A 243,793-nucleotide genomic window follows, 5' to 3' on the forward strand; every position below is an offset into this window, starting at 1 on the left:
AGGATTCCAGGAAGGAAGGATTCCAGGAAGGAAGGATTCCAGGAAGGAAGGAAGGAAGGATTCCAGGAAGGAAGGAAGGAAGGATTCCAGGATGGAAGGATTCCAGGAAGGACTCCAGGAAGGAAGGAAGGAAGGATTCCAGGAAGGAAGGATTCCAGGAAGGCAGGATTCCAGGAAGGAAGGATTCCAGGAAGGATTCCAGGAAGGATTCCAGGAAGGATTCCAGGAAGGATTCCAGGAAGGATTCCAGGAAGGAAGGATTCCAGGAAGGAACGAAAGATTCCAGGAAGGAAGGAAGGATTCCAGGAAGGCTTCCAGGAAGGCAGGAATCCAGGAAGGCAGGATTCCAGGAAGGAAGGATTCCAGGAAGGCAGGATTCCAGGAAGGAAGGAAGGAAGGATTCCAGGAAGGAAGGATTCCAGGAAGGAAGGATTCCATGAAGGAAGGAAGGAAGGATTCCATGAAGGAAGGAAGGAAGGATTCCAGGAAGGAAGGAAGGAAGGATTCTAGGAAGGAAGGAAGGAAGGATTCCAGGAAGGAAGGATTCCAGGAAGGATTCCAGGAAGGAAGGATTCCAGGAAGGAAGGATTCCAGGAAGGAAGTATTCCATGAAGGAAGGAAGGAAGGATTCCAGGAAGGAAGGAAGGAAGGATTCTAGGAAGGAAGGAAGGAAGGATTCCAGGAAGGAAGGATTCCAGGAAGGATTCCAGGAAGGATTCCAGGAAGGAAGGATTCCAGGAAGGAAGGATTCCAGGAAAGAAGGATTCCAGGAAGGAAGGATTCCAGGAAGGAAGGAAGGAAGGATTCCAGGAAGGAAGGAAGGAAGGATTCCAGGAAGGAAGGATTCCAGGAAGGAAGGGTTCCAGGAAGGAAGCATTCCAGGAAGGAAGGATTCCAGGAAGGAAGGATTCCAGGAAGGAAGGAAGGAAGGATTCCAGGAAGGAAGGGTTCCAGGAAGGAAGGATTCCAGGAAGGAAGGATTCCAGGAAGGATTCCAGGAAGGAAGGATTCCAGGAAGGAAGGATTCCAGGAAGGAAGGATTCCAGGAAGGAAGGAAGGAAGGATTCCAGGAAAGAAGGAAGGAAGGATTCCAGGAAGGAAGGAAGGAAGGATTCCAGGATGGAAGGATTCCAGGAAGGATTCCAGGAAGGATTCCAGGAAGGAAGGATTCCAGGAAGGAAGGATTCCAGGAAGGAAGGATTCCAGGAAGGAAGGATTCCAGGAAGGATTCCAGGAAGGAAGGATTCCAGGAAGGATTCCAGGAAGGATTCCAGGAAGGAAGGATTCCAGGAAGGAACGAATGATTCCAGGAAGGAAGGAAGGATTCCAGGAAGGCTTCCAGGAAGGAAGGATTCCAGGAAGGCAGGATTCCAGGAAGGAAGGATTCCAGTAAGGCAGGATTCCAGGAAGGAAGGAAGGAAGGATTCCAGGAAGGAAGGATTCCAGGAAGGAAGGATTCCATGAAGGAAGGAAGGAAGGATTCCATGTTGGAAGGAAGGAAGGATTCCAGGAAGGAAGGAAGGAAGGATTCTAGGAAGGAAGGAAGGAAGGTTTCCAGGAAGGAAGGATTCCAGGAAGGATTCCAGGAAGGAAGGATTCCAGGAAGGAAGGATTCCAGGAAGGAAGGATTCCATGAAGGAAGGAAGGAAGGATTCCAGGAAGGAAGGAAGGAAGGATTCTAGGAAGGAAGGAAGGAAGGATTCCAGGAAGGAAGGATTCCAGGAAGGATTCCAGGAAGGATTCCAGGAAGGAAGGATTCCAGGAAGGAAGGATTCCAGGAAGGAAGGATTCCAGGAAGGAAGGATTCCAGGAAGGAAGGAAGGAAGGATTCCAGGAAGGAAGGAAGGATTCCTGGAAGGCAGGATTCCAGGAAGGCAGGATTCCAGGAAGGAAGGAAGGAAGGATTCCAGGAAGGAAGGAAGGAAGGATTCCAGGAAGGAAGGATTCCAGGAAGGAAGGATTCCAGGAAGGAAGGAAGGAAAGATTCCAGGAAGGAAGGAAGGAAGGATTCCAGGAAGGAAGGATTCCAGGAAGGATTCCAGGAAGGATTCCAGGAAGGATTCCAGGAAGGAAGGAAGGAAGGATTCCAGGAAGGAAGGATTCTAGGAAGGAAGGAAGGAAGGATTCCAGGAAGGAAGGATTCCAGGAAGGATTCCAGGAAGGATTCCAGGAAGGAAGGATTCCAGGAAGGAAGGATTCCAGGAAGGCAGGATTCCAGGAAGGACGGATTCCAGGAAGGCAGGATTCCAGGAAGGAAGGAAGGAAGGATTCCAGGAAGGAAGGATTCCAGGAAGGCAGGATACCAGGAAGGAAGGATTCCAGGAAGGCAGGATTCCAGGAAGGAAGGAAGGAAGGATTCCAGGAAGGAAGGATTCCAGGAAGGAAGGATTCCATGAAGGAAGGAAGGAAGGATTCCAGGAAGGAAGGAAGGAAAGATTCCAGGAAGGAAGAAAGGAAGGATTCTAGGAAGGAAGGAAGGAAGGATTCCAGGAAGGCAGGATTCCAGGAAGGAAGGAAGGAAGGATTCCAGGAAGGAAGGAAGGAAGGATTCCAGGAAGGAAGGATTCCAGGAAGGAAGGAAGGAAAGATTCCAGGAAGGAAGGAAGGAAGGATTCCAGGAAGGAAGGATTCCAGGAAGGAAGGATTCCAGGAAGGAAAGATTCCAGGAAGGAAGGAAGGAAGGATTCCAGGAAGGAAGGATTCCAGGAAGGAAGGATTCCAGGAAGGAAAGATTCCAGGAAGGAAGGAAGGAAGGATTCCAGGAAGGAAGGATTCCAGGAAGGAAGGAAGGAAGGATTCCAGGAAGGAAGGATTCCAGGGAGGAAAGATTCCAGGAAGGAAGGAATCAAGGATTCCAGGAAGGAAGGATTCCAGGAAGGAAGGAAGGAAGGATTCCAGGAAGGAAAGATTCCAGGAAGGAAGGAAGGAAGGATTCCAGGAAGGAAGGATTCCAGGAAGGAAGGAAGGAAGGATTCCAGGAAGGAAGGATTCCAGGAAGGAAGGATTCCAGGAAGGAAGGAAGGAAGGATTCCAGGAAGGATTCCAGGAAGGAAGGATTCCAGGAAGGAAGGATTCCAGGAAGGAAGGATTCCAGGAAGGCAGGATTCCAGGAAGGAAGGATTCCAGGAAGGAAGGAAGGAAGGATTCCAGGAAGGAAGGATTCCAGGAAGGAAGGACGGACAGATTCCAGGAAGGAAGGAAGGAAGTAATCCAGGAAGGAAGTATTCCAGAAAGGAAGGATTCCAGGAAGGAAGGAAGGAAGGATTCCAGGAAGGAAGGATTCCAGGAAGGAAGGAAGGAAGGATTCCAGGAAGGAAGTATTCCAGGAAGGAAGGATTCCAGGAAGGAAGGATTCCAGGAAGGAAGGATTCCAGGAAGGAAGGAAGGAAGGATTCCAGGAAGGAAGGATTCCAGGAAGGAAGGAAGGAAAGATTCCAGGAAGGAAGGAAGGAAGGATTCCAGGAAGGAAGGATTCCAGGAAGGAAGGAAGGAAAGATTCCAGGAAGGAAGGAAGGAAGGATTCCAGGAAGGAAGGAAGGAAGGATTCCAGGAAGGCAGGATTCCAGGAAGGAAGGAAGGAAGGATTCCAGGAAGGAAGGAAGGAAGGATTCCAGGAAGGAAGGATTCCAGGAAGGAAGGAAGGAAAGATTCCAGGAAGGAAGGAAGGAAGGATTCCAGGAAGGAAGGATTCCAGGAAGGAAGGATTCCAGGAAGGAAAGATTCCAGGACGGAAGGAAGGAAGGATTCCAGGAAGGAAGGATTCCAGGAAGGAAGGAAGGAAGGATTCCAGGAAGGAAGGATTCCAGGAAGGAAAGATTCCAGGAAGGAAGGAATCAAGGATTCCAGGAAGGAAGGATTCCAGGAAGGAAGGAAGGAAGGATTCCAGGAAGGAAGGATTCCAGGAAGGAAAGATTCCAGGAAGGAAGGAAGGAAGGATTCCAGGAAGGAAGGATTCCAGGAAGGAAGGAAGGAAGGATTCCAGGAAGGAAGGATTCCAGGAAGGAAGGATTCCAGGAAGGAAGGATTCCAGGAAGGAAGGAAGGAAGGATTCCAGGAAGGAAGGATTCCAGGAAGGAAGGGTTCCAGGAAGGAAGGATTCCAGGAAGGAAGGATTCCAGGAAGGAAGGATTCCAGGAAGAAAGGAAGGAAGGATTCCAGGAAGGAAGGATTCCAGGAAGGAAGGATTCCAGGATGGAAGGATTCCAGGAAGGATTCCAGGAAGGAAGGATTCCAGGAAGGAAGGATTCCAGGAAGGAAGGAAGGAAGGATTCCAGGAAGGAAGGATTCCAGGAAGGAAGGAAGGAAGGATTCCAGGAAGGAAGGATTCCAGGAAGGAAGGATTCCAGGAAGGATTCCAGGAGGGATTCCAGGAAGGAAGGATTCCAGGAAGGATTCCAGGAAGGAAGGATTCCAGGAAGGAACGAAAGATTCCAGGAAGGAAGGAAGGATTCCAGGAAGGCTTCCAGGAAGGCAGGATTTCCAGGAAGGCAGGATTCCAGGAAGGAAGGATTCCAGGAATGCAGGATTCCAGGAAGGAAGGAAGGAAGGATTCCAGGAAGGAAGGATTCCAGGAAGGAAGGATTCCATGAAGGAAGGAAGGAAGGATGCCATGAAGGAAGGAAGGAAGGATTCCAGGAAGGAAGGAAGGAAGGATTCTAGGAAGGAAGGAAGGAAGGATTCCAGGAAGGAAGGACTACAGGAAGGATTCCAGGAAGGAAGGATTCCAGGAAGGAAGGATTCCAGGAAGGAAGGATTCCATGAAGGAAGGAAGGAAGGATTCCAGGAAGGAAGGAAGGAAGGATTCTAGGAAGGAAGGAAGGAAGGATTCCAGGAAGGAAGGATTCCATGAAGGAAGGAAGGAAGGATTCCAGGAAGGAAGGAAGGAAGCATTCTAGGAAGGAAGGAAGGAAGGATTCCAGGAAGGAAGTATTCCAGGAAGGATTCCAGGAAGGAAGGATTCCAGGAAGGAAGGATTCCAGGAAGGAAGGATTCCAGGAAGGAAGGAAGGAAGGATTCCAGGAAGGAAGGATTCCAGGAAGGAAGGATTCCAGGAAGGCAGGAAGGAAGGATTCCAGGAAGGAAGGAAGGATTCCAGGAAGGCAGGATTCCAGGAAGGCAGGATTCCAGGAAGGAAGGAAGGAAGGATTCCAGGAAGGAAGGATTCCAGGAAGGAAGGATTCCAGGAAGGAAGGAAGGAAAGATTCCAGGACGGAAGGAAGGAAGGATTCCAGGAAGGAAGGATTCCAGGAAGGATTCCAGGAAGGAAGGAAGGAAGGATTCCAGGAAGGAAGGATTCCAGGAAGGAAGGATTCCAGGAAGGCAGGATTCTAGGAAGGAAGGATTCCAGGAAGGCAGGATTCCAGGAAGGAAGGAAGGAAGGATTCCAGGAAGGAAGGATTCCACGAAGGAAGGATTCCATGAAGGAAGGAAGGAAGGATTCCAGGAAGGAAGGAAGGAAGGATTCCAGGAAGGAAGGAAGGAAGGATTCTAGGAAGGAAGGAAGGAAGGATTCCAGGAAGGAAGGATTCCAGGAAGGATTCCAGGAAGGAAGGATTCCATGAAGGAAGGAAGGAAAGATTCCAGGAAGGAAGGAAGGAAGGATTCTAGGAAGGAAGGAAGGAAGGATTCCAGGAAGGAAGGATTCCAGGAAGGATTCCAGGAAGGAAGGATTCCCGGAAGGAAGGATTCCAGGAAGGAAGGATTCCAGGAAGGAAGGAAGGAAGGATTCCAGGAAGGAAGGAAGGATTCCAGGAAGGAAGGATTCCAGGAAGGAAGGATTCCAGGAAGGATTCCAGGAAGGAAGGATTCCAGGAAGGAAGGACTCCAGGAAGGAAGGAAGGATTCCAGGAAGGAAGGATTCCAGGAAGGAAGGATTCCAGGAAGGATTCCAGGAAGGAAGTATTCCAGGAAGGAAGGATTCCAGGAAGGAAGGATTCCAGGAAGGAAGGATTCCAGGAAGGAAGGATTCCCGGAAGGAAGGATTCCAGGAAGGAAGGAAGGAAAGATTCCAGGAAGGAAGGAAGGAAGGATTCCAGGAAGGAAGGATTCCAGGAAGGAAGGATTCCAGGAAGGAAGGAAGGAAGGATTCCAGGAAGGAAGGATTCCAGGAAGGAAGGATTCCAGGAAGGAAGGAAGGAAGGATTCCAGGAAGGAAGGATTCCAGGAAGGAAGGATTCCAGGAAGGAAGGATTCCAGGAAGGAAGGAAGGAAGGATTCCAGGAAGGAAGGATTCCAGGAAGGAAGGAAGGAAGGATTCCAGGAAGGAAGGATTCCAGGAAGGAAGGATTCCAGGAAGGATTCCAGGAAGGAAGGAAGGAAGGATTCCAGGAAGGAAGGATTCCAGGAAGGAAGGATTCCAGTAAGGAAGGATTCCAGGAAGGAAGGAAGGAAGTATTCCAGGAAGGAAGTATTCCAGGAAGGAAGGATTCCAGGAAGGAAGGAAGGAAGGATTCCAGGAAGGATTCCAGGAAGGAAGGATTCCAGGAACAAGGAAGGAAGGATTCCAGGAAGGAAGGAAGGAAGGATTCCAGGAAGGAAGGATTCCAGGAAGGAAGGGTTCCAGGAAGGAAGGATTCCAGGCAGGAAGGATTCCAGGAAGGAAGGATTCCAGGAAGGAAGGAAGGATGGATTCCAGGAAGGAAGGATTCCAGGAAGGAAGGATTCCAGGAAGGAAGGATTCCAGGAAGGAAGGAAGGAAGGATTCCAGGAAGGATTCCAGGAAGGAAGGATTCCAGGAAGGGTTCCAGGAAGGAAGGATTCCAGGAAGGAAGGAAGGAAGGATTCCAGGAAGGAAGGAAGGAAGGATTCCAGGAAGGAAGGATTCCAGGAAGGAAGGGTTCCAGGAAGGAAGCATTCCAGGAAGGAAGGATTCCAGGAAGGAAGGATTCCAGGAAGGAAGGATTCCAGGAAGGAAGGAAGGAAGGATTCCAGGAAGGAAGGATTCCAGGAAGGAAGGATTCCAGGAAGGAAGGATTCCAGGAAGGATTCCAGGAAGGAAGGATTCCAGGAAGGAAGGATTCCAGGAAGGAAGGATTCCAGGAAGGAAGGAAGGAAGGATTCCAGGAAGGAAGGAAGGAAGGATTCCAGGATGGAAGGATTCCAGGAAGGACTCCAGGAAGGAAGGAAGGAAGGATTCCAGGAAGGAAGGATTCCAGGAAGGAAGGATTCCAGGAAGGAAGGATTCCAGGAAGGATTCCAGGAAGGATTCCAGGAAGGATTCCAGGAAGGATTCCAGGAAGGATTCCAGGAAGGAAGGAAGGAAGGATTCCAGGAAGGAAGGATTCCAGGAAGGAAGGATTCCAGGAAGGCAGGATTCTAGGAAGGAAGGATTCCAGGAAGGCAGGATTCCAGGAAGGAAGGAAGGAAGGATTCCAGGAAGGAAGGATTCCACGAAGGAAGGATTCCATGAAGGAAGGAAGGAAGGATTCCAGGAAGGAAGGAAGGAAGGATTCCAGGAAGGAAGGAAGGAAGGATTCTAGGAAGGAAGTAAGGAAGGATTCCAGGAAGGAAGGATTCCAGGAAGGATTCCAGGAAGGAAGGATTCCATGAAGGAAGGAAGGAAAGATTCCAGGAAGGAAGGAAGGAAGGATTCTAGGAAGGAAGGAAGGAAGGATTCCAGGAAGGAAGGATTCCAGGAAGGATTCCAGGAAGGAAGGATTCCAGGAAGGAAGGATTCCAGGAAGGAAGGATTCCAGGAAGGAAGGAAGGAAGGATTCCAGGAAGGAAGGAAGGAAGGATTCCAGGAAGGAAGGAAGGATTCCAGGAAGGAAGGAAGTATTCCAGGAAGGAAGGATTCCAGGAAGGATTCCAGGAAGGAAGGATTCCAGGAAGGAAGGACTCCAGGAAGGAAGGAAGGATTCCAGGAAGGAAGGATTCCAGGAAGGAAGGATTCCAGGAAGGATTCCAGGAAGGAAGGATTCCAGGAAGGAAGGATTCCAGGAAGGATTCCAGGAAGGAAGGATTCCAGGAAGGAAGGATTCCCGGAAGGAAGGATTCCAGGAAGGAAGGAAGGAAAGATTCCAGGAAGGAAGGAAGGAAGGATTCCAGGAAGGAAGGATTCCAGGAAGGAAGGATTCCAGGAAGGAAGGAAGGAAGGATTCCAGGAAGGAAGGATTCCAGGAAGGAAGGATTCCAGGAAGGAAGGAAGGAAGGATTCCAGGAAGGAAGGATTCCAGGAAGGAAGGATTCCAGGAAGGAAGGATTCCAGGAAGGAAGGAAGGAAGGATTCCAGGAAGGAAGGATTCCAGGAAGGAAGGAAGGAAGGATTCCAGGAAGGAAGGATTCCAGGAAGGAAGGATTCCAGGAAGGCAGGATTCTAGGAAGGAAGGATTCCAGGAAGGCAGGATTCCAGGAAGGAAGGATTCCACGAAGGAAGGATTCCATGAAGGAAGGAAGGAAGGATTCCAGGAAGGAAGGAAGGAAGGATTCCAGGAAGGAAGGAAGGAAGGATTCTAGGAAGGAAGGAAGGAAGGATTCCAGGAAGGAAGGATTCCAGGAAGGATTCCAGGAAGGAAGGATTCCATGAAGGAAGGAAGGAAAGATTCCAGGAAGGAAGGAAGGAAGGATTCTAGGAAGGAAGGAAGGAAGGATTCCAGGAAGGAAGGATTCCAGGAAGGATTCCAGGAAGGAAGGATTCCCGGAAGGAAGGATTCCAGGAAGGAAGGATTCCAGGAAGGAAGGAAGGAAGGATTCCAGGAAGGAAGGAAGGATTCCAGGAAGGAAGGATTCCAGGAAGGAAGGATTCCAGGAAGGATTCCAGGAAGGAAGGATTCCAGGAAGGAAGGACTCCAGGAAGGAAGGAAGGATTCCAGGAAGGAAGGATTCCAGGAAGGAAGGATTCCAGGAAGGATTCCAGGAAGGAAGTATTCCAGGAAGGAAGGATTCCAGGAAGGAAGGATTCCAGGAAGGAAGGATTCCAGGAAGGAAGGATTCCCGGAAGGAAGGATTCCAGGAAGGAAGGAAGGAAAGATTCCAGGAAGGAAGGAAGGAAGGATTCCAGGAAGGAAGGATTCCAGGAAGGAAGGATTCCAGGAAGGAAGGAAGGAAGGATTCCAGGAAGGAAGGATTCCAGGAAGGAAGGATTCCAGGAAGGAAGGAAGGAAGGATTCCAGGAAGGAAGGATTCCAGGAAGGAAGGATTCCAGGAAGGAAGGATTCCAGGAAGGAAGGAAGGAAGGATTCCAGGAAGGAAGGATTCCAGGAAGGAAGGAAGGAAGGATTCCAGGAAGGAAGGATTCCAGGAAGGAAGGATTCCAGGAAGGATTCCAGGAAGGAAGGAAGGAAGGATTCCAGGAAGGAAGGATTCCAGGAAGGAAGGATTCCAGTAAGGAAGGATTCCAGGAAGGAAGGAAGGAAGTATTCCAGGAAGGAAGTATTCCAGGAAGGAAGGATTCCAGGAAGGAAGGAAGGAAGGATTCCAGGAAGGATTCCAGGAAGGAAGGATTCCAGGAACAAGGAAGGAAGGATTCCAGGAAGGAAGGAAGGAAGGATTCCAGGAAGGAAGGATTCCAGGAAGGAAGGGTTCCAGGAAGGAAGGATTCCAGGCAGGAAGGATTCCAGGAAGGAAGGATTCCAGGAAGGAAGGAAGGATGGATTCCAGGAAGGAAGGATTCCAGGAAGGAAGGATTCCAGGAAGGAAGGATTCCAGGAAGGAAGGAAGGAAGGATTCCAGGAAGGATTCCAGGAAGGAAGGATTCCAGGAAGGGTTCCAGGAAGGAAGGATTCCAGGAAGGAAGGAAGGAAGGATTCCAGGAAGGAAGGAAGGAAGGATTCCAGGAAGGAAGGATTCCAGGAAGGAAGGGTTCCAGGAAGGAAGCATTCCAGGAAGGAAGGATTCCAGGAAGGAAGGATTCCAGGAAGGAAGGATTCCAGGAAGGAAGGAAGGAAGGATTCCAGGAAGGAAGGATTCCAGGAAGGAAGGATTCCAGGAAGGAAGGATTCCAGGAAGGATTCCAGGAAGGAAGGATTCCAGGAAGGAAGGATTCCAGGAAGGAAGGATTCCAGGAAGGAAGGAAGGAAGGATTCCAGGAAGGAAGGAAGGAAGGATTCCAGGATGGAAGGATTCCAGGAAGGACTCCAGGAAGGAAGGAAGGAAGGATTCCAGGAAGGAAGGATTCCAGGAAGGAAGGATTCCAGGAAGGAAGGATTCCAGGAAGGATTCCAGGAAGGATTCCAGGAAGGATTCCAGGAAGGATTCCAGGAAGGATTCCAGGAAGGAAGGATTCCAGGAAGGAACGAAAGATTCCAGGAAGGAAGGAAGGATTCCAGGAAGGCTTCCAGGAAGGCAGGAATCCAGGAAGGCAGGATTCCAGGAAGGAAGGATTCCAGGAAGGCAGGATTCCAGGAAGGAAGGTAGGAAGGATTCCAGGAAGGAAGGATTCCAGGAAGGAAGGATTCCATGAAGGAAGGAAGGAAGGATTCCATGAAGGAAGGAAGGAAGGATTCCAGGAAGGAAGGAAGGAAGGATTCCAGGAAGGAAGGAAGGAAGGATTCCAGGAAGGAAGGATTCCAGGAAGGATTCCAGGAAGGAAGGATTCCATGAAGGAAGGAAGGAAGGATTCCAGGAAGGAAGGAAGGAAGGATTCTAGGAAGGAAGGAAGGAAGGATTCCAGGAAGGAAGGATTCCAGGAAGGATTCCAGGAAGGATTCCAGGAAGGAAGGATTCCAGGAAGGAAGTATTCCAGGAAGGAAGGATTCCAGGAAGGAAGGATTCCAGGAATGAAGGATTCCAGGAAGGAAGGAAGGAAGGATTCCAGGAAGGAAGGATTCCAGGAAGGAAGGAAGGATTCCTGGAAGGCAGGATTCCAGGAAGGCAGGATTCCAGGAAGGAAGGAAGGAAGGATTCCAGGAAGGAAGGAAGGAAGGATTCCAGGAAGGAAGGATTCCAGGAAGGAAGGATTCCAGGAAGGAAGGAAGGAAAGATTCCAGGAAGGAAGGAAGGAAGGATTCCAGGAAGGAAGGATTCCAGGAAGGATTCCAGGAAGGATTCCAGGAAGGATTCCAGGAAGGAAGGAAGGAAGGATTCCAGGAAGGAAGGATTCCAGAAATGAAGGAAGGAAGGATTCCAGGAAGGAAGGATTCCAGGAAGGAAGGAAGGAAAGATTCCAGGAAGGAAGGATTCCAGGAAGGAAGGATTCCAGGAAGGAAGGATTCCAGGAAGGCAGGATTCCAGGAAGGAAGGATTCCAGGAAGGCAGGATTCCAGGAAGGAAGGAAGGAAGGATTCCAGGAAGGAAGGATTCCAGGAAGGCAGGATACCAGGAAGGAAGGATTCCAGGAAGGCAGGATTCCAGGAAGGAAGGAAGGAAGGATTCCAGGAAGGAAGGATTCCAGGAAGGAAGGATTCCATGAAGGAAGGAAGGAAGGATTCCAGGAAGGAAGGATTCCAGGAAGGAAGGATTCCAGGAAGGAAGGAAGGAAGGTTTCCAGGAAGGAAGGAAGGATTCCAGGAAGGAAGGATTCCAGGAAGGAAGGATTCCAGGAAGGAAGGAAGGAAGGTTTCCAGGAAGGAAGGAAGGATTCCAGGAAGGCAGGATTCCAGGAAGGCAGGATTCCAGGAAGGAAGGAAGGAAGGATTCCAGGAAGGAAGGATTCCAGGAAGGCAGGATTCCAGGAAGGAAGGAAGGAAATATTCCAGGACGGAAGGAAGGAAGGATTCCAGGAAGGAAGGATTCCAGGAAGGATTCCAGGAAGGAAGGAAGGAAGGATTCCAGGAAGGAAGGATTCCAGGAAGGAAGGATTCCAGGAAGGCAGGATTCTAGGAAGGAAGGATTCCAGGAAGGCAGGATTCCAGGAAGGAAGGAAGGAAGGATTCCAGGAAGGAAGGATTCCACGAAGGAAGGATTCCATGAAGGAAGGAAGGAAGGATTCCAGGAAGGAAGGAAGGAAGGATTCCAGGAAGGAAGGAAGGAAGGATTCTAGGAAGGAAGTAAGGAAGGATTCCAGGAAGGAAGGATTCCAGGAAGGATTCCAGGAAGGAAGGATTCCATGAAGGAAGGAAGGAAAGATTCCAGGAAGGAAGGAAGGAAGGATTCTAGGAAGGAAGGAAGGAAGGATTCCAGGAAGGAAGGATTCCAGGAAGGATTCCAGGAAGGAAGGATTCCAGGAAGGAAGGATTCCAGGAAGGAAGGATTCCAGGAAGGAAGTATTCCAGGAAGGATTCCAGGAAGGAAGGATTCCAGGAAGGAAGGATTCCAGGAAGGAAGGAAGGAAGGATTCCAGGAAGGAAGGAAGGAAGGATTCTAGGAAGGAAGGAAGGAAGGATTCCAGGAAGGAAGTATTCCAGGAAGGATTCCAGGAAGGAAGGATTCCAGGAAGGAAGGATTCCAGGAAGGAAGGAAGGAAGGATTCCAGGAAGGAAGGATTCCAGGAAGGAAGGATTCCAGGAAGGAAGGAAGGAAGGTTTCCAGGAAGGAAGGAAGGATTCCAGGAAGGCAGGATTCCAGGAAGGCAGGATTCCAGGAAGGAAGGAAGGAAGGATTCCAGGAAGGAAGGATTCCAGGAAGGCAGGATTCCAGGAAGGAAGGAAGGAAATATTCCAGGACGGAAGGAAGGAAGGATTCCAGGAAGGAAGGATTCCAGGAAGGATTCCAGGAAGGAAGGAAGGAAGGATTCCAGGAAGGAAGGATTCCAGGAAGGAAGGATTCCAGGAAGGCAGGATTCTAGGAAGGAAGGATTCCAGGAAGGCAGGATTCCAGGAAGGAAGGAAGGAAGGATTCCAGGAAGGAAGGATTCCACGAAGGAAGGATTCCATGAAGGAAGGAAGGAAGGATTCCAGGAAGGAAGGAAGGAAGGATTCCAGGAAGGAAGGAAGGAAGGATTCTAGGAAGGAAGTAAGGAAGGATTCCAGGAAGGAAGGATTCCAGGAAGGATTCCAGGAAGGAAGGATTCCATGAAGGAAGGAAGGAAAGATTCCAGGAAGGAAGGAAGGAAGGATTCTAGGAAGGAAGGAAGGAAGGATTCCAGGAAGGAAGGATTCCAGGAAGGATTCCAGGAAGGAAGGATTCCAGGAAGGAAGGATTCCAGGAAGGAAGGATTCCAGGAAGGAAGGAAGGAAGGATTCCAGGAAGGAAGGAAGGAAGGATTCCAGGAAGGAAGGAAGGATTCCAGGAAGGAAGGAAGTATTCCAGGAAGGAAGGATTCCAGGAAGGATTCCAGGAAGGAAGGATTCCAGGAAGGAAGGACTCCAGGAAGGAAGGAAGGATTCCAGGAAGGAAGGATTCCAGGAAGGAAGGATTCCAGGAAGGATTCCAGGAAGGAAGGATTCCAGGAAGGAAGGATTCCAGGAAGGATTCCAGGAAGGAAGGATTCCAGGAAGGAAGGATTCCCGGAAGGAAGGATTCCAGGAAGGAAGGAAGGAAAGATTCCAGGAAGGAAGGAAGGAAGGATTCCAGGAAGGAAGGATTCCAGGAAGGAAGGATTCCAGGAAGGAAGGAAGGAAGGATTCCAGGAAGGAAGGATTCCAGGAAGGAAGGATTCCAGGAAGGAAGGAAGGAAGGATTCCAGGAAGGAAGGATTCCAGGAAGGAAGGATTCCAGGAAGGAAGGATTCCAGGAAGGAAGGAAGGAAGGATTCCAGGAAGGAAGGATTCCAGGAAGGAAGGAAGGAAGGATTCCAGGAAGGAAGGATTCCAGGAAGGAAGGATTCCAGGAAGGCAGGATTCTAGGAAGGAAGGATTCCAGGAAGGCAGGATTCCAGGAAGGAAGGATTCCACGAAGGAAGGATTCCATGAAGGAAGGAAGGAAGGATTCCAGGAAGGAAGGAAGGAAGGATTCCAGGAAGGAAGGAAGGAAGGATTCTAGGAAGGAAGGAAGGAAGGATTCCAGGAAGGAAGGATTCCAGGAAGGATTCCAGGAAGGAAGGATTCCATGAAGGAAGGAAGGAAAGATTCCAGGAAGGAAGGAAGGAAGGATTCTAGGAAGGAAGGAAGGAAGGATTCCAGGAAGGAAGGATTCCAGGAAGGATTCCAGGAAGGAAGGATTCCCGGAAGGAAGGATTCCAGGAAGGAAGGATTCCAGGAAGGAAGGAAGGAAGGATTCCAGGAAGGAAGGAAGGATTCCAGGAAGGAAGGATTCCAGGAAGGAAGGATTCCAGGAAGGATTCCAGGAAGGAAGGATTCCAGGAAGGAAGGACTCCAGGAAGGAAGGAAGGATTCCAGGAAGGAAGGATTCCAGGAAGGAAGGATTCCAGGAAGGATTCCAGGAAGGAAGTATTCCAGGAAGGAAGGATTCCAGGAAGGAAGGATTCCAGGAAGGAAGGATTCCAGGAAGGAAGGATTCCCGGAAGGAAGGATTCCAGGAAGGAAGGAAGGAAAGATTCCAGGAAGGAAGGAAGGAAGGATTCCAGGAAGGAAGGATTCCAGGAAGGAAGGATTCCAGGAAGGAAGGAAGGAAGGATTCCAGGAAGGAAGGATTCCAGGAAGGAAGGATTCCAGGAAGGAAGGAAGGAAGGATTCCAGGAAGGAAGGATTCCAGGAAGGAAGGATTCCAGGAAGGAAGGATTCCAGGAAGGAAGGAAGGAAGGATTCCAGGAAGGAAGGATTCCAGGAAGGAAGGAAGGAAGGATTCCAGGAAGGAAGGATTCCAGGAAGGAAGGATTCCAGGAAGGATTCCAGGAAGGAAGGAAGGAAGGATTCCAGGAAGGAAGGATTCCAGGAAGGAAGGATTCCAGTAAGGAAGGATTCCAGGAAGGAAGGAAGGAAGTATTCCAGGAAGGAAGTATTCCAGGAAGGAAGGATTCCAGGAAGGAAGGAAGGAAGGATTCCAGGAAGGATTCCAGGAAGGAAGGATTCCAGGAACAAGGAAGGAAGGATTCCAGGAAGGAAGGAAGGAAGGATTCCAGGAAGGAAGGATTCCAGGAAGGAAGGGTTCCAGGAAGGAAGGATTCCAGGCAGGAAGGATTCCAGGAAGGAAGGATTCCAGGAAGGAAGGAAGGATGGATTCCAGGAAGGAAGGATTCCAGGAAGGAAGGATTCCAGGAAGGAAGGATTCCAGGAAGGAAGGAAGGAAGGATTCCAGGAAGGATTCCAGGAAGGAAGGATTCCAGGAAGGGTTCCAGGAAGGAAGGATTCCAGGAAGGAAGGAAGGAAGGATTCCAGGAAGGAAGGAAGGAAGGATTCCAGGAAGGAAGGATTCCAGGAAGGAAGGGTTCCAGGAAGGAAGCATTCCAGGAAGGAAGGATTCCAGGAAGGAAGGATTCCAGGAAGGAAGGATTCCAGGAAGGAAGGAAGGAAGGATTCCAGGAAGGAAGGATTCCAGGAAGGAAGGATTCCAGGAAGGAAGGATTCCAGGAAGGATTCCAGGAAGGAAGGATTCCAGGAAGGAAGGATTCCAGGAAGGAAGGATTCCAGGAAGGAAGGAAGGAAGGATTCCAGGAAGGAAGGAAGGAAGGATTCCAGGATGGAAGGATTCCAGGAAGGACTCCAGGAAGGAAGGAAGGAAGGATTCCAGGAAGGAAGGATTCCAGGAAGGAAGGATTCCAGGAAGGAAGGATTCCAGGAAGGATTCCAGGAAGGATTCCAGGAAGGATTCCAGGAAGGATTCCAGGAAGGATTCCAGGAAGGAAGGATTCCAGGAAGGAACGAAAGATTCCAGGAAGGAAGGAAGGATTCCAGGAAGGCTTCCAGGAAGGCAGGAATCCAGGAAGGCAGGATTCCAGGAAGGAAGGATTCCAGGAATGCAGGATTCCAGGAAGGAAGGTAGGAAGGATTCCAGGAAGGAAGGATTCCAGGAAGGAAGGATTCCATGAAGGAAGGAAGGAAGGATTCCATGAAGGAAGGAAGGAAGGATTCCAGGAAGGAAGGAAGGAAGGATTCCAGGAAGGAAGGAAGGAAGGATTCCAGGAAGGAAGGATTCCAGGAAGGATTCCAGGAAGGAAGGATTCCATGAAGGAAGGAAGGAAGGATTCCAGGAAGGAAGGAAGGAAGGATTCTAGGAAGGAAGGAAGGAAGGATTCCAGGAAGGAAGGATTCCAGGAAGGATTCCAGGAAGGATTCCAGGAAGGAAGGATTCCAGGAAGGAAGTATTCCAGGAAGGAAGGATTCCAGGAAGGAAGGATTCCAGGAATGAAGGATTCCAGGAAGGAAGGAAGGAAGGATTCCAGGAAGGAAGGATTCCAGGAAGGAAGGAAGGATTCCTGGAAGGCAGGATTCCAGGAAGGCAGGATTCCAGGAAGGAAGGAAGGAAGGATTCCAGGAAGGAAGGAAGGAAGGATTCCAGGAAGGAAGGATTCCAGGAAGGAAGGATTCCAGGAAGGAAGGAAGGAAAGATTCCAGGAAGGAAGGAAGGAAGGATTCCAGGAAGGAAGGATTCCAGGAAGGATTCCAGGAAGGATTCCAGGAAGGATTCCAGGAAGGAAGGAAGGAAGGATTCCAGGAAGGAAGGATTCCAGAAATGAAGGAAGGAAGGATTCCAGGAAGGAAGGATTCCAGGAAGGAAGGAAGGAAAGATTCCAGGAAGGAAGGATTCCAGGAAGGAAGGATTCCAGGAAGGAAGGATTCCAGGAAGGCAGGATTCCAGGAAGGAAGGATTCCAGGAAGGCAGGATTCCAGGAAGGAAGGAAGGAAGGATTCCAGGAAGGAAGGATTCCAGGAAGGCAGGATACCAGGAAGGAAGGATTCCAGGAAGGCAGGATTCCAGGAAGGAAGGAAGGAAGGATTCCAGGAAGGAAGGATTCCAGGAAGGAAGGATTCCATGAAGGAAGGAAGGAAGGATTCCAGGAAGGAAGGAAGGAACGATTCCAGGAAGGAAGGAAGGAAGGATTCTAGGAAGGAAGGAAGGAAGGATTCCAGGAAGGAAGGATTCCAGGAAGGAAGGAAGGAAGGATTCCAGGAAGGAAGGATTCCAGGAAGGAAGGAAGGAAGGATTCCAGGAAGGAAGGATTCCAGGAAGGAAGGATTCCAGGAAGGAAGGATTCCAGGAAGGAAGGAAGGAAGGATTCCAGGAAGGAAGGAAGGAAGGATTCCAGGAAGGAAGGAAGGATTCCAGGAAGGAAGGATTCCAGGATGGATTCCAGGAAGGAAGGATTCCAGGAAGGAAGGATTCCAGGAAGGCAGGATTCCAGGAAGGATTCCAGGAAGGAAGGATTCCAGGAAGGAAGGATTCCAGGAAGGAAGGATTCCAGGAAGGAAGGAAGGAAAGATTCCAGGAAGGAAGGAAGGAAGGATTCCAGGAAGGAAGGATTCCAGGAAGGAAGGATTCCAGGAAGGAAGGATTCCAGGAAGGAAGGATTCCAGGAAGGATTCCAGGAAGGAAGGATTCCAGGAAGGAAGGATCCAGGAAGGAAGGATTCCAGGAAGGAAGGATTCCAGGAAGGATTCCAGGAAGGAAGGATTCCAGGAAGGAAGGATTCCAGGAAGGAAGGATTCCAGGAAGGAAGGAAGGAAAGATTCCAGGAAGGAAGGAAGGAAGGATTCCAGGAAGGAAGGATTCCAGGAAGGAAGGATTCCAGGAAGGCAGGATTCCAGGAAGGAAGGATTCCAGGAAGGAAGGATTTCATGAAGGAAGGATTCCAGGAAGGAAGTATTCCTGGAAGGAAGGAAGGAAGGATTCCAGGAAGGAAGGAAGGAAGGATTCCAGGAAGGAAGGATTCCAGGAAGGAAGGAAGGAAAGATTCCAGGAAGGAAGGAAGGAAGTAATCCAGGAAGGAACTATTCCAGGAAGGAAGGATTCCAGGAAGGAAGGAAGGAAGGATTCCAGGTAGGAAGGATTCCAGGAAGGAAGGAAGGAAGGATTCCAGGAAGGAAGTATTCCAGGAAGGAAGGATTCCAGGAAGGAAGGATTCCAGGAAGGAAGGATTCCAGGAAGGAAGGAAGGAAGGATTCCAGGAAGGAAGGATTCCAGGAAGGAAGGAAGGAAAGATTCCAGGAAGGAAGGATTCCAGGAAGGAAGGATTCCAGGAAGGAAGGATTCCAGGAAGGCAGGATTCCAGGAAGGAAGGATTCCAGGAAGGCAGGATTCCAGGAAGGAAGGAAGGAAGGATTCCAGGAAGGAAGGATTCCAGGAAGGCAGGATACCAGGAAGGAAGGATTCCAGGAAGGCAGGATTCCAGGAAGGAAGGAAGGAAGGATTCCAGGAAGGAAGGATTCCAGGAAGGAAGGATTCCATGAAGGAAGGAAGGAAGGATTCCAGGAAGGAAGGAAGGAACGATTCCAGGAAGGAAGGAAGGAAGGATTCTAGGAAGGAAGGAAGGAAGGATTCCAGGAAGGAAGGATTCCAGGAAGGAAGGAAGGAAGGATTCCAGGAAGGAAGGATTCCAGGAAGGAAGGAAGGAAGGATTCCAGGAAGGAAGGATTCCAGGAAGGAAGGATTCCAGGAAGGAAGGATTCCAGGAAGGAAGGAAGGAAGGATTCCAGGAAGGAAGGAAGGAAGGATTCCAGGAAGGAAGGAAGGATTCCAGGAAGGAAGGATTCCAGGATGGATTCCAGGAAGGAAGGATTCCAGGAAGGAAGGATTCCAGGAAGGCAGGATTCCAGGAAGGATTCCAGGAAGGAAGGATTCCAGGAAGGAAGGATTCCAGGAAGGAAGGATTCCAGGAAGGAAGGATTCCAGGAAGGAAGGAAGGAAAGATTCCAGGAAGGAAGGAAGGAAGGATTCCAGGAAGGAAGGATTCCAGGAAGGAAGGATTCCAGGAAGGAAGGATTCCAGGAAGGAAGGATTCCAGGAAGGATTCCAGGAAGGAAGGATTCCAGGAAGGAAGGATCCAGGAAGGAAGGATTCCAGGAAGGAAGGATTCCAGGAAGGATTCCAGGAAGGAAGGATTCCAGGAAGGAAGGATTCCAGGAAGGAAGGATTCCAGGAAGGAAGGAAGGAAAGATTCCAGGAAGGAAGGAAGGAAGGATTCCAGGAAGGAAGGATTCCAGGAAGGAAGGATTCCAGGAAGGCAGGATTCCAGGAAGGAAGGATTCCAGGAAGGAAGGATTTCATGAAGGAAGGATTCCAGGAAGGAAGTATTCCAGGAAGGAAGGAAGGAAGGATTCCAGGAAGGAAGGAAGGAAGGATTCCAGGAAGGAAGGATTCCAGGAAGGAAGGAAGGAAAGATTCCAGGAAGGAAGGAAGGAAGTAATCCAGGAAGGAACTATTCCAGGAAGGAAGGATTCCAGGAAGGAAGGAAGGAAGGATTCCAGGTAGGAAGGATTCCAGGAAGGAAGGAAGGAAGGATTCCAGGAAGGAAGTATTCCAGGAAGGAAGGATTCCAGGAAGGAAGGATTCCAGGAAGGAAGGATTCCAGGAAGGAAGGAAGGAAGGATTCCAGGAAGGAAGGATTCCCGGAAGGAAGGAAGGAAAGATTCCAGGAAGGAAGGAAGGAAGGATTCCAGGAAGGAAGGATTCCAGGAAGGAAGGAAGGAAAGATTCCAGGAAGGAAGGAAGGAAGGATTCCAGGAAGGAAGGAAGGAAGGATTCCAGGAAGGCAGGATTCCAGGAAGGAAGGAAGGAAGGATTCCATGAAGGAAGGAAGGAAGGATTCCAGGAAGGAAGGATTCCAGGAAGGAAGGAAGGAAAGATTCCAGGAAGGAAGGAAGGAAGGATTCCAGGAAGGAAGGATTCCAGGAAGGAAGGATTCCAGGAAGGAAAGATTCCAGGACGGAAGGAAGGAAGGATTCCAGGAAGGAAGGATTCCAGGAAGGAAGGAAGGAAGGATTCCAGGAAGGAAGGATTCCAGGAAGGAAAGATTCCAGGAAGGAAGGAATCAAGGGTTCCAGGAAGGAAGGATTCCAGGAAGGACGGAAGGAAGGATTCCAGGAAGGAAGGATTCCAGGAAGGAAAGATTCCAGGAAGGAAGGAAGGAAGGATTCCAGGAAGGAAGGATTCCAGGAAGGAAGGAAGGAAGGATTCCAGGAAGGAAGGATTCCAGGAAGGAAGGATTCCAGGAAGGAAGGATTCCAGGAAGGAAGGAAGGAAGGATTCCAGGAAGGATTCCAGGAAGGAAGGATTCCAGGAAGGATTCCAGGAAGGAAGGATTCCAGGAAGGAAGGAAGGAAGGATTCCAGGAAGGAAGGATTCCAGGAAGGAAGGGTTCCAGGAAGGAAGGATTCCAGGAAGGAAGGATTCCAGGAAGGAAGGATTCCAGGAAGGAAGTATTCCAGGAAGGAATGAAGGAAGGATTCCAGGAAGGAAGGATTCCAGGAAGGAAGGATTCCAGGAAGGATTCCAGGAAGGAAGGATTCCAGGAAGGAAGGATTCCAGGAAGGAAGGAAGGAAGGATTCCAGGAAGGAAGGATTCCAGGAAGGAAGGAAGGAAGGATTCCAGGATGGAAGGATTCCAGGAAGGAAGGATTCCAGGAAGGATTCCAGGAGGGATTCCAGGAAGGAAGGATTCCAGGAAGGATTCCAGGAAGGAAGGATTCCAGGAAGGAACGAAAGATTCCAGGAAGGAAGGAAGGATTCCAGGAAGGCTTCCAGGAAGGCAGGTTTCCAGGAAGGCAGGATTCCAGGAAGGAAGGATTCCAGGAATGCAGGATTCCAGGAAGGAAGGAAGGAAGGATTCCAGGAAGGAAGGATTCCAGGAAGGAAGGATTCCATGAAGGAAGGAAGGAAGGATTCCATGAAGGAAGGAAGGAAGGATTCCAGGAAGGAAGGAAGGAAGGATTCCAGGAAGGATTCCAGGAAGGAAGGATTCCAGGAAGGATTCCAGGAAGGAAGGATTCCAGGAAGGAAGGAAGGAAGGATTCCAGGAAGGAAGGATTCCAGGAAGGAAGGGTTCCAGGAAGGAAGGATTCCAGGAAGGAAGGATTCCAGGAAGGAAGGATTCCAGGAAGGAAGGATTCCAGGAAGGAAGGATTCCAGGAAGGAATGAAGGAAGGATTCCAGGAAGGAAGGATTCCAGGAAGGAAGGATTCCAGGAAGGATTCCAGGAAGGAAGGATTCCAGGAAGGAAGGATTCCAGGAAGGAAGGAAGGAAGGATTCCAGGAAGGAAGGATTCCAGGAAGGAAGGAAGGAAGGAATCCAGGATGGAAGGATTCCAGGAAGGAAGGATTCCAGGAAGGATTCCAGGAGGGATTCCAGGAAGGAAGGATTCCAGGAAGGATTCCAGGAAGGAAGGATTCCAGGAAGGAACGAAAGATTCCAGGAAGGAAGGAAGGATTCCAGGAAGGCTTCCAGGAAGGCAGGATTCCAGGAAGGCAGGATTCCAGGAAGGAAGGATTCCAGGAATGCAGGATTCCAGGAAGGAAGGAAGGAAGGATTCCAGGAAGGAAGGATTCCAGGAAGGAAGGATTCCATGAAGGAAGGAAGGAAGGATTCCATGAAGGAAGGAAGGAAGGATTCCAGGAAGGAAGCAAGGAAGGATTATAGGAAGGAAGGAATGAAGGATTCCAGGAAGGAAGGATTACAGGAAGGATTCCAGGAAGGAAGGATTCCAGGAAGGAAGGATTCCAGGAAGGAAGGATTCCATGAAGGAAGGAAGGAAGGATTCCAGGAAGGAAGGAAGGAAGGATTCTAGGAAGGAAGGAAGGAAGGATTCCAGGAAGGAAGGATTCCATGAAGGAAGGAAGGAAGGATTCCAGGAAGGAAGGAAGGAAGGATTCTAGGAAGGAAGGAAGGAAGGATTCCAGGAAGGAAGTATTCCAGGAAGGATTCCAGGAAGGAAGGATTCCAGGAAGGAAGGATTCCAGGAAGGAAGGATTCCAGGAAGGAAGGAAGGAAGGATTCCAGGAAGGAAGGATTCCAGGAAGGAAGGATTCCAGGAAGGCAGGAAGGAAGGATTCCAGGAAGGAAGGAAGGATTCCAGGAAGGCAGGATTCCAGGAAGGCAGGATTCCAGGAAGGAAGGAAGGAAGGATTCCAGGAAGGAAGGATTCCAGGAAGGAAGGATTCCAGGAAGGAAGGAAGGAAAGATTCCAGGACGGAAGGAAGGAAGGATTCCAGGAAGGAAGGATTCCAGGAAGGATTCCAGGAAGGAAGGAAGGAAGGATTCCAGGAAGGAAGGATTCCAGGAAGGAAGGATTCCAGGAAGGCAGGATTCTAGGAAGGAAGGATTCCAGGAAGGCAGGATTCCAGGAAGGAAGGAAGGAAGGATTCCAGGAAGGAAGGATTCCACGAAGGAAGGATTCCATGAAGGAAGGAAGGAAGGATTCCAGGAAGGAAGGAAGGAAGGATTCTAGGAAGGAAGGAAGGAAGGATTCCAGGAAGGAAGGATTCCAGGAAGGATTCCAGGAAGGAAGGATTCCATGAAGGAAGGAAGGAAAGATTCCAGGAAGGAAGGAAGGAAGGATTCTAGGAAGGAAGGAAGGAAGGATTCTAGGAAGGAAGGAAGGAAGGATTCCAGGAAGGAAGGATTCCAGGAAGGATTCCAGGAAGGAAGGATTCCAGGAAGGAAGGATTCCAGGAAGGAAGGATTCCAGGAAGGAAGGATTCCAGGAAGGAAGGAAGGAAGGATTCCAGGAAGGAAGGAAGGAAGGATTCCAGGAAGGAAGGAAGGATTCCAGGAAGGAAGGATTCCAGGAAGGAAGGATTCCAGGAAGGATTCCAGGAAGGAAGGATTCCAGGAAGGAAGGAAGGAAGGATTCCAGGAAGGAAGGATTCTAGGAAGGAAGGATTCCAGGAAGGAAGGAAGGAAGTATTCCAGGAAGGATTCCAGGAAGGAAGGATTCCATGAAGGAAGGAAGGAAGGATTCCAGGAAGGAAGGAAGGAAGGATTCTAGGAAGGAAGGAAGGAAGGATTCCAGGAAGGAAGTATTCCAGGAAGGATTCCAGGAAGGAAGGATTCCAGGAAGGAAGGATTCCAGGAAGGAAGGATTCCAGGAAGGAAGGAAGGAAGGATTCCAGGAAGGAAGGATTCCAGGAAGGAAGGATTCCAGGAAGGCAGGAAGGAAGGATTCCAGGAAGGAAGGAAGGATTCCAGGAAGGCAGGATTCCAGGAAGGGTTCCAGGAAGGAAGGATTCCAGGAAGGAAGGAAGGAAGGATTCCAGGAAGGAAGGAAGGAAGGATTCCAGGAAGGAAGGATTCCAGGAAGGGTTCCAGGAAGGAAGGATTCCAGGAAGGAAGGAAGGAAGGATTCCAGGAAGGAAGGAAGGAAGGATTCCAGGAAGGAAGGATTCCAGGAAGGAAGGGTTCCAGGAAGGAAGCATTCCAGGAAGGAAGGATTCCAGGAAGGAAGGATTCCAGGAAGGAAGGATTCCAGGAAGGAAGGAAGGAAGGATTCCAGGAAGGAAGGATTCCAGGAAGGAAGGATTCCAGGAAGGAAGGATTCCAGGAAGGATTCCAGGAAGGAAGGATTCCAGGAAGGAAGGATTCCAGGAAGGAAGGATTCCAGGAAGGAAGGAAGGAAGGATTCCAGGAAGGAAGGAAGGAAGGATTCCAGGAAGGAAGGAAGGAAGGATTCCAGGATGGAAGGATTCCAGGAAGGACTCCAGGAAGGAAGGAAGGAAGGATTCCAGGAAGGAAGGATTCCAGGAAGGAAGGATTCCAGGAAGGAAGGATTCCAGGAAGGATTCCAGGAAGGATTCCAGGAAGGATTCCAGGAAGGATTCCAGGAAGGATTCCAGGAAGGAAGGATTCCAGGAAGGAACGAAAGATTCCAGGAAGGAAGGAAGGATTCCAGGAAGGCTTCCAGGAAGGCAGGAATCCAGGAAGGCAGGATTCCAGGAAGGAAGGATTCCAGGAAGGCAGGATTCCAGGAAGGAAGGAAGGAAGGATTCCAGGAAGGAAGGATTCCAGGAAGGAAGGATTCCATGAAGGAAGGAAGGAAGGATTCCGTGAAGGAAGGAAGGAAGGATTCCAGGAAGGAAGGAAGGAAGGATTCTAGGAAGGAAGGAAGGAAGGATTCCAGGAAGGAAGGATTCCAGGAAGGATTCCAGGAAGGATTCCAGGAAGGAAGGATTCCAGGAAGGAAGTATTCCAGGAAGGAAGGATTCCAGGAAGGAAGGATTCCAGGAAGGAAGGATTCCAGGAAGGAAGGAAGGAAGGATTCCAGGAAGGAAGGATTCCAGGAAGGAAGGAAGGATTCCTGGAAGGCAGGATTCCAGGAAGGCAGGATTCCAGGAAGGAAGGAAGGAAGGATTCCAGGAAGGAAGGAAGGAAGGATTCCAGGAAGGAAGGATTCCAGGAAGGAAGGATTCCAGGAAGGAAGGAAGGAAAGATTCCAGGAAGGAAGGAAGGAAGGATTCCAGGAAGGAAGGATTCCAGGAAGGATTCCAGGAAGGATTCCAGGAAGGATTCCAGGAAGGAAGGAAGGAAGGATTCCAGGAAGGAAGGATTCCAGAAATGAAGGAAGGAAGGATTCCAGGAAGGAAGGATTCCAGGAAGGAAGGAAGGAAAGATTCCAGGAAGGAAGGATTCCAGGAAGGAAGGATTCCAGGAAGGAAGGATTCCAGGAAGGCAGGATTCCAGGACGGAAGGATTCCAGGAAGGCAGGATTCCAGGAAGGAAGGATTCCAGGAAGGCAGGATTCCAGGAAGGAAGGAAGGAAGGATTCCAGGAAGGAAGGATTCCAGGAAGGAAGGATTCCATGAAGGAAGGAAGGAAGGATTCCAGGAAGGAAGGAAGGAAGGATTCCAGGAAGGAAGGAAGGAAGGATTCTAGGAAGGAAGGAAGGAAGGATTCCAGGAAGGAAGGATTCCAGGAAGGAAGGAAGGAAGGATTCCAGGAAGGAAGGATTCCAGGAAGGATTCCAGGAAGGATTCCAGGAAGGAAGGATTCCAGGAAGGAAGGATTCCAGAAATGAAGGAAGGAAGGATTCCAGGAAGGAAGGATTCCAGGAAGGAAGGATTCCAGGAATGAAGGAAGGAAGGATTCCAGGAAGGAAGGATTCCAGGAAGGAAGGAAGGAAAGATTCCAGGAAGGAAGGATTCCAGGAAGGAAGGATTCCAGGAAGGAAGGATTCCAGGAAGGCAGGATTCCAGGAAGGAAGGATTCCAGGAAGGCAGGATTCCAGGAAGGAAGGAAGGAAGGATTCCAGGAAGGAAGGATTCCAGGAAGGAAGGATTCCATGAAGGAAGGAAGGAAGGATTCCAGGAAGGAAGGAAGGAAGGATTCCAGGAAGGAAGGAAGGAAGGATTCTAGGAAGGAAGGAAGGAAGGATTCCAGGAAGGAAGGATTCCAGGAAGGAAGGATTCCAGGAAGGAAGGATTCCAGGAAGGATTCCAGGAAGGATTCCAGGAAGGAAGGATTCCAGGAAGGAAGGATTCCAGGAAGGAAGGATTCCAGGAAGGAAGGAAGGAAGGATTCCAGGAAGGAAGGAAGGATTCCAGGAAGGAAGGATTCCAGGATGGATTCCAGGAAGGAAGGATTCCAGGAAGGAAGGATTCCAGGAAGGCAGGATTCCAGGAAGCATTCCAGGAAGGATGGATTCCAGGAAGGAAGGATTCCAGGAAGGAAGGATTCCAGGAAGGAAGGATTCCAGGAAGGAAGGAAGGAAAGATTCCAGGAAGGAAGGAAGGAAGGATTCCAGGAAGGAAGGATTCCAGGAAGGAAGGATTCCAGGAAGGAAGGATTCCAGGAAGGATTCCAGGAAGGAAGGATTCCAGGAAGGAAGGATCCAGGAAGGAAGGATTCCAGGAAGGAAGGATTCCAGGAAGGATTCCAGGAAGGAAGGATTCCAGGAAGGAAGGATTCCAGGAAGGAAGGATTCCAGGAAGGAAGGAAGGAAAGATTCCAGGAAGGAAGGAAGGAAGGATTCCAGGAAGGAAGGATTCCAGGAAGGAAGGATTCCAGGAAGGCAGGATTCCAGGAAGGAAGGATTCCAGGAAGGAAGGATTTCATGAAGGAAGGATTCCAGGAAGGAAGTATTCCAGGAAGGAAGGAAGGAAGGATTCCAGGAAGGAAGGAAGGAAGGATTCCAGGAAGGAAGGATTCCAGGAAGGAAGGAAGGAAAGATTCCAGGAAGGAAGGAAGGAAGTAATCCAGGAAGGAATTATTCCAGGAAGGAAGGATTCCAGGAAGGAAGGAAGGAAGGATTCCAGGTAGGAAGGATTCCAGGAAGGAAGGAAGGAAGGATTCCAGGAAGGAAGTATTCCAGGAAGGAAGGATTCCAGGAAGGAAGGATTCCAGGAAGGAAGGATTCCAGGAAGGAAGGAAGGAAGGATTCCAGGAAGGAAGGATTCCAGGAAGGAAGGAAGGAAAGATTCCAGGAAGGAAGGAAGGAAGGATTCCAGGAAGGAAGGATTCCAGGAAGGAAGGAAGGAAAGATTCCAGGAAGGAAGGAAGGAAGGATTCCAGGAAGGAAGGATTCTAGGAAGGAAGGAAGGAAGGATTCCAGGAAGGAAGGAAGGAAGGATTCCATGAAGGAAGGAAGGAAGGATTCCAGGAAGGAAGAATTCCAGGAAGGAAGGAAGGAAAGATTCCAGGAAGGAAGGAAGGAAGGATTCCAGGAAGGAAGGATTCCAGGAAGGAAGGATTCCAGGAAGGAAAGATTCCAGGACGGAAGGAAGGAAGGATTCCAGGAAGGAAGGATTCCAGGAAGGAAGGAAGGAAGGATTCCAGGAAGGAAGGATTCCAGGAAGGAAAGATTCCAGGAAGGAAGGAATCAAGGATTCCAGGAAGGAAGGATTCCAGGAAGGACGGAAGGAAGGATTCCAGGAAGGAAGGATTCCAGGAAGGAAAGATTCCAGGAAGGAAGGAAGGAAGGATTCCAGGAAGGAAGGATTCCAGGAAGGAAGGAAGGAAGGATTCCAGGAAGGAAGGATTCCAGGAAGGAAGGATTCCAGGAAGGAAGGAAGGAAGGATTCCAGGAAGGATTCCAGGAAGGAAGGATTCCAGGAAGGATTCCAGGAAGGAAGGATTCCAGGAAGGAAGGAAGGAAGGATTCCAGGAAGGAAGGATTCCAGGAAGGAAGGGTTCCAGGAAGGAAGGATTCCAGGAAGGAAGGATTCCAGGAAGGAAGGATTCCAGGAAGGGAGGATTCCAGGAAGGAAGGATTCCAGGAAGGAATGAAGGAAGGATTCCAGGAAGGAAGGATTCCAGGAAGGAAGGATTCCAAGAAGGAAGGATTCCAGGAAGGATTCCAGGAAGGAAGGATTCCAGGAAGGAAGGATTCCAGGAAGGAAGGAAGGAAGGATTCCAGGAAGGAAGGATTCCAGGAAGGAAGGAAGGAAGGATTCCAGGATGGAAGGATTCCAGGAAGGAAGGATTCCAGGAAGGATTCCAGGAGGGATTCCAGGAAGGAAGGATTCCAGGAAGGATTCCAGGAAGGAAGGATTCCAGGAAGGAACGAAAGATTCCAGGAAGGAAGGAAGGATTCCAGGAAGGCTTCCAGGAAGGCAGGATTCCAGGAAGGCAGGATTCCAGGAAGGAAGGATTCCAGGAATGCAGGATTCCAGGAAGGAAGGAAGGAAGGATTCCAGGAAGGAAGGATTACAGGAAGGATTCCAGGAAGGAAGGATTCCAGGAAGGAAGGATTCCAGGAAGGAAGGATTCCATGAAGGAAGGAAGGAAGGATTCCAGGAAGGAAGGAAGGAAGGATTCTAGGAAGGAAGGAAGGAAGGATTCCAGGAAGGAAGGATTCCATGAAGGAAGGAAGGAAGGATTCCAGGAAGGAAGGAAGGAAGGATTCTAGGAAGGAAGGAAGGAAGGATTCCAGGAAGGAAGTATTCCAGGAAGGATTCCAGGAAGGAAGGATTCCAGTAAGGAAGGATTCCAGGAAGGAAGGATTCCAGGAAGGAAGGAAGGAAGGATTCCAGGAAGGAAGGATTCCAGGAAGGAAGGATTCCAGGAAGGCAGGAAGGAAGGATTCCAGGAAGGAAGGAAGGATTCCAGGAAGGCAGGATTCCAGGAAGGCAGGATTCCAGGAAGGAAGGAAGGAAGGATTCCAGGAAGGAAGGATTCCAGGAAGGAAGGATTCCAGGAAGGAAGGATTCCAGGAAGGAAGGAAGGAAAGATTCCAGGACGGAAGGAAGGAAGGATTCCAGGAAGGAAGGATTCCAGGAAGGATTCCAGGAAGGAAGGAAGGAAGGATTCCAGGAAGGAAGGATTCCAGGAAGGAAGGATTCCAGGAAGGCAGGATTCTAGGAAGGAAGGATTCCAGGAAGGCAGGATTCCAGGAAGGAAGGAAGGAAGGATTCCAGGAAGGAAGGATTCCACGAAGGAAGGATTCCATGAAGGAAGGAAGGAAGGATTCCAGGAAGGAAGGAAGGAAGGATTCTAGGAAGGAAGGAAGGAAGGATTCCAGGAAGGAAGGATTCCAGGAAGGATTCCAGGAAGGAAGGATTCCATGAAGGAAGGAAGGAAAGATTCCAGGAAGGAAGGAAGGAAGGATTCTAGGAAGGAAGGAAGGAAGGATTGCAGGAAGGAAGGATTCCAGGAAGGATTCCAGGAAGGAAGGATTCCAGGAAGGAAGGATTCCAGGAAGGAAGGAAGGAAGGATTCCAGGAAGGAAGGAAGGAAGGATTCCAGGAAGGAAGGAAGGATTCCAGGAAGGAAGGATTCCAGGAAGGAAGGATTCCAGGAAGGATTCCAGGAAGGAAGGATTCCAGGAAGGAAGGAAGGAAGGATTCCAGGAAGGAAGGATTCCAGGAAGGAAGGAAGGAAGTATTCCAGGAAGGATTCCAGGAAGGAAGGATTCCATGAAGGAAGGAAGGAAGGATTCCAGGAAGGAAGGAAGGAAGGATTCTAGGAAGGAAGGAAGGAAGGATTCCAGGAAGGAAGTATTCCAGGAAGGATTCCAGGAAGGAAGGATTCCAGGAAGGAAGGATTCCAGGAAGGAAGGATTCCAGGAAGGAAGGAAGGAAGGATTCCAGGAAGGAAGGATTCCAGGAAGGAAGGATTCCAGGAAGGATTCCAGGAAGGAAGGATTCCAGGAAGGAACGAAAGATTCCAGGAAGGAAGGAAGGATTCCAGGAAGGCTTCCAGGAAGGCAGGATTCCAGGAAGGCAGGATTCCAGGAAGGAAGGATTCCAGGAATGCAGGATTCCAGGAAGGAAGGAAGGAAGGATTCCAGGAAGGAAGGATTCCAGGAAGGAAGGATTCCATGAAGGAAGGAAGGAAGGATTCCATGAAGGAAGGAAGGAAGGATTCCAGGAAGGAAGGAAGGAAGGATTATAGGAAGGAAGGAATGAAGGATTCCAGGAAGGAAGGATTACAGGAAGGATTCCAGGAAGGAAGGATTCCAGGAAGGAAGGATTCCAGGAAGGAAGGATTCCATGAAGGAAGGAAGGAAGGATTCCAGGAAGGAAGGAAGGAAGGATTCTAGGAAGGAAGGAAGGAAGGATTCCAGGAAGGAAGGATTCCATGAAGGAAGGAAGGAAGGATTCCAGGAAGGAAGGAAGGAAGGATTCTAGGAAGGAAGGAAGGAAGGATTCCATGAAGGAAGTATTCCAGGAAGGATTCCAGGAAGGAAGGATTCCAGTAAGGAAGGATTCCAGGAAGGAAGGATTCCAGGAAGGAAGGAAGGAAGGATTCCAGGAAGGAAGGATTCCAGGAAGGAAGGATTCCAGGAAGGCAGGAAGGAAGGATTCCAGGAAGGAAGGAAGGATTCCAGGAAGGCAGGATTCCAGGAAGGCAGGATTCCAGGAAGGAAGGAAGGAAGGATTCCAGGAAGGAAGGATTCCAGGAAGGAAGGATTCCAGGAAGGAAGGATTCCAGGAAGGAAGGAAGGAAAGATTCCAGGACGGAAGGAAGGAAGGATTCCAGGAAGGAAGGATTCCAGGAAGGATTCCAGGAAGGAAGGAAGGAAGGATTCCAGGAAGGAAGGATTCCAGGAAGGAAGGATTCCAGGAAGGCAGGATTCTAGGAAAGAAGGATTCCAGGAAGGCAGGATTCCAGGAAGGAAGGAAGGAAGGATTCCAGGAAGGAAGGATTCCACGAAGGAAGGATTCCATGAAGGAAGGAAGGAAGGATTCCAGGAAGGAAGGAAGGAAGGATTCTAGGAAGGAAGGAAGGAAGGATTCCAGGAAGGAAGGATTCCAGGAAGGATTCCAGGAAGGAAGGATTCCATGAAGGAAGGAAGGAAAGATTCCAGGAAGGAAGGAAGGAAGGATTCTAGGAAGGAAGGAAGGAAGGATTCCAGGAAGGAAGGATTCCAGGAAGGATTCCAGGAAGGAAGGATTCCAGGAAGGAAGGATTCCAGGAAGGAAGGATTCCAGGAAGGAAGGATTCCAGGAAGGAAGGAAGGAAGGATTCCAGGAAGGAAGGAAGGAAGGATTCCAGGAAGGAAGGAAGGATTCCAGGAAGGAAGGATTCCAGGAAGGAAGGATTCCAGGAAGGATTCCAGGAAGGAAGGATTCCAGGAAGGAAGGAAGGAAGGATTCCAGGAAGGAAGGATTCCAGGAAGGAAGGATTCCAGGAAGGAAGGAAGGAAGTATTCCAGGAAGGATTCCAGGAAGGAAGGATTCCATGAAGGAAGGAAGGAAGGATTCCAGGAAGGAAGGAAGGAAGGATTCTAGGAAGGAAGGAAGGAAGGATTCCAGGAAGGAAGTATTCCAGGAAGGATTCCAGGAAGGAAGGATTCCAGGAAGGAAGGATTCCAGGAAGGAAGGATTCCAGGAAGGAAGGAAGGAAGGATTCCAGGAAGGAAGGATTCCAGGAAGGAAGGATTCCAGGAAGGCAGGAAGGAAGGATTCCAGGAAGGAAGGAAGGATTCCAGGAAGGCAGGATTCCAGGAAGGCAGGATTCCAGGAAGGAAGGTAGGAAGGATTCCAGGAAGGAAGGATTCCAGGAAGGAAGGATTCCAGGAAGGAAGGATTCCAGGAAGGAAGGAAGGAAAGATTCCAGGACGGAAGGAAGAAAGGATTCCAGGAAGGAAGGATTCCAGGAAGGATTCCAGGAAGGAAGGAAGGAAGGATTCCAGGAAGGAAGGATTCCAGGAAGGAAGGATTCCAGGAAGGCAGGATTCTAGGAAGGAAGGATTCCAGGAAGGCAGGATTCCAGGAAGGAAGGAAGGAAGGATTCCAGGAAGGAAGGATTCCACGAAGGAAGGATTCCATGAAGGAAGGAAGGAAGGATTCCAGGAAGGAAGGAAGGAAGGATTCTAGGAAGGAAGGAAGGAAGGATTCCAGGAAGGAAGGATTCCAGGAAGGATTCCAGGAAGGAAGGATTCCATGAAGGAAGGAAGGAAAGATTCCAGGAAGGAAGGAAGGAAGGATTCTAGGAAGGAAGGAAGGAAGGATTCCAGGAAGGAAGGATTCCAGGTAGGATTCCAGGAAGGAAGGATTCCAGGAAGGAAGGATTCCAGGAAGGAAGGATTCCAGGAAGGAAGGAAGGAAGGATTCCAGGAAGGAAGGAAGGATTGCAGGAAGGAAGGATTCCAGGAAGGAAGGATTCCAGGAAGTATTCCAGGAAGGAAGGATTCCAGGAAGGAAGGAAGGAAGGATTCCAGGAAGGAAGGATTCCAGGAAGGAAGGAAGGAAGTATTCCAGGAAGGATTCCAGGAAGGAAGGATTCCAGGAAGGAAGGAAGGAAGTATTCCAGGAAGGAAGAAGGAAGGATTCTAGGAAGGAAGGAAGGAAGGATTCCAGGAAGGAAGGATTCCAGGAAGGAAGGGTTCCAGGAAGGAAGGATTCCAGGAAGGAAGGATTCCAGGAAGGAAGGAAGGAAGGATTCCAGGAAGGAAGGATTCCAGGAAGGAAGGATTCCAGGAAGGATTCCAGGAAGGAAGCATTCCAGGAAGGAAGGATTCCAGGAAGGAAGGACGGAAGGATTCCAGGAAGGAAGGAAGGAAGGATTCCAGGAAGGAAGGAAGGAAGGATTCCAGGAAGGAAGGAAGGAAGGATTCCAGGAAGGAAGGATTCCAGGAAGGAAGGAAGGATTCCTGGAAGGCAGGATTCCAGGAAGGCAGGATTCCAGGAAGGAAGGAAGGAAGGATTCCAGGAAGGAAGGAAGGAAGGATTCCAGGAAGGAAGGATTCCAGGAAGGAAGGATTCCAGGAAGGAAGGATTCCAGGAAGGAAGGAAGGAAAGATTCCAGGAAGGAAGGAAGGAAGGATTCCAGGAAGGAAGGATTCCAGGAAGGATTCCAGGAAGGATTCCAGGAAGGATTCCAGGAAGGAAGGAAGGAAGGATTCCAGGAAGGAAGGATTCCAGAAATGAAGGAAGGAAGGATTCCAGGAAGGAAGGATTCCAGGAAGGAAGGATTCCAGGAAGGAAGGATTCCAGGAAGGCAGAATTCCAGGAAGGAAGGATTCCAGGAAGGCAGGATTCCAGGAAGGAAGGAAGGAAGGATTCCAGGAAGGAAGGGTTCCAGGAAGGCAGGATAGCAGGAAGGAAGGATTCCAGGAAGGCAGGATTCCAGGAAGGAAGGAAGGAAGGATTCCAGGAAGGAAGGATTCCAGGAAGGAAGGATTCCATGAAGGAAGGAAGGAAGGATTCCAGGAAGGAAGGAAGGAAGGATTCTAGGAAGGAAGGAAGGAAGGATTCCAGGAAGGAAGGATTCCAGGAAGGAAGGATTCCAAGAAGGAAGGATTCCATGAAGGAAGGAAGGAAGGATTCCAGGAAGGAAGGAAGGAAGGATTCTAGGAAGGAAGGAAGGAAGGATTCCAGGAAGGAAGGATTCCAGGAAGGATTCCAGGAAGGATTCCAGGAAGGAAGGATTCCAGGAAGGAAGGATTCCAGGAAGGAAGGATTCCAGGAAGGAAGGAAGGAAGGATTCCAGGAAGGAAGGAAGGAAGGATTCCAGGAAGGAAGGAAGGATTCCAGGAAGGAAGGATTCCAGGATGGATTCCAGGAAGGAAGGATTCCAGGAAGGAAGGATTCCAGGAAGGAAGGATTCCAGGAAGGATTCCAGGAAGGAAGGATTCCAGGAAGGAAGGATTCCAGGAAGGAAGGATTCCAGGAAGGAAGGATTCCAGGAAGGAAGGAAGGAAAGATTCCAGGAAGGAAGGAAAGAAGGATTCCAGGAAGGAAGGATTCCAGGAAGGCAGGATTCCAGGAAGGAAGGATTCCAGGAAGGAAGGATTCCAGGAAGGAAGGATTCCAGGAAGGAAGGAAGGAAGGATTCCAGGAAGGAAGGAAGGAAGGATTCCAGGAAGGAAGGATTCCAGGAAGGAAGGAAGGAAAGATTCCAGGAAGGAAGGAAGGAAGTAATCCAGGAAGGAAGTATTCCAGGAAGGAAGGATTCCAGGAAGGAAGGAAGGAAGGATTCCAGGAAGGAAGGATTCCAGGAAGGAAGGAAGGAAGGATTCCAGGAAGGAAGTATTCCAGGAAGGAAGGATTCCAGGAAGGAAGGATTCCAGGAAGGAAGGATTCCAGGAAGGAAGGAAGGAAGGATTCCAGGAAGGAAGGATTCCAGGAAGGAAGGAAGGAAAGATTCCAGGAAGGAAGGAAGGAAGGATTCCAGGAAGGAAGGATTCCAGGAAGGAAGGAAGGAAAGATTCCAGGAAGGAAGGAAGGAAGGATTCCAGGAAGGAAGGAAGGAAGGATTCCCGGAAGGCAGGATTCCAGGAAGGAAGGAAGGAAGGATTCCAGGAAGGAAGGAAGGAAGGATTCCAGGAAGGAAGGATTCCAGGAAGGAAGGAAGGAAAGATTCCAGGAAGGAAGGAAGGAAGGATTCCAGGAAGGAAGGATTCCAGGAAGGAAGGATTCCAGGAAGGAAAGATTCCAGGAAGGAAGGAAGGAAGCATTCCAGGAAGGAAGGATTCCAGGAAGGAAGGAAGGAAGGATTCCAGGAAGGAAGGATTCCAGGAAGGAAAGATTCCAGGAAGGAAGGAATCAAGGATTCCAGGAAGGAAGGATTCCAGGAAGGAAGGAAGGAAGGATTCCAGGAAGGAAGGATTCCAGGAAGGAAAGATTCCAGGAAGGAAGGAAGGAAGGATTCCAGGAAGGAAGGATTCCAGGAAGGAAGGAAGGAAGGATTCCAGGAAGGAAGGATTCCAGGAAGGAAGGATTCCAGGAAGGAAGGATTCCAGGAAGGAAGGAAGGAAGGATTCCAGGAAGGATTCCAGGAAGGAAGGATTCCAGGAAGGATTCCAGGAAGGAAGGATTCCAGGAAGGAAGGAAGGAAGGATTCCAGGAAGGAAGGAAGGAAGGATTCCAGGAAGGAAGGATTCCAGGAAGGAAGGGTTCCAGGAAGGAAGGATTCCAGGAAGGAAGGATTCCAGGAAGGAAGGATTCCAGGAAGGAAGGAAGGAAGGATTCCAGGAAGGAAGGATTCCAGGAAGGAAGGATTCCAGGAAGGAAGGATTCCAGGAAGGATTCCAGGAAGGAAGGATTCCAGGAAGGAAGGATTCCAGGAAGGAAGGAAGGAAGGATTCCAGGAAGGAAGGATTCCAGGAAGGAAGGAAGGAAGGATTCCAGGAAGGAAGGATTCCAGGAAGGAAGGATTCCAGGAAGGATTCCAGGAAGGATTCCAGGAAGGCAGGATTCCAGGAAGGCAGGATTCCAGGAAGGAAGGAAGGAAGGATTCCAGGAAGGAAGGATTCCAGGAAGGAAGGATTCCAGGAAGGAAGAAAGGAAGGATTCCAGGAAGGAAGGATTCCAGGAAGGAAGGATTCCAGGAAGGCAGGATTCTAGGAAGGAAGGATTCCAGGAAGGCAGGATTCCAGGAAGGAAGGAAGGAAGGAAGGAAGGATTCCAGGAAGGAAGGATTCCACGAAGGAAGGATTCCATGAAGGAAGGAAGGAAGGATTCCAGGAAGGAAGGAAGGAAGGATTCCAGGAAGGAAGGAAGGAAGGATTCTAGGAAGGAAGGAAGGAAGGATTCCAGGAAGGAAGGATTCCAGGAAGGAAGGGTTCCAGGAAGGAAGGATTCCAGGAAGGAAGGATTCCAGGAAGGAAGGATTCCAGGAAGGAAGGAAGGAAGGATTCCAGGAAGGAAGGATTCCAGGAAGGAAGGAAGGAAGGATTCCAGGAAGGAAGGATTCCAGGAAGGAAGGATTCCAGGAACGAAGGAAGGAAGGATTCCAGGAAGGAAGGAAGGAAGGATTCCAGGAAGGAAGGAAGGAAGGATTCCAGGAAGGAAGGATTCCAGGAAGGAAGGATTCCAGGAAGGATTCCAGGAAGGATTCCAGGAAGGAAGGATTCCAGGAAGGAAGGATTCCAGGAAGGAGGGATTCCAGGAAGGATTCCAGGAAGGAAGGAAGGAAGGATTCCAGGAAGGAAGGATTCCAGGAAGGATTCCAGGAAGGATTCCAGGAAGGAAGGATTCCAGGAAGGAAGGATTCCAGGAAGGATTCCAGGAAGGAAGGAAGGAAGGATTCCAGGAAGGAAGGATTCCAGGAAGGATTCCAGGAAGGAAGGATTCCAGGAAGGAACGAAAGATTCCAGGAAGGAAGGAAGGATTCCAGGAAGGCTTCCAGGAAGGCAGGATTCCAGGAAGGCAGGATTCCAGGAAGGAAGGAAGGAAGGATTCCAGGAAGGAAGGATTCCAGGAAGGAAGGATTCCATGAAGGAAGGAAGGAAGGATTCCATGAAGGAAGGAAGGAAGGATTCCAGGAAGGAAGGAAGGAAGGAGTCTAGGAAGGAAGGAAGGAAGGATTCCAGGAAGGAAGGATTCCAGGAAGGATTCCAGGAAGGAAGGATTCCAGGAAGGAAGGATTCCAGGATGGAAGGATTCCAGGAAGGAAGGATTCCATGAAGGAAGGAAGGAAGGATTCCAGGAAGGAAGGATTCCATGAAGGAAGGAAGGAAGGATTCCATGAAGGAAGGAAGGAAGGATTCCAGGAAGGAAGGAAGGAAGGATTCCAGGAAGGAAGGAAGGAAGGATTCCAGGAAGGAAGGATTCCAGGAAGGAAGGATTCCAGGAAGGAAGGAAGGAAGGATTCCAGGAAGGAAGGAAGGATTCCAGGAAGGCAGGATTCCAGGAAGGCAGGATTCCAGGAATGAAGGAAGGAAGGATTCCAGGAAGGAAGGATTCCAGGAAGGAAGGATTCCAGGAAGGAAGGAAGGAAAGATTCCAGGACGGAAGGAAGGAAGGATTCCAGGAAGGAAGGTTTCCAGGAAGGATTCCAGGAAGGAGGGAAGGAAGGATTCCAGGAAGGAAGGATTCCAGGAAGGAAGGATTCCAGGAAGGCAGGATTCTAGGAAGGAAGGATTCCAGGAAGGCAGGATTCCAGGAAGGAAGGAAGGAAGGATTCCAGGAAGGAAGGATTCCACGAAGGAAGGATTCCATGAAGGAAGGAAGGAAGGATTCCAGGAAGGAAGGAAGGAAGGATTCCAGGAAGGAAGGAAGGAAGGATTATAGGAAGGAAGGAAGGAAGGATTCCAGGAAGGAAGGATTCCAGGAAGGATTCCAGGAAGGAAGGATTCCATGAAGGAAGGAAGGAAAGATTCCAGGAAGGAAGGAAGGAAGGATTCTAGGAAGGAAGGAAGGAAGGATTCCAGGAAGGAAGGATTCCAGGAAGGATTCCAGGAAGGAAGGATTCCAGGAAGGAAGGATTCCAGGAAGGAAGGATTCCAGGAAGGAACGATTCCAGGAAGGAAGGAAGGAAGGATTCCAGGAAGGAAGGAAGGAAGGATTCCAGGAAGGAAGGAAGGATTCCAGGAAGGAAGGATTCCAGGAAGGAAGGAAGGATTCCAGGAAGGAAGGATTCCAGGAAGGAAGGATTCCAGGAAGGAAGGAAGGAAGGATTCCAGGAAGGGAGGATTCCAGGAAGGAAGGATTCCAGGAAGGAAGGAAGGAAGTATTCCAGGAAGGATTCCAGGAAGGAAGTATTCCAGGAAGGAAGGAAGGAAGGATTCCAGGAAGGAAGGAAGGAAGGATTCCAGGAAGGAAGGATTCCAGGAAGGAAGGGTTCCAGGAAGGAAGGATTCCAGGAAGGAAGGATTCCAGGAAGGAAGGATTCCAGGAAGGAAGGATTCCAGGAAGGAAGGAAGGAAGGATTCCAGGAAGGAAGGATTCCAGGAAGGAAGGATTCCAGGAAGGAAGGAAGGAAGGATTCCAGGAAGGAAGGAAGGAAGGATTCCAGGAAGGAAGGAAGGAAGGATTCCAGGAAGGAAGGAAGGAAGGATTCCAGGAAGGAAGGATTCCAGGAAGGATTCCAGGAAGGATTCCAGGAAGGAAGGATTCCAGGAAGGAAGGATTCCAGGAAGGAAGGATTCCAGGAAGGATTCCAGGAAGGAAGGAAGGAAGGATTCCAGGAAGGAAGGATTCCAGGAAGGAAGGAAGGAAGGATTCCAGGAAGGAAGGATTCCAGGAAGGAAAGATTCCAGGAAGGAAGGAAGGAAGGATTCCAGGAAGGAAGGATTCCAGGAAGGAAGGAAGGAAAGATTCCAGGAAGGAAGGAAGGAAGGATTCCAGGAAGGAAGGATTCCAGGAAGGAAGGATTCCAGGAAGGAAGGAAGGAAGTATTCCAGGAAGGATTCCAGGAAGGAAGGATTCCAGGAAGGAAGGAAGGAAGGATTCCAGGAAGGAAGGAAGGAAGGATTCCAGGAAGGAAGGATTCCAGGAAGGAAGGGTTCCAGGAAGGAAGGATTCCAGGAAGGAAGGATTCCAGGAAGGAAGGAAGGAAGGATTCCAGGAAGGAAGGATTCCAGGAAGGAAGGATTCCAGGAAGGATTCCAGGAAGGAAGGATTCCAGGAAGGAAGGATTCCAGGAAGGAAGGAAGGAAGGATTCCAGGAAGGAAGGAAGGAAGGATTCCAGGAAGGAAGGAAGGAAGGATTCCAGGAAGGAAGGAAGGAAGGATTCCAGGAAGGAAGGATTCCAGGAAGGATTTCAGGAAGGATTCCAGGAAGGAAGGATTCCAGGAAGGAAGGATTCCAGGAAGGAAGGATTCCAGGAAGGATTCCAGGAAGGAAGGAAGGAAGGATTCCAGGAAGGAAGGATTCCAGGAAGGAAGGATTCCAGGAAGGAAGGATTCCAGGAAGGAATGAAAGATTCCAGGAAGGAAGGAAGGATTCCAGGAAGGCTTCCAGGAAGGCAGGATTCCAGGAAGGCAGGATTCCAGGAAGGAAGGAAGGAAGGATTCCAGGAAGGAAGGATTCCAGGAAGGAAGGATTCCATGAAGGAAGGAAGGAAGGATTCCATGAAGGAAGGAAGGAAGGATTCCAGGAAGGAAGGAAGGAAGGAGTCTAGGAAGGAAGGAAGGAAGGATTCCAGGAAGGAAGGATTCCAGGAAGGATTCCAGGAAGGAAGGATTCCAGGAAGGAAGGATTCCAGGAAGGAAGGATTCCATGAAGGAAGGAAGGAAGGATTCCAGGAAGGAAGGAAGGAAGGATTCTAGGAAGGAAGGAAGGAAGGATTCCAGGAAGGAAGTATTCCAGGAAGGATTCCAGGAAGGAAGGATTCCAGGAAGGAAGGATTCCAGGAAGGAAGGAAGGAAGGATTCCAGGAAGGAAGGATTCCAGGAAGGAAGGATTCCAGGAAGGAAGGAAGGAAGGATTCCAGGAAGGAAGTATTCCAGGAAGGAAGGATTCCAGGAAGGAAGGATTCCAGGATGGAAGGAAGGAAGGATTCCAGGAAGGAAGGATTCCAGGAAGGAAGGAAGGAAGGATTCCAGGAAGGAAGGATTCCAGGAAGGAAGGATTCCAGGAAGGATTCCAGGAAGGAAGGAAGGAAGGATTCCAGGAAGGAAGGATTCCAGGAAGGAAGGATTCCAGTAAGGAAGGATTCCAGGAAGGAAGGAAGGAAGTATTCCAGGAAGGAAGTATTCCAGGAAGGAAGGATTCCAGGAAGGAAGGATTCCAGGAAGGAAGGAAGGAAGGATTCCAGGAAGGATTCCAGGAAGGAAGGATTCCAGGAACAAGGAAGGAAGGATTCCAGGAAGGAAGGAAGGAAGGATTCCAGGAAGGAAGGATTCCAGGAAGGAAGGGTTCCAGGAAGGAAGGATTCCAGGCAGGAAGGATTCCAGGAAGGAAGGATTCCAGGAAGGAAGGAAGGATGGATTCCAGGAAGGAAGGATTCCAGGAAGGAAGGATTCCAGGAAGGAAGGATTCCAGGAAGGAAGGATTCCAGGAAGGAAGGAAGGAAGGATTCCAGGAAGGATTCCAGGAAGGAAGGATTCCAGGAAGGGTTCCAGGAAGGAAGGATTCCAGGAAGGAAGGAAGGAAGGATTCCAGGAAGGAAGGAAGGAAGGATTCCAGGAAGGAAGGATTCCAGGAAGGAAGGATTCCAGGAAGGAAGGGTTCCAGGAAGGAAGGATTCCAGGAAGGAAGGATTCCAGGAAGGAAGGATTCCAGGAAGGAAGGAAGGAAGGATTCCAGGAAGGAAGGATTCCAGGAAGGAAGGATTCCAGGAAGGAAGGATTCCAGGAAGGATTCCAGGAAGGAAGGATTCCAGGAAGGAAGGATTCCAGGAAGGAAGGAAGGAAGGATTCCAGGAAGGAAGGAAGGAAGGATTCCAGGAAGGAAGGAAGGAAGGATTCCAGGATGGAAGGATTCCAGGAAGGACTCCAGGAAGGAAGGAAGGAAGGATTCCAGGAAGGAAGGATTCCAGGAAGGAAGGATTCCAGGAAGGAAGGATTCCAGGAAGGATTCCAGGAAGGATTCCAGGAAGGAAGGATTCCAGGAAGGAACGAAAGATTCCAGGAAGGAAGGAAGTATTCCAGGAAGGCTTCCAGGAAGGCAGGATTCCAGGAAGGCAGGATTCCAGGAAGGAAGGATTCCAGGAAGGCAGGATTCCAGGAAGGAAGGAAGGAAGGATTCCAGGAAGGAAGGATTCCAGGAAGGAAGGATTCCATGAAGGAAGGAAGGAAGGATTCCATGAAGGAAGGAAGGAAGGATTCCAGGAAGGAAGGAAGGAAGGATTCTAGGAAGGAAGGAAGGATTCCAGGAAGGAAGGATTCCAGGAAGGATTCCAGGAAGGAAGGATTCCAGGAAGGAAGGATTCCAGGAAGGATTCCAGGAAGGAAGGATTCCAGGAAGGAAGGACTCCAGGAAGGAAGGATTCCATGAAGGAAGGAAGGAAGGATTCCAGGAAGGATGGAAGGAAGGATTCTAGGAAGGAAGGAAGGAAGGATTCCAGGAAGGAAGGATTCCAGGAAGGATTCCAGGAAGGATTCCAGGAAGGAAGGATTCCAGGAAGGAAGGAGTCCAGGAAGGAAGGATTCCAGGAAGGAAGGATTCCAGGAAGGAAGGATTCCAGGAAGGAAGGAAGGAAGGATTCCAGGAAGGAAGGATTCCAGGAAGGAAGGAAGGATTCCTGGAAGGCAGGATTCCAGGAAGGCAGGATTCCAGGAAGGAAGGAAGGAAGGATTCCAGGAAGGAAGGAAGGAAGGATTCCAGGAAGGAAGGATTCCAGGAAGGAAGGACTCCAGGAAGGAAGGAAGGAAAGATTCCAGGAAGGAAGGAAGGATTCCAGGAAGGATTCCAGGAAGGATTCCAGGAAGGATTCCAGGAAGGAAGGGAGGAAGGATTCCAGGAAGGAAGGATTCCAGAAATGAAGGAAGGAAGGATTCCAGGAAGGAAGGATTCCAGGAAGGATTCCAGGAAGGATTCCAGGAAGGAAGGATTCCAGGAAGGAAAGATTCCAGGAAGGAAGGATTCCAGGAAGGAAGGATTCCAGGAAGGCAGGATTCCAGGAAGCAAGGATTCCAGGAAGGCAGGATTCCAGGAAGGAAGGAAGGAAGGATTCCAGGAAGGAAGGATTCCAGGAAGGCAGGATACCAGGAAGGAAGGATTCCAGGAAGGCAGGATTCCAGGAAGGAAGGAAGGAAGGATTCCAGGAAGGAAGGATTCCAGGAAGGAAGGATTACATGAAGGAAGGAAGGAAGGATTCCAGGAAGGAAGGAAGGAAGGATTCCAGGAAGGAAGGAAGGAAGGATTCTAGGAAGGAAGGAAGGAAGGATTCCAGGAAGGAAGGATTCCAGGAAGGAAGGAAGGAAGGATTCCAGGAAGGAAGGATTCCAGGAAGGATTCCAGGAAGGATTCCAGGAAGGAAGGATTCCAGGAAGGAAGGATTCAAGGATTGCAGGAAGGAAGGATTCCAGGAAGGAAGGAAGGAAGGATTCCAGGAAGGAAGGAAGGATTCCAGGAAGGAAGGATTCCAGGATGGATTCCAGGAAGGAAGGACTCCAGGAAGGAAGGATTCCAGGAAGGAAGGATTCCAGGAAGGCAGGATTCCAGGAAGGATTCCAGGAAGGAAGGATTCCAGGAAGGAAGGATTCCAGGAAGGAAGGATTCCAGGAAGGAAGGAAGGAAAGATTCCAGGAAGGAAGGAAGGAAGGATTCCAGGAAGGAAGGGTTCCAGGAAGGAAGGATTCCAGGAAGGAAGGATTCCAGGAAGGAAGGAAGGAAGGATTCCAGGAAGGAAGGAAGGAAGGATTCCAGGAAGGAAGGATTCCAGGAAGGAAGGAAGGAAAGATTCCAGGAAGGAAGGAAGGATGTAATCCAGGAACTAAGTATTCCAGGAAGGAAGGATTCCAGGAAGGAAGGAAGGAAGGATTCCAGGAAGGAAGGATTCCAGGAAGGAAGGAAGGAAGGATTCCAGGAAGGAAGTATTCCAGGAAGGAAGGATTCCAGGAAGGAAGGATTCCAGGAAGGAAGGATTCCAGGAAGGAAGGATTCCAGGAAGGAAGGAAGGAAGGATTCCAGGAAGGAAGGATTCCAGGAAGGAAGGAAGGAAAGATTCCAGGAAGGAAGGAAGGAAGGATTCCAGGAAGGAAGGATTCCAGGAAGGAAGGAAGGAAAGATTCCAGGAAGGAAGGAAGGAAGGATTCCAGGAAGGAAGGAAGGAAGGATTCCAGGAAGGCAGGATTCCAGGAAGGAAGGAAGGAAGGATTCCAGGAAGGAAGGAAGGAAGGATTCCAGGAAGGAAGGATTCCAGGAAGGAAGGAAGGAAAGATTCCAGGAAGGAAGGAAGGAAGGATTCCAGGAAGGAAGGATTCCAGGAAGGAAGGATTCCAGGAAGGAAAGATTCCAGGAAGGAAGGAAGGAAGCATTCCAGGAAGGAAGGATTCCAGGAAGGAAGGAAGGAAGGATTCCAGGAAGGAAGGATTCCAGGAAGGAAAGATTCCAGGAAGGAAGGAATCAAGGATTCCAGGAAGGAAGGATTCCAGGAAGGAAGGAAGGAAGGATTCCAGGAAGGAAGGATTCCAGGAAGGAAAGATTCCAGGAAGGAAGGAAGGAAGGATTCCAGGAAGGAAGGATTCCAGGAAGGAAGGAAGGAAGGATTCCAGGAAGGAAGGATTCCAGGACGGAAGGATTCCAGGAAGGAAGGATTCCAGGAAGGATTCCAGGAAGGAAGGATTCCAGGAAGGAAGGAAGGAAGGATTCCAGGAAGGAAGGAAGGAAGTATTCCAGGAAGGAAGTATTCCAGGAAGGAAGGGTTCCAGGAAGGAAGGATTCCATGAAGGAAGGATTCCAGGAAGGAAGGATTCCAGGAAGGAAGGAAGGAAGGATTCCAGGAAGGAAGGATTCCAGGAAGGAAGGATTCCAGGAAGGAAGGATTCCAGGAAGGAAGGATTCCAGGAAGGATTCCAGGAAGGAAGGATTCCAGGAAGGAAGGATTCCAGGAAGGAAGGAAGGAAGGATTCCAGGAAGGAAGGATTCCAGGAAGGAAGTAAGGAAGGATTCCAGGAAGGAAGGATTCCAGGAAGGAAGGATTCCAGGAAGGATTCCAGGAGGGATTCCAGGAAGGCAGGATTCCAGGAAGGCAGGATTCCAGGAAGGAAGGATTCCAGGAATGCAGGATTCCAGGAAGGAAGGAAGGAAGGATTCCAGGAAGGAAGGATTCCAGGAAGGAAGGATTCCATGAAGGAAGGAAGGAAGGATTCCATGAAGGAAGGAAGGAAGGAAGGAAGGAAGGAAGGAAGGAAGGATCCTAGGAAGGAAGGAAGGAAGGATTCCAGGAAGGAAGGATTACAGGAAGGATTCCAGGAAGGAAGGATTCCAGGAAGGAAGGATTCCATGAAGGAAGGAAGGAAGGATTCCAGGAAGGAAGGAAGGAAGGATTCTAGGAAGGAAGGAAGGAAGGATTCCAGGAAGGAAGGATTCCAGGAAGGAAGGAAGGAAGGATTCCAGGAAGGAAGGAAGGAAGGATTCTAGGAAGGAAGGAAGGAAGGATTCCAGGAAGGAAGTATTCCAGGAAGGATTCCAGGAAGGAAGGATTCCAGGAAGGAAGGAAGGAAGTATTCCAGGAAGGAAGTATTCCAGGAAGGAAGGATTCCAGGAAGGATTCCAGGAGGGATTCCAGGAAGGAAGGATTCCAGGAAGGAACGAAAGATTCCAGGAAGGAAGGAAGGATTCCAGGAAGGCTTCCAGGAAGGCAGGATTCCAGGAAGGCAGGATTCCAGGAAGGAAGGATTCCAGGAACGCAGGATTCCAGGAAGGAAGGAAGGAAGGATTCCAGGAAGGAAGGATTCCAGGAAGGAAGGATTCCATGAAGGAAGGAAGGAAGGATTCCATGAAGGAAGGAAGGAAGGATTCCAGGAAGGAAGGAAGGAAGGATTCTAGGAAGGAAGGAAGGAAGGATTCCAGGAAGGAAGGATTACAGGAAGGATTCCAGGAAGGAAGGATTCCAGGAAGGAAGGATTCCAGGAAGGAAGGATTCCATGAAGGAAGGAAGGAAGGATTCCAGGAAGGAAGGAAGGAAGGATTCTAGGAAGGAAGGAAGGAAGGATTCCAGGAAGGAAGGATTCCAGGAAGGAAGGAAGGAAGGATTCCAGGAAGGAAGGAAGGAAGGATTCTAGGAAGGAAGGAAGGAAGGATTCCAGGAAGGAAGTATTCCAGGAAGGATTCCAGGAAGGAAGGATTCCAGGAAGGAAGGAAGGAAGTATTCCAGGAAGGAAGTATTCCAGGAAGGAAGGATTCCAGGAAGGAAGGATTCCAGGAAGGAAGGAAGGAAGGATTCCAGGAAGGATTCCAGGAAGGAAGGATTCCAGGAACAAGGAAGGAAGGATTCCAGGAAGGAAGGAAGGAAGGATTCCAGGAAGGAAGGATTCCAGGAAGGAAGGGTTCCAGGAAGGAAGGATTCCAGGAAGGAAGGATTCCAGGAAGGAAGGATTCCAGGAAGGAAGGATTCCAGGAAGGAAGGAAGGATGGATTCCAGGAAGGAAGGATTCCAGGAAGGACGGATTCCAGGAAGGAAGGATTCCAGGAAGGAAGGTAGGAAGCATTCCAGGAAGGATTCCAGGAAGGAAGGATTCCAGGAAGGATTCCAGGAAGGAAGGATTCCAGGAAGGAAGGAAGGAAGGATTCCAGGAAGGAAGGATTCCAGGAAGGAAGGGTTCCAGGAAGGAAGCATTCCAGGAAGGAAGGATTCCAGGAAGGATTCCAGGAAGGAAGGATTCCAGGAAGGAAGGATTCCAGGAAGGAAGGAAGGAAGGATTCCAGGAAGGAAGGAAGGAAGGATTCCAGGAAGGAAGGAAGGAAGGATTCCAGGATGGAAGGATTCCAGGAAGGAAGGATTCCAGGAAGGATTCCAGGAAGGAAGGATTCCAGGAAGGAAGGATTCCAGGAAGGAAGGATTCCAGGAAGGAAGGATTCCAGGAAGGATTCCAGGAAGGATTCCAGGAAGGATTCCAGGAAGGATTCCAGGAAGGAAGGATTCCAGGAAGGAACGAAAGATTCCAGGAAGGAAGGAAGGATTCCAGGAAGGCTTCCAGGAAGGCAGGATTCCAGGAAGGCAGGATTCCAGGAAGGAAGGATTCCAGGAAGGCAGGATTCCAGGAAGGAAGGAAGGAAGGATTCCAGGAAGGAAGGATTCCAGGAAGGAAGGATTCCATGAAGGAAGGAAGGAAGGATTCCATGAAGGAAGGAAGGAAGGATTCCAGGAAGGAAGGAAGGAAGGATTCTAGGAAGGAAGGAAGGAAGGATTCCAGGAAGGAAGGATTCCAGGAAGGATTCCAGGAAGGAAGGATTCCAGGAAGGAAGGATTCCAGGAAGGAAGGATTCCATGAAGGAAGGAAGGAAGGATTCCAGGAAGGAAGGAAGGAAGGATTCTAGGAAGGAAGGAAGGAAGGATTCCAGGAAGGAAGGATTCCAGGAAGGATTCCAGGAAGGATTCCAGGAAGGAAGGATTCCAGGAAGTAAGGATTCCAGGAAGGACGGATTCCAGGAAGGAAGGATTCCAGGAAGGAAGGAAGGAAGGATTCCAGGAAGGAAGGATTCCAGGAAGGAAGGAAGGATTCCTGGAAGGCAGGATTCCAGGAAGGAAGGATTCCAGGAAGGATTCCAGGAAGGAAGGATTCCAGGAAGGAAGGATTCTAGGAAGGAAGGAAGGAAGGATTCCAGGAAGGAAGGATTCCAGGAAGGAAGGAAGGAAGGATTCCAGGAAGGAAGTATTCCAGGAAGGAAGGATTCCAGGAAGGATTCCAGGAGGGATTCCAGGAAGGAAGGATTCCAGGAAGGAAGGAAGGAAGGATTCCAGGAAGGAACGAAAGATTCCAGGAAGGAAGGAAGGATTCCAGGAAGGCTTCCAGGAAGGCAGGATTCCAGGAAGGAAGGATTCCAGGAATGCAGGATTCCAGGAATTCAGGATTCCAGGAAGGAAGGAAGGAAGGATTCCAGGAAGGAAGGATTCCAGGAAGGAAGGATTCCATGAAGGAAGGAAGGAAGGATTCCATGAAGGAAGGAAGGAAGGATTCCAGGAAGGAAGGAAGGAAGGATTCTAGGAAGGAAGGAAGGAAGGATTCCAGGAAGGAAGGATTCCAGGAAGGATTCCAGGAAGGAAGGATTCCAGGAAGGAAGGATTCCATGAAGGAAGGAAGGAAGGATTCCAGGAAGGAAGGAAGGAAGGATTCTAGGAAGGAAGGAAGGAAGGATTCCAGGAAGGAAGGATTCCATGAAGGAAGGAAGGAAGGATTCCAGGAAGGAAGGAAGGAAGGATTCTAGGAAGGAAGGAAGGAAGGATTCCAGGAAGGAAGTATTCCAGGAAGGATTCCAGGAAGGAAGGATTCCAGGAAGGAAGGAAGGAAGTATTCCAGGAAGGAAGTATTCCAGGAAGGAAGGATTCCAGGAAGGAAGGATTCCAGGAAGGAAGGAAGGAAGGATTCCAGGAAGGATTCCAGGAAGGAAGGATTCCAGGAACAAGGAAGGAAGGATTCCAGGAAGGAAGGAAGGATGGATTCCAGGAAGGAAGGATTCCAGGAAGGAAGGGTTCCAGGAAGGAAGGATTCCAGGAAGGAAGGATTCCAGGAAGGAAGGAAGGATGGATTCCAGGAAGGAAGGATTCCAGGAAGGAAGGATTCCAGGAAGGAAGGATTCCAGGAAGGAAGGAAGGAAGGATTCCAGGAAGGATTCCAGGAAGGAAGGATTCCAGGAAGGATTCCAGGAAGGAAGGATTCCAGGAAGGAAGGAAGGAAGGATTCCAGGAAGGAAGGAAGGAAGGATTCCAGGAAGGAAGGATTCCAGGAAGGAAGGGTTCCAGGAAGTAAGCATTCCAGGAAGGAAGGATTCCAGGAAGGAAGGATTCCAGGAAGGAAGGATTCCAGGAAGGAAGGAAGGAAGGATTCCAGGAAGGAAGGATTCCAGGAAGGAAGGATTCCAGGAAGGAAGGATTCCAGGAAGGATTCCAGGAAGGAAGGATTCCAGGAAGGAAGGATTCCAGGAAGGAAGGATTCCAGGAAGGAAGGAAGGAAGGATTCCAGGAAGGAAGGAAGGAAGGATTCCAGGAAGGAAGGAAGGAAGGATTCCAGGATGGAAGGATTCCAGGAAGGATTCCAGGAAGGATTCCAGGAAGGAAGGATTCCAGGAAGGAAGGATTCCAGGAAGGAAGGATTCCAGGAAGGATTCCAGGAAGGATTCCAGGAAGGATTCCAGGAAGGATTCCAGGAAGGATTCCAGGAAGGAAGGATTCCAGGAAGGAACGAAAGATTCCAGGAAGGAAGGAAGGATTCCAGGAAGGCTTCCAGGAAGGCAGGATTCCAGGAAGGCAGGATTCCAGGAAGGAAGGATTCCAGGAAGGCAGGATTCCAGGAAGGAAGGAAGGAAGGATTCCAGGAAGGAAGGATTCCAGGAAGGAAGGATTCCATGAAGGAAGGAAGGAAGGATTCCATGAAGGAAGGAAGGAAGGATTCCAGGAAGGAAGGAAGGAAGGATTCTAGGAAGGAAGGAAGGAAGGATTCCAGGAAGGAAGGATTCCAGGAAGGATTCCAGGAAGGAAGGATTCCAGGAAGGAAGGATTCCAGGAAGGAAGGATTCCATGAAGGAAGGAAGGAAGGATTCCAGGAAGGAAGGAAGGAAGGATTCTAGGAAGGAAGGAAGGAAGGATTCCAGGAAGGAAGGATTCCAGGAAGGATTCCAGGAAGGATTCCAGGAAGGAAGGATTCCAGGAAGGAAGGATTCCAGGAAAGAAGGATTCCAGGAAGGAAGGATTCCAGGAAGGAAGGAAGGAAGGATTCCAGGAAGGAAGGATTCCAGGAAGGAAGGAAGGATTCCTGGAAGGCAGGATTCCAGGAAGGCAGGATTCCAGGAAGGAAGGAATGAAGGATTCCAGGAAGGAAGGAAGGAAGGATTCCAGGAAGGAAGGATTCCAGGAAGGAAGGATTCCAGGAAGGAAGGATTCCAGGAAGGAAGGAAGGAAAGATTCCAGGAAGGAAGGAAGGAAGGATTCCAGGAAGGAAGGATTCCAGGAAGGATTCCAGGAAGGATTCCAGGAAGGATTCCAGGAAGGAAGGAAGGAAGGATTCCAGGAAGGAAGGATTCCAGAAATGAAGGAAGGAAGGATTCCAGGAAGGAAGGATTCCAGGAAGGATTCCAGGAAGGATTCCAGGAAGGAAGGATTCCAGGAAGGAAGGATTCCAGGAAGGAAGGATTCCAGGAAGGCAGGATTCCAGGAAGGAAGGAAGGAAGGATTCCAGGAAGGAAGGATTCCAGGAAGGCAGGATACCAGGAAGGAAGGATTCCAGGAAGGCAGGATTCCAGGAAGGAAGGAAGGAAGGATTCCAGGAAGGAAGGATTCCAGGAAGGAAGGATTCCATGAAGGACCGAAGGAAGGATTCCAGGAAGGAAGGAAGGAAGGATTCCAGGAAGGAAGGAAGGAAGGATTCTAGGAAGGAAGGAAGGAAGGATTCCAGGAAGGAAGGATTCCAGGAAGGAAGGATTCCAAGAAGGAAGGATTCCATGAAGGAAGGAAGGAAGGATTCCAGGAAGGAAGGAAGGAAGGATTCTAGGAAGGAAGGAAGGAAGGATTCCAGGAAGGAAGGATTCCAGGAAGGAAGGAAGGAAGGATTCCAGGAAGGAAGGATTCCAGGAAGGAAGGATTCCAGGAAGGAAGGATTCCAGGAAGGAAGGAAGGAAGGATTCCAGGAAGGAAGGAAGGAAGGATTCCAGGAAGGAAGGAAGGAAGGATTCCAGGAAGGAAGGAAGGATTCCAGGAAGGAAGGATTCCAGGATGGATTCCAGGTTGGAAGGATTCCAGGAAGGAAGGATTCCAGGAAGGAAGGATTCCAGGAAGGATTCCAGGAAGGAAGGATTCCAGGAAGGAAGGATTCCAGGAAGGAAGGATTCCAGGAAGGAAGGAAGGAAAGATTCCAGGAAGGAAGGAAGGAAGGATTCCAGGAAGGAAGGATTCCAGGAAGGAAGGATTCCAGGAAGGCAGGATTCCAGGAAGGAAGGATTCCAGGAAGGAAGGATTCCAGGAAGGAAGGATTCCAGGAAGGAAGGATTCCAGGAAGGAAGGAAGGAAGGATTCCAGGAAGGAAGGAAGGAAGGATTCCAGGAAGGAAGGATTCCAGGAAGGAAGGAAGGAAAGATTCCAGGAAGGAAGGAAGGAAGTAATCCAGGAAGGAAGTATTCCAGGAAGGAAGGATTCCAGGAAGGAAGGATTCCAGGAAGGAAGGAAGGAAGGATTCCAGGAAGGAAGTATTCCAGGAAGGAAGGATTCCAGGAAGGAAGGATTCCAGGAAGGAAGGATTCCAGGAAGGAAGGAAGGAAGGATTCCAGGAAGGAAGGATTCCAGGAAGGAAGGAAGGAAAGATTCCAGGAAGGAAGGAAGGAAGGATTCCAGGAAGGAAGGATTCCAGGAAGGAAGGAAGGAAAGATTCCAGGAAGGAAGGAAGGAAGGATTCCAGGAGGGAAGGAAGGAAGGATTCCAGGAAGGCAGGATTCCAGGAAGGAAGGAAGGAAGGATTCCAGGAAGGAAGGAAGGAAGGATTCCAGGAAGGAAGGATTCCAGGAAGGAAGGAAGGAAAGATTCCAGGAAGGAAGGAAGGAAGGATTCCAGGAAGGAAGGATTCCAGGAAGGAAGGATTCCAGGAAGGAAAGATTCCAGGAAGGAAGGAAGGAAGGATTCCAGGAATGCAGGATTCCAGGAAGGAAGGAAGGAAGGATTCCAGGAAGGAAGGATTCCAGGAAGGAAAGATTCCAGGAAGGAAGGAATCAATGATTCCAGGAAGGAAGGATTCCAGGAAGGAAGGAAGGAAGGATTCCAGGAAGGAAGGATTCCAGGAAGGAAAGATTCCAGGAAGGAAGGAAGGAAGGATTCCATGAAGGAAGGATTCCAGGAAGGAAGGAAGGAAGGATTCCAGGAAGGAAGGATTCCAGGAAGGAAGGATTCCAGGAAGGAAGGAAGGAAGGATTCCAGGAAGGATTCCAGGAAGGAAGGATTCCAGGAAGGAAGGAAGGAAGGATTCCAGGAAGGAAGGATTCCAGGAAGGAAGGGTTCCAGGAAGGAAGGATTCCAGGAAGGAAGGATTCCAGGAAGGAAGGAAGGAAGGATTCCAGGAAGGAAGGATTCCAGGAAGGAAGGATTCCAGGAAGGATTCCAGGAAGGAAGGATTCCAGGATGGAAGGATTCCAGGAAGGAAGGAAGGAAGGATTCCAGGAAGGAAGGATTCCAGGAAGGAAGGATTCCAGGAAGGAAGGATTCCAGGAAGGATTCCAGGAAGGAAGGATTCCAGGAAGGAACGAAAGATTCCAGGAAGGAAGGAAGGATTCCAGGAAGGCTTCCAGGAAGGCAGGATTCCAGGAAGGCAGGATTCCAGGAAGGAAGGATTCCAGGAATGCAGGATTCCAGGAAGGAAGGAAGGAAGGATTCCAGGAAGGAAGGATTCCAGGAAGGAAGGATTCCATGAAGGAAGGAAGGAAGGATTCCAGGAAGGAAGGAAGGAAGGATTCTAGGAAGGAAGGAAGGAAGGATTCCAGGAAGGAAGGATTACAGGAAGGATTCCAGGAAGGAAGGATTCCAGGAAGGAAGGATTCCAGGAAGGAAGGATTCCAGGAAGGAAGGATTCCAGGAAGGAAGGATTCCATGAAGGAAGGAAGGAAGGATTCCAGGAAGGAAGGAAGGAAGGATTCTAGGAAGGAAGGAAGGAAGGATTCCAGGAAGGAAGGATTCCATGAAGGAAGGAAGGAAGGATTCCAGGAAGGAAGGAAGGAAGGATTCTAGGAAGGAAGGAAGGAAGGATTCCAGGAAGGAAGGATTCCAGGAAGGAAGGATTCCAGGAAGGAAGGATTCCAGGAAGGAAGGATTCCAGGAAGGAAGGATTCCAGGAAGGAAGGAAGGAAGGATTCCAGGAAGGAAGGATTCCAGGAAGGAAGGATTCCAGGAAGGAAGGAAGGAAGGATTCCAGGAAGGAAGGAAGGATTCCAGGAAGGCAGGATTCCAGGAAGGCAGGATTCCAGGAAGGAAGGAAGGAAGGATTCCAGGAAGGAAGGATTCCAGGAAGGAAGGATTCCAGGAAGGAAGGAAGGAAAGATTCCAGGACGGAAGGAAGGAAGGATTCCAGGAAGGAAGGATTCCAGGAAGGAAGGATTCCAGGAAGGATTCCAGGAGGGATTCCAGGAAGGAAGGATTCCAGGAAGGATTCCAGGAAGGAAGGATTCCAGGAAGGAACGAAGGATTCCAGGAAGGAAGGAAGGATTCCAGGAAGGCTTCCAGGAAGGCAGGATTCCAGGAAGGCAGGATTCCAGGAAGGAAGGATTCCAGGAATGCAGGATTCCAGGAAGGAAGGAAGGAAGGATTCCAGGAAGGAAGGATTCCAGGAAGGAAGGATTCCATGAAGGAAGGAAGGAAGGATTCCATGAAGGAAGGAAGGAAGGATTCCAGGAAGGAAGGAAGGAAGGATTCTAGGAAGGAAGGAAGGAAGGATTCCAGGAAGGAAGGATTACAGGAAGGATTCCAGGAAGGAAGGATTCCAGGAAGGAAGGATTCCAGGAAGGAAGGATTCCATGAAGGAAGGAAGGAAGGATTCCAGGAAGGAAGGAAGGAAGGATTCTAGGAAGGAAGGAAGGAAGGATTCCAGGAAGGAAGGATTCCATGAAGGAAGGAAGGAAGGATTCCAGGAAGGAAGGAAGGAAGGATTCTAGGAAGGAAGGAAGGAAGGATTCCAGGAAGGAAGTATTCCAGGAAGGATTCCAGGAAGGAAGGATTCCAGGAAGGAAGGATTCCAGGAAGGAAGGAAGGAAGGATTCCAGGAAGGAAGGATTCCAGGAAGGAAGGATTCCAGGAAGGAAGGAAGGAAGGATTCCAGGAAGGAAGGAAGGATTCCAGGAAGGCAGGATTCCAGGAAGGCAGGATTCCAGGAAGGAAGGAAGGAAGGATTCCAGGAAGGAAGGATTCCAGGAAGGAAGGATTCCAGGAAGGAAGGATTCCAGGAAGGAAGGAAGGAAAGATTCCAGGACGGAAGGAAGGAAGGAAGGATTCCAGGAAGGAAGGATTCCAGGAAGGATTCCAGGAAGGAAGGAAGGAAGGATTCCAGGAAGGAAGGATTCCAGGAAGGAAGGATTCCAGGAAGGCAGGATTCTAGGAAGGAAGGATTCCAGGTAGGCAGGATTCCAGGAAGGAAGGAAGGAAGGATTCCAGGAAGGAAGGATTCCAGGAAGGAAGGAAGGAAGGATTCCAGGAAGGAAGTATTCCAGGAAGGAAGGATTCCAGGAAGGAAGGATTCCAGGAAGGAAGGATTCCAGGAAGGAAGGAAGGAAGGATTCCAGGAAGGAAGGATTCCAGGAAGGAAGGAAGGAAGGATTCCAGGAAGGAAGGATTCCAGGAAGGAAGGATTCCAGGAAGGAAGGAAGGAAGGATTCCAGGAAGGATTCCAGGAAGGAAGGATTCCAGGAAGGAAGGAAGGAAGGATTCCAGGAAGGAAGGAAGGAAGGATTCCAGGAAGGAAGGATTCCGGGAAGGAAGGGTTCCAGGAAGGAAGGATTCCAGGAAGGAAGGATTCCAGGAAGGAAGAATTCCAGGAAGGAAGGAAGGAAGGATTCCAGGAAGGAAGGATTCCAGGAAGGAAGTATTCCAGGAAGGAAGGATTCCAGGAAGGATTCCAGGAAGGAAGGATTCCAGGAAGGAAGGATTCCAGGAAGGAAGGAAGGAAGGATTCCAGGAAGGAAGGATTCCAGGAAGGAAGGAAGGAAGGATTCCAGGAAGGAAGTATTCCAGGAAGGAAGTATTCCAGGAAGGATTCCAGGAGGGATTCCAGGAAGGAAGGATTCCAGGAAGGATTCCAGGAAGGAAGGATTCCAGGAAGGAACGAAAGATTCCAGGAAGGAAGGAAGGATTCCAGGAAGGCTTCCAGGAAGGCAGGATTCCAGGAAGGCAGGATTCCAGGAAGGAAGGATTCCAGGAATGCAGGATTCCAGGAAGGAAGGAAGGAAGGATTCCAGGAAGGAAGGATTCCAGGAAGGAAGGATTCCATGAAGGAAGGAAGGAAGGATTCCATGAAGGAAGGAAGGAAGGATTCCAGGAAGGAAGGAAGGAAGGATTCTAGGAAGGAAGGAAGGAAGGATTCCAGGAAGGAAGGATTACAGGAAGGATTCCAGGAAGGAAGGATTCCAGGAAGGAAGGATTCCAGGAAGGAAGGATTCCATGAAGGAAGGAAGGAAGGATTCCATGAAGGAAGGAAGGAAGGATTCTAGGAAGGAAGGAAGGAAGGATTCCAGGAAGGAAGGATTCCATGAAGGAAGGAAGGAAGGATTCCAGGATGGAAGGAAGGAAGGATTCTAGGAAGGAAGGAAGGAAGGATTCCAGGAAGGAAGTATTCCAGGAAGGATTCCAGGAAGGAAGGATTCCAGGAAGGAAGGAAGGAAGTATTCCAGGAAGGAAGTATTCCAGGAAGGAAGGATTCCAGGAAGGAAGGATTCCAGGAAGGAAGGAAGGAAGGATTCCAGGATGGAAGGATTCCAGGAAGGATTCCAGGAAGGATTCCAGGAAGGAAGGATTCCAGGAAGGAAGGATTCCAGGAAGGAAGGATTCCAGGAAGGATTCCAGGAAGGATTCCAGGAAGGATTCCAGGAAGGAAGGATTCCAGGAAGGAACGAAAGATTCAAGGAAGGAAGGAAGGATTCCAGGAAGGCTTCCAGGAAGGCAGGATTCCAGGAAGGCAGGATTCCAGGAAGGAAGGATTCCAGGAAGGCAGGATTCCAGGAAGGAAGGAAGGAAGGATTCCAGGAAGGAAGGATTCCAGGAAGGAAGGATTCCATGAAGGAAGGAAGGAAGGATTCCATGAAGGAAGGAAGGAAGGATTCCAGGAAGGAAGGAAGGAAGGATTCTAGGAAGGAAGGAAGGAAGGATTCCAGGAAGGAAGGATTCCAGGAAGGAAGGATTCCAGGAAGGAAGGATTCCATGAAGGAAGGAAGGAAGGATTCCAGGAAGGAAGGAAGGAAGGATTCTAGGAAGGAAGGAAGGAAGGATTCCAGGAAGGAAGGATTCCAGGAAGGATTCCAGGAAGGATTCCAGGAAGGAAGGATTCCAGGAAGGAAGGATTCCAGGAAGGAAGGATTCCAGGAAGGAAGGATTCCAGGAAGGAAGGAAGGAAGGATTCCAGGAAGGAAGGATTCCAGGAAGGAAGGAAGGATTCCTGGAAGGCAGGATTCCAGGAAGGCAGGATTCCAGGAAGGAAGGAAGGAAGGATTCCAGGAAGGAAGGAAGGAAGGATTCCAGGAAGGAAGGATTCCAGGAAGGAAGGATTCCAGGAAGGAAGGATTCCAGGAAGGAAGGATTCCAGGAAGGAAGGAAGGAAAGATTCCAGGAAGGAAGGAAGGAAGGATTCCAGGAAGGAAGGATTCCAGGAAGGATTCCAGGAAGGATTCCAGGAAGGATTCCAGGAAGGAAGGAAGGAAGGATTCCAGGAAGGAAGGATTCCAGAAATGAAGGAAGGAAGGATTCCAGGAAGGAAGGATTCCAGGAAGGATTCCAGGAAGGAAGGATTCCAGGAAGGATTCCAGGAAGGAAGGATTCCAGGAAGGCAGGATTCCAGGAAGGAAGGATTCCAGGAAGGCAGGAAGGAAGGATTCCAGGAAGGAAGGAAGGAAGGATTCCAGGAAGGAAGGATTCCAGTAAGGAAGGATTCCAGGAAGGAAGGATTCCAGGAAGGAAGGAAGGAAGTATTCCAGGAAGGAAGTATTCCAGGAAGTAAGGATTCCAGGAAGGAAGGATTCCAGGAAGGAAGGAAGGAAGGATTCCAGGAAGGATTCCAGGAAGGAAGGATTCCAGGAACAAGGAAGGAAGGATTCCAGGAAGGAAGGAAGGAAGGATTCCAGGAAGGAAGGATTCCAGGAAGGAAGGGTTCCAGGAAGGAAGGATTCCAGGCAGGAAGGATTCCAGGAAGGAAGGATTCCAGGAAGGAAGGAAGGATGGATTCCAGGAAGGAAGGATTCCAGGAAGGAAGGATTCCAGGAAGGAAGGATTCCAGGAAGGAAGGAAGGAAGGAAGGATTCCAGGAAGAATTCCAGGAAGGAAGGATTCCAGGAAGGATTCCAGGAAGGAAGGATTCCAGGAAGGAAGGAAGGAAGGATTCCAGGAAGGAAGGAAGGAAGGATTCCAGGAAGGAAGGATTCCAGGAAGGAAGGGTTCCAGGAAGGAAGCATTCCAGGAAGGAAGGATTCCAGGAAGGAAGGATTCCAGGAAGGAAGGAAGGAAGGATTCCAGGAAGGAAGGATTCCAGGAAGGAAGGATTCCAGGAAGGAAGGATTCCAGGAAGGATTCCAGGAAGGAAGGATTCCAGGAAGGAAGGATTCCAGGAAGGAAGGATTCCAGGAAGGAAGGAAGGAAGGATTCCAGGAAGGAAGGAAGGAAGGATTCCAGGAAGGAAGGAAGGAAGGATTCCAGGATGGAAGGATTCCAGGAAGGATTCCAGGAAGGATTCCAGGAAGGAAGGATTCCAGGAAGGAAGGATTCCAGGAAGGAAGGATTCCAGGAAGGATTCCAGGAAGGATTCCAGGAAGGATTCCAGGAAGGAAGGATTCCAGGAAGGAACGAAAGATTCCAGGAAGGAAGGAAGGATTCCAGGAAGGCTTCCAGGAAGGCAGGATTCCAGGAAGGCAGGATTCCAGGAAGGAAGGATTCCAGGAAGGCAGGATTCCAGGAAGGAAGGAAGGAAGGATTCCAGGAAGGAAGGATTCCATGAAGGAAGGAAGGAAGGATTCCATGAAGGAAGGAAGGAAGTATTCCAGGAAGGAAGGAAGGAAGGATTCTAGGAAGGAAGGAAGGAAGGATTCCAGGAAGGAAGGATTCCAGGAAGGATTCCAGGAAGGAAGGATTCCAGGAAGGAAGGATTCCAGGAAGGAAGGATTCCATGAAGGAAGGAAGGAAGGATTCCAGGAAGGAAGGAAGGAAGGATTCCAGGAAGGAAGGATTCCAGGAAGGAAGGAAGGAAGGATTCCAGGAAGGAAGGAAGGAAGGATTCCAGGAAGGAAGGATTCCAGGAAGGAAGGATTCCAGGAAGGAAGGATTCCAGGAAGGAAGGGTTCCAGGAAGGAAGGATTCCAGGAAGGAAGGATTCCAGGAAGGAAGAATTCCAGGAAGGAAGGAAGGAAGGATTCCAGGAAGGAAGGATTCCAGGAAGGAAGTATTCCAGGAAGGAAGGATTCCAGGAAGGATTCCAGGAAGGAAGGATTCCAGGAAGGAAGGATTCCAGGAAGGAAGGAAGGAAGGATTCCAGGAAGGAAGGATTCCAGGAAGGAAGGAAGGAAGGATTCCAGGAAGGAAGTATTCCAGGAAGGAAGGATTCCAGGAAGGATTCCAGGAGGGATTCCAGGAAGGAAGGATTCCAGGAAGGATTCCAGGAAGGAAGGATTCCAGGAAGGAACGAAAGATTCCAGGAAGGAAGGAAGGATTCCAGGAAGGCTTCCAGGAAGGCAGGATTCCAGGAAGGCAGGATTCCAGGAAGGAAGGATTCCAGGAATGCAGGATTCCAGGAAGGAAGGAAGGAAGGATTCCAGGAAGGAAGGATTCCAGGAAGGAAGGATTCCAGGAAGGAAGGATTCCAGGATGGAAGGAAGGAAGGATTCCAGGAAGGAAGGATTCCAGGAAGGAAGGAAGGAAGGATTCCAGGAAGGAAGGATTCCAGGAAGGAAGGATTCCAGGAAGGAAGGATTCCAGGAAGGAAGGATTCCAGGAAGGAAGGAAGGAAAGATTCCAGGAAGGAAGGAAGGAAGGATTCCAGGAAGGAAGGATTCCAGGAAGGATTCCAGGAAGGATTCCAGGAAGGATTCCAGGAAGGAAGGAAGGAAGGATTCCAGGAAGGAAGGATTCCAGAAATGAAGGAAGGAAGGATTCCAGGAAGGAAGGATTCCAGGAAGGATTCCAGGAAGGAAGGATTCCAGGAAGGATTCCAGGAAGGAAGGATTCCAGGAAGGCAGGATTCCAGGAAGGAAGGATTCCAGGAAGGCAGGAAGGAAGTATTCCAGGAAGGAAGGAAGGAAGGATTCCAGGAAGGAAGGATTCCAGTAAGGAAGGATTCCAGGAAGGAAGGATTCCAGGAAGGAAGGAAGGAAGTATTCCAGGAAGGAAGTATTCCAGGAAGGAAGGATTCCAGGAAGGAAGGATTCCAGGAAGGAAGGAAGGAAGGATTCCAGGAAGGATTCCAGGAAGGAAGGATTCCAGGAACAAGGAAGGAAGGATTCCAGGAAGGAAGGAAGGAAGGATTCCAGGAAGGAAGGATTCCAGGAAGGAAGGGTTCCAGGAAGGAAGGATTCCAGGCAGGAAGGATTCCAGGAAGGAAGGATTCCAGGAAGGAAGGAAGGATGGATTCCAGGAAGGAAGGATTCCAGGAAGGAAGGATTCCAGGAAGGAAGGATTCCAGGAAGGAAGGAAGGAAGGATTCCAGGAAGAATTCCAGGAAGGAAGGATTCCAGGAAGGATTCCAGGAAGGAAGGATTCCAGGAAGGAAGGAAGGAAGGATTCCAGGAAGGAAGGAAGGAAGGATTCCAGGAAGGAAGGATTCCAGGAAGGAAGGGTTCCAGGAAGGAAGCATTCCAGGAAGGAAGGATTCCAGGAAGAAAGGATTCCAGGAAGGAAGGAAGGAAGGATTCCAGGAAGGAAGGATTCCAGGAAGGAAGGATTCCAGGAAGGAAGGATTCCAGGAAGGATTCCAGGAAGGAAGGATTCCAGGAAGGAAGGATTCCAGGAAGGAAGGATTCCAGGAAGGAAGGAAGGAAGGATTCCAGGAAGGAAGGAAGGAAGGATTCCAGGAAGGAAGGAAGGAAGGATTCCAGGATGGAAGGATTCCAGGAAGGATTCCAGGAAGGATTCCAGGAAGGAAGGATTCCAGGAAGGAAGGATTCCAGGAAGGAAGGATTCCAGGAAGGATTCCAGGAAGGATTCCAGGAAGGATTCCAGGAAGGATTCCAGGAAGGATTCCAGGAAGGAAGGATTCCAGGAAGGAACGAATGATTCCAGGAAGGAAGGAAGGATTCCAGGAAGGCGTCCAGGAAGGCAGGATTCCAGGAAGGCAGGATTCCAGGAAGGCAGGATTCCAGGAAGGCAGGATTCCAGGAAGGAAGGAAGGAAGGATTCCAGGAAGGAAGGATTCCAGGAAGGCAGGATTCCAGGAAGGAAGGAAGGAAGGATTCCATGAAGGAAGGAAGGAAGTATTCCAGGAAGGAAGGAAGGAAGGATTCTAGGAAGGAAGGAAGGAAGGATTCCAGGAAGGAAGGATTCCAGGAAGGATTCCAGGAAGGAAGGATTCCAGGAAGGAAGGATTCCAGGAAGGAAGGATTCCATGAAGGAAGGAAGGAAGGATTCCAGGAAGGAAGGAAGGAAGGATTCCAGGAAGGAAGGATTCCAGGAAGGAAGGAAGGAAGGATTCCAGGAAGGAAGGATTCCAGGAAGGAAGGATTCCAGGAAGGAAGGATTCCAGGAAGGAAGGGTTCCAGGAAGGAAGGATTCCAGGAAGGAAGGATTCCAGGAAGGAAGAATTCCAGGAAGGAAGGAAGGAAGGATTCCAGGAAGGAAGGATTCCAGGAAGGAAGTATTCCAGGAAGGAAGGATTCCAGGAAGGATTCCAGGAAGGAAGGATTCCAGGAAGGAAGGATTCCAGGAAGGAAGGAAGGAAGGATTCCAGGAAGGAAGGATTCCAGGAAGGAAGGAAGGAAGGATTCCAGGAAGGAAGTATTCCAGGAAGGAAGGATTCCAGGAAGGATTCCAGGAGGGATTCCAGGAAGGAAGGATTCCAGGAAGGATTCCAGGAAGGAAGGATTCCAGGAAGGAACGAAAGATTCCAGGAAGGAAGGAAGGATTCCAGGAAGGCTTCCAGGAAGGCAGGATTCCAGGAAGGCAGGATTCCAGGAAGGAAGGATTCCAGGAATGCAGGATTCCAGGAAGGAAGGAAGGAAGGATTCCAGGAAGGAAGGATTCCAGGAAGGAAGGATTCCATGAAGGAAGGAAGGAAGGATTCCATGAAGGAAGGAAGGAAGGATTCCAGGAAGGAAGGAAGGAAGGATTCTAGGAAGGAAGGAAGGAAGGATTCCAGGAAGGAAGGATTACAGGAAGGATTCCAGGAAGGAAGGATTCCAGGAAGGAAGGATTCCAGGAAGGAAGGATTCCATGAAGGAAGGAAGGAAGGATTCCAGGAAGGAAGGAAGGAAGGATTCTAGGAAGGAAGGAAGGAAGGATTCCAGGAAGGAAGGATTCCATGAAGGAAGGAAGGAAGGATTCCAGGATGGAAGGAAGGAAGGATTCTAGGAAGGAAGGAAGGAAGGATTCCAGGAAGGAAGTATTCCAGGAAGGATTCCAGGAAGGAAGGATTCCAGGAAGGAAGGAAGGAAGTATTCCAGGAAGGAAGTATTCCAGGAAGGAAGGATTCCAGGAAGGAAGGATTCCAGGAAGGAAGGAAGGAAGGATTCCAGGATGGAAGGATTCCAGGAAGGATTCCAGGAAGGATTCCAGGAAGGAAGGATTCCAGGAAGGAAGGATTCCAGGAAGGAAGGATTCCAGGAAGGATTCCAGGAAGGATTCCAGGAAGGATTCCAGGAAGGATTCCAGGAAGGATTCCAGGAAGGAAGGATTCCAGGAAGGAACGAAAGATTCAAGGAAGGAAGGAAGGATTCCAGGAAGGCTTCCAGGAAGGCAGGATTCCAGGAAGGCAGGATTCCAGGAAGGAAGGATTCCAGGAAGGCAGGATTCCAGGAAGGAAGGAAGGAAGGATTCCAGGAAGGAAGGATTCCAGGAAGGAAGGATTCCATGAAGGAAGGAAGGAAGGATTCCATGAAGGAAGGAAGGAAGGATTCCAGGAAGGATGGAAGGAAGGATTCTAGGAAGGAAGGAAGGAAGGATTCCAGGAAGGAAGGATTCCAGGAAGGAAGGATTCCAGGAAGGAAGGATTCCATGAAGGAAGGAAGGAAGGATTCCAGGAAGGAAGGAAGGAAGGATTCTAGGAAGGAAGGAAGGAAGGATTCCAGGAAGGAAGGATTCCAGGAAGGATTCCAGGAAGGATTCCAGGAAGGAAGGATTCCAGGAAGGAAGGATTCCAGGAAGGAAGGATTCCAGGAAGGAAGGATTCCAGGAAGGAAGGAAGGAAGGATTCCAGGAAGGAAGGATGCCAGGAAGGAAGGAAGGATTCCTGGAAGGCAGGATTCCAGGAAGGCAGGATTCCAGGAAGGAAGGAAGGAAGGATTCCAGGAAGGAAGGAAGGAAGGATTCCAGGAAGGAAGGATTCCAGGAAGGAAGGATTCCAGGAAGGAAGGATTCCAGGAAGGAAGGAAGGAAAGATTCCAGGAAGGAAGGAAGGAAGGATTCCAGGAAGGAAGGATTCCAGGAAGGATTCCAGGAAGGATTCCAGGAAGGATTCCAGGAAGGAAGGAAGAAAGGATTCCAGGAAGGAAGGATTCCAGAAATGAAGGAAGGAAGGATTCCAGGAAGGAAGGATTCCAGGAAGGATTCCAGGAAGGAAGGATTCCAGGAAGGATTCCAGGAAGGAAGGATTCCAGGAAGGCAGGATTCCAGGAAGGAAGGATTCCAGGAAGGCAGGAAGGAAGGATTCCAGGAAGGAAGGAAGGAAGGATTCCAGGAAGGAAGGATTCCAGTAAGGAAGGATTCCAGGAAGGAAGGATTCCAGGAAGGAAGGAAGGAAGTATTCCAGGAAGGAAGTATTCCAGGAAGGAAGGATTCCAGGAAGGAAGGATTCCAGGAAGGAAGGAAGGAAGGATTCCAGGAAGGATTCCAGGAAGGAAGGATTCCAGGAACAAGGAAGGAAGGATTCCAGGAAGGAAGGAAGGAAGGATTCCAGGAAGGAAGGATTCCAGGAAGGAAGGGTTCCAGGAAGGAAGGATTCCAGGCAGGAAGGATTCCAGGAAGGAAGGATTCCAGGAAGGAAGGAAGGATGGATTCCAGGAAGGAAGGATTCCAGGAAGGAAGGATTCCAGGAAGGAAGGATTCCAGGAAGGAAGGAAGGAAGGAAGGATTCCAGGAAGGAAGGATTCCAGGAAGGAAGGATTCCATGAAGGAAGGAAGGAAGGATTCCATGAAGGAAGGAAGGAAGGATTCCAGGAAGGAAGGAAGGAAGGATTCTAGGAAGGAAGGAAGGAAGGATTCCAGGAAGGAAGGATTCCAGGAAGGAAGGATTCCAGGAAGGAAGGATTCCATGAAGGAAGGAAGGAAGGATTCCAGGAAGGAAGGAAGGAAGGATTCTAGGAAGGAAGGAAGGAAGGATTCCAGGAAGGAAGGATTCCAGGAAGGATTCCAGGAAGGATTCCAGGAAGGAAGGATTCCAGGAAGGAAGGATTCCAGGAAGGAAGGATTCCAGGAAGGAAGGATTCCAGGAAGGAAGGATTCCAGGAAGGAAGGAAGGAAGGATTCCAGGAAGGAAGGATTCCAGGAAGGAAGGAAGGATTCCTGGAAGGCAGGATTCCAGGAAGGCAGGATTCCAGGAAGGAAGGAAGGAAGGATTCCAGGAAGGAAGGAAGGAAGGATTCCAGGAAGGAAGGATTCCAGGAAGGAAGGATTCCAGGAAGGAAGGAAGGAAAGATTCCAGGAAGGAAGGAAGGAAGGATTCCAGGAAGGAAGGATTCCAGGAAGGATTCCAGGAAGGATTCCTAGAAGGATTCCAGGAAGGAAGGAAGGAAGGATTCCAGGAAGGAAGGATTCCAGAAATGAAGGAAGGAAGGATTCCAGGAAGGAAGGATTCCAGGAAGGATTCCAGGAAGGAAGGATTCCAGGAAGGATTCCAGGAAGGAAGGATTCCAGGAAGGCAGGATTCCAGGAAGGAAGGATTCCAGGAAGGCAGGAAGGAAGGATTCCAGGAAGGAAGGAAGGAAGGATTCCAGGAAGGAAGGATTCCAGTAAGGAAGGATTCCAGGAAGGAAGGATTCCAGGAAGGAAGGAAGGAAGTATTCCAGGAAGGAAGTATTCCAGGAAGGAAGGATTCCAGGAAGGAAGGATTCCAGGAAGGAAGGAAGGAAGGATTCCAGGAAGGATTCCAGGAAGGAAGGATTCCAGGAACAAGGAAGGAAGGATTCCAGGAAGGAAGGAAGGAAGGATTCCAGGAAGGAAGGATTCCAGGAAGGAAGGGTTCCAGGAAGGAAGGATTCCAGGCAGGAAGGATTCCAGGAAGGAAGGATTCCAGGAAGGAAGGAAGGATGGATTCCAGGAAGGAAGGATTCCAGGAAGGAAGGATTCCAGGAAGGAAGGATTCCAGGAAGGAAGGAAGGAAGGATTCCAGGAAGAATTCCAGGAAGGAAGGATTCCAGGAAGGATTCCAGGAAGGAAGGATTCCAGGAAGGAAGAAAGGAAGGATTCCAGGAAGGAAGGAAGGAAGGATTCCAGGAAGGAAGGATTCCAGGAAGGAAGGGTTCCAGGAAGGAAGCATTCCAGGAAGGAAGGATTCCAGGAAGGAAGGATTCCAGGAAGGAAGGAAGGAAGGATTCCAGGAAGGAAGGATTCCAGGAAGGAAGGATTCCAGGAAGGAAGGATTCCAGGAAGGATTCCAGGAAGGAAGGATTCCAGGAAGGAAGGATTCCAGGAAGGAAGGAAGGAAGGATTCCAGGAAGGAAGGAAGGAAGGATTCCAGGAAGGAAGGAAGGAAGGATTCCAGGATGGAAGGATTCCAGGAAGGATTCCAGGAAGGATTCCAGGAAGGAAGGATTCCAGGAAGGAAGGATTCCAGGAAGGAAGGATTCCAGGAAGGATTCCAGGAAGGATTCCAGGAAGGATTCCAGGAAGGAAGGATTCCAGGAAGGAACGAAAGATTCCAGGAAGGAAGGAAGGATTCCAGGAAGGCTTCCAGGAAGGCAGGATTCCAGGAAGGCAGGATTCCAGGAAGGAAGGATTCCAGGAAGGCAGGATTCCAGGAAGGAAGGAAGGAAGGATTCCAGGAAGGAAGGATTCCATGAAGGAAGGAAGGAAGGATTCCATGAAGGAAGGAAGGAAGTATTCCAGGAAGGAAGGAAGGAAGGATTCTAGGAAGGAAGGAAGGAAGGATTCCAGGAAGGAAGGATTCCAGGAAGGATTCCAGGAAGGAAGGATTCCAGGAAGGAAGGATTCCAGGAAGGAAGGATTCCATGAAGGAAGGAAGGAAGGATTCCAGGAAGGAAGGAAGGAAGGATTCCAGGAAGGAAGGATTCCAGGAAGGAAGGAAGGAAGGATTCCAGGAAGGAAGGAAGGAAGGATTCCAGGAAGGAAGGATTCCAGGAAGGAAGGATTCCAGGAAGGAAGGGTTCCAGGAAGGAAGGATTCCAGGAAGGAAGGATTCCAGGAAGGAAGAATTCCAGGAAGGAAGGAAGGAAGGATTCCAGGAAGGAAGGATTCCAGGAAGGAAGTATTCCAGGAAGGAAGGATTCCAGGAAGGATTCCAGGAAGGAAGGATTCCAGGAAGGAAGGATTCCAGGAAGGAAGGAAGGAAGGATTCCAGGAAGGAAGGATTCCAGGAAGGAAGGAAGGAAGGATTCCAGGAAGGAAGTATTCCAGGAAGGAAGGATTCCAGGAAGGATTCCAGGAGGGATTCCAGGAAGGAAGGATTCCAGGAAGGATTCCAGGAAGGAAGGATTCCAGGAAGGAACGAAAGATTCCAGGAAGGAAGGAAGGATTCCAGGAAGGCTTCCAGGAAGGCAGGATTCCAGGAAGGCAGGATTCCAGGAAGGAAGGATTCCAGGAATGCAGGATTCCAGGAAGGAAGGAAGGAAGGATTCCAGGAAGGAAGGATTCCAGGAAGGAAGGATTCCATGAAGGAAGGAAGGAAGGATTCCATGAAGGAAGGAAGGAAGGATTCCAGGAAGGAAGGAAGGAAGGATTCTAGGAAGGAAGGAAGGAAGGATTCCAGGAAGGAAGGATTACAGGAAGGATTCCAGGAAGGAAGGATTCCAGGAAGGAAGGATTCCAGGAAGGAAGGATTCCATGAAGGAAGGAAGGAAGGATTCCAGGAAGGAAGGAAGGAAGGATTCTAGGAAGGAAGGAAGGAAGGATTCCAGGAAGGAAGGATTCCATGAAGGAAGGAAGGAAGGATTCCAGGATGGAAGGAAGGAAGGATTCTAGGAAGGAAGGAAGGAAGGATTCCAGGAAGGAAGTATTCCAGGAAGGATTCCAGGAAGGAAGGATTCCAGGAAGGAAGGAAGGAAGTATTCCAGGAAGGAAGTATTCCAGGAAGGAAGGATTCCAGGAAGGAAGGATTCCAGGAAGGAAGGAAGGAAGGATTCCAGGATGGAAGGATTCCAGGAAGGATTCCAGGAAGGATTCCAGGAAGGAAGGATTCCAGGAAGGAAGGATTCCAGGAAGGAAGGATTCCAGGAAGGATTCCAGGAAGGATTCCAGGAAGGATTCCAGGAAGGATTCCAGGAAGGATTCCAGGAAGGAAGGATTCCAGGAAGGAACGAAAGATTCAAGGAAGGAAGGAAGGATTCCAGGAAGGCTTCCAGGAAGGCAGGATTCCAGGAAGGCAGGATTCCAGGAAGGAAGGATTCAAGGAAGGCAGGATTCCAGGAAGGAAGGAAGGAAGGATTCCAGGAAGGAAGGATTCCAGGAAGGAAGGATTCCATGAAGGAAGGAAGGAAGGATTCCATGAAGGAAGGAAGGAAGGATTCCAGGAAGGAAGGAAGGAAGGATTCTAGGAAGGAAGGAAGGAAGGATTCCAGGAAGGAAGGATTCCAGGAAGGAAGGATTCCAGGAAGGAAGGATTCCATGAAGGAAGGAAGGAAGGATTCCAGGAAGGAAGGAAGGAAGGATTCTAGGAAGGAAGGAAGGAAGGATTCCAGGAAGGAAGGATTCCAGGAAGGATTCCAGGAAGGATTCCAGGAAGGAAGGATTCCAGGAAGGAAGGATTCCAGGAAGGAAGGATTCCAGGAAGGAAGGATTCCAGGAAGGAAGGATTCCAGGAAGGAAGGAAGGAAGGATTCCAGGAAGGAAGGATTCCAGGAAGGAAGGAAGGATTCCTGGAAGGCAGGATTCCAGGAAGGCAGGATTCCAGGAAGGAAGGAAGGAAGGATTCCAGGAAGGAAGGAAGGAAGGATTCCAGGAAGGAAGGATTCCAGGAAGGAAGGATTCCAGGAAGGAAGGATTCCAGGAAGGAAGGATTCCAGGAAGGAAGGATTCCAGGAAGGAAGGAAGGAAAGATTCCAGGAAGGAAGGAAGGAAGGATTCCAGGAAGGAAGGATTCCAGGAAGGAAGGATTCCAGGAAGGAAGGAAGGAAGGATTCCAGGAAGGAAGGAAGGAAGGATTCCAGGAAGGAAGGATTCCAGAAATGAAGGAAGGAAGGATTCCAGGAAGGAAGGATTCCAGGAAGGATTCCAGGAAGGAAGGATTCCAGGAAGGATTCCAGGAAGGAAGGATTCCAGGAAGGCAGGATTACAGGAAGGAAGGATTCCAGGAAGGCAGGAAGGAAGGATTCCAGGAAGGAAGGAAGGAAGGATTCCAGGAAGGAAGGATTCCAGTAAGGAAGGATTCCAGGAAGGAAGGATTCCAGGAAGGAAGGAAGGAAGTATTCCAGGAAGGAAGTATTCCAGGAAGGAAGTATTCCAGGAAGGAAGGATTCCAGGAAGGAAGGAAGGAAGGATTCCAGGAAGGATTCCAGGAAGGAAGGATTCCAGGAACAAGGAAGGAAGGATTCCAGGAAGGAAGGAAGGAAGGATTCCAGGAAGGAAGGATTCCAGGAAGGAAGGGTTCCAGGAAGGAAGGATTCCAGGCAGGAAGGATTCCAGGAAGGAAGGATTCCAGGAAGGAAGGAAGGATGGATTCCAGGAAGGAAGGATTCCAGGAAGGAAGGATTCCAGGAAGGAAGGAAGGAAGGATTCCAGGAAGAATTCCAGGAAGGAAGGATTCCAGGAAGGATTCCAGGAAGGAAGGATTCCAGGAAGGAAGGAAGGAAGGATTCCAGGAAGGAAGGAAGGAAGGATTCCAGGAAGGAAGGATTCCAGGAAGGAAGGAAGGAAGGAAGGAAGGAAGGAAGGAAGGAAGGATTCCAGGAAGGAAGGAAGGAAGGAAGGAAGGAAGGAAGGATTCCAGGAAGGAAGGACTCCAGGAAGGAAGGAAGGATGGAAGGAAGGAAGGATTCCAGGAAGGAAGGAAGGATTCCAGGAAGGAAGGATTCCAGGAAGGAAGGAAGGATTCCAGGAAGGAAGGAAGGATTCCAGGAAGGAAGGAAGGAAGGAAGGAAGGAAGGAAGGAAGGAAGGAAGGAAGGAAGGAAGGAAGGAAGGAAGGAAGGAAGGAAGGAAGGAAGGAAGGAAGGAAGGAAGGAAGGAAGGAAGGAAGGAAGGAAGGAAGGAAGGAAGGAAGGAAGGAAGGAAGGAAGGAAGGAAGGAAGGAAGGAAGGAAGGATTCCAGGAATGATGGAAGGAAGGATTCCAGGAAGGAAGGATTCCAGGAAGGAAGGATTCCAGGAAGGAAGGATTCCAGGAAGGAAGGATTCCAGGAAGGATTCCAGGAAGGATTCCAGGAAGGATTCCAGGAAGGATTCCAGGAAGGATTCCAGGAAGGATTCCAGGAAGGATTCCAGGAAGGAAGGAAGGAAGGAAGGAAGGAAGGAAGGAAGGAAGGAAGGAAGGAAGGAAGGAAGGAAGGAAGGAAGGAAGGAAGGAAGGAAGGAAGGAAGGAAGGAAGGAAGGAAGGAAGGAAGGAAGGAAGGAAGGAAGGAAGGAAGGAAGGAAGGAAGGAAGGAAGGAAGGATTCCAGGAAGGAAGGAAGGAAGGAAGGAAGGAAGGAAGGAAGGAAGGAAGGAAGGAAGGAAGGAAGGAAGGAAGGATTCCAGGAAGGAAGGAAGGAAGGAAGGAAGGAAGGAAGGAAGGATGGAAGGAAGGATTCCAGGAAGGAAGGATTCCAGGAAGGAAGGATTCCAGGAAGGAAGGATTCCAGGAAGGATTCCAGGAAGGATTCCAGGAAGGAAGGAAGGAAGGAAGGAAGGAAGGAAGGAAGGAAGGAAGGAAGGAAGGAAGGAACGATTCCAGGAAGGATTCCAGGAAGGATTCCAGGAAGGATTCCAGGAAGGATTCCAGGAAGGAAGGAAGGATTCCAGGAAGGAAGGATTCCAGGAAGGAAGGAAGGAAGGAAGGAAGGAAGGATTCCAGGATTCCAGGAAGGAAGGATTCCAGGAAGGATTCCAGGAAGGATTCCAGGAAGGATTCCAGGAAGGATTCCAGGAAGGATTCCAGGAAGGATTCCAGGAAGGATTCCAGGAAGGATTCCAGGAAGGATTCCAGGAAGGAAGGAAGGAAGGAAGGAAGGAAGGAAGGAAGGAAGGAAGGAAGGAAGGAAGGAAGGAAGGAAGGAAGGAAGGAAGGAAGGAAGGAAGGAAGGAAGGAAGGAAGGAAGGAAGGAAGGAAGGAAGGAAGGAAGGATGGATTCCAGGAAGGAAGGAAGGAAGGAAGGAAGGAAGGAAGGAAGGAAGGAAGGATTCCAGGATGGATTCCAGGAAGGAAGGATTCCAGGAAGGAAGGATTCCAGGAAGGAAGGAAGGAAGGAAGGAAGGAAGGAAGGAAGGAAGGAAGGAAGGAAGGAAGGAAGGAAGGAAGGAAGGAAGGAAGGAAGGAAGGAAGGAAGGATTCCAGGAAGGAAGGAAGGAAGGAAGGATTCCAGGATGGATTCCAGGAAGGAAGGATTCCAGGAAGGAAGGATTCCAGGAAGGAAGGAAGGAAGGAAGGAAGGAAGGAAGGAAGGAAGGAAGGAAGGAAGGAAGGAAGGAAGGAAGGAAGGAAGGAAGGAAGGAAGGAAGGAAGGATTCCAGGAAGGAAGGAAGGAAGGAAGGAAGGAAGGAAGGAAGGAAGGAAGGAAGGAAGGAAGGAAGGAAGGAAGGAAGGATTCCAGGAAGGAAGGATTCCAGGAAGGAAGGAAGGAAGGAAGGAAGGAAGGATTCCAGGAAGGAAGGAAGGATTCCAGGAAGGAAGGATTCCAGGAAGGAAGGAAGGATTCCAGGAAGGAAGGAAGGATTCCAGGAAGGAAGGAACGAAGGAAGGAAGGAAGGAAGGAAGGAAGGAAGGAAGGAAGGAAGGATTCCAGGAATGATGGAAGGAAGGATTCCAGGAAGGAAGCATTCCAGGAAGGAAGGATTCCAGGAAGGATTCCAGGAAGGATTCCAGGAAGGATTCCAGGAAGGAAGGAAGGAAGGAAGGAAGGATTCCAGGAAGGAAGGAAGGATTCCAGGAAGGAAGGAAGGAAGGAAGGAAGGAAGGAAGGAAGGAAGGATTCCAGGAAGGAAAGAAGGATTCTAGGAAGGAAGGAAGGATTCCAGGAAGGAAGGAAGGATTCCAGGAAGGAAGGAAGGAAGGATTCCAGGAAGGAAGGAAGGAAGGAAGGAAGGAAGGAAGGATTCCAGGAAGGAAGGAAGGAAGGAAGGAAGGAAGGATTCCAGGAAGGAAGGAAGGAAGGAAGGAAGGAAGGAAGGAAGGAAGGAAGGAAGGAAGGAAGGAAGGAAGGAAGGAAGGAAGGAAGGAAGGAAGGAAGGAAGGAAGGAAGGAAGGAAGGAAGGAAGGAAGGAAGGAAGGAAGGAAGGAAGGAAGGAAGGAAGGAAGGAAGGAAGGAAGGATTCCAGGAAGGAAGGAAGGAAGGAAGGATTCCAGGAAGGATTCCAGGAAGGATTCCAGGAAGGATTCCAGGAAGGATTCCAGGAAGGATTCCAGGAAGGATTCCAGGAAGGAAGGAAGGAAGGAAGGAAGGAAGGAAGGAAGGAAGGAAGGAAGGAAGGAAGGAAGGAAGGAAGGAAGGAAGGAAGGAAGGAAGGAAGGAAGGAAGGAAGGAAGGAAGGAAGGAAGGAAGGAAGGAAGGAAGGAAGGAAGGAAGGAAGGAAGGAAGGAAGGAAGGAAGGAAGGATTCCAGGAAGGAAGGAAGGAAGGATTCCAGGAAGGATTCCAGGAAGGATTCCAGGAAGGATTCCAGGAAGGATTCCAGGAAGGATTCCAGGAAGGAAGGAAGGAAGGAAGGAAGGAAGGAAGGAAGGAAGGAAGGAAGGAAGGAAGGAAGGAAGGAAGGAAGGAAGGAAGGAAGGAAGGAAGGAAGGATGGATTCCAGGAAGGAAGGAAGGAAGGAAGGAAGGAAGGAAGGAAGGATTCCAGGAAGGAAGGATTCCAGGAAGGAAGGATTCCAGGAAGGAAGGATTCCAGGAAGGAAGGATTCCAGGAAGGAAGGAAGGAAGGAAGGAAGGAAGGAAGGAAGGAAGGAAGGAAGGAAGGAAGGAAGGAAGGAAGGAAGGAAGGAAGGAAGGAAGGAAGGAAGGAAGGAAGGAAGGAAGGATGGATTCCAGGAAGGAAGGAAGGAAGGAAGGAAGGAAGGAAGGAAGGATTCCAGGAAGGAAGGATTCCAGGAAGGAAGGATTCCAGGAAGGAAGGATTCCAGGAAGGAAGGAAGGAAGGAAGGAAGGAAGGAAGGAAGGAAGGAAGGAAGGAAGGAAGGAAGGAAGGAAGGAAGGAAGGAAGGAAGGAAGGAAGGAAGGAAGGAAGGAAGGAAGGAAGGAAGGAAGGAAGGAAGGAAGGAAGGAAGGAAGGAAGGATTCCAGGAAGGAAGGAAGGAAGGAAGGAAGGAAGGAAGGAAGGAAGGAAGGAAGGAAGGAAGGAAGGAAGGAAGGAAGGAAGGAAGGAAGGAAGGAAGGAAGGATTCCAGGAAGGAAGGAAGGAAGGAAGGAAGGAAGGAAGGAAGGATTCCAGGAAGGAAGGATTCCAGGAAGGAAGGAAGGAAGGAAGGAAGGAAGGATTCCAGGAAGGAAGGAAGGATTCCAGGAAGGAAGGATTCCAGGAAGGAAGGAAGGATTCCAGGAAGGAAGGAAGGATTCCAAGAAGGAAGGAACGAAGGAAGGAAGGAAGGAAGGAAGGAAGGAAGGAAGGAAGGAAGGAAGGAAGGAAGGAAGGAAGGAAGGAAGGAAGGAAGGAAGGAAGGAAGGAAGGAAGGAAGGAAGGAAGGAAGGAAGGAAGGAAGGATTCCAGGAATGATGGAAGGAAGGATTCCAGGAAGGAAGGATTCCAGGAAGGAAGGATTCCAGGAAGGAAGGATTCCAGGAAGGATTCCAGGAAGGATTCCAGGAAGGATTCCAGGAAGGATTCCAGGAAGGATTCCAGGAAGGATTCCAGGAAGGATTCCAGGAAGGATTCCAGGAAGGATTCCAGGAAGGATTCCAGGAAGGATTCCAGGAAGGAAGGAAGGAAGGAAGGAAGGAAGGAAGGAAGGAAGGAAGGAAGGAAGGAAGGAAGGAAGGAAGGAAGGAAGGAAGGAAGGAAGGAAGGAAGGAAGGAAGGAAGGAAGGAAGGAAGGAAGGAAGGAAGGAAGGATTCCAGGCAGGAAGGATTCCAGGCAGGAAGGAAGGAAGGAAGGAAGGAAGGAAGGAAGGAAGGAAGGAAGGAAGGAAGGAAGGAAGGAAGGAAGGAAGGAAGGAAGGAAGGAAGGAAGGAAGGAAGGAAGGAAGGAAGGAAGGAAGGAAGGAAGGAAGGAAGGAAGGAAGGAAGGAAGGAAGGAAGGAAGGAAGGAAGGAAGGAAGGAAGGAAGGAACGATTCCAGGAAGGATTCCAGGAAGGATTCCAGGAAGGATTCCAGGAAGGATTCCAGGAAGGAAGGAAGGATTCCAGGAAGGAAGGATTCCAGGAAGGAAGGAAGGAAGGAAGGAAGGAAGGATTCCAGGAAGGAAGGAAGGAAGGAAGGAAGGAAGGAAGGAAGGAAGGAAGGAAGGAAGGAAGGAAGGAAGGAAGGAAGGAAGGAAGGAAGGAAGGAAGGAAGGAAGGAAGGAAGGAAGGAAGGAAGGAAGGAAGGAAGGAAGGAAGGAAGGAAGGAAGGAAGGAAGGAAGGAAGGAAGGAAGGAAGGAAGGAAGGAAGGATTCCAGGAAGGAAGGATTCCAGGAAGGAAGGATTCCAGGAAGGAAGGAAGGAAGGAAGGAAGGAAGGAAGGAAGGAAGGAAGGAAGGAAGGAAGGAAGGAAGGAAGGAAGGAAGGAAGGATTCCAGGAAGGAAGGAAGGAAGGATTCCAGGAAGGATTCCAGGAAGGATTCCAGGAAGGATTCCAGGAAGGATTCCAGGAAGGATTCCAGGAAGGAAGGAAGGAAGGAAGGAAGGAAGGAAGGAAGGAAGGAAGGAAGGAAGGAAGGAAGGAAGGAAGGAAGGAAGGAAGGAAGGAAGGAAGGATGGATTCCAGGAAGGAAGGAAGGAAGGAAGGAAGGATTCCAGGAAGGATTCCAGGAAGGAAGGATTCCAGGAAGGATTCCAGGAAGGATTCCAGGAAGGATTCCAGGAAGGAAGGAAGGAAGGAAGGAAGGAAGGAAGGAAGGAAGGAAGGAAGGAAGGAAGGAAGGAAGGAAGGAAGGAAGGAAGGAAGGAAGGAAGGATGGATTCCAGGAAGGAAGGAAGGAAGGAAGGAAGGAAGGAAGGAAGGATTCCAGGAAGGAAGGATTCCAGGAAGGAAGGATTCCAGGAAGGAAGGATTCCAGGAAGGAAGGATTCCAGGAAGGAAGGAAGGAAGGAAGGAAGGAAGGAAGGAAGGAAGGAAGGAAGGAAGGAAGGAAGGAAGGAAGGAAGGAAGGAAGGAAGGAAGGAAGGAAGGAAGGATGGATTCCAGGAAGGAAGGAAGGAAGGAAGGAAGGAAGGAAGGAAGGATTCCAGGAAGGAAGGATTCCAGGAAGGAAGGATTCCAGGAAGGAAGGATTCCAGGAAGGAAGGATTCCAGGAAGGAAGGAAGGAAGGAAGGAAGGAAGGAAGGAAGGAAGGAAGGAAGGAAGGAAGGAAGGAAGGAAGGAAGGAAGGAAGGAAGGAAGGAAGGAAGGAAGGAAGGAAGGAAGGAAGGAAGGAAGGAAGGAAGGAAGGAAGGAAGGAAGGAAGGAAGGAAGGAAGGATTCCAGGAAGGAAGGAAGGAAGGAAGGAAGGAAGGAAGGAAGGAAGGAAGGAAGGAAGGAAGGAAGGAAGGAAGGAAGGAAGGAAGGAAGGATTCCAGGAAGGAAGGAAGGAAGGAAGGAAGGAAGGAAGGAAGGATTCCAGGAAGGAAGGATTCCAGGAAGGAAGGAAGGAAGGAAGGAAGGAAGGATTCCAGGAAGGAAGGAAGGATTCCAGGAAGGAAGGATTCCAGGAAGGAAGGAAGGATTCCAGGAAGGAAGGAAGGATTCCAAGAAGGAAGGAACGAAGGAAGGAAGGAAGGAAGGAAGGAAGGAAGGAAGGAAGGAAGGAAGGAAGGAAGGAAGGAAGGAAGGAAGGAAGGAAGGAAGGAAGGAAGGAAGGAAGGAAGGAAGGAAGGATTCCAGGAATGATGGAAGGAAGGATTCCAGGAAGGAAGGATTCCAGGAAGGAAGGATTCAGGAAGGAAGGATTCCAGGAAGGATTCCAGGAAGGATTCCAGGAAGGATTCCAGGAAGGATTCCAGGAAGGATTCCAGGAAGGATTCCAGGAAGGATTCCAGGAAGGATTCCAGGAAGGATTCCAGGAAGGATTCCAGGAAGGATTCCAGGAAGGATTCCAGGAAGGAAGGAAGGAAGGAAGGAAGGAAGGAAGGAAGGAAGGAAGGAAGGAAGGAAGGAAGGAAGGAAGGAAGGAAGGAAGGAAGGAAGGAAGGAAGGAAGGAAGGAAGGAAGGAAGGAAGGAAGGAAGGAAGGAAGGAAGGAAGGAAGGAAGGAAGGAAGGAAGGAAGGATTCCAGGCAGGAAGGATTCCAGGCAGGAAGGAAGGAAGGAAGGAAGGAAGGAAGGAAGGAAGGAAGGAAGGAAGGAAGGAAGGAAGGAAGGAAGGAAGGAAGGAAGGAAGGAAGGAAGGAAGGAAGGAAGGAAGGAAGGAAGGAAGGAAGGAAGGAAGGAAGGAAGGAAGGAACGATTCCAGGAAGGATTCCAGGAAGGATTCCAGGAAGGATTCCAGGAAGGATTCCAGGAAGGAAGGAAGGATTCCAGGAAGGAAGGATTCCAGGAAGGAAGGAAGGAAGGAAGGAAGGAAGGATTCCAGGAAGGAAGGAAGGAAGGAAGGAAGGAAGGAAGGAAGGAAGGAAGGAAGGAAGGAAGGAAGGAAGGAAGGAAGGAAGGAAGGAAGGAAGGAAGGAAGGAAGGAAGGAAGGAAGGAAGGAAGGAAGGAAGGAAGGAAGGAAGGAAGGAAGGAAGGAAGGAAGGAAGGAAGGAAGGAAGGAAGGAAGGAAGGAAGGAAGGAAGGAAGGAAGGATTCCAGGAAGGAAGGATTCCAGGAAGGAAGGATTCCAGGAAGGAAGGAAGGAAGGAAGGAAGGAAGGAAGGAAGGAAGGAAGGAAGGAAGGAAGGAAGGAAGGAAGGAAGGAAGGAAGGAAGGAAGGAAGGAAGGAAGGAAGGAAGGAAGGAAGGAAGGAAGGAAGGAAGGAAGGAAGGAAGGAAGGAAGGAAGGAAGGAAGGAAGGATTCCAGGAAGGATTCCAGGAAGGAAGGAAGGATTCCAGTAAGGAAGGAAGGAAGGAAGGATTCCAGGAAGGAAGGATTCCAGGAAGGAAGGAAAGAAGGAAGGATTCCAGGAAGGAAGGATTCCAGGAAGGAAGGATTCCAGGAAGGAAGGATTCCAGGAAGGAAGGAAGGATTCCAGGAAGGAAGGAAGGATTCCAGGAAGGAAGGAAGGATTCCAGGAAGGAAGGAAGGAAGGAAGGAAGGAAGGAAGGAAGGAAGGAAGGAAGGAAGGAAGGAAGGAAGGAAGGAAGGAAGGAAGGAAGGAAGGAAGGAAGGAAGGAAGGAAGGAAGGAAGGAAGGAAGGAAGGAAGGAAGGAAGGAAGGAAGGAAGGAAAGAAGGATTCCAGGAAGGAAGGATTCCAGGAAGGAAGGATTCCAGGAAGGAAGGATTCCAGGAAGGAAGGATTCCAGGAAGGAAGGATTCCACGAAGGAAGGAAGGAAGGAAGGAAGGAAGGAAGGAAGGAAGGAAGGAAGGAAGGAAGGAAGGAAGGAAGGAAGGAAGGAAGGAAGGAAGGAAGGAAGGAAGGAAGGAAGGAAGGAAGGAAGGAAGGAAGGAAGGAAGGAAGGAAGGAAGGAAGGAAGGAAGGAAGGAAGGAAGGAAGGAAGGAAGGAAGGAAGGAAGGAAGGAAGGAAGGAAGGAAGGAAGGAAGGAAGGAAGGAAGGAAGGAAGGAAGGAAGGAAGGAAGGAAGGAAGGAAGGAAGGAAGGAAGGAAGGATTCCAGGAAGGAAGGATTCCAGGAAGGAAGGAAGGATTCCAGGAAGGAAGGATTCCAGGAAGGAAGGAAGGATTCCAGGAAGGAAGGAAGGATTCCAGGAAGGAAGGATTCCAGGAAGGAAGGATTCCAGGAAGGAAGGATTCCAGGAAGGAAGGAAGGAAGGATTCCAGGAAGGAAGGATTCCAGGAAGGAAGGATTCCAGGAAGGAAGGATTCCAGGAAGGAAGGATTCCAGGAAGGAAGGATTCCAGGAAGGAAGGATTCCAGGAAGGAAGGAAGGAAGGAAGGAAGGAAGGAAGGAAGGAAGGAAGGAAGGAAGGATTCCAGGAAGGAAGGATTCCAGGAAGGAAGGAAGGAAGGATTCCAGGAAGGAAGGATTCCAGGAAGGAAGGAAGGATTCCAGGAAGGAAGGATTCCAGGAAGGAAGGAAGGAAGGATTCCAGGAAGGAAGGAAGGAAGGATTCCAGGAAGGAAGGATTCCAGGAAGGAAGGATTCCAGGAAGGATTCCAGGAAGGAAGGATTCCAGGAAGGAAGGATTCCAGGAAGGAAGGAAGGATTCCAGGAAGGAAGGAAGGATTCCAGGAAGGAAGGAAGGAAGGAAGGAAGGATTCCAGGAAGGAAGGATTCCAGGAAGGAAGGATTCCAGGAAGGAAGGAAGGATTCCAGGAAGGAAGGATTCCAGGAAGGAAGGAAGGAAGGATTCCAGGAAGGAAGGATTCCAGGAAGGAAGGATTCCAGGAAGGAAGGATTCCAGGAAGGAAGGATTCCAGGAAGGAAGGAAGGATTCCAGGAAGGAAGGAAGGAAGGAAGGATTCCAGGAAGGAAGGATTCCAGGAAGGAAGGAAGGAAGGAAGGAAGGAAGGAAGGAAGGAAGGAAGGAAGGAAGGAAGGATTCCAGGAAGGAAGGAAGGAAGGATTCCAGGAAGGAAGGATTCCAGGAAGGAAGGATTCCAGGAAGGATTCCAGGAAGGAAGGATTCCAGGAAGGAAGGATTCCAGGAAGGAAGGAAGGATTCCAGGAAGGAAGGAAGGATTCCAGGAAGGAAGGAAGGAAGGAAGGAAGGATTCCAGGAAGGAAGGAAGGATTCCAGGAAGGAAGGATTCCAGGAAGGAAGGATTCAGGAAGGAAGGAAGGAAGGATTCCAGGAAGGAAGGATTCCAGGAAGGAAGGATTCCAGGAAGGAAGGATTCCAGGAAGGAAGGATTCCAGGAAGGAAGGATTCCAGGAAGGAAGGATTCCAGGAAGGAAGGAAGGAAGGAAGGAAGGAAGGAAGGAAGGAAGGAAGGAAGGAAGGAAGGAAGGAAGGAAGGAAGGAAGGAAGGAAGGAAGGAAGGAAGGAAGGAAGGAAGGAAGGAAGGAAGGAAGGAAGGAAGGAAGGAAGGAAGGAAGGAAGGAAGGAAGGAAGGAAGGAAGGAAGGAAGGAAGGAAGGAAGGAAGGAAGGAAGGAAGGAAGGAAGGAAGGAAGGAAGGAAGGATTCTAGGAAGGAAGGAAGGATTCCAGGAAGGAAGGAAGGATTCCAGGAAGGAAGGAAGGAAGGATTCCAGGAAGGAAGGAAGGAAGGATTCCAGGAAGGATTCCAGGAAGGAAGGAAGGAAGGAAGGAAGGAAGGAAGGAAGGAAGGAAGGAAGGAAGGAAGGATTCCAGGAAGGAAGGATTCCAGGAAGGAAGGATTCCAGGAAGGAAGGAAGGATTCCAGGAAGGAAGGAAGGAAGGAAGGAAGGAAGGAAGGAAGGAAGGAAGGATTCCAGGAAGGAAGGAAGGAAGGATTCCAGGAAGGATTCCAGGAAGGAAGGAAGGAAGGAAGGAAGGAAGGAAGGAAGGAAGGAAGGAAGGAAGGAAGGATTCCAGGAAGGATTCCAGGAAGGATTCCAGGAAGGATTCCAGGAAGGATTCCAGGAAGGATTCCAGGAAGGATTCCAGGAAGGATTCCAGGAAGGATTCCAGGAAGGATTCCAGGAAGGAAGGAAGGATTCCAGGAAGGAAGGAAGGAAGGAAGGAAGGAAGGATTCCAGGAAGGAAGGAAGGAAGGAAGGAAGGAAGGAAGGAAGGAAGGAAGGAAGGAAGGAAGGAAGGAAGGAAGGAAGGAAGGAAGGAAGGAAGGAAGGAAGGAAGGAAGGAAGGAAGGAAGGAAGGAAGGAAGGAAGGAAGGAAGGAAGGAAGGAAGGAAGGAAGGAAGGAAGGAAGGAAGGAAGGAAGGAAGGAAGGAAGGAAGGAAGGAAGGAAGGAAGGAAGGAAGGAAGGAAGGAAGGAAGGAAGGAAGGATACCAGGAAGGAAGGAAGGATTCCAGGACGGAAGGATTCCAGGAAGGAAGGAAGGATTCCAGGAAGTATTCCAGGAAGGAAGGAAGGGTTCCAGGAATGAAGGAAGGATTCCAGGAAGGATTCCAGGAAGGAAGGATTCCAGGAAGGATTCCAGGAAGGATTCCAGGAAGGAAGGAAGTATTCCCGGAAGGAAGGAAGGATTCCAGGAAGGAAGCATTCCAGGAAGGATTCCAGGAAGGAAGGATTCCAGGAAGGAAGGAAGGAAGTAAGGATTCCAGGAAGGAAGGAATGATTCCAGGAAGGAATGAAGGAAGGATTCCAGGAAGGAAGGAAGGATTCCAGGAAGGAAGGAAGGAAGGATTCCAGGAAGTATTCCAGGAAGGAAGGAAGGATTCCAGGAAGGAAGGAAGAATTCCCGGAAGGATTCCCGGAAGGATTCCCGGAAGTATTCCCGGAAGGATTCCCGGAAGGATTCCAGGAAGGGAGGATTCCAGGAAGGAAGGATTCCAGGAAGGAAGGATTCCAGGAAGGAAGGAAGGAAGGAAAATTCAATGACATCTCAGAATGGCATTGCTGAGGAAGCGAGGCTTTTGCATTATTCTTACATATATATGAAGACAGAGAAGTGTAGTTGCCTTTGTAAAGTAACTAAAATCACAAGGAAAATGTTGGGACTTTGCTTAAATTCGAGTCTTTTAATTCTATCACATAACAAAGCTGATTTGTCTTTTTTGCATACATTAAATCAGTAGCCAGCAATTTAAACCAAATCACTCAATACTTGTGAGATTGAATCTTTTCCTAACATGCAGGACAGAACAAGATTAAAATTAATAAAAACAAATGGGAAGTTGTACAAAGCTGCACTTAGAGACTGTATTTAGTGTTTAAAGGCCTGATACAGACTCTAATGAAATGTTCTTAAATACTTCATTAGATGTTGCATCATACTCTTGGACTACGACAAGACTGTGCAAAAATGGACACAAAAGAGCAGCTCATCTCTCTCTGATGACTGCTCAGAACAGACTGCTTGACATATTATGGGAAAGTGTACATTTTAGGGGAATTGATAAATCTTTTCAATTTATGGCTTAGTTCCTAAAAAGAAAAATTTATCACATTCAATTGAAAATTAAAATCTTTGTACCTTTTCACCCAAAGAAATGAGAAAATGCATTTGCTCTTTATTCTGTAAATCTCCTTATTTCAGCAGACAGTACTTTTTAAGTGCTGCTCTATATTTGTCATGGTAAAGGTATTTCTTTTTCAGCTTCCCTACTATATGCTCTTCTGGAGAAAAGCCTCTCCTATTGTCCTGGGGATATTTTGTACTGGGTATAAGGGGAAATGCATTGCCACTGCTCACTGAGGAACTGAAGATATTTTATTTCAATAGTTAAACCTTTCCCTTCCCTTCCTGAAGCACACTTTGTCCCTGTGCAGACTCTCACTATAATATGCAGAATTTAGAGAGCAGAATCTGTATATCACTATGGTGAGAAAATTTCAAGCCAAGAGTTACCCTATGTATAGCAACACTTAGAGGCTTAATTGTAAAACACAGCCAAGTATTCAGACTAACTAATAATTTATTTGCTTAGAAACGTTCAAGAGAAGATGTTGAATTTATTTTTTACGTTCCCCCCATAGATAATAGCTCATGTAAACATGGTGTGAATGGTCAACGTGCAAGCCTTAATATTTGGACAGCCGTTAGTTACATACATAATAGAATATTACTGCTTTTCCTTCATGACATATGTATAAGCAACAAATCACAAATTCAAATATTAAGTTTATTACATTCTGCCCTTTTCACAGGGATAAGTGATACAGAGATCTCAGTTCAGCTGGAAGTGGTGGGTAATGCAGTCCTGAAGGCAGAGAATCAGAGAAAATTGTCAACTCAAAATCCAAATTATACTGCCCGTTCTGGATTAGAATTTACATAATGAGCATTATTGTCCTGGCAAGGTTCAATTTCTGAGTCATTAAAAAAAATATATATTCGAAATACCAAGAATAGGGTCCAGCCTGAATTTTGATGGCCAACACTCATTGCTGGTTGTAAATTAGCAGAACATCTAAGGAATTTGTAATAATTCTGTAGATACTTGTGATCAAAATGGGATGTGGTAACACAAAGAGCTGGAAAAGCAGGGTGAAACGATGAGGTCTCTTCATAATTTAAAACAAAAATTGAAGACTTCTAAGAGAAAAAAATGGCAGAATAACCTTAGAGTAAGAGGTTTTAAGATACTAAAGGGAGTAACCTTTAAAGCCTGCCTACAAAATAGATCCCTGAATCCTGAATCATAATAGTAGAGGGAAGGAAGCACTGAAATACATGCACATTACCCCAGAACTTTCCCAGAGATCCAGGGGAGAGCAGAAGTTTCTTGCTAAACTATTAATTTCTGAACTTCTAAGTAGCATGGAGTGCAAAAAGAAAGGAGAAAAGAAGGATAATAGGAGGAAAAATAAATCTCTTCCTTTAAATACATTTAGTGGTATAGTGATAAGGGTAGGATTACACGCAACTTAATCTGAATGGATAACAGGCTGGGATATTGTCTGTGGTTTTCTTAAAATCTCCTCTGAAATACGGCTTTAACATTTCTTTCTACAACAGCAGTTTGCTCCCTATCTGTGCCATTTCCCACACTACTCAGTTAACCCTCAGGAAAAGGGGCCTCATGGTAGAGCACAGAAAAAAAAAAAGTACGTTTAATTCCAGAGAGAAATTGAACTAGTGAATAGGGTGGCAGAAGTCCTCAGCTGGTTAATTTGGGGAAAATTATATGAACCACTTGTGTAAAACTGCAGGGATCCAGTAGTAACACACATAAGCGGCAGCTGTTGTTAACGACTGATGAGACAGAGGGGATTGCAGGAAGACCTAAATAAAAGATCAGCTATTTACTTTCGCCTCCTTTGTGCAGTCCTCATGAAGCTGAGAAACCATTCACTGATTTGCAACACCAGGTTGTAAGTGTAATCTTGCAAATCAGCACACCTCAAGTTATCTAGCCCAGACAGGTTACAACTCCTGGCTGCTCCAGTTTGCTGTCCTGGTCTAAAATCCACGAGACTTCCCATCATAGGAGTGCAGAAATGGGTGACCCAGTGAAATTCTGGAGCTGTTTGCTTTGAATTTGCCACGCATTCATTTTCAATGAATGCCCCATAGCAGAGTTACACTTTCTGAATCTCTTATCTTGCTTCATGTTCACATCTCCTTCTGAAGTTGCTGCCTGAGTCTGTTCTATACTATATAGGAACATATTGCCAAACATGGGATAGAGAAATAGATAAATATCAGTTCTATTTTTCTTGCAAACGTCCTACTGGTGCTTAATTAACAATATTATAACAATTATTTCGTGGCTCCTACCTCCACTTACTTTCCCAGTGACACAAGGGCATGCAACGGGTGAGTGGCTGGCCATGTCTGCTTGCAATAATCTGTCACTTCATGAAGGGCTGTAGTGCCTTTAACTGGGTTAATTGGATTCAGAACTGTTGCCAGTCTAGACATCTGTGCTCAGCTGCTGACACTTAAGAAGAAAAAAGAAGCTGAACACACTTTCCTTGAAATCCTTATGGTGAGAAACTTGTCCCCAGACAGCTTTTACATTCCAAAGGATTCCTGGAGAGACAGAGTGTGTACAAGGGAGAGCCCTGCTTTCTCAGAAGATGTCGCTAGTCTCAGAGGTTATCTCCAGAAGCACAGTTTCCAGAAAATGAACCCTTAATTTCTTGCAACAGATGTGGGAAAAATTCTAGTTAAATAAGACTGGAAATGTAAACATGATTTGGCAAAGGGAAAATTCCAAGGGAATTATTTTAGCCAGTAAAACACTTATTTTCAAGTAATCTTCAATACTAGAGACATCTCAATTCCTCTGAAATGCCTGTCTCAGAAAAAAAAAAATGCTAGGAAGAGGAATTTATTGTTTTTTTTTCTTGGAGAAGAAGAAATGCTATAACCTTCTTCCCAAAGGAGGCAGGCATAGGCTGAGGAAGATTTAATGGCTGTGGGTAACAGAAGAGTTACAGGTAAATTGTAATTTTTAACATCATAATTACATTGAATTAGACAGATTTTTCTGAAAACTCACAACTAAAAAGATCTTATGAGTGAAATTGAGAGGTTTGGGCTTTTTCTTTCCCCACAGCTAAAATTTAATGTATTGTGGGAATCCTTAAAATCAGAGGGTTTTGGGAAAGTTGCAAAAGAGCAGGCCTCAGAGATAGGAAACTGCAACTGGAGCTAAGCAGAAGGCATAAGGCATGTCAGCAGAAAATTATATGAAATGTAGAAAAGAAGGACAAATAGAACAATGGCCTGTGTATTAACACTTGGCTAGAATAACTCTTTTAACTACAGAAAAGTATATCTAGCAAGATATTAGGAAGGTCTAAGCTTAATAATGGAACTCTGTGTATTGTGTTTTAAGGCTTACAAGTAGGTATCGTATTTGAAATAAGCAAGCATTGTTTTAACCAAAGGTACGTGTATTTATAGTGGTTGGATAGAACTACTGTCAATATGTTTTTTCTTTTGTGATTGGTCAAAAAACTTTCAAAATGCATTGTAACATCACTTTCTCCGGCTGTTGCTGAGGACATGAGCTGCTGGCGTCTTCCCACTGTCCCAACCTTGTAATGAGACTGATGCTTGGGAGGAAAAAGTAATAATAAAGCAGCTCAAGATGCGTTCCACAGCATCGCGTCCCATTCGTGCTTCTGTGCATAAAACCCTTGGCTGGCATTATGTATAACTATTTTCTGTGATTGACATTACACTTTAGATGAGGGTTTTGTTTGGGGTTTTGTATGTACTCTAGAGAATGTCACTGAGTTATTTCATGGGATTAGTGATTTAAGTGATGTAAGCAGGTTGGTTGTCAAGATCAGCAGAAGCTAAAGCAAAGCAGCATTTGCTAACTGCAGAAATTTCAGATTATGTAGTCAGCCAGAGCATCTTAATAAATGTTTAATAGGTTCAGGAAACTTACAAAAATAATAAAAATTCTGTCATGCAGGAAGGCAAAGCTCCCAAGTACTAGGACATTCCTGTAAGACTCTGAGGTGACATGAGATTATTATAAAATATTTAGTGAACAAATTTCTAACTGAACACATGAGTAGAGAAAAAAGAATTTAGGGCAGTGTGGTTTTCTGAGAAGTATTTCAAAGGCAAGAGACTTCTCATTTCCACTAGGTTACCGACATCCCCTCGCTTCTCCAATCCAGCTTTACTTCTATTATTGAGTCCTGCTGCATTCTTTATGGTAATCATACTTTATCATTATAAAGTGAGTGTTGCTCCTGCCTCCCAAATTCCTCGTGCCTATGTGTGAGCACAGGGCAAGATTCTACAGAGGATGGCAATGACATCTGGGTTATGCCGTCCTCTGGGTGGGTGAATCACAGAATCACTAAGGTTGGAAAGGATCTCCAAGATCATCAATTTCAACCTTTGTCGAAATACCACTATATTGCACCATATTAAAAATTGCCATCTCTACTCACTGTTTGGACATTTCTAGGAATGATGGCTCCTCCATTTTCCTGGGGAACTTGCTCCAATGCTTAATTAGTCTTTGAGTATAGAAATTTTCCCTAATATCCAGCCTGAACCACCACTCTCAAATGATTGTGCTGAGTCTTCTGCCAGCACAGGGGTCAGAGGGTACACAGTCAACACAATTGTCTTAGGTTGCAATGCAAGATGTAACCAAAATATGTATTCTATTATAATCTGTTAAAACCAGGTGGAGCAGTGTTCTTTATCTCTTCCTCAAGATAACAATTAAACAATTCTCACCCAAAATAGCACGCACCCAGCTGGTCTATGCATTATAAGACTAAGGAGGAAGGAGGGTTCCTGTCTCACCTGCAGCTCCCAGCCCTTTCTTTTGCTCTGCCCTTATGGTCAGAGCCCTCCTTTCCAAAGATACCTGCAGACCTACAGACCTTTAGCCAGCTATTTGAGGAAGAACAGCACTGATTTTAGGTTGTTGGACATGTTGAGTGGTGACACTTGGACTAACCTGCTCCATCACTGAACAGAGTTTCATCACAGGATCGATCTTCAAATGACAGATCCCTGCATTGACCTGCATTGACAGTGACCTGCAGCACAAGCTGAAATAGTTTTTTTCTTTGTTCAAGATGTCTGAATAGTGTTGTTACAGCGTAACTATCTAAACCAACAATAAAATCTGTCCTTTAAATAGCTTGACTGATATAAATGGAGTCAAATGGAATATAATTTCATTCTGGGCTTTTTGAAGTTGCTAACCCCAGAAAAGTCCCCAAAACCTCCTAGGATTGCCTAAGGGTATTATAAATTATAATGTGAATTTAAAAGTAAATTTCTTCCCAATTTTGCCAGAACTGGGAAGTCAGATCCTGGGACAGCCAAGCCCCAGGGAGCCATGGGGCATGGCCAGGACAAAGCCGTACAGCCGAGAACATGTAGAGCTTCACTCTGCTATAGGAAATAGCAGATAAAGCACGTTTTATGTTCTCCAAACATTTCTGCTAACAGCTCTATAAATTAATTTTCTCTGTTTGTTCAGATGTATCAGTCTGATGGCAAGTGGGAAATGTGCCTAAGCATGAAAAAAATGTATTTTGACATTACCTTGTCACTGGCAGAAAAACTGCACAATATTTAACGCATTGGAGGCTTTGATATGTTTGGGCAGTGTGCTAATTGTGCTGTGGCTGCTCTAACTCACTCCTGAAAAATTACCTTCAGACTGCTTTAATCAGACAGACACAAATGCAGTGTTGGTTCTCTGTGTTGGTGCAGAGGATGTAGAGAGCACAGTACACTTAACTATTAATGGATTGCTGTATTAAACCTCGTTTAATCAGCATTACAGTTGATGCCCCACTTGAACCAAAGCCATTAGGTGCTGTGTCTGTGCTGTACTGAAGTTTGTCAAGGGCCTGGAGTGACAGGGCAAGGGGTAATGGCTTCACAGGACAGAGGGCAGTGTTAGATTAGAGATTAGGAAGATATTCTTCCCTATGAGGGTGGTGAGATCAGTGAGGCCCTAGCACAGGCTGCCTAGAGAAGCTGTGGCTGCCCCATCCCTAGAAGTGTTCAAAGCCAGGTGGGATGGGGCTTGGAGCAGCCTGGTCTAGTGGAAGGCGTCCCTGCCCATGGCAGGGCATTGGAATTAGATTAAAGATCCTTTCCAACTCAAACCATTCTCTGATTCTATATTTGCTTGCCCCAGACTTAGACAAACACTGATTTAGATTCAGAAGCATGAGCTTTTAAATCTCCCTCCAGAAAGTTTTTCTGTTAACCCTAGTAACACTGGTTATTTCTCTTTGTCATATCACATAGGTAATCCCCTAACAGGTTCAAGTCCTCAGTCTGAATTCTGCGCATGGCATTTCCCCTTAGCATTTAGACTAAAGACTCAGCACTGATAGAGGGATTAGACATTTTACATTGCCATGGTTCATATTCTAATATATTTGAGTTTAGAAAGTGGTTTCCTTTGCACACTTTGCGTTGCTGCCTTTCAGTTTCCGTGTAAGTTGCTCAGTACTTGCACAAAAAGACAGGGAAAATGGCATTTCCCACCCCACTCGAGCAAGAAATGGAGAAGAAAAGACACACTTATTTGCATTATTAATTCAGCTTTAGTAGCCACTGCAAGCACATGCAGGTGTGGGAAGGAGCTTCTACTACTTGTTTATCTGTTTGTCTTGCAATTGGTCCAGCATGGCTCACCAATGAATGCCACTTTGGAAGTGACAACTGGTAATTTCTGAGTTTCAATTCAAATCTGCTTTGTTCGAAAGGAAGGTGGTAACTTTAAAAGAGGTCCATAATCTAATCATTTTTACAGAAAGAGACTTAATTAATGCAAGAGTATGAACAAGCCCTAAAGGTGAGAATATAAAATTATAGCGGTGTGCATATGGAGAGAGTTGCATGCTGATGATCTGCAACATTTTATACAGAGAGTTAGTTTGGTTATCAATTATAATATCCTCCCTTTATGAATTAAAATTTTTGCACAATTGTTACCAAGAAATGAGAAAAATATTAATCACAGCACATTTCAAACACTTGTCTTCATTTTCCTCTCTGCAGTTGCCAGCTTCTCTCTCTGCTTCCCTAACATTCACTCCTACATTTTCCACTTCTTTAGGGTGATTGTGGAGTAGCTGACTACAATATGTTTGTCACAGTCTGAAGTAAGGGCTCACCCCATTAGACTGTCATTTTCTTAAAACTTAAAAACAGCCTAAAAATAAGAAGTAGCAGCATTTGGGGAAGTTTTCAACATATGGCTACATGACCAACTTTTAAATATATGGGCCATCAAATGCATTCAAGATGTGTTGAAGCCCATCTAGTGATCCCCAGTCAGATATTATGTAAGATTTCATAAGATGAAGGACATAGATGCCTTTTTCAGTGTCGTGACTAGTCTATGGGCACTTCATCTGCAGAAGAAAGATTAGAATTCATTCTCATTTAAGGGGTATTCATTCAGTTATTGCCTGGGAATTTGTACAATAAGAAATTCACCTTTGGAGTTTCTCACCTTTGGTTCTTGTACTAAATAATATCCTTTTGCTGTTAAAGAATCAAAATATGTATTTAAAATATGTATTTAATTTAACTTCATACAGGACATGTAGGTGAGTTGGTTCATCAATCCTCTTAAAAATGAAATAACAGTATTTAATGTTGATTATATTATCCCAATGGGAGACAGAAATAAAGCTGAATACTGAAACTTAAATCACAACTTGCAATTTACTAAAACAAAACAGAACCAGAAAGAAATATCTCATTTTCTATTTCTTTAGAAATGCCCAATATAAAAATTGCAATTGTGGCAATTCATAACTATAAAGAAATAACTTGTAGTATATCTTCTGTGATGCCAAAAATATATTACATAAAGCTGGAACATTTTTTTCCTCTGAGAACTAAAGGGCTTCTTGTTGTCTTAAGTATTAGAGTGAATCAAGACTTTTTTTGTTTGAACAGTTGAACTAGTGGGTAGCTTGTAAGAGCATAACCCTGCCTTTTTCCTGTAACTTAAATAAAGATGTCTATCTTAACTTATGCAGCAGATACTCACCAAGAGAGCTGTAAGCAGCCATTTTAGCAGTGTCAATTCATTGTCATTTGTAGGTTATTAATAACTAACTCAGAGAGGCTGCTGAGCCTCAACATTTCTGTTATTGACTTCAAAATACAGAGATTTTCCCTTTTACTGTCACTCCATTCTTCTATCTTTCATTTTGTCCTAGGACTTGCCATCTGCACCTGGCATCATCCTCTGCAGTGGATATTATCCTTGCTCTTCAGCTCAACTCTAAGTGCTTTCGATGATCACTTCAAAAATGTCATCTATGGTGTTTATGTCAGCTCTAGTCAATCAAGGGAGGGATCAAAATTCTGAATTTGTCCAGAAGTGCACTGAGGTGCACTACTGGAAACCTAATTCTGGCCAGTAAAGACTCACAAACTGGTTCCAAAATCTGACTATGGGAAGAGCAGTTGTGGACACTCCCTCACTGGAGATACTGCAGAGCCCCATCTGGCTGCAATCGTGTGCAGTGCGCCCCAGGGAGGCCTTGTCTGACCAGGGAGGTTGAATCAGATGACCAACTGTCCCTTCCAACCTGACCCATTCTGCATTTCTGTGAGTATGCCTCTCTGGGGTGGATAAAACTGGGTTCCCCTCCTGGACATCAGAAAGAATACTGGAGGGGGATTAAGGGCAGTGACTAGGAATAGGAGTTTAAAAGAAAAATAAGAGAGAGAAAAGAAGAAATTTTAAAAGGGAAACATCATCATGTTAGAAGGAACCTAGTACTCCAAGGGTAGCAGTCCCTTTGCAAGCACCTCCTATATATCCACACCAGCCTTAGAAATGGAAGAATCTTTCAGCAAATAGCAATGCTATTTCTTCCAGTTTATCTTCCCTAGGGAGAACAGCTGGGGCTTGATACACTTCACCGAGCTTTTGCTTCACAAGGTTCATTAACATTCACAGAGAGAGTTGTATAAAAGTTTGTGTTTCACCTCTGAAAACCTGCTCATGGGCATTGCTAGTCCCTGCCAACCTGGGAAGAGGAAAGAGCCGGGCTGGAAGCTGAAGACTCTTCAGTGCTCCCATGAAACAGGATTAAAAGCACAGACAGACTGGGTGCACACATGGGCTCTGCAACACCACTTGCAAAGGACAAAGTGAATCCAGACTGTCTTGAGACGAAAAGCAAAAGTGAAAGGTCAGTTGCATAGTGAGATAAACATTAGGCAACATTCAAAATAAATAATTTGCTTTCTGCCTGTGGACAAAGCTGAAGCTCCTTGTCAGCATCATCCCCAGAGGGCAGGTTTCACATGTGCCAGGTCCCTGTAGCTACAGTCCAGTTCTGGGTCTTGTTCTGGGTCTTGCTCTGTGTCACTAAAGGGCCCTGCTGGCCCAGCCCTTTCCTCACACATAGAGGGGCTTCTGACTGATCTCCATGTCCAGTGTGCTACACTTGAGAAAGAGATGAGACCTGTTCTATCCCTTGCCTTTTAATGCAATGAAATGCATTATGCTCTCAAATTGAAATCTGAGCCCTGGCTGAATTTAAACTTGTTATTTTTGTCTGCTTATTTAGCCTATCATTCTCTTACCCACTTACAGTCTTTTATTCCTACCCACTGTGTGTGTGAGACGGAAGCTTTGCTGAAGGCATTTACACAGGCATATTTGAGTCCAGCCCCTCAGTATGTCCCTGGCCAGCAGTTTTCAGGAGTCTCTGCAGCATCCTCATCACAGCCCTGTGGAAAGCCAGGCACAGGGGAACTCCACTCTCCATCCCTGGCTTGTATCAACATGCTACAGGAAGAATATACAGAGGAGACATTTATAAGAGTAACATGACAACTATCCAAGTCAGTGGTACAGTTCTTTCCCAGCAGAAGTCTCCACCGTGGAAAGGCTGGGAAAGAAAAGCAAAGGATGTGATCATTAGTAGAGGAAATTCTTTAGAAAGCCAGATTTAATTGAAGCCCTTAGAAGCCCATAATTTTTGAGAAGTGGGCCACATTTTCCTAACACTGAAAACAAAGAGCTGTGTAGCGGAAGCATGAAATATGAAACTTTTAAAAAGTAATATACAGGAAGTGCAAATAGCTGTTGAGTTCATTGGAAAAGCAGAACCAGAAGGATGTTTTTCTCTAGGAGCACCTTTTCCAGATGTCCTGGTTTTGGCCAAATTTGGGGGAAAACCTCCAGAAGGAGCCCCCAGACAGCAAACCCCACGACTCCTCCCCCCCACCACCGGGTTCGGGAAGAATTTCCTCGGAGAAGAGTGGGAGAAAAAACCTGTTTATTTAACAAGCAAGACACTCCCCAGCACAGGGAAAAAAGACAACACCAGCTGACAAAAAAAAACTCTTTCACCGTTCTGAAGGGATGACAAGTTCAGTCTCTCCGGCGAGTGGTCGCCCAGTTATCAGTCTCTGGCGCTGGGGATGACTGCTGCAGGTGACAAAGTGTAGACTCCCGGTGTTTCTTGGGGTTTCCCAGGTCCCCGTCCGTTCAGATGGTATCCAGGAGAGGGAGGGGACGGGGTGGAAGAGAAAACAGTCCAGGGAAAAAGTTGGACTGCCTAGCTGAACTAACTAATAAGCAAAAAGCAAGGGCAAAGCGAAGGAAAGAAAAAGAGGCAGAAGCGAGCAAGCAGGAAAGCAAGCAGGCAAGCAGGCAAGCAAGCAAGCAAGCAAGCAAGCAAGCAAGCCAAGCTAAAACCTCTCCTAAACATAGACCATGGGGGAGGTGAGCCGGCTGATAACAAGACAAAACAAAGCTTCACTCTCAGAGTCAGTCCTGGAAGCACAGGACATAATACCAAACATAATCAGAACACACGATTGGAGATACTAACACCATAACATCACCCTAGGACACCAGACTACCTGATTGATTTGATAATTATAATTTAAACAGCTACAGCTTCTGGACATCACTACAACTCACACCAAGTGATTTGAACACCACATGGTTCACAAATAAATCTAAAATACTCAGCTGGACTAAGGCAATTTTGTTTGTGAAACCAGGCAAACAAAGAAAACACCTAAGTCAGGAAAGCCACAGGGTGTTAGAGGGTAAGAAAGACCTATCTGGCCTCAGAGTTTCCATGTTACAAAGTAATTGTTGGGCAAATTAGAGATGGAACCTCGTTGGTTAAAGCATTTGATAGAGCTTTCGCTTGTGCAGGCAGCAGTCGTGGGGAGACACACTGGCTTGCACAGTATTAGTTTCACACCATCCCTGGTACAGTCAAAGTTGGGCTCTAATATCATTAGTTAGATTATTTAGATTTATCACACCTGAGTGATGAAGAAAAGCAATGATGGCTATTGCATCCACTCCCAAAACATTTGTCTGTCCATGTTGGAACTAGCTTCTGGATGTGGCACAGCTGGATTTCACCCAGCACACACTGCCCACAGCTGCTCTGTTTCTGTTGTCACCTACATTCAGAGCAATTTATCCCTCATTGCCATATTACTGCCACTTTTTGGACTTTTGGCACCTTGATGCAATGAATTTTTCCACGTGCCAACCAAGACCGCTTGGCTGTCCTCCAGGGCAAATCTGGGAAAAAACTTCCAAAGGCCCCCCCCTCCCCCCCCGCCCCGCCCCCGGAAGCAAACCTAAGTGGCCCCTCCCCCAGCGGTTCGGGAAAGAAATTTCTTCTGAGAGAAGTGGAAAAAACCTGTTTATTCAACAGGCACAGCACTTCCCAGCACAAAAAAAAACCCCACAAACAATATCGAACAACAAAACCTCTCACTGCTTTGAAGAGATGACAAATTCAAAAAGTCTCTCTCCTGTGGTGGTAGCTCAGCTCAGTCTGTTCTCAGTCCGTCTGGCGCTGGAAAATGCCGCTGCCCAGGCCAGGCCCCTGTGGGCCGCAGGTGCAAGCTCCTGGTGCTCCCCTGGGTCCCCAGTCCAGAACAGGTTCAAATAATTTCAGGAAAAAGGGAAAAAAAAAACCTTTCCGGGGAACTTCTCTGCTTCATTTAGTCAAAAACTAACTAAAAGCAAAGGAGAGCTCTCTCCGCTGTCCACCACAGTGGCACAGTCCAGGAGGATGAGACGATGGAACTCTGTGTTTTGAATACAACTGCCTCAGACATTCCACCACTTCTCCTTCCCCCGCTTCACTCTCAAATCCAGCCTTAAAGGTACAAAACTTATTTCTGGACTAAACAGACAAATGGGGATACAATTCAACATGACAAAGTCACTCCAGGACAATAACACAAAGGAGTTTAATAATAAACAACAGCTTTCAGCAAAACACCACCTCCCACAAACTCCTCAGTGATTCGCTCTGCAGCAAGCAGGCACTTAGAACACAAACACAAACCAAAACCTTTATGGCAGGACAAACTATGTTCCTTATGCTTTGAATGTGCTTCTTATAATAAGTCACCCATAAAGATGATAAATGTGCGCTTAAAACAAACTACATATACTGTTCAACAGGACTGTTCAGCATAACAAAGCTGCCGGAGGGCAGCTGAGCTAAAATAAGTGTATTGCTCTTACTGGCATTTTTGTGGTCTAGATAAGTGTGCAGCAGGCAGATTTCCCAACCCACCATGTGATTTCTGCTTTACCCTGCAAAGTCTTCCTGCTACGCTGACCTGAAGAAGTGCAAAGGGCAAAGGGCTGGGCAGGTGCCAAATAGGTACATCCCAACAGCAACAGTGGTGGCTGTGTTTGGCACACAGACTGGTTTCGGGCAGTTAAGTGACACCTGACATTCTGTCACACCAGCTCCCTTCCTAACACCTTCATCTCATCATCTGGAAAGTTAGGTTTTACAGGCAAGATCATTATCTGATTTGGTCAGCTGCTGTTTGATTTCTGTGTTCTGTTCCAGCAAGATTTTCCTTATAACAATGACTTTGCTAATGGACATCCCCCCATGCTGTCCTTTCCTATTTTACCTCCTAGATGAGATCTGACACTCACAACAAACATCTTTAATTAAACCTCAGCTGTAAAGTAAGCAAACCTTATTATACCAAATTTTACAGTTGGGTAAACTTACATACTGGAAACATTTAAATGACTATCCAGCATTATATAAAGAGTCAGTGAAAGCAGAAAGCCTTGAAAAGTCCAGCTCTAAGTCACTCACTGCAGGCCCCACTTCGAGAAAACAAATTTATTAAGCATGTGTTTAATGTTAAGCTTATGAACAAGGGGGCATTAACCCATTACAAAGCTTGCTTCATTCAACATGCCAAAAACCTGCTGCCAGCAAGCAACAACAGGATATTAATCATGCCTTCCACCGTCTTCATGGTCAGAAGGCAGCAGTGATTTATCACTTTGCAACAGAAGGATGTGACATTCACAGCTTGTGACTCAAAGTGGAGGAAAAGCACACTTGATCAGGGGACATCTGGGGCCCATTTGACCCCAAAACTTATAGGAAAGCTACAGTAAAGCAAGCAAAGTTATAAAAAGTGATGCTGCGAAGAAAGGTGGATATTTTGCAAAATTCACAAGTTCCTTATAGAAATGTCAGTCATTGCAGAAGCTTCTTCCAGAAGCATCAGTCTCCAATGATAAGGTAACTGCTGTAGACATCAACAGAGTAAACCACTCAGAGGTGACATGTCCGTGGTGGCCTTTGACATGCTACCAGTCAGGGACATGCCAGGAACCCTGGTGGAGCCCAGCTTGAACCTGGAGCAGAGGATAGAGGCTCACCTCCATACTGCTCACAATACCAGATTATTAAATCCCCAATTTTTTCATTTTTATCCTTTCTTGGTTACTTGACTGTCTGTGAACAGGTACAGTTTCTCTTCTCAGTGCCCAATTCATCCTCTTAGTTTCATTCCACAAGTCATGGTGATTTACTATGGGTGTTGATCTAATATCGATACCCCACTGTAATGGACAAAAGACTCTCTAACAGTTTAGAGTTAGAAAGCGTATGTTTAATTCAGCATTGGGCAGCTGCATGGGGTGGTCCCCTAATACGCACTGCAAAGCTACAAGCAATTCCAGAGTCTATTTATTTACAAAAGTTTTAAATATTTACATATTCATAACACAAACACCTCCCATTCCCCGCTTCCTATGGTAATTAGCTGGAATGGCTATTAAGCATGTGTGGTTTGTTCCCTGAATTGGGTCAGTGGTCTTCTTTATGGGGAGGGGTCGTAAAAAGAAGAAGAAAGGTGAGTCTTCCTCCCTCTGAACTTTCAACCTCTCCCATAGATGACAATACAAATGAGCTCTGGGAGAACTCTAATTTCCTCCCCCTGTGACTTTTGAATGGGTTTCCAGATGTCAAAGATTTACAATTGTTTGTGTTTCTTTAGATGTATTTATCAGTTTCTCCGTTTCTTATTACAAACATAGCTAAGCAAACATAAAAATGGCAAGCAATTAGTTATTTAAATCCAGGAAAACCATCTCAAGTCCAGCTTCTTTTAACTACTAATTCTTAATTATTTCCAGCAAAGCCTATCTATCTATCTGCTTCAATTAATTCCAGCAAATCTATCTTTAGCTAAAATCTTAAGTTTTCTAAAATTAGTGTCTCAATGGTGGTAACTTTGGTCCTCTACAGACAGGCTGTGGTGAACCCCTCATTATTTAAACTAAATCCAAGTGTAGATGGATAAAGGGTTCTGATGTAAACACCAGCTCAGGGCTTGAGCTCTCCATTCTCTTTCCATAACAGTAACTGAGCTGGATCTAACATCTCCAGAATTTTGTCACAGAACAGGACCATATGGGATAAGCAAGGACACTACAATGCTTTAAAGAGACGTGCATTTTTTATTTGAAGCACTCACCATTCCCATAAACTTCTGCCAGATCTACAACACTAGGACTTCAGAAATAATGATGCCGAAGTTATTGAGCCAAGGACAGCTGCCCATCAGGCGGGACTGGCTCTTTTTCTCTGTGCTTCAGCAGCAGATAAGGAAGGGCAAGCACCAGCACACTCTTTGCTCACCAGAACACCCAGGGAGAACTCTCCTTCCTCACTCCAGATGGTATTGCATCCCATAAAGAAGTTGCGATATTAAAACTTTCTCAATGCATATCACACAGAGGTAGAGAAATTAGCTGTGTTTTATCACGTTAACTTAACAGCCAGAAAAATCCAGCATGTGTTGGTACCTCTGCAATTTCATGCCCTCCCTGGTTTCCACAGCATATGGCGAGATGGTGCTATTCCATTTGCTTTCCCTGAGAGAGAAATTTAAAATGGAGAGAAATAGCATGGTACATTTGAGTTTATGTGATATCAAAAGGGCTATAGTGGATGGTAGCCAAGGCACCAAAGTGAATTATTTTTAGTGCAATTGCACTTTCTCCTAAGCTACCCTTCAGACAGGTCTGGCCTCAGACACTCACATTAAGGTGTTGCTAAATCCAAATAAGATAAGGTTATATACAACAATGCAGATACACCAGTTTTATATTAAATCTTGTTCAAGTAAAATTCCTTCAAAGTAGCACTCTGAGAATGACATTACTTGGTTCTTGGGTTAGAGGCACAGACATATTTTACATAAACCTCCCTTCATCTACTTTTTTTGCCTTTTCTGAGTGTTTTTTCCCTAGTCTATCATGACCTCTATATTGACAAAGCAGACTTCCTTTCTTTGCACAGTAAGACTGAATAGAAGAGTTTGCCTGGGGGTATTGTTGAGCTAGGTCCATACAAACCTTACTTGCACAGAAAAATGGCACCAGTTCTGCACTGCAGAGCACTGCAGTGATTTGCTGCATCACTTTTATGTCATTGTGATGTAGTCTTTGTAGTCTGCAGGAAAAGGCAGTAGCCTTCCCAGCCTAGCAGCGAAGTTTTTAGCTACTGGAATTCTCCCCAAAGTGATATAAAACCTAAACACTGCACAGTATCCTACAGAGCCCTCTTTTTTTCTTGGTAGAGTTTGCCCTAGCATGATGAAAATAAAACCAAAACCTAATAAACTAAAAAATAATCAGGGCTCTCTGTGACAAAGGTACTACAAAGAAGGGAACAGAAAAAAATCCTAAGCACAGTCAGGATACGACTCTCCAGGAAATTCAAATATTAAAAACTTACTTCTTAATCCTCATTTTCTATCCAGTTATGTCTCCTAACAGCTTGTCTTGCAGCCTCCAGGCAGGTGTTCCAGGTCCTTTCTTTGGAGTGCAGTTTCATGGATAGAAGAGGAGAGATTGCATGGTCAGATTTTGGAGCAGGACTGGAAATCACAGAATCACAGACTGATTTGGGTTGGAAGGCACATTAAAGCTCCTCCATTTCCAGACCCCTGCCATGGGCAAGGACACCTTTCACTGAACCAGGTTGCTCCAAGCCCCCTCCAGCACTCCAGCATGGCTTTGAACCTTTCCAGGGATGGGGCAAACACAGCTTCTCTGGGCAACCTATGCCAGGGTCTCACCACTCTTACAGGGAAGAATTTCTTCCTAATAGCCAATCTAAACATAAACCTCTTAGTTTGCAGCCATTCCCCCTTGTCCTGTCACTCAATGCCTTTATTAAACATACCTCTCCAGACTCCCTGGCACCTAGCAAAAGCCCCCTCACCAGCTGTGCATTCTCAGCTCAGAGGATGTGAGCAGGACTTTGGTCACCTGGGCTCTGGCACTGTGGGAATGTGGTACCCAGTGCTCCCAGTGCTGTGCACTCCTCTCTGCCTTGGCCAAAAGCAAGCAGAGCAGAAGTACGGTCTCAGCAGAAAACTAATGGGTACATATTTTTATGAGACTCAATAGCCATTAAATTTATTTTATTGCAATTTATGGCATTTTCATAATGATGTGAGTCAATATTAAGAGAGTGAAGCAGGAGGTTATAAAAAGCATTTCAGAGTCTCGTTCTCAGGGAGCTGAGTCCAATCCCCGCAATTTAACATTTCCGTTTTCTTAATTTTGGTAACAGCTGTTTTGCATAACCTTCTGAAGGAAGTAGCAGCATTCTGACAATGTGCTGACTACCAACAGCATCTGATTGTGATACCTAGGAAACACTTGATATCAAGTAATTGAATTAAATCTTTTAGTACAGGATTTTTAAACCCCCAATTTTCAAAGAAATCAATTCTACATGGTTAAATCCCACTATCAAAGATTTCTCAATCAAGCCAACAATCTTACTTAGTTAATAGTTACAGAAGAGATACTCCTTGTTTAGGCCAGCTCATTGCTTTGCTCTTTTCCTCTGTTTTCCACCTTGAGGTGGTCTCAGTGTCTTACTCCAGACAATCCATGTGCCTTCACTGCAACTCAAGCTGTCCAAAGTGCAAAGATGTTTCACAGGACAATATTATGACTTCAATACAATCCAAGGTCTTGTTAGCTGTAATTCTGTAGATATAAGACTTTGTATGTTGAATCAGCACAATGGGGGTCCATTCAAATGGAAGACTTGTAGGTAATAAATATAAGATTATCATCATTATTAGAGGGTTTTGTCCAGCACTGATGCACAGCAGTTGAGATCTATAACTGCATTAAAAGCAGTGCTCAGTAAACAAAGTTTGGCTGATTCATGCAAAATGCCTGTACGTATGGGAGCAGTGCCCACAGACAGAAGGTGTCAGAGGTGACAGAGGGGTTGGAGGTGCATGATCTTGAAGGCATCTTCCAATACAAAATCATTCCATGATTTTAGGATAGCTGGAATGACGTACAAGAAAGCAATCAGTAACCCATGGTTTGCTCTAATAGTGTCCTGATTTAGGGCAAATTTGGGGGAAAACCTCTGGAAGAACTCCGCAAGAACCCCTTTCCTGAGATGCAGAGTGCAACCCCCTCCCTTCTAATTGTTATGGTTTCGAATCAGAGGCTTTCAGGCAGAAGATATGGGGATAGGAATAACAGTTCTTTACTGATATCTAACAAGGCAAAATAGCAGAAACAACAACAGCTATAAAAATTGACAACAAAACAGAACAGTATAGCTCAGTTCCAGTCCCTTTTGGCCATAGGCCCTCTCTCCCTGTGCTCAGTTACCGGTGCTGGGGGCAGGGCAGGTCCCGTGCAGCTGAAGAGGGCTGGAGTGATGGCGGCAGCGGCCCAGGTGTGAGAGGGATGGAGGAGGGACTCCCCCCTCATAGTATTGGTCGTGGTGCTCGGCAGAGTGTCCGGAGGTCGTAGGATGAAGTGGGAGAGCAGCAGAGCGGTGTTCGGTGGCAGGGAATGTGTCTCTCGGCGCTGGGATGGCAGGGGAGATGCTAGATCGGAGCACGGGCCGTCCTCCTCTCACTCCACAAGCCAAGCGAGAGAGCGAGAGCCAAGCGCCCAGACCCCTGTCCCACCTTTCCTTTTCCAGTGTCCCTCTATCCCCCACCCCCCTGCGAGAGAAAACTATTGCTACTAAGGTGTAGCCACAAATACTTAGCAGAACAATGGGAAAAATTCCACAGAAAGAAAAGGGAACAATCCAACCCCCAACAGCATCCTAATCAGGGGCTTGCACACAGTGCCTGTGTGCAGAGAAACCTGAGCATGGAAAGTAGGGAAAGCTAAGTGTGATTAACGTTCCCTTTCCCTACCCTGCAGTCTCCACAGAGGCAGATTTGTACATTCTTGATTTTAATTAATAAAATCAATGTGCATGCACTTGCACATGCACCATTGCAAATTAGCTTTCAAGGAAAAAAAAGGAAGAAGAAAAATCTGTGACACTCTTCCCTACAAAAGGACTCTTGGAAAGTATTTTCTCTGGCTGGTGGTTCTCTGAACTTATGAGACACCCCCCAAGATGTTTGGCTGAAATATTCAAGTTCAACATGGACAGTTCAATTCCAGATTTTTTTTTTTTTAGTATATGTTCTAATGTTTTAAAAGCTAAAACCAAGAGATTTCAGGATTATGTTACAGAGCAGCATTTAAGTGAAAACACGGTTTTTCTTAGCTTTTTTTTTTTTTTTTTTGCCATTGCTGTGAGCATTCTGCAGGAAGGGTTTTTGTCCTTGGCTTAATAATATTTAATAAACCATAATATCACTAATTTGTCTAGACTTTTAATGAGCTTTGCCTGAAAAGCTCTATTCGTTTATTCCTGCATTTTCTTGATGAAATGAACTTTGTTTTCATCCCTTTGGAGATTTGTCTTCGTTGGGGTCTGCTGTTGTGCTATTCTTGAGCTTTTCAGCCTATTTGATAAGTTGCAATATAGATACTGCCAGATGAAATGTATGCCACATTATCACCTCCAGTTAAGCAGCTGGGTTAAGTGACCTCACCAGGGAACAGGAGTCTCTTCAGATACTCAATCCAGTGTTGCTACTCCCTTCTGCTTTGAATTTTCATTTCTTGGGCTGTATCAGGCAGTTGCAGGGACTTTATATGAGACAGAAATATTGCCATTGATTATCCCAGCCACACTGAGGAAACCCATGCTACGTCACAGCTGCTTCTCCAGGGAATCCAGGCAACCAGAATATCCCAGTGTCCCCCAGATACTCAGAGAACTCTCCTCCAGACAGACAACATGCCGTGATGCTTTTCCTGGGAAGAAGGGCAGCCAAAGTGTAGCATCAAAGACAAGTAACATACCATGTTCAAGTGTCTAAATCGTAAGCTGACCCTAAATAATTCATCCAGCTGAATAACCATAGGTGAGGTGCTGTGTGGTGAGCTCTGGGGCAGACTCCTGCCTTTTGCTGAGAGGAAGGAACATTGTATAGTGATCTGAGGATCAGGAACCTTCACCTGCAGCAAGACCTACAGCCTGTCTTAGCTAATATCTGAATTGCTTTAAGCTAAGGACTCTCAGGACTGTGCTGGGTGTGCTCCCACCTGGGGGAGTCGCTGAATGCACCCTGAGCTTTGCTCTCCTGTCCTCGGGGATGGCAGCACTGCCATGTGATCCCACGTCTGATCCCTCTCCCACATCCTGCAGCTTCCCTTCTTTAATATTAACAGAGAGTTTAAATATTCCAGGGATTTTTTTTTTTTTTTGCAAAATTTATAAAATGAGGGTTGAAATATCATTCATAATAAAAAGCTGCCTTTCTTAATCAAGGCTTCTTGGGCTTAACACAACAATATAACAAACATTGGCCATTAATAATTGAGAAAGAGTCCTCCTCTGTGTTATTTTCATCAGGATGATGTATTATTCGTTTATAGAAATATATTTTTTAGCTGCAGACCTTTTTTGGCAGCAATTTGGCCTTCACAATAATGGACTTTGCTGTATGTAAAGCCTCAGAAAAATAGTGGTTTTGAGAGAGGTTTGATAGTGAATGAATCTGATTTAGAGAGGAATTTCCTTTGCAGTGAAATAGAAAAATAGTGCCATCTTTTGGTCTGAGCAGCTCTGCCAGTGTCATGGCTGAATGTCAAGACCCCAAAACCACTGGCCACATCAACAGCTGGATATAGCTCTGGTTATTGCTGCCTCTTATTTTTTCTTAAAATCACAATAGATTCTGGATTTAGTACATATGCAAAGGAAAGAACGTTTATCCTGGAGGTCAGGGCTCTGCTATTTGTTGTCCCTGACATGCCCAGCTGCATCCATACATACACTTTATACTTACAGTTTTGCCCTGGGTTCTCACTTAACTGAGATTCCAGCTGTAAACCAAAAGGGCAGATGCCATCAACACTCATGCCCTTCCATCCTCCATGCAAAGAAACAGCTTTAGGGGATTTAAAACAGCTGATTTCCAGCCCCGGTTTGACAAATTGCCAGGATTAATTCTAGTGCAGGACTCTCAAAATCAGGGGAGAGAATTTGAGCCTCAGCTAGTTTTACATTAGATTGTAGACTGATTGAGGATAGTATTAGCTCAATAATCAACTACATAAAAGAGTTACCCTCTCCCACACAACATGCTACACCAGGATGTTTTGCATTCCTTCCATAAGGACAAATGTAGCTTTTAATCAGTATTTTTGTCTACACATCACCTTTTCCTTTCTGATCTCACAAATGAGAATTCTTCAGTGCTTTTTCTTTTTATTCTATAAAACTGCCTTACTGGAACAATTTCCTAAAAGTTTCACTGTGCTGAGAAAAGGACCCACTTGCGGCTCTTTCTCCAGAAAAGAATTAACATTATACCACTGCATCTCAAAATGTTATTGTTTCCTAGGGCCATAGAGAAAACAATATTCTATTTTTGTTGTCCCAAATAGCTGAAGTTATTTGACACGGAAAATATCATCTGTGAGCCAGGACCCAGATATGTCCTGCAATTAAGATCTTGAGTTACTGACTTTCCATTGACATCAGAATGTCTATTAAATGCTGCTGTGGGCAATATGTATTTGACATCGTACAGGTGCACAACACACTGGCAAAGCATCCAAATAAATGACAAAACCCCACAGAGCTGCACAAATCCCCTCCAGCTACGAGAGCAGGGCAAGGCTACATCTTGATTAGTCAGCAAAGGCAGCTAATGATGGGGATGGGGAAAAACTTTTGTTCACAGGGAAATGACACCTATTAAAAAGGCTGCAAGATGTCAAACAAATACATACGTGTTGAATTATAGAGATATACATTATCTAGAGCTTGAAGACAAAACGACAAGGACACAAGTCAACATCTCAATAGAGTAATATCTACTGCTGAGCTCCATAGAGACACTCATATTCCATGCGGATAACAAACATGGTCCATCACAATTTCACTACCCAAACTTGCCTTTTTATGCAGGCTTTTATTGTGCTGTTTCTTCAGGCATCAGGGTTAGTTTGGCATTTTGGTTGAGTGTTTTCTTACTCCTTTTACACAGATAAACCCATAACAGGGAGTTTCCTCTGACCTTATGAGTAGCTTAGCAATAATCTTGGATTTTATTCAGGCTTTAAAAGTGAGCAAGAGTGTTTGCACAGACTTCACTGGGATTCAGAGCCAGCTTCTGAAATGTTTTTTCTATAAAGACTCTAATGACATTGTGCTGGTTTTACTACTGGTACACTAAACCTTTTCACAAGTGACACCAGGCTTTTCTATCTGTAATGACTATCATCTGCCAATTCTACTCAATGACTGATTATCTTGCTTAACATTCACTTCCCAGCAATTAGAAAAAGCAATATTAAAATTCCTCCCTAGGCATTTGCTTCCCAAAGACCAAAATTTGATGCTTTAAAACCACCAGTAGCTTTTAAAAGAACAGCAGTCAGAGTAACTAAAATGCAAAAGGAAGGAGAGGAACTCTAAGCTGCAACAATAATTTAACCATTCCAGGTACAACAGTTTTATTTGTTCTTTGGAGAGAATATGTTCAGAATTTACATTTCTTTAAATAACTTTCAGAAGAGGCAGCATTTAAGAACCAGTTATACTGGATTAAATGCAAGACCTAGAATAAAATCATGAAGAACACCCCTGTAAACTCTACATCAGCTTTGTGCCACGGAATCTTTGCACTTGACTCACCATGCATATGGATTTCAGGAACATGAGTAAAAAAAGTTGTTTCTTCTGGGGGATGAAAAAAATCCCAGTTAGAGATTAAACAGTATTCTGTTGCATAGCAAATATTATCAGCCTAAGTAGAAAAGGAGTTTTCTGTAGACATAAGGCAAGCAAATTCCCCACTGCTCACAGCAGATACTGCAATATACAAGGATTGCATCCTCTATCCAGGACTTCTTCCTCTGGGAGTTTAGAAACCTCAATTCCTATGGGACTGGAAGTGTCCCTGCGCATGGCAGGTGGTTGGAACTTGGTGATCTGTAAGTTCCCTTGTTGGAGTCTTTAATCAAAGGTCTCTCTGAATTCTTCAGAGAGAAGTCAGAATGCAGGGATTGAGTTAAAACCTTTGGATGGATTGAAGTCTGTTAAACCACTCACAAATAAAGTAGACATGTAAGTTTAAGTTTTAGAATAAGCAAGTAAGTAAGTAGAATAAGTTTTAAGTTCTTTTAGTGAGTAAAAAGTCTCAGATGCCAAAGTAGAAGTGCGAGTTCTAGTGAAGGTTGAAAAACAGAGTCCTAGGGCTACTAGGGCTTCTTTGGAGGCTCCAAGAACATAGTTTCAGGCATAATAAAGCTATAGTAAGAATATTGCTTGCATTTTTCAGATAGAACAAGATAGACCATATGTGTAGTTTATACGTAACCTGGTGTGCTAAGAAACTAGAATTCTAATAGGTTAAGAAGTCGTAGTTTGAGTTTGTGACCTAGCTTGTGGAGAAGTTTCTATATAACAACATGCATTTGGGAGAGCTGGTGCTTTTTGCCATTTGCTTTTACTTTTTTGCTTTGCTTTTGTTTCTGCTTTCTTGCCACCATCAACACCCAAGTAGATAGAGGCTGCCGCAGCAACATCGGCCCTGCTGGGACGTTTCGGAGCAGCTTCTGCTTCTATTTGGGACTCTATACCAAAACTTATCGTGGACTTCAGCATCTGTGACTTTTGCCTTTGAGACTGATGTGCTTCTGCAATAAACAACTTTATAGCAACTATTAGCTACTTGGCTCGTTAAAGAAGACAACCCAACAAGTTGGTGCCTAGAGCACCAGAGAATTAACCCAACAGTCCCTTCCAACCCAAACCATTCTATATTCCTGTTTTTCCTCCGGCTGTTGGATGGGCAAAGTGACCAGATATGGCACTTTGGTGGAAAATGGTCTCAGCTCCCGTGTCCATTCCCCAGGACTGGGCAAGTCCAAGTGTTCAGCATTTCCTTTTCACCTTTCAAAGAGGCCACACATTCTTCCACAGTACTTTATAGTCATGCTTATAGCCCTGACAAGTGATGGAGCTCAGCAATTCAGGCCTTGGTGTTCTTCGATCCCTTGCAATACGCAAAACAGTGGTGTTGGGATTAATGCTATTTCCAAGCCCTTGAGCTGTGTCCTGGGGTACAACGCAAAAATGTGTATTCTATCACCATCTGTTAAAATGTGGGAGGGGTGGTGATCTCCTTATCTCTGTGGGAGATATCCTCTGCTGATGTGCCATCTGATAAGATCGGGGGATGATCATAGTTATCTATTCACAACCCATCCTTCCTCCAGAAGATATATTCCGTTAATGGGCCATTAAGTCCTATTGTGTGACTGATAAGATTACATCATCCCATTGGGAAATGCCCCAGCCAGGGGCAGGAGCCAAGCCTTTCCTACCTAGATAAAAAACTGGGGTTTGGGACCCGAGGGCAGACCTTTCTACTGGATCCCAGAGGAAAGTCGGACCTTTTCCACATCATCGCTGGATCTTCAGAGGAAATCTGCACCTTCTACAGGAGCACTGCTTCAACTGAATCACATCCGTCATCCAGGAGGACTGCAGCCACCATTTATACGGACTGCTAGCAACACCCTGACTGACAGGGTGTCAGGTTGTATTTCTGACTGTGTTGGTGGTTGTTTTCTTTTATATTATTGCATGTATTTTATTTTTTCTCTTTTCTCCTATTAAATTGTATTACTGACTTGGAGTCTCGCACTGGTTTTACTTTCAAACCAACACAAGCTGTCACTGAGTTATTGATCTGAAGAATTCAAGCTGGCCACACATCATTTGCCCAGTGAAAAGCCTGACTGGCTATTGACACTTACACGCAGTCCTGGCAGCCAGCATGACAGAGCAGGAACCCCTGCCCGGCACTCTGCTGCTCACAGGACAGAACCAACCCAAAAGCAAAGTCAGAAGCAGCACCACAGGCAGATCTGGGTTAACAGGCACTGTGGGGTGTCCTCTGCAGTGACTGTGCTTATTTGACAGGACTAGATGAAATGCATAATGACACCTCCAAGTCATTTGTGTTTGCATTACTTGTGTAAACACCTGGTGCCAAACCACTGGCATACAAACCACAACACTGAACTTCTTGATCTGCCAGTTCAGCCACCTGTGAAATAATAATTCAGATTTTAAAAAATTAGCCCAGCACGTTTTCTAGTCCTTCCCACTTTTGCTGGTGGGTTCTCCAGCAGTGTCACTGGCCCTTGTGGATAGGCATGGTGCCATACAGCATTCCCTTTGCATGGAATAATAAATCCTACAAATAAAACACACCCCACAGCTCTGGGGCTGTGCTGCATGTTTAATGCCCCATGAGGGTCCAGATCACACCTTCCAGGGTGACATTCATGCATTCAAACAACCCAAGGCACCCAAGAGCAGGTACCAATGCTACTATCTCTTTTCCCAGGGCTCTCATCAGCAAAGGACAACTCCCTCTGGCCACAGGTGACATTTCCACTTGGCAGGAAAAGGCACAGGTAACAGAAGCATCAGATACTGAATCTCTTGGTTCATATTTTCCCTAGGCTGGAGGAGAAGAGCCATGACCAAATTGAGTCTTTTTAATTGGTAATTTCCAACTGACCATGTTTCTGCACCTCTGAAAACCCCACCAAAGTCCTGGTTTTTAAACTGTATCATTTCCTGACAATTAAGTTACATTTAATAACTGCTTTACTCAGGAAGGTCTCTACAGCATAGCAAAGGTTTTACAGCAAAGTCAGATGAAGCACCATCCTCCTCATCCCACTGTGAGAAGATCTGTAATGGAGCAGCCTCCTCCAAGAGATAAGGCGGCAGGAATCCAATAGCTTCCCCAGCTTCTGCTGCTGCTTTCATTTTTAAAACCTTCCTTTGCTGATGAAACGAGGTACTTGGACACCAGCAGATTTCTCCCACCCATTAGTGACAGGTTGTTCAACTAAGCTAGGGCAGAGGCATGTCCCTGGTAATGAACACCACCAAGGAAGGCCAGGTAAGATGACAGGTTCACATCACACACCACTTTTGCATGGCCTTGGTTATTTATTTGTTTTTCTTGATGTGAAGCATCTCATTGAAAAAAAAATATGGCCTTGTTTAGATGTCACACCTCTAATTACATTTAATTACTACTGCTGTAAAATGGATGGTGACTTCTACTAAAGTTAATTACTTGCCTCTGCAGACAGTGAAGGCAAATGGCCAAGGTGTCTCCCAGGCTAGTTGATAAGAGGCACAGTCAGGGCAGCCACATGATGATGCAAGTGAGGGAAAGGACCCCATGGGGAGATGGCAACCTGTGCAGGGAGCACAAATCCTGCCCAGGCACCATAGCCCGGCACAAAGCTGCAGAGCCAAGAAGAGTTCTCAGCATCCCGCCATGAGGTAGCTGGGAAACCAACAACAAATCCACCTGACCACCACCCAAACACCACCCATGAGGAGCTGGGGGTGCTGCAGCTCCCCAAAAGCTCTGAAACCTTTTTTGCCTGCAGGAGCAGCCTGGGAGAAACCCACACTGGATGGCACCTGCACAGCACCTCCCATATAAAGCTCATAAAATTTATCTTACTCTACCTCTTGCCATGGACAGGGACACCTTCCAAAATCCCAGGTTGTTCCAAGCGCTGTCCAACCTGGCTTTGGATACTTCCAAGGATGGGGAAGCCACAGCTTCTCTGGGTGACCTCTGCCAGGGCCTCACCACCCTCACAAACAAGAATTCCTTCCTAATACCAGGTCCTTCATCATCACTCCTTTTGTCCTCGAGGCAGGAGCCTACCACGAGACCTTCCCCTCCACCAGCTTTACTACTGACACTGAAAATCAAATGAGAGAAAGGAGAGGAGCCATCATACTGCAGCCAAGCATTAGTGCTGTATTTACCAAAAAATGCAACACACTGAGTTGAAGACAAGATGTGCTCACAATCCTGGGCAAGCAGGTCATGAAAGCTTCCATCAACCCCTGATATCCCGACAGAGCTTTTCCTAAGTAAAACACTGTCACCTTCCTGCAAGGGCCATCTCCCAACTGGAGTTCTTCTGCTCCAAACACACTGTTCCCAGGATCATCTCTCTGTGAAGTTTTCTCAACCCAAGTTGTGTTTACATAAATAAGTTTGAATTTATAATAAACTTCATGGTGCCTAACTGCTATATATAAAATAAGCCAGTTATGTGACACTGTGCTCTGATCCTAAAATAGATGTTTGAACATTAAAAATTATGTTGTAAGCTTTGAAATTGCACATACAATTACTACCTTCGTCTTTATTGATACTCCTAAGTGTTAAATGCCACTATATCTACATTGGAACTTCAATTATTACCATATTTCTCCCTCTTTTCCAAACCATGACTGACTTGCAGCACTGTGACACTGGTAATTATTCTCCTCTTCTCACAAGTTCAGGGGAACGAACAGAAATCTTTGTGGAGCCCTTTTAACATTCATCTTGTGCAAACAACTTGGTTTTTCCTTCATTTCCAGGAGTGTTGACTCTCTCAGACAAATAAAAGCCTTCAGGGCAATACCTTGGAGAAAGACGTACTTTTCTGTTGATAGGCTGTGGGAATTCAGGGAATTCAGCATCAGGAGCCAGTAGCTCAGTGTCTTGAGAGCCAGGGGCAGGTTAAATCAATATGGGTCTTCATTTCCTTCACACTTTTTTTTTTTAAAGAATTGTTTTTATGGTTTTTGTTTTCAAGGTTTTCATAGCAGCAAGAGCTGTTTTACATACCCCTCCCCCAAATGTCATCAGTTCATGTGTTCACGTGCCTCCAGGACCTGGATCTTCAGGAAAGCTAAAAATACTGCAAAATCTGGGTCAAACCACAAGAGCTGATGCCATAGCCTGAAAGCACATAGCATAAACACCACAGACTTGAAGTGCTCCTCCTGAGCTAAGGTTGGATGAAGAGAAATGTATTTACTCCATCCTCAAAAGTGCAGGAATTCAACCCAGAGGGAAGAATGGTGCAGGGACAGGTTTTAGTCCTCTTGGTGCTCAAAGATGGTCTCTTCAGTATACTGTACCCTCTTAATAAATGATGAGTGGCTGAAAGCACTGACTGACTCTGCCCAGAGAGCCTTTCTGGCAAGTCCCCAGGTGGTGGGGACACCTTAGGCTGTGACCCTGCTGCTGCCAGTGCAGTTCTTGCCTTCTTCCTTAGGGCAAAAAGAAAGCATGTTTCCAGCAGGCAGCATCTGCTGGGCAAGCAATCTTCTGTGCAGGGAGAGAGAATTCATCTCTTTTCATATTTATTTTCGAGGACAATTCTTAACTTCTCCATGAGCAAATAACACTACTGCAGTCTAACAAGCAATTGTTAACTCTTGGCAATAAAATCCGATTGATACCAACTCTCCAGCAGAAAATCAGAAAAAGCCTTGGCTGAGTGCCTCCGGGGAATACATTCAAGTTTAGGTCAGCACCTATATGATGCACTGAGGGCAGCTTCAGAAGCCCTCGAGCACAGGGAATATGAAGGTCCATCAAAGCAAGAAGCTTCCACTACGACTACAACAGCACCAAGTCTAACTCAAATGCTTGGACATGGAATATGGGAAGTGATGCTGCATGTAGTATGCTGGGTTTCCACCACTTCAAAAGAGAAGGTGAAAGAGAAGCCCAAAATCCAAGTAACTCACTAATAACACTGCTTCTCCTCCATTTGATTTTACACAAGGAATTGCTGGCAGTCAGGCCATCCTGGCACTATACCTCCCAACACAATCTGAGAGCTACTTGCTTCCTTCCCACACTATCCTACCAGCTGCTGATACTTCTGTCATAGGAAGAAATACTCCAGTCTCTCTCTGGCACAGTGGGTGGAGAGCAGTGGAGAAGAGGACACAGCTTCCCCAAGGCAGGATAACTATCATGGATGAAAAGGGATCATCCAGGCACACGAAGGAGAAACTGGGACCAGGTACCACCAGACAGCCTTGGAAAGTCCTAAATGCAAAATGACCTGCTAAGGACCACGTCCTCCTGCACTGCATGGCTCCACATTGACCCTGAAGACATTGACAAGGGGCCCAGTGCAACCCATGGCTGGAGAGCAATAGGTCAATGTCCTCAGTGCCACCCGCTAGGGTGCTGGGTACTGACTTGAGCATCACAGAGACAGCGTGCACAGACCCTGCAAAGCCTGCATAGCCATTCACAAAACCAGAGGCAATGCTGGCCTCTTGTGGCAGCTCTGGTCCTTTTCCTTCTTTAAAATGAAGGGAAGTTTTCAGAAGTTAAAAAAAAAATTAAAAACCTTACCATCTCCCAGAAAGTGCTGGAATTCAAAGATTCCCAGGAAGAAAACCAGGCTGGTTTTGAACAAGGTTCTGAGAGCAAGGTGGGGCTGGACAGGGCTCTGATCAACCTGACCGGTGGAAGGCCCATGGCTGAAGTTTGGAACTGGGTGAGGTCCCTTTCCGCCCAAACGATTCTGTGATTTTGTGATCCTGTGATTCTAAAACTGAAAAGTCCCACTGGGGCGAGTAAGATGGTGAAAATACAACTCAACTCTAATCTGACCTACAGCAGGAGTGCAGCCACATCCCCATGTAGAGCTCAGGGAAAGGGGCTGCACAGGGAGGAAAGGAGGAAAACGCCATTTGCACTGGAGGAGCAAAGGACAACAAGTTATAGACTTTGCTTGAAAGCAAAGAACCCATTACACAAGTGTCCAGTCCCTGAAAAAAAATCCTTTTCCATAAAGTTCCCACATAGCTTAGCTTTTGTATTATCAGTACATGAATGGAGGGAAAGTGCGGTCAGAAGTGGCTATTCTAGCCAGGGCAGGGAGGCTCAGCACAGCTCCTGCTCCCCTTGCCCATTGCACCTTCAGTGCCACACTGGGGTGGCCACAGACCCTCTGCAAAAATAAGGGGGGGTGGGAAAAGAACTATTTTCGACTTTGTGGTTCCATCCTGAGGGCCAGCACACACCTCCATCTGTGTGTGTTGCATAGGGTCTGGGAGGCACCACATGCTGCCCAAAGGCCTCAGGCTCTCTCTGGTCTCTCTGAGTTGAGGCAGCAGCCACAGGATCCAGGGAAAGATCATAGAATTACAGAATGGTTTGTGTGGGGAATAAATTCCCAAATGCAAGGTTTTTTACGAGGTGTCTACTCGGTTAATCACAGCTATTAATATTTGTTGTTAACGTTTTGATCACCCTGTTGTCAATGTCCTTATGAATTGTTAATGCTCCTAGCTGTTTGTCCCTTACCTTGTACCAGTACCCACTCTCATGTCAGCGCACATCTCCACTGCTCTCCAAAATGGCACATGACATGATATGAAAATGAGGAAACATCAGCTATTCATGGGGCACCACTTAGAGATAAAAACCCCTAAAAACGAGCCAGTACAACATCTAAGACTAAAAATGGTACTCCCAGGTGGGGAAAACAGTAAAGATAAAACCACCGGCCAGAGCCTTTCTGCCCCATCATCATAACCTAAACAGTACTACACTTGCAAGACACCCCCAGACAATGAGTTAAACGTGTTTTCCTAGGGACTCTCAAGAGGATGGAATCCTGAGCTCTGTCATGTGGCGAAGCTGAATTGTGGCAAAGCTGAAACTTCTCCTCATTCGTGTTGTCCAGTGGGAGCAGTGGCGGTATGCCCGATTCCTTGGGTTCCCCACTCAGAGCTGACCTTAATAAAGGTCTTAAAAGGACCTGGCCTCCTGGCCTGTTTTTAACCATTTGAATGGGAAGGGACCATTCAAGATAATCTAGTCCAACTCCCCCCCAGTCCTGCCATGGGCAGGGGCACCTTCCAGTATCCCAGGCTGCTCCAAGCCCCATCCAATCTAGCCTTGAACATTTCCAAGGATGGGGCAGCCATAGCTGCTCTGAGCACCCTGTACCACCACCCTCACAGGCAAGAATTTCTTCCTAAAATCAGAACCAATCCTGCCCTCCTTCAGATTAAAGCCATTTCCCTTTGTCCAAAGTCCCTCTCCTGTTGTGTTACACTATGTAGTTGTTTGCAGTAAAGAGCCTGCCTTGTATCAGTGGCCTTTTATCTTGGGATCATGATTGTTCTATTGCACTAAATGGTTCATTCTGTACTCCCCCAAGCTATGGTGATGGTTCAGACCTCCCCTCACCCCTCCTCTTTGGGTACACCCCATTGGTCGGGGTCCTGTTCCTCCCCTCCCCTTTCCGGAGTTTAAAACTGCGTGCCATTTGCTGCCCTCTCTCTCTTCCTCACTTGTAAGTGTTCTACATTAAAGTGGGACCTTGGTCCTGGGAAGAAGGAGCTTCCTTGCTCTTTTGCCTTTGACCTTATTGGTATTCTTATCCCATGCAGTCCAGAGCTAGCCTAGAGGACCCGGGGAAAAGAAGAAATCCGACAGCTGGCGCTCCAACATGAAGCTTCCCACAAGGTCAGAAGCCCACAAAACAGCTGGATTTCACTTGTGAATTATAAGCCTTTTGGATTGTTCAACTGCTCTGATGGCGGGGGCTGCTTTTTGCACAGCAATTGCCAACAAAGAGCAACCGGTAGCCTCTCTAGCCCAAAGACAGGTTGAGATGGAGGACTCTCTCTGTAGCAGCTCCAGCCAGTCAAGGTCCCCAGGAGGGGGTCAGTACCTCTCATGAGTGTTAGTGGGGACCCCGTAGATTCCGGGTGGCGCTGTGGGTTTGGTGCAGAGTTTGGCATGGCACTGTGTGGCCAGAGCAGCATGGGGGTGGCCTGGTGGTGGCAAGGGCTGTGGGCAGCACGGCGTGGCCAGCGTTGAGCAGCGCATGTGCAGCGGTGAGGTGCTGGGAGCTGCGAGCAGGGGTGGGTGCAAGCAGTGACAGCATTGTGATCTGCAGCAGAAGCACAGCATCACCAGGGCAGTTTAAAAGCTGCAGGGCATGTCTGTGCAGTCTCTCCTCCTCCAGTGTCACGCGGGCAAGAGAAAATTGTGGACCCGTCCCTACCCTGGTTGTCAACAGTTTTACTGCAGAGAAAGGTAGATTTAATTGCACAGATTGCTTTAACATCAAGATGGGCATTCAGCTTTCTACACAACAAAGGAGTATATATTCCCAAGTTTGAGATATCTTAAGTAGTGAAAACGTTGCAATTTTCAGGAAACAGTTAAAGTGGTTTGTGTACTGGTTATCTCTTCATTTCCCTCACTTTACGGTGCAAAATATAGATTTTGTCTCTTCCTGGGACAAAATCAGAAACCTATTAACTCTCAAAATGGAGCAAGGAGACAAAACAGTATCCAGATATTTTCCTTTCTTTCATTTTAATTTAAAAAGAATTGATAAAAAGGGAAATAAAGGGGAATTCACAACAAACAACCACAGTTTCCCCTAACCCTCCTCCCACGCCCTCAGCCACTGAGCTGGATGAGACACACAGGGCACCCCAAGAAATAAAGGGAACGCAGAATAGCCATTGTATCTCTGGCCCCCCGCCTCCTGCTCAGCACCCTGACTCTGGCAGTTGTGTGCAGACTGACAAGAGTGCCATTCCTATACCCCTCTACCCCAGTTCGGCATTCTGTTAGTTTTAAAAATCACCCCCCCATCCTCATGGCAGCAACCGCGTGGCAGGCATCCAAGATGGCGCCGGCCATGTGGCCGATCCTCCATCTTCCCTTTCTTCTTCTCACAATCCCTTTCACCCACACATCCCAGCCTTCAACCCTTTCCAATCCCACAATCACTTCCTTCTCTCAGATACCCCTTCCTCCATGTTCCCACCCTGCATGACATCATCCTGTAACCCCCCCTACAGATGTTACAATTGTAGTTCCTACAGTTGCTCCTCCTTCCCCAGCAACTCCACCCCCTCTCCTGTTACTGTTTCCCATGCTCCCCCTCCCAGTCTCGGTGAGGGGGTGGGAGGCCCATCTCCCGTGCAGGGGGGGATGGGCCCCCTCCGATACCCAGTGGATGGGCGGGTGGAACACCTCCCCTTTCCCATGGGGTGGGGGGTGGGCTGCCTCCTCTTTCCTGTGGGTGGGGAGGGGTGAGCCCCTTCCCAGTTCCCATGGTGATGGGAGCAGGGTGGGGGACCCCAGGTGGGGTCCCCCGGGGGAGGGGCCCTGGAGATCAGGACCAGATAGAGGGAGCCATACCTTCGGTCACCCTTGTTATATATTCTGGTAGCAGAAATGCAAGTAGAACCTATCAGCCTTTCTCCTACCAGAACAAAAAAGAAATTTGCAAAACCCAAAGGGAGTTTGGCTGAGGTAGTGGGATCTTTAAGGGAATGCTGAAAGATACTCTAACATCCCATGAATTAGTCCCAGCTGATCTCCAAGATCGCTTCTGGTGTCTCCTTATGCCCTCAGAGTTCGACCTGTGGGAAAGCACTTGGAAGAGATCTCTGAAGCAACTCCTTGGGGAACTTAAGCAAAGCACCCAGGGCGCAACAGATGCAAATGGGAATGACATCACCTATGAACATCTATGTGGCAAGGGGGAGTAGGCTAACCCCGAGGACCAAGCTCAGGTGTTATCCAAATTTATTTTAGACAAAATCTGTGGAGCTGTAGAAAAGGCTTTTAACCAGTTTTAACCAGTTAACAGTTGAAGTTAAGGGAAATTATGTTAGTAGTAAACAATATCCCTCAGAGAGCTTTTTACAGTTTGTTGACCATCTTCATGCACAAGTGGAGAGGCAAGTGAAAGACCGAGTGGCACAGGCAGATGTGGAGATGGCTCAGAGAAATGCCAACAAGACCTGCCACAGGATGATCTTGGGACTGCCTATCAATCCTCCACCTACAATAGCACAGATGATAGAAGCATGTGCCAAGAAAGTGGAGCTCTTCAGTGCACCGAAGAAAAGGCTAGGACTGGCAAACCCAAAAAGTGCAGCAGCCATAACACCAGAAGAGGCAACAGACGTTACCAGAGCAGCTTCCACATGTCATCTGCTTCCAGTGTAGGAAGCCAGGACACTTCACCAGAGACTGTCCTCAAAGCCAGCAACACAATAAGAAAAATCAAAAGGAACAACCAACAAACAAAAAAACCTAAGACCAGAGTGCAGACCTGCCTCTGACATAAACACGCACCATGATATAAATGCAGTGGGCTCCACAGTAGGGAAAGTCTCTCCCTTTACAAAAAAGGGGAGGGAAGGGAAGAGGGATATGCGTCAGCAGGAAAATAAAAATGAAAACAGTAGTAACAAAGTTTGTCAGCCTCACGGGCTTTTCAGGCTCATGACTACTACAGCCTTTCTTTTCAGGTCTACCGGTTGGACGGTCATTGCAGCGGACCTGCCAGACAACTTAGAGGACAGGACGATAAACCATATGGGACTGGACAGGGAGTATTTTGTTACTGGGGACACCACACTAACACCCCTGGAGATTGAGGTGGCTCCCATGACCATCAAGGGAGACATAACTCACCTCATTCTCCTGGTGCCCTGCCCTCAGCTACCCTTCTATTTGGCCAAGGGGCAAATCCTTACCCAGGCCATTTCCCGTTCTAGTGGAGGTCCCAGTAGTTGACAAAACACCTGACATCTACTGGGCAGAAGTGGTTGGCAAGGACAAACCCTCTATGGCATGCAACCTAACCCATGGAACAGATCATCTTCATGTGGAAGGGTTGCTTGACATGGGGGCAGATATGACGATCATACCTGAGAGGGTGTGGCTGTCACAATGGGAATTGCAACCCATGGCTGGCAAAATCCAAGGTGTAGGAGGGGTCAGATTGGCAAAGATCTCAAAAAGCATTGTCCAAATTGAGGGGCTGGATGGAAAATTGGCCAGTGTTTGTCCTTTTGTTACTAAATACAAATGCTTCCTGTGGGGGAGAGACTCATTGTCCCAGTGGGGGGGTCAAATTACTTATCCCTAAGACTCCACAGGATTTTTAGAAGTGGCCACTGTGGAGCGCCCTACCCACAAGTTAACATGGCTGGATGACACTCCAGTTTGGGTAGATCTTTGGCCACTAAGTAAGGAAAAGCTTAAGGCACTTGAGGAGCTTGTGGAGGAGCAATTAGCTAGAGGCCACGTAGAAGAGACAACCAGACCTTGGAATTTCCCCATCTTCGTGATTAAGAAGCCAGAGAAGGATAAGTGACGGCTCCTCCCTGACCTCTGGGAAATAAACAAAATAATTGAGGACATGGGGTTGCTCCAACTCAGGATGCCTTCCCCAATGATGCTTCCTCAAAATTGGTAATTTGCTATCCTGGACATCAAGGACTGTTTCTTCCAAATTCCCCTACACCCAGAAGATGCCTTTGAGAAGTTCTTGGAGCCAATTAACTGATTCAGCCTATGTGGCCGGGGTAGTGTCCAGGGCAGAGCAGGCAGTTCTCAAAGACATTGAGAATGAGCATCTCTTCAGGTTGCTCTCAAAACTAATTTATTTAATTTCACATAGAGAGCATCCGTTCTATGCGATGCATGTAAGGTCACATACTGATTTGCCAGGTGAAATCAGAAAAGGGAATCGTAAAGCAGACTCCCTTGCTGCCCCAGCTGAAAAGGCACGCCTCCCAGACATCTTCCAACAGGCAAAGCTGAGTCACCAGCAATACCATCACAATGTGCCAGGCCTGATCCGTCAGTTCCAACTAGCACAGAGTCAGCCCCAAGCCATTGTGGCTACCTGTCCCTGTTGCAGTGTGTTTCTTGTTAATGGTATGTTCTGTTATTGCCTAAACTATTGGTTTAGTCCAAAATTATACCCTCCCACCCACCTTGTCAATCTATTCTAAACTACCTGTCAATCCTGCTTTGTGCCAGCCTCTGGTTTGGAATTCCTCTTCGGAAATCCCCTAAAACTCAACATCTCCTTAGTCCATGTAACCCAGATGGTCCGCCCATCCACTGCAGCAGCAAGAGAACCTATGTCTAGGGATTATGAGAAGATTACCAAGCAGGCCACACTCCAAAATCGTGCAGCCATAGACTTTCTCGTGCTGCTGCATGGAGACGAGTGACAGGAATTTGAAGGACTTTGCTGCCTGAATTTGACCTCAAAGCCTCCCAACATCCATGCAGCCCTCCGAGAAATGAAAAGCATGATCGGACAAGTAAAGCAAGAATCCACAGATTGGTTCAGTGGACTGTTCAAAGGCTGGGGACTCACAGGGTGGTGGACTTCCATAGTTAAACAATTCTGTCGTTTATTGTTGTTCTTTTTCTAATAGTGTTGGTGTTCGGAATTTTATGTTGCTTAGTTTTCAAACCCATTAACTGTTTAATTCCTACTACCTCAGACGTCAACCACATCGAGTTGGCAAACCAAAAGCAGTTTAACGTGCCCACAAATCCTAAGTGGTGGGCAAATCCGTATTCTGAATCAGAATAAACCCAATGCCTTTCTTTTAACTTTATTTAACAAAAAAGTGGAAGACGTTGTGTTACACTATGTAGTTGTTTGCACTAAAGAGTTTGCCTTATATCACAGGGCTCGTGATTGTTCTATTGCACTAAATGGTTCATTCTGTACTTACCCAATCTATGGTGACGGTTCAGCCCTCACCTCGTCCCTCCTCTTTGGGTACACCCCATTGGTTGGGGTCCTGTTCCTCCCCTCCCCTTCCCCAGGGTTTAAAACTGCCAGCTATTTGCTGCCCTCTCTTCTTCCCTTAGAAGCATTCTACATTAAAGTGGGACCTTGGTCCTGCGAAGAAGGAGTCTCCTTGGTATTTTGCCTTTATCCTTGATGGAGTATTCTCCATCTCCCGTGGTCCAGAGCTAGCTGAGAGGGTCCGGGGAGAAGAGGAATCCTGTCACTCTCCACCTCTCTTGGAGCCTTTTTAGGCACAGAAAGGGGCTCTAAGGTCTCCACAGATCCTTCTGTCTGAACAACTCGTCTTAGCCTGTTTTCACAGAAAAGGTGCTCCAGCCCTCTGAACATCACGTCTGTATTCCCCTCACTGTGAAGACCCAGGAAAATCACTCAGTGATGGCTCATCTTTGATCCCACCAGGCTCTCCCCAGCTCTGTACCACCTCAGCTCCATCTTCCACTGGCTGCCAGAAAACAGCTCTGAAAACAATTAATACATGTTGATTGTTTATTGTTTCCAACATATTAATAGATTGGATAATAAACAGTACTTTTAAACATTCTCTTAACCAAAAATATAACAAATATTTACAATCACTCAGTAAAAATACAAAAAGCATACAGAGGCACTGTCTTTCTAAAAGACATAAGTGTAAGAGGTATAAAAAAATAGGAGACAAACATTGCTTGTTACAGAATACTTTACAATCACTGACTTGTGCAGTACAATTGCTATTGGAATATCATTACATCTGTGCAGTTTTGCCAATATGCTCACATATTTAGAATTTAATTAATACCAAGCTAAACTGCATTCCAGGTATATCAGAAATAAAGATAAAACAATAAAAAGCACAACAGAAGCAAAAGCTGGGTTAGGAATTCAAGATAGATTCCCCTCTATACAAGCATTCTAAAATATGTGTAAAGCTTTTCTAAAGAGAGAGTATCCCTTTTTTCTTTTCTTTTTACAAAGACAGTGATAAGTTTGTCCTTCAAAAATTCTAATGTTTTATTAAAACTTAAATTACAGGCTTGTATTTCTACTGTTGCCTGCAGTAAAATTACTCGAGACATGATGGAAGAGGTTTTGGAACACCCTTGATGCCCCATAGGCCCCTCTGCAAATGGCATCACTGGTATGTTCAGCCCCTGGGACATCCTCTGTCTCCGGCATGTGCAGACAGCCCCCAGAGCATCCCATCCCAAACAAGGGGCTCTGACCACCTTCCAGAGAAGCATCACTCACCTGGCATCACAGAATCTGCTGAGCTGGAAGGGACTCGTCAGGATTACTGAGTCCAGTTCCTGGCCCTGTACAGCATCATCCCCAACAATCCCACTCTGTGCCTGAGAGCATTGTCCAAACACTTCTTGAGCTCCCCCAGACTGGTGCTGTGACCATTCCCCTGGAGAGTTGTTCCAGTGCCCAACTACCCTCTAGGTGAAATATCTTATATATATATATATATATATATATATATATATATATATATATATATATATATATACACTCAACTTAAACCTCTTCTGACACAGCTTCAGGCCATTCCCTTGTGACCTGTCACTGGTCATGAGAGTGAAGAGATGGGTGCTGCCCCTCAGGAGGATGTTGTAGATTGCAAAGAGGTCTCTCTCCCCTTAGTCTCCTTTTCTCCAGGCTGAAGAGACCAAGTGCCCTCAGCCACTTCTCATTAGGCTTCCCCCTTCAGACCCTTCCCCATCCTCATGGCCTCCTTTGGATGCTAATAGTTTCATGTCTTTTTCATATCATGGTGCCCAAAAATCACACACGGACTCAAGGTGAGGCCACACCTACAAACTTATCTGAGTAAAGGCAAAAGGAAAGAGCCAGGAAAGCCCCACACTGCCCACTGTTGGCAAACACTCAAAATCTGTCCACGTTGCAAAAACACGAACTGCAAACATCCACAGCCATTGTCTTTCCATTCTTTTGTGTACTTGGGAGAAGAACCTGATGCTCAGAGGCCTGGTGATCTCATTTTCCCATTTCTGCAACTGGAGAGGCCAATTCAATTTTACCAAACTACACTGCTTTCTCAGGAATTATTTGGAAGTTTAGGATTTATAACAGAACACTGTGTGCTTAAATCATAGAAATCTGAAATGCATCTTTCACCAACAAGTCAAGAGCAAACGACAAGCAGGAAGCGTGCAAACCCAGGTATGGCAGTGGAAGAACATGACATGAGGCACCTGAACTGTTTATCAGCATCAGAGCTCAAGTTAGAAGAACCCAGCAGAGGTACAGAGTCAGGCATCTGTGGTCCAGAAGACATCACTTCAACAAAGCAATGTAGAACAGGTACTAACCACCATATTGCTTCTGTCTGCATTACAAACAAAAAGGATAATGTCTCTTCAAACCCACGCCAGACAATCTACATTTGGCTATTGGCCCTAATCAGTGTGATCTGTTGAGTTAAAAACAAACAAACAAAACCCCCAGCAAGGAGCAGCAGAGAAGCCACACTGTGCAAGGCGGAGTAGCAGGAGTAGCTCATCTGTCCATCGTTTATGTATGATTTATGTACATCAGCTGTGTTGGCTATTGGGAAAATATTATTAGTGAGACTTTCACTCATTCCAGAACTTTTCAGTGTCTGCCTGTGGAACAGATGGATCCTGTTGATGTGCAAACACTATCAAACACCATGTTTGGATAGGTAATTTATTAGCTGCCAAAAGACCCTGACCCTGCTCCCCACAGGGGTTGCCTGCATCCTCAAAGGCAGCACTATTGGGTTTTGGGGCAAAAGGAAGCCATTTTAGTAATCCCCATCCCCTATACTTCTGTTCAACAGGCTGGAATAAGCTGCAGCTCTGCCCCAAGGCCAAAGAACTGTACGGTTTCATTCATCTGGCACAATGCAGATGATTTCTGATGGAACTCAAAGCCTGTTGTTCCCATGTAGAAGTTAACAAGCAACTACAGGTAACAATGAGATGGCAGGACCTGGATTTACATCCCACAGGAATATCAGTTCAAGAATTCTTTATCAATATTGCATGTGCTGAAAACACTTACTCTGCCCTGCATTGCATTGAGACATGAATCTTTAGTCATTAAGACCTGTGCAAGTTCATTATACACATTAAGGCCTTGAGAAAGCAAAATGCATTTATTATGCTATACCTCAAGTGGATTTTAATATATTTTTTCAACCATTTGCTCCTCTGATACTTGTGCCAAAAATTCATACAGCCAACCAGTGAGTTATAAATTAGGAATCCTCTTCTTCAGCATCACTGTTCATTCACACCTTCTCAGTTCCTGTCATGACAGGTACATTCCAGACAATGTTGAACCTGGTACTGCTCTGAAAGCAGACACAGGCTGGGTCATTCACATTCACCTGGCTGCATCAGCCCCTAGCTACTATGAAGAAAGCACATCAAAGGCTTTGGGTTGTTTATGGTACTTGTGGCATTTTCCAAAAATGTTGTATTCACCTCACACCCCTGCACACATATAGGTAAAAAAAAAAAAAACCTTTAAGCTCTTCACAACTATGAATATAGAAATCAGTTTTGAGGCACTGTAAAAATGACAAACATCATCTTTCTAGCTTAGGCTGTAAACATCACAACAAAGATTTACAATTAAATGTTTAAGTACACATTCACATATTGATGTTTGATTTTAACACTAGAATGGGGTGTCAGGTATGGAAGGAAAGAAAGGAAAGAAAGGAGAAACAAAAGCACCTGCAGGCATTTCCAGTTCTACCCATCTGCACTCTGGCTGGCTAAAAGTAAAATCAAAGAAGCAATTATTTTGACCATAGTCAAACTAGAGGATGATGGGTTAATACTGGCTGGCTGTAAGTCAAAACTCTCACTGACATCAACACCACCAGGACTTTTAACTGAGATTTTAAAAATTGTTTGAGATCACTTTATTTTCCAGATAAACACTACAGGTTTTTTTAACCCATCATAAAATGCATTCTGCTCTTCTATAAGCACTGTGTCATTTATTATTCGGTTTCACAAATATTACTGTGAAATGTAGGTGATTTCTAATTCTTTATTTTTTTTTTAACAGATAATCTTTGCACCTAAACCTGTGCAACTCTGGGAAAAGGCCAGGACATGTGAGATGATCTTAAAAATCCCCAACACACAGCTGAGTTTTGAGTTTTAGAATATGCTATGTATGTTGTACTCTGCAGGGCAAAACCTGGTTGAAACTCTTTTGGGAAAGCTTCAGATCTCTCCAAATGCTCCCCATAAGCTACAGCTTCCACATTTCAAATATTCCTTAATAGGGGAGGAGAGCACCAACTGCTGCCTTAGTTGGCTGGCAGCTAAAAAAAAATCTAAAAATATTTGGACAGGAGGTTTCTGCTGTGTCCATGTGGGAGGGGAGCAGCAGGAGTGCTGGCTTGACAGATACTACTCTGCAGGGCATTGGGCTCTATTCATATTAAATCTAAACCCACTCTAAAATCTGTAAATTGCTGCATCCATTTCTACTTTTCTGTGTTTATTTCGACAGCACAACAGTTGATGTGTAGCTAATTTACTGTCACATTGACTAAACATTTATATTAGCCAACCAGAGCACTCCCAATGCACATAAAGGAAACTCCCATTTAAAAATATTAAATTAATAAATTATTTTCAGATACTTTAGCAACATCTTTTGCTTTTGCTGACATCTTGATATAATTTTTTAAGTTCATTAAAATACACTCTCAGACTTCTAATAGTCATGTAGAAAATAACGACAATGGAAACTACCAAAGGATTACATGGTATCATACAGAAAAATGCTCCCAAGTTTCAAGTGATGGTGACAACTGATCCTCCCTAATGCATGAAACTCGGTCCATCTCTGGATACCCATGTTGGTATCCAGGCAGTCAGCACATTCGTTGAACAGGATTTTCTATTTCACAGGCAGAAATAGCTTCTTAGGTGGTGGTGGCAGAGTGAAAGAAGCTGTAAAGAGGTGATCCAACCCATTCCATCTCGTCTGTGACAGAGGCAAGGTCTGAGGTCAGTAGCAGCAAGTAGTCAGTAGTTGCTAACAGAACCATAAGACCTTCTCCCACATGCTTGTGTTGTAAGTGGTTCATATAAATAGCCCAAGGGTTAAACTGCTGATACTTGTTCATCTTCTGCAAAACAAGATAAAGAAATAGGCATTATTCCACCATTCCCCATCTCAGGCACATAGGGCACAGACCAGCACCCAGTGAGGTGGTAACAGTGAGTCTATGACTTCACCCCTTCAGCAGCATGTTTTCACTGTCTTTATCATTGATCACTACACATTCCATAAGGTCACCACTTATCAGATCCTCAGGAAATCACAGAATGGTTTGGGTTAGAAGGGACCTTATAAAGCATCTCATTCCAACTCCATGCCATAGGCAAGGACATCATCCAGGTTTCTAACAGCCCCATCCAGCCTGGACTTGTGCACTTCCAGAGACGGGGCATCCATAGCTTCTGCAGTCTGAGGTATAATGGTCATATGATAAAGACATATTGCAAAACAGAAAATCCCATATCCCCTAAAAATTATCACCATGCAACTCCCAGTATGCCAAAAGCTATGGATTTGAGGGAAAAGCCAGCAAATTTCCACACAGTGAGCATTTTATCACAAATAAAATTAACCAAGCACTCCAAAAATAATAAAATAGGTGCCTCTAAAAGTGTACAGTTAAATTTAGCTTAGAAAACATTTGATTAAAAATATTTGAAGCAATGACTTCCTTGTTTTTACATCAAAAGCACAACAAAATTAATGCCAGACAATTTTATGTTTACTGTAAGTTTGAACTGCAGTACTAATATATATGTTAACTACTGCTTACACATTTTAAAGAGCCAAGATACAATCCTTTTGCATCAGAAATCTAAATACAGGCTCATTTTGAATCAGACTGAAATGGAAGTAAATGATCACAACATTCTAATAAAAAAAGAGTTCACCAGCAAAAGATACAGAAGATCACATCACTGCACAGAAATTAAAAGCAAATCAGCAGATAAACAATTGAGTAGAAATTCCCCTGACCTGAAGTTAGCTTTGACACAATATAAGAGCAGTCTTCATTGGAAAATCCTCTCACATTTTGGTCACCCCACAAATGCCATGCTTAAGATAATGGAAAAATAACTGGAAGAGACACTGTCAGGCCAAGTTAGGCAGAGAATACAGGTTTCATCAAATGCACTCTTGAGAAGAACAGAAGTTTGTTATTATTTTGTTCAATATTATGAAACTCAATCTCCAAAAATATCTCCTGAGGCATAAGGCAGCTCAATAATAAAAAATTAATAAAATAAGTTCACTCCACCAAATCCAAATCACTCATTTTAGACCATCACCCTGATGCCAGCCAAACCACTGGGACACCAGTTAATCAACCCAGGGAGGCTAGAGTTTTTCCACATGTAGCCTGTCAGTGTCCCATCACTGTTTAAGAGGGGACCGATTTAAAGAAAAAAAATCTACATGCTCTTACGTGTCTCAGCTATACTTTAGGAGATCTTATATGTATATTTTTGTATATTTATTTATTTACATATACTTTCAGTTTGTTTGGTATCAACATGCTTTTTCTAAGGGGAAGGCATTCTTCTTTGCTTTGAACATGTATGTACATGCACAGTTATGCATGACATATACAGCCATGCATGTGCATACAGCCATACAAACACAACTGTGTATTCAGAGATTAATCTGCTTTCTGTCTCCAAGAATGACCCAAGAGAAAGCCCAGAACATCGCTGTGAAGTGCACCCTGCACAGCCCCACTCCCGAGCCAGGTGTTCACCTACCATCCTCTTCACTATCTGCGTCAGGCAACTCTCCTACTCTGAGGCTGGACGGCTGCCCGCCGTGCCACTGAGGCATCCTCGAGGAGACACAGGCCAGTGGGTCACTACCGAGAGCAGCTGGTGGAAGTCTAGAGAGGTCACTGTGCAGCATCTTTGACCTCTGCACTGCCACACTATAGTCTGGAGGTTTGAGGTGTGGGTGGTGGGGCGATCCTTCTTTTATGTCCGCTAAAGAAATCCCCATATATCCTGGAGGGGTGGGCGGTGGCTCCCTATACCTATCGTCCTTCTTAGGTGAGGTGACACAGTACACTGGGCACAAGAAATAAGCAATGGAAATGTTAAAGAAGAAAAAGAAAGGAAACAAAACGTTAAAAAATAATGAAATGTTACAATGGCAAAACAGAAACTGGTACCAAAATGCAAATATAGAAACACTGGTTATAACGACAGCAGCAAGTGTTTATGCCTTCACTTCTGTTTTCTATTTATTTTAAGAAGTCAGAGTAGCAAGAGAATCCATGAACTCTTAGGTGAGATGTCAACTGAGTGGAAAGAGGACTCTAAGCTTGTCTGCATTCAGACTGGAATGAACACCTTTTATTTCAGTCCCTGCTCCTGTGGCCCTGCTGCACCAGGGCATACTCTGGAGCTCTCCAGCAGGATGGAGAGCCAGCACAGTCAAGTCTGCTGCCACTGTTACAGGCTGGGAAACTGAAGCAGAAGGAATTAAGACAACCAGCCCAGAGTTACTTCGCACAGCATGCTGGTGTTTGACAGCAAGAACTGCTGGTTGACTTCCAACATCCATTTCATTGCCCAAAAGATGTCAGTCACATAACACAAATTCATTAAAATAAAATATCACCATATCAACTGATATGTATAAAGACATGGTTATCTGGCTATGCCATAGGAAGAAATAAAATAGCATCACTTAAAATTGATCCTATGAGGCAGACTGTATTGAGCCTGCATTAATTATTTCACATTTTCACAGCATGAATAATGGCTTATCACACTTATACTTTTGATTTCTTGCTTTTTTCCCTTGGTTTTTGTTTTGTTTTCTTTTATATCCTTAAACTATGTTCTGTTTACAATGAGAAAAAAACAGGAACGGTTATTGGAACAGCCTTTGGAAGTGCTGCATTACACCTTGTGCTGTCATGAAAAGGCTACAATCAATATTATTTATTTGCGATGTCCATGCCTTATAATTCATCTTCTCTCCTCCCGTCCTGTTCAGCAGCAGTTCAAGTCACAGAGGCTCTCAACCCAAAATTTAACTCTTCTTAGGATGCCTCCCCTTCCTCCCATCCCAGGTCTGGGGCTTACGTGCATGTTAAATTGGGCTTTTTTCCATGGACATGTTGCAACAGGAGAGTTTCAAAACCAGGGTAATTTTAAAAATCTCTTAGTTAAGTGAATTTGCATTCTTCCTGTGGATCGATTTTAAACAGTTCATGTTCATTAGTTTCATTTATTTCACCAAATGTAATAGTTTCGTATTTTAGAAGAATGTGAAGGGATGGAAAATAAAGCAGTATTTCTTCTTGTGTTGTAGACTTGTGAGACTCCAGGTTTTGGTATCAGGAACACAAGCTAGTTCATACTTGATGGCCTCAGCTCATACTTGGGCTGACAGTAAAACAACTAAAACCAAATTCAGTCAGGAGTTTAGCAGATAAACATGGGTACAGGCAGAGATTTATACTATTGAATTACAGGATTTATTTTCATTTAACTAGCACTGAATGAGGTGTCTGAAAAAGCAGAGAAGTGAATAGGATCTGCTCTTCCTTGGAGGGATGGGGTAGGGCTGGGTCTTCATCTTGACTTCGGTCTTGGTTGGATTTGCAGGAGGAATGACGAGGGTGGGTATGTTTTCCTTCAAAGGAGAAACCTTCAAGCTCCCTAGAGCTAACCTTTAGTCTACTGTAGTAATGCAAGAATAATATGTGCCTTTGTCAAGTTCCAATTAATAGTATTTTACAAACAGTGAAATATAGTGAAGATATCTTTGGCATATTGTGTGATGGCAAACAGCTAACAGATTTGCATTTGCAAACCTGTAATTATATCCACCCGTATCAGATCTTTCCTTGAGCAGACATACTCATGCCCTACTCCAGCACCCTCTATGTGCTCCTCACAGCTACATGGTGCAGAATGGAAAAAGAATTAAAAGGAAGGTCAAGTGCTGTCAGCAAAGACAGCATGTACTGAACAGTGAACCTGCCATCTCCTAATACCGCTCATGAACAGCTCTGAAAGACTACAAGGTCAGAGCACAGGCACAGCAATGAGCTGGGAGCAAATTTTCTGTAAGGCTCCACCACATTTCTTTTCCAAAGCCAAGAAGGAGCAACACAATCCAAGACCTCCACCCTACGTGCAATGTTTATTCTTTCCTAACAAACCCCTCCAGCAATCCACTCAGTAATTAAATTGCATTTCAGTTGCACGCCTGCCTCACAGTTTTAGAAAGCTTTGCATTCCATGTTTTATCTTGCTGCTAACCTGGTTCCTTTAATTTTGGCTACTGAACTCACTAGGATGGGGAAAGAATATATTGCTTGATAGAACTATGCATATTTCAGAGAACACTTTTCATTTTTTTCTCCTTTCATAAGTAGCCAAACTGCAGCTGTATAATCAAATAAATGGCATCTTAAAATAGCAAAGACAGGAAAGGAATCTGCTTTGCCCTTGAACTTTCAGAGCCCAAAGCCTTGTGGATGAAAGGTGCCACAGCTCCAAAGAGGCAGGTGAGCTCCACACACTCTGTAGTCATGCTCTTCCCTCCGGATTCCTGGGAAGTCTGTATTATAAGGAGTATGGAATCACTGACCCTTGTCAGAAGAACATCTACAGTGATGAGTATATCTCCAAAATCATTCAAAAAAGTGAAATAGCTTACTACAGAAAAGAACTGGCTGACATTTTCCTGAAGAGAGTTTTCCTGCAGACCCATGAAGTGATGGGGAAGCGCACTTGTTTATTATCTTGATATTCCTGATGCAAAAGAAGGTGGCTTGAAGACACACTTTGTAGTGCTCTGATTACAACTACGTGTGAAGCTGAATTCAACATGCCAGCCAGCCCCAGACCTGTTGATGTCATTTCTTAACAATTTAGTATCAAAATGAAAAACAGATGTAGCAGCTTCCATGAGCTGTTGGCTTGTCTTACCTATCAGGCCTTTTTCTGTACTCGAAGTAACAGTTTTGTAAGTTGTATCAGTGCCTGGTTTAGAGTCCAAAACCTCCATCTGCTCCACTGTGGAGTTCTCCAGCCCTCTCCGCTTAATTGTCCCATAGTTTGTCTCGTAAGTGTCTGACAGGGAGCTGGAGGATGCCCAGCTCTGCCGAGACTGATCGAGCTCCACGCTGGCTTTCAACTGCTTGTTGGCTTTGGAAAAGGCTTCAGAATACAAATAACCCTCCTCAGAGTAACAGTTTGTGGGATCCACTTCAGCTATAGGTCCATCTAGCTGGGTGTGACGGTAAGAACTGAGGAGATCCCAGCTCTTCTGGTTTGGGATATTCTGGAAATTGTCATGAGAACTACTTGAGCATGAAGTCCAGCTTCCCCGGCCGCTGTCTGCTGCCTCTACTGTGATGTGCTCATGGGAGATCTCTTCGCTGCTCATGGAAGAGGTGAATGCCATCCCTCTGATCAAAGCAGGCCTAGTGATGGACCAGCTACATTGGAAAACAACAGAAATTGGGAAAAAAAATTTGTAAGCTTTTACAATAAGAAAATGTACTCAGAGCCAACTCTGGGTTTGTATCAGGTGAGCAGCAAGCTGAAGGCACAAGGGAGCACTGACAAGAGACAGTATTACTCACAAATCATTATTGCACCCAGCAGCAAGGAAGTTATTCCCAAGGGAATAACAAGTTTGCAACATGCATTTCCAGGCTGCACCCCAGATCCCTAAGTCTGGCCCACAGAAGCTCTTTTCTACCAATCACAGCAACAGTGCCTGACAAAAAGCAGAGGAGTAAATTACCTCTTACATTTAGTCTGCTAACACAATTTTCCTTACATTCATAAAGTAAAAGAAAAATAAATATTTAAAATAAAATCCAACCCCTTCACTGGCAGCAACATCAAGTTGTTTAGACAGAGTGGAAGCAGCTGAATTTCAAGAATGTTTGGAAATATTTAGCGTAAGTAACATTTGTGGGAACAATATGGAGGGACAGATTCTGAAAAGTAAAGTCCAAAATTTCTTTTTAAAGAAATGTCTGCTGAAAGCTCTAATTGCTCAATTAAGGGGAGAAAAATAAAGCCAGGTTTGTATGAATTTAAAATACATGAAGATAGGATTGTCAGACATTATTCAAGTCTCCCAACTATTTCTGGGTGTGTTAATAAATGCATGGGCAGCACAACATTAAAATTCAACACCGTCCCTCAGTAGTTTACTGACAAGCTGTGAAATCAAGGAATGTTTCTTAGGTATGTGCAAGCAAAGGGTTTTATTTCCTTCCTTTTCTATTTTGTAAGTCCTACGATAAAATCCACTTTCTTCCCTCATAAGGAATAAAGGACCAATCACAAAACATTAACTCAGTATGTATTATGCCTTCTAGAAAGGGAATTATTTTCTTTGATGAAGCACATCTTTAAATTCTCATTTCCTATGAAATAAACTGAATTACTCTTTTCTTTTCATATCTGGAACTGTTCAAGGCCAGGTTGGATGGGGTTGGAAGCACCCTGATCCCTGCCCAAAGAAGAGGGGTTGGATCAAGATGATCTTTAAGGTCCACTGCAACCCAAAGCATTCTATGATTCCATGTGCTGGAAAAACGAGAAATGTAAGGAGTATCTCTCATTTAGTTGAATCCATGACAACTGAGGACAGACAATGCTATTCCTAGATATATTAGGAGATGTTAGATCCTACGGATCAAGATGCTACATCTAGCAAGAAAATCCAAAAGCCTCCAGTTCGAATCATCATTTCTGCACAAATTCTCATTGCACTGAAGTAACAAGTCCTCTTGCATGGAAACTGTCAGAAAGATAGTGGCAGAAAGCTGCCAGTCTAAGCAACAAATGATAATTAGAAAAATCCTTATAAATCACATTAGAGCATGTTAAGTGACTGGCACTGCTGACTCAGAGAGAATTGATCATATCCTGTTCTTTTGATGTCTCTCACCGTGGCACTAATTTGCTAAGCATCATCCTGGCTTTTAACAAGCTCCCAGTCTCCTGCAAGAAATATCCAGCTAAACCCCATCAATGGGAACAAGCAGTTGTCTCCCCCAGGTAATATTGTAAGCTTCTTATGGAAACAGGCTCACACACAGCAGCCAGTGCTCCAGCTTCCAGCAAAAACTTAATAACCAGATTGGAGTGCACAGCTGTGTCCTGGCCAAAGTGTCCTTACCCCTTCTGACACCAGAACACCAAGCCCCACCAGAACCAGCTGCACCTTACCCCAAGCAGGGCTGGCTGCAATCTGTCAGTGCCTGAGGATGCTCCTTTCTCTCTGCCCCACCTGAATCCACCACAATGAGAGACTGGGATAAACTCCTCTCATCCTGCAGTGCTGCTGACATGGAGTCCACAGAGCAGTTGCTCACGATGCTGGACCGGGATGAAATCTCACTGTGGCTGGAGTCCGAGAAGTTGTCAGATTTAGTGGAAGGTATTAGGGCGTAGCCTAAGTACAAGACAGGAGATGAGAGGAGAATGTCTTGATCAACATATGACAACAAAGTATTGACACACACATTATAGCGAGGATATTTAGAAGAAAACCAAGCAAACCCTGTTTACATACAATCTGTCCACTGAGGATTTTAGTGTACTAAAGCTTTTAGCATCTATCAGCATTTAGCACTGATTTACTAATGCAAGTCCAGGAACACCAATAACTCACCTGCAACTCCACTACTCTCCAGAGCACCAGCTTTAAACCATACAACCTGAATCAGCAGCCTATTGCATCAGTACTGGGTGGGCAGATCAGGTCTTTCCAATTCTGCAAGCGCTGACTCCTTCAGTTTAAACTAGCACACTTCCCACTATCTCTCTGCTATATTGCCATGCAAGACTTAAAACAAGATTCTGGCAATGGAGGAGGAGATACTAACTAAGGTAAAATATAGTTATTAGCACTCAGGGATTAGCCATATGGTCCATTTCAGTTTTATTATCTGCTCCAAAACGAACAGAGAAGGAAGCAAAGGCAGGAAGTACAACCCTGGCAGGAGCTGGACTAGATTCCAGTGCTGTTCCCACGGAAGGGCAACAACTTAACGCCCCACCAGACACAGAGCAAAATGGATAATGTTTTTTTGTTGTTTTTTTTTCTGCTTGGCTTACCCTCAAATAACTTCTTTCAGACACAAATAAAGTATACACCCCTATATAACACCTCAACCAAGCTTTTTTTTTCTAAATTTCTGCATATGTGCCTTTTAGTGAGACTGCCACATATTTACATTGATTAGGTGAAGAAGTAAAATGACAAGGCAGTGTAAAAGCCAACATAACCTCATACAGAAGACTGATGCCCTTAAGTGCATAAACAATATAGAGATGATACAGTATGGCATATGGATGGAGACACTGGATACAGCCACTGAGCATAAAGCTCATCATTTGAGATTTCAAAGCTTAACGTTGATTGTTGCTGTAAGATTTTAAGAGCAAATATGAAAATATCAATACTATAAAACTATAGAACTGAATCTTGAGATGCACTTAAGAGCAGCCTTTTTAAGATTAAATTTCAGTTTCCCTTCATTTGGCAATAACTAATATTTTATATCCTTTACATTTTTTAAGAGACTCTTTAAATTTTTAAGAGACTCTTTACAGACAACTGTACTGCAGTAAGAAATGTCCTCGCAGTGTTCCAACTATATGGAGGACAAAGGGCTTCCCTTCATTAAAGAAATTAACACTATCTGAAAGCTGAGCCAAAAAAATCGGCATGTGTATGAACAGACTAAATATACACATTTACTGGCCTGAAAAGGACAGCAGAAGATATGACCAATGGAATACACACCAATGCTGGAACTGAGCATTCCACTGACACTGTATCAGGGACTGTTTAATTAACAGATGTTGCAGAACTGTTTCATTGGATTTGTGACACACTAAGTAGTAACTGAACTGACACTGTACCTGTTCCTTGATTTTCTAAACTTCACATTATTTTCTTCACTGCACTGTAAGGGTGATTAGCTATAAAGAACTGACAAACATCTGGAAGGGAAGCACATTAAACATCTTAAACATGTAAATGGATAATGCTGAAATGACTTAGATAAACTCAGGATATTGGACACAACACGGACATCAGTCTTCCTTTTAAAAATACATTATATTGTCTTCCTCCTTCTAGGTCTTGTGCATAGGCAGTAGGATGTGTATACACTGCTGTTGCTACACATACTTGCTGTACTCAGAGTATCAATGTCCTTGTCCTTTTGGTTTCCACTGCTTTCTAAGGCTTCAGTGGGCTCTGCTTCCCTTTTTGCAGCAAAAACTGTTCTTTCCCTGGAGAAGCTTCTTTCCCTAAGTCTTCTAAACCGGAATCCCTTTATTTTTGTAGGTTCATGCTCAGCTTCTGCCTTGCTACTCTCTTTCTCTCTGTCCACCTTTGCACTTTTCTCAGAACTCTCTCCAGCTTGGCAAATCATCCAAATTTGCTTTTGTAAATAAGCCCCACCTATTCCATAGCTGCGCTGTCCACTGTTCTTGTTGCTGGTTTCACTGGCCAGTGATGAGGAGGAGCCAGAGAGATTCATCTGACTGCAGTTATCCGGCCTTTGGATGTTGCCAACTACAATGAAGTAGACACAGACAGATGTTGATAGATGATGAGATAAATAACAACAAAAATAACATCCAAATTGAAAATCCTTTTACTTCAATCTTATTTGTGTATCACTTGAGTATAGCTCAAAAGAAAATGAAATCTAAGATTAAGTGGAATGTGTTTGTGCCTGAAATTATGTCTTTCAGCTGTCTGGGAAACACCTAATTTAGATCAATGAGCTGTTAGCACAACACATACAACAAAGTACAGATCACCTCAATCAAATGAGATCAGTGCTGAAAGCAAGTTGAATTAATGAAACAATTCCTAAGAAACAAAACATTATTTTCCAAGAACCAAGTAAATGTTAACAAAAATAACATATTTATAAGCTATGCTCAGTGGAGCAAGATTTGGCAACCCAAGTATTTAAGCTTTTTATACATGTGCTGTGTTTAAGTAAAGTAAGTGGCATTCTCCTAAAGGAAACAGGATCTTGTGAAGGCACAAGTGGATGGACCAGCCTGATCTTCCACTGAGAAGAGTGAGAAGATGCAGCAGGTCACCATGCCATGCCATGTCATGCCAACGCAGTGGCTTTGGGCTATCAGTGAGTCAAAGCAGCACAGAAGGGAGGGAGAGAGGCCTTACGCCATTCAACACCAACCACGTGGGCTGGCTACTGAGTGGTCTTAAGAGATTTCAAATGAATTTCCATCCAAGGTTGACTAATGATGAAGTGGTGCACGTCTTTTAAGATGAAGACATCAAAAATAAAGGGATTCTCATGGCATCATGAGAGACAGGGATGTATACAAAGCCCTGTGCACAAGAACAAAAAATATGAACAGTGAGCAACTCAAGGATTTAGATGGATCCACTACCTCTGCAGCAACCTAAACCACCTGTCCTGAAGAACTATGACACCATTCCATCTCCAGCTCTATCTATTTACCTTGTATTCCAGCTACATTGGACAAGATCAAAAGTTGTCTCAATAGCTGTAATTTCTGTCCAACACTGCTGTCTTCAAGAAATCCTCAGGTTTGCGAATCCAATTTATTTAAGTGGCCACCTAAATCCAAACTAGCATGACAGCAGGTGCCAGCACTTCAGATCTATTGGGAATTCTGCCAAAAGCACTTAGGCAGTATTTTAAGACAACAACTGTTCTCTTTTTTCAAATACTAAGTGACTTAAAGGTCCAAAATATACGTTGGAAAACCATGTCTTTTCACAGAAAGACATTATTCTATTATTGACATGAATATTCTAAACTACTAATTCTCTTACGTGCCATTATCAACAAATATTCCTGCCACTGCCCACCCTGGTTTAGGCTACAGTTCCTGGGACTGATGCTGTCCCACACGTACCTTTGCATGGGGAGCCCTGAGGAGAAGCAGGTGGGCTGGAGTGTAAAGAAGATACCATGGACATACTGTCATCTGTTTGTTTCTTACTACTTACTTCCTCAGACAAACTTAATGACTTCTGTGGAGAGCCTGTACCTACGAAAACAATGGGATCAGTTACTGCATATTATTCTTCCTTTGAATTACTGATTTCTGTTTGAACTACATATAAGCACCATGTTGAACAATCAGAATATTCAGCAAAGAGAGGAGCAGATGCTCAGAGAATTATGCATGTGGAGGCAGTCTCCACTTAAATTTAGATCAGCTGTGGGCACTGCTACTGCTGATTACTCATCTGCACTGTGTTGAAACATCCATATCCCAACATGAACCACTGCAATGGATAAATTCGTTGTGGTTTTGCCAAAGGACTATGTTAAAAAGAACCCCAACTATGTGCAGTATAAACCTCAGAGGAAATCCTTTCCCATGGCATTGTTGGGACTATGTTAAAAACTACATGTGTTAGAGCCACCAGGTCAGTTCAAGATCTTCACAAGTAGGTGTTCTCAAATCAACACTCATAGGCACTATCCACAGCTTGGCCAGTTTAGCAAAACCAGTGTCACACACATGGTTTGGTGTTCCTTACTCACTATTTGACCATCCTGCAGAGGACTCGGTGCTGAGGAGTTATTTCAAGTTCTCAATAACTTGTTAGATTAGCATGGACCACCACACATGAATGAAGAAATATCTCTGAGAAACGTTTCTGGAACTTGTCAAACTGCACAGGCTTTTCAGAGGAGAATTGAAATAAATACCGACTGGAATCAGTATTTTATATGCTGGAATATACTGTTTTCTGAAGCTATTTTAAATTATGTTGATTCCCAATATACTATAAAATAATTTCATATCAGTTATTGACTGCAGCTAACTTCATTTAATAACCCACAATTGCATCTTTCAAATGATACAATCATTATGTAAATAGAAAAAAAGCTTTTTAATAAAGAATACACAGCTTTGCAACTAGCAAATTCAGGGACAAAAAAAATTATGTTCATTAGGAGAAACCAATAATATATATTGCTCCATTTGACCATAATGTTGTTAAAATGGTGTCCCAGAGGTTAAAATAATAAATGTCTGTGATTTCACCCAAATATATTAGACTTTGTGAAGCAAGAGCATATTTGGAGACAGCACTTCAACGTTAACGGTTTTAAGGAACGTTATAAAAGACTGTGCAAATGACTAAGCACACTGTCTTAAACTCCAGCAATTTGCACCAGCTATTTTCAAATTAATTTATTTCATGAATCTCAGTATTTCACATAAACCACCCAACTACAAGAGAACTCCTCCCTCCTCTTTACTTACATCTTTAAACCTCCCCAGCCAGGTGAACTGAAGATACTCACTGAATGTGACATGATCCTTTGTCAGTCCCTTTTTCCTGCTGGGGTACAAATTCACAGTTGGGACCTGAAGAACTTGACTCATTCGGTTTTGTTGATGCTGATGGGCTTTTGTGGTTTGGCCAATTGATCTCATGGGCACTGGAGACATTTCGGAGGATTTCCCTCCTCTTCTCTCACCTAAATTCTTTGTCACTGTAAGGAAAAACTGCATATAAATATCTAGCACTTTCAGTTGCAGGATTATTGCAGTATAACCATCCAGACAAAGGAATGACTGTATAAAGAAGATAAACTGTATTGTAAACCATTTCTAGTCCAAACACTACAAAATCATCACACTGAAGACGATGTGTGAAAGAGCTTTAAGAAAAATCCCTAAATTATTTAAAGTGCCATAGAGGTACTTAATTAAAAGATTTTTAAAAATTGTTTATTTCTACCAAAAGCCTGTATTTTAAATGTTTGCATGCAAGGTGCAATTGCATAACAGCACCTCCTTCAAAATCACGTGGTTTTGCAACTGGCATAGTATGTTTCACTAGGTGGCACAAGTGATTCACAGCACAGGGCACTGCTTCAGCTTCTGCTTTAATCACACAGCAATTCACAGACTGAAGTTAAGGCAATCTGATTTCTCCTTATATTCTGTTGGAAAACTCTGGATTGCAGTGCCACTACTGCTCATTCCTACCACAAGCAAGGCCAGAAGCTTATTACTGAGGTAAGAAATGGGGGAGCTGAACCCCTGAATGTGGGTAATCCAAACAAGTGTGAAGAGACATCCCTGGGACATGTCAGTGCTCTCACTCCACCAGATTTAAAAACACGAGGGGCTGGCAGCTCCCTCATGCTACACATCACTCCTCAAATATCTTTCTCCCAGCTGTGTAACAAGTATAATCTCAACTGAATCTACTACCTGTGGGTTTTGGGGTTTTGGGCTTTTCCCCTAGTTTTTAAAAATTGTATGTTTAATAATATGCCACTCTACTTAATATTCATTTATATATCCACTTAAACTTCTTTGTTTTTTCTGATGTTTTAGAAAATACGGACTTGATTTGCTTAACTACATAAAACAGTCAATATATATTCCCCATTTTTACTTCAAAATATCTATGGCTAGCACTTTGCAAATAAGATTTTAATTTATTTTTTTAAACAAATAAAAAATCAGATAACATTTATGTTTTTCTCTTGGGCCTAGTACCTGTCATGACTGCACACAGATCATCAATAGTTCAAACATGAAGGATTTAGTATTTTTTAAAAGGGAGTTAAATATGGCCACTTCCAGGTTTCCTGCTTCAGTGCTATTTAAAATTAACTGCTAAAATAAAATTTGCATAAGATGGCATCTTAGGGAATAACAAGGATTTGCATTCTTAATACTGGCTAACAGCAAGGACTTAAATTTTATCTTCAAGATGCCATCTCCTAGTCATGTTTGGACTTACCTCATCAGAGACAAAACAGTATTTGAAGACAAAAAAACCCTTAAAATGCCATATCTGGACAAAAGACAAGCAGGAAATATTATTTTGTTTAGCATAGTTGTTACTCATCCGTTTTGAAACAAATCTGCCTTTCAAGAAAGTGAAAACTGCTAGAGTATTTAAATAAAACACAATTATAATTTCTCATTTCTAAATAAGAATTTACTGAACTGTGTAAGACAGCAGGTCAGACAACAGTTTTTTTGATGAGAGCTCAAATTATGAGAGCTGTCCTGCTGTAGTCCTCAATTTGTGACTATCAAGCCATTTCAAACTCATCAGTCAATATTGACCTAACTTCTCAACAACCTTCATTTATTCTATGGTGCAATTCATTGCAGTTTCTATATTGATTTTGTCTCTTCTTATTTCTTGCCGTTCATATGGTAAACACTACTTTTATCTTTCCTAATTCTGTGCAAGGACAGCGGGGCACCAACAGAGCTGATGTGCTATTGAATTTCCTGCCAGACTGATGGAAAGAGACACAGCTTTAGGAACTAAAGGTCAAAATAAAAAACATCAGAGACGTTTTTTGAGCTCAACAAGAACATGAACACACATGTTGAGGAATGGCTTGCTGATCAGGGTCATGGGTCTTTGGAAGCATTGTTCGAACAATCCCCTTGTTCAGAATAAGACAGGCTGAACATCATTTTGCAAGTATTGCAATGCGTGCTGATATGACAAGGACACTGTAATCTTGTCATCCTGCTCTATGTAACTTCAGAGAAGTTTCTCATGAGAACAAGGAAGAACCCTGGCAAGAAGGCAGAAATCTGTATGCAACCAATCAAAATGTGACAGCTGTACCTGTTGCTTGCTAAGTGTATAAAAAGCCATTGTAACAAATAAACGGAGCTTGCTTTATCAATCATATTGATTGTCTGCATGCCTTCCCTCGCCATCACTCACGTCTCCCCGCACACACATGCTTTCTTGCTGAAGTTCTCAGTACACAAAATGAAAAAAAACAACACTTACTACAGTATTTTCTCCTTGGAGGTAAAGTTTAAAAGAGTATTTCTAGAGAAGGAACAACAACATTTTTTATATATGCCATAGATCATGCTGCTGCTCTAGCTCACTGTACTTACAAGTGCTGTATGCAGGCTCACACTGAAGTGACAATATTTGGATCTTTTCTTCGTCTGTCTCTACACTGAGGTTGGACAGGTACTGCTTTACCTTCCTCGCCATCTGGGCATCCTCATAGAGCTTCTTGGCATTCAGTAGTGAGCTGCGGCGGGCACGTTTCTTGTGAGCACCTCCCTGCACGTCCAGCATGTTTGAGTTCATGCTGCCCTGGCTCAGAGACCTACAAGAGAAAAGATAAAAGCAGTAAAGGTTCAATTCACAACAGCCACAAAGAGCTATAGTAGCATAGGCCAAAGTAGATTAATACCAATAATCTTCAGTTAGGGCTAGTGCATGCTGATGCAAATGAGTTAAAAAAGATGAACAGCATTAAAATGACACTTGTCTTAACAGATCTGGGGAAATTGAGAGCAACAATTTGAGTCTAGAACAGGACTGCATATGAAAATGTGGAGCTGGGAAGAACAAGGGATAATGCTGCGTGTGGAACTCATTTAGCTCAGCTAATGAATCACAGGTTTGTGCTGCAAGATCTGCAGCTGATGAGAAGAAATAGCCTCAAGTTGTGCCAAGAGAGGTCTAAATTGGATATTAGAAAAAACTTCTTCATGGAAAGGGTTGTCAGGACCTGGAAGAGCCAGCCCAGGGCAGTGGTGGGGTCAACATCCCTGGAAGTATTAAGAAAACACATGTTTTGAGCACTTGAGGACATGGTTTAGTGGTCAACATGGTGGAGGTGTTGGGTTGATGGTTGGATTTCATGATCTGAGGTCTTTTCCAACCTTAACAGCTCTACGAATTCAACTGTAGATTCAAAAACTGGACAAACTTGCTACCTTTGTTGGTTTAAGGAACTGGGTACCCACTATGTGCATCAGGCTTACACAGAGACTTCTTGCACTTAGCTGAGCACAGAAGTAAGTGACCACTGCAACCTTCTTAGAAAACTGACCTTCTCATAATGGTTAAACAAGGGCCAAATTATGTTAAATGTACACAGTGCATTTGATTACACACTTAACTTCTTTCTTCAATTAACTAAAAACATTCACAGAAGAGCAGCTCATTAAAAAGACATATCCCCAAAAAGGTGAGGAAAGCAGTGATGATATACATATACCCAGATTTGTACAGACTTGCATCTATGAAAAAGGATGCTCCTCAATACTCCTAATTTTGAGCTCTCAAATCTATCAGTAACTGAAGCAAAAATAAATAATACTGTAATTGTTAAAGAATGTGAGTTACTCTCCCTGACAGTCACTCCTATTCACACTGAAAGAGTGGCCAAACAACTGATCTGGGTATAGTTTAAACAGTCACCTTTGCTTCAACTGCCAAAATCCTACAGCCACACCAGATCTGATGCATTTTTAAATAAATAAATATCACAGTATAAGTCACATGTAAAATCGAATGGAAAATGTCAAAGTTATTCAAAACTGGGTTTGTCTTCAGATTTTTAAATATTCAGATGAATATTTTTAAAGCTACATTGAATAATGGTTTTAAAAAGTTAAGATTTTTGCTAAGAGTAGAAGTAGTTTCCATGACCAAGATGTAAGTTAGGTAGGTAAATGGTAGGTTAATAATTACTAGATACTGAGGCTAGAGCTAATTGGTATAATTATCTGCTATTATAAATTTACGTACAGAAGAACGTAAAATAAGTAAACTGCTAACCATGAAGCACGGAGCCTTGGATCGTGCCAGAGGGTCACTGAGACCTGATGAAGACTCTCCTGACTTCATCCTTCGAGACCATTGACCCACTTCGAGACCACCGACCCAATTCAAGAGAAGAGCTGCGCACACGTGAAGGACTAATGGGCTCATTTTAATATGGGATGGGGATGGGAGGTGCTGGGGTTATGCATATGTATTGTATGTAAGATCTTGGGGAATAAATAGAGGGCAAAGAACCTTGTTTGGGGTGGTCACGCCTTTCGGAGGTGACTCCTGTGCCGCCCGCCGGTGAATAAACATACCACTTTCTAACTTTAATTAGTTAGAGGGTCTTTGTCCGTGATTATACCGGGTTTTTTTAATGATTCAACATGAAGACATTTATCAAGATCTTGTGTGTTTACAGAATCACAAGTGGCAGAATAAACATCAGGCACAGAAGAGCAATAATGGCCAAAGCAGTCAGAATGAAACATGTTGTTAGAGAAAATCCAAGGAATCAAGTACGCTGAGCTTAGAAAATAAATGTTGAGAAACAGCTGACTGCAATATTTTCAAATATGTTCAATAAATAATTCTGACAGAAAATATAAGCTTAAAAACTGTCAGAAATTTATAGCTTAATTAAATAAAAAAGTAATGTAATTGGAGATAAGGAGCAGCAAAAGGAATGATGAAGTGTTCACAGCTATTCAAACCAAGGAGACACTCCTGTCTCTTGATGGCTAAGCTATTCTATAATGATCAGGAAGAGTTATGTTTATGTTTAATGACAGAAATATTTTATGGTTTATGTACACACTGTTTTCTTTTTCTTTCAAGTCCGGATTTGACTTTTTAAGGCAATTTAATTCTACTTCCTTTAACAATTACTTTTCCTTATTCCCTTATGTTCACAGTAATTCCAAAAAAACATTAAACATTACAGTGGCTCCATGGGTCCTGGCTATTTCTCCCCATGAGCTGCCTTGTTAGCAGTTGATTATTGAGCACCAAATGCTCAACAAAATGCTGCCAGCCAAGGGCATTCACACCAGTATCAGGGATCAGTATCCAAACCTGCTAACCCCAGTATGACCAGCCCAAGTCCTGACCCTGTCCCAATCACTGCTATGCAAAGGCGCACAGGTAACACTTTATGGGCAAAAATACACACAACACATAAAATATGGCTACAATGGCAGTTTTAAAAACACTGCCCTGGACCAGGCAGGAACATCCCTGGCCAACATCAGAACTCTCATCTTTAGTTATTCCATAATCCACACCTCACACAACCAACACACTTAGTGGTATCAACAAGGATTTTGATGCAGGAAATGTGAGATACATTTTAAACATATACTAAAAATAAATACTTTGAAGTTTGCCTGAACACAAATTTCAGGGAGGAAATTACTACATCATTACTACAATACAAAGTGTCCTTATAGCTGAAAATGCAGAATGGCTTCAACTTTTCTGTAATATGCTAAAAGGCAAGTTACTTATTTATTTACCAAAATAGTTTGCCTTCTAATATAACTGCACAGCAGGTTTTTTTTTTTTGATGCACAAAGCCAAAACTCAAACAACTTAATCTACTACACAAAAGCAACTCAGAATTCCTATAGCTGCAGTAAAACATTGGCTGTAACCCCTTACTTCTGTTTTTAAAAAAACATTTATTGCAAGGTTAATAAAATGCATGCTATATTTCAGATGCATGCACTAACAAGGAGGATGCAGTATGTTAAGAATTGCATAATCTTTGTTTATCTTAGTTGCATTCAGCTCTACACTTACCCCAAACTTCTCCACCTCTTCTTCCTGTAAGCAAGAGCCATATACATTGAAGCATGTATTTGAACAGAAAAGCACAGGAAAAATAAAACAGTTGAGAGTCAGGAAGAAAGATGCAGACAGGAAAGAACAGAAAAGAAAAATCTCTATACAGCCAAATTCTTCTCAAACAATAACACAATGTTTTCATGAAATGCAAGGGCAAGACTTGACAAATACTTTAATATCTATCAGATTTCGTTTAACCTATGAATTGAAAAAATCAAACTTGCATTAATTTCTTTTATTTTCTGTAAGTCAAATTCAAATTTGATGGAGTGCAACTCATTCATATTGCAAATGGGATTAAATTAATTTATTCTTTGCATTAGGCCTGTTGAAACTGTATGAGAAATCATCACTATCAATATTCAAGTTCATGATACAGTTTTCTCTTGATTGTTGGCTGAAAAACAAGTCATTTGCCAAACAATCCTTGAAAGCCTAGACGCTCTCTGTAATTGGTAATGAACTTATGAGCAAGTCTCATGTTACCATTAATACACATCTTTTTTTGTTGACCTTTCATCCTCAAAAGCATTTATTTGGTGCTTCGTAACAGAAACTGATAGATCAAACACAAGAGGCAATGAAAATTAATATAAATGACATGAAAACATGGAATTATTTTCTTTTAATGTTTGGCACTATCTCTAATATTAGATGCCTAAGTAGTGTGCAGTGTGCATAATTTAAATTAAAGTCATCCAGATGTGTTCTGTAATTCTGAAAAACATACTAAAGGTAACTATTGACTATTAAATTTATTTAATGATTACACTTCATAAGGTCTTCGGAAGTGCATGGGCTATAAGGGAAATTTATTTATTAACTAATTTCAGCTGTGAATGCCAAAATTTCTGAAAAGCCATCACAACTTCTCAGTAATTCACTTTATAGTTTTATACTAAAAATGAAATCTTGCTAATTCCAATGCAACTGTATAAAGGTGAATCTCCACTGTGAAACAAATCCATCTTTAAATAACATTAACAGGATCCGTTATTTTTGGCTCAGACTGGGCCATTTTTAGAGTCACAGAACAGTTTGTATTGGGAGGGACCTTAAAGTTCATCACCTTCCATCACCTTCCACTAGACCAGGCTGCTCAGAGCCCAATCCAGGCTGGCTTTAAATGCCTTTATTTAAAAAAAAAAATTAAGAAAAAAAATCTTTCCTGATAGCCAGCCTTGCAAACAAAAACCAGACAGAATTGATGATCCTCTATGAATCCTGACCACTGGAATACCACAGGGCAAATATCTATGCTCTTATAAATGTTCCCTATCCTTGCATGCCCTATTTCCTTCCACTGCAAAGATGTTACTGAATTCACACATCAGAGAGAATCACAACTACACAGGTGACTGGAATTTTGGGTGGATGAAGCACACTTCAGCCAAAAACTGTTCATTGTGTCTCCTACTTGCACTATCCCTCCAGGGTGTTCAGAGAGCTCTCCTCTGCTGGGGTGCACGCAGGTGTGGGAAGCTCAAGAGAGTATTTTGTCATTTTCTGAATCAGAGCGATGTGGCTATTCAGCACCAGACATGACCCAACTCCCCACGGAAACTGCACCCTGAGGGGTCTGGTCTGGCCCATTAATTTGAGGCAGAAGTGAGGCCACCACCCATCCCACAGACACCTACAGGATCAGAACCCTGTATGGACATAACAGAGCCTCTGATGCTTTTAGTTAAGCCAGTGGGAAGAAAACAGATGCAGGAAATAATTAATTTCCATTAAATAAAATCTGGAGCTAATCAGCACCAGATTAGAAGTTATGTTGCTTTTATTCTGCACTTTGCTAACACCAAGCCTGGAGATATTCTGCATCAAGATAAAAATTAAAAAGTAAGAAAAATAAGCCAAGAAAACACCCTCCACCTGCTGAAGCCTGAACATATTAAATGTTATGTAAGTGGAACAAGCTGTGCTTAGAACAAATAAAAATATTTCGTTTGAATTTAATATGTTATCAGTGGGGTTTTATTTTGAAACAACGTTTCAGATATATACTTCAGTGATTTAGGTGCTTTTTATCTCTCTCATACCTAAATATAGTACCCTGTAATATTATACCTCTCTCAAAACTCTACTGACACTAACATTTTATTTGGCAGAATATGTATCATTAAAATTAGAACCTATTGTTCTGTGTTTTTTAAAGCCAATAAATTGGTTTATTAGTCATTCAAAGCAGGTCTGGGAAGCATCATGTTTTTCCATAATTTGATAAAAGTTGTGGTTTGATGGTAGGTGTCAATGATGAGGTACACAATGAAATATCAGCGTGCTGATGCAAACAGAGACCCAGATCCCCTCCACACTGAGACCCCTTCAGTGCTACTGCCCTTCCCATTGCACACCTTTGTCTGAACATCACAGCTGGATCCATATTTGCCGAGGTCATGCGGATAACTTGGCGGATTTCTTTGGCAATCATCCGGAGTTTCTCAAAATTTACCAGGCCATCCACTTTCGAATCATTGCCTACATAATTGAAACACATACATAAGAAAATAAAAAAAGTAATAAATATTTCTGAACAGTCACTGTGCTTCTAGTTCTTCCCTTGTTACCCTTCTCCCCTCCCTATCCCCCAATCAACACAATTATCTTAATCAAAGTAGCAAGAAAACACGATGCTCTGACAAAACACTAATGGAATCAAACCCACGTGGACTACTCTGTATTTTTTTGTTAATCTATTTTTAAAGCAACAGGTGTTAGTAGGAGGAAAAAGGAATACATGAACTATGTCCCGATTCACTTGCATAATGTTAAAATAATATAAATACAGAATTGACATTAACAACATTCATATTAGGAGAGAAGTTGAAATAGTTCTGAACCATCACAACCAAGAATTAAGCGTATTTGGAAATTCACCTCAACCAGCTGTGAACAGGACTCTGTATAATGGGAACAAAATGGAAACATTTAAACAAAGTCCCTTGAAAATGTTGAAAGCAAGAGCAGGAGGTGTATCACTGGAGCTGTATGCATGTCATAACATGGAATGAAAACCTGTAAACTTTACAACAACAAGTTTTTTATAAGAGATTATATTTGAAGTAGTATAGCTACCAGACAGCACACTCACCTGTGCTTCCATCCTAAGCCTTAGGACAGCTGAGGAGGATTACAGCATTGCTTTCAAAATATTAAAAACACGCATTTTATTTTTAATTTTTGTCTAGGACCAGCCTCTTCCATTAGGCATTCCCAGTTCTATTTTATTTTACTCCTACAAAGGATCCTTCAAAAGAATCCTACTGGTAGCAGCTTTGTTAGACGCATACTGACACACTGAGCACTGAAGAATGGGCTGAAGTACATTCAGTGCTTCGTTTATTTTCTCTCTGTTTGACATTACCTTCATGCAGAAATGTGATATCTTTCTTGACAACAGGGAAAAGTGGGATAATTGGAGGCTGCATGCTCTGGCTGCTGAGGATGTTGCGGTACTTTGCCATGTTTCGAGATGGATCAAAAAGATCTTGAAGGTCTCTGAGGTGCTTTTCATACTTGCTGGGTAACTTTTCCCAAGTGCCTCTGAGACGAGCTACCGGTGCAAGATTTAACCCACTGCAAGGCAGAAACGTTTCACTATTAGCTCTGAGCAGAATTGTCACCTTTCAGAAGGAATTGAAGAGTTGGGGGGTTGTTTTAAGGATTAAAAATAGCTTTCTGAAGGTTAACTGTGAAGCTGGGTAAATAGCAAGCTACAAGTTCATCACAATAATCCTTCGCTCTTTAAAAAGGACTGTAAAAACCATGACTGCTCAAATTTCAAATTACTGCCAAAATAATATCTCTGTAACACAGGACTGACATCTATTTAAGAACCACTTCTGTCCTGTAAAAGTGTATGCTATGGTAAGAACAAAAATGGTAAAAACATGCATGAGGTGAACTAATGATTGCACAGGAAATGAGAACAGTGAAGAGCTCACCCCAAGCAGAAGTAGCGAGACTTTAGAAATAAATTCTTCCTTGTGAGGGTGGTGAGGTCCCAGCACAAATTGCCCAGAGAGGCTGTCAATGCTCCGTCTCTACAGTTTTCAAGGACAGGCTGGATGGGGCTTGGAGCAACCTGGTGTAGTGGAAGGTGTCCCAGCCCATAGCAGGGGGTTGGAATAAGGTTATTTTTAAGGTACCTTCCAACCCAAATCATTTTGTGATTCTCTGACTTCAGAGCTTCAGACAAGAGCATTTACAAAAGAGCAACAGACTGAGAACTGGAAGCAGTAGATAAGCTAAAACTTACAACAGTGCCCTCATTCCCACTAATAAAATAAAAGTAAAAATATACAGAATTATTTTGATGCAAAAAAAACCCCATTAAATAGAAACATTAAATAAATTCAATCCATCCTCCCAATCATAACTTTTCACCAATTATGCTCAAGAAATTCTGCAATAACTGCAAAGTCCTCATCTTTGCAGAACTGGAAAGGGATGTGCTTAGGAAATCCAGAGCTACACTATCACTGAATTTGCTATTCTCAGGTTTGGGTTTTTTTAATCAAAAACTTATTTTGTATTTGGTTTATTTTTTAGACAAATTTCTCTCCATGCTATGCCAAACAAAGCCTTCTCTGACATGAAAAAAATCAAACATATGCCAATATGCCAGCCCTCAGCTCCTCTTTTCCATACTACCCCAGGATGGTTATCTTCCTATTTCATGAGACATATGGCACTAAACTGCTGTGCAGGGCAAGGCAAGAAAGAGAACCCCTCTGCCATATGTTAACCAAAACATATTCTTTTGGAAATAAAACAAAAACTAACTTATTTGCCTTTTTTTTTTTTTGGACAAAAGACCACATTAGTCATGGTCTGATTGGACTTAACTGAGAAGTAGAAAGAATAATTTCCTTGCCTACAATAAACCAAGAAAAATTAGGGAGTAGAATATAATAAATAAATAAATCAGTATCCGTATTTGTATTCCCACATAATGAGCAGCCGCAGACTCAAGGACTGTCCAGTACCCTTCACAGAAATTAATGAATTCTTTAATGACTAACCACAAGTCAATACACTTGATAAACTGGTTAGACATGTGAGAAAATATTTTTAAATCGTGTTTCCAACAATGCTGCTGGGATACAGCACAAATCCAGATCTTTGTCTGATGAATCACAGTGCCTTTTTTTTCCTACAGTAAAGGCTGGGTGTAACATAATTGCAAATACATGAAATGCTGAACTCATGCTGTTAAAGCAGCAGCATTCAGTATAAATCAGAAGAGAAAGTTTAAATGTGCAACCGAAGACGGAGAAAACAATATAGAGTAGCAAGCAGATGAAAGAATGAGAGCAGGAGAGAATGAGAAGGAAAATGAAGCCAAAACAAGACTGATTTGAGGAAGTCCTTACAATGGAAGGAATAAAGTCATCTCATCATCACATATATGACTCGGTGCATCCTGGAAAAGTAATAATGACTGACAAAAAGAAGGGAAATTGAGTGCCAAAGTCACAGAATATGACACAATGCTCCGGTAGGTTTCTGCAGTTCATCCATCAAACAATGCTTTTTTTGTACCCATCTTCTCTTTTCCTGAGAAGTACCAATGAAATCACTGTCACACCTAGCACCGCAACAGGACTGAAGTGCTGAGGTGACAGGGCAGAGGCTGCAGTGACAATCCACCTCTGACCAGCCTGGCTTTGGAAAAACACCCAGCCCCAACGGTAGTCTGCTCAGGATATTCCCATTTCTTTCCCTTCTGTTTGGATTAACAGAATTGCCTGTGGCAGCATCAATCAGATGTGAGAAATGGGAAGTAGTTTACCTTATCACTGCAAACATGGAATTGAAGTTCTTGCATTCTCGACAGTGGAGAGCAATTTTAATGAAATGCTTAATAATCTTCATTCTTTTGAGCTGGTTGGGTTCTGCTAAAATTTCCATGGCAACCCAGAAGGTCTCTTGATTAATGACATCCTCAAACTGTTTCAGGTGAGCATTCCCTGTTTTGGAGTCCAGCTTGTAAAGGTCATCAATGTATTCTGTTGGCTCAATGTTGCGGAATAATTCAAAGTCCCGCATGGAAAGCTGAGTGGCCACCTCAATGGTGCTCAGCTGGAGGAGGGAAATTTGGCTCTCTCGAAGTAGCTCTTGAGCATCCTCATCTGAGCATAAGGTCTCTGTTTCCATATTGTTTTTCAGATAATACCTGAAGAATAATTGGGTAACAACAGCATATTACAGATGCTTTTCAGAGGTTTTGTGAACACAGAGACATTGACCTATACTGATCACTGTGAGCATTACAGAGACAAGAAGAGAAAACATAACCTTGTACTTCAGTTAATGTAAAATAACACCATTACTTAAGTAAACAAACATTTCAAAAGCTATTTGTTAATATTTTTACACTGACTCGCTGTACTGTTCACCTTCAGAAAAAGGTCCGTTACTTTTCCATTTCTAAATTTAGCAGTGAAAATAGCTTTTTAAAAACACTTGTTCCAAGACATCTCTTATTAAAGTATTTCTACATTTCTTACACAGATTTATTGTGTTTTTTTCCATAAACTTAGTGTGGCATACTAATATTTGCTAATACTAATATGAGGAACAGAATATTCAGGAAATGAAAATATATCTGGAAAATTCATTCTATGGTCCCAGGTAAATCAGTTTCAGATACACAAAAGTTCATTATTCATAAATTCCCTCTGTTGACTAGCAAAGACGAGTACAGAATATTTTACTTTAATAAACTTTCTTCTAGAATGGATCAGGTCATCAGATAAAACCAAAGCACTTAACATTTCAGAAAGATTCAGAACAGTTTACTTTAAAAAGGAAGAATTTATCTCAGGTTAGTATCAGCTCATTGCAGCATGACACTAAGAAAGAAATTAATTGTATACTTTAATTCTCAAGTACAAATGTCAAAACAAATACAACCATTTTCTTTTAGTGTAAACCACTATATACATTATCTTGATCTGCTAAATTTAGCTGTCATTAAGCAAGCTTGCTGTAGATTTAGGGAGGGATTTTTGGGCGCAGAAGAGAGGGAAGTGTACTGTGTGCTGGTACCATGGTAGTCCTATTGCTTGTGCTTCCAACAGAGACCTGTCTATTTTAATTAAAACATCCCTCCCTGATGCTGGGCTTTATTATCGAGGAGGTCTTTTCCAACATACAATGCTTCAATCCTGAAAGCCAAATAAGAGCCAAAGGTGAATTTACCGTCCATTAAGCTGAATCCTGTCAGCCAGCTTGGAGAACTGATCTGGAAGCCTCCGCTGTTTGATGACCCCCTCGGGGCTGACGGACACCTCACACAGGGAATAGGTCTCTGGGGCTCCTGTCAGGTTGAATTCATGGACAGCATGACTCACCACCTCCTTTGCTGTAGTGTCTTTGCTGATGATGATGTAACAGCTCTGCTGATCTGCTTTGAAAACTCGTATCACTTGATCTGGAATATCTAAAAGTAGAGCATAACACCTTTAATGTGAGAAGTTACTTTTCCCTTGAAAAGACACAAGGTCACTTGGAGAGATATTTCACAAGGGCATGTGACAGAACAAGGGGGAATTGGCTTAAGCTGAAGGAGGAAAAGTTTAATTGGATATTAGGGACAAATTCTTCCCTGTGAGCAAGGTGAGGCCCTGGCACAGGTTGCCCAGAGAGGCTGTAGACTCTCCACCCCTGGAGGTGTCCAACACCAGACCAGATGGGGCTTGGAGCACCTGGTCTAGTGGAAGGCAAGAGGTAGAACTAGATAATTTTTAAGGTCCATTGCAAGCCAAACCATTCTGTAATTCTATGATTTACTGTCCCCATTTGATCATCTGGAAACAAAAACAATCAGCTTCTGGGGAAAGAAAAACATGCTGACTTCAAAAATATTTAAAATACTCAGGGCTTTTCTTCATCTTTGTAAGGAAAAAAGAAGACTCTTCTCTCTGCTCTTCTTCAATTCAATTACTCTACCATCCCACAACCCCAATCAAAATAGAAGACATTCAGGTATGTAACTAGACTGTGCACCATTCCTTCACAGCGTGTCTTAAAAACTTTGGCAGCATCATTTCTTCTTTGGCTCTCTTGTGTCTGTGAAAGCCAGATCCACACCCATGCCAGGACATGCTTACCAGGGATGGGAAGCCACCAAGTACAGATGGATGGGCTTGAGGTAGGAAGAAATTAAGAGGAAAGGAGATTTGTTTGCTCCCAGAACTAGCCGCAAGCTTTAATGCTCACTCTCTCCCCTGAAGGAATTAAGCTGCTGCCAGCAGTTGGCTGATGTACTTATTTACAGCACATTTTATGTATTACAAATGCATTAGAGAACAGCTTTATCTGAAGCAGCCTAGAGCAGGAAATAAATATCTACAGAAACACGTGCTTAATTCACACCTTGATGATTGCAAATAATTTGCCCTATTAGCTATTACAGAAAGTTTGATTTTCAAAATAAAACTTAATTTAAAAAAAAAAAATCAAGAGTCAAAATGCACAGTAATTTTAAGCACAGGGAAGCCCTGTTCTTCCCTTCCCTGAAGTCTGAAGACTAAAACTTCACAACTTTTCTGCAGACCTAAGAAGGTGGATAGCTGTTGCTGAGCTCTCAGCCACAGTTTCAGAGTCTGAAGTTCTGCATAACCACACCAGAGGCACTTGTGCCATAACTGCTGCATCACCTTCCCAGTGAGGGAAGCTAGGAAGGGAAGCTGTCATTTAAAGCTACAGCCTCCCAAACAGCCCTTCCCTTCTCTCACTGCTATTTGTCCAGCCCTTAAAAATGCAGTGATAAGTGCCAAATCCTGGATTGAGACACGTGACCTGCCCTGGAGCACCAGTGATGATCAGGTGTCCCTCTGCCCAAGGGGAACAGGCCCAGTGAATCATCCTGCTGGGCAGAGCATGCAGGTCCTTCAGGCACTCCCAGCAGCAGCTCTCTGAGCACAGTTTTAGATGCTGCTCACCCCATTGCCTATACACTGATTTTCCTCCATCAAAATCCACTGCTTAAGGAGCCAACAAAGATATTTAGGGACAGTGACCTTGGGATTTCTTTCTCTTGCGTCAGGACTTCAAGGTGTTATGGGCACAAGTAGAAGGAATTTCAAGGTCAAAAGTAAGCAGGTAATCTATGATCCAGCACAAAGGTCCCACCCACTGGAAAAAATAAAGGCTCAACATCAGTTGTAAATAAATTTTAAGACGGAAGAAAAGATGGTTTAAAAAATTCTGATTGAAAGCTAATTCCTCTAACAGTTTCATGATTACGATTAATACATTATCAGAACATTCTCATCAAAAGCTGGGTTCTAGCTGAATATGAGAAGTTCAGTATATATGTAAATAGGGGCAATATAAGGGAGAAGTAAGTATTTTGCACTTTATTTCAGAATGAAAGTGGTGAAAATGACATTGTATAATTAGAGAAGTGCCTACACTCATAAAAGTGATATTAAAAAAACAGAAGAGGGAAACATCTATACCTCGGTACCAACATACCTAAAAAACAGAACATACTCAAGGTGGAAAACTTAAAACTGAAATTTAATTGGGGAGAAAAAAGTAAAAAAGAAAAAAAGAAAAAGAACCATGTGACCAAAACAATGTAACTTGTAACAGATAAGGGAAACATAAATTATAGGTACATTTCTGTCTTCATGGTCGTCGCTTTTAAGCAGACAGATTATTAAATTAAAAAATTTTAATGCATTATTCAGCTCATTTTGACAATACAAAGCACATATCAAGTTGGCATGCACAGAATTTTAGTTATGAAGTACAACAGAAGAACAAATTAAATCTCAACTGTTATCCTCTGAAACTTCAGTTCTATGAAAGAGATACAAACAATTTCATCCCTTCAAAGCAAGGCCACAGAGAAGCAGAGGAACCTGCCAAAGGTCATTCAGTGTGCTGGGGGCAGAAATGGGAATAAAATGCAGGTCTCAGCCTCAGCACAGCACTGCACCTGTACAGGAACCTTTGAATTTGTTTTAAGGAAAATTACAGAGGACAGGGCTATCCAATGCCCTACAGTAATAACTATGTCAATGCAATGTCTGATAGTGTTAAATTTACAGGCAAGCCATGCAATATTAAGGTCTACATGAGGATACTTACAGTAAAACCCAACAGCTGCAGACAGGAGAAAAAGAAAAAAAACCGTATCAACACCAAATCAAGATTGAGACGCTTACAAAACTTATCAAGTGTACACTGTCAGAAATAATTTGGTTTTCTTTGGCATTCAAACATGGCAGCACATTTGTTATAGCAAGCTTAAAGTAAAGCTTTAAAAAGTGATCCAGTTGAAGATGTCCCTGCCCATGGCAGAGGAACTGGAATAGATGACTATTAAAGATCCATTCCAACCCAAATCATTCTGTGATTCTATCCAAGATTAATCAGTTAACACTATTTCATATTAAGCAATAAGTTTTATAGTATTACATTAAGGTTTTTAGAAGAATGTGTAGCTCTCATGCAGACAGCAAGGATCTGGAACTGAAGCAAAAAGGGAACTTTTTGGGCACCTGACAGGATATATCTGTGCACATCCCTTTTAAAGGGGAAATCTGCAAGTTTATGTAAACATAAGTCACAGTCACAAAACACTTTACAGAATTATGTCATTATACAGAACTTGCACTTAAAATAGGGATAGAAGATTCTGACTAGACGTATTTACAGGCAGCTGCATATTGCAACAAATGTCTCCTGCAGCCCCTCCTTAAACTGGATTCCTACAGCAACAGCAATGAAAGCCCAGACCACGTACCTCAAACATTTTTTTAGGATTTTAGACATACCGTTGAATATACATAATGTTTGTAAAACATGAAACATGAACATCACTGTGCTGGTACCATGGTAGTCCTTTTCTACCCACAATACCGTATGAAATATACTGACCGATGGAAGGATGAAAAAGTCAAAGCACCAAGGAGAGACAGCAAAGGAGAAAGGAGCAAAAAAGAGCTTCTCCTTCCACCAGAGCCAATTTACTCCACTAAATTAAAGGCTCTCAGAACTGGCAAAATACATTTCTTTGTAAAAAATAAGTAAGTCCCACATTATCTGAAAAAAGTAGGCAAGAGAGGTTCAGGCAGTGTGTATTTTCAGTACATCTCCAGTTTGGCCCTGTTAGGCCCACAGGATGCACAGGTAATTGCACTCAGCAGGAGTGATGCTAGTAACAGTTGCAATTTTCCCCAGGACTCAGCTGCCTTGCTAACCATCCTGTAAATCAACCTCAAGCTGCCATTTTACCTGAAGGGTTAGAGAAATCCAGAATACTGGGTGTGGGCTGCAGCAGGTCAGGGCTACTAGATGAGAGGGTGCCCGGAATGGGCATGATGGCCAGGCTGTGCCGGCACTGCCGTGTCCCCACGATGCTGTCATCCTGTGACTGGCTCACGCTGCCATCACTGCAAAATAGTTCTGGTTCAATTATCTGCATTAAACTCCTCCTATTCATCTTGGGATGAATGAATCTAAGAAAAATAATGGTGTTCAGTTGTCTTAATTACATGCTGTAGAGACAGGCTTTCAAAATAAGGATAGGGGAAAAAGATTTGAAAGTGTTCATCAGTAGAGAAAAGATATTTTGGTCTTGTTCTGTATTCATGGGCAGATGCCATGATTTTTTAAAAAACATAAGCAGTGTGAACATAACGACTAGAAATACTAAGCAATTGGTATCTCTTAATGGCCTGAGGATGAAGGAGGGTAGGTTTTAGGTAGATGGTTGGGAGAAATTCCTCCCTGTGAAGGTGGTGAGGCCCTGGCATAGGTTATCCAGAGAAGCTGTGGCTGCCCCATCCCTGGCAGTGTCCAAGGCCAGGCTGGATGGGGCTTGGAGCAACCTGGTGTAGAGAAGGTGCCCCTGCCCAATCCTGGAGGGATTGGAATGGGATAGTCCTTAAGATCTTTAAGTTTCCTCTCAACCCACTCCCCTTCTTACCATTCTATGATTCTATGATTAAAATATCACAACCTAATAAGAAACCATCACTTTTTGACAAAAGAGTATGACAAACCTGAACAGTTTTGGAGGCAAGATGCTGAAACGGGTCTTGTCTAAAATTTTCCTGATTCTGTTTCTTCCACCAGATACAGTGTTTGCTTTCATTTTCTTGTTTCCTTTTTCACGGGGTAATATCTGTTCCACATCTCCAGGCATATCTGGGATAGAATAACGGTTGGTTCTCTTTTCTGCAATTTTTGGAATATGTGGAATTCCATTCTTCTCCTGTCCTATCCTGCAGAGCAGTTCCTTAAACACTGAAGAGAAGATACAGTTGTTGTGAGTAACCTTTGCACACTCAGAACTTCACAATGAATTCTTCTTTTCCCCTCAAACCTTTTGCTTCCCACGTCCCAGAGAGAGAATAAGGAAATGCTGCATTCAGAGCACTAAGCACTATGCGTTTATTGGCTTTTTTGTTTGCATCTTTCAGGTAATGGAGTGCACATGCTTCTTCAAGAGTAAGTGCAAAACAGACCGATATTTTCCCAGACTGTCTTTGTTTGCTTCTACTAACACTACTGAACAGAAGCTGCATCAAATTTCCTATTGCATTTATGTAACTACGCTAGTCTATAACCCACACCGACATTTTCAAACCTAGAATTCCGTGGAAATTATAGGGGTTTTGTTCTGTTTCTTTCCACTTATATTTAGTGAAAAATGCTAAAATTGTCTTGTCAACATCAATTATTTCTTTAAAGATCCTTTAAAAATCTTTTGAAAATCTTTCAAGTCAGAAATTCAGTATTTTCAGTTCAAAATATGATGATACTGGAAGAATGCAGAACTGAAAACAAAGCAAATTACTCAGATTGTCCCTATGAGCAAAGCAATCAAGGTTTTCTGTACAGAAAATCCAATTAAATGGTACATTTCTGTTGGATAATAAAATGTAAAGCTACAAGCTTTCCCAGTATAGATTTGAATAGAATAACAGGAATTGCTCATAGTACCAGGCACTTAACACACAATTAAAAAGTCAGGATAATAAATATCATAGTTGAAAAAAGCTTCAAGATATTAATTCATTAAAATTTATCAGAGAAATCACCTTGAAATTCTATCAGCTAACAGGATGAGATTAGAATCCACTTGCAAATGTATGTTGCTCCCATTTATAATATAAATGAACAACCTATCACTGTCTCAGTTACAGTGATGCTTCATTTCACATCATTTCACATTAGTCTCTGGATGTTTCAAGTTTTTTTGTATTATGCTAAAAACGACTGCTGAAGGCTTTAACCTTTTCAGCTGCACAGTGATAAACATAGTATAATAATTGAAAAGAAAATCAATAGTGAACAATGGCAGGTAACTGGAGGAAGGAAATAGGAAAAGAAAACCATCAGAAGATACAGACACAACTATAGAGGAAGGAGTTATCCTGTGGACAATCTCCTTCTTTCTATAGCTTTTGTTATTCTGTTCCCCGAACAAGATGATGGAAAAGTAACAGATTATTTGACTGAGATTTTGAAGAGGTATTTAGGTGCTTATATTCATGATGGCAATTAAAAGCTAACATTTATATGCCATCCCACTTTTTATATCCCTTTTTCAATTATAAAGGTAATTTATCCTCTCTTTCTTACAGTCATTAAAGAAAGTTTTACAAAATCCCAGTCTTACACTTTTGCTGTTTCTTGGCAAAAATATTTTGATCCAGATCCCTTGGCTTTGTTTCAGCCCTATTGCGTGGAAGGACACAAAATCATCTTAAACAGTCATCTGACAATTTCTCAAGGAGTTGAAGAGCTGCCTGTGCTGGCTCTGTGCCACTCAACATGCAGCCCTTGGCACTTGATAACTTATCCAAGCAAACAGAGGCACAACAAGGGAAATTTTGCATAACTTCTCACATTAAGAGCAAGTTGGAAAAAAAAGGTGGAACCCTATTGCACTTATAAAGCCAGAAGAAGTGGAGTTTTTCCTTCACACATAAGGATATATCATATATAAAGTCTACTCACCAAAAATGTTTGTTTTTACAGTGATGGAGAGGTGTGTATTATTCTTTAAGATTTCCAGAGCTTTTACAAAGGTAATGTTCTCAAAATTCTGTCCATTTACTTCCATTATCTTTAAGAAATAAAAATTGGACTATTAGGAGAACATCTGTCTGACAGACTTACAAATACAAAGGTGATAATACGGGCACAATAAGAACTTCCCAGAAATTACCATATCATCTTTACAGCAGCTACAGAATGAAAACATTCCATGTAAAATAACTATTTTCATCACATCAGAAAAGCTATGCCCTGTAAATAAGTCAGGACTTCCATTTTTACTTGAAAAATGCTTTAAATAAGTTGATTTCCTATGGTATTAGGAACATTTTTGCAATTAATCAAAAATGGTGGATCATGAACCCACAGAGCTAATATTGCTTCAAAAGCTGAATTTGCACTGAGTATTCCACCTGCCTCAGTGAGCTGGGATCAAACACATTAGGTGATAATCAATCCCACAAAACAATTTGATGGTTTCAATGTAACCATATCTCCAATCAGAAAGTTTCAAAAAATAACCATAACTTGCTTTCTTTTCTCATTCTGTTTTTCAAATATTTAAATATTTTACATATTTTTAAAATTATTTAACAGAAACCCATTTAACAGATATAAATGGAAGCTGAGCTGTGCCATTCCCACACTTGCCAGTGGTTTGGTTTTAGTACTCAGCATAACATTTCTGTTGAGAACAATCAAGAGGTGGATGAAGCAGAACATTTTAAATTAATGCAATTGTTTCTACCTGATCACCACGCTTAAGTCCAGCTTCTGCTGCTTTACTGCCTATCTCCACAGTCTCTACAAAAATACCAAACCCCTTGTCACTGCCTCCAAGAAGGCTGAAAAACAGGGGAGAATCTCTGGAAGGTTTTTGCAGGGTGATTTGTCTCCACTTTGCTTTGGCAGCACAGGCAATATTCAGCAATCTGAGATGGCCTTTCATTTTCTGTTAACGCAGAAGACACAAAATGCAGTGCAATGTTTCTTTTATCAGAAATAGAAAAACAGTTAAGAAAAATACCCCAAGTGCCAGAAAATCGATTTCTTATGCCAGATTTTCAGATCTTACTAAATTAACCTTGTTCTCTTTTGCAGAAATGCAGAAACTCCTAAGTGAGTGCCATAGGTATTACTTTATATGGCCTTTATATCTCATTTATACTTAAGAACAAATATGTCCAATATTAAAAGCCACCTGTTAACTGTTACACTTAGAGACTACAGCCGTTAGGCACTGGTAACACTCGAAAATTGAGATATGTGGTACTAGAAAATGTGACACTCATTCTTTTTTGCTCCTACCGTATCTTCCAAGTTCTTTTCAAATTCTTCCAGGAATCGAGTCATGGCAGGATCTCCTTCAAAGTCATTAAAATGATTGTTCACCCATAGTAACACTACTCTGGTAACCTGTAAAAACAAAATATATTATGTATATATATACATATATAAAGGTACCTATGGTTCTTCTCCTATAAGCTTTAATCTATAAACACAGAGGAATACTTGGATACGGCAGAACAACACAAAGCACATTACTGTATCTGATAGGAAAAATAAATTTACACTTGAAATCATTTTCTCTTTCCCTTTATTTGTGAAAGCAAATGAAAAATTTAAAACTCAAGTATTTTTACACCTAAAAATACTGGCTACGTCACCCAGTACCTACTGGTGCACAAATCCATCTTCAGCTAAGTCTTCCTGACACTGTTCATAAAAATCACCTTTTAAAGCATCCTAATGATTTCTTTAAAGGAAGTTCTAGTTGTGATAATAAAAAGATTTCTTTTAAGAAATTTTAGTTAAATCCTCAGATTGCTTCTGTGAGTGCTACAGAGTCACTACCATTCATGATAAAGTCAGTCTGACAACAATATTATCTACCCATATTATAAAAAAATCTAAGTCTATAGCAGTTTCTCTTTTAAAATTATACAATTTCTGCTTTTGTTTGACGACACACTTCTCTGTATCTTTCCTTTTATTAATACCCAACAGTTGCCAAAATGAAAAGCATGGAAAGAGGTAAGAAGAAACGCAGTAACCACAGCAGACCCTGCACAACCTCATATTCAAAACATCTAGTGTTTTGACAGTACATTGGACTTCCTCAGCTCAGGGCTAGAACACATAAAAACATTGGCTAAGAAACATGATTTAAGTTCCAGTCTATCAAGGTTTTTCATGAATGTGCATGCAGTTAGATAGAGTGGAACCTGGTTTTATTTATCCTAGTTTATCAGCAATATGAAAAGGGATCAATTTAAATATATTTTCACCAGAAATATTAATCTCTTAAACTCCAACCAACCTTATCCCTGAGGCTATCCACTGTAAACCATTCCAAGAGTTTACTTCCAACTTCCAAGGGACTTGATAGAAATGTTCTGTATGTTAAAAGAAAATCTTCGATGTATGTTGGATCCACAATAGAATGTTCCTCTATTAAATGCATGATGAGTCTCTCGGGTGTTGCCTTAAAAAAGCAAATGAAAAAATAACTTATACCTCTCATCACCACCTCTCCCTAAAGAGTAATTCAACATAAACCCACATGAACAGTATAATCCCTTTAGAAAGTTCAGTTATGGCCAACTCAGGAGAACACACACCAACATATTTACATCAAATGCTCCTGCTTCTCAGTCCTGACCTTTTGCATAGGTTACACCTGGCTAAAACAATAGGTAACTTCCCTTAATTTTATTTTTTAGTAAGCAGTTTAAGTTCCTCTTTCAGATTACAAAAAAAAGGTCATAAAGACCACAAAGGCTTCTCCCAATACAAAACTCAATGCAAGTGTTGAACAGGTTACAATGTATGCAACTTTATTAGAGGGGAAATGGAAGTAAATTTGGAATATAATACACATTCCTTCCAGTCAAGTTTTTTGAGCTGACACAGACAAAACTGAGTATGTATACTAGATTCAAACTGAAATTGTATTTCTTTACTAATAAATAAAAGTTTAATAGATTAATGGAAAGCACAGAAAGAAACCTTGATAACTATGTGTCCTTTTCTGGTTCCACTGCGATCCAGCTCCCTGTGTTCCTTTACCATCACAATTTCTCCTTCTTCCTCCACTTTATGAGTGTTTTTTTCCACGTGGTTCAGAATCCTCCAGTAGTCTTGCTGGGCTATACACACGAACTGTCCCCAAGGACAACAACAGTGATTAAAGTATCTAACATATGAATGTATCCCCATCTTATCCCCATCTCCAGGCTAAACAACCCCAACTCTTCCAGTCTGCCCACAGCAGAGGGGCTCCAGCTCTTAGAGCACCTTTGTACCCTTCTCTGGACCTGTTCCAATCTGTTTTCTTTTATTAGATGCTTAAAAATAAGAAGTAGTTTTATATAGAACTGCAACCTTACCTGACAATCATCTACTTTGGTTCTGACCACTCCATTCATGTACTGCTTGTCCAGAGAGGGAGTAATCCCAAAACTATTTCCCATACAGAGACTCTCACTCTTCCCATCAGGATAGCTGATTTCTACTGTGCCATTTAAGATAACATACCAAGAATCAAGCTAAAGAAAGGAAAAAAAATTAAAAAGTGAAGCTTCAACAATTTTTGTAAGCTCTTATCTCAGAAAGGCTCATTCTTGTAGCCTCCAGTTTGTTGTCACCACCTCTCTGCAACATTTAATTCACCAAAACTGCACTAAAAGGCAAGAGATGGAGACTGAAAAAGGAATGCTTTTCAGCTTTCTTCACTCACTTCAGAACTGATTCTGGAGGGAGAAATGCTGATTAATAGATTGCTTTCTTAATAAGTAGGCTAATTGCTATGATATATTTGTACCATTTAGTGAAAATGAACATTCTTTCCCTGGGTACCCATTTAGTCACTACCAGAGGTGAGTCTACCTCATCCTTTCTTGGAGGGATGAACACAAAATGCCATTCCAGATGTCTTGATGCAAGCAGGAAGAGAGATTTCAAGATAGTGGTTCAGGACACCTATGTTGGGAGCCTGACTATTGAATGATTTAACACCTCTTCTGGAAGCAGTGACTTACTTCCTGGCCGTCTTCAAGTATGATGGCTCCTGCTTGCTCTACAACTTCAAATATCATCACTGAGCACAGTTCTCTCCTCACAGACATGGTCATGTTTGCAAAGGCAGGGAGTTGATGCATGAATTCCAATAATTGTTCTGTTGGACAAAGGAAACGTTGGTATGATGACTGCAAGGACTAGGGTTTCCTTGGATTCCTTACTCTCCACAAGTATATTAAACTCCAGTTAAATTCATTTGGAAATTGTTCAGTGATGTTATACTTCCCAGTAGTGCCTGTGGCTAAAAGAGCCCAGTGTGCAGTCTGTCATCAACAACCAGAACTCAGCTCCACAGCCTTGCTTGTGCTCTGATTGACTCTCAGGGCAGCAGTCTAGTTAAGAGTAAAAGCACTTCAGCTTTAAACATTTAGAAAAATTAAACATACCCCTAGGTACAGTAATTATAAGCTAGACAGGAGCATGAAATGATTTTCCAGTGTTCAGAGCCACAATCTGAAGTACAGCAGAAAGTAGATTTTGCTATTGAAATTCATGCCAATTTCTTGTTAAAACTGCAGTAAATTATCTTCATTTTAACTGTTTTGCAGTTTACAGTTAAGTATTCTTATACTCAGTAATAGTATGCTCTATTTAATAAAAAAAATAAATATTTAATATTAAATAAATAATTTAAAAAAAATAAATATTTAATAATAAAAAAATTGCTATTTAATAACTACTTCAAGAGTTTCAGGCAGTCAAAAATTACCTTGCTACCTGTCCCATTACATCAATGCATACAATAACTGTAAAACCTACATCTTGAGCATCAGAAAGACTGCTGTTCAAAGTACTTGGATTCTCAGAACAAATACTCTCTCAGATAGCAAGAGAAGACATAATTCAATTAAGAGTATCAACAGATCAAAGGGAGACATCATTCAGTTATTAAGATATACACTGAACATTAACGCATTAAACAGTTTTCGGTTATGTTTCTCTTACAGATATTATATGAAGTAGCCTTATGTAAATTTTACTACTGTATTTTTTTCTCCTCACCAATGTCATCATCAGTTTTATCTGCAGGCTCTTTCTCAAGGCACTCTCGGACAACATCTCGCCCTAGAAGTGGATCAGAAGTTCTGTCAATATCTTCATCCTCCTCTTCTTCTTCATCTTCAGAGTCTACAGGTGCTTCTGGAAGACCCGTTAAATCAACATCTCCCATCTCACTTTCTGTAGCCTACAAAGAAAACATCAATCAGACAGAGTTCAGTGTCCTCAGTTCAATGATTTATGGCCTGAGGTAGCCAATTTAAAAATATTAAATTCTGTGACCAACAAGTCTAACTAGAATCTCTCACAGCTCTCTTTCTGAACACTGAGGAAAACATGTTATGCTGAAATCAAGCATTTATTCTTCCTTGTGAATTCATGCAACATTGTTTTTTCCAATTTGAGTCTGGAGTATTAAGAAAATAATAATATAGTTTAGCAATACCATTGGTTACCCAATGTCTGTGGACACATTTCTACTGTCAGTAATGGATGGCAACAGAGACATCACACAGAGCAGACATACAAGACAATGGTGAACGAGAACAAAATACCAGCAGCAAAAACCAGAATCACATAGGAATCACTTGCACTAATTCCTTCAGTACAGTTTAAATGATGTAATGGCATGAAAATACATTTCCAAACAGATGGAATGGGAAGAAAAATAGTTTCAAATTCTCAATTTCTACAGAGTAGTTGCTCAGTCACTTTTTTTAAAGCTTAAGCCAGAATGCAAACCATTTTTCTGTTTAAATTCAGAAATTTGAATAAGATGTGTCTCTGAAAAGTATAAGGCAATTATACAGAAACTTGCAGAAAATTGAGTTTGTTTTTAAATGACCACATTTACAACATTCACTTTCACTTTGAAGCAATCCTTGAGATTTTAGAAAAACATTGAACTAAGGCATCATGTACCCTGCATGTTCACAAAACATCCGAAATAAAGGATGAATTTGAACACTGTAATGGGGCAGAGCACAGCTTCTTTGGACAACCTGTACCAGTGTCTCAAAACCCTCACCATAGGCAAGATTTTCTTCCCTATATTCAAGTTTAATCTACCTTTTTCAGTTTCCTTGTCACTAGAGGACATGGTAAAAAAGTCTTTCTAATAAATCTGCTTTAAGTATTGACAGAGTGCAATAAGGTATCCCTGAGGCCTTATTCTCTTTTCTCCAGTCTCTGGGAGTTTCACATGACTGCCACAACTACCAGATGGAGACTGCCTCCACAGTTCCATCGGACAAGTCCTTCAGGACCCTGTGATGCATTGCCTTGGGTCCCATGGACACATATACGTGGTCTCAAACACGACCTTCTCTTCACACGGGAAGGAGTCCGTTCCCCCAGTCCCTGCCTTGATGTTCAGGGAGTGGAGAAATGTGGGAAGAGAACCTGTGAAAACTGAGACAAAAATTGCCAAGTGCCTCAGCCTTCTCCATGTCATCAGCTCTCCTGCCTTATTTAGTGGGGGAGTGAAGCAAAATATCTCTCTGGTTTTTTGATTTTTTTTTTAGTAACGTACCTCTAGAAGCCTTTCTGGTTTTTGCCACATCCCTTGCCAAATCCAGCTACAAATCGAACCTTATCATTCCTGATCCCAACCCTACACATTAAGGCAGTGCTCCTTATATTCCTCCCAGGACACATGTCCCTGATTCCACTCTATGCATCTCCTTCTTGTGCTTCATTTTGACCAGAAGGTCCTTACTTGGTCACTGCTCTCCTGCTCTTACGGCCTCATATAAAACAATATTGACTTTATGTTATTTAAACACACCAGACTGCACTGTCTCCATGCTGATGTGAGCTCCAATACCTGCACAGAGGAACAGCTTTGTCTTCCTATACCAGAAAAAAAATACTGGGGTTTATATATAACTTTGGGCCTTGGAGCTTGTCCTCATTTTGGTCATTAGCCAGCAAATCTAATAAATAAAGCTTAAATGATTTCAAAATGTATATGTCTTTCAGAGGAGGGTAACAATATAGAGAGGGTTAAATCTGTTTTACATTACATCACTTTACTGGCTTCTGTAGCTCACATTAACAATTTTGGAATTAAGCCCAAGTGCAAATTGTACTTGGAGAGTCTCAGCAGCACATGATCAGTACAGCCTTTTATTCAAGGACTTTTCTAGCATTTCTTCATCTAAATAGCCACAATTTATATCAACTGCTCCATGCTAAGACAAACAGCAGCACCAATTCTCACTTTGGTAAGCCACTGTAAACCAGAAAAACTGAGGCTACAGGCTCTACCAAATTTTTCATAACCTATATAGGAAAACAGACAAATCAACTCCTTTCTTGATAAGTAAGTTATGTTTTGATCAAACTATGAAATAGGAGCGGGTCCTCCAACTATGTTTCAAAGATTCTGTGCACATGGTTGACAGAATGCTGGCAGGCCAGACAGTGCTGGAAGGAACAGGAAGGATTTTGCTCATAAAGCCATCTGCAGAAGTAGCTGCTCTTCCCAACCACGATTCTCTAGCTGTTGCCATTATCAAATATAAAAATCACTCCTAAAACAAATATTTATGAACTACTGATGTACAAAAGGAAACTAGAAGCTGCAATCCTCAAATCTCAGACAAATATGGATTTCTGTGATCAGGTCCTTGATACAAGGGTATCTACTGAAATCCACATTCTTGATAATTATTTTATAGATAATCCATTTTAATATCAAAGCCTTCACCACAACTGGAATTACTGCTGGACAATGATGTTGCTGCCGCCAAAGAAGACATATTCCCAAAGTGATAAATGAGGAATTTTGAATGAAATTAAAGGAGAGAGAACCTTTCAGCACAGAAATAAACAGGTAGGAAAAGATTAATGCAAACTAGGTGGTTACTGAGAGAAGATGATTGGCAGGTATTGATACAAGAAACTCATTTCTGAGAGTAGAGGTGAGACCCTGTCCAACCACAACTAGAGATACAACCTCAATTCCTTGTGTGACTCTGGCTGCACACCTTAAACCCTGGCCCATTGTCTTGGGTTGCAATGCAGGATGTGACCGGACCTGTGTATTCTATCACCATCTGTTGAAACTAGGTAGGGCAGTGATCCTTATCTCTGTGGAAGATATTCTCTGCTAATGACCCATCTGTTAAAACCAGGTGGAGCAGTCATCTTTACCTTTTCCACAACCCATTCTTCCTCCAGGAAGATATCATCTGTTAATGGGTCATTGAATCCCACTGCATGACTGATAAAATTACATCATCCCATTGGGAGATGCTCCAGCCAGGGGGAAGAGCCAAGCCTTTCCTACCTAGATAAAATCTAAGATTCGGAACACAAAAGCAGCCTTTTTCCACTGGATTCCAGAGGAAAACCAGACCCTGCTACATCATCACTGGACCTTCAGAGGAAAACTGCACCCTCCTACAGGACCACTGCTTCAACTGAACCACATCTGTCATCTAGGAGGACTGCAGCCACCATTTAATTGGACTGTTACTAACACCCTGACTGATGGGGTGTCAGGTTGTATTCTAACTCTGTCAGTGGTTTTGGGTTTGTTCTCTATAATACTGTATTTCTATTTTAATTTTCCTAGTAAAGAACTGTTATTCCTATTCCCATATCTTTGCCTGAGAGCCCCTTAATTTTAAAATTATAATAATTTGGAGAGAGGGGGCTTACATTCTCCATTTTAGAAAGAGGCTCCTGCCTTTCTTGGCAGACACCTGTCTTTCAAACCAAGACACCCATAAAAGGGCAAAAAAAAGATGTTTTCCCTATGTAATACCTGTTGAATTTTTTTCCCCATGGACTCCTGTAACAGGTCACAGCAGCTATACAAGCTTGCATTTCAACTGCTGTATGCACAACCAAACAGCCTCCCCTACTTCCAGCTGAAGACCATGGTACTGAAACTAAACATACTTTCAGATAGGGATTGAAAGAAAAAAAAAATTTAAAATCCCCTTCAAGCAAGAAGTTACTTCAAAAATTGTAGGGAATAACTTACTTTTTCTTTCTATAATTAAAAAAGGTCTGCAGCGCAACAGAAAGACAACTGCTCTGCAGTATTCTAAGCAAGCTGGAATTTGCAACACACACATTTGAACATTTTGGTGTCCATGTTTCAGACACCAAATACTAAAATCTCCAACAGGGAATAGCAATAGTACAGGAAAAGAGAGAAAAACATACATTTTCACTCTTTTTCACAACTAAATCAGTATTTAGCACAATGCCTCCACAGCAGAGGTTACAGGCATGAATTTTCTTCTGCTGATATCACCTTCATCATTTCCTGTTTAATGGGAAATGGGCTTTATGCTGGACTGAAAGGCAGCTGGAACAAGTGAAACCTCATTTCAACATTATTGATGAATGAAGTGTACCCAAATGAAGAGAAAATTTTTACATATCCTAACAAAACATTGTTTCATTATTTTCTAATCATGTTTTCAGATTCTGAAATGATGTTTGTACAACTTACTAAAAAAATTCCTGTTAAGACCATTAATTCAAAAGGTCATTTCAAGGCTACATTAATCAAAATTATTCAGAATATTAGTGACACTAATGATATTCCTAAAGAGTTTGGCATGTGAAGCTTGGAATGATACATATTAAGCTGACTGCAAAAGCAAAGCACCGTTTTCCAAATACTTAATAAAAAGCTATATTTTGTTGTACCAAAAATGCTTTCAATTATTGCATCAACACATCACCTACTCAAAACCTACTCAAAATGTAGGTTTATTACATATCAAGGATATTCTCCACCTTCATAATACGATGAATATTGGGGAAAATCACTTTTCTTTTTTGTGATTTCAAAATCTGTCTATATTAATGTGTTGCTGCAATATAACACTGTGTTAAATATTGTGCGATGGCATTATTACGCAATATCTATTACTAAGCAATATCTAGTGATCACTTACAGATTTGTGACAAACAGTAAGAGAATTCTCCAACACTAACTGTTACAGCTACTTCAATAAAACCCATAAAATACATAAATGCAGATAAAAGACATCTTTTAACCAGTTACTACTTGCATATTAGGCATATATGAACGAGATACTAAAAATTCTCTTGAAAAAAGAGAGAAAATCACTATGCGTTGTTGAGGATTTTTCCCCCTCATGACATGTCTGTAGCATGTAGCCTTCTCTTCACCCAGAGCTTAACAAATGTTTGATTCTCTTAATGCTATCTTACACAGTTAATGTCACTGTAGCTCTGATCATACATTGTTGTAAAATTATCTTTCAAGATCTCACTCGAGTTTGACAGTGGTGAACTGCCTCACCATTAACCTAGCCAGCCAGGAATTCTCTAACAGATGTCCTCATTTCCTTCAGGATGCAAAATCAGATACGTGAATGTCACTGAAAAAGAAATTCTTACCTGAAAAGTCCTAACTCCTAAAAATAAATATAAAATCTGCAGTCATTTTCACATTAATCATTCCTTAGCGTACAAAATATCTAGCACCACGGTTTATTTGCTACAGTGCATATAAATATGTTACTCCATCTTTTCTTTTATTTACATAATTTTTATGTATTTAGTAATTATACTCTTTTGTCATTTATGGATGAGCAGATATAAGGCAACTACCCGCATATGACAGAGAGTACTCACTTATTACAAGATACCCTTGCTAGGGTGATATCTTTGTTATCAATAATATCTATTAAGTGCTTTTTACTTGGAGCAACCTCTCCAAACTACTCAGGCAGGCAACTCGAGCAACCTGCAGCGATGGCCTCGAAATGCCTTTTCAAGTGCTAGTGTCTGTGCAGCTGTAGGATCTGTGACACTCTCAACCCTAACCTAGGCCTAATGGCAGCTTGTCAGTGGGGCTGAGATCCCCATCACCATGGCTGGTCCAGATAGGAAAGGTGTAGGAAATATTGTGACACTGCTGCATTCACCTTGGCAGGCCTTTTCCAGCCCCAGTGTTCCTGGAGCTGTAGGCTCTTTAACTGTCAATCCTAACCCAAACCTAACATCAATTCTGATGTAGTTTTGATTCAGAAAATATAAAAGAGTAAGATAATCAAGATACAAAACACATCTTGCAGTACAGCCTCTCAGAAATAATAGAAGTCATGAAGCATCTTGGAGAGACTCTCTCAAGGATGCCAGCTACTCCTGATCTAGCTAGCAGCACGCAAATCTAAAGAGTAGTAAGGTTGTAGATTAAATAGGACAAAAATGCAGAGATACTAAAGTGTTCTAAAGTAATTTTTGCTTTAATGTCTTATTTTTCAAGTTTTCAAGTACAGCAATATATTGCTGTAAACAGATATCATTAATCTCTTTCCAGTATAGAAATAATATTTCTAAGCAGCAGCTAAAGAAAAGGGACAGGTATCTAAAACCAAGTTAAACCTACACCATGCTCAACAACTGCTCTACACTCTTGTCCTAGGGTGATGTTATGGTGTTTGTATCTCTAATCGTGTGTTCTGATTATGTTTGGTATTATGTCCTGTGCTTCCAGGACTGACTCTGAAAGTGAAGCTTTGTTTTGTCTTGTTATCAGCCGGCTCACCTCCCCCATGGTCTATGTTTAGGAGAGGTTTTAGCTCGGCTTGCTTGCTTGCTTGCTTGCTTGCCTGCTTGCTCGCTTCTGCCTCTTTTTCTTTCCTTTGCTTTGCCCTTGCTTTTTGCTTATTAGTTAGTTCAGCTAGGCAGTCCAACTTTTTCCCTGGACTGTTTTCTTTTCCACCCCGTCCCCTCCCTCTCCTGGATACCATCTGAACCTGTTCTGGACGGGGACCTGGGAAACCCCAAGAAACACCGGGAGTCTACACTTTGTCACCTGCAGCAGTCATTCCCCAGCTCCAGAGACTGATAACTGGGCGACCACTCGCCGGAGAGACTGAGTTTGTAGTCCCTTCAGAACGGTGAAAGAGGTTTTTTGTCAGCTGGTGTTGTTTTTTTTTTTCGCTGTGCTGGGGAGTGTTTTGCTTGTTAAATAAACAGGTTTTTTCTCCCACTCTTCTCTGAGGAAATTCTTCCCGAACCCGGGGGGGGGGGGGGGGGGGGGCGGGGGGAAGGAGTCGTGGGGTTTGCTGTTTGGGTGTTCCTTCTGGAGGTTTTCCCCCAAATTTGCCCAAAACCAGGACAACTCTGTATTGTAACTTAGAAGTGGACTGCAACTTAGAAGTGGAAAACCTGTGAAATTACTGATCAACACAAACCCAAGATAAGCCCCCTCATCAACCAGAACATAAACACCCATGAAACAAACTCTGTGATATGACACAAGACAAGTAACTTATTAAACGTATTATCAGTAAACAAATGAAGCTACCTCTGGCTTTCAGTCAACTTCTACTCTCAGGAAGCCACACTAGAATTGCCACAGTCAATTAGTGCAAAGTGAGTTTATTACCACACTTCTGTTTGCAGAACAGAACATCTGCTAATAGCAATAAATACAAATAATCAAGGATAGTATTGGATACACCAGGCTGATTTCAAGAGATTTGTTCCATTTCAGACAGGAAAATAATCCCATGAATCAACAAATAATACTTTTAAAAACCACAGCATACTTGGTGGTACAGAAAGATGTGAAAAGCAACAAAAAGAACCTTACAAGAAGCTTGTTGCATTTCTCTGTCTGTGGGAGTGGTGAGTCCCACGGGCAGCACACGGATAGGTGGAAACATCAAGAGGGTTTTACCCAGTCTTGGATAAAGGGTCATTCTTCCTGTTTATGGAATAGTTTTAAAGTCAAGAAAGGAAAACTATGAAACCAAAGCAGTCTTACCTGATAAATATCAGACAGGCTGCTGCTCCCAGAGTCACTGGCAATGCTACAACCTGACTGGCTTGAAGGGACGTGTGTCACCTGAGGATGAGGATTGTCGGTGAGATGCATCTTGGTAAGGTCAGCTGGAAGCTGTAAATAAAATTAATTTGGGGAAAGGCAGTAAAAAGAAAGGAAAACAAGATGTGCAAGTCTGATTTGAAGACAAAGTTTTTTATAAAATTTTGGTTACACATTTAAATTTGTGTTTGAATTGTTGAATTATTGAACCAAAACCAAACAGAATTTGAACCTGTAACTTGACATACATCTTGAGAAAAAGCTAGTTTAGACTAAGCTGACCCAATCACACTTCACATTTCATAAAATTGATGGAAAACAATGCACCTTTCTATAAAACAAAGGTCTGGGATATTTACAGCTAAGTGACATACCCAGCTAAGATGACAAATATATGATGCTGGGCAAACAGTCCACAGTATTTAACCTTAGCTGACGTTGCAATCTGTTATGAAGAAGCAGGATTCCTATTTATAAGTTCAATTTATGCACCTTAATTCAGGAATAAGCTTTAGAAAATATCAGTGTAGAACAAAAGGTACTGTAAACTAAACAAAATGTTTGGTCTATAAAGGGCTTTGAATTTTCTTTGAAGAAATGAGAACACAGAAATAGTATTAGGCATTTTGGCTACAGCTATGTACATAGCATCCCTATTTTATAAATCTATCTGTAAATATATGTGAAGATATTTAAATTTTAGTGCATTACTCAAGTTCACAAACATATTCTTTCTACTGAAAAAAAACCAGCAGTAGCTTTTAAAGACTCAGAGCTGGATGGGATACTGTCAAATAAACAGTCCTTTAATTCACCCACTTGTTTATTTTTTGTCACATATATTTATTTTTAAAGCATTAAAATTTAAAGTTTAATATTTAATTTTTTCAATTATACTCAACTATATGAAAAGCACATTGTATCAAAAAATCATAGATTCTCACTCACTAAGTGCTTTTATCATTTTTAAATTATACAACTTATGTACTATTTCTTTAACAAAAAAGTTCTGATGCAGAAAAAGTCCAAAACTACTCCCACAGCATCAACTGTAGTCATCAAAATGAAAAGATTTCTTCTGTAAAACAAACCAAATTCCATGCAATCGTGTCAGCTACTAGATATTCAGTCCTACAAATTAAAGGACAATACTGGAAAATACTCTCGAGTTGGTATCAACTTTATAAATACTGGCTAAACTTAAGAGAAGTGATAAATAAGTTCTGATTTAGCATCACAATTCCATGTCCATTATTTGAAAAGCACACAAGAGAAGTACTTCACCAAATACCAGTTCATATATTTTCTGAAAATATAGGTGACACCACCTATGTTTTCAGAAACCAAACCTTCCCCACACCTATGAAAAAAAAAAAGACCCTCTGACATATGCAACATAATTTTCCTATCAATATTGTGATAGGGAGCATAGGGGCAGCTTGCATCCCTTGCAACTTCCAATGACATTCTCATTGCAATCACTACTCAAACACAACAATCCATATGGGCTATGAAAGAAAACACTGCTCTTCCTCACAATCCTAATTTTTACCTTATTCTAGCTTTGTTTTTTCCTAACAAAAGAAAGTATAAAATATCCAACCTGTAAATTCATACCTATGGTCACATGAAAATGACAAAGTCTGAAAAGCAAAAGTTTGCTAAACTTCCAGAAAATCACAAAAAAACCCCATCCAAGCAGTAGTGGGAAGAAAGGGGGTCAGCAGAATAACGGTTAGGGAACTTAAGTTGTAGTGAACTTGATCTAAATACAAAGGAAATGCAACACTTTAAAATCTATGTTTAGCCACCAGAAAAAGTTTTACAGGCTGAAAATAATTATTTTCAGGATTTGAGAACAGGAAAAATGTCAAAGCACTCAGGTGACAAAATTCAATCCAGTGGCCAACAGGCAACCTCTCTGTCAGCACATGGGGAAGAGCTGACATACACCAAGATGTGACCTCTCATCTACAACAAAATGTGCAATAGTTAAGCTGAAATTTGATTCCGATTTAATTCTGGTCTGGAACACTGGCTGGTTATTTTTGGAATCCAAACGGCACACTGCCGACAGAAGCCATTTCTGTGCAGCACACAGAAGAGCACTCTCCAGGCTCCGCTTCCAATGGGCATGAGGCAGGAAGCATCACATTCTCCTCCCTAAAGCCTTGGACAACTGGACATTGGTCAAGGCACCAACGTTTCGCCGATGACACCTGCAGTGTGGATGGAGGATATTCCTGTGCTGTGGCAGCACTCACAGCGAGCAGCCTGTGCTGCAGGGTGACCCTGCTCCTGGAGCACCCCGCAGTGTCCCAGCCACACTCCCAGCCACAATCCAACAGAGGTAAAGCACCACTTCCCAGGGAGGTCACATCCACCAGCACTGTGGCACTCATTGGCAAATGGACAGGGCAAGGCAGCTGGCAGTTGCTGGGATGCTGAAGGTCAGTGGAACTGAAACATCCAAGAGTTTTAGGAAATTACAGAACAAATCAGCCCACATAGATTCATTGCCTCTAGCTAAAGACCACAGGTTTGCTGCAAACTCTTCAGCCTGTCCCCACCTTTATAACCTCCCTATTCCAACAAACTGTTCCAACTTCAGCTCCAATCTTTTTGTCCATGATCAAATCTCATGCTGACTGTGGTAACACAGACACAAGGAAATCTAAGCTCTCTTCTCTCCAGATTCCCAAACCTTCAGAACCGTTCCAGTAAAACAGTGAGCAGGACCAAGAGTAGAACTAATTCTGCAGGATTTCCCAGGAGAACAACGGCAGGTGCTTCCCTTTACCAACAACTGATGCTGTTAAAGCCTGTTCTGGCTCAAAGACATCCCAGCACCCACACATACACACTGCCACCTACAGTTTGTCTTTTCTAATTCATTTGAGATTTTAAGATTCTTGTGATGAACACTGTTTTCTCTACCTAGACTGAGAAGTGGGGCTCCACCTAGTCTAGTGGAAGGTGTCCCTGTCCATGGCAGGGGCTTGGGACAAGATGAGCTTTTAGGTCCCTCCCAACACAAACCATTCTGTGATTCTGTAATTCTAAGTACCGATGGAACAAGACATGGTTCCCAAAATAAACAAGTTGTGCATATTGGTTATATCAGGCTGTGTGTAATTTTCACAGAAACCCACTGATGACCACTCAAAGCACTGCCAGCCTTCCCAAAGGAGTATTTCTAAACAACTAATTAATCAAAACTGCTCTTCAGTGCCCCTGCCAGCAGTCCCCTTCACTTCCATCACCTATAAAGCAATGGTTATATATGACATTCCTGCTGGACTCTGCAATATATTCTTGCAAAAGACATTTAATGCAAGTTAGATGCAAGGAAACATCACAAGACCTCTTTAAATTTGAGAGAGAGAAAAGGTTTATTTGAGAAAAGCGACCTTTAAAGTACTCTACTCCTACTCGACTCTATCTCCAAAAATAAATCACAGCTTCTGTCTTTTGTATACCATTTTTATTACCCACAGTGATTGTTCTTTCTGGCAGAGCTCACTAGACAGCAAGATACAGAGAGGATGTTTCTGTACCAACATGACAGCAGACACAGGAAGTTCTTGCTGGTTGTGGCCTGGAAGTTGCTGGAAGTGATATAAAATTGTCTCAAGTATTGGTGACTAAGACTTTTTTTTCTGAAACTTAGAAACTCTTGTTACAAGAGCACCAGTATCTGGAAAAATCCTGCATTGGGAAACAAGGTCCACATAGCAATGTTCAACTATGCCCATATTAGATGCTTTTGGATGCAGATGTTTCTATCTGCAATATCTTCCGGCTAATTGTGTGCCCCAGCACCCTCAGACATAAAAACCCCAAACATCCACAACATTCTGATAAACACTCCAACAGACTACTTAGTTGCACTTTAAACCACAACAATTTCATTTTTTCACAAGAAGGGATAATCTAGAATTGCAATATAAGTGCATCTGACATGTTGGCACAGCCTGTCCCTGCATGAGTGCCAGCACAGCCTTGAGACTGACCTTTCCCAACAAAGGGATATTTAGGAATAAACCCCCCCACTGAAATATCACACTGCAATTCAGAACTGCACCAGAGAGAAAGTTAAGAAAATAGAAATTATTGTTGGCATAGCCACCTACAGCTCTGCAACTCCGCTGAGTCAGGAAAACACGGTGATTACACCAAAAACTCCTGGATCAACAAGGATTTTTTAAGCAATATTGCAAACTGCAAGAGGAAAAAGGAGAGAAAAAAAGACTAAATCCTTCAGAAGCTCATCCTAATGGTAGCATCAGCCTGCCATGCCACATAAACCCAGAAGTGCCAGCAGCCTGGACTTGTTTTTGTTAAAGGAATTTGAATTTTTCAAGAGGGTTCGCAGGTTGATCCTATCTCATTTGCCAGGACACAGCCATGGCCAGTCACCTCAGCCAGGAAAGAGAGGAGGTGGGGGGGACAAGACATGGGAGTGATAAAAGCCAGCACTAAGAAACATTTAATAAAAAATGACATGCACAAAATATTAAACTCTCCCCACAGCAGCCTTGAAAACCTGAGGTGAAGACTCCAAAGGTCCACCAGGAGCTTGGCTTTTTCCATCAATTTCATGGGTGCAGCAACCTAGCACCCCTGCAAGAGGCAGCAGCACTCCTGCTGCCAAACCAGAGAAACTCCAAAAATCTCAGCAAGCCGTAAACCTGTCCTTTCTCCTATAACATAATACAAAGTTTACTTAAAAGGAGTATTCTATTTGATTATTTTTGTTCGTTTGTTTCACAGACATCAGGACATCTTGGTTTTATACAGAATTACTGACTTTCTAAAAGTCGTTTGGTAACAAGAGCAGAATAATGATATGATGGTTTCTCCCCGAGACAGCTGAGGTTTCCCACTGTTCTCCAGCAAGAACAGTATAAAGTTTAACAAAGGTGAATAAAAGGCTGTGTATCTACACCAAGTCTCATGTCTGTAATTTTGAAATTAATTGGAGTATAAGCTCTGATCCATGGTACAACTCACAGGTCAGCAGACCTAGGACAGTGCATCTGCAGTGACATTTACTTCCCACGTAAATACCATTTACTCTCAGCAATGAAGTCACACAGAATACTTGGAAATTAAATTAAAACCTAATTTTGCTATAACAGACTTTCAAGATTGCACATGCTCTGTTCAACAGAGCAAATAACGTGGCCTTTGACAAGATGGCAGCCCATCAACTTATCTGAAAAGCACACCAGCAGTGATGGTGAGTCTGAGGACAACCTCCCTTCATGTGCTCCCTATGAAGGGTTTGCTAAAAATAAAGGCTATAGAAAGCCATTGCAGATTTTAAACAGAGAGGCAACCACAGAAGTCAGAAGTTAAGTTTTGTCACAGACTGGCCAAACTGAGACATTTTTCTTTTCTATTTCCCATTTTCTGTCACAGAAAGGAATCAGTAGAACCTCTTCTGGCAGAGACCATGCTCTTCATCCTTTATTTCCATAGTGATTTACTTTAGGATTTGCTGGTATCTTTGCCCTAAGGAAAAGCCACATCTGTGTCTTTGTGCTACAAGTTTTGAAAATAAGTATCAGTGTTTACAATTACACTTTGGATAACCAAAAAACATATGCTGAAATGGCATAGGCAACATGAATTTTCAAAATAGTCTTGACAGAGGGACACAAGACCTATGAATTACCTTTTCCTATATGTAGAAGAAGCTCCACCACTGTGTTTTAATCTTCAGTAAATTGTATGTTTATTTAACATATTCAGAAAGATCCCACAATAAGGACAGTGGCCAAAGGACTCATCAGGAGGAAAAAACCTAATAAAGGAAGCACAACTCACTGAACTCTTCACTGAACACTGAATTCCAAATTCAAATTAATGGAAAGAAAATGTGCAATAAACAATCAAAAGGTTTGCCCCTTTAACATTTTAATACTTGATAGCAAAGTTTTTTATCAGTTTTTCTAGGAGCCCATATGAATGTTTACCACCAATCGATGCAGTCTGGACATAGCAGAAGCATCAGCCTCTGAGAGAACGGTCTGTCTTTTTCCAGGCTGTATAAGCAAATTTTCTGTCTTTGGTGTTACGGATTGTCAGTAACCTTATACCTTACTTGCTTTTCCGAAGTTCCCTGAAATGTTGCCAGCAAGACTAATATTCCGAAAAAACAAAGAATTTGTGTTCTGTAAAACAGCCGAGGACAAGCACAGCACAGTCCTGCAGTGTCAGGGCACACATATAGCTGCTGGGTCACTGTAAAACCCCCAACTCAGCCACTTCACTGTGAAAACCAGCTCTATGAGACGAACAGTCTCAATTTTAAGACGCATTTATTGAGCATTTTGTTTATTGTTTATTGAGGTTTTCACTGTTGTAAGCTGGATCCTATTAACACTCACTCCGAGCATTAACTGGGATGACACTGGATAACCTCTGAGTCTCCATCATACCCAAGTGGTTTAAGGACAGCAATTTTCCTTTCTCAGATGAAACAGAAAGCCTTGACTGTCACAAGAAGCCTGTTAAAAAAAACCCAAATATGTTTGCCTTAAGTCTTAAAAATTAAACCATATTGCCAAACTAAAAAGATCACACAATTAAAGAGCTGACTAGGACTCCAGTTCTCTGAAATAAGACTTCTCCAGCCTCCACCTCTCCCCTTTCAGTGACCATATCCTTCCAGTCCCTTCAAATGCCATTTTCTCCTTGATACCCTTGATTCAAACCTTTCATACCTTTAATATTGAACTAGTTCTTCAGCAAATTCTACATTCCACCGTCTTATTTGCAAGTTGCTTTGATGGTCTCACTACGTGCTTGTGTTTCCATGATCAGCTTGTTCATTTACACAAGGTAAGTAATTTATTTAATTAGTTCTATTTTTCCTTTCTACAACCTACAGAAACGGGAGTAGCACTGCTCACTCCCACTGACAGCAGTCTCTCACCTTCAATCCTTTCTACGCCCCACTTTTTCTTCTCCTCCATTCCATTCATTCCATCTAAGAAATTAAAACAGAACAAACCTCTTGGATGTTTTTTCTTGGCACCAGTAAATTATTATAATCATCTCATATATCCTGCCAGTAAATCAACAAGAAACCACTAAAACCCACTGAAGTTATTCTGTAGAATTTTCAGCAGTCTTTTTCACAAGCATTTGTACAAATTAACTCTGCTTTATATTAACCTTTTGCATACAAGCTACAATTCTCCTCCAGTTCAAAATACACTTATAGCTGTGTTATTGGGGAGGAGGAAGTAGCTTCTCTGACATACAAAGAGAGGCCATTGAGGTGTCCACAGAGAGGATGAGCCCAGCTGAATTCCCATGCTGACATCAGTCCTCAGACTTAATGCAAACAAAAACATTTCCTCTTTAAAGATCACAGATGGTTCACCAGTGGCACAAAACCAGATTTCTGCAGCTTTTTAAAAAGCACCAGTGATGTCTGGGGGATGAGTTTTGTGCTGTTTTTAAAGCCAAGTGATGGGTCAAGCTTTTTCCCCAACAGGTGCAGATAAAATCCTGTGCCCTTCAATAGCATGATGCAAAAAACCTCAATGCCTATCCAACTACACAAACTTAATGACAATATTTATTTCAAAACATGTTTCAATTCACTATCTACAATATCTACTCCTGGTTTTATCAGTACCACACATATGAATCCCAAATAAGGATCAAGCTGACATCATTCATGACGGCCTTGCAGTGCCTCAAAAACTATTCCTGAAGCCTTCCTAAAATATCTCCAGGCTTACAAAAAGGTAAAAAAGGCATATATAACACACAAAAAAACATCAAGAAGAATTAATAATCCCTAGAGACTGTTCTATGCCTCTGGTACCCAAGAGCTTTTTGGTCTTCGTGGCTCCAATAGCCCATAGAAATTAAAATTCTCTATAGTATTACATTTTCTTAGTTACAGTAAGGTGACATGAGGACAGAATTTCAAATTAAGTTCTGGTGTTGCCCTAAACCACATATGTAATGCAATTTTAATTTGGTTTTCATATGTCTAAATTATAGATTACTACTATGCCTTAACTCACGATAATGCTAAGTATCTGACACACAAACATCTCAGGAGAAGTGGGTCTGAAAATTCACCCACAAAAAACTGTACCAGTACTGATGGGAGCTCCATTATAAAGGGAATATCCAGCAAGTAAACATAATTGATAGTTGAAAAAAATTTAACTTTATTAACTCTTCTCTGGTCCATTCACAAAGTAACATTTTTTAAAATGTCAAGACTTGTGGTTTTATTTTGATTATGGAACAAGAATGTTCAAAAATACTTGTTTTCAGTGATCGAGTTCCGTATTAAATTTTACTCTTTGTTCTCACCACTGAAAATTAATAAAATAGTAAAAAGCGTCTTGTCTAAATAATTACAGTAGAAAACAAAGTGTGACAGGACTAGTGATGCTCTGAGTTCTACAAGGAGCTCAGCAACTCCACCAGCCACCAGCAGCCTGACGTTTGGGAACTCTCATCCTAAGCCAGTACTGCAAGGCACATAAAATTCCACATCTACATCGAGCTTCATCGACTAAATAATTTATCAACTCTTGGATGCACAGATTGGTAAAATACAGCAGGATGACAATACCTCTTTACACATCCTCAGGCTGCTACAACCCCACATCACAGTAATGACATGCAGGTGACAATCAGCCCTGGGGATGCACAGAGCAGGGCTCCAAAGACATGGGAGCACAGTGAGCATGCCAATGCCGTCAGCATTACCTCTGAGCCAGGACCTCTGTAAGGAGGCCCTTGGATACCGTACATGCAAAAAAAAACAAATAAGGACAATCTTCCATTGGTGCTTCCACGTTGTCTTTCTGTCTTCATCAAGAAATAAATTCACAGAGGCGAGAGGGACAAAATAGGGTGGTCCCGACCTAGGCTCTAGCTGTAAGGAGAACTCTAACAAAGCATGTTTAAGCCAAAGTCTAGGAGGAAATAAATGAACAGATAGGTGTTTATTTGCGTATTAAAAGCCAATTTCCCATAAAAACAATAACCTTTAGGAAAAGGCTTTTTCTGTTGAAAAGTAGCACAACGTGCACTGAACTTCAACATATTATACACCAGAGTATAAGAAAATCCAAGTTTTCTAGAGTAAATGGCCACATAGCTCATACTAAACTATTTCAATCTTAAACTATCATGCAAAAAAATGCATTTAAGAAGTTTTACAAAAAGTATCCTGCAAGCAGTTACAGAAAACAGAGTTAAAACTTGTACCTAAGTGTAAGGAAAAACTGTCATTTGTCAGTCCAAGTCCTTGCTCTCCAAGTGCTCAGGGATCACAGTACTGAAGAACCAAGAGCTATGCTCCTACAAATAACATGAAGAATCAAAGCAATCCTTCTGAGCAGTGGACGAAGGCGAAAAGGATCAGAAAATATAGGGTAGGAGAGACTCTGAATACTCTGAGGAGCTGGCTGAAACTCCAAAAATTCCAAAGAGGGCTAAACCATGCAATGCAAAGCTCACAGGAGGGAAGAGAACCATGAGGAACCAGGAGAGGAGCTCAGAGAGCAATCACACTGAGGGATGACAGGGCCCAGCTCTGCAATGCTGAAAGCTGGGCTGGAAGCTATAGGCACAGACAGAGAGACTAGTCGGAGAGGCAGGACCGAGGGCAAGAGAAAGACCTTATCAAAACTGACCGAAAAAATAAAGCAAAGGATAAGTTACTCTATTTGCTCTGAAAACATTTAAAATTCACACTACTGGGGCTACTTTCCATGTAAGCACATTAGCAAAGATAAGGATAACATCAAATCAAGGACACACGATCAAAGCTCTGTTTTTCTTCTAAGGAACCGAAATTAAATCTTTAATTGCATGAAGGTTTCAACTCAAGATCCTGGAGATCAAACTGATGCCCTTTGGAATCAGAAGATGAGGTTACAATGGTTTTAGTTACGAATAATCAAAAATTATATCACATCTGAGATGATACCAGAAATAGGAATGGGACTGAAAAATGACTCCAAGTCTTCTGCTCTAACCCAAACACAAACTTTTACAGAGCAAATGTATCATTATTATGCTTCACATTATTAGATTTTTATCTAAATGGCAGAAAGAGAAGGGCACAGAAGCCTAGAGAAAAAAAATTACTGTCTCATGCCATAAGGTAAGTTTGACATGCACCTGAGATCTTGAATTAAACTATTTTGCTTCAGGAAAAAAAAATTAAACCCTTAAATGCTAATTAAAAAACTCTTTTTTTCTTTAAAAAGTACATTATCTCAAAAAGCATCCTTTTTAAATATCCTCTATAGAAACATTATTCAATCACTCCATACTCCCCCCCATCAGACTTTCATGCTTCACAAACACGGTAACTGTGGGTACATTTCAGGCTTGGAAAATTCCTACAATGTGCATAAAATTTTATTATAGAAGAACCCTCTACATCTAAATCGTTAAGTTTACAGCTCTCCTTCATAATGACTTCATAGCACAGTTACAGTTAAGAGTCTGTCCTGGGGTACAATGCAAAAATGTGTATTCTATCACCATCTGTTGAAATGTGGGAGGGGTAGTGATCCTTATCTCTGTGGGAGATATCCTCTGCTAATGTGCCATCTGATAAAAGCAGGGGGATGATCATCGTTATCTTTTCACAACCCATCCTTCCTCTAGAAGATATATTCTGTTAATGGGCCATTAAGTCCTACTGTATGACTAATAAGATTACATCATTCCATTGGGAAATGCTCCAGCCAGGGGGAGGAGCCAAGCCTTTCCTACCCAGATAAAAAACCTGAGGTTTGGAACGGGAAGGCAGTCCTTTCCACTGGATCCCAGAGGAAAGTCGGACCTTTTCCACATCATCGCTGGACCTTCGGAGGAAAACTGCACCCTTCTACAGGACCACTGCTTCAACTGAACCACATCTGTCATCCAGGAAGACTGCAGCCACCATTTAATTGGACTGCTACCAACCCCCTGACTAACAGGGTGTCAGGTTGTATTCTGACTCTGTCAGTGGTTTTCTTTTGTATTATTGCATGTTCTTTTTTTCTTTTTTTCCTATTAAATTGTATTACTGACTTGGAGTCTCTCACTGGTTTTGCTTTCAAACCAATAGAGTCCAATACCACAAACTGCATCACAGACAACTGAACAGAGAAAGTTATCGTCAGAATTACAAAGACAACCAAAATCTTCCTGAGATATTTGTGAATTATTTTTTTGCTTTATAGTACTGCAATGGCATCGCAGGAGTTTTGTTTAATGTAAGTTGAATGTCTCTTGTCCTTGCCAGCACAACCAGCCTGTGGAAACAGACCTCCACAAACGCAATGCAAAGTCATCCATCTTCCCTCATCCTCTTCCAGAGCCACAGTGGCTTAAGAGCTGGCACGGCTTTGATCACTGTTCACCACACTCCTCGCTCCTTATCATCCTCACCATGTTTCTTTACAAATGCCTGCAACTATTTATCTCATCTTCCACAGTCTATCACTCCAGAAAGGGCACCAGTCCCCAGGCGCCCAAGGTAGAGGCTCCCTTACAATGGGCAGTTCTGCCCCTCTACTGGCTCCTCCAGATGCAACCGACAGAGAATGGCCATCATCTCTCCCTGTCAAAGAGAGACACGCTTCCAATTATCAGCAATCCTGAGAAATATGTTGATCTCCACAAGAAACTAACTAAAAGGACACTGCAGAAACACGTTCACTGTTTTTTCATGCTGTTCATCCTCCTTTTACAGTTCTGGATGCAGGGCAATAGAATGCATTGATTGCTTAACACAAGTCTACTCTGCACCCTTACTTTCAGAAACCAAAAGCCATGGAGTCTCTGGAGGATGAGGATGAGTGCAGCACTAACCAGTGTATGCTGTGGAAACTGGTGTGGACTAGTGGACCAGTACTCGGAGACACCTTGTACTTGAAGAATGTCTTCCAGGTGCCCACAGAGCTCCTAAAGCTGTCTTCTTCCTCCACAGCCACACCAGTCACCTTCCCTAGGCTAAGGTTAACTTTCAGAAGTGTTCTACCTTCACAAAAGCCTACCTTTATGATTAGTCATAAGAAATACGACTTCATCTTGCTCTGATTCAATCCATGGATCATCACACTGTCACATCCAGAACAGCTGCAATTACAACCAAGCTAACAGCCCATTTTCAGACTACTGTCCTATACCAGTTTAAATTTCAAAACAGTATCACAAAAAATACTTGACATTTTCAAGTTAAAAACTTGCATGTTTAAAATTCTGACATGACTTACTTTTCTGTATTATATATTATTATAAAAAACTTATCACAGAAACAGGTTTTTAGTACAAAGTTCAGCTAAAACCAAAATGGAACAAACTCAGATCTGATTCAGCTCATCAATTTCCTTAATCCTATCCACACTTCTCAGAGTTATTGAACAACATGAAGAGTTGTTCAACCTTCAAAAACCTTCAAAAGTTTGGGGGAGCTGTAGGACTTTTGGGGGGCTTGTGGGCTTTTTCAAAAAGGAATAGAAGTGTTTTTTCTTTTGTGGCTTTAAAGGTAAAGAACTGTTAGCTATGGACTGGAATGCAAAACCAGTTAATGGGTTCGCATAATCCATTAAAAAAAAAAGAAAAAAAGAAACTTTCCCCTTCCTAACATTTTATATAATTTCCTTTAAGAATAGCAACTGAGTGAATAAATGGCTTGGCTGGCAGAGCAGCAATCCACTGGATATTGTCCACAAAGTTGACACAGGGGTCAAAAAACTTTTTCTTATATTATTATTTTACCCTTATGAAGCCCTTATTTGAGTACAGGCTTTTTTGTGTTTCTCACTTCAGCCCAAACTCTGTGGAGAGTGCAATCCCAGCTGAAGTACCGAGGTGACTAACACATTCCCAGTTTTTAAGCAGCATTACAACATTCAAACCTTCTTAATAAAGGCAGTGCAGGTAAGTCAAGCTTAAGTAAACTCAGCCTTTCATAATTAATGTCTGCAGATGTAGGAAGGAAGAAAGAGTCTACATGTATGCTGCAGCACAGATGATAATATAAACAGGCTAGGATCTGCCAGCAGGAACTCCAAGGTGAGGAGCTGCAATTGCCTGTCTGAGCACACAGTGCTCAGCCATCCTCCAAGACCACAAGTACCTATAGCTCCACTTCACCTGATGATGGGGTAGACCCAGCATGCCTGAAACAGCCAAAGTCACACATCCACCCACACATTTCCACACTGGTTTTGGCATCCACACAAGGAAACCTCACAGCCCAGAGCTTTTGCCCCCATACACCGCAAGCTTTCCTTTACATTGCACCAGACATAAAAACCAAACAGGGAAAATCAGCCCAGACAGGGAGTCCACATACTCAGCTGGCTTCTCCTTGTGCCTTTACACACCATCATGTCACTGACACTCTAAACTTTTTGGAACCAAAGTCAAGAGCGATCTCTTACTCCAAAGTTAATGTTGTATCTCACACTGCCATGAGCACTTTTGCCCACTGCCTCCAAATGCCAGAAAGTTGCACAGTCTTTTTTCTACCCAGTAAATACAAAATTATAATAAAGAAATAGTAATTAGTATATGCCTGGCCCCAGATTTATAAGGCACTTCCTGTGTTTTAGGTGACTGCTGCTTGGTAGTAGCCTTAATAAAATACCAGAAACTCAGCTAATTTTCTGACTGAGCATACCAAACACTAATAAATACTCATAAATACCATCACCAAACACTCATAAATACTAGATTTTTAATTTCTTTAAAGGCTTTTATCGCTAAGGTGAGTTTGTTCGAACGTTCTAGCTTTCATTATGCCATTTAAAAGAAACACCCTTCCCTCCCCAGTTTCACAAAAATACTGCATTCTCAGACACAAAAAATAATTTGTGTCCTTTAAAGCTAATTGTAATTACACCGTTCACCTAATTAATTAACCAATTCCATGCTGGCGCACAAAAGAAACAAGCAGTACAGCTTGAAAATTAAAACATCAGTGGGTTTGGATACCAGTATTTTCAAGTTAGCAAAATATGCCAGCAGTTATAAAAATGTTACACTTGAATAATATTTATAGGCTTCATATATACTTCATATTTATAGGCCAAAAAACAAGCTTAACATATTTCATAAGGAAATGGCATTTTTTTAATACTTCCTGGTAATTTTTAAGCTATTGGTATATAAAACAATTCCATGATTTCTAGGTCCCCCCTTCCTGTTTAGAAATGATTCTACAAGAATAATTAATGCACAGCCAGGATTCCAGTACCTTCAACCCAGCATGCTGCTGGGATGAGAAGGGAATATACAGCTAGAACCAGGGCTGCCAATGTATGTCACAGAAATGCAGCACAGACAAAATCTTACTTACTTTGGAGGCCCAGGGCTGTAGGCAGTTGGCGTAACATCGAACAAGAAAAGCCATTTCTTAGGCTGGGAAAAAAGTTTCCTTTTTCAGATAAAAGCCACAGGGGGAAAATTGAGAAAAATCCCTTCTGCTTTCTCTTTAAAAATCATAAAGTAGCAATGTACATATATGTAACTTCTCAGGCTTGGATTTCACACTGAATTCGATTACAGCTTCCACTAGATCTGAGGAGTTTTCAGTATTGCAGGGAGTTAGCAGCAGCAGCAGCAATTCCTATAAAAATGTTCCAGTTTTAACAAGCACATAAACTCAAATCAAAATGTTTCCTAGCTTCTCAAATACAAATATCCATATGTTCCTCCAGGCAAGAGGCATGCACCCAAAAAGGGCTGCTTAAATTGAATTAATTCAGAAATGGATTAGAACTGCAGGTTAAAGCAACAATACATTAAAAAGCAAGGTATGCATTCTTCAAATTTTTTTTCTTCTAAAATGCATTTACAAGTGGCTTATCTTCAGGTCCACTTTTCAAAAACTTCATACTAATATTGTAGATGAAATTTTGCAAAGGTTTTTCAGCATCTTAGGCGATCCAGTAATCCCACACCCTGGGATATTAAAGTTTCTTCTTTATACTCACGTCCATCATAACTGAAGAAATTGAATTCGCATCCGGACTGTAGCTCCACAATATATGCTCTAACAGGTTTGCACTGTGGAATCTATTAAAAGCCTCTGCAATACAAACCCTTTTCTCTTTTGCCCCCCCTCCTTCTTTTTTTTAATGCCGTTTACAACTCTGCAGCGTTGCTTAGTATTCTAATGCATCAGTCAGATAGCACGACTAATCCACGCCTAGCTTTTCCAATTAAAATATTTCTGTAATGCCAAACAAAACAGGACGTCCATCGCTACAGAAAGGCTGACTGCTGGAGTCCTAATTCCTACTATCTTTGCTTGCTTCTCAGCAGCTCCCTCAGGAGAAGCTCCCATCGATTGGATGCTCCGCAGCAAGATGAAATATCTAATAAGGAGGAAAGAGAGTGGGAGGGGAATGGAGCTAAAAGGATGACATCACCTGTACAGAAAGCCTTTAGAAACTGCATTAGATCAATTGGCTACTGGATCTGCAGATGTAGCCAACAGAGCATCTTTATTGACCTAATATAAACACACATATCAGTATGACTGCTCAGCAAACACCCAGCTCCACACCAGCTTTTATATAATTTTATATCTATTCAAGGATGTGCTGAAACTCTGATTATTTTCCTTTTTCTAATTTTTTTTAAATCAATCATATGTATCTACTAACACTTTCAGTAGCATTTAGGTGGATTATCTTCTATCTCTGCATTCAAATTTAGAAATAAGTAAAATGAATATCTGTAGCCACTCACATGCACACAGATACACACATCACTGGCTCACAATAAAAAAAATTTTGCTTTTATATATGTGTCACACTAGATACTCAACACTCCTATCTCATCCAACACAATACAGAGATCTTATCCAGAATGAGAGGTAAATTGCTTATTAAAAAGTGAGGTTTATAATACTAATAATTTTAATGGTTTTGAAACATTTTTTAAAAGTTTTGGGAGTTAGGTTTTTTTCCCCACTTAATCAAGACCAATTCTGTTTCCAACCCAATTTGCCTTAATTCTGCAGTAGTCAATTTAGTTCTATAATCTTTTTTTGCAACTAAAAACTGATATATTTGAAAGGATCTTAAAGTCTTGGATGGCAGCCCAGTATGCTCGAGAGATGCTCCAAGGAAGGATCTCTGCGATCCCACACCTTTGAGCCAGGTCTGCCATGATGCTTTTGGCTCCTAGAAGGCAAATTACTTCTGCTATTGCGCAAGGGAGAAAAGGAGGGAGGAGTCAGACAAAGGGACAGAGGGTACTGGTTCTGTTAAAGCCATTATTTTGATCTCTGGATAATTTACTTCATCTGCAAGGGGCACTCACTGTTACCATCTTCTTCTTTTTGAATTTTTGTCACCATATGAGACTTGAGGGTAGTTCTCCAAATCAAAACTCACCCATGATGACTGTACCTCCATTGCACAAATAGAGCTGCCAACAGGGACCTGCTAGTAGTGAGGGCAAAAAATGCCTTTTTTTGTCTTTTTCGCTTGCTTATTTTTGAATATCGAATCAGGCAGTTTGAGCAATCCACAGAAAGCTCTTTTTCATCTACTCTGCCAAGGGACATGGGGAAAGAGATTCTCACATTTTTGAAGCCAAGTTGTACCAACAAGGCACCACTCTCCATCTCACACCAATAGCTCCTCAGCAGTCATCCTGGAGTCTTCCTGGTGTATAACCCAAATTATCACAGAAACATAGAATATCTGGAGTTGAAAGAGACATACAAGGATCACCAAGTCCAACACTAGGATGAGAGTTGCACCTTAACCAAGAAAAACCTTCCCCTGATGCCCCCCAAAATTATCCTAAAAGGAAAAAATTGGCATCAACGTCTGAATTTACTTAACCTCTTATCAAACAACAAAAGTAATAAATGCAACCAGGGTCCATAAGTATTACTGGGTTTAATTTGCATTTAAAGGACAATCTGAACTTCAATTCTGAGCTTGCAAAATTTGCAAACACAAAGTGTATTTGATTTTTAAAAGCTGAAAACATACTAACTACTTTAGTTTTTACAAAGGACTACACAGCTACACAAATAGCTGCTTCTTTCAGTGCTTTTTCAATACTAAACAATAGGCTGGATATGTGAGCTTCATCTTACACATGACTGTATCACCAATTTTCTAATAATTCATAAAATTGTATTTAGAAGCATCTTAAATATCTGTAATGCTACAGTGATAAATCCTCGGCAGCAATGAACGTCCAAATACTTCCATGTGGTGTTACCTGCATTATGGTTAGAATAATCACAATTTATATCAAGGCGAAAAGAACCCATGCAGCTGAAAGAACCCTCTCCCTGCCTGCTTGCCCCAATAGCTCTCCAGGCAGATCTCCACCTCCCAGATTAATCCTGCTGCATTGTGCGGTAAACCCCATCCAGCACAGATTTTGGTGCAGATGCCATATTTTACAACTACTGTAAACACCAGCTCAATAATGGGAATGAAATTCTATTTCCTCCTAGTTTTGCCTTTAAGTGCAGATGACATCATCCCTGTAGCTGTGCCTCCAATGAGCGCAGCGGCAGCAGTGGTCCCGGGGGGCTGCAGCCCACACTGTGCAGCCCTGCCCACCCAGCCCCAGGTGGGGGGAAAACCTGACCTACTTCCACACTCCGGCTTTTGGGGCATCACCCCCACTCCTTTCTGCTTTCATTTATTTATCTATTTTAACACATGCCTCTGCAGCCCCAGCTCCCTGCAGCACAGGGCTGTAAGTTTTTTATAAATCATCTGTTTAATGACAAATCTCAAAACTAGAGCAACTCTGAGATGAAAAAAAATCTGATACAAAGACCTGGTAGTGATCACAATTGAAATACTTGAGAAGAGCTGCAGCATTGAGCAGAATCACAAACAGAAAATCACCAGTCACATTTTAAGCCAGAATCCAAGTTTTAAGAAGATTTTGAAGAAAAAAACAGTATACAATCTCTGTAGTAAATGGAGTCTTTGTTCCTTAACACCGATTTATTTCCATGCTGAAATACCACTCCATAGATTTCTCTGCATCATTCTCTTTATCCTCCCATAATGCTAACTGAATCCTCTAGACTGTTAACCAAATCTGCATGTTTTAATTGTCTAACAAGAGTAAGTCACTGAAGAATGGGATGTTTTTAAAAGGATAGTAAAGTGCTCCATAATTTAAATACACATTCAGTTAGGCAGGATTAGAGTCTTCCCTTATTTAAGGACACCACAAATGCAAGCCCTGCACAGGCTGGAAGCACTGGCAGCTGCTGGCAGAAGGTACTCCATAAGCAGCAGGACTTTTTCAGAGGAAGAAAAGCCCATTGTGCAATTCCAGCGGGAAGGACAGTGACAGTCTCAAAGCCATCATGGCCCTGGCTGACAAGGCAGGAGCTGCCAGCCGAGGGGTCTGGGGCTGTAAGCTGGGCTTAAGGACTTCTGTCCTTTTGTACTCACAGGCAGGCGGCTCTGGCACACTGTCCCTGCCACACTGTTTCCCGCAGTGCACAGACATGAGCAGGCACCTTCATTTGCCCCCCCATTTCCAGTCCAGCAGCTCCGGTCACATCCTGACTCCAAGCCCATGTTGAGGGCTGGGGAAGGCAACCACTGCTCAGAAGGCAATCTGTCATTGCACACATTCAGGCAAAGATGTTTCAGACTAAAGTAATTAATTTTAATAGTTTTCTGAGTGGAAATTGCCAAACATAGCAGCATAATGCAGAAATATTTTAGCATTAAAGGCACCTGCATCAAGAGGTTATTTCCACAGACTTGAGTACTTTACATCTTTTTGGACAGACAGGCAATGGGGAGCAAGGGGTGCAGAAGGCAGAGCCTGCTGCAGACCCTGCCATGCTGGCACAGCTTACCGGATTCAGTGTCACTGCCACGCTGCTCAGAGGTTCTCCCCACCTCTGAACTGAAATACCAAAAACAACTCATTGTATTGTCGTGGCATAATCCTCTCATTAGGGTTTCTCAGGAAAAAAAGGAAAAAACTACCTCCACCCTATTCCTAACTCTTTTAGGAAGGGGAGGCAGGGAAAGAAGCTCCTGTTCCTCTTCAGGGAGACATTCCGTGGTGCCATCGCATCCTTACATACATCACTTTCCACGGTAGCACTTACTAAAAGGCTGTAGAAAAATCCTACCCAAAGATCTGTAGGACTCATAAGTAGTATGAAAACATGATCCATCCTAAGGGAAGGAACAAGGGAGAGCAGGGGGAGAGCTGGAGGGGGAGGGCAGAGACTGTCATCATTCCTTAAGTGATGTAAGCTTCTAAATATAGCACCAGCAACCCAGGAGGAACAATAAAAAGGCACCATGGATTGAATTTCTCCACTGCTTTCACACTACCCCAACTCTTTTTTCAGCTGCTGTGTTAAGCAGGGAAAGGTCATCTATTTGCAACAATTCACATTATATATGGTTTATAATATATTCATAAATTACAGTTCTCTCCTGCAGCTCTGTTTTGCTTACACACTCTGCAGAGCTGGGCAGAGCATGATCCGCATCACAAATAGGGATGACGGCAGTGGTGGGGAAGGGGGAAGCCCCCTTTGCTATGGACTCAAACAAATAAAATTCCTTTCAACGGTTTGAACTGAGATGATTCACACAACGCTCCTCCCTTCCTTCCTGACATTTCGGCAAGGGGTGGGGAAGTCTGGGAAGGTCTGCAACCTTTCCTCTGGTGATGAAAAGGTCTGGATACCAACCCCCAAAAGGTCAGTCTGGAGGACTGAATCCATTCAGAGACACAGAAAGGACAAAGTTGCTAACATCCCACAGCAAAATTTCCCAAACACATTTAGGATTTTGCTTGCTAAACATAATGTCAATCTAGTCTCAAATCTGACATCACTTCCTAAACCTCACATGGACCTGGTTGTGATTTCCTCAGCTGACAGTGACTTGGGAAGTCAGGTGGAGTCTCTCATTTGCAAAGCCCATAAAGGTGTATATGTATATTATTCTCATTCTGCAAAAGTTGACACAAAAACCAATACAAAATACCACTTTTTCTTCCCTCTGTTATTCAAAAAGGCATCTGCGGTTAAACCAAGTAGATTAAGGCTATTTAGAATATAAGGTACTACCACACCTTTCACAAGAAAAAGGCTTCTGATTAACCAACCTTGAGGATAACGCATAAAGTCCACAGATGAGGTTTAAAAAAAAATCATGAAAATGCCACTTTCAGTATTTCTTTTGACTTTTTGCTTGAGGATTAACACCAAACTGGAAGCCTGCAAGTGGGAAGAGGGGACTCTTCCTACCAAAATTTCTCTCCTAAGCAAGGGTAATCTTGAACAGCCCATTCTCATGTATTATTGGTCAGTGCATCCAGTTTGAAGAGTAAAGGAGTCTACCCTGTGTCGGGAAGGAGTCCCACCCTGACAGACTTGCGTGTGCTCAGATATAACATCACGCAAACAGCTCGGCTGGCCCTGGACCCAGGCTGGGACCAGCCAGGCTCAGCACTACCTGAGTTCTGTAATAGAGTGAACAGGGAGTAAGGGGGAGGGTATCAGGCACTCGGGGTCTGCAGATCCTGAGATTTGGATCCCCAGATCAGCCATGCTGGGGAAACACAGCACAGACCCTACAGCAGCTCTGCAAGGCTTCTGACATCAGATGGAGCATCACACTACAGTGATTTTAAACTTTCTCATTTTCTGGTAAAATCCAGCCTTCATTACCATTAAAAATGCAAAGCTGAGTATGCTCAGAGTTTTCCCCATCGGCATTTGGTGTCCTCCCTCCACTGAGGGCAAAACAGCAGGAAAACCCCAGCTATTCTCACCCAATCTGAGAAACTGATCTAATAGATAAAGCAAGGGGTGAGTCAGATGCCATACCTGCACTCCAAGCTGACAAACCACAACTGCTAACCAAACTTTAAAGGCAACAAAATCATAAAGACAATATACGTATTGGGGCTACTTCACCTCCAACTAGAAACTTCATCATATAAGAATAAAACCCATTAATACTCAGTGACAAAATGCAAGGCTGACTTGCAAGAACAAGGTAAGGAACAATGACAAATTAAGATACAGTGATGGTCCCATTTAGTCTTGTAGTTTATCTGTCAGTGTGGCAGTTTCAGTTCTAAACCAGGTGGAAACACCAATTTTGTGTAGTGGTATCATGCAAGATTCCCATTCTTGTGACCTGGGTTCAATTCCTGGCTGGTGCATCGATTTATGCAGTGGATTTAGTGCTGGCTAAATCACCAGTGCACTCACTAGAATTATTTACTCATTCCTGCTGTGAGATAGGATTAGAAGGAAGGCCAAAGCAGGCTCCAACTTTGAAGAAGAACTTTATTAACAGAAATTAAAAGAAAAAATAGTAAGAATCAGAATAAAACCTCCAGAACACTTCTTCTCCCCACACATCCTCTTTTCTTTCACACTGACAGTGTACAGAAACAAATCAGTCAGTTTACCATCTCCAAAACAGTATTTCTCCAATTTACTTAGGGAGAGGAGTCTCTCTCTTCAGTCTATGGAGACCTCTTCACAAGAAACAGTTCTCTCGTGGCTTCAATGTCACAGTGAATCAGCCACCCAGAAGAATGGAAATCCAATCACTTTCCTCAACTTATGGTTTTCCCCACAATTGTTTTCGAGGATCTTGTCAATTTATGAGATTTTTATTTTCATTTTCATTTTTCATTTTTAAGGATGAAACTGTTCAAAAGCACAAATTCTCTTCATCTAACTCTGAGGTCATCTTCTGCTCTGGGAACAGAGGTCTTCTTTCCTGGGGGCAAAGGGTCTTCATCACTCTTCTGTCTCTGTCAAACTTCTCATGGGATCACATCTTCTTCAACATCTGCTTACTTCAGCACTGGTGCTTCTGCTCATGACTGTGGTCAGAACTCTACATCCCCCCAAAACGCATTCCATGAATTACAGGGAAAAAAAGTGTCTGATTTATCAATCATATCTTCTCCACAGCTTACAAGAAAATTTCAGTTCAAGACATCTCATTCCCTCCCCCAACTGGGACCTGTCTCTTCCTTCTTGTCTGACCTCCAGGCTGTTTCTACGAATGTCTTCATCTCTGTCCTTTCTCCCACTCAAGAGAGAGAATCAATGTTCGCAGGCGGAGTGAAAGAGCTAAGTATCTTGCCCGAGGCCTGCAGATGGTCATGTGATCCCTACTGGGGGAGATCCAGAGCTGTTAGCAGTGGAGTGATTTTTAGCGACCACACTTGGAGCTGAGCCAGGACAGCAGGGATCCAGCAAGAAATGGTGGTGGTTGCTCTGTCTACATGACTATTTTCTGGCTTTTTCTGCATTCAATTCCAGGGGGCCCTGGCCTGACCCCCACCAGGCCGTGTGGGCCATGGTGGAGTGGGCCTCGGGGTCTGCTGGACCCGAGGAGCAGCTCCAGCCCAGGACAGCAGCAGGGCAGGGCTTAATGTCGGCTAAATGTTAGCAGTGGCAGCATTTCAGCCACACTGTGAGCCTTCCTGGCCACACTGGGGTGGGAGGGAACCCAGCCCTGTCAGCACTGCAGCAGAGGCAGGGCACGGCTCGGTCTGGCCCCTCCAGGCCTGCGGACCATGCAGGCCTGGCCTGGCCCAGCCCTGCAGCAGCCTCCCACCCTGTTACTTGTACTGAGGCAGAAGAAAGAAGAGTTTCCCAGGGTTTGTTCAGTTTCAAATGTGTGTTCAGCTTTCTCAGTGGTTTAACAGGTTGTCCATTCTAAAAATTAATCACTGATTGGTTTTTGTGAGACAGAGGAAGCTCTCAGCAGCTCCTTTTAAAAAAAATTATTTCCGTAGGTATCTTCTTCCTTCCTCACTAAATGTCATATATGCAAAACCAGCACAGTCAGATATATCACTGTTAAGAAAGATGCCACATATCAAATATAAAACAACAAATGCTGTTAAATGTCATTAGATAGTAATCAGTTTTATGCCAAAACCAAAGATACTTATCTAGCTGTTCTCTCATACAGGCAGTGGTTTTCATGCCAAGTTCCTTCCAAGGAAAACAGAGCATCCAAATGCTTAAAATTATGCACTGACATTTTCTCACGGTGATTTTTGTTGAAAATTGCTCAGGATATTCTCCATCTCTAAAATGGTCCATAAGGCTTACAAAGAACATGACTGAACTGATGTGAATTTCCATATTCTGAATCAGAAATCCACTTTACTTTGAACATAAAGTTGAAGACAACACCATCATAGCCCTTTAAAGAAATCCTTCAGCACTATGTGACATTCAACCCAACTCCAATTTACAACTTTACAAGGCTAACATACAAAATAACCCTTCACGCGACTACTCTTCTCTAAGGCAGGAGAAACCTAACCCAAGTGAAACACTGAGTTGGCTACAAGTGAGGCTACAACCAGGCTTTTATATTTGAGTAGACCATATTGGACAGAAGAAGCACAGCTGGAAGAGAGGAAATAAAAAACAGATCCACGCATGCTACCATCTCCTTGCACAGAGGGAGACTAGCTTGCTGGCTACTACCTGTCAGATTCCTACAAGAAGCCACCCAATATGTCATTTCAAGAGACTGAAACAATAATGTCAAAAATAAGGATCAGAAAAAGAACTGCAACTCACATACAAAAGAAGTCTCCAAACAGAACAAAACATCTCTCTGGTGCAGAGCATCTTTTACCATCAACCCCCAAGTGCAGTTATGAGCAATGGGCACAACCCCCACACATCATTCTCCATTGAGTTTGCATAAGAGGTCGCTTATAAAGAATTAATGACTTTGGAAAAGCCACCCAAACCGTTAGGGTCCATCAAAACAGAACATGCTACATAAAATATTTTCTGAGGCATTTTTCAAGGAACTGCGTTAGTTTCTACCATGGTGCAAAATTGTCTATGTGGTAAAAGTAGAAAGAAACAGAAAGAAACTGGTTATTGTGTGGAGAGCACAGTAATGACTGGATTTTTACTTCTTGTGGCGGCAATTTCTAAAATATTTAGAAGTTTTGAAAGCTTTTTTCTGTCACAAGAGTATATCCCTCCCACAATACTGTCAGCACCAGCTGAGGTCAAGGTACGAGCAACTCTCCAGACTGACCCCAGTCAACAGAGCACAATAATTTCCCTGCAAAGGACAGACTATGCTCTGGATCTGCTTCCAAACAGTTCAAGGCTTCCTGGTGAGAGTGGTCACCAAGTAAAAGACTAATGTGTTTGGACTGCAAGTAGGAAATTAAGTGTAAAAATAGCCACCATTTTTTCTTGAATTATTACAAACAAGTGCAGTTCTGCTGCTCTGATGAGCAAGGGGAGAGCAACAAACAAACCTGCTGTGAGATGACCTTGGGGTCAGGGGCCCATCATCACCCCAACACCTGGGGAGGGAGCAGATGTACAGCTAACTGCTAAACTTACTTGAGATGGAGAAAGGTTCAAAAACAAGTCTTTGAGGCAAGAATCAGAGAACAGGTTGTGAGGAACCTCAAAGCTTATCTCATTCCAAACCTCCTTCCATGGGCAGGGACACCTTCCAATAGACCAGGTTGCTCCAAGTCTTGTTCAACGTGGCCTTGAAGAGCGAACAAGATAGGTTCTACTACCAAACTCAGAGTGTACTCTCCCTAACGGCAACTCAGTACTTTGTGCCAGGACTGAAGCCACAGCCTGGCAAGGCAGGACAATGTCTGTCCATCTGTCCTGCAGCAGAAAGATGCCACATCCCAACACTGCGGCATCACCCCCCACCACAGGCTCTCCCCAGGGCTACGAGAAGTGGTGTAAAGTACTGCCAGAAGTCGGATTTCAGTAAGTACAGGTGCTTCCTTAAAATAAACCCTCCCGAGTTTCAGTCTGATGTAGTTTCATTTGTGCATTACTCGTAACCGCTGTTACACAGCTACATATGCCACCTCCAAACTGAGGTGGTTCCTGTAAATTACAGTTTACATATAACCTGCTTGTCAAGTCCATAAAATCTTTAGGGAAACTCCTGAATACAAGGTCTGAAAAACAACCACTTTCATTATGGCTAAACTGGGGTTGAGATGTTGCATTACACTGTTAGTTAAAAAAAAAATCTGAAAAACACAGATTTTAAACAAAGAGCAGTATTTTCATATTTTCTGCACAGCCTATTCAAGTCATTACTCTCTTGAAACTGCAAGCGCTCATTAAGTGGATTAGGAAACAACAGTGGTCAATGGAAATTCCTAGGATGATTTTTAATGCACAGCACACTTTGAGGATTGGTTTTTTGCTAATGACCACCATAACCAGGGGCAGACTTTCAAGGAGCCCTTGAAAGCAACACTACTGACAAAATGAGCAGACAAAATCAATATGTAAAACAAAGTATGAGAGAACATGCATTTGGCAATCTTCCCCCTTGCTTACAAAAGGAGAGGGAAGTGCCCAAGGACAGCTCAGCAGACCAGAGCGAGTTTAAGATACTGAGCACAGGTTCCCATGCTGGATGCCAGTGGGACCTTGTGAGAGGTTGTTTCCAGCTCCACCAGTGAAGCAGTAGAATCATACCATCACAGTTTCGTTAAGACTGGAGAAGACCTCCAAGATCAGGAAGTTCAACCATCAATCCATCACCACTAGCATGTTCACCACTAAACCATGCCCTCACTGCCATACCCACAGATTTTTTTAACAGTTCCAGAGATGGTGATTCCACCACTGCCCTGGGCAGCCTGTTTCAATGCTTTAGAACTCCTTCTGTGAAGAAATGTTTCTTAATATCCAACCTAAACATTTCCTGGCTCAACGTGATACTGTTTCCGCTCATCCCATCACTTGTTACCTGGGAGAATAGATCAACCTTCATGTGGTTCCAGCCTCCTGTCAGGGAGTTAGTTGTAGAGCGTGATACGGTCCTTTCTGAGCCTCCTTTGCTCCAGGCTGTGCCCCACCAGCTCCCTCAGCTGCTCCTCCATAAAGACTCATGCTGCAGACCCTTCCCCAGATGTCTGGCCTGGGAAGAAGACCCCTCTACACCATTCGTTAACAGAGCTGCTTAACCACTACCTGATTCACAGTCTCTTCTCCCACCCCCCAAAAGCCCAGCCTAACAGTAATTTTCCTTTCCAGAAAGCACAGGGCTCCATCCATGGACATCTCTCCTTCACTAGACAGTGCCAGATCCACACCCTTTGTGTGCAGCCCACGACAAATCAAACCCACAGAGGCCCACACAGGAAGTGAACACACTGCAGATGCTGCTTCTTTTGATCACAGAAGCAAAAAACACATATGCAGGAGTTCAGAAGAGCTGCAAACAGAAACAGCATATATGGGCTTTTCCAGGGTCCAGTCCCACACAGAGTGCCCAGCTAACAGAGGCTCTGGCACATGCTCTGGAACCTGAGCTCATGCCTGCTCATGAGCAACTGAGAACTGGGATCCCACCTAGGCCATGCAAAATTAGACACTAGAGAAAATCCTTACGTTGTTAAAAAACAGCATCAGGAAGAAGGAACCTGCATTATATCTCTTTGTATCACACAACACCTCCAGAAAGATAACGACAACATTAATTTCTGTGTCCTCTAAGTGCACTGCAAGACCCATGGATTTCAGCAAGACCTGAATATTCTTTTGATTCATAGAATCAGAGAATGGTTTGTGTTGGAAGAGATCTTAGAAAACAACCAGTCCCAAGCCTCTGCCATGGGCAGGGACACCTTCCATTATCCCATCTTGCTCTAAACCCCATTAAGCAAGGCCTTGAACAATTCCAGGGATGGGGCAGCCGTAACATCTCTGGGCAAATTGTCCTGGTTTTGGGCAAATTTGGGGGAAAACCTCCAGAAGGAACACCCAAACAGCAAACCCCACGACTCCTCCCCCCCACCACCGGGTTCGGGAAGAATTTCCTCAGAGAAGAGTGGGAGAAAAAAACCTGTTTATTTAACAAGCAAGACACTCCCCAGCACAGCGAAAAAAAGAAAAAAACAACACCAGCTGACAAAAAAACTCTTTCACCGTTCTGAAGGGATTACAAACTCAGTCTCTCCGGCGAGTGGTCGCCCAGTTATCAGTCTCTGGCGCTGGGGAATGACTGCTGCAGGTGACAGAATGCAGACTCCCGGTGTTTCTGGGGGTTTCCCAGGTCCCCGTCCAGAACAGGTTCAGATGGTATCCAGGAGAGGGAGGGGACGGGGTGGAAAAGAAAACAGTCCAGGGAAAAAGTTGGACTGCCTAGCTGAACTAACTAATAAGCAAAAAGCAAGGGCAAAGCAAAGGAAAGAAAAAGAGGCAGAAGCAAGCAAGCAGGCAAGCAAGCAAGCAAGCCGAGCTAAAACCTCTCCTAAACATAGACCATGGGGGAGGTGAGCCGGCTGATAACAAGACAAAACAAAGCTTCACTTTCAGAGTCAGTCCTGGAAGCACAGGACATAATACCAAACATAATCAGAACACACGATTAGAGATACAAACACCATAACATCACCCTAGGACACTATGACAGGACCTTACCATCCATATAGTAAAGAATTTCTTCCTATTACCAATCTAAACCTACTCTTTCTCCCAGCCTGAAGTCTTTTCTCCTATTACTCCAAACCCTTGTCCAAAATTCCCCTCCAGCTCTCTTGAAGCCCCTTTAGGCACTGGGAGGTGCTCTATGGTTTCCCCAGAGCCTTCTCTTCTCCAGGCTGCAAAGCCCCAACTCTCTCAGTCTGTCATTAGTTAATAAAGTTTAAATTCTGTCAAGTATTTTTTAAAGTGTCAAAAAGAGGAAGTGTGGACACAAACACAATAAAAAGCAATGAGCTGCAAAGAGAACCATCCTCCAGCTCAAGAACTAGTCATTTCAGCCACTCACAAGATCAGCCACAGCCTCATCAAAATGAACTGATATTCCAAATAAACAGAAGCTAGCAATGCTGTGTCCAGGTTTAACAACAGGCAGCTGGAGACATTCCCTAAGCCAGTCTTATTTGGTTTATATCAATAAAAGGTACAATTTCAGCAAATTTACCTGGTAGTCAAAAGTAAGTTATAAAAGACCCACAGTGTTTAACAGCATTTAAAAAGAAAAGGACTGGTGATAGTAAAGCATCTAATGGGTTTGATCCAGTATATTGAAATGTCACTTAATTCCCTCCAATTATGAGATCCCCCATTCTACCTCCAGCCTATGACAGGATTACATTAAGTAATGATCAAAGAACAAGAAACTTGCCACTCAAGCAGTCTGCAGCGACAGACTTCTCTGAAGATAAATGCTTCTACAAGGCTCCAGGACAAATTTTACTTAATGCAATATTAAGATACTGTCCCTAAAACGCAGTATTATAATGAATCTTCTAAGATTCATCATCCTCTTACAGTAGTTTAAAAAAACTGCATCCCTGAGGAAGTGGATTACTACTAAAGCTTGGTACTAATTTCTTTATTCTGCTCTACAATAAACTAACAGGTGAAAAAATTCAGTACATTGTCACAACTCCACAGAAATAGGCATTAGATCATACACTATTTTTAGAACTACAAATATTCTTAATTTGAAAAAAAATCACAGAGACTTGTTAAAAATGTTTATGGGTAATAAATGCATAGAATCACAGAAAGGTTTAGGTTGGAAGGGATTTTAAGAATCATCTTGTTCCACCCCCCTAAGGCAGGGACAGATACCTTCCATTAGACCAGGTTGCTCCAAGCCCTATCCAACCTGGCCTTGAACACTTCCAGGGATGGGGAGTCCACAACCTCAAACTACTGACCATAAACATGAATTAGAAAAATTTTACTGAAATGAAAAAAAGATTTGCATTTACATGTTTGAGTCACATGGAAATTTGTACTGAATTGTTAAACCCTGTTTGGAATTGAACACTGCAAAACTTACTATCTCAGGTTTTATTTTTTAACTATAAAGATAAATAAATAATATTACTTGATCCAAGATCAAAAGAACAATTTAATTTTTATAAAGCACCAGAACTATTTCTTTTTTTAAGCTTATTATTAAGAAAATCACTTGCCGTTATTCTGGCTGCAGTTTTGCAAGCTCCTACTGCATGAGCACAGAAGCTTGGGACATAGCTTAACAGAGATTATTACAATTACTTCTTTCTTTTGTAAGCAAAAAATATGTTTGTACTACTACTTCTTTCTTTTGTAATCATAAAACATGGCTGCATTATTGATTGGGTTGAGAAGTACACTGAGAATAGAAATTACTCACTTGTCTCAATTGTGACACTGCCCTGCTGCAATGACCCCAGCTCCTGGCTGGATGCTTATCACTATCAAGATATTCAATCATGCTAACAAAATCAGATCTGAAGCACGAGCTGGCACCAATGGCATATTCCTTCCAAATCCATCCATTTTGAGCAAGAGCTTTTGCCAAATGTGTCCCACATCACTTTATCCCCACACAGTCAGGATGTTACTGTGAGGGTGATGTGCAAAGATGTAGAATTACTAAGCGACAAAAATGGAAAAGGCCAGAAATGCCCAGGGATTAAGAGATCTGATTAATTATGGGGATGCTGAAACCTGCCTCAGGCAGACTGATAGTCACACGTACTCCGGCTGCCATCATGGCCATGGCCTCACATGTCACCCACTGCAACAGAGGCACCCACCTCCTCCAGCCCTTCACAGGCAGTAGTGCTATTGTGTACCCTGAAAAAAACAGCTTAGCTGAAAAAGCTAAGTGTTTTGCCAAATACACAATTGTCCTTGGGATCTGGCTGGCCTGTTGTGCAGTAGAAAGGAAGAATCCCCAGCGCCAGTAGAGCTTCAACACAGCTTGGGTGCACTTTAGATCTGGGGGCAAGCCCACTCTGCTCACCAGCTCACCAGAACAGTACTGGCATTCCTTGCACAGGGACTGCAAGAGCAAAGTCACACCACTGTGCACTTTGACAACAGAGACAGAAAAATAAACCTGTTCACTCTGAGGGAAAAGAGAACACTGCCAGCATGTATTCACTGTACTTACCTGGAAGGGGGGAAAAAAACCGCCAACAACAAACAACTACAAATAGTTCATTCTGCAGATAACCAATGCTCTTGGGAAATAACACTGTTCTATGAAGGACAGAAATGTAGCGAAGGAATCTAAATGGCAATATCGTCACCAAAGAAACCAACCAAATGATCCATTTATAACATGAGCTTATCTGGGGGAAGGCAGGGAGGGAAGAAATTTCAGATACCCACAATAAGTTGAATGTCAACTATCCTGAAGATATACTGTTAAATCAAGAACTAGAACACTTTTTCTTAATTAAGAGGCATAAGAGAAAAGAAGAGCTTCAAGGATAGTATTAATAATTAAAAATATTATTTAAAGTAACAGCATATAAATCTTAGTTTTGTGGCCAAACAAGTATTTCTACAGAACAAGTTCCAGTGCTAACAAAAAGTATTCCATGTGAGAAGTAGATGTTAGCTCATGTCACAATCCAATAGATAATGTTTTACAAAACACAGATTACCCTTAATCATAAATATAATCACAGTGCAGAGATTTACATTCCAAGGAACTAAAGGAGATTGTATAGCTAATTCCCCTTAAAAAGCAAACCCAAGAAACCTTAAATATAAGGAAATGTTCCTAGCTGGGTTAAAAAAACACTGAGTTTCAGTACCTAAAGGATCTGCGTTTTCTTTAGAAAGCAGAAAACTACTTCCATATTAGGGATTAGGCATGTAAAAACTTAAACGGTGTCATACTGAGTATTCCAACATCAACCATGCGAGAAAGGCTGGAGTCCATGTGGAAGCTGGAAACTTCCAAGCCCTCCCCCAAGGACACAGTACTCACAAAAGCTGCACGAGGCTGCATTCGGCACCTGTCACAGAGAACTCAGCAACAGGCTGGAGAGTGAAACACAACTCTGTGCTCATTCATTAGCATTACACCAGACAGAAAATCTGCTGGAAAGTTTGTAAACACTTTTCCCACTCTGACAGAAACCCTACTGCAAGTTCCTGTAAAACAGAACTTTGACTTACCCTCTTCCTTATCCTGATCCCCTGCCCATAGCACAAGGCTGAAATTAGATCAAGGTCCCTTCCAACTCAAACCATTCTATGATCCTACCCTTCTCTCATGGGCTACATAAAGGGTTATACCATGAAATCTGTTTTTCAAGAACACTGGGAACCAATGTATGAGCACATTCATATAGGCTTAAAACTAACTATATCTAAGATAAATTTATCACTTTACTAGTTTATAATGGAATATGGAAAAATACAGGCAACAAAGTTTTCCTTACTTGTCACACAGGCAGCTTGTTACCATATTTTGATTCCTTAGTTATCTGCTGAGTTATAAATATTTTGTTGCTACCTTAAGTACTCTGAGTATGACACTTTCCAATTAGAAGTTTACAATCTACAAAGCAAGGATTGGTATTTCAATTCAAACTGCTGAAAACCCAAAATCTTGGAGATTTAGTAGCAGAGAGGTGTTTGTTTAGTCCTTGCCACTTAGCACTCATTCATCCAGGAAAACACTTAGTGCTACAGGACTCTTTTTATATATTCCTAATTAACAGACATAAAAGCAGATTTAGGAATGTGCTGCTGATTTAAGAAGTTTATACCATTTTCCATCAAACGCCTCATATACATATATATATACACACACACACATATATATTCACAAATCTGAGAAAGCCACCAGGTTTACAACAAGTAATTATACAGGCACAGGTGCTCTGTATTATTGGTAATAATGAAATAAATCAACACGAAGAAAACTAAACCAACTTGAAGAAAAATCTTAATGGGGACATCATCTCTTGACTAACCACAGTCCTGTGAACGTACCACACTGACTCCTTGCAGCTATAACTGACAGCCTCTGAAATCATTCAAGAAGCCATGAAACTTGGTCCTTCTCAGAACAGAGATGCCAAGTCCCTTCTCACGCAGCCCTCCAGGGAAGCTGCATAGGTAGCACCAGCATCAGCTGTTCCTAGGACTCTCCTACTCTTAGCAATGAAACCTGAGAATGTGTGCTTATTCACTGTCACAAACACCAGAGACAGATTCTGTCATACACGGATTGGAATTGAATTCCTAATAAAGCTTTATGCACACCCGCCCAGAGTGTGAGGATTCAACATCTCTGAACAATCTCAACAGTATTTCTTCAATAACTAATTTAATGTCTTACTAATGATAAAATCCAACGTATGTGACACTTCTAGAAACGAGATGGCAGAGGATGTTAAACTTCAAGCAGCATATTCTCTTCCTGTCACAGGCATAGTAATGCTGTGTAGGGCCTAAAATCACCACCTGTGACCCAATGCTACCAACATGCAGAAAAAGGATCTGTTTATGTAAATTATCTGACAGCACACATCAGATATTCTGAAGCATTATCAACTGAAAATTTATCACTTTTGGGGAGATGAAAAGGAAGGTGGGGAAAAGTGGGAGAAATTGTGTTTTTCTCTTCTGAGCATGAATACTATTACAGGCTTGTACTTCAAGGTTAGCACTGGTTTTAACCTTTAATTTTCAAAGCAGATCAACTTATCCAGAAAAATTATTTTCAATTAAATTATTTGTCTAGATCACATATACCCTGTCACCAAGCAGGAAGTTTCAAAAATAATGGTGAAGAAAAACCTTCACATATGCTTTGCAGCCCTGAAACGAGAGGTACATGCCTTCACACAGTGCAGGGTTTATAGTCTCTGCTGCTACTTAAGACTAGCAGATGAGTTGTTACTCTTTTTGATGCCTGAACTACCACTACAATATTTTTAAGCAAGTAAACACAACCAAGTACAAGAGCATCAATGCTATATTGATCCACATTTGCAATTAACTCTAAATCACAGTTCAAATTTATCAAGGAAAAGAAAAAAAAAAAGAAATTCACCAATTCCTACATCTTATCAAAAGAACTCCAGGTAAAACCAACAAAAAATGAAGAATGACCATTTCTCTATCCAGTGAGCATGTTAAGATTTATTTATAGTGCTCAGCTGAAAATCTTGAAACCAAAATCCCCCATCTTTTCACCTCCACCTTTGGTATTCCAATCCAAACCACTTCACTACCCCTCAACGCAAAAGAAGTGTTCTCAAAAACAGCAAGCATGGACTATTTCACTTCACTAGTTTTGTCACCAAAAGAAAATTCCAGCCAGACAAGCAGATATCATGATGCCAAGGGAAAAAGCCGTTACACTCACCGACACGTAGCTGCTGGAATCCACATGGTCCGTGATGGTTTGACGCTCGCCCCTCTGGTTGATCTTCCTATACCTCCGACGGGACTGCCGGAGTGGGACTTCTCTTTGCAAGATGTTTTCCTCATTGTCTTTAGAGTTCTCCACCTGAAACACATGTTCAGGCTCCTGGTTAAACATCCAGTTCTTCCATAGCACTGAGAGCCGATAGAGCCGGATGAAGCTCATGGGGAAGCAAAAAACCTAAGTTCAGGGCACCTAAACTTTTCTGGAGAAAACTACTGTGGTTGTTTCAGAGAACCACTGCTGCAGATCTCAGAAGTGCCTAATGAGATGGAGGCCACAGTTTCCTTCCGGGAAACAGTGTATTTAAGAAAAAAAAAAAAAAAAAGAAAAGAAAAAAGTAAAAAAGGCACACATATCCTCTAAACAATGTCACTCATCAATAGAAACTCTTCTGCACCCATATGTATCATGAAGGAGTTACAGACACTGTTCATTTCAAGTTTATCTTCAACACAGAAGCTACCATTTTTGTGTATTTACAATCTGGCAAAAATATTGAATTATAGCCTATTTTTGCAGTGTAATTTTTAAAAGAAAAATTTATTTCTAGTACCAGTCATAGCTAAACAACTTTAAATATTCCAGCTTTTTATAAATAGCTATTTCACCTATGTCATACTGCCTTCTAATAGCTTCCAGTGAATTATGGAGAAGTGGCTGGAACTTGATTCATAACTTCATGTTAAATATTATTTATGAATAAACACTAAAAATTAGGTAAATTTATCTTGTTAGTAAAACCTAACATAAAACCTTTTATCTCAATAGCTACAATTCTTTTTTTTTATATAAAAAGCAATCTCATCCTTTCCCACTTCCTTTTGACCTTTTGGGAAAATATCTCCCAGCAGGAAGCAGGGCAGACATTCATGCAAATAGGCTGTAGCAGGCAAGAAGCTACATAGTAAATACATTGTAGAGAAGAAGATTCTACTGTCTTCAATTGCTTGTTTTTTTTCCTCCAAATTTCACTGCAAGATCCTAAACATTAAAACTATAATACTGGAACAGGAGAAGAACCTCTGTATGATCTTACACAGCTCTCACTTCACACACTGAAGTGAATTATCTTAAAATTAAAATCCAAAAGATACCAAGAAAAGAAACCCAGAAAGACCTAACAGGCAGAAAAAAGGAAAGTAACCAAACTACACCATCACAAAAGCAAGATCACATCTACCTTCCACATCACTTTTTCCAAACACGTATGGACTGTTTGAGGTCAAAGGAAGGTGCAAGCAGCTGAGCTTGTCTTGTGGGTTATTTTTGATTCCATACAGAAATCATACATTAATAACATGGGTTAAAGATACAACAGTGAGTAAAGTTAGAAAAGAAGAGTGAAGCCCATGCCATAATATTTTGAAAAAAATAATTCAGAAACGCTGAGTTCCCCCAGCAAGGTATAACCACATTTTTCACTATAATTTTACTACCCCTTTGCAACGGAACAGGACAACACCCAAATATATCTATTTACAGCACTGCTCTAAGCACAATGGTGTAAAGAATATAGTGCATGCAGGTAGAAACACAAAAAGAAGCAAAAAAATCTTTTTAAACAAACCACCCAATATCATAAATAAATGCGCTAAGATGATTGATATACAAACCTTTCTTCATGTAGCATAAATATGGATTTCTAGCTAGAAACAATGTTGCTCTCAAATTGTATAGAAGCTCTCCAGAAATAAGGAATTTTGGTTTTGTACAGTTATTCATTAAATAACTAAAATTGTGCTGATTTAATTTTCATTTTTGTATGTGAGCTCCTTCAGTAAATGCATTATCCTTTTTTTTCTGCATTCAGTCTTACAAGATCATAGAAACCAAAGTAAGCAGTGAACTTCTCCAAAAGAACAGATTAACCTGGACCTGAGAAACTGCTGAGGTAGACGAAGACTCTTTCAATACAGATATCCTTTATTATCAAGAAACCCTAAACTAAGCAGGTATTTTTAAGGCTTAATTAAATCAAACACTCAATTATGGAAGAAATTATTTTTCTCTACAATTCTAACTGAAAACTAAGATGTAAGGATAAATAATTTGATAGCACCAAGTCAAAACAAACAAGTGGTGGAAAATGAGACCACCTGTGTTTAGTGAACTGCTGTTGACAAAAACAACATGGAAATCAGAAATCAGGAAAGACCTCCATGCTACAGAGCTTCCAGCTTAGTACCACCAGCACGAGCAATATTTTGAGTCCAGCTGAGCACCAGGTTGTCAACACTTATGATTTACAATAATCGTTTTTAATGTTCTGTGTATCAACAGGATAAGCACACCTAGGCGCCTCACTCAGTCCTGCTTTACCTGGTTAAAACTAAAAATTCCTGTTGGCAGAGAGGTCACCCTCATCACACCCCTATGGAGGAATTCAGCTTCTCTGTGGATGCTATGAGCCAGGTCCTGGTGTGGGAGCAAAGGGACGACAGATTCCCTGGGCCACTGTAGAGCCAGGAGAACTAGGCTGCCATCAAGTCAGATGGAGACACTGTCCCATAAACTGCTTCCCATTATTTCACTCTCAGTACAGTAGATTAGAATTGTTAAGGTTGGAAAAGGACTCAAAAGATCATCGTGTCCAACCATGGCCCTAGCCCTGCCAGCTCCACCACTAAACCATGTCCTCAAGTGCCACATCTATACATCCAAGAAATCCTTCCAGGGATGGTGACCCCACCACTGCCCTGGGAGCCTGTGCCAGGGGTTGACCCTTCCCATGAAGAAAATTTCCCTAATATCCAATCTAAACCTCTCCTGGTTGGAATGGCCCACAACTTGAGGTCATTTCCTCTTGTTCTATTGTTTGTTACCTGGGAGATGAGGCTGATCCCCACCTGGCTGCAACCTTCTGTCAGAAAGTTGTAGAGAGTGATGAGGTATGAGTACTGAGCCTCCTTTTCTCCAGGCTGAGCACTCCCATCTCACTAAGCTGCTCCTCATCAGACTTGTGCTCTTTTGCCAAGAAGTCTGGAATAGCACATTAACTGGCCATATCCTAATCAAAAAGTGTTCTTTACTAACTTCATACAACTGGCAGCAGCAGGATGCTCCCACACCACCAGCTTCACCAAGGCACTGGCTGCCACACAGAAATCAAGGAGAATCACAGGATTGCCCTGTTTCACTCTGCAGTCCAAACCAGCAATGAAATATTTTCCACCTGCAAGTATCACATCGCTCTTCTGAAATCTTACACTTAGATCTGAAGAAGAAAATGAAAGCACCAAGGAACAACAGTAATGACACCTCAATGCACCAAGATATGCTGCAATTCCGGGCCATCTTCCTAAATGATAAATGGGGCTATTATTAATTCAACAGATTGCTCAGCCTCCAAGAATATGAGTTACAATGCCCATTCACACACTATCTGTTATCCTCATTAACTTGACCACATTTTATGGCCTTTAAAATGAGTCTGTTCCCAGAGGATTCCCACTACAAAACTGATTTACATTCTAAAATGACAGGAGTTGAAGAAAAAATAAATTTAAAAAAATTAGTCACCAGCAGTACAGAGTTCTTCAATTCCATTAAAGTAGCTAATTAGTTCTTTTCCATGAAGATAAATATTCCCTATACATTAAACCTCATTAGTACGTTGCAAAACAAAAACCAGAGAAAATAAAATAATTGAGATTAATTAATTAAGATAAATTAATAATAGTTAATCAGGGAACTGAAACACAAGTACACCTTGTGTCAGGGTAGATCATAAGCAAGGTGCATGCCACCACACTGATGCTTTTTTCTCACATTATTTGAAGTGCTTCCTAGAAAATATAGCTAATAGTACCTTTAGCTACATTTATCTATAAAATATGATCATAAATATAATGCAGAAACTATTCTGCACTTTTAAATCTCTGATTTTCCTACTGGAAAATGATACTGAAGTTCCAAAGAAGGGTGCAAAATACTTTCAAGCATCTCTCTTCTCTCACTGGCATTTAATTACAGACAATTTAGGACATTTAAAACAAAGCGAACAGCTGTTTGGGCTGTGCTTTTGTCTCCAGGAACACCCAGCGTCGTGTGAGGCTGCTGACATGCCAATGCTGGCTTCCCCAGCTACTGTGATAATGTGTTCCCCCGAAAATAGTAATCACAGTTGGCCCTGCTCAAGTTACACACACAACACTAGTTTCTTCAATAAATATTTCAATAGGGTCAGTTTCTTTCTGGAAGCACACACTGCACAGAAGCTCCTCTTCTATTTCCATCTTCATCTTTTTTTTTTTTTTTAATTGCAATGGTGATATGACCAAAGAAGGATGTACGTATTTCTTAAGACTTCCTTTGCCCGTGAAACATTTTTCTGTAAACTTACAAATGCACTTGCAGTGAGTCAAGTAACCAGCTAGACCAGGCTGGTCCAGTCTTCCACTACACCAGGTTGCTCCAAGCCCCATCCAACCTTGTCTTCAACACTTCCAGGGATGGAGCAGCCATAGCCACCTTGGGCAACCAGTACCAGGGCCTCACCACTCTCACAGGGAAGAACTTCTTCCTAACACCTAATAATAGATATGACTGGGTAAGTGAGTGTTTGCCACTCTGCTACAGGAGCACTGAGGTGCAAGACTCAGCTCAGCCCAGGCACAGCACTCAGGCACACTGAGTATACCAGATACTCAGTTCAGCACACCAGATCCTTGCCAGCTGCAACTAAAGAAGTAAAAAAGCAAAGCAGCAAATGCAAACCAGAGGGCCTGGGGCACTCCCATGACATGGCTGCATACATTGCCACCCAATAGTCCTGTGGCATCCCTCCAGCCATAAATCTTCCCCCCAGAATTCCAGCTCTGAGAAGAGACTGAACAATTCAGAATAAAACAAATTGACTGTTTCACTCCAGAGCAAGAAGAGAGGTTTCTTGCACTCTTAACCTGCATTTCATGGCAGACTGTAGCTTAAAATGCGTACTGCAGCACAGAGTATATTACTGATGCTATCAAAGCCCACAAGCAGGGTCAGACTGACATTGCACAGAGCAAATTGCACAAAGGACGGCAAGTGGACTTGGTACAGGACACTGCTGACATCCCTGCTGGTAAAGCACTGTGAGAAACAAGTATTTTATGGAAGCTGAGTATTTACATGCTCAGTAAGAGACATTGTCAAATATTAGTTTTAACGTTACTATATCTAGATCTAGGGCAGCTAAATCAATAGCATCTGGAGATCAGAGTCTCATTAAGAGACACATGGGTTCTGAGCACAACAAACTACTTTATTTCAGCTCCATTAAAAACATCTAAGGTGAAAGTTGGAAGAGATCTGCCTGTGTCCCCAGGCACACTGCTGGGATACAATGCCAATCACCACTATGGAAAAGCAATCCTAATATTCCAACTGCTCAGAGCACGTATACAACAAACTGGGAAGGACTAAGCTACACTCTCTAAGCACGTATATATGCATCTATATATGCACTTGGCAGTATCAATAAGTGATCTGAAGAAGCAGAAGGAATCCTAAACATTAAGGATGGTGATATTCAAGCTTGGCTAAGAACTCTAATGCTTCTTCTCCTACCTATAAGCCTTCACACTATGTGGCACTGCAAAGGCCTGGAGGAAAAACACTTTTCCACCCAGACATGACCAATAAAAGCCATGAAATGGGGAATGGGGGTGTAAATAAAATATTCAAGATAGAAGGCTGCCATAGCCTGACTCAGGAATGCTCAGCTCAGCCATGACTGTTAGGCTTCTGAAATTCAAGTAAGCAAAATTTTGGAAAGAATGGCCTAATCATCATCATCATTTATCCATGTAGATTAAATTTATATAGCTATTGCTGTTACGAGAGCAGCTACAGGTATAACTGAAATCAAGGCAATTTTACTGCAATTTCATAGAATACTTTACAATAAGCTTTCTGCTGTAAAAGAGAAAGAATTTGCTGAAACCAGCAATAGATTTAAATACATATGAAAAAAATCTGTCTTACCACAATCATTTCTGAAGGTTCCAGTATGATACATTCACATCCTCGCTTTCCCCCAGACTGCTTGCCAAAACTAGAGTGGGACGGAAAAAAAGCAAATGAAAAGGAATCAGATGAACAGCCTATTTTACCTTTTCAGTAACAAAAATAATAGGCAATGGTCCATGTTATTAAAAAACAAAAAAAAAAACAAAGAAAATTTGATGAAAATTATTCTATTAAAAATGCTAATTGATAGTATCATTACGATAATATTTTAATTTATTCAGCATCCCTCATCACAGTCTGCTATGTAAAGTCTAAATATAAAGAATGCTCTTTTGGAAAATCATTATTACTTGCAGATACTCAAAACCACTCATAATACATTTCAGTTCTGACAAGAAAACCTTAGTAAATTTTAAGTGAATGGGCCTTGTAAAAACAAATACACATAAATTTCAAAGACTCCAAAATACTACTCAGCATTTTTAATGAGAGCTCCCTCAACTCTATGTCACCCCTTCATCCTCCCAGCAAAGAGGGGAACAGAGAACCTCTTTTCTAACATTGAGCCTTAACCTGTGACCTCTGTCTTTATGTTGCTACTTGTACCATCACAAGGAGTGGGGTCATGGTGATGGGTTCTGTTTAAGAAGCATGAAAGAATACAAATGAAACAAAGCAGGACAGGCAGCCTAAGACAGCAGCTGAGGAAAGCAGCTAAAACCAACCTGATGTGCTTTAGTTCATCGACTCTAACAGGAGACTTCCTTCTGGACACTGAAAAACAGAGGTGAGTTTAGAGAAATCACCTCTGGAGAAGGCACCATACAACCAGATCTGAGGAAGCTGAAGCTACCAGCAAAAGAGGACTGAGCTAGACACTGCTGGGGGATGTGTGGGCTGTGTTACAGACCAATAATCTCTCGAATCAATCAATTTGTGACTGTAGTGGTACCTAGAATTGAATATATCTGGCTTTACATATTAAGTAAGCTTGTCTTCACTCCTGACCCGCTAGCCTGAGGTAGGAATGCTTGACCTACTCATTCCCTGGGCACACAGGAAAGTGATTCCACAACCCCAGCACATAAAACAAACTCCTTGACAAGCAGCACACTGGCTGGTCTAGCAGTTCAGTAGTTGCAGCTGCCGTGTTACAAACTCAGACTGTCAACATCAATCACATTTTAGCACCTACCAGCAGGTGAGATAACTGAAGAACCGGTTAATGCAAAGCAGGGATTGAAGTGTGAATTAGAAGGAAGTTAAGGCAAGGGTAGAGACAAACCCTTAAAAAGTGGGTCAGCTCCCTCTGTTTTCACTGAGGTTATGCTTAAAAAGTACATCTGAAACTCCAGCCATGCAAGATTTGAGTAAGATACATGGTCATCTCAACGGCAAAGATCAACTGAAACCACCACTACTTTCTACAGGCTGTTTTAAAACACTCGTGTTTATAAACAACATTCCAAAACTTTTGTGGGATATATGCAACTATGGGGAAAGAATTTAAGGAACTAAACTGAAGCTAAAAGACTAACTAAACTAAGCTGAAGAAAGGAAGGTTTTGATTAGATATTAGGAAGAAATTCTTCCCTGTGATGGTGGTGAGGCCCTGGCACAGGTTGCCTAGAGATGTCGCTGCCCCATCCTTGGAATTGCTCAAGGCCAGGTTGGATAGGGCTTGAGGCAACCTCGCCTACTGGAAGGCTGGAAGGTGCCCCTGGCCATGGCAGGAGTTGGAATCAGGTAAGCTTAAATGTACTTTTCATCACAAATCATTCTGTGATTCTCTGAAACTCTGAAGTTACTCAAGTGAAGCTTCAGATTATTGCAACAAAGAAATTATCAGTGAAATCCAGTTTGGATTAAGAATAACAATTACTAGGAGCACAGCAGCTTCCACTGTCAAGTTTTGGTTTTGCTAATGGTCTACTGAAGAAACAGAAAAAAAATTAAATTACATGACTACAATATAGTCATAAATGACATAACAACTAAAACTTTCTCACCCAGACCAAGCAAGCACAAGATTCACACAGAAAACCAGCATTTTCACACATCTGTAGTAAAAACTTAAGAGTTCAAATTTTCCACACAGCATGTGATCCAGGCATGAGAGTCTTGTGTTTTGCGACACATAAAAAGAATGGCTAAACTACTCTCACTCCTACAACTGTTAATTCAGTCCAGAAAATACAGAACTCTAATTCTTAATGTCAGCTCCAACATTGAGGTGAACTGAAATCCATGTTAGGCTTTCTCTACAAACTGAAAACCAAAGTGCGACCAACTTTGCCATGGGACCATTTTCAATTTAAAAAAAGTGAAATAATTTATAATTCTATTCCTCATAGCAGAAAACTAAAGAGATATTCTTTTCCAAAACACTAGAATTATAAAGGAATTTTGTGCAACTGGAAGTTTCAGGTTTTGCACCTTTTTAAATCTAGAAATAATCATTGTCGGTTTTATGACAGAACAGATTACTACTATTGCTACATCCCCTGTAGTTAGGAAAAAGTATCCATTTCTTGTTACAGGTTGTTCAAGCAAAGTATTTTTGTTGTGTAACAATTTTTAATCAAACTCCTGGAGGTCAAGGTGGTGTTGTTTTCTTTATTGTTTTGTTTTACATAAACACATTCCTCAAATTCAGCCACTGTCCAGCCTCCCTCTGTTTATGTTGCAGCATTTGCTAATTAAGTAATGACAATAAACACTAATGAGGACAAAGTGCTTGTAACAAAGGTTACAGCCTCGGCCCTATCATTTCTGCTCCATCAGGCATTTTACAACAACCAAACACTTGGAAAAGCATCAAGTTCCAAAGACAAAACCCACCCAGCTAATCTTAAACTACTCATATTAATAAGTCAATAGGTCAAGCTTCATTATTTCCTGGTAACACACCATGGATAGTTTATTGATTATTCCATAGCAGAGCTCCTTCCAAAGGAGGAGGCCACATATGGTTTTTCCTGAGCCATAACTACCACTATGTCTTGAAAATACCAACTTTTAATATTCTTAATTAACATATACAACATGTTTTAGAAATATGGGTTTTAAATTTCTTATTACATATTTTTCCTCTAAAATACAAATATTTAGCTTCTCAGTTAAGAGGTTTGTTGACATCAATATACTTCACTAATCTGCCTATTATAATAAAGGTTCAGAACAATATTCTTTCCTAAATGTTTGTAAATGGAAAAGGTCCAGTTGAATAAAGCTTTGAAAGTGGAGGAGAGAAAACCCACTTGGAAAACAAGAACAAACTTTGACAGGAATATTCTTCCAAAGAAGATGGAACATTTCTGTGACAGCAAATTACTTGGAGAAGTCTTTAGCTGGTGATTAAAGACCCACACAAACCTGAACCATGCTGTTTCTCAAAAGAGAGAACTCTGGAAAGTACATCTAATTCTGGAAGAGATGGAGCAATCTTACCTTTTGGTACTAAAAGACTACTGTTGCATCAAGAACACACAGTGGTGTTTGAAGAAGTTGTTATTACTTAGTCTGTTTGGTTACCCAAGTGGGCCCCCAATAAGACTGTGACCACGTACGTCCTTTCCCAGGATCAGGTTTGCTTCCTGGAAAGGTCCAATCCTAGAAGCACATTTCAGTACTTCTGCTTACCAACCATCACAGCAGCTTCCCCGGCCAAAAGCACATCTCAAAAACACTACATCCTCCTATGCCACATGTTGCAAGATACATTAGAAAAATGGAAGGACTCACTAAGGTACAGTATATGCTTTAGTGCTTTAAGCAGAGTGGGGAAAATAATCAAATTGAAAATTTAAATTAACACTGAAAGCATAAGAAAACATGAAACTAATGTAAATTAAGCTCTACTTATGATTAAAAAACTGGTATAATCATTTAAGTTTTAAATGATCCAACAATTTAATCGGCATTGTTAACACATGTGTGATTTAAATAAGTCTTAAATTTAGTATAATTCTATAGCTTACCACTGCTGGAAGCCAAGAAAAAAATCAGTACTGTAAAACTGCACTACATTTCTTTTATTTATAATTTTATTGTAATAAGTTTATTTTTTTATTTATGATTTTATCTTGTGCTCCCATTACTTAATATTAATCTATTTCATCTGCATCATTAATTTTCACACACTCACTCAATGGTCTACAATGTTTTCATGGGAAAAAGATGTCTTCCATATACCAAAGTCAGCTTTGTTTATCCTTGATTTATAGATGCCTCATTTGCAAGAAACCATGTTTTCCTTCTGATTCACTGCTACTCATAATTAAAAATGCTTAAGCTGTTGCATCATCTGAGAAAAGAATGTAAGTCAAACTAGCATGACACCCCATACCAACAACTAATGGGTGTTCAGGCCACGGGATGAGACTGGAGCTACCAAAATGTAAAAGTCCAAGACCACAGATAACAGTTCTCAGGCCAGGCTGGACACGGCTTGGAGAAACCTGGTCTAGTGATGTGTCCCTGCCCATGGCAGTGGGCTGGAACTGGGTGAGCTTTAAGGCCCCTTCCAACCCAAACCAATCTATGATTCTGCGACACTCCTTGGTTCATCTGTCCCATTTGCACTGTGTGATTTGCTCATCTCTCTGCAACTGCAGAATACCTTAGAAGTGCAGTGTCCTGGGGTGACTTTGTCATGTTGAATTGTATCCCCATTTGTCTGTTTAGCCCAGAAGTAAGTTTTGTACCTTTAAGGCTGGATTTGAGAGTGAAGGAGGGGGGAGAAGAAGCAGTGGAATGTCTGAGGCGGTTGTTTTCAAAACACAGAGATAGGAGTTCCATCCTCTCCTCCTCCTGGACTGTGCCACTGTGGTGGACAACGGAGAGAGCTCTCCTCCTTTGCTTTTTGTTAGTTTCTGACTAACTGAAGCAGAGAAGTTCCCCGGAAAGTTTTTTTCCTTTTTTTCCTGGAATTATTTGAACCTGCTCTGGACTGGGGACCCAGGGGAGCACCAGGAGCTTGCACCTGCGGCCCACAGGGGCCTGGCCTGGGCAGCGGCATTTTCCAGTGCCAGACGGACTGAGAACAGACTGAGCTGAGCTACCACCACAGGAGAGAGACTTTCTGAATTTGTCATCTCTTCAGAGCAGTGAGAGGTTTTGTTGTTCGGTATTGTTTGGTTTGGTTTTTTTTGTGCTGGGCAGTGCTGTGCCTGTTGAATAAACAGGTTTTTTCCACTTCTCTCTGAAGAAACTTTTTTCCCGAACCGCTGGGGGAAGGGCCACTTAGGTTTGCTTCTGGGGGCGGGGCGGGGCCCTTTGGAAGTTTTCTCCCAGATTTGCCCTAAACCAGGACATACAGTCACCTGAGTATGTGCCTGACTTCACTGTTACAGGGAATAGAATAAAACTAATCACTGGAGGGAGCCTTCTATATCGGAGAATAGTCCCATTTTCACACTCGTGCTCACTCCCCAAAACAGAAAGGTGCTAAAACTTCTTTAAGGTACTGGACCTTTTATAACAAACCTTACTTTTATAAAGTAAACTATTTAGAAACTACTCCAATGTACCATATTTTGAAAGTGGGTCTTGAAATAGGATGTGCATAAACACAGCTTTCTGAACACAAATATGAAAATTCTCATATCCAGCTGTTGTGCAACCTGAGTATTTGGTGATTAAACACATCTGGAATGGCAAAACTGATGAATTTAAGCAACAGCCATCACATTTTACTCAAACATTTCCTGATATCAATATGCTCAAGTTATTCAGTACTGACAGCTTCTCATTCCTCATTACTCAGAATATCATACATACATCAAAGGTAAAAACACAGCCTGGCCTGAAGAGCTTTCAGCTTACAAACAGATGAAGACTGAGACTCTCTTATTAACTGTTTCAACAGTAATCAGTAAGCATGTTCAAATTTACAATATTCTACTACATCCTGAAACAATATTTCCAGATATTTCAGACATCAAAGCCATCAATGGGAGGATGTCAGGCACTTTATGTTCTGTATTTTCCAGGAACTACAAAATCATAACATTATCCTGTCTGTGTAAATTAGTGTCAATAATGCACAGTTCTCTGTTACTGTCAATAAAGCTACCTGCAGGAGTTTTACTGCAGTAATACTCAGTACTGCATTACAAGTAGAACAGGACCAGGGCCCTGATATACCAGTTTATCAAGATAACAAGCAAAGGGTTTGAAGGTGTTTTGTTTTTATGAATATACCTGTCTCTCAAACTGCCTGTCAGGCTGCTTTTAGATACCTAATGACAATGATAAATTGTACTCCCCACTGCAAAGTGAATCCCATGACCCCATTTATCTAGTAACCTGCATGCATTTCTTCCATGCAAAAAGATTTTGTATGGAAGGGCACAACTGGGCCTGGAAGAGACAAGGTGTGTAAGGAATAAACACGTTGTTTGGTTGTTTTTTTAATAGATGAAAATGTAGTTTTGGTCAAGTCGGGGGGGAGGGCGGGGTTACAAGGACATATTAGTGACAGGACAAGGGGGAGTGGCTCCAAGATGACCTAAGTAGGTTTAGATGAGATATTAGGAAGAAATTCTTCAATATAAGGGTGGGGAGGCCCTGGCACAGGTTGCCAGAGAAGCTGTGGTTGCCCCATCCCTGGAAGTATTGAAGGCCAGGTTGAGTGGGGCTTGGAGTAACCTGGGATTGTGGAAGGTGTCCCTGCTCATGGCAGAGGATTATAATGAGATAAGCTTTAAGGTCCCTTCCACTCAAAATCATTCTGATGCTACAAAAAGCATTTCATTTTTCCTCTCCTTTCAGGGCACCTCTTGTGCAGAACAGTTGTTCCAGCCAACTCCTGGATATCTACTGCAATTCTATCTATTGCTGTTGGTCAGATCCAAGATAAAATGCATTCTATTACCAATTAATGTACCACCCAAGTATACTAATGGCTGAAATAACTATTAGTATTATTAAACACCAATCTAATTACTCTAAAAATGTAATTTTATACTTAAATTTCTTTCATTGTTTGGGAAGTAACATGTAGGGAAAACCCATGAAGTTGCCTAACAGGCAGTAACAGCCGCAGCGACTGGAGATAGAAAAATCAGGATCTGCCCCTCCTGCATTGCAGTCATGACACAGGAGTATACTCAACATCAAAATCCTAATAGGAATAACCTGTTTTTCTGGGCATCTCCATGGAGGTCTCAATTTCACTAGATTTGTCTCAGCCCAACCATGATCTGAAGAATGGGGTTGGTTGGTGGGGAGTTGCCTGAGGCTCGCAGGTGCATCAGGAGGCCTCATAGCTGTTGCTGAGCAGCCCCAAATGTTTCTATTTGTGAAACAGAAAAAGGAGATAGAAAAAAAGGTCCATCAGCACAGGCCAAAAGTTTCAGCAAATGCAAGTGGCAGAGTTTATGTGATATCATATGCTGTGCAAGTCCTGAGCTCTTCAAAGTAACTTTATTAGAAAAATATTATAATACTTAACTCCATCAGGAAACGGTTTAAAGGAAACCAGACACCACTAGATACATGGCTGAATACAAAATACCTATTTCAATTAATGCTCAGTCATCAAAACCCATTTCTGCATTAGCTCTCAATAACAACACTTAGGTTTATCTCTTAAGCCTGCTGAAGTTTTAATTGGAAATTATTTTGGAGGCTGTGTAACATGCTACTCAATTTGCAGGCTGCAAGCTCAAGATCTCTGTATTAATTACTTTATACTCCAAACATGAGGACCCTTTGAGGAAGCCTGTGTCTGACCTACCACTTTCCATCCAGCTCTCCAGCTATTCCAGATCATGGGGATTGCAAAGTCTTAGTAAAACTGTATTTTAGTTATAAACAAACTATACCTATAAACATATAAACAAACCAACCTTCCTTCTAATTTCCTTTCTCTTGTACTTTAGTTTAGCCAACAAAAAACTCTTTCTGTGGCACAATCAGCATCCCTTGCAGTCCATAACATTTCTAAAGGGTAGATGCTGTAAGGAACTACAAATACACCAAAAGGAAATCATTGGTGCAAGGGAAATATGGACAAGATTATTCAGCCATATAATTGTGACAGGTCTGAACATATTCTTCATTTTTTTATTTTCTTAGAAGATTAGTCTATATCAAACAAGATGCACCATGTACTCTTAGTCTGCAACACCTTCCCAGCCGTTACTCAGCATCAGCGAGCCCAATACAAGTTGCTGAAACAGTGAGACCAGGACACAGCTTATCACTACTGTGCTGCCTCTTCTCATCCACATTCCCTTTTCCCTCAGAGTATTTTCATGCCAGCACTAGCTCTAGCAGAAGAATTTAAATCTGAACAAATCTATCTGCATTAATTAGTTTTACAAATACATTTATTGGTAGCATTCCCAAGTTGTTGCTTCACTAACTGGCTGTCAGGCAATGCTACAAGTTACAGCCACCACTAAACAGAAACATCCAAGGAAAACATCACCTCATCCAGAGCCACAAATGCACTAAATAGCCATCACTTTTATCCCGTGCTGAGTACTAAATCTCTTAGACTTGATAACCACAGGGATGTAAGCCTGAAGTTCCCTTTAAGAGAGCAGAGAAAATAATCCACAACAGTTAGTTGGGAAGAGCTTTCCAGTGTGAAACAAACATATACTCCAGTATTGCATTTTGACTGCAATATTTACAGTCGCACAGTAAGGAACTTAAATCCCAATTATGGCAACAATTATCACAATTCAGAATCTTATTAGCAACTGCCAGTTTGTTAGAAATTAGGTTTACTGTATGGCAGTGGGGACTGGCACACATGGATCCAGACCGTGGGAGCTGAGGGAGGAAAAACACTATTCACATTCCAGACATTGGGACTGGGATGGAGATGAAAAAGAGGCAGAGCAGAATTTGAGGAGCATTGGGACAGAGCTGGGATACAGCAGGTGCAGTCTAAGCAGAAGCCATATTCAAGTTAAACCTGGAAGGGAAGGATCAGGGGACAAAAGACCAGTATACCTTGCACTGGCAGAAGCTGGGAGCTTCTGAGCCACTAGTTTACTTTCGCAGTGAATGGTACAAATTCACAAGTACTTGCAGAAAGCAGCACTACAGGCTTCAGAAGTAAACCTGATCTGACTTTAGATGGTGCATCTGAGGTATAAATATGTTTGAGAACAAAGTTAAACACATTAAAATTTAAATTATGGCGTTTTGTTAATCTTTAAATTCTTCAGATTGCAAATCTATAATCACACATTCTTACTTCCCAACACTTACAATCCCATAAAAGCACAGTATTTTCTGTGCTTCTGGCACTTCACGCAGAATAGATGCAAACACTATTAACAGTCACAGTCGGTTGCAAAATATAGTAAAGTATTGTACTAATACAAAAGCTAAAATAATTTCAACCCAAGCTGTTGCTCATGATGCAAAACTGGAGTTCCTCTTTCATTATGCCCATTTTCCTGATCTAAGCATTTGGGTCTTCTCCATTTAAAAACTAAAGAAAAGAGAAATGTCTGAGTCATTGATGCATCTACAACTCTCATGAAAAGATACCACACAACCATGAGGCCATTTTAAATAAATTCTTTTTAGCCAAGAAATGCACTTCATGAATGGAACAATGATTCCAATTTTCTCCACTTAAGAGATTTTGGAAGGACTGGAAAAGAGAAATCTTTTTTTCAGTAAGACTACATCCCGAACGTTTTCAAGAGTTTGTATTTTCTCCTTGAAGGTTCAAGTCTCACAGCTGTAGAAAGCTGTCAGCCACATAATTGGTTTCAAAAGTTCCTCCAGGTCCTTGATATATCTGCTATGGCTAATCTTGGTGTGAGTAATCTCCTTCAAATATCCTGTTCACATGAATGATCTTTATTAACAAGCAATGTTAACACAAAACCTCTTTAACTTACTGATGTGATTTTCCTTCCACAAATCCATCAATCCTGTTCTTTTATTCTGGCCATCACTTTCCAGTTAGAAGCAAATTCTTCTCCTCCTATGCCAAATCTATTAACAAATCCATTCTCCAGGCAATAGGGTATTCAAGATTATACCATCTTTGTACCTGGTATTACTGACTGATCTGCCTCTTATCTTAAAAATCTTGCAGGGCTTCTCTCATCATGAGCATCAGTTTCAGAATATTGAATAGATTCATTGTACCTGGATGCAAGTTTTACTCCTCCAATTTTTAAACCAATTTCTGAATTACAATTTGAATACAAGTTCATCAAGTCAATAAAAAAGCCCTTTTCAAACACAGTGAGCCCCAGTTTCCATCCTGACTCATTCAAATACTTAGACAAAGTTAATAAAGCAGTAACTGCCCTCCTCCTTATGTTTTCAAGGGGCTAAGCCTCTTTCAGGATGGATCCATAGAATACTTTGTTTCAAAGAGTTCTGCCGAAAAAAAGTTTCCCAAAACTCTGATAGACAGTGGATGAAAGGGGGTATGCAAAAAGCAGGATAGCACCTTTAGGTTAAGTTTACAGTTGTTTACTACAGTCTTCTCCTATCCATCAAGGTAATCACAGGGAAGATGACAGAAGAAGGACAAGAATGTAACAGGAAACAGTTATTAAACCATAACCACCTTCCACTGGGAATGATTATTTATGGAGACTTCAAGGATCTCACTAACGAGCAATTGTAACAGCAGCTTCTTACATAATTGTTAAACAAAAGTCGCTGGGCAGTTAGTTTCTAGTGCAATGCTGGATTTTGAAAAACAATTGCTACATAAAACAAAGTGAAACAAACAATTTTACAAGAAAAGGGGGCCTTAAACCCCACTACTGCCGAGATAAAAAGCTTTCTCTAATTGAGAAACACTGATATCCTGCTTTTACAAAGCAAACTATTTTATAAAAACTTTTCCAGTATTCTGAAAAGAACCCTAAAATGTACAGGAGTTCTTTAAAGTCTAAGTGTTTGTCAAATGTTCCAGAGGAAAAATATGAAGCTGAAATTACCAACCTGGCAAAGAAGTAACCAGGGCATGTGGTGTGTTATGAACCACACAAGGACTGCGTTTTAAACTAGAATCTATTTGCTAGCTATGATCTGTTTTACATAATGCCTCCACCTACCCCAGTACTTCCAAAAAGACAATTATTCAAACTTGGCTCTAGACCTTTTCAGAGATCGAGGAGATTTCCAGATTAAAGCGTAACTCCTCATCTTTGGTAGTAACCACCTTCCTCCCATTAAGGATTCTATTTTGGTCCTCTTCCGTTTACCCCCTGGACAACACAAAGCCATCATCCTGCATCACTCCTGTGCAGAAGACACCGGTCTCTAACCTCATCCACCTCTGCTCACATGCTGATATATTTATACCATATTGGTAGGATTTATCTGATACCATGTCTGGGCAGCACTAGGCCTATCAGAAATCCAAGCAGCTGAAGGGATGTTTCATTCCTTTCAGCAGCCTCAGAACACTTCAAGTATGGTTTTCATTTCACCCCCTACTCTTTTCCACTACTTTCCTGCTGTGAAAATTTTCAAAAAGCATGGATAAAGCAGCATCCCGCATAGCATACTCTCCCATAAAGTTTATTTCACAAACATATTACAAGTCTAGGATAATATGCTCATCAGTCAAAGAGAACACAGCAGTACGTTCTTATCTTTGTTTCCTGTGATACAGAACAGCTCTGTAATACCTGAGGCAATGAGAATAAAAGTAATATTGTGCTTTCTTACAGATGTGTAGTTAACCTTCCTACCAGAATGACTCAAATAATCAGGAAGTTGGTTGTGGACAAAGAATAAAGAATGACATTAAGTATTACTTCAAGTGTAATTAAAATGGTGCTAATTACAACTGTAAAAGAATACTACTAACTTATCCAAGGCACTATTTCATATGAAATTAAACTGTGTCTGGTGACTGCAGCTCCCTCACCTAGAAATGTGACAGGATAAGATTTTCAGAACAGAAAAAGTAACTGAAGAGTTTATCCCACTCTACTGAAAAAAAACCAAAAAAGGTATTCTATTTAATGCAGAACATGATTTTATTTCAAACAAAATGGAAGTGAGCTGAACACCTTAGATATCTATCAGGAATCCCTTCTCTTCCTTTCCACATGATCTCACCACTTAAGGAGACAGAATATACCAGGAACCAACCCTTTGTAAGCTGTAACCTGCCAGCAGCTCCATCTAACAGATGTGACCCTTTCACTATCCCCATCATACATAATAAATGTAGCTGTAATCTTGTGAATTAACTGTAACAGGTCTACTTTACCTTTTTTTTTTGGTTTTTTTTTTGTGTAGGTGATGTACTCCAGATTTCGCAAAACAATGATTTTAGAGAGTTTTTATGCAAATACCAGCATGCCATGTCCTCACTTTTGGTACCCCTGAACTTATATTTGACTCACCATAGTATGATTTTGGTTGAAAGGGAACTTACAGCACATCTTGTTCTGTCCCCCTACCATAGGCAAGGATACTTTTCACTAGAAAAGATTGCTCCAAGCCCTGTCCAAATTGGCTTTGAACACTTCCAGGGATGGGGCAGCCACAGTTTCTCTGGACAGTTTCACTCAAGGACCTTCAGTCACTTAAGGAGCATGAAGTGTTTAATATCCAGCCTACAATTAACTGAGTTGAAAAATTCAGTCCTATATGTTCATACTAGTACTTACTATGAAATTCAAGTATATGGAAATATATGTAAGCTGGAGCTGGCATTAAGTTTATCCACTCATGGTCAGCTCATGCTGAATCAAGTGAAACATAATGAAATTAAAATGAGTGATTTGCAAGGTCAAGTAGAGTATTACTCTGGGTACTCAGGGTATTAGTTGCCCAAATTCAGCTCAAGTCTAATAATGTGCTTCAGTGAAAGCAAGTCAGTGCTCCCTGTGTCTCAGCCCTGAGACACAGAGGGGCTCCTGGCACAAGCTCTCCACAGCTGATGCTGCTGGTCCCTTCTTGCTTCACATAAAAATCCTATGTGCCATTAAATACAGCCTCCAACCAAATGGCAGAACCTATGTGATCTGCAGTTGTATTTTTGCAACGGGGAACTCTATTCAGAACAGTCACACAGCACAAATTATTCAAAGAGACCCTAAGGTAATTAGATGACTACAAATTCTTTTATAAACTTAAAAATCCAAACTAGACTGAGTGAAGTATTTCACAAAGAAATTTCAACATGCAGAAAAATCTGAGAAAGTTTAAATTGAATTAGCTGAACATTTATTTCACTATCAAGCTTTAGAAAAACAAAATTATAAAATTTTTAAATTCTTTAAAAATTACAGTTACACAAATACATAGGAAGCATTTATTTTAAAAAATTGCGTTAAATAATAACAATAACTCAATTATTTTACATACCTGCAAGGTGGCAAAAACATTGAATCTTTCATGAGCACAGATCCAGAAAGCAGGATATACCAGCATCTTGCAATAGTTTCTGAGCTGTAGGAAAAGAAATCACTGATATGTACTTCTCCTTACAGCACCTTAGAATTCTATTACCCAAAATATTATTGTAGTAAAATAATGACTTATCACTCTACCAGTTCAATATGTAAGAATCTAGGCACTCCAACTGGACCAGGATTTTTTTCTTTTAACATTCACATAAGGAATGTTTTTTATACTTTACATTTTGATGTTTAACTCATCTTAAAAATGTACTTTATTAAAATGAAATTTTTAGTGAAAATATTTTATTCCAGTCAAAGTACACACAAAGCTATAAATACAGGACAGCACACAACCCCACACACAGATAATGACCTGCTACTGGAGCAGGTGTGCGACACACATACCCACCACACCAACTAGCAGGTGGCAACTCATTTAGACTCTGTGTGCTAGAAGCTGTGCCTTTTACAGAAAGCTAGGACTAGCTGTGAGATTATAAATATGCCATAAGCAATGCTAAAGTATGAGGAAAATAAAAGTGTATTTGCCTCTCAGCAAGAACCTAGAGAACCATAAGTACTAATTTTTGCAATGTAAAGTGATGGTGTTTGAGCTCCATCCCTCTCCAGTACAGGCTGCTAGAACAAGGAGCCCTGCAGGCAGTGCCAGCTCCAGGAATATAGTGCCACCTACTGAGTGTCACCAGGGCTCCCACGACTGCAGAGGAGACACTGTTTACCTTTCAGTCACCTGGTGTCATTCACACACACACTCTCCCCCTGCGCCCTCCCTCTGTGGGAGCCAGGCTGGAAACTCATGGGCATCTCTCAAACATCAACACTGCACTACTGCTAAAACCACCTCTGCCAAAGCTTTTAACCAATTATTGACAATGACTGAAAAGCAAATTACATATACCAACATGCAAAACATTAGTTTTGATCATGTTTCTGCTGAAGAATTCCAACAAGTGCTATGTACTCACCAAAAGAGAACTTGGTTGCCCTTGTACCTCTCATAGCGGGCACTTGATGACATTATTCTGAGGGAAGAGGAAGAGAAGTTTAAATTCAATTTTAATCCCCAAAGATCATAAGCCATTAATCATCACATGTCAGTAGAATCACCTTCAGGCTCTAAGACCCCAAATTCAACTATTTTTTTGTTCTAAACAAAAGATGTGCTTAACAGGAAAATTCAAATTATTATGGTGTTCTTCATTATCGAATTACCATAGCAACAGAACTGAAGGAACTAAACTAATTCCAAAGCACTTTCTGTGCTTTGTTGGCCTTCCACTTTATAAGACTATTTGAATGTCTGAAGCACGAAAACTATTTTGTAATCTGGAGTTAAGACAGGGCACTGTCTAGTCCTTTGTAGGCAAATGGAAGTAAAGCTCTGCCTTCCTTCTTAGAAGAGCTAATTAGTTTAGATTCTTTGCCACATTATTGCAGTGACTTAACTCAGCAATGGATTTAGCCAATGCTCAGCCACCTTAAATTGCAGGCAGACAAAAGCCCTGCTTATTTCCACAAAAATGTCATAGATGTAAGTATGCTAAAAAAAAAACAAACTGCAGAGTACTTCACCTTAGCTGATGTTCCCTGAAATGTGATAGTATGTCCAGTCCATGAAGGAAAGAATAGATAGTATTCAAGTCCTAAAAAGAAAGAGAAAGGAAAAAAAACAAACCAAACATAAGCAATCTCATTCACATCTATCCATTCAGTGCTACTTTTCAGATTCTGCAGTAAATTACACAGAATTATACAAAACTCAGATTAACAGATAGGTCAGAATACACATAGACTTGAAGAACTCTGTCTACACTTGAGCTGTGGAAGTGAAAAGAGTGAAGCGCAACTGATGCATAAACACTGACCTGAAAAAAAGAAATTGTTAAATATATCTCTGAAAATATTATTTATGTGAATGAATAGAGCAGCAAGCAACACATAGAATAAGACAAATAGAGCAGGCTGATTTACCCAAGGTCAAAAATTGCTGAAACCTTCTAAGATCCCTTTAAGAAGGAATTTTTCAAAACCAGTGAAAACCTAAGCCACTATATAGGGTGCAGAGAACCACCAGACTACCTTTAAATTGCAAAGGGGTGATATTTAGAGAGAAAAAAACTCTTCCATGTCCACCTAATACATAGTTTGTAGGCCCACTACAAACTACACCATCCTACTGCCTCTCTTGCTCAGCCCAGTCCATGTCTGGAGGGAACATCAAAAAGTACTCCAAAATACTCTTTGAATAACAAAGCTTTAGAGTCCTCTCACTCCTACTACCACTAGTCAGCATCACAGCAGTGACCTCAGTGTCATCCACCAGCAACCACAGAAATAAAAATATTAAAACATGGAAGATGATTTTGCTTTATAAACTGAACTTTACATAGAAGCTGTAATTAGGAGATGGCTGTTTAAACTTCTCAGCAGACAGAATCCTCTTCAATCACAAAAATATCTGATGGTGCATACCACATGGCAGTGAACATCTCGCTAGGGCTATTCATCCCTTAATTTACTGTCCTGAATATGTGGGCTATTAAGGGTCAAATACACACAAAACAAAATCATTATACACCACAGGGCAGTCTCTCCAGCTTGGTCTTAGAAGGTATGTTCCGAATTTTCAAATGCTGGATTTATTTATCCAGTGTTTATGTAAGATAAATCAATATGAATGCTGGCCTCAGAATTTACAATGGATTTACTTCAGAAAAGTTCTTTGGCTTCATAGGCCGTGTTTAGCAATATAACTTATATGGACCACTGTACCAAATGAAAGGTCAGACCTAATTGCAGACCATGTAAAACAAATAAAACTCTGATTTTGGTTTTTATGTCATTACCAAATCCCATGAAAATTAAACAGAAGGCCTGAACTTGTAGCACATTTACAAAGCACTAATTTCACACAGTCCAATCTCATTTTAGTCCTCCAAAACTGCCACAAACATGATTTAATTAGTGAAACCATCCAGGAGCACTAGCTATGGATGGACTCCAAACAAACCACAGCCTATCAGAGGTGGGCACCTGGCAGCCAAAGGGTCATTTCAGATAACCAACAGCTCCATTACTGAGCTTTCCCTGTTTCTGAGCAGGGAACTACCTCAACTTCTCCACCTGAAAGCATTACACACAAATGCAGCAACTGTATAGTCAGATCATGCAGTGGCAAAGTAGTGAATAATATCTGACTCTCCCAGGCCAAAAGGATACTCACAACTCCAGTAAAAGTTGGGTAGCCACAAGAGAATCTGTATTTGTTTAAAACTAAAGCTGAATTTTTAAAGTCTTCTTAACTCATTATGTCTATATAGGTTTTCCTACATTTTTCAGTACTTTTTTACATAACTGCGACTAAGATGTAACAGAACATCTCGAAAATGTTTTAGATAAGCAGTTCAGTGGTTATGAGTTACAGAAAACTGTAAGCAGAACAGAGCCTATGTTCCCCTTTCAATCACAAAGCTTTTAACTTCTGCATATGAAAAATGACCACATCCTGACTTGTAAATTCTCTACAACTTCCCAGAATTCAGCCCCTTTACAAGTTCACTCAGCCTAAACTGACTCCTGCACTCCACCTGCAGCACACAGGACTGCTGTACTGATCCACTGAGGAGCCTGATGAACAAACAGTTGGTAAATTAAAGATATAAACATTTGCTTAAAGGGACGCATGTCTGGAAAGCATCCCCCAACTCCAACCTCATCTGTCGAGATGAGGAGCAGCAGAGAACACAGCAAAGGGAAGGCAAAGGTTCCTATTCCCTCACCCAGCAGAAGGCATTTAACTTAACACTGCCCAACAGTACTGCTCTAATGTTAATAAATGTAATAAGCTACATGATAAACGTAATTCACTACCCAGCCAGGTGACGCATCAACAAGCCAAACACACTGGCTACTAACACAGCAGTTTCTATAGGGAATTTTAAATCAGGAACTAACACTTTCCTCAAAAATACCTGACTTTTGAAGCAAGGCCCTCTCCTATCATGCAGAGAAGGTGATTCTGGGTGCCGCTGAGCAAAAGAACTAACTCAGCAGTCTCCTGGGAAGGGCTGCAAGGTGCGTCTTACTGCCAGTACCTCAAATGTACCCATCCAATGTGTTTTCCATGCCTCGGTGAAAAAAACCTTTTTCGCTTGCTTAAATAGATACAACCAGGTAGAATTCCTCCTCTCCCTCACATGCCACTTCATATTCTAACACAGGAGGGTATAGTACATGTAGTGCATATATCCCAGTTTTTTCCAATACAATTTAAATTACCTATCAGTCATAGCTTGTGAAGTTTTCTTCAATACTTCCAACTCATTTCAGACTAAGTGCTTAAAATAGCACTGAAATTACATTTGACATACTATATTTACATCTCATTCTGTATTTTTGCTGGCAAGGAACATCAGTTAATCTGAGGGTGGCTAGACATGGGCAGGGGCTGTGGCTACCTCGTGTAAAGAGGCTGAAGTCCAGCTGCACTGCACTTCCAAAAATCCCCCTCCAACTGAGGGGGAAAGAGCTGAAAGCATTTATTTTTCTAACTCAAAGTTTACAACAGTTTCTATATGATTTTCAGTTTTGTTTTTATAAACAGATTTATTTCACCGCAGCAGTTATAAACAGCGGACAACCACACAACCTCAGTACAAAGAGAAGAGATAATTTTCACAAATACTTTTCAATACTCACTATGAAAAATGATACCAAAGGGCAACATTCAGCATGATATCAGCAAAACACAAAACATTTGCTGGAATTTTACATCCCCTTTCCATATCCTTCTTTATAATCTCTTTACTTACTTTTTTCCATCAAAATCTAACCAAGACACAACTATTGATGAAATATAATTTCTCCACATGCTCAGAAGAGAGAACAAGGTCAGTATGATTTTATTTTGCAAAAATCTTCAGAGCTATTCATCAGCTGAAACAATAGCTGAAACTGCAGCACAGGATCTATCTGCAAATGCTACACCCACAACAGATTCTTCAATCTTTGACAGAAAACAACCTTGACTAAGGTTATTTACAGAGAAAGTAACTCACATTATCTATCCAACTAGCTAAAACTGCAGTTCCAGCAACCCAAGAAAAGGTGGGAAACTGGGCAAAGAGTAATCAGGCAGTTGTTAATCCTATTAGAAAGGAGATTTTCTACACCATAGAGAAGAAACATGAACACTGCAACTACAGTGATCCTATAAAAGGCTGTACAGGACAGATCATTCTTTGCCTCCAGTTCTCACAGCAGATGTGTTTAAAAAAAAAGCAGAGGACATCTGTGTCTTCAAATTCTTCCCATGACAGAATACACTGTATAAAATAGCATGTGCTTCAGCAGCAGTGCAGAAACCAAGGGATGGTTCTGTGGATGATGCTGTTATCACAAAAGCGTGGTCACCAGCAGCCTCAGCTTCTTTCAGCACTGGTTTTTATCATCTCCAGCACACATATTCTTCCAGCAAAGAGCTTAACCAGCTGCTAAACCAAAGGTGGTATAAAAAACACAGAGATTTTAGTAACAATATCATGTCATATAAATATATATTCTTTTATGGTAGCATCCTCATCCCAATAAAGTTTGAAGTGAGCCACCTGAATATCCAGACCACTTCTCATTTTCCCTGCCAGATCTCTCAGAGATATCATAAAGGACAAAACAAAAGAAGCATCAACTAAAAACTCACTACACAAAAGTAAAGCCACCAGCTAACTACCACCATCACCCATTTATTCCAAAATATTTCTTTGAAAATAATTTGCTCCTATTTCTTTTTTTTTTTTTTTTCTGCAAGGATGGTGAAATATTAGTTTCTTAATTGTTAAGATGTAACCTTGTAAAATAAAGAAGTAAGTACAGTCAGCCAGAAAAATCATCAGGAAAATATAATCCAAACTCAAAATTGCTGAGGAAGTGGCTGTCACCCTTATGTTTCACTATTGGCATCTTTTTAAAATATGACCAAGATCTGGATGCTTCTGAACAAGCACCACAGTGCAACAACACCAATGATAAGAAAAATTTGCAAGTAGGTATCACTTCCTTTTGCTTCACCCTCTTCTCACCCAATCTCTGGCCTTTAATCCAAGGAGTATCTTTACAAAGCTTGGAATTAAGGCTCCAGTGGAACAACAGTGGTCTCGAACATGGAGTTCTGATCACAAAGCTTCTCAACAACTCCAGCCAGCATAACTGTAATACATGAGCACATGAGTTGCATCCAGATGCTTTAAGTCCACAACAAAGTCCAAGACAAATCCTCCAGTGGTATTAAAAGGGGGTAAAAGCAGCGGGGGGGGGGGAAAAAAAACAAAAACAGCTCTGAAACAAGGATGGAATGACTGTATCAAAAGCAACTTTGCCCCTCAAAAACACAAAAAAAAAAAAATGCTTCACTTTATGTGACGGCAGCCAGGTGTTCCAGTAACATATTATTACTATTACTATTATTAAACGCTAAACAGGAAATCTGGTCTATTTCTAAGGAAAATAAATTGTTCTGAAATTACCTCATAGTTGCAAATTCTGATTAATCTCACACAGAGACAACCTCAGCAATTGCAATCAGGTATTAGGGATGCTGAGGAAGCAATAAATCCTCACAGACTCCTTTTAGCACTTCCTGTCATGTTATGTCCATGCCAGTAGGCAGAGTCAGCCCAGCTCCGGAACAGCTGCATCCAGTCCCAGTCCACCGGCACTAGCCGTGGGACAGCTGCTCGCTGCAGCAGGGCCAGGACTCAGGGATGCTCCCAAATTCCAACAAGCCTGGGCTTCACAGATACCCTAAATCCACTCTGAACCTGAAACAAGGGGTCCCAAAGAAAGCAGACGGCAAGTATTATTCAGTCAGTCCAGAGTTTTGCTCAGGGAGTGAGAAAAGAGCAGAAACCTGCACCAGAGCACCAGCACTTCAAAGCTGCACGTAAAACCAGCTGTGTCAGCAAGTTCCAGACAGATGGCTCTCACATGCAAACCTGTCCCAAAGAGCTGCACAAAACCTGTCTCTCAATCCATCCCATACACATTAAATTCCTGTTGCAAGAACATATGCTTGGCTCACTCAAGGCTCCCCGAGTTACCCAGTATTCCCTGGGTTACACAAAACAACCTGCTTCTACAAAAACACGAAGGAAGACTGATGGGATTTTGCATGCATTCCTTTTCTGAGCTAAGGCAGTTAAGCAAGATGCATTTTTATATGTTTCATTCAGAGCAAACAAAGTATTAGCATTTTCTAAAGATCCAGCCATATTACGGAGACTATACTTTAAAAGAAGTAGACATACATTCCTACCAACAGTTAAACCATATGGCAACAGCCTCCCAAATTCCAATGGCATTCAAAAAAACCATCGTACAAAATCCTCCAGGGAAGGAAGCTGAATGGTTGAAAGGTACCTTCCTGTTTGCATGCTGCTTAGCTTCTTCCCCCTTTTCAGTGCTCTGAGCAGAAACAACGCTGGAAACAAACTCCTGTGGAATCAAGCACTCATTTGGTATCAGGACAAGGATTTTAATAGCCTCTTGGACAGTGTCTGAATTTCTCTGTATTAAAGTTGTTATTTAAAGTGCCTAGATTTCAGTAAAGCAAACAGAGCTAATTCTTGGAGCAGAGCACAAGCTGTGTAAGCTGTAACTGGGAGGCTCCCTCCAGCCCGATGCCATTATTTGCTTCTCAGTGATTCAGCAGGTTCCTTATACAGATTGAATGCAGCTTTTATTAGGAATCCTGTTAGGCTCAATAAAGACTGTCACCCTTGGGATGGGGGGAGTGGGGTGTAGAAGAAGAGAGGAAATGTTACTCAGCACGGTTTTCACTGCTTCCCTTCCTGTTGCTTTATCGAAGGCTGGAATTTCTGTTTAAGGCCAATTTAAAAATAGTACTCCCAAATTTTTCCTGATAGTGTAATACTATAAACAAAAACACAGAAACATGCTGTAGTTCTCTGATCCGTATTTTACACATTCAGGTATCTACAGAGCACATTCACCAATTTTAGGTATGCTGGTTCAAGAAGCCCCCAAAACATGTGGGAGGAGCAGAAAAATACACTTAAAGACGTGTAACAGAGTATACAGCTCCTAAACTAAAAAGAAGATGATGAGACGAACTGGAAAGCAACTCCTCCATCTTAACTTATTTACTGTCCTTGTTCAGTGGCATAGACATTGGACTTCAATAAAAATGCAAGGGATGCAATACAATGTAAGCTCAGGGCTCTTCACTTAAAGTAACAATTCCCTCTAAAGTAGCTTCCTATTTAGCTGGAGGCCACTTAAAAATAAAAATTAAATACAAGCACTGAGACATTATTAGGGAAAAGAAAGGATAGATTAGTCAGTCAGACAAATTAAAATGTTATGAATGAAAGATATTAAAGTACCTTGCAGAGAACGACAGTTTAAGCAGTACTCCTAAGGAATGAAGCTGCATCATTCCATGTAGGAAACACCACTAATTCAAAAAGCCTAATTAAAGAACTTTTCCATAAACATAACAACAAACTCCTGCATGATCTTATGTCATTGACTGAGACTGTACACAGTAACATTTGTATACAATAAACTGGTTCAACTACTTCAGAGCTATATTCCACTATTCAGAAAAAATGGCACATAAAGAAGCTGAACAGCTTCAAATGACCAAGAATTTGAATTCTTTGATTTATGGTCTTTCGGATGCCCCCAAACTCCTGGAGCATCAGACAACTATGGATCATATCGTGACTATGATAGAGCACTCCTCCCTAAACTCTTAACTTCCCATTTACCTATAGAAATGACAGATACTGTTTTTTTCAAACGAGGACATATCAGTCTAGTTATTATAGTACCTTTATATAGGAGAAAAGAGATTAAGATAGACTTAATTTCACTCTTGTACACACTGGAAGCAATTCCCATTGACAGCATCTGTTAATAACAGTACAGCCATTAACAGAAAATTAAAATCTCTCTCTTATTTTTGCAGATAGTAAGAAGTATCATTTGCACACTTGGATTTTTATCTTATTTTTTTGTGAAAAAGTAAGAAGTCCCTCAATGAGGCACATAGTTTCCTTATATATTATTTTCTAATATTTCATTATAACATGCGCATGGCTACAGGCACAGACTTGTGCTCCTAGGAATCAAACTGTCCTTAAGAAAATTTGGAAAAGCCAGATCTTTAAATACAGAGACTTGAGAGCCACTATTACAGCTTTCTGATGGACTGAAAATACCTCAATTCAGTGGCATACTCCTAAAAGCAAAATAAAAGAACTGAAGTCTTTCCACATGAAAATAAAACAAAAAGTTTCTCCACTCACCAATCACTCCCCACACCCAATCCAGGTAAAACACATTCCACCTCAGAACCCTGGATTATGTTGATATAGGAATTTCATAGAAATAAAAACATTTAAAGGAATGAGGGAAAGGAAATTTTCTATTATTTTTACTGCTGTTTCATCACAGAGCCCGTGTTTTTGGAACTCTGACTCGGCCAGAGAAAGAAACTTCCTTTGGAAAAGCTGATTTTGCAGAGGGCCCTAAACTGGAGAGACAGAACAACAGATGTCACTGCTTCAAAGCAGGAGAGAGAGTTTTGAGTATCGGAAGCACCGTTCAGCCCTTTTTACAGTTAAGAATAAAAGTACAGCTATGAAAAAGCGCACTCAACTAAAACACTACCATAAATTTCCCAGACATACATTACTTAATTTTAAAATAACTTTCAGACTTATGTCGAGAATAGAAAGGCATGCTGCCTCAAAACCCCTGTGTCCCAGAAGTTCAACAGGATAGGAAGCACAGAATATACAAAATTAGCCCCTATCAAAGAGCAAGATTTTATATCAAACATTTTTAAATAATACAAAGATCGTAAAATCAGCCTCCTAACCCCGGCTCTTGAAGAATTGCCAAAAATCCACCCAAAAAATGGGTGGCTTTCAGTTCAGTCAACACTCTGTTAGTCAAGCTACCGACCACTTGTCAGAACTACGTATGTCCTTTCCAGAGGACAAGCATCCATCAAACAGCAATGTTTCAGTTAAAACCTTTTGGTCATAACTCCAAAAACATCAGCTCCTCTGATTCACAAAGAAACTCCCTGCTCTTTTCAGAGGAAAGTGTCAACATCTGAAATTTCTTTTTAAGAAAAGAAGTAATTATGGTAGGAAAGGCCAGAACACTGAAACATTTAGGAAAAAGAAAAAAAAAAAAGGTACATCCTTATTAAATAAGAAATTTGGTACAGAAGCCTGGGGACGAGGAGAGAGGAGGTAGATGAAATCCAAAGGTCAGTTCTATGCTTATCCATCATGACAACTTGGGAGTGAGGCTGAGTGCAGCTCAGGCATCTGAGCTGTTATTTAAACATGACTTTGCTCTTACTGCAGAAAATGCTCTAGTTCTTGTTCTCTTTCCTCTCTCTTGGACTAGCAACTGCTTGTTCTTATTTAACATATAAACATTCCAATGTCAATGTTTTAATTGTGTTTTGCCCAATGTACCTTTGCAGCAAGCAAATGTCATAACTGAGTTCCCATATTACAGCTCATCAGGTATCTCACACAGAGAAGGACTGACAGACACAATAACAGCATTTCACTGTAGCTTTTTTTCCATCACATTGATTGTCAGAATTTTATACACATGGATAAGAATACTGTTATTTTTCTAATGGCACATTTATGATTTTTCTGTGTGTAATTTCTTAACTTCTTTGTGAATTCAAGCAAGCAAAGATCATGGCTGTCTGGAAATTAAGTCCTGCTAAATAAATAACAGTGCAGACAAAATGAGATCTTTATCAATATTGTAATTTAAATCATCCACTCAGTATCCAGGTCAGGGAGAGGAATAAAGCACTATTAACTGCCTAAAAATGTTTTGGTGCATCAGAAAAACAGGAAGAAAATTATGAGATTATAACTGAGAATAAAATATCACACAAATGTAATGCTCTACTAGTCTTTTTCTATAAAGCCACTGAAGAAAAAAAGAAAAATCAACCTTCAGCTACTTAATTCCCATAATAATGTCATTATGGACTATGAAGGAATTCTTGTAGTCAACAGCAATAATATGTTCACCAGTAATTCCTTCTGCATCCTGGTATTAGGATACCCAGGCACTAGCAAATAGAGCAATCCAAGAAAGTTACTGCAATGTATAGGAGGCAGTATTTCTTAGAGAGTCTAAATCAACTGAATATAGATTCCCACAAACTTTACTAATGTCTCAACTACTGCAATATCCTCTCACATGTTGAGAAAGGTTAATGTACCTGTGTTCATTGTATGCATACAGTGGCAAACATTTATAAGTTTTATTTATTTATATTATATATTATTATATTTATATTAAAAAAAAAAGATTAAGCAGTAGTAGCACTTTGTATCTTTGCTCATAGCAAAGAAATTAGCTAGATTTACCTCACTGCAACATTTGAATATAAACCACCACAGCAGAACTCTAGGAACTGATGCTCTGCCACTTTATCTACTTCTGTATTTCTCAGCAATACCTGTGCCATAAACCACAAAGAAGCTTACAGATCCAAACTGAGGAGTTATATATACATGTATACACATATTCATTTAGCTAGATTAGCAGGTTTCAAGTTTGAAATCAAATCAATGTCAGAGGTACAGATACCTATACACTTCTTTAGTCTTTACATTGATTACTGATGCATAGTATTACAAAGTGAATAACTGTAAGTAAGGAAATTAACAACTTCAACATTAAGAGGAGCAAGCAGCATAAGACAGTATTGTTAGTCAGGAATTTCCAGCTCCAAGTCCTGCAGCTTACCCATTAAGTACCCAGCTTCACAAAGTGCAACAAACTTCATGACTAACATCCACAAAACTACAGACAAGATGCCAAGGAACTGTCTTCTCCACCTCCATGCTAAATCATACAGGTACTAATTGATAACATGGGCTCCTTCAGCTGGGTTGTAGTATATGAAATGATATGGAAACCTCCAATGAGCCATTCAATTGTTAGGCAGACCAAAAACTTCAGGGGTTACAATTAGCTTTGACTATAAAATTAAAACAAGCTAATTCTACCACCTTTCTCATTCCAAACCATGGTCAACACAGTCTGTAATGCACCACACCAGAGATTCCTCCAACTTCTTGCTCTTCAAGTGTTAGCCAACCACAGCCTCTATGGAGGTACAACAAACTCACTTTTAAACAAATCAAGAGTCTCACCTAAAAGAGAAACTTCTGTTTTAAGAGAGCAAGAGTGCCATTATTTACTGAAGATGGAAAAAAAAAAAAACCAAACACACAGCTAATACTAAACTTATCTGAGCAAAGTTGGATTAACAAAGAGCAATGCAATGCCTTCCTTTAATATTCCAATTTTTGACTCACCGGCTCACATTAAAATAGAGCATCCACACCGGATGATGAAAGGCAATGTCTGGACACAGCATCAGAGTGTTGCAATAAATACTACACCACCACGATCTCTGGACAGTCATGTCTGTGACTACAGTCACAGAGAACACACACTCTAGACTGCAGTATCCCCAAGTGCTGGAGAAACAGAAGGATCCAGTAATGCAACTCTGACATTTTACACAATTACACTGAAAATTAAGACATCTCTGTTGTATGTTTTCTTGAAAAGCTGTGCATTTAGCGCCTCAGCCACTCACTCAAGCAGCTGGTCCACTGCAGTACTTACCAAGTACACTCAGTCCAACCAAGTGTTGGAAGGAATGGAAGACCTGTTATCTAAGGCTTCTCACTTCACTACATTAGCATTCACAACTGTGAAAGCTATGGAATTATAATTCATATAAAAAGACATTTAAAAAAAACATTCTACTAGAGTCAAACTAGATCTTGGGAAAAATCAAAGCAACATTACTATTTGCCATACTAAACATTGAAGTCGATTACTCCAGATTTTACAGAGCCATATTTGCTGCATTTGAGACACCCAAACTAAGCTAAAGGGAAATGCTCCGTTTTTCTTAAAAACATGGTTGTACTCAGCTCTGATAGGTTATGAAGCACCTGTTATCTACAGGTCTGCTATATTCCATAATTGCCTTCTACTTAAAGAGAGGAAACAAAACAGAAAAAAGTTCTTTTCTTGAGCTGTGGACTTCACAAGGAAATGCACCCCAATGGCTCAGGAATCGGGCTGAAATGGTGGGCCAGATATGGAGGATAAGAGATCTTTTCAAATGATCACACCAGCTGGATTACACCCTTTAATCTCTGTACCAATTGCATGTCAGCTTGGAAGAACCAGAACAAGACGACGTTGACAAGCATCTTACAAGTCACCTATAATGGCACCTATAGAGGAGTTTGCTGAGGGAAGTCTTCCTATCCAACACAAGGGAAGCAGTAAATACGTTTGACAGAAGGTTAGCAGTCTGATGTAAGACTGCTGGTTTCCTTCCTACTTCAAATGGGAAACAGGAACAGAAACTTCTTCTGCAACAGTCAGAAAGAAAATTTTAGTCAGACAAATCAACGCAGCCTACTGGAGGCTGGACATGTTACAAAGAACCCTGAAAATGCAGAATCAAGTAAATCAGATTTAAGTACAATAACCTCCCCACAGTATCTAGTGCCCATTGGCATGCACAACCCTTTGTGACAAGAGCATCATAAAGCTCCCAAAATGAAAGTGCAACAAAAAAGTACCATCACCTTTCAACACTAAACCCATGATATGGTTTACAATGACAGACCTCCCTCCTCAGCTCCTTCAAACACAAACTGGCAAAGTGAATTACATTTCACTTACAATATTACAACAGCTCTGGAACTCTATATAGGAATTCAGATTGGGCAAAAAGGCCAAACTGTATGTCCCTGCAATGCAACACATCACCACAAGAATTCCTTCCCACCAGACCAATAAGATCATCATTTGAGGCTCATTAACGATCAGTCTTTGAAGGATGGACTGCTTAAATGTCAGTGCTCTAAGTAGGCACAAAAAGATTACAAAGAGAGAATCCCTTCAGGCAGTTATTTTTGTTCTATTTGTGAAGAATTTGCTACACTCTTGACATGCTGAAAGCTAATCAATAATTAGCAGAGCTAAGGAACCTTGAGAAACCAGATGCAGAAAGCTAATTTGTGCATGTTTCCCTGAACTTAGAGTATTTCCAAAATACTGCATTGAAATGCTCAAGAGGAAGAAGGGTGTACCACAGTACCAAGGAAAACCCTCTTTTTTTTAAGCCTGAAGCCATTGAAACAAGACCTCCAAGTTTCAAAAACAACTTGTCTGGCAATACCAACATGGGCAGAGTTCTTTTACCCAATATCAGGCCTCTTACCAAGAAGGACAACAGAGCTCCGAACAGATTTTATCAAGCTAATCTCAACATACTTCTCAAGGAAAACTCATTTTTGCACATGCCTGGCAAAGTTTTGTACTTCCCTGCAAACTGGAAGTCCATCTGGAATGGTCCTGAGAAGCGTGCAGCTTCTTTTCCAGGGAGAAGACCACCAAAAGTCACCTTTTAATGCCAAGGGACTTGTTTCCATTTGAAGACTACCAGCTTTTTACACTTGGGATGGGAGCATCAGCCATTGCACACCAGGGTTATTAGAGCCATAGAGTAAACAACAGCAGTGTGTGATCACTCAGCAGCATAGCAGGGATGTCAGACAGCTGCTGAGAGGTGTTTGGCTTCCCCCCTTCCGCTCCTCAGAAGCAGGGCTGCCCACAAGTGGGCAAAATCTGGGCATAGGCACCTCAGTTTCCTCTCACAGCAGACATTCGTACAAGTTCCGTAAAGCTGCTACTCTCGTGCTATTTATTTTCACTGTAGACAGATATCCAGCTTTCCTTACACAACATGACACAAGGAAACAGTTTTGTTAAAATAAACATTACAAAAAAACTCTTCTCTGAAGCTTATATAAAATAAGTTTGGGTATACTACCTGAAGAGAATTTCTTTTGAAAATCATTTTTTTATAGTAACCTTTTTATTTACTACAGTGTTTTGCAGCTTTAATACTGTTTCTATGAGGAATTTAACACCTACACATCTTGACTGATTATCCCCCACCCTTTGCATTTTTGGAGAACAAAAGCAGAAAAGAAATGTGGTCTTTTTCCATTTGGCAGCTTTTCTGAATGCGAAGTATACTTGCACTTCTCTCCTACCTCTTTCCACACCCTTTTCTGGCCCTTTTTCACTACTCTAGTATCTCCAAGAAGTTCCTATTGCAAGGTCAGTAACAAGGCATTAGGCTTATATTCTAGGTCAGATTAAGCATTGTAAAACACACCTCCACTACCTAACCAGTCCCTGAAGTAAGTTTTTTAAATTCGGATACTACAACAAGAAATATGTTGGTAGAAAAATATTGTATTACATATTTAAGCTTTAACTCATAAGTGAAAACTTTTAGTTAAATTATCACTCCACAGACAAAACTAAGTGCATGACCTCACTTCCCGGGAAAAGTATATACTAAAGGAAAAAAGTCCAATAAAAAATTCCAAGACTTCACCATAACTTCTGGTTTTACTCTCAGGGCTGTCACAGCTGTGACTGAAGTGAAAAAAACGGTTTTTCAGGAACAGTAGAAGCAAGGACAGGAAAAGTAATCTTGGAGCAATAACATGTCACATGGTCCTTGGAAGATTGCTGGGAACAGTCACCCTAATACAAACTAACTCCACTTGCTCTTTTAACAAGATTTTTATGAAGCAGAAATCATATTACGTTCTGGAAAGAACCAAACCAATCTTATCTTGGAAAGTTACAGGTATGAAATTACCTGCCCCCAGCTTCCCGTGTTTTTAAGCTGGGGAACACAGAAGAAACACTGCAGGCATCACCTGCCTGCTGGCACCAGCTGTGGCTCGCAAGGTTCCCACAGCTGCTCTGGAGCACTAAGTGTCTTCTGTGACAGCAATGGCCAGAAATTTGAGTAGTTTTTCAGCCCCCTACAATTTACCACCACCCTACCACCACAGTTTAGAGAATTAGGCCTTGAAATATCTGATCAATACTAATGTATGAGCTAGTCTGCACAATGACATCTGCTGAGCCCGAAATCCTGCATTTAATATGAAGATTGTAATGAAACAAGCTGCTGTGATCTCTGGTTTTTAGTTACAGTTACTATGGCAAATAGCTTGAAAAATATCTCTAAATACCATATGTGTACATTTCTAGAATGCTCCGAACAACATAGTGAAAACAATGAGTTTGTTTTACAATCACCTCTCCAACACAAAAGCCTTGTTGACAACTGTATCACCAGTCCAGAAAACCCCAGAACAGTGAGTGAACCTTCTAAAGACCTCATTGGAACAAAATATAAATAAAAAGAACAGAAAGGATGTGCAGTCCTCTCAGGACATCCTAACATCCCCCGAAAGCTTGAACAGGGGCTGCACAGCAAACATCCCAAGGCAGATACAAAACAGCATCAGTATCAGACATCAAACTTCCTGAAGAAGATGAAGGGAAAAGGATGGTGATTTGAAGACTTTGTGCTTTGAGAATAACTTCACAGGCAGATTAGGAAGCTGCACCAGAGGACAGTTAGCTTGGATATTAGGAAAAAATTTTCATGGAAAGGGCTGTCAAGCATTGGAACAGACTACTCAGGGTGGTTGAAGAGTCACCATCCCTGGAAGGGTTAAAAAAAAAAACGTGTGGATAAGACCCTTAATGACAAGGATTAATGGTGAACATGGTGGTAGTGCTGGGTTGACAGCTGGACTTGATATTGGAGGCCTTTTCAAACCTTAACGATTCTAGGATTCTTGTAAAAGTATTCAAGAGCATTTCCTTTAGGCTGAAGACCACTCCCCGAGAGGGAAGAAGCTGACGTCTGCCACTGATCAGGGAAAGTTCCTCCCCCAGGTCTGACAGGAGAATTCCTGTAAGCACCTTCCAACCTATCTTGCTCTGCAGAACCACCAACACACAGAGATCACGATCATCTTCTTTCCTCTCAGACAAGAGTCATACATTTAAGAGTGCCTTAGAATATAATTTCTTTTAAAATTCTTACCGTACATAAATCTTGGAGAAAATATATTTAAAAATTATATTCACAAGGTGCGCAGCAGGCACCCTCAGAAACAGGTACACAGACCAGTCATAGAAAGCAAGAGATACTACCACATAAATTACAAAGCCAAAATATTTTGTTGCCACTTTTGCTGTGGCCTTGCTTCCAACCTCCAGAGGCAAGTTAGACTAGGCAATAGCCTCTCACCTTTTCGTGCAAATACACATAATAGATACTGCATAACCATTACACATATGTAAGATGTTCAGATTCAACAATTCCACCAAGACTTAGACACAAGAAATACTGGAAGCCACCAGCTGTGTTCATCAGTCCCACTCATTCTTCAGGTGGTCATGTGCAAGGACAGGAACTGGATTCAATGATCCTTTGTGGATCCCTTTCAATGCAGGATGTTTTTTTAATTCTAATACAATTCCTCAAGCTCCCCAAGGTTAACTTGTAGCTCTTTCTCAGCTAGACCCAACTGCACTCACATTTCTTCATGTAAACTGGACTAGCACTGGGAGAAGTGCACCTCATGTTTGAAAAAGCTAAGCCAGTGCTTTAAGATATCCACTCACTTGTATCCCATAACAGAACCACATTCCTGCTCACTGCTTCATTTCAATGAGTCAGAATTGGAAATTACATGCAGGAGACAAACAAGAATGGTTGAACAGCTTTTTACCTTGTCATCTATAACTCGGTGACTCACTACACACAAACCCTCAACTTTCTGCAAACAATGCCAATACACATAAGCTATTGTCCACAAGGTTACTGTAATTTCATCATCTCTTTAATACATCCGTGTTCTGGCAAGCAGACTTTACACTGGATGAAGGAATTTTCATTAGTCATGGCCCAATAGCAGAGTGAAACGTGGGAATAAAGGGCCAGCACAGTTAACTTAGACTAATCCTTCCAATTCCATACAGAGAACCAAACAGCATCACTTGTCACAGACACAAAACATCTGTACACTTCTGCTCTTACAAGGTGAGGCACTGGAACATGGATGCCCCATCTCTCTAGAAGTGTTCAAGGCCAGGTTGGACAGGGCTTGGAGCAACCTGGTATAGTGAAAGGTGTCCCTGCCCATGGCAGAGGGCTGAAAAAGGATGGTCTTTAGGACTCCTTTCAGTCCAAACCATTCTGTGATTCTGTGACAAAGAGATGAGAGACTCCACTATACAAGGTATCAGTATCAGCACAACGAGAGGCTAAAGCCTGTCAATATGCCTCCCAGAGAGTGCCAAGACGTTCAGCTTAGAGACACAGTTCCCTCCGAGTGACCACTAAAAACAAAAACCCCAGGGTGTGCCCATACCAGGGAAAGCAGCAGCAGCACAGTCCCAAGGACCCTTCACAGACCTATAAAGAAGGTATTTCAGAAACCAACATGACCCCAACCAGATTTAACACTGCTCCAAGCCAATTACAGGGACACTTACAGGAGCAATGTCCATGACTTTACATTGCAATAATGGAAGTACCAAGTACTCATTTAACCAATGAAGAAGCCCAGATCATCCCTGAACTGCCAGGAGATTAGATACCACAAAGTCACAGCTCTTAGACGGAACAACTGTATGCATGTTCCACCTACACTAGGTGATAAACAATGAATGTTCGGTCTAATTTACTTCTCAGAGTTTTTATTAAAAGTTTACTTTCTTTGGCATTTTGTGGGTTTGATTTTGACTTCCTTTTTTTTTTTTTGAACAACTGTGGTTGACAATGATCTTCCAAAAATAAATAACAAATTATATACACCTTCTCCAAGGCAACTTAAACATCAAAATGTTTCCCTGTCTCCATCACGGTTTGTTTAAATCCTTTCACTCCTGCCCAGATTTGCCTTTCCAGAACAATGCTCAACATCCTTACCCACAAAACAGGTTAATATGGACAGAGACTCTAAAAATAAAAAAACTCACCCATCCCAAAGCATTCATGCTAATTTTCTCCACTTGTTTAATGTAACAATAATTTTGAACAAGGCAACTTTGTTAAACGTTTTAAATTAAAAAAAAATCAGTTTGTTAATAGTCACTTCAGTAAAACCAGTAAAAGTAGTCGAAGCAAAAAGAGTACCCTGAAACCGGATATATTTCATTGGAACTACAAATGTCTATTGACTGACGTCAACAGGTATTACTGTTAAGAAAGCTGGCAAAAATATTTACTTCTGAGAATTACAGGCAAAGTTTCCTTGCAGGTATACCAACCAGACAATAGCTGCAGAACAGCCAAACCACATCCCTCCTCTGTGAACAAGGTACCTTATCCAAGGCTTAACATATTCTTACTTGTGTCTGAGACATAAATAACCCAAAGATTAATATGAACAACATCTTCAGGCTTGCTGATGAAAGCACAACAACAACAAACTCAGAAAAATATTCAAAAATAGGCAAAAAACATTCCTAAGACAGATAATGAGGTCCATATACCTGAATATTTACACATATTAATGTTTGTTAAAACTGGTAAATGTTCCAGTATTGTATTTTGATTCATTTGAAACAACAGATGGATTTTATTTTTCACGTTCAACTAATTTAGAGCTGATTTCAGCTTCAGAAAGTGTGTTGTACTTAAGGTTCCAAGTAATGATAATCTGAATTATTTGGATACTGATATATGCCAGGTTGTTGAGTACCTCTGGCCAAGAATTCGTCTGTATGCTACAAGCACGGAACTGTGTCCACATGGCAATGAAAACATAAAATTACCAAAACCTACCGATTTTTAAGCAAGACTTTGTGAATTCAATGTCAATCGTGTGATCAGTCACAGATTAAAGATGCTAATTGATATTAATTTCAATTATTCAGGGAAGAGATTTGACCCCACCCAGTCTTGGGGAGGGGAACACCACATTTTACCTGCACTGGTTTCCCAGGGATGTTTAGGAAGACTGAACAACTACTGCCAACATGCACCAACTGGTATTTATCTGAACTTTTGGAATAAAATATAAAATATATCTGTCAAAGAACATCACTCATTATCACCTCAGAAAACAAGGTACATACACAAACTTTATGAAAATGAGTTATCAAGCAGCTACTGAAATAGTAATACAAGAGTTTGCATGCTCAGCTTTTTTTATTACAAGAAAACCACAGGTCTCATTGAGATGAAGACGCATGACACTACACTGTGTTAAGAAACAAAGTAAGAGACAACTACCTACCTAAAGCACAAGACAAAATAGAGGAAAATCTAAGCACTAAAAACTTCCTAACTCATCAAGCTGGCAGCTGAAGAGACGCCGTTTTCCCAAAGCCTTGAGGCTTGTTGGACAATCCTCCAGGATTGTCAGTGCTGTATTTACCATGAGCTTAAATACATTAATTTAATGAGCAGCTGGGGAAAAAAATGTGGCTTTGTTTCACCTTCAACTGAAAGCTATGTGGCAGGGAAGCACAGGAGGAAGAGAGAAAGTTTATGATGTTTTATTAAAAGTAGTAAGAATTTCAACTTCATTAACACAAAGTGCAGTCTGCCTGTGAATAAGACTCAATAAGAGCTGTCAGCCAGCACCATGATACTCAATGTGCCACTCCCCATATACCTTTATTCTGAACTTTGGTTTTAGTAGGTGGCTATAAAAAAGCTTTACAACACATTTTATTTAAAGAGACTAACCTAATTAAGAAAACGACACAAATCTAGATCGTTCCTAGTCCTAGCAAGATGCTGATGGAATATGGTGTCAATAAAATGCATGCACTCTCAAGTCCTTCTCTAATGTTGCAGTTACTCGATATTTTTGTCCATTAAACAATTTTTCTGCAAACTATAGCTGTTGCCTTCACAGAACGACTCGTAAATTATTCATATTATAAAGTCTGATGTTTTTCTAACTGTAAAATATAATTGCTGCCCTATGAATGCAGAAAGACAATCTGCATAGGGCACACAAGGACCTAGGAAGGAATTCATTAGCAGTGAATTGCAGGCACGTCAGTACATGTTCCTATCACTTTGGTTATCACCAGTGATAACTAATTTTTCCACTTTAAAGGTCTTTTCCAGCTTTCCAGCACAGTCACATGCCAGCATCAGCCCAAGTCTCTGCATGGTGAGGGATGAAAGTCATGTAGCACTAGTCAATGCATCTTTGATCAAGGTTTCAGGAGGTTATTTGGCAAAGATACCAAAGCAGAAAGACACAGAACTATCTCAATTTTGCAACAGCTGGTTGGTGCTCATTATCAGTTTGAGCTCCAGAACCATTAAATGCAGGACAAAGTCCTACAAAGTATTACCTATAAAAGAACAGATCACCAAAAATTTGGAATCAAAGTGAAAGACAGAGGTTAGGTAGTAGAAAATTATGGCAGGAGTCAGGTGTCCATCACTCCTCTGTCTCTGCTTTAGAGGCCCATATAGTAACAGTAAGGTGTTTTTATTACATAGAAACCAGCATCCGCAACTTCATTTAACACAAATTTCTTTTGACTTTACAATAACTGCAAGCATCTCCACTTCTGTGGTGACTTCACAATTCTAATTGCTTTCAATGGCTATCCAAAACCAACAGCCATGGCACAGTTACATTCCTAAAAGCTCACCTCAGATTCTAGAAACAATAGATTTCTACAATGGTTAATCCCCTTTCACCTACTGAATCTACAGAAAATTATTAAAAGGATGAAAAAATCCATTCAAAATACCAGTTATTTCTGGAAACAAGAAGCAGATGTTCTCCTCTGCTTGGCTCAGCTGTACCACAGTACAAGAGTGCCTTTGTTATGCTGTCAGCAATAATTTATTTTATTCATTACAGCTATTTCATAATACCTATCAATGTTCTTCTTGTGCATGATTTACATTCAAGCAGATCTATTTCTCTATATCTAAGCCATCAAGAAGCATCACATACACACTCCAAACAGCAGACACTGTCATTACACAATTCTGCAAACAATGTTTTTTCCTCTTTCCACTGTATTAATAAAAAGGGCACAGGAAGACAAGAAGGAATTACTATTACCAAATGAAGTCAAATTAACATTAATCAAGAATTATTGTAAGAAGGCCAAGTTAAAAAAATACAAGAGCTCAGAGTATAAAAAACCTCCAACTCTTTGAAGTCAAATAAAAGCAAAGCTTTCTGAACCACAAAAGTAAACACTGTGTAGAATAAAGTTATGAAGAACTAAAAAGATACTACATCGGGAAAAAGTTTCCATTATAATGGAAGAGAGCATGCTCACGGGAAGGGAGGAGAAGGAAAGACAAAGAAAAAGGAGCACAATCATTTGCTGTTGGGCCCTATCAACCACTGAGTCATCTGCGGCAGCATGAACAACTCCCCTGAAGACCAACATCAGAGCCTTTGTATGGATCTGATAAGGAATTTTGGCCTCAAAAAAATTTAAATCTTTGATGAGAGCATACATATGGTGGCATAAGCATTCATCCTTCCCTCCTACTGCTTTGAACTAAAGATTTTCTCCTATTAAAATATTCCCAAGTTACTAATTTAATACCGCCACCTGTGACAAGGCACAACTAAAACACTGCACAGTAAATCACATATTCCCAAGCAAAAACTGGAGGATCTGCATGTATAAACAACCACAGATCTACCACCACACACAGACATCTGCATAACCCAGGGAGAAAAACGCAGATATTAAGAATACTAAACAAGTGTATGAAATCCTATAGTTTAAGTATAGGGATGATTTTTTTTTTAACTGATTAAGTATCCAACTACTGCTAGAGTTTCCTCCCTCTGACAAGAAAGAAGGGATGATTTGTTATTACCCGTTATCAAAACTAATATCTGAGATAAGTATCACAAATTTTGCACTTTCAGGCCTTAACTGAGAGAAAGGTACACAGATTTATTTTCAGTGTCAGTACAGGTCACAGGCCATCAGGGAACCAGCAAGGCAGACATTTGACTAAATGGGACTCATTCAAATCCTAGAGCAGTACCTGCTACATACACGGGCATCAGGCCACTAGGAAATATTCTGGAACTCTTTCCACATGAGAAGTCACTTGCATCATATATGAACAATATGCATCTCCAATGATGCACCAAAGGAGAGGAAAGGGACCAAAACATTTGCCAACCTTCAGTAGTTCCAAAAAAGATTCTAAACAGAGTAACACAACAGCAATGACATAAAAATGTACGCATAATTAAATTCTTGCTACAATCCCTACAAATGCATCAAAATAATTCCCTCTGGCACAATAAACTGAAGACTGTAACACATGAAGTATCTGAGCAACAACAACTAAAAAAAAAAAATCAAGTGTGTACATGTCTAATATGCCTAACTTATACACTTTAACAATTAGCAAACATTGGAATGTTACCACAACACTGAAAACTTGCCCTAACACAGATTTTTCCAAACAAAAATATCTGTAGTATCAAGAACTAAAACTTTTACAGTGAGAAAAACTTCAAAATCATTATAATTTTTCTAATATCTTAGTACTGTAGTTCTTAGAAATTAAAACAGTTTGTCAAGAAAAAGACCTACAATCAAAATCATATGGATAACTGTACTACTTGCAAGCAAAATCTGGCATGTGGAGTGTTTATCTGTACTTTTCCAGAGGCTGCACAGATGACAGGAACAAAGCACCAGACCATGCTACTGATCAGCACAGCTCCAACCCTGTAATTTGTAATAAATAGACAGGTAAATTGCTCATATAAACTGCAGGATCAGAAAGAGTGATGGGGGCAGAAAGAGACTGAAAGAGATTTAAACTCTTGTAGACGAGCAGATTTGGCTTACAAAATATCAGTCATGGCTTGGGGAAGTTGAGGGGGTTCCTTTACAGAAATGCAGTCAAAGTGCACGAGCAGCTGATTTCGTGTGGGCGGAACTGATGATACCTTCCCACCAGAGTAGGAGGGGAGAAATGAAGCCATAGTTTTGTCTGTGTATAACTGGATACTTCAAGACAGGAGTCACCAGATCATTCATCCTGTGCAGGAACACCCGAAATTTGGGTCTGATCCTAATGGCTGCACTAAACAGGTCTCAGCTTCCCTGTCCCTAGTCTTGCAGCCTACAGAGGAGAGAGGACAAGTCAGGATGTTGAGAATAAATAAATGAATAAACAACTTCAACTGTTTTCTCCAGTTCACTTACCACCCTATATCCATTTGTCCTCACATCCTGGAGCAGATGTTTAGAAAATGTGTCAGTGTGACTATGACAGGGGATTCCATGCTTTGTACCTGAGCAGATAGCACAGATACAGACGACCCTCAGGTACACCCTGCTATCAAATCAGGGAAAAGCTTTTCTTTCTAAATTTATGTAAATAAAAGTATCCTAAGAAAACAAAAGTAATTTGACTGTAATTATCCATTCAGCAACCGGGAGGAAGAACCGAGGACCCAATCTCTCCAATTATTAAGTACATGTTTAACTTTATTCACAAGAAGTTTCACTGTGCCTCTAAAATTAGCCTGCCAAAACAACAAGGGAATTCATATTTTTAAAATCATTTTAGAAGTACTATATACTTAGATTAGCAAAGATTAGATTTTTTTTCCCACAATTAAGATACCTTGGCAAATTCAAACCTGCACACAACTCTCAATGGAAACCTACACAAATGCACACAAACCCACAAGCAGTCAATCACTGTGATATCTGATTTAACACTACAAGGTTAAGCAAAATAATTATTTTACAGTCGTTTTAGCCAAAACCAGGTGACAATCATAAAGAATTCCATGACAGCTGCTGGGGGAAAAATTTGGGATGCTTAAAAAAAAGAAAAAAGCCCTACACATCCATGGAGGTTGGTACAGCAAGCAGGAGCAGTGGTGAGCAAGGTTCTGGGCCAGGCCAGATTACCTGTTCCCTAAAGTCCAACCCATGACAAGCCAGCACAGAATGCCAACTCATAAATGACACTTCTGTGATGAACCCAGTTGCCCAACACTGCAAGCCACATTAGCAAAGGAATTTTGCTAACTGAAGACTCCAGCAGAAGAGAAAGAAAGGTGTGAAGCAAGAGGGGAGTGCTAAAAGTAAGTAATAAAGAATGGATACTGAGACTGCCTCATCATTAATTGAGGGATACAAGGAGTAATGTGCCGGATATCCCAAGCAAGTAAACAGTGGGACTGAACATCTGTACTTCACTCACTCGGCCGACTTGAAAGGGAAGTAGGGACTCTATCTTGGTAGAATGAGCTCCGGACCAGCTTCTGAGCAGCTCTCTAAGTAGCCCTTCCATAATTAACTTATAAGGAAGACCAGACAGGACATTCTGCTCTCCATGAAGTACCAAGGGAGAACAGATGTTTCCCAGTCTCCAAGGAGAAAACTCAAGAGTGTATCACTTCATAGCACTAATTCTTGAGCACATAAGGAAAAAAAATCACAGCAAGGGAAACAAATAAAGGAAGACAAAGGGCAAGTAAGCAAACACACTTCAATCAGACCTTCCACAAATAAAAACGATATCAAACCTATTTCATTACTAACTTAACGCTCCACGACATTACTATTCCCCAAAATACATGGCTGATTGATTACAGACTATCTTGTGGGGAAGGGACAGAGAAGACAATTAATTGGAAAATGCGTTTTATTGTAGCTTACCAGCCTCACACATTTCTACCCTCCCACTCACTGCAGAAACATCTTTATGAAGTCTGGGCAGCACAACTAGTTTAGTTTTGTTTAAATCTGCATCACCGTACAGCCTTTCAGCTCCCTAAGTTTTCCCATAAGTTTTGCATCACTGAAATATGCATCATTTTATTTTTCGGTGATCTACTTCTTGTAGCTCTTCTTCCAACAGCTGGCTCGAAGTACTTCATGAAGCACCTTGTGCCTCTACCCAGCGTGTTACTGGGCGTTTAAACCATTGCTGATCCTGAGAAGGCCAACTTTGGAGAGAAACAAATAAATAACCGAGCTCCAGACAGAAGTTTGTGCGCCAGCCCGGTCTGTGTGCATACCGCGGACCCTGCACTGTCGGAATACGGATGTACGCAAAGGAAAACTGAGAAAGTAAATAAAAAGACCAACTGGGAAGGAGCCGGAGACGCCTTACCTCCGGAGTACGCTCCGCGGGCTTCTTACGCAGCGCCTGTTTGATCCTGGGCTCCACCGGGGCGCTCATCCTCCAGCCCTCCGCCCCCCCGCCCCGCGGCGCCTCGGGAGCAGCTGGCAGGGCACTGCCGCGGGCCGCGCCGCGATCACACCGGCGCGGCTCGCCGGGGCTCCTACCCGGGCTCCACCGCCTTCCGGGCCCACCGGAGACGCACTCCGAAACGTTCCCTGCACCGGGGCCCGGGCAGGGAGCGGACCGGGGGAGGCCGGGGCGGGAGCGGGACCGGGCGCGGTGCCCGCCGCCGGGCTGGCTGCTCACCAGGCGGGCGGCGCTCGGGGCGCCTCGGGCTCAGCGGCGGCGGCGGAACTCGGGGCGGCTGGCGGCAGCTCCCGGCGTGTTCCCGGGGTGGCCAGTGCCTCTCCCCATCGCGGCGCGATCGCTCCGTGTGTGAAGTTACCGGCCCGAGCGGGACTCCCCGCGCGCTCGGCCCCCGCGGCTCCGCCCTCCGCGTCTGCACAAAGCGATGCGGACGGGCGAGTTGTTCCGCGGCGCGGGGCCACAGGGTCCGGAGGGAAACCCCACGGGAGGGTACAAGCCCGCGTCTCCCCTGAAGACGGCGAGAGTCGCCACCCGCGCCCGAAGCCCTCGCCCCGGCCACCCACTGAGCATCCCCCGGTATGGAAAAGCGCGAGAGCGGGCGCTTTAACCCATAGAATCAGCAAGAGCGAGGGGCGGGACGGAGGGGGAGCGGGCGGGGCTGTGGCGAGCACCGCCCCCGCGCACTGCGGGGTGCGCAGGGGGCGGAGCCGGCGGGCGGTACGGGGCGAAGGCTCGCGAGGGTTGGAAAGGGCCGGGCGCGTGCGCATTGCGGGGATGCCGCTTCCGGTCCCTCAGGAGGCCTCGAGTTTCTCGTGAAAGTTACTTTTGTGCTGCCTGTACACTCGACAAAAGGTGGTTTTTTTTCAGTAATCTACATCCTAAATAAAGCATTTTCTGCATCACTTGGGATCAGAGTGTCCGTGAGCAGCCATAACAGCAGGCATGGTGTCATAGCTCCGCTCCCCACGAGTTTGCTTGCATTCCCACTTTTCTTCACACTACAGTTCATAGAATTTTGACCTTCGTGATTCCTGAGCTTCTCCAGGCCTTTGGCTTAGGTCTCTTCTGGAGGAGTAGCCCCATTCTAGCGGTCCCCAGTGAGGCCTCGCAGCGCCCGATCGGGTACGGTCCCGCTCCCCCGCCCGGACTCGCTGAATGGAGAGCTCGGCATTAAATACAAGGAAGGTGCTACCGCAGCTCGGGGATCCTGTGGGGCTTCACAAACTTCTTTCAAGCTCTGTATTACTGGTCCTGACGGCCGCTCGGGGACAACAGGAAACAGCCACATACCAAACGCGCATCTCAAGATTTTCCTTCCTATTACAAGTCCGATTGTGTAAATTCATGAGATCAATGCTTTACAAGCACACAACTTGTGTTGTGTGTAGCCTTTTGCTTTTTTCCTCTTTCCTTCCTAATAACCAAGGGTGTTTTTGTTCCTGCCCTTTCTCCAGCTACCCCTTCCCGTTCTCTTTACCACTTGCTCTTTATGAAACAATTACCTCTGTTGTGCTTGAGAGGAATGTCGAATTTGTCTTTACAAATGAGCTGTGGATCTGCCTGTAGATAAGACTAGCACTGAGAGATAAAATAAACAATGGGATGGATTCTACTGATTGATGAATGGAAAAAGATAT

The 243,793-nt window shown here is 43.3% G+C and overlaps 1 protein-coding gene and 1 long non-coding RNA gene across 17 annotated transcripts; one reads left to right on the plus strand and one right to left on the minus strand.

Moving 5' to 3' along the window:
• Positions 1-107,637: 107,637 nt before the first annotated feature.
• LOC148221985 (uncharacterized) lies at positions 107,638-114,414 on the plus strand. 2 transcript variants are annotated; one of them, XR_015806991.1, is made up of 2 exons: positions 107,638-107,809; positions 109,724-114,414. It is a non-coding gene; the product is annotated as an uncharacterized LOC148221985 (long non-coding RNA). The 2 variants fall into 2 exon arrangements; XR_015806990.1 differs by having other exon boundaries at positions 110,629-114,414.
• RAPGEF6 (Rap guanine nucleotide exchange factor 6) lies at positions 113,416-242,165 on the minus strand. 15 transcript variants are annotated; one of them, XM_014891555.2, is made up of 31 exons: positions 242,058-242,160; positions 217,520-217,590; positions 216,913-216,969; positions 215,892-215,975; positions 202,581-202,650; positions 196,551-196,694; positions 163,321-163,452; positions 155,553-155,736; positions 154,511-154,647; positions 153,860-154,018; positions 153,480-153,632; positions 152,791-152,955; positions 151,779-151,886; positions 151,219-151,422; positions 150,432-150,540; positions 148,469-148,712; positions 147,699-147,856; positions 146,550-146,564; positions 143,649-143,889; positions 142,237-142,620; positions 139,807-140,018; positions 138,797-138,920; positions 136,392-136,415; positions 132,920-133,140; positions 130,327-130,518; positions 128,918-129,052; positions 127,452-127,565; positions 125,204-125,429; positions 122,939-123,450; positions 119,744-120,055; positions 113,416-118,068 (listed from the first exon to the last, which is right to left on the minus strand). In XM_014891555.2, exons 1-31 carry the CDS (start codon positions 242,124-242,126, stop codon positions 118,043-118,045), a joined length of 4,986 nt encoding a protein of 1,661 aa, XP_014747041.1. In that variant the 5' UTR covers positions 242,127-242,160; the 3' UTR covers positions 113,416-118,042. The 15 variants fall into 15 exon arrangements, with proteins under 15 accessions (XP_014747041.1, XP_088029860.1, XP_088029857.1 ...); XM_088173734.1 differs by lacking the exon at positions 127,452-127,565 and having other exon boundaries at positions 242,058-242,162; XM_088173731.1 differs by lacking the exon at positions 146,550-146,564 and having other exon boundaries at positions 242,058-242,161.
• Between the last annotated feature and the right edge of the window lie 1,628 nt (positions 242,166-243,793).

The sequence above is a fragment of the Sturnus vulgaris genome, chromosome 15, assembly GCF_052056855.1.
Source record: "Sturnus vulgaris isolate bStuVul1 chromosome 15, bStuVul1.hap1, whole genome shotgun sequence".
NCBI lineage: Eukaryota > Metazoa > Chordata > Aves > Passeriformes > Sturnidae > Sturnus > Sturnus vulgaris.

What these genes read in the sequence shown, in the direction of transcription:
- RAPGEF6 (XM_014891555.2), bottom strand. Translation starts at nt 242,126, where the DNA reads ATGAGCGCCCCGGTGGAGCCCAGGATCAAACAGGCGCTGCGTAAGAAG. An exon ending in TTGCCTCCAAAACTGTTCAG is followed by an intron (nt 147,857 to 148,468) that starts GTTTGTCATACT and finishes ACTATTTTGCAG; the next exon opens with TGATGGCAGCGTGAGCCAGT. An exon ending in TACAGAAAAAGGCCTGATAG is followed by an intron (nt 120,056 to 122,938) that starts GTAAGACAAGCC and finishes TCTTGTGCCCAG; the next exon opens with TGTACTGTGTCACCTCACCT.